Below are 288358 nucleotides of genomic sequence, written 5' to 3' on the forward strand. Positions count from 1 at the left end.
GCAATTTTCCCCAATATAATTTTTCTATTAATCTTGTGTTATTATAAAGAATAGGTAATGACACCAAACTTGATGAGAGCACATGACAAAGCTAAAAAACACATCAGCTACCTGGTGTGTTGAACACAGATGAAGGAACAATTAGCTTCATCAGCAACCTCAACTATCTGTCTCAAACGTGGAAAACTACAATAATTTTCCCAAACATAATATTTTGTGACTTTCTAATCTCTCAACAAGGTGGATCACCTTTTGTGACTGAGAGGGTAAAAGACTTAATAATAAACTTTTTGGTCAGATAACAAAAGAGATTTAAATATTTGCCATTGTTACAGTTTCAAAAGAACACTCTTTGCTCCTTTAAGGAAGGAAATGTGTTTTTCAGCAATGTAATACATAATCATCACAGCTGAAATTAGGACAAATAGAATGTGCTGATGTAGGCAGATTCTTTATAGTTTGAGCCACCAGGGAAGCCACAGGAATACTGAGATGGGGAGCTAGTCCTGCCCTCAGGGGATGTTCCAAACCAAGGGATTGAACCTGGGTCTCATGCATTTCTGGCAGATTCTTTGCCATCAAGTGACCAGGGAAGCTCATCACATTTTTGACCACTTGACTCTTCTATTTCTTCAAGAGTCAAACTTGAGGACTGACTAACCCTTATGAATGACATAAAAATTAATTGCCTAACCAGTTCAGTTTGTAAATCATCTGCCTGCAATATAGGAGACTTAGGTTCGATTCCTGGGTTGGGAAGATTCCCTGGAGAAGGAAATAGCAAACCACTCCAGTATTCTTGCCTGGAGAATCCCATGGGCAGAGGAGCCTGGCAGGCTACAGTCCACAGGATCACAAGAGTCAGACACGAATTAGTGACTTATCCACAAAGTAAATAAATGTACGTATCTATTATTTGCCTCTGATAGAGTGTCTGATGAACTATGGATGGAGGTTCGTGACATTGTATAGAAGAGAAAGAAATACAAAAAAGCAAAATAGCTGTCTGAGGAGGCCTTATAAATAGCTGTGAAAAGAAGAGAAGCAAAAAGCAACGGAAAAAAGGAAAGATATACCCATCTGAATGAAGAGTTCCAAAGAATAGCAAGGAGTGATAAGAAAGCCATCCTCAGTGATCAATGCAAAGACATAGAGGAAAACAATAGAATGGGAAAGACTAGAGATTTTTCAAGAAAATTAGAGATACAAGGCGAATATTTCACACAAAGAAGAGCTCAATAAAGGACAGAAAAGGTATGGACCTAACAGAAGCAGAAGATGTTAAGAAGAGGTGGCAAGAATACACAGAAGAACTATACAAAAAACATCTTCATGACCCAGATAATCATAATGGTGTGATCACTCACCTAGAGCCAGACATCCTGAAATGTGAAGTCAAGTGGATCTTAGGAAGCATCATTACAAACAAAGCTAGTAGAGGTGAATGAATTCCAGTTGAGCTACTTCATATTCTAAAAGATGATGGTGTGAAAGTACTGCATTCAATATGCCAGCAAATTTAGAAAACAGAGCAGTGGCCACAAGACTGGAAAATTCAGTTTTCATTCCAATTCCAAAGAATGCTCAAACTACCACACAATTGCAGTCATCTCACACACTAGTAAAGTAATGCTCAAAATTCTCCAAGCCAGGCTTCAATAATACATGAACTGTGAACTTCCAGATGTTCAAGCTGGTTTTAGAAAATGCAGAGGAACAAGAGGTCAAATTGCAAACATCCATTGGATCATTGAAAAAGCAAGAGAGTTCCAGAAAACATCTATTTCTGATTTATTGACTATGCCAAAGCATTTGACTGTGTGGATCACAACAAACTATGGAAAATTCTTAAAGACATGGGAATACCAGGCCACCTGACCTGCCTCTTGAGAAATTTGTATGAAGGTCAAGAAGCAATAGTTAGAACCGGACATGGAACAACACACTGACTCCAAATTGGGAAAGAAATATGTCAAGGTTGTATATTGTCACCCCGCTTATTTAACTTATATGCAGAGTATATCATGTGAAATGCTGGGCTGGATGAAGCATAAGCTGGATTCAAGATTGCAAGGGGAAATATCAATAACCTCAGCTATGAAGATGATACTACCCTTATGGCAGAAAGTGAAGAAGAACTATAGAGCCTCTTGATGAAAGTGAAAGAGGAGAGTGAAAAAGTTGGCTTAAATCTAAATATTCAGAAAACTAAGATCATAGCACCCGTCCCATCACTTCATGGCAAATGGTGGAAACAGTGGCAGACTTTATTTTTTGGGCTCAAAAATTATTCCAGATGGTGACTTCAGCCATGAAATTAGAAGACACTTACTCCTTGGAAGAAAAGTTATGACCAACCTAGATGGTATATTAAAAAGCAGTTACATTACTTTTCCAACAAGGTCCATCTAGTCAAAGCTATGGTTTTTTTCCAGTAGTCATGTATGGATGGGAGTGTTGAACTATAAAGAAAGCTGACTGTTGAAGAATTGATGCTGTTGAACTGTGGTGTTGGAGAAGACTCTTGAGAGCCCCTTGAACTGCAAGGAGACCCAAGCAGTCCATCAGAAAGGAAATCAGTCCTGAATATTCATTGGAAGGACTGATGTTGAAGCTGAAATGCCAATACTTTGGTCACCTGATGCGAAGAACTGACTCATTTGAAAAGACCCTGATGCTGGGAAAGATTGACGGCGGGAGGAGAAGGGGATTACAGAGGATGAGATGGTAGGATGGCATTACCGACTCAATGGATGTGAGTTTGAGTAAACTCCAGTTGTTGGTGATGGACAGGGATGCCTGACATGTTGCAGTCCGTGGGGTTGCAAAGAGTCGGACATGACTGAGTGACTGAACTGAACTGAACTGTTTGCCTCTAATCTAGCTTGTTTTTCCTGATACTGTCTTTGGGTGTTTGGGGGAACCCACAGCCTCTGGCAAATGAGAATGTAATTAACATCACAACACTAGATTAGCAATGTTTAATTACTCACCATTGAAATCTATCAAAACAAGATTACAATTACACTTTACAAATGCTACATTTCTTGTAAGGTCAGTAATTCTGAACTTGTCTAGTATACAAAGCATTCTATATTGTACAGATCCCCTAGGTCATGTAATGATAATCTATCCAGAACCATTTAGTTATTAACAGAACTGAAGACAATAGGATGAAATGTGAATATTAACCACAAGAAAACAACCAAAATACATTAGAATGGGGAAAGAGTCACTGAAGTAAATAATCAATACAAGAGAGTGAACTTAATTTAACATGGCAAACTTTATTTACCAGTATTTCAAAAACTGGACCCCAACTTTCTCTGGTGTTTGATGTGTGCTAAATTTGTGATATCCAATTCTCCAAAATCCTTCAATGTGCTAGTATTCATTATTTAACCAAAACTCTATTTTATAAGAAAATAAACAACTAAGGGAGGAAACATTAGAAATAAAATTTAGAGCATGACATTTTACATTATGAATGTCCTACTTAAGCCACACAAGAAGCCTGGAAAGGCATTGCTTCCACTCTTTTAACAATGCAACTCTGTGGGGTTCTATAACCTGCCCAGAGTACCAGTTGGTAAATGTTGCAGCTGAGATTCAAGTCCAGGGCTTCATAACTTGGGAAGCTATGCTGTATTAAATAACCATCTATCCATGCACACCACACAAACCAGAATGTGGTAAATATCTATCTAAGCTTTACTTTAAAAAAACATTAAACATTAGAGGATATTAAGATTTGTGTGAATTTGGAGAAGAGTTAAGAAAAAAACCAAACTCAAGAGCAAAATTTGAACGGGGCATTGAGGAAGATTCATTTTGGATATACGGAGAAGGAAAAGGGCACATGTACATGGTGACAGTAGTCCATAGAAGTGAAATAGTACGTAATAATTTAACTTCATCACCATCATTAGATAAATGAGCTTTTATTTTTCTTAATTTTAAGAGCCAACAAAATGTTTAATTTAAAATAATATCTCTAATTTAAAGTAAGCAGAGTATAATTAGAGATATCCTTAGGTCTTAGCACAATAACCAAAGTCAGTTTGTCTCATGCTCTCAAAAATAATTGTTTGACCCATGGCTTCATAAAGTAATCACAAAAAAAGCATAATGATTAGTGATTGTTGACCCTAGGGAATAGATAGTCAATCTAGTAGAGAAGCCACTGTTGGAGTACACAAGTGAATAGCATGTTTCAGGTAAACTTATTCAATAAAGATGGGTAGGATGACCACAGTCTCTTATATCAACTAAAAGTCTGCAGTGCATGTAGCTCCTTAAACTCCATAATCAGAAGGGAAACATAAGAAAAACAGTTATTAGAAACCCCATATACCTACCCCTCCTTTAAATAGGGGGAGGTAACCAAATATTTCTGTACCAATTTAGAAGCATGAATAAATCCCTGGTGACTACTAACCAAGAAATGTAAATGAATGATTTTCAAAAATATCTGCTTTAATATTGTCTCCTTTTACTTGAAGAAACTGAGGCTGAGATAGATGAAATGACTCAACCTGAGTTGCAACTCATAATTGGTAGAACCAGGATCAGGTGCTATTTACCAACCACCACTCATCCAATTTCAAGAATACTGGATGAGTTGTTATTGCTGCTGCTGCTAAGTCACTTCAGTCGTGTCCGACTCTGTGTGACCCCATAGACGGCAGCCCACCAGGCTCCCCCATCCCTGGGATTCTCCAGGCAAGAACACTGGAGTGGGTTGCCATTTCCTTCTCCAATGCATGAAAGTGAAAAATCAAAGTGAAGTTATTCAGTCGTGTCCGACTCTTAGCGACCCCATGGACTGCAGCCAACCAGGCTCCTCCATCCATGGGATTTTCCAGGCAAGAATACTGGAGTGGGGTGCCATCGCCTTCTCCGATACTGGATGAGTGGCAGTTGGCAAATCCAAAAAAAAAGAGAGAGAGAAAGGCAGTCTCACAAAAATAAGTGTATACATTTTCCATTTATTAATTTTGATTTTTAAAAATTTCTTGCTTCTCTTGACCCTTGAATTTCACTTGATTCAAATGTGTGTAATATCTGCTGGGTCTGGGATATTTTACCTCCTCCTATAGGAATACAACTTCCTGTCTCTCTCTCTTTCTTCTTAAGGTTTAGCTGTCTCAATTATTTTCTCCTTGATAGAGTTTTGTTTGTGATATTCTACTGTTTTTCAGACATCACTTACTTCTTTTAAAATGAGTCACTAAATTCTGCAAATAAAGTTGATAATATGCACCAGAAACTCTTCTTTTAGTTCATATTCTTTTTAGCTAATCATTCTTATTTATTGAAAGCTCATTCTAAATGAATAATCCAAATGGCACACAAAGATTTATGCACACAGATATATTAATCACAGAATTATTTGTAAAAATTATGAAATTTACTAAAATCTATATGCTGAATGATATTGAAATAGTTAAATTATTCCTAAAATAAAATATTATGCTCCTGTCTCACTGATCACTGAACCCAGGGTAGGCAAGGTGAGAGCTGGGAAACTGGAAGAAAATGTGAGGAGCTGTAGGAACTGCAAATATACTTTATCCACCAATGGCTGATGCAGCAGCAAGGCAGACATGCTTTCTTCTCTCTCATGGCTGACACAGCAGTAAGGGCTGTTTCAGGTAGAGCTTAGGTATGTATAAATGAACAAAGGTGGCAATTCGCTAAGCTATTACCTCATGATGTGCGTGAGCAGTGCTATGAATGGTCTCAGCTGTTACACAAATTTGCAAAGTCATTATTTATAGAATGTGGATTGAGAGTGATAGGATGTGGGGCGAGACAGTCTGACCACCACCATCTTGGCTAATTGTTATTCCTCTACAGCACCTTTTAAAGATTTCTGTGAACTCTAAATGACATTGAAACACACATGAAATTGTAATTTGTAAAACAGATATTAAGTTCTGTAGAAATTATTAAAAAATCATTTGTATGAAAAAGTATTTGCAGGAGAAAAACTGGCTAGGAATGCACAAATATTTTTAAAACTTTCTGGTTAGAGATAGTGTTAAATATACATAAAGTTTTCCAAGGTATTGTGGAGAGTTTCTGTGAATCCTTCACACTTAGCTTCCTCTAATATTGACATTGTGAATGGGCTAGCAATGTTACAATACCATTAACTGAACTACAAACTTGGTTTAAATTTTACCAGTTTTCTCACTAACATCATTTTTCTGTTCCAGTATCTAATGTAGGATAATAATATTTTGTCACTGTTTCCTTTTTTTGAATCCGTGAGAGTTTCTCAGTATTTTCTTTTCTTTTTTTTCCCCCCTCCCAAGCTTTAAAAAATTCTGAAGAATACCTGTCAGGTCTTTCTTTTTTGGAATGTTTCCCAGTCTGGGTTAGTCTGGATTTATCAATATTTTTGAAAGAGTACCATGGAAGTGAAGCACTCTTCTCATCATATCCTATTGGGGGATAAATGATAACAAAATGAAATTCTGCTAGTTATATTAACCTTGATCACCTAGCTGAAGTAGTGTTTGCCAAGTTTCTCACTGTGAAATTATGATTTTTCTATCTTCATACTCTATTCATTTAATCTGAGTGACTAAGCACAGCTCACATTCAAGATGAAGGAATTTAAGCCATACTACCTAGAGAAGGATGTGTTTACAAGTGTTATTTGGAATAATTCTTTAAGAAATATCCCTCTCCAGTTATTAATTTATTAATTTTAAATTGGTTTGGAGTTACATATACATATTTTGTTCTTTGATTAATAATCCAACATTATCTTTCTTGTTGTTCAAAGCCCATTAAGAATATTACCACTGAATTATGCTATTATCACTGATTATTTTTGTTACATTGCTTAGAATTTATCAACTTTTTCTTACATTGTGCAGATACCAGTTTTGTGACCAGAGACAGAAATGAAAGGCCAAAAAACAATATCTTTACAAACCAGGTTGTGTGAGATCCAGGTACTCTGTGCTGTTTTTTAATGCGTCTCCCTCACATTTCACATAGGATGCGTTGAAGTCTATTAAAGTTTTGTCCACAGCTGCCCCTATGGCTTAGGCTATGCCTGTGGACTTAAGTGTTGGTTTTGATCATGGTGCTGCATGGAGCAAATAAAGAGTAATAGTAATAGGGACAAATACTTTTGGACCATGTGGCTTCTAGTGCTAAAACTAAGGCTAAACTTCCACATCAACTCTGGCTCTGTATCCAGGATCCAACAGCCCTCCCAGGAGTGTTCATGTCTCGAGTGTTCATGTCTCTGTCCAAACTATTGCTCTGCAACAAAAGGGGCTCCTTTCAACTGTACCTTTTCTGGTGTCTGACATTGATGAAATTTTTATCTCCAGAATTGTTTTTATTACATAAGATTAGAGGAAGAGACATTCCTTGAAAAAATGGGACTACATATCTCACTTTTCCCCTCATGGATCACAGCCTTGTTGTGGTAAAAGGGCTTGCATAAGTCAGTGAAGCTGTGAGCCATGTCGTGGAAGGCCACCCAAGACAGACAGGTCATAGTGAAGAGTTCTGACAAAATGTGGTCCACTGTAGGAGGAAATAGAAACCCACTCCAAGAATCTTGCCTGAAAAACTCCATTAACAGTAAGAAAATGCAAAAAGATAAGACTCTAGATGATGAGCCCCCAGGTTGGAAGGCATGCATTATGCTACTGGGGAAGAGGGAAAGCCAATTACTAATAACTCCAAAAAGAAAGAAGCAGCTGGGCCAAAGCTGAAATGATGCTCAGTTGTGGATGAACATAAAGTGCTGTAAAGAACAATATTGCATAGAAACTTGGAATGTTAGGTCCATCAGTTCAGTTCAGTTGCTCAGTCATGTCTGACTCTTTGTGACCCCATGGACTGCAGCACAGCAGGATCCCCTGTCCATTAGGGTAAGGTCCATGAATCAAGATAAATAGGAGGTGGTCAAGCAGGAGATGGCAGGATTGAACACAAACATATTAGGAATAGGCAAGTTTAATTAGATAACCATTATATCTATTACTCGGAGAAGGCAATGGCACCCCACTCCAGTACTCTTGCCTGGAAAATCCCATGGACGGAGGAGCCTGGTAGTCGGCAGTCCATGGGGTCGCACAGAGTCGGACACGACTGAGTGACTTCACTGTCACTTTTCACTTTCATGCATTGGAGAAGGAAATGGCAACCCACTCCAGTGTTCTTGCCTGGAGAATCCCAGGAACGGGGAAGCCTGGTGGGCTGCTATCTATGGGGTCTCACCGAGTCGGACACAACTGAAGTGACTTAGCAGCATATCTATTACTACAGGCAAGAATCCCTTAGAAGAAATGAAGTAACCCTCATATCACCAAAAGAGTCTGAAAGAAGTACTTGGGTGCAACTCCAAAAATGACAGAATGATCTCAGTGCATGTTCAAAGCAAGCCATTCAATACCACAGTGAAAGTGAGAGCATTAGTCCTTCAGTCATGTTCTATCTTTGCAACCCCATGGATTGTAGACCACCAGGCTCCTCTGTCCATGGGATTCTCCCAGCAAGAATACTGGAGGGGGCAGCCATCTGCTTTTCTAGGAGATCTTCATGACCCAGAGGCCAAGCTAAAGTCAGCAGCATCACAGGCAGATTCTTTTCCATCTGAGCCACCAGGGCAGCCCCAACATCACAGTAATCCAAGACTATGTCTCAACCACTGAAGTTAAAAAAGTGGAAGTTGACCAATCTTATGAAGACCTACAACATCTTCTAGAACTAATTAAAAAAAAAAAAAAAAGTCCTTTTCATCATAGGGAACTGGAATGCAAAGGTTGGAAGTAAAGAAATACCCAGAATAAAAGGCAAATTTGGCTGTAGAGTACAAAATGAATCAAGGCAAAGGCTAACAGACTTTTGTCAAGGGAACACACTGGTCATATCAATCACCCTTTTCCAACAACCCAAGAGATGACTCTACACCTGGATATCACCAGATAATCAATACCAAAATCAGATTAATTATGTTCTTTGAAGCCAAGTATGGAAAAGCTTTATACGGTCAGCTAAAGCAAGACCAGAAGATGACTGTTGTTCAGATTAAGAACTTATGGCAAAATTCAGATGTAAATTAAAGAAAGTGGGGAAAACCACTAGACCATTCAGGTATGACCTAAATCAAATCTCTTATGACTGATTATGCAGTAGAGATGAAAATTGGATTCAAGGGATTAGATCTGGTAGACAGAATGCCTGAAGAACTATACAAAGGTTTGTAACATTTTACAGAAGGCAGTGACCAAAACCATCCCAAAAGAAAAGAAATGCAAGAAGGCAAAGTGGTTGTCTGAGGAGGATTTACAAATAGCTGAGGAAATAAGAAAAGGCAAAGGAGAAAGGGAAAATATACCCAACTGAATGCAGAGTTCCAGAGAATAGCATGGAGAGATAATAAGTACTTCTTTAATAAGCAATGCAAAGAAATAGAGTCAAGTAATAGAATGTAAACGACTAGAGATTTCTTCAAGAAAATTGGATATACCAAGAGAACATTTCATGCAAGGATGGGCATGAAATAGGACAGAAACAGTAAGGACCTAACAAAAGTGGAAGAAATTAAGAAGAGGTGTCAAAAATACACAGAACTATACAAAAAAAAAAAAAAAAACCAAACACTTAATGACCCAGATAACTATGATGGGGTCATCACTCACCTAAGTCATATATTCTGGAGTGTGAAGTCAAGTGGGCCTTAGGATGCATTACTGCAAACAAAGCTAGTGGAGGTGATGGGATTCCAGCTGAGCTATTTCAAATTCTAAAAGATGATGCTGTTAAAGTGCTGCACTCAATATGTCAGCAAATTTGGAGAAGTCAGCCATGGCCATAGGACTGAAAAATTTTAGTTTTCATTTCAATCTGAAAGGAGGTAAATGCCAAAGAATGTTCAAACTACTATATAATTGGGCTCACTTCACACATTACTAAGGATATGCTCAGAAACCTTCAATCTGACTTCAATAGTGATGAATGGAGAACTTCCAAATGTACAAGATGGCTTTCAAATTGGCAAAGGAATCAGAGATCAAATCACCAGCATTTGTTGGATCATGAAAAAGCAAGGGAGTTCCAGAGAAACATTTACTTCTGCTTCACTGAATATATTAAAGATTTGACTATATGGGTCACAACAATTAGGAAAATTTCTAAACAGATGGGAGTACAAATCTACCTTACCTGTTTCCTGAGATACCTGTATACGGGTCAAGAAACAACAGTTTGAATGACGCATGAAACAATGGATTGGTTTAAAATTGGGAAAGAGTATGACAAGGCTGTATATTGCCACCCTGCTCATTTAACTTATATACAGAGTACCTCAGGGGAAATGCTGGGCTCGATGAATCACAGGCTGGAATCAAGATTGCCAGGAGAAATATCAACAATCTCTGATATGTACATGATACTACTCTAATAGTAGAAAGTGAAAATGAACTAAAGAGCCTCTTGAGGGGGAAAAAGGAGAGTGAAATAAATAAATAAGATCATTGCACCCAGTCCCATTACTTCATGCAAACAGAAGGGGAAGAAGTGGAAACAGTGACAGATTTTATTTTATTGGCCTCCAAAATCAACTGTGGATGGTGACTACAGGATTGAAATTAAAATGCTCCTTGGAAGAAATCTATGCATACCTAGACAGCATATTGTAAATTAGAGACATCACTTTGCCAACAAAGGTCTGTATAGTCAAAGCTATGGTTTTCCCAGTAATCATGTGCAGATGTAAGAGTTTAACCATAAATAAGGCTGAGTGCCAAAGAATTGGTGATTTTGAGTCTTGGTTCTTAGAAGACTCTTGAGAGTCCCTTGGACTGCAAGGAAATCAAACCAGTCAGTCCTAAAGGAAATTGACCCTGGATATTCATTGGAAGGATTGATGCTGAAGCTGAAGCTCTGATACTTTTGCCACCTAATATAAACAGCAGAAGACACTGATGTTGGGGAAAATTGAAGGCACCAAGAGTAGGGTGGCAGGGGATAAGATGGTTAGATAGCATCACTGATGCAATGGACAAGAATTTGAGCAAACTTTGACAGAGTCCTTCTGGAGTACTGCATTCCCTAAGGTCCTAAACAGTTGAACACGATATAACAACTGAATAGCAACAACAACAAAATCACTGTACCTTCAGGCCCATCACCTAAGCAGAGATGCTGTCAAACTGAAAGAGGTCATTCTAGGAATGCAATAGCTATGGCTTAAAGAGTTCAAGAAAAAACATAGTTTTATGTCTATGCTATGAAATTCACAACAATAAGTTTAATGACTGAAAAATTAATTATTACTCACAATATCCTGGGTAATATGGGTAAAACTGCATTTGTGAGCATCATCATAAAGCAATGTAACAATCTTAAGCAAGTCATCTGAAGTCAGTGGTCAATGGTGACAGGATGGATGATGTAGCATCTTGAGTATGTAACCAGCATTAAAGGAGTGATATTAGGAACCACAGAGACAAGAAGATCTATATTATTTCAACATGAATCCCAAAGAGTTATATCATTATGAGCAATAATGGTATTGAAACCTTTCTAATAATGGGAGATCTGAAATTAGCCAGAAACTGTGCAGTTGACAATAAAGTAAAGCAAAACAAGCAAATAATATAGATGATTTCTGAACTAGACAGGGAATGATGGTGCTTGGATATTGCAAAGATACTTCACAAGTACTTGCTGATACGACAGTTAAAAAAAAAGAATGTATCCTCCTTTTTATTCATTTTAATAACTATTTATCAATAAATCATTACAACTGAAATGACTCAAAAAGTCATTGTCATACATTTAGTCAAAGTGTATATGTCAGAGAAGGCAATGGCACCCCACTCCAGTACCTTGCCTGGAAAATCTCATGGATGGAGGAGCCTTGTGGGCTGCAGTCCATGGGGTCACTAAGAGTCGGACACGACTGAACGACTTCACTTTCACTTTTCACTTTCATGCATTGCAGAAGGAAATGGCAACCCACTCCAGTGTTCTTGCCTGGAGAATCCCAGGGACGGGGGAGCCTGGTGGCTGCTGTCTATGGAGTCACACAAAGTCGGACAAGACTGAAGTGACTTAGCAGTAGCAGCAGTATATGTAGTGGAAGGGTCCTGCTGCCCAACACACTAAAGGGGTATCCCTTTTTGTCAACACAATTCCTGTTCTGCACAAATTCCAAAATACATATTCAAAGCAGTTCTTGTGTATTATGTCTTTTGAACATTTTATTTATTTTATATTGAAATATAGTTGATTAACAATATTGTGCTAGTTTCAAGTATACAGCAAGTGATTTAATTATACATATACTTGCATCTATTATTTTTCAAATTATTTTCCATTTAGGTTGATATGTAATATTTAGCAGAATTTCCTGTACCATACACTAGATCCCTGTTGATTATCCATTTTAAATATAGCACTGCATACCTGTCAATTCCAAATGGTGTAACTTTCCCTCTCTCCCACCCTTCCCTTGGTAACTGTAAGTTTATTCTCTAAGTCTGAGAGCCTGTTACTGCTTTGTAAATAAGTTCATATGCATCATTTATAAGATTCTGCTTATAAGGGATAGCATGCATGATTTCTATTTATCTTTCAAAATTACTTCACTCAGAAGGTCCATCCATGTTGCTGCAAATGGCATTATTCCAGTCTTTTTAATGGCTGAGAAATATTCCATTGTATATATGCATCACATCATCTTTATCCACTCTTCTATCAGTGGACATTTAGGTTGATTCCATGTCTTGGCTATTATAAAAAAAGAACTGCAATGAACATTAGGATGAATGTATCTTTTGGGGTCAAGTACTTCTCTGGATACATGCTCCGGAGTGAGATTACAGAATCATATGGTAGCTCAATTTTAAGTTTGTTAAGAAACTTCCATACTCTTCTCCAAAGTGACCGTTCCAATTTGCATTCCCCCTAAGAGTATAGGAGGATTACCTTCTCTCCAAACTCTGTCCAGTATTTGATGTTTGTGGAATTTTTAACAATAGCCATTATGATGGATGTGAAGTTTTATTTCTTTGTAGATTTGTTTTGCATTTTCTTAACAATTAGTGAAGTTGAGCATCTTTTCATGTGTCTCTTGTCATCCATATGTCTAATTAGGAAAAATTTCTATTTATGTCTTCTACCTTTTTTTTTTTTTAATTTGGCCTTTTGTTTTAATGATATTGTTACATGAGTTGTTTATAAATGTTGGAAACTGATACATTATAGATCACATCATTGGGAAATATTTTCTTCCATTTTTATGGCTATCTTTTCATTTTGTTTAAGGTCCCCTGGCTGTGCAAAAGATTTTTACTTTAATTAGGTTCAGTTTTCATATTTTGTTTTTATTTACATTACTCTGGGAGATGGCTCAAAAAAGATATTACTGTGATTTATGTCAGAAAGTGTTCTGCCAGTGGTGTCCTTTAAGAGTTTTATCCTGTCCAGTCTCACATTTGGGTGTTTAATCCATTTTGAATGTATTTTTGTGTATGGTAAGTGGTCTATTTTTAATGCAACTGTCCAATTTCCCTACCAATGGTCAAGGAATAAATCCAAGAAGAAGATATAACAATGGTAAACATACATGCACCCAACATAGTGGCCCCTCAATTTAACTTAAAAGTCAAATACCAACAGCAACCACAAAAAGAGAAATTAACAGTAATACAATAATATTGGTGGGGCTTTAACATCTCAGTATCAACAAGGAGCAGATCAGCCAGACAGAAAATCAGTAAGGGAACACATTAAATAATACATTAGGCCAGATGAACTTAACTGATATTATAGAGCATTCTATTCAAAAAGCAGCAGAATATACATTCTTCTCAAGTGCACAAGAAACATTCTCCAGGATTGATCACAGGCTGGGCCAGAAAGTGAACCTCAATAGATTAAAAAAAAAAAAGAAAGAAAAATTGAAATCATATCAAGCATCTTTTCTAACCATATTATGAGATCAGAAACAAATTACAAGAAAAAACAAACAAAAAACTATAAGAAACACAAACATGTGGAGGCTAAATAATATGCTACTAAGCAACCAATTCTTCACTAAAGAAATAAAAGAGAAACTCAAAAAATACCTAGAGACAAATGAAAATGAAAGCACAATGATCCAAAACTTATGAGATACAGCAAAATACATTGTAAGAGGGAAGTTTATAGCAATACAACCTTATCTCAGGAAACAAGAAAAATCTCAAATAAAATTAATGGCCTTACACGTGAAGAAGCTAGAAAAAGAATAACAAGCAAAACCTAAAATTGGTAGAAGGCAAGAAGTCATAAAGATCAGAACAGATATAAATGAAATAGAGATGAAGAAAACAATAGGAAAGAGCAATTAAATTAAAATCTGAATCTTTGAAAAGACAAATAAATTGATAAACATTTAGGCAGACTCATCAAGAAAAAAGAGGAGAGGACTTATATCAATAAAATTTGAAATGAAAAAGGGTAGGTTACATAGGATACTACAGAAATACAAAGGATCATAAGTAACTATTCTGAGTAACTGTATGCAAAAAAAAAACAAGCCAAAACAAAACAAAAAAACCCACAAACTGGAACAAATTGACAAATTCTTAGAAACGGACAATCTCCCAAGACTGAATCAAGAAAAAGTAGAAAATAGGAATGGCCAATCACAAGTACTGAAGTTGAAACTCTAATTAAAAACTCCCAATAAACAAAGGTCCAGGATCAGGTAGCTTCACAGACACCTATCAAAATTCTAGGTGGCTACAAAATTCTATGAAACATTTGAAGAGCTAACATCTATCCTTGTCAAACTCATACCAAAAAATTTCAAAGGAAGTAAAGCTGTCAAACTCATTCTCTGAGTCCGTCATCACCATGATACCAAAACCAGACAAAGATACCACAGAAAAAAGAAAAATACAGGTGAATATCACTGTGAACATAGACACAAAAATCTTCAACAAAATACTAGAAATCCAAATCCAACAACACATTAAAAGAATCATATTTCATGCATGATCAAGTGTGATTTATCCCAGGGATACAAAGATTTTTCATTATCTGCAAGTCAGTGTGATATACCACATCAACTAATTGAAGAATACAAATCATATGATCATCTCAATAGATGCAGACAAAGCTTTTGACAATATTCAACATCCATTTATGATAAAAGAATTCTCCAGAAACTGGGCATAGAAGGAACATACCTTATGTAATAAAAGTCATATATGACAAAACTACAGCTAACTTCATACTCAACTGTGCAACCTGAAAGCATTTCCACTAAGATTAGGAACAGGACAAGGATGTCCACTCTCAGCACTTTTATTCAATACAGTTTTGGAAGTTCTAGCCATGGCTATAAGAGAAGGAAAAGAAATAAAAAATTCCCAATAGGGAAAAATGAATTTAAACTGTTGCTGTTTGAAGATGACATGATACTAAACAAGAAAAATATTAATGACACAATGAGAAAACTACTAGAGCTCATCAATGAATTAGGTTAGTTACAGGTTACAAAATTAATATATAGAAATCTATTGTTTCTATACACTAACAGAGAAATAATAAAAAGAGAAATTCAAGAACCAATCTCATTTACTATTGCATCAAAAAGAATGAAATACCTTAGAATAAACCTACTTAAGGAAGCAAAAGATTTGTCCTATGGAAAGCATAAGACACTTATGACAGTAATCAAAGATGACACAAACAGATGAAAAGTTATCCCATGTTATTGGATTTGGAGAATCAATATTTCAAAATACCAATGGCATTTTTCACAGAACTAAAACAAGAAAACTTAAAATTATATAGAGACACAGAAAAACCCAAATAGCCAAATCAATATTGATAAAGGAAAACAGAGTAGGAGGAAGGAAGCTCCCTGACTTCAGACTATACTACAAAGCTGTAGTCATCAAAATAGTATGGTGCTGACACAAAAATAGAAATACAGACCAATGGAGCAGGATAGGAAACCCAGCAATAACCAATGCACCTATGCAAAAAGGCAAAACTGGGCAACCCGAAAGCATCTCCTCTAAGATTAAGAACAAGACAAAGATATCCACTCTCAGCACTTTCATTCAACATAGTTGAACTGTATTCTCCATTGTATAATGGAGAAAAACATATTCTTCAATAAATGGTGCTGGGAAAACTGAACAGCTACATGGTATATTATGGTTTTGTTCCCAGGTCAATGGTTGCTACTAACCTCCAACATGATGTTCAGGGGAAAAAAGGCAGGGGGTGGGCAGGGGAGGGAGGTTGTCTGCTATTGTTCAGTCTCATCATTTATTCCCCAACAGAGCAGACAGAAGAGGTTCACTTCATAATTCATTTAAAAAAAAAAAAAAAAGGGCATTTTGAATTTTGACACTTTTAATTTCACTGAAGAAGAAAACCTTTGCCCTCATTAAAGAAACCTCTAATAATTTGTAACGCTGAGGAATTATAAGAATGTATAAGTTTAACCAGATGTCCCTGCATCAAATTCTGGTGCAATTGTATTTAAAATATGCCTTCTCCAGATAAAATCCCACTTAATTACATGAAGCTTATGATAAAGTAAGCAAAAGTATGTATAGAAATAACAGAAAGTAAAAAATATTAAAAAGCATTTAACATTACAATTAAACAAAATAGTGTAACACAAAATGTGGTGTCTTGCCTACTGCTTTGGTAAAGTTTAGTTTTTCTCACTGGTAAACATGTGAGAAAATGGTCTCTGATTCATTTCAGGCAGGAATGTAAATAACTAAGTTTTTGAAAGGATAATTTGGATAAAGCTATCAAAAAGTTTAAAATATATGTATATTTTAGTCTAGCAATCTACTGCTAGGTAGATATATTTAGTATTTTTCTGTATAATATTATTGCAAAGTAACCATAATTAAATCAAATCCAAAGGAGAAATAATCCAAATGCCAGAATAAGACATTATTTATAAAGTTTATGTTTATATTTTGAACTTTTCTGCAGACATTAGAAATAATGTAAAACTATCTGAAATTCAGGGAATATAATACATCATTAAATAAAAATGCTAAATTACCCCAGTAAGATACAACATTATTAAAGTTTATGTGACATATATATGTGTAAATGTATATAATACAAAAAGACCTAAGCAAAATACCAACTGTGGTTGTCTCTAGATGATGACATCATGAATTATCTTCTATAACTGACTGATTTGATTGCTTCATTTCCACAATAAAAAAAATACTTTTATATTCCAAAAAACTACAATTATAGAGGGAGGAGTCAAGACAGCCAAGATGTAGGAGGACATATAGTACATCTATTTCCAAAAAGGCATCAAGATTACATCTACAAATGGAACAATTCTCACAGCCTCCTGAGCACTGGCAGAGGACTTTGGAAACCTGAAAGGACAGGAAAGTTCCCTGTGTAATGGAATATGATGAAAGAAAGAAGGAAGGAAGAGGAAGAAGGGACCTGTGTCATTGTCTTCGTGGAACCCACAGTGGGTCTAGATTAATGATTACTTCATTCCTAAGACATGGTTTCTGTGGATTGATACTGGTGGCCTGGGTGAAAACAAAGTCTAAGAGTTGTCATGGGCAGTTGCTAGCATAACCACAGTTAAGGTAAGGCTGAGAGCAGTGCCAACTGCTCTGTGTAACCTGAGAGCTTGCACAGCTGATGAAAGGTGACATGACAGAGTACACTCACAGATGAACAGCTCCAGAAGATGAATACTCAGTGATCTCTCCCAGTTGAATGCTCCAACCCCACCTACCTCACACTGCATATCAGAAACACAGATAAGAAACAGATTTGGGGGCCCTACTCCAAAAACTAGGAAGCAGACCCTACCCCTAATAGGACAGAGACAACTGCAGCGGGGAGGCCGTACTCAGCATGTGGTGCAGGCTATAGTCACCACATTAGTCACACTGCCTATTGAAGGGACATTAGGCAGCATACACTGAGGAAAGAGACAGCAGACATTTATATTAAAAACAACCTTTGGCACAACAAATTAAGCCCACACAGGTTACACAGGGATACTCTCACATAAAAATAGCCCTCCAAGACAGTCTGAGTTTCTGCATCAGGAGGAAGAAACCTCAGAGCATTTATCCCTGAGGGTCAACAAGGCTAGAGTGCAGGAGCTCCACAGAGCTGGAGGAAACAGAGATTCTACTCCAGGAGGATGCACACAAGGTCTCACATGCACTGAAACTCTGCACAATGTAGTACTTCCACAGGAACCTGGGACAGACCTATCTAGGGGTCTTATATGGCCTCCTGGATAGGTGGGGATTGGCTGTAACTCTCTGTAATGGGAAGAACACAGGTAGTAGAGGGCCCAGGAAATATTGATTAACCTGAGTTCTCCCAGAGGTCTCCATATTGGCACCAAGAACTGACCTCACCCAACAATCTAGCTGGGGGAAGGCTCCATAAACAACAAGAACTATGGTTCTTCAGCCTGTAAAAAGAAGACCACAAACACAGAAATTAAGAGAAAAAAAAATGATACAACAGAGAAATATGTTGCAGATAAGGGAACAAGGTAAAAACCCACAAGGATAACTAAATGAAGAAGAGGTAGGCAATGTACCTAAAAAATAATTCAAAGTAATGATGATTCAAAATCTTGGAAATAATAGAAGCACAGTCAGAGAAGATATAAGAAAAGTTTAACAAAGAGATAGAAAGTTTAAGAACAAACAAGCAGAAGAACAACAGAATAACTGAAAGGAAAAGTACACTAGAATCTAGCAGAATACACTAGCCGAATAAATGAGTCAGAAGAACGAATAAGTGAGCTGGAAGACATAATGCTGGAAGTCACTGTCACAGAATAAAATTTTTAAAAAAATGAAAAGAAATTAAGACAGTCTCAGAGACATCTGAAACATTAATTGCACCAATATTTGCATTATAGAGGTCCCAGAAAAATAACAGAAAGGGAAAGGGCCTGACAAAAATATTTGAAGAGATTATAGCTGAAAAATTTTCTAACATTGGAAAAGAAACAGTCACCCAATTCCAGGAAGCAAGAGAGTTCCATATGGAGGAAAAAAAAAAAAAAAACTCAAGGAGGAACACACTGAGACACATGACAAACTGACAAAAGTTAAATACAGGGAAAAAACATTAAAAGCAACAAGGGTAAATCAATAAGTAACATAAAAGGGAAAGACCATAAAGATATAAGCTGGATTTTCAGCAGAATCTCTGCAAACCAGAAGAGAGTGGCATACTATATTTAAAGTGATGAAAGGGAAAAATGCTCAGTCGTGTCCAACTCTTTGCGACCCCATGAATCGCAGCACGCCAGGCCTCCCTGTCCCTCACCAACTCCCGGAGTTCACTGAGACTCACGTCCATCGAGTCAGTGATGCCATCCAGCCATCTCATCCTCTGTTGTCCCCTTCTCCTCCTGCCCCCAATCCCTCCCAGCATCAAAGTCTTTTCCAATGAGTCAACTCTTCGCAGGAGGTGGCCAAAGTACTGGAGTTTCAGCTTTAGCATCATTCCTTCCAAAGAAATCCCAGGGCTTATCTCCTTCAGAATGGACTGGTTGGATCTCCTTGCACTCCAAGGGACTCTCAAGAGTCTTCTCCAACACCACAGTTCAAAAGCATCAATTCTTCGGTGCTCTGCCTTCTTCATAGTCCAACTCTCACATCTATTCATGACCACAGGAAAAACCATAGCCTTGACTAGACGAACCTTTGTTGGCAAAGTAATGTTTCTGCTTTTGAATATGCTATCTAGGTTGGTCATAACTTTCCTTCCAAGGAGTAAGCGTCTTTTAATTTTATGGCTGCAGTCACCATCTGTAGTGATTTTGGATCCCAGAAAAATAAAGTCTGACACTGTTTCCCCATCTATTTCCCATGAAGTGGTGGGAGCGGATGCCATGATCTTCGTTTTCTGAATGTTGAGCTTTAAGCCAACTTTTTCACTCTCCACTTTACTTTCATCAAGAGGCTTTTTAGTTCCTCTTCACTTTCTGCCATAAGGGTGGTGTCATCTGCATATCTGAGGTTATAGATATTTCTCCCGACAATCTTGATTCCAGCTTGTGTTTCTTCCAGTCCAGTGTTTCTCATGATGTACTCTGCATATAAGTTAAATAAACAGGGTGACAATATACAGCCTTGATGAACTCCTTTTCCTATTTGGAACCAATCTGTTGTTCCATGTCTAGTTCTAACTGTTGCTTCCTGACCTGCATACAAATTTCTCAAGAGGCAGATCAGGTGGTCTGGTATTCCCATCTCTTTCAGAATTTTCCACAGTTTATTGTGATCCACACAGTCAAAGGCTTTGGCATAGTTAATAAAGCACAAATAGATGTTTTTTCTGGAACTCTCTTGCTTTTTCGATGATCCAGTGGATGTTGGCAATTTGATCTCTGGTTCCTCTGCCTTTACTAAAACCAGCTTGAACATCAGGAAGTTCACGGTTCACATATTGCTGAAGCCTGGCTTGTAGAATTTTGAGCATTACTTTACTAGTGTGTGAGATGAGTGCAATTGTGTGGTAGTTTGAGCATTCTTTGGCATTGCCTTTCTTTGGGATTGGAATGAAAACTGACCTTTTCCAGTCCTGTGGCCACTTTTATCTAAGCTAATTTAGCAGCACCAAAACAGCTTTACAACAAAGGCTAAAGGAACTTTAGCCCTTTTTTATGGCATTAAAAAAATATCATAACTAGAAGCAAGAAAATCACAGATGGGAAAGCTTACCAGTGAAGGCAAATATAAAGCAATAGTAGGAAATCATCCAAACATGTAATGATATTGAGAAAGAAACCATGAGGAAAGTAAAAATGTAGGAAATTCTAATTTCATTTTAAATCAAGAGACAGCAACTTAAAGAACTTTGTATATATATAGACTATTATATCAAAATTTCATGGGAAATGTAAACCAATAAATAAATGAATGAATCACTACAATATACACATACACACAAAAAAAGCATTCCAATCACAACACTAATGGTGGTCATCAAACCCCAAGGGAATAGAACCAAAGAAGAAGAAAAGAAAAACCAACAAAACAAACCCCAAATAATTAAGGAAATAGTAACAAGAACTGACATATGGACAATTACCTTAAGTGTAAATGAATTAAATGTTCCAACTACAAGACATAGAAAGGTGAAATGATACAAGGCAACCAACTCAGAGCTAGGGACAAATACAGACTGAAAGTAAGGGACTGATCACTGCCAATGGTGATTGCAGATATGAAATTAAAAGACACTTGCTCTTTGAAAGAAACTCTATGACAAATCTGCTGCTAAGCTGCTAAGTCACTTCAGCCGTGTCCAACTCTGTGTGACCCCATAGACAGCAGCCCACCAGGCTCCCCTGTCCCTGGGATTCTTCAGGCAAAAACACTGGAGTGGGTTGACAGTTCCTTCTCCAATGCATGAAAGTGAAAAGTGAAAGTGAAGACGCTCAGGCATGTCCTACTCTTAGCGACCCCATGGACTGCAGCCTACCAGGCTCCTCCATCCATGGGATTTTCCAGGCAAGAGTATCTAGACAGCATGTTAAAAAGCAGAGACATCGCTTTGCTAGTAAGCATCTGCATAGTCAGAGCTATGGTTTTTCCAATAGTCATGTACAGATATGAAAATGGGGCCATAAAGAAGGCTGAGTGCTAAAGAGTTGATGCTTTCCAGCTGTGATGCTGGATAAGACTGTTGAGAGTCCTTTGGATCACAAAGAGATCAAACCAATCAATCCTAAAGGAAATCAACCCTGAATATGTATTGAAAAGATTGATCCTGACACTAAAGCAACAATACTTTGGCTCCCTTATGCAAAGAACTGACTCATTGGAAAATACCCTGATGCTGGGAGAGATTGAAGGCAAAAAGATAAGGGTGTGGCAGAGGGTGAGATGGTTAGATAACATTACTGTACTCAACAGACATGAATTTGAACAAATTCTGGGGGATAGTGAAGGACACGGGTCTCAAAGAGTCAAACACAACTTAGCAATGAACAAAAACAACAGGAAAAAAACATATTAAAAAAAGAAAGAAACAAACACATGGAAGCTAAATAATATGTTACTAAATAACCAATAGATCACTGAAAAATCCAGGAGGAAACTTAAAAAAAAATACCTAGACATAAATGAGAATGAAAATATGACAATGCAAAACCTATGGGGTGTAGCAAAAGCAATTTTTGAGAGGAAGGTTTATAGCAATAACATTTTACCATAGGAAATAAATATGTATTTCCTGTATAATCATTTATATTCAGTCACTTCAGTCATGTCCAACTCTTTGTGACCCTAAGGACTGTACCCGCCATGCTCCTCTGTCCATGAGATTCTCCAGGCAAGAATACTGGAGTGGGCTGTCATGCCCTCCTCCAGGGCCTCTTCTCAACCCTGGGATCAAATCTGCATCTCCTGTTGTCTTTTGCATTTCAGATGGATTCTCTAGCCACTGAGCCACCTGGGAAGCCCCAGGAAACAAGATATATCTCAAATAAACAACCTAACCTTACAACTGAAGAAACAAGAGAGAGAAAAAAAAATAAAACACAAATTTAGTACAAGGAAAAAATATAAAAATCAGGGTAGATATAAGTGAAATAGAGACCAAGAACACAATAGCAAGATAAGTGAAACTAGTTCTTTGAGAAGATAAACAAAATTAAAACAAGCAAACAAAAAACTTTTAGCTAGATTAATCAGGAAAGAAGGGAAGGGACTCAAATCAATAAAATTTTAGAGGGGTTAAAAAAAAAGAATTTGCAACAAACACAAATACAAAGGATCATAAGAGACTACTTCAAGCAACTGTATGCAAATAAAATGGGCAACCTGGAAGAAATGGGCAAAACATTAAAAAGGTCCTATCTCCCAAGACTGAACCAGGAACAAATATAAAATATAAACAGACCAATCACAAGTAGTGAAATTGAAACTGATTTAAATACTTCCAACAAACAAATGTCTAGAACCAGATGGCTTCAAAGGTGAACTCACTCAAACATTTAAAGAAAAGTTAACATCCACCCTTCTGAAAACCTTCCAGAATTTTGCAGAAGAAATAATTCAATTCATTCTATGAGGCCACCATACCCTTGATGCCAAAATCAGACAATTATACCACAGTGGGGGGGAAAAAAAGCAAGTTATAGGCCAATATCACTGATGTATATGGACACAAAATCCTAAATAAAATACCAGCAAACTGGGTCCAAAAACTCATTAATAGAATCACACACCATGATCAAATGGGATTCATCCCAGGAATATGAGGATTCCTCAATAAATGTAAATCAATCAATATGATACTCTATATCAACAAACTGGCAAATAACCATTTGATCATCTAAATAGATGCAGAAAAACACTTTTGATCAAATTAAACAATCATTTATAATTAGAAACTCTCCAGAAAGTAGGTATAGAGGGAACCTATTCCATAATAAATGGTCATATATAAAGGCCATATACAAGCTACCAACTATTATTCTTAATGGTGAAAAACTGAAAGCATTTCCAAGATCAGAAATAGGGCAAGTATTCCTTCTCACCATTTTTGTTCAACATAGTTTTAAAAATACTTGCCACAGCAATTATAGAGGGGAAAAAATCCAAATTAGAAAAGAATAAGTAAAACTATTTCTGTTTGCCAGATCCACAGTACTATACATGTTATTGTTGTTTAGTTGCAAAGTTATGTACTACTCTTTTGTGACTCTATGGACTTATCCCACCAGTCTCTGCTGTCTGTGAGATTTCCCAGGCAAGAATACTTGAATTAATTATCATTTCCTTCTGCAGGGGATCTTCCCAACCCAGGGGCTAAACCCATGTCTCCTGCATTGCAGCTGGATTCTTTACCTCTGAGTCAACAGGGAAGCCCAATACTCTACATAAACATTCCTAAGTATGCTACCAATGGGGGGCAGTGGCACAATAGACAATACGTCTGATTATGGATCAGAAGATTCTAAATATGCTACCAGAAAATTCCTAGAACCTATCAATTAATTTGATAAAGTTGCAGGTTACAAAATTTATACAGAGAAATCTCTTGCATTCCTTATACACTAACAGCAAAAGATCAGAAAGAAAAATTAAGGAAACAATCCTATTTATCATTGCATCAAAAATAACACAATATTTAAGAATAAATCTATCTAAAAAGTCAAAAGACTTGCACTCTGAAAACTATAAGATGCTGATGAAGAAATCAAAGATGTTGCAGATGGAGAGATACAGCATATTTTGGGATTGGAAGGATCAATAGTGTCAAAATGACTGTATTGCTCAAAGCAAACCACAGATTCAGTGCAATCCCTATCCAATAACCAATGACATTTTTCATAAAATTAAAACAACAACAAAAAATTCAGTCTATGGGGAAACACAAAAGACTTCAAATAGCCAAGTTAATCTTGAGGGGGAAAAAAAAGAACTGGAGAAATCAGGCACACTGGCTTCAGACTATAATACAAAGCTACAGTCATCAAAACAGTTAGATACTAGCCCCTAGACATAAATATAGATTAGTAGAAGAGGATAGAGAATCTCAGAGATAAACCTATGCACTCAACCTCAATTACCTATGACCAAGGAGGCAAGACTATACAATAGATTAAAGATAGCTTCTTCAATAAGTCTCCTGGAAAAACTGGGCAGCTATATATAAAAGAATGAAAGCATCTGCTTACAATGTGGGAGACCGGGGTTCGATCCCTGGGTCTGGAAGATCCTCTGGAGAAGGAAATGGCAACCCATTCCAGTATTCTTGCCTGGAAAATCCCATGGATGGAGGAGCATAGTAGGCTACAGTCCATGGGGTCGCAAAGAGTCAGACATGACTGAGCAACTTCACCTAACACAATACACAAAAATAAATTCAAAATGGATTAAAGATCTAAATGTAAATATAGATACTAAAAAACTCTTAGAGGAAAACAAAGACAGAACACACTCTGACATAAATTTCAGCAAGATTATTTTTTTGTCCACTTCATAGAGTAATAAAAACAGAAATAAATAAATAAATATGAGTAAATTAAACTTAAAAGCATCTGCACAGCAAAGGAAATCATAAAGAAAACAAAAAGACAGCCTGCAGAATGGGAACCCAATAAAAAAAATGGACAGAATATCTAAGTAGATATTTCTTCAAAGAAGACATAGAGATGGCAAAAAATGCCCATGAAAAGATGCTTACCATCACTTGAGAAAAGCACATCAAAACAACATTGAGGCATCACCTCACACCAGTCAAAGTGGCCATCATCAAAAAAATATACAGGCAATAATTGCTGGAGAGGATGTGGAGGAAAGGGAACCCTCCTATCCTGCTGATAAATAGGGAATATAAATTGGTACACCATTATGAAGAATAGGAATATAGTATGTTTAAAACTAAATATAGAACTACTATATGATCCAGCATCCTTACTCCTGTGTATACAACCAGAGAAAACCATAATTAAAAAAAAAAAAAACATGCTCCCCAATGTTCATTGCTGTTGTATTTACAAGAGCCAATACATGGAAACAAGTTAAAAGTCCATCAAGAGAGGTTTAGAGGATAGAGAAGATGTTGTACATATAAACAATGGAAATTCACTCAGCCATAAAAAAGAACAAAATAATGCCATTTGCAGAACATGGATGGACCTAGAGACTGACGTATTGAGTAAAATAAGTCAGGAAGATAGTGACAAAAATATGATATTACTTATATGTGACATCTAAAAAATGAGACAAATGAACTAATTTTCAAAATAGAAATGGAATTGCAAACATAGGAAACAAACTAATGGCTACCAGATGGAAAGCGGGGAAGAGGGGTAAATTAGGAGATTGGGATTGAGATATACATACTAATATACATAAAATGGATAACTAATAAGGACCTACTATATAGCACAGAGAACTCCATTCAATACTCTATAATGACCCATATGGGAAAAGAATCCATAAAAGAGTGGATATATATATATTCACTTTGCTGTGTACCTGAAATTAACACAACATTGTAAATCAACTATACTCTAATAAAAAATGTTTTCAAAAGCTATGATCATATAAGTTTTATATTCTAAGCAAACTAGGTGTTATAATTTTTATACCCACTCCTTCACTCATTCATCCTGGTACATGCATTGTCTTCTAACTACACTGGTTTATATGTCTATGCTCTACTAATATATCAGTTTTATTAAGATGATCACATTAGTGCTTAGGAAGTTTCACATTAATAATTTTCGCATTAGTATTTAGCAATTAAGGGATAGTACCTTGCTTTCATAAAATACATTTTAAAAAAATAGTAAGACATGTAAATCATAAGTGAACTGCTCAATGAGCTTTCACCTAGAAGATGACATAGATTATATCTGTCATCTCAGAAAGTCTGTTTCTTATTCTTCTTGTCTCAATACCACTACCAGCATTTTAACTCATAGTAGTTCTAGAAGCAATAGCAAAATCTACCATTTACTTAGTTTGTGCCTTTACTTAGTTACTTTACTTAGTCTTAGTTACTTACTTTACTTTAATTTACTTAGTCTAGCATTTACTTAGTTAGACACTTTAATTACAATATCTCATTTAACAGGTGATTCTCTGCCTCTGACATAAAATGGAATATTTTAATTTTTAATCAACTTGTTCTAAGTTGCACAAAATATTAGTAGAAAATAGAACACAAGGAGTTATTTGACTTTAAACTTGAGAACTTTGTCCAAATTATACAGACATTAATTAAGAGAACAATAGAGTTTGGTAATAACCACATGCTCCAAATAATGACAATAAAACTAGTTGAGACATCAAATAATATAAAACTGACAGAGATAAACACTGGAGACCTTTTAATACCTTAAGGAAAAGATAATCCTAAAACACCCTGCCACTTGAAAACTAAAGAGATTTTGGGGTTAAAGTCACTATACCATATTATTCTGGGAGAATGATCCTTAAAAAGATTACCTGTCCTTCAACATTTCAGGGAAATACTTTAGCTTTTTAGAAATCTTCATTTAAAAGAATAAAATAAACACTGTGTAAACCTAATTGTAAAACAAAAGAATTCATGCAAAAACTTGCAAAAAATGACTAAATTAGCAAAGATATTATGAATTGGAACTAGATTAAAATTCATTTTAATGACTGTGTATGTACAAATCCTCTTTCGACAGTTTCATTACTCTACAGACCTGTAGGAAATTTGCATTTCCCCAGCTTATGCTTCTCTAAGTGACTGACCAGGAGTGAGGCTGCTCCTGAACTCACATTAATGCACCACACACTAATTAGCAGCAGAAGGCAGTAGCTTTTACAATGCATGTAAATTAAGTATATTATCAGCTGGCTTTTCTCTTAAAGTTATTCCATGGGAAAATGCACTCTGGAGAACCTCTCTCTTCCTTTTGTAGAAGCAAAAAAAAAAAAAAAAGTCAATTCACCCTCAAAGATAAAATAAAATGACTATCTGTATCAGGTAAGGAAAAGAAAGGGTGATTTCCCATGTGAGAGGGCCACCATTACAGATTTAGAGCTCTATCTTCTGGCTATATTACTGATACTTCTTTCCAATGGGTTTAGAAAAACAAGACTAGATATGAATGGCATAATTGACTGCTCACAAGGGATTTGCCTGAAGCCAAACTCCTGCTTTACCTTCACACAGTATCTAAGTCTCTAAATGACACATGTGTGACTCCTCATCAGAAATTTTCAAAGCTATGGCAGACTCAGAAACAATAGGATGGGGGAGGCCAGACAGTTTTGGAGGAAGAAATAACAAGATCAAACAAAACCAGGAATCCAAGGGATGGGATTATTCCAGAGGGGAGACATTATGAAAAGAAGATGAACTATAATGACCATTTTGATTTATTTGAACTACTCTCAGCTGTAGTTAAAAGGACTCAGCCTGGAATCAAAGTCAGCCAGCTAGCCAATCTCTGAACAAGATATATCTAGTTTGAGTAACATGCTGTACATTCCAAAAATCAAAACTTTATTTCAGTTTGGTGATAGCCATAGATGAAGTATTCCAAAGCTTTGACCTTTGTTAGCATCAAGGGATTCGGAGAAGGCAATGGCACCCCACTCCAGTACTCTGAAAATCCCGTGAACGGAGGAGCCTGTTGGGCTGCAATCCATGGGGTCGCTAGGAGTCGGACACGACTGAGCAACTTCACTTTCACTTTTCACTTTCATGCATTGGAGAAGGAACTGGCAACCCACTCCATTGTTCTTGCCTGGAGAATCCCAGGGACGGGGGAGCCTGGTGGGCTGCTGTCTATGGGGTTGCACAGAGTCAGACACGACTGAAGCAATTTAGCAGCTGCAGCAGCATCAAGGGATTAGGCATGCAAATTAGCACTAGACTACAGGCCTTTAGCTAAATCATACTCATACTAAGAGCAATGCTAAATAGACCTGGAAAATGTCAGAAATGTCTTCACAAAAACATAATTTTTCTTTAAATTATTTAATGAAGAGCTTCATGTAGATATCATGCATGTAATTTCTGTACACTGGGTAAATCTCAGATTCTAAAGAACCTCCCTACAAATTCTCTATTCTCCCTCCTACTCTGCTCCCAATATCAAACATTATTATTCTTTAACTTACCTTCTTCCATTCCCTATCATTTGACTTTTTTTTTTTTTTAATCAAATCTTGGAACATTTTTAAAAGTATTTTGTTTGGACCAGAGCAGGTGTTCTGCATTCTTTCCCAAGATGTTGTACAATTTACTCACTTAGCCTACTTTTTCTCTATTCTGAAAACAGTGGGTCTCAATTCTGACTACACATGAGAATCATCTGGTAAACTTGAAAAAAGAAAGCATGCTTTGAGCATACTCAATACCAAATCTCTAAATACAAGGCCTTGACATTATATGCTAAAAATTCCCTGGATGACATTTTATATTCATCTCTGTCAAGAACAGTGTACTAAGAGTTTACATGTTTACATCAGAGGAAAACAACTAGAACAGAGACATTTCACATTCAAAGGTGAAACTTCAGACATTTTAAACAGAGGTTCATGTGGCAAGCTAAACAGGTTATAAGCTAGGGACTCAGTGCTTGGACTCTAATCCCTGACTCACTCTGTGAGATTACAAACCATATTTTATTTCCTTGCAGATCCCCACCCCAAGAGCAATTTTAGTAAGAAGCTTCAAAATGTAAATAATCAAAATGCTGCCGCAGGAAATCTGTTAGAAAATACATAGCATGAGAAGAAAAATATCAGGTGGCATTAATTAAGGACGCCGACGCCCTGAGAAACACTGATTTGTGGACTAGAAAAATATCATCAATTATGCTAACATGAAAGAAAATTTACAGTCAATATGATTATTGAAATGGAATCTCTGACTCCTGTCAAAAGGATATAGCTTGTCCACAAAGACTGTGAAGTGTTCATGAGCAGGAATTTTCCTGGTGAAACTTTCTACTTCACATTCCCTAGCCTCATACCAGTGACTTATGATGATTATCTTTTTTACATGTGGGATGGAACAACTAGGGCAAAATCTAGCCCCTTCACATCATAGCTAAAGAAATGAATATTTTAAAAAACCAATACAATATTGTAAAGTAATTAGCCTCTAATTAAAATAAATAAATTTAATTTAAAAAATTATATTTTAAAAACAGAGACCTAGATGGGCAGATGACTTTTCAAGTCCTCATGTTGACAGAGAAAGTTAGGAATAGATTAAGCACAGATTTGTGATTGCCAGACTCATTTGGGCAGGAGACATTTCTGTGTGCTCTTGTTTCTTGACTTCCTGCTTGCCCACTCTTCACAATGACTATATCAAAACATATGCCCTCTCCTCAACTATATAATATCCCAAACCATACCTCATATCTCTTGTTCATTCAGCGTCTATTTCCTTACAAATGTGGCTTACAGATTTTTCATTGTGGCCACTCAGACCCATCTTTTTTATCAGGATTCTTCAGCCTCACTAGCAATGGAAAATCTCTTTCTCTCATCCTCTCCACATATTTCTATTTGTCTTTTTCTTCATATTTTTATTCAGCACTAAAGAGATCTAGTTTATTTCAGGTAATTTTTTTTGACACCAGACTTCATCAAAAAGCTCTGAGTCAGACTTTTGTTCCTTGAGTAGCTTCTCTGTGGGCAACAATTCTCCCTAAAAGATATTTTAGTAGGGATGAAACTGCATCAAATCCTTCTGTGTCTTCAGGGCTGAGCTATTACACCAATCTTGCACTCTCTTTGGATCCAGATAATTCTGATATTCAGCAGGGATGAGATCATTTACTAAAAGTGTAATGCTTAGCTAACATATTAAAGTTTCAATTACGCTAGGTTGTCATTTTTCAACATTACTATCACAGGTTAACATTCTGGAAATGTTTAACAAAGTCTCATAGAACAACCTGAACAGGTTAGCTTAATGAATAATTGCTGTTTATGGAAATGCATTTATATCTAAGAGCAATTTTATAAACACATTTGAATTAAATTCTGTTGTTTTTAATTATACAAAAAAAAAGTTTTTCTACACACTAATGACATCTTAAGCATGTGAAGACAGTTGAAAATGTTTGGTGTATGTGTGTTGGGTGTGGGGAGCAGGAATATAGATCTTACAATTGCATTAAACCTACTCAGCAGGTGCAGAAGGTAAACTTGTTTTAGTTCTTTGAAAGAGAAAGGTGATTTATTCCCCTGGGAAGCCACACATTTTGTTAATATTATTAAATGTACTTTGGATTTTTAGAGTTATACAGGTACATGCATCATTTAAAATCCAAATAATGTTATCAGGCTCATACCAAAAAGGAACAGTCTTCATCCCATGGTGTCACACTAACCAGGTGTACTTCTCAGAAGCAACCATTTCCATGTTTCAAAATGGTTGCTTATATTGTGATTTGCATTAAGGAAATTCAGATTTCATTTACAGCTGGAAAATATTTAACTCTATGATTGGCCTGGTCACTCCCACCCTTATTATCTTATTGACTTTCATGTACCTTCCAAACCTGACTCAATTTCATGGAATTTTTTGGAATATTGTAGTCATAATAGCATTATCCTTATTGGTAAATGTTGTTCACTGCTGCATTAAGTAATACACTATTACAGTATTTATTTTCCTGTACATTTTGCTCTTTCTAGATTTTCTATTTTTTTTTTTTATTTTTAATCTGCTGTTCTATGTAAAGATAATCTTTTAAACCTAAACAAATCTTTCTAACACAAGTATTATTTTCAGGATATTCAAATAAAAATTTAATTATGTGTACTCAAAATATTCAAATATATTAGAAATCTTCTCATATCCCTGTAAAAATACATATATTTTTAGTACCTTATTGAGTATCTCCCTGGAGGAGTGGTCTGTCTTTCTTCTGCAAACTAATGGACTGTTCTATAGGTCACAGCTACACAGTGTCTATTATGAGCTCTTTGTACCTCTATAGTTAGATTGTATATCTACTTCTTTGTTAGTTTAATTCTTAAGTTTTTAATGGGGCTTCCTTTGTGGTTAGGACAATAAAGAATCCACCTGCAATGTAATAGACCTGGATTTGACCCCTGGGTCTAATAGCACCTAGGTTCAATACCTGGGTCGAATAGGTGCTTTTTAATAGCATCTATCAATTAAAGGTGCATAGGAGGCAATATTTTTGAGACTGTTAATTTCTTAAAATGTCTTTGCCCCCATTACATTTATTGATACTAATTTTCTCTTAATTTCCAGTATTGTTGTTCATAAGATTAATTTCATCATGATAATTTCCCTTCATTTTTTTGCCTTTTTTTTTTTTCAGAAATCTTCTAGTACATTACCCAATTGTTTATTTTTTTATTTTTTAAATTTTGTTTTATTTTTAAACTTTACATAATTGTATTAGTTTTGCCAAATATCAAAATGAATCTATCACAGGTATACATGTGTTTCCCATCCTGAACCCTCCTCCCTCCTCCCTCCCCATACCATCCCTCTGGGTCATCCTAGTGCACTAGCCCCAAGCATCCAGTATCGTTCATTGAACCTGGACTGGCATCTCATTTCTTACATGATATTTTACATGTTTCAATGCCATTCTCCCAAATCTTCCCACCCTCTCCCTCTCCCACAGAGTCCATAAGACTGTTCTATACATCACTGTCTCTTTTGCTGTCTTGTACACAGGGTTATTGTTATCATCTTTCTAAATTCCATATATATGAGTTAGTATACTGTATTTGTGTTTTTCCTTCTGGCTTACTTCACTCTGTATAATAGGCTCCAGTTTCATCCACCTCATTAGAACTGATTCAAATGAATTCTTTTTAATGGCTGAGTAATATTCCATTGTGTATATGTACCACAGCTTGCTTATCCATTCATCTGCTGATGGACATCTAGGTTGCTTCCATGTCCTGGCTATTATAAACAGTGCTGCAATGAACATTGGGGTACATGTGTCTCTTTCCCGTCTGGTTTCCTCAGTGTGTATGCCCAGCAGTGGGATTGCTGGATCATAAGGCAGTTCTATTTCCAGTTTTTTAAGGAATCTCCACACTCTTCTCCATAGTGTCTGTACTAGTTTGCATTCCCACCAACAGTGTAAAAGGGTTCCCTTTTCTCCAAACCCTCTCCAGCATTTATTGCTTGTAGACTTTTGGATCGCAGCCATTCTGACTGGTGTGAAGTGGTACCTCATAGTGGTCTTAATTTGCATTTCTCTGATAATGAGTTATATTGAGCATCTTTTCATGTGTTTGTTAGCCATCTGTATGTCTTCTTTGGAGAAATGTCTATTTAGTTCTTTGGCCCATTTTTTGATTGGGTCATTTATTTTTCTGGAGTTGAGCTGTAGGAGTTGCTTGTATATTTTTGAGATTAGTTGTTTGTCCGTTGCTTCATTTGCTATTATTTTCTCCCATTCTGAAGGCTGTCTTTTCACCTTGCTGATAGTTTCCTTTAATGTGCAGAAGCTTTTAAGGTTAATTAGGTCCCATTTGTTTATTTTTGCTTTTATTTCCAATATTCTGGGAAGTGGGTCATAGAGGATCCTGCTGTGATGTATGTCGGAGAGTGTTTTGCCTATGTTCTCCTCTAGGAGTTTTATAGTTTCTGGTCTTATGTTTAGATCTTTAATCCATTTTGAGTTTATTTTTGTGTATGGTGTTAGAAAGTGTTCTAGTTTCATTCTTTTACAAGTGGTTGACCAGATTTCCCAGCACCACTTGTTAAAGAGATTGTCTTTAATCCATTGTATATTCTTGCCTCCTTTGTCAAAGATAAGGTGTCCATATGTGTGTGGATTTATCTCTGGACTTTCTATTTTGTTCCATTGATCTACATTTCTGTCTTTGTGCCAGTACCATACTGTCTTGATAACTGTGGTTTGTAGTAGAGCCTGAAGTCAGGTAGGTTGATTCCTCCAGTTCCATTCTTCTTTCTCAAGATCGCTTTGGCTATTCAAGGTTTTTTGTATTTCCATACAAATTGTGAAATTATTTGTTCTAGCTCTGTGAAGAATACCGTTGGTAGCTTGATAGGGATTGCATTGAATCTATAAATTGCTTTGGGTAGTATACTCATTTTCACTATATTGATTCTTCCAATCCATGAACATGGTATATTTCTCCATCTATTAGTGTCCTCTTTGATTTCTTTCACCAGTGTTTTATAGTTTTCTATATATAGGTCTTTAGTTTCTTTAGGTAGATATATTCCTAAGTATTTTATTCTTTTCGTTGCAATGGTGAATGGAATTGTTTCCTTAATTTCTCTTTCTATTTTCTCATTATTAGTGTATAGGAATGCAAGGGATTTCTGTGTGTTGATTTTATATCCTGCAACTTCACTATAGTCATTGATTAGTTCTAGTAATTTTCTGGTGGAGTCTTTAGGGTTTTCTATGTAGAGGATCATGTCATCTGCAAATAGTGAGAGTTTTACTTCTTCTTTTCCAATTTGGATTCCTTTTATTTCTTTTTCTGCTCTGATTGCTGTGGCCAAAACTTCCAAAACTATGTTGAATAGTAATGGTGAAAGTGGGCACCCTTGTCTTGTTCCTAACTTTAGAGGAAATGCTTTCAATTTTTCACCATTGAGGATAATGTTTGCTGTGGGTTTGTCATATATAGCTTTTATTATGTTGAGGTATGTTCCTTCTATTCCTGCTTTCTGGAGAGTTTTTTATCATAAATGGATGTTGAATTTTGTCAAAGGCTTTCTCTGCATCTATTGAGATAATCATATGGTTTTCATTTTTCAATCTGTTAATGTGGTGTATTACATTGATTGATTTGCGGATATTGAAGAATCCTTGCATCCCTGGGATAAAGCCCACTTGGTCATGGTGTATGATCTTTTTAATGTGTTGTTGGATTCTGATTGCTAGAGTTTTGTTAAGGATTTTTGCATCTATGTTCATCAGTGATATTGGCCTGTAGTTTTCTTTTTTTGTGGGATCTTTGTCAGGTTTTGGCATTAGGGTGATGGTGGCCTCATAGAATGAGTTTGGAAGTTTACCTCCCTCTGCAATTTTCTGGAAGAGTTTGAGCAGGATAGGTGTTAGCTCTTCTCTAAATTTTTATTAGAATTCAGCTGTGAAGCCGTCTGGACTGGGGCTTTTGTTTGCTGGAAGATTTTTGATTACAGTTTCAATTTCTGTGCTTGTGATGGGTCTGTTAAGATTTTCTATTTCTTCCTGGTCGAGTTTTGGAAAGTTGTACAAAACAGTCCTAAGGGGAAAGTTCATAGCAATACAGGTACACCTCAAGAAACAAGAAAAAAGTCAAATAAATAACCTAACTCTACACCTAAAGCAACTAGAAAAGGAAGAAATGAAGAACCCCAGGGTTAGTAGAAGGAAAGAAATCTTAAAAATTAGAGCAGAAATAAATGCAAAAGAAACAAAAGAGACCATAGCAAAAATCAACAAAACCAAAATCTGGTTCTTTGAAAGGATAAATAAAATTGACAAACCATTAGTCAGACTCATCAAGAAACAAAGGGAGAAAAATCAAATCAATAAAATTAGAAACGAAAATGGAGAGATCACAACAGACAACACAGAAATACAAAGGCTCATAAGAGACTACTATCAACAATTATATGCCAATAAAACGGACAATGTGGAAGAAATGGACAAATTCTTAGAAAAGTACAACTTACCTTACCCAATTGTAATAAAATTTCACTATGATGTACTTAAATGTGAGCCTTTTATTTTTCTTAATTTATTGTATTTGGACTCTCCATGAAAGCATAAATATAGAAGTTCATGTCCTTTAGTTGTAGGACATATTAATTTTTAAAGATTATCTGAGAGAATCAATTCCTAGGCAGATTGATAAGAAGTCTATGGTCCCCCAGAAGAGAAAGAAGTGTGGGGCTTTTGAGGAACAGATAGAGGTCTGGAGTTATCAAGGAGGAGAAAAAGACAAATACTTCTTTCTTTAAGCCCAAAACTGATGATTGTACAACAAAGCAACTCATCTTGTTCAAGGATATGCTTTCCCTTAAATTCTGAACCAATGATTATATATCAGCAATGTATCCTATTTGAGGACAAGTTTCTCCTTCTTGAGAACCTTCTGACTAATCCTGTCATCTTAAAATCTATATTATGGGAGTGGGTTTGGTAAGAACTTTCTATTGTTAGTTCTAATCCTGTTATTTAAAAATATATATTGTGGAAGAGGGTCTGGCAAGACCTTCACAACATTGAGACTTTTTTTGATTTATTGCTAATAACCAATTGAAAAGTATATAGCTGCCTTGCTAAGACTATCAAGGGGGCACTCTCCATTCCCCTTCTCCTGTCTATGTCAGAAGCTTTCTTTGTCCCTTTTCATTCTTTAATACAACTCTGCTACACAAAAGCTCTTGAGTGATCAAGCCTTGTCCCTGGTTCCAAAGCTAAATCTTCTTCTGAGATCACGAATCTGACACCGTTCACTGTAAGCTATCATTATCCACTATCTATTTTCTCTAATGCCTGTTAGTTGGATGTTTGATCTCTTAAATATTTTCCTAATTTCCATATATATTATTTCTTATTTTTCTTTGATTTTATCTATTAAGTTCTATGTTATGGGAGGCTGAGGGCTTCCCTCATAGCTCAGTTGGTAAATAATCCACCTGCGATGCAGGAGGCCCTGGTTCGATTCCTGGGTCAGGAAGATCTGCTGGAGAAGGGATAGGCTACCCACTCCAGTATTCTGGCCTGGAGAATTCCATGGACTATGTCCATGGGGTCGCAAAGAGTAGGTCATGACTGAATGACTTTCACCTTCACCTTCACCTTTATGGGAGACTACAAAGTAATCTTGACTATACTTTCTAAGAGTTTTTATTCTTTTTTCTTCTCCAATAAGACCATTCTTATTTTATGAATGTTACACATGCTCATTTGTCTGAGCAATCATTTAATAAGTACAATTAATTAAATATCACCATATAATACATGCTTTGATAAGCACCCTTCTTTTTTGTTTTGCTGAAAGTTTTACTCTGGTTTTAGGTTTGAAGTGTTCATTAACAAAAGAAACCACTTGCTACATACAAATGACAATGTCAATATTTAGTAGAAGATTATTTAACTTAATTTCAATATTCAGTAATTAAAAAAAAATAGAAACAATAGAGAGAAATAACAGTGTGTACATCACCAAACTTGGCCAAATGTAATATTCAGACTTGGATAGCACTGGGAAATTCCACATAATATCAGTCTGGAATCCCAATTAGAAACGAATCCAAAGTGATGTGCCCACCTCACAGTAAGACTTCATATTGCAGATTTAAGGCCTCCAATTTATAATCGCAGGCTGCAAAATGACATCCTCTTCAGTTCATGTGCAAAAATGCAACTCTGATTTTTCTTTAACTTTTATAATACTGTTTATTGCACCTTGTGAGCCATAAGATTCCTTGGACCCTGGGGGACTAGTGAAGTCCCTGGAGCTTAAGAAATTCCAAACCCACTCCCTTTCCTGTCTAAAATGCTGCTTAATGTACTGGTAGTAATTGGTGTGCCAGCAGGCATGCATGTAGTCCAAACAGGGTCCAGGTAAGGTCAAAAGTTGGTCATAAGTCTGTTCTCCAATTTCTGAAGCCTGAACAAACTGCCTCTATTTTAATTTCCCTAAAGACACTGATGCTGGGAAAGACTGAAAGCAGGAGGAAAAGGGGATGATAGAGGATGAGATGGTTGGATACCATCACTGATTTAATGAACATGAGTTTAGTAAACTCCAGGAATTGGTGATGGATAGGGAGGCCTGGCATGCTGCAGTCCATGGGGTTGCAAAGACTTGGACATGACTGAGTGACTGAACTGAACTGAACTGTATAATACATCATCTTGTTTAATCATCATAATCACTTTTGATGGTTTCAGAAATATTATTACCAATTAAAAAAGGAAGATGCCTAAAGTCAAAACCTTTTTAAAAATGCCAATTAATTCTGATTATGTAGATATTGTTCACTTTCTTCTAAGTAATGTATTATGATTCCCCTTCATGGCTCAGAGCATTGTCAAGGTGAAGGGGCTTGTGTAACTCCATGAAGCTATGAGCCATGCAATGTATGGCTGCTGAAGCAACTGAGCATCCACACACAAAATGAAGCAAAGCAAAGGCTAACAATTTTGTCCAGAGAACACACTGGTCATAGCAAACACCCTCTTCCAACAACAAAAGAGGCAACTCTACACATGGACATCACCAGATGGTCAATACCAAAATCAGATTCATTGTATTGTGTGCAGCCAAAGCTGGAGAAGGTTTACACAGATAGCAAATGTTCAAATCATGAGCTCCTTACTGTAACATCCAGGCTTAAATTGAAGAAAGTAGAGAATAGTACTAAGCCATTCAAGTATAATCTAAATCAAATCCCTTATGATTATGCAGTGGAGGTGATGAATATACTCAAGGGATTAGACTTGTATTGAGAGTTTAAGAATAGAGGTTCTTCTTATGAACAGAGGTTCACAACATTTTACGGGCAGCAGGGACAAAAACTATCTCAAAGAAAAAGAAATGCAAGAAGGCGAAGTGCTTCTCTGAGGAGGTTTTACAACTTTCTGAGAAATGAAGCAAAGCGAAAGTCAAGGGAGAAAGGAAAAAATATACCCAACTGAGAGCAGAGTTTCAAATAGCAAGGAGAGATAGGAAAATGAACAAGGCAAGGAAACAGAGGAAACCAATAGAAAGCAAAAGACTAGAGTTCTCTTTTGGAGAAGGCAATGGCACACCACTCCAGTACTCTTGCCTAGAAAATCCCAAGGAAGGAGGAGCCTGGTAGGCTGCAGTCAATGGGGTCACTAGAGTTGGACACAACTCAGTGACTTCACTTTCACTTTTCACTTTCATGCATTGGAGAAGGAAATGGCAACCCACTCCAGTGTTCTTGCCTGGAGAATCCCAGGGACAGGGAAGCCTGGTGGGCTGCCGTCTGTGGGATCACACAGAGTTGGACTTAGTAGTAGTAGTAGTAGTAGTAGAGTTCTCTTTAAGAGACTTGGAGATACCAAGAGAACATTTCACGCAAGGATGGACACAATAAAAGACAAAAATATAAGGACCTAAGAGAAGCAGAAGAGATTAAGAAGAGGTGGCAAGAATATACAGAAATATGCAAATAAAGGTCTTATGACCATGGTCTTATAACCATGATTTTGTAGTCACTCACCTAGAGCCAGATACCCTGGACAGTAAATTCAAGTGGTGATGGGATTCTAGCTGAGCTAGTTAAAATCCTAAAAGATAATGCTGTTAAAATGCTTCACTTAATGTATCAACAAATTTGGAGAACTGGTCAGTGGTCACAGGATTGGAAAATTTCAACCCCAAAGAAAGGAAATCCCAAAGAATACAAATTACAATAAAATTGCATTCATTTCACATGCTAGCAAGGTAATGCTCAAAATCCTTCAAAGCTTCAGCAGTACATGAACCAAGAAATTCCAGATGTATAAGCTGGGTTTAGAAAAGGCAGAGGAACCAAAAATCAAATTGTCAACAACATTTGTTGTGTCATAGAGAAAGCAAGTGATTTCCAGAAAAACATCTACTTCTGTTTCATTGACTATGTTAAAGCCTTTGAATGTGTATATCACAGCAAACTGGAAAATACTTAGAGTTGGGAATACCCAACTAGCTTACCTATCTCCCAAGAAACCTGCATGTGGGTTAAGAAACAACAGGTAGAACAATGGACTGATTCATAATTGGGAAAGGAATACATCAAAGCTGTATATTGTCACTCTGCTTATTTAGCTTCTATGCTGAATACATCACATGAAATGCCAGGCTGGATTAATCACAAATTGGAATCAAGATTGCCAAGAGAAATATCAACAATCTCAGATATGCAGATGGTAACCACTCTAATGGCATAAAGTGAAGAGGAATTAAAAAGCCTCTTGATGACAGTGAAAGAGGAGAGTGAAAATGCTTGCTTAAAACTCAACATTCATAAATCTTAGATCATGGTATCCAATCCCATCACTTCATGGCAAATAAAAGAAGAAAAAGTGGAAACAGTAACATTTTCTTTTCCTGATCTTCAATATCACTGCAGAATGGGACTGCTGCTGCTGCTGCTTCTGCTGCTAAGTTGCTTCATTCGTGTCCGACTCTGTGCGACTCCATAGATGGCAGTCCACCAGGCTCCCCCATCCCTGGGGTTCTCCAGGCAAGAACACTGGAGTGGGTTGCCATTTCCTTCTCTAATGCATGAAAGTGAAAAGTGAAAGTGAAATCACTCAGTCGTGTCCAACTCGCAGAATGGGACTGCAGTCATGCAATTACGAGACACTTGCTTCATGTCAGTGTAAGTATTATGCTGCTTCTAAACAGTATAATGCATGTTGACAGTTTTATTTTGAAAATCAATCCAAATCAGAGTTTTAAGCTCTAGAATAAATTTTCTTTTGAATATTATAATATTCACATGTCCAGATATCCTCACCTATTACATGAAGCACATTAAGCTTGTAAACATTTGACTTGTAAACATTGCCTCCAATTTAAATTATTTTCCATACCTCTATAAATCTATAAAACTTCATTTGGTGGTTTTTTTTTTAATATCTTTTACATTTTCTTTGAATTTTTTATTGATCTTTTCCATCTTACTATATTCAAATTTCCTTGTTTAAAAGGAATATCTTGTATCCTTCCCAGTAACTAGAACCAGAGATCAGCTATGGTGACCATTTGAGAAATATTTGTTGAAGTAAATGAATAAGTATAAATTAACATTAAATTTATGAATCACAGTTATATGGAATTATATGCTACATTATTTTATCAAATTCAGAACTTATTTTATGAGTACTATGATCTACTAGTGGTGTAACCAAGTATAAGCTTTTGATACTTCACTAGAGAAATATTAGACCTGCTCTCTTCTGTTTATTTTCTTGACCTCTAAAATCCCTGCAGATGGTGACTGCAATCATGAAATTAAAATAAACTTGCTCCTTGGAAGAAAAGCTATGATAAACTTAGTCATGTATGGATATGAGAGTTGGACCATAAAGAAGGCTGAGCACTGAACAAATGATGCTTTTGAACTGTGGTTGGAGAAAACTCTTGAGAATGTCTTTGACAACAAGGAGATCAAACCAGTAAACCCTAAAGGAAATAAACCCTGAATATTTACTGGAAGGACTGATATTGAAACTTAAGATCCAATACTTTGGCCACTTAACGAGAAGAGCTGACTCATTGGAAAAGACCCTGATGCTAGACCTCAATGCTAAGAAAGATTGAGGACAGGAGGAAAAGGGGGCACTAGAGGATGTGATGATTAGATGGCATCATTGACTCAATGGACATAAGATTGAGCAAACTCTGGGAGATGGTGAAGGACAGGGCAGTCAGGCATGCTGTGGTCCACCGGGTTCCAAAGAGTCGGACATGACTCAGTGCCTGAACCACACATCTGCTCTCTTCCGGTGGAGTAGTGTTTATCCCATTGTCTTTCTAAGTCAACTGTGAAAGAAAAATAATAATAATAGTGCTACAAAGCATGAACAAGATGATGCGGCTTAAAACTCAAGTGAAAAATATAAAATGTTTTGTTTTTCAAAGTATTTGCCTGATTTCTTTCAATGCAATTTATATTAAAATATAGAGCCCGGATGTGTTGCAGCCTGGAGGAGCAGAAACCAGAACCTGCCCCATGACTCGAGGGTGAGGCAAACTGCGCCCTCGTGATTGTCCTTAGTAAGCATGCCAAACGGACATTCGTGGGGTGGGTCGTGCTCTCTGCTCCGCTCACGCTACCCCTGCCTCTATCCCCATGGAAACAAAACAAGATGTTCCTGATCAACAGGAGAGCTTTAACTTTACTCCCTTTTTATGATGTGCTATTCAGACTCCCCAGTATAGCTATTCCCTAATGATCTCATGTGACTTCTGCAATAAAAGTGTGGGCTGAAGGGAACCATTTTATCTTCCTGCCATGGAGAGCAGGAGGGCCCCCTGACAGCCTGCTCACCAAATTACATATCTGTCTTTTCATTATGCACTCATACCATGTCAAGTCTTTCTTACCCACTGTGCTGGAGGCGGCAGGTAGCGCCCAAGGGGACCTGAAGTCGGGAAGGATTCCCCCAAAGGGAAAACTGAAAGTGGAGAGAGTGAGCAGTAAGTGAGACACCTGGATCCCCGCCAGGCCCTCAGACTCTAAGGGTGGAAAGTCCCTTGTCTTACAAAGTCAGGGTAACAATGGGGAATGATTTGAGTAAAGCTGAGAAACATTATCCCCAGCTTTTAAAGCACCTCCTCCAGACTGCTGGAGTGCAGGTGAGAGGAGCAATTGACTCAATTGCTAAAAGAGGTGGTTAAATATAATCCTTGGTTTCCAGAAGAAGGCACTCTAGATATTGAAAATTGGGCTCGAGTGGGAGAAAATTTTAAAATGCACACAGGAGAGGGGATCAACATACCCGTGAGGGTATCTGCTACCTGGGGGCTAGTGCGATCGTTTCTATACCCTCTACAGAGTGAGAAACGATGCGAGAAGGCGGAGTCCTCAGAGGCAGCTCCTGCTAACCCTTCCGCCCGTTTGCCATCCAAGCCTGAGGACGATTTTCTGCCACTGAAACCTCCACCAGGTCCAGAAATGTCTCCGGAGGATAAGCCGCTGACTCAGCAGGGTATGACCTCCACCCTTCATTCTGGTGCTTTGGACGTTGAGGATATTGCTTTCCCTATTGATTATAGGCCTGACCCCAGTGATTCCACCCAGGTTGTTGCAACCCATGAAACTTTTGACATCAAGGTTTTAATGGAATTAAAATCTAGCATTAGGTCGAATGGGGCTAATTCCCCATATGCACAAGAACTATTGGAAATTTGTTTGCATGGGAGATGCTCTCCTTAGGATGTTAAGATGTTAGCGAAAGCTGCTTTAAGTGGTCCCCAATGTTTACAGTTTTTTGCCTCTTATACTGAGTTGTGCCAAGAGCAAGCCCATATTAATTTGTCGAATGGACATAATCTTACTTTTGAAATGCTCACGAGAACAAGACAATATACCAGTCCAGTAGCCCAGTTGACTTATGAAGGTATACTAACGGGAACATATGAACAGATAGCCAAATGGTGCCGAAGGGTGTGGCAGACAGTGTCAGACCCTAGTGAGCCTACTGGTTCATTTGTTAAAATATTATAGAGACCTGGAGAAGACCCTGAACTGAATTTGTAGACTGGCTCTCATCTGCTCCCCACCGTCAAATTAACAGTCCTACAGTGGAGGACATTTTGTTAAAACAATAAACTAGTACAGCCACTATGGAGAACAGTGTGGCGATTCCTTAAAAAACTGGAAATAGAACTGCCTTATGATCCAGCAACCCCACTGCTGGGCATACACACTGAGGAAACCAGAAGGGAAAGAGACACGTGTACCCCAATGTTCATCGCAGCACTGTTTATAATAGCCAAGACGTGGAAGCAACCTAGATGTCCATCAGCAGATGAATGGATAAGAAAGCTGTGGTACATATACACAATGGAGTATTACTCAGCCATTAAAAAGAATACATTTGAATCAGTTCTAATGAGGTGGATGAAACTGGAGCCTATTATACAGAGTGAAGTAAGCCAGAAGGAAAAACATAAATACAGTATACTAACGCATATATATGGAATTTAGAAAGATGGTAACAATAACCCGGTGTACGAGACAGCAAAAGAGACACTGATGTATAGAACAGTCTTATGGACTCTGTGGGAGAGGGAGAGGGTGGGAAGATGTGGGAGAATGGCAATGAAACATGTAAAATATCATGTAGGAAACGAGTTGCCAGTCCAGTTTCGATGCATGATGCTGGATGCTTGGGGCTGGTGCACTGGGACGACCCAGAGGGATGGTATGGGGAGGGAGGAGGGAGGAGGGTTCGGGATGGGGAACACATGTATACCTGTGGCGGATTCATTTTGATATTTGGCAAAACTAATACAATTATGTAAAGTTTAAAAATAAAATAAAATTGGAAGAATAAAAAAAAAAAAAAAAAAAACAATTAGCCTATGAAAATGCCCATGAAGACTGCAAGGCCGCCCTTAACCTTATTCATCAAAACGGCAGCCTTGCCTATTTTGTCAAAATATTGGTACACAGGCTCACAGACAAACCATTCTAGCCCAAACAAGTTCTACTGCCTTTAAAAATAATTTTAGCTCTTCCCCTGCCAAATGCTTTCAATGTGGAAAGCCCCTACATATGGAAAAGGATTGCCGTTCTGGCCCAAAACAGGTGTTAAAATTCCTCCGCCTACTGGTGACAATAAAGCATCAGGACTATGTCCTCGGTGCCAGAAAGGCAATCACTGGGCTAATCAATGCAGATCTAAATTTCATAAAAACGGTTTCCCTTTACAGCTGGGAAACGGTCAATGGGGCCAGCCTCAGGCCCCACAGACAATGGGGGCATAGCCTGTGAGGACCTCCACCCTTCAGTGTATTTCCAGCCTCAGCTGCTACCAGTGGAAATGCTGGGTGGGACCTCCCAACCAGAGAAACTGTTCAGATTAGTGAATTGGATCCCTCCATAGCTATCCTTACTGGGATTCAAGGCCCTATTCTACTGGGGACCATAGGACTCATTTTGGGGAGAAGTGGCTTTACTCTTAAGGGCCTCCAAATTCTCCCTGGCCTTATTGATCCAGACTATTCAGGAGAAATTAAAGTAATGGCTCTCTCTCATTCATTCCATGTCATTCCTCAAGGTCAGCAAATTGTTCAGCTCCTTCTCTTGCCTCACCATGCCCCTAACAATTTTAATCCTGTCACCAGAGGAGAAAAAGGATGTGGAAGCACAAGTGATCAAGTAGTGTGCTTTACTCAACAAATACTCTCAGATCGGCCCACTTGTAAGGTTAAAATTCGAGGAAAATCCTTCTCTGGTCTCTAAGATACTGGGGCTGATGTTTCCATCATTGCTTCTCGTCAATGGCCAGATGATTGGCCCTTGACTGAACCCCAGGGAAAAATATAAAGCTTGCAAGAACCTCAACTACTTGCTCAAAGTGCAACAGTTCTTCCTTGCCTAGGACCCAATAGACAACTTGCTCATTTCCAGCCTTTTGTTGCAGACATTCCCTGTAATTTATAAGATGTTCTCGCCCAATGTCATCTAGTTCTCTCCAATGAGGGAAAGGCAAATCATGATGGCAAGAATGCAATACCAACCAGGAAAAAGGCTAGGAAAAAATTTACAGGGAGATCCTTCTCCTTTACCTATTCATCCCAAATTGGACAAAAAAGGGCTAGGATATAAAAGTTTTTAATGGGGGCCATTGAAATTTCTCTGCCACCATGTGCCACACCTCTACTGTGGCTTACATCTAAACCTGCTTGGGTGGATCAACGGCCTCTAACAAAGGAGAAACTTATGCATTTACAAGCCTTAGTAGAAGAATAATTTCAAGCAGGGCATATAGAGGAATGTACTAGTCCTTGGAATACTCCAGTTTTTACAATCCCTAAAAAGTCCTGCAAATGGAGGCTGCTTCTTGATCTTTGAGCTATTAATGGAGTTATGCACCCCCTGGGGGCCTTGCAGCCTGGACTCCCATCCCCTTCAGCCATACCTCAAGATTGGCCAATTATAGTTCTGGATCTTAAAGATTGTTTTTAATACAATCCCCTTAGCCCCACAAGACAAAGAAAACTTTGCATTTTTGGTGTCCAATATTAACCAACAAGCTCCCATTAAATGGTACCAATGGAAAATGTTGCCTCAGGGGATGATGAGTAGTCCTGTGCTGTGCCAACAATATATGGCTAGCACTCTGGGGGTAGCTTGATCCCTCTATCCTCAAGCCTACGTCATTCACTATATGGATGACATACTCTTAGCTGCCCCAGAGGAGTCTCTCCTAAATCCACTTTTTCACCAAGTTCAACATGATCTTATGGGGACAACATGTAGCGCCCAAAAAAATTCAAAACACCACTCCCTTTTCCTACTTAGGTTATTGGGTTTCAGAACACACCATTATACCCCAAAAGATATCCATTAGATATGATAATCTCAAACCATTAAATGATTTTCAAAAGCTTTTAGGAGATATTAATTGGTTGCCCCCTGCTCTGGGCATTCCTACCAGTTCACATAAACACTTCTTTGAGACTCGTAAAGGGGGCTCAGCTTTTTCCTCCCCTTGGACTCTGACTCCATAATCTAAAAAGGAACCTGATATGGTATTGCCATTCAAAATGCCATTCAAAATGCCATTCAAAATGCTCAACTTAATCGTATTCATTATGATTACCCTATTCTCTTCATTGCCATAGCTTCTCCAGATGCCCCTGCAGGAGTTTTATTTCAGGAACAGCCTACATTTGGCATCATAGAATGGTTGTTCGTGCATTCTCAAGAGGGCAAAACCCTGATGACATATGTTACCCTTATGTATAATTTAATTACACAGGGAAGAAAACATACTCACCAGTTGACTGGCTTTGATCCTCAAACTGTTCATGTTCCATTTGACAAAACTCAACAATAGCAACTTTGGCAAACTTGCTTATTATGGCAGGTTGCTCTCACTGATTTTGTGGACATTTTAGACAATCACCCTCCTGCACATAAATTGTTATGATTTATTTCCCTAACTCCCCTTGCGTGGCCCAGAGTCACAAAGGCCACACCTATCTGAGGTGCTCCTACTTATTTTACAGATGGCTCTAACAATGGCAAAGCAGGCATTGCCAGGCCTGAGGAATGAGAAACTAGCTATGCCCCATGCTTTGGCTCAGCAGGTGGAACTAGGAGCAGTAATTACAGTACTTGTTTCTAAAGATAAGACCCCTATTAATATTGTTAGTGACTCTGCCTGTATTTTTGGAATGACCAAGTCTATTGAAACTGCAAAAATTAAACATGTTAATTCTGAGAAATTATTCCTCCTATTTCTCCAACTTCAAAAAAGTCATTTGTTCCTGTTCCTTTCCTTTCTTTATTATACATGTTTGAGCTCACTGCCCCCTCCTGGGGCCTCTCACCCTTGGCAGTTCTCAGGCTGATCTTTTAATGATGCCCATTTTTAAACAGGCTTACTAGTCTCATCAACTTCTTCATCAATCTGTCGGCTTCCTTAGACACCATTTCAACATTACTAAATCCCAAACAACAAAAATTAGCCAAGCCTGTCCTTGCTGTCAACAAGTCAGTGCTTATCAACCTCCGTCACCTGGAGTTAACCCCCAAGGGCTTACTCCAAATGAAATTTGGCAGATGGATGTAACCCATTTTCCTGAGTTTTGACACCTTAACTACCTCCCTGTTTTTTTCAATACTTATTCTCACATGCTTTGGGCTTCTACTCATCCCAGTGGAACCACCATTCATGCCCAATGCCATTTATTAGCTGCTTTTGCTCATATGGGCAGTCCAAAGAAACTTAAAACTGACAATGGGCCTGCTTACACCAGTAAAGCCTTCTGCACTCTTTGGCCCATTGATCACTCCACAGGCATCCCATATAATCCAACTGGCCAAGCTGTAGTTGAATGAGCACATTATGCTCTTAAAAATCAGCTTTTAAAACAAAAAGGGGGAATAGCAGGGAAATCTCCACCTACACATCTGCATTTACTTCTCCTAACCTTAAATTTTTTTCACAACAAATGACCAAAAATCAACCCATGTGAGAAACACTATTCACATACTCCTTCAGGGCAATGCATACAGGTCTGGTGGAAGGCGCCAGAAGGTGGTCCTTGGGAAGGACCAACCCCCTACTAACATGGGGAGGAGGATATGGTTGTGTCTCAACAAGTCAAGGCCCTCATTGGATACCAAGCAGGTGCATCAAGCCATACCGTGAACCCTCCATTTGCACCACAGGAGATGTGGGATCCCACAGTGAGTGTGGTGACAGTGACTTAGAAAGTCCAGAGATTATGCCAGGTGGACCCTACCAGAGTGAGAACCAGGACCACACAATCTTAAGGCACCTCCTGTGACTTGGAGACAACTGAAGAGCCTCAGTCAGAAAAGCAAACAAATGCCCTTGCACAGAAACACCTAAAACCCCTGTCATCATGGTGTTGGCTATGGTGGCATTGGTCTCATGTGTGGTAACTGGGGCAGATGCTGATTTATATTGGGCTTATGTTCCAAATCCTCCATTTAGTTCAGTTCAGTCACTCAGTCATGTCTGACTCTTTGTGACCCCATGGACTGCAGCAAGCCAGTCCTCCCTGTCCATCACCAACTGCCAGAGCTTACTCAAACTAATGTCCATCAAGTTGGTGATGCCATCCAACCACCTCATCCTCTATCATCCCCTTCTCCTCCCACCTTCAATCTTTCCCAGCATCAGGGTCTTTTCTAGTGAGTCAGTTCTTCACATCAGGTGGCCAAAGTATTGGAGTTTCATCTTCAGCATCAGTCCTTCCAATGAACATTCAGGACTGATTTCTTTTAGGATGGACTAGTTGGATCTCCTTGCAGTCCAAGGGACTCTCAAGAGTCTTCTCCAGCACAACAGTTCAAAAGCATCAATTCCTCAGTGCTCAGCTTTCTTTATAGTTCAACTCTCATATCCATACATGACTACTGGAAAAACCATAGCTTTGACTAGACAGACCTTTGTTGTTAAAGTATTGTCTTTCCTTTTTAATATGCTATCTAAGTTGATCATAGCTTTCGTTCCAAGGAGCTTTGCTTCCAAGGAGCAAGTGTCTTTTAATTTCATGGCTGCAGTCACCATCTACAGTGATTTTGGAGCCCCCCCCCAAAATAAAGTCTGTCACTGTTTCCATTGTTCCCCCATCTATTTGCTATGAAGTGATTGGACTGAATGCCATCTTAGTTTTCTTAATGTTGAGTTTTAAGCCAACTTTTTCACTCTCCTCTTTCAATTTCATCAAGAGGCTATTTATTTCTTCTTTGCTTTCTGTCATTGGCATATCTGAGGTTACTGATATTTCTCCTGGCAATCTTGATTCCAGCTTGTGCTTCATCCAGCCTGGCATTTCACATGATGTACACGGCATATAAGTTAAATAAGCAGGGTGACAATATGCAGTCTTGACACACTCCTTTCCCAATTTGGAATCAGTCTGTTGTTCCATGTCCAGTTCTAACTGTTGCTTCCTGACCTGCATACAGATTTCTCAAGAGGGAGGTTAGGTGGTCTGGTATTCCCATCTCTTGAAGAATTTTCCAAAGTTTGTTGTGATCCACACAGACAGATTTTAAGGACTTCCCTGTAGCTCAAACAGTAAAGAATCTGCCTGAAATGAAGGAGACCAATGTTCGATCTTTGGGTTGGGAAGATCCTCTGGAGAAGGGAATGCCAGCCACTCCAGTATTCTTGTCTGGAGGATCTCATGGACAGAGGAGCCTGTAGAGCTACAGTCTGTGAGATTTCAAAGAGTCAGACATGGCTGAGCAACTAACAAACACACAGTCAAAGGCTTTGGTATAGTCAATAAACAGAAGTAGATGTTTTTCTGGAACTCTCTTGCTTTCTCAGTGATCCAGCAGATGTTGGCAATTTGATCTCTGGTGCCTCTGACTTTTTTCTAAATCCAGCATAAACATCTGGAAGTTCAGAGTTCATGCACTGTTGAAGCCTGGCTTGGAGAATCTTGAGCATTACTTTGATAGTGTGTGAGATGAGTGCAATTGTGCAGTAGTTTGAACATTCTTTGGCATTACCTTCCTTTGGGATTGAGATGAAAACTTGACCTTTTCCAGTCCTGTGGCCACTGCTGTGTTTTCCGAATTTGCTGGCATATTGAGTGCAGCACTCTCCATTAGCTAGACCCTTAACTTGGCATCACTGACTCAATGGACATGGGTTTGGGTGGACTCTGGGAGTTGGTGATGGACAGGGAGGCCTGGCGTGCTGCAGTTCACGAGGTCATAAAGAGTCAGACACAAATGAATGACTGAACTGAACTAACTTGGATTGACCCTTCCCCTTCAATTTGGACCAACAGTTCTCACTGGTTCCCTGATTCTAACAGGGCACCTCCAAATTTAACACACAAAAAAGAGCTCTATATTATTATTCTGGAGTGACCATGATAGTCCTGCAGTCAAAAAGGGTGAGATGGGGAAGGAGCCAAGATGGCAGAGGAGTAGGATGGGGAGAACACTTTCTCCCCCACAAATTCATCAAAAGAGCATTTAAACGTTGAGTAAATTCCACAAAACAACTTCTGAATGCCGGCAGAGGACATCAGGCACCCAGAAAAGCAACCCAACTCTTCGAAAAGAGGTAGGAAAAAAAAAAAAAGAGACAAAAGAGGGAGGGATGGAGTTCTTTCCCGGGAAGGGAGTCTTAAAAAGAGACAAGTTTCCAAACACCAGGAAACCTTCTCACTGCCGAATCTGTGCTGAGCTTTGGAAGCACAGAGGGCAACATAACAAGGAGAAAAAATAAATAAACAATTAAAACTCGCAGATTGCAAGCCCTACAGTAACTCCCCCAGCGGAGAAGCAGCGCAGATGCCTGCATTCGCCATTAGCAAGCGGGGGCTGGGCAGTGAGGCGCGGCGCGGGCTGCATCGCTGAGAGTAAGAATCTGGCCTGAATACCCTGAATGTTATCTGAGCGAAATAATTTGGGCTAGCAAACCAGACTGTGGGATATCTACCACCCAAAAAGCCAGCCCTAACCTAAGACACCACCAGGCCCGTGCACGGAACAAAGGTCTGAACAGAGATAGCCGGCTGCAGACCATCCCCCTCCGGTGACAGGCAGCCAGAGCCGGAAGGGGGCAATCACAGCCCCAGAGAGACATTATCTATAAAACTGTAACCAGGCTTCTTTGCTAACTAAAACTTATCGGGGGTCTGGATGGTCAACATCTGCCTGAGAAGGTGCGCCGGTTTTACACCCAGATAACCGAGTGGTGGGGAGGCGGTAAGTCGCAGCATTGGTGCTTGCTGAACACCTCATCACCTGAGCTGCTCGGACCTGGGAAGAGCACAAGATGCAGGCCCAACTGAGTCTGCGCCTCTGAGGACTACCCGAGTGCCTGAACCTGAGCGGCTTGGACCTGGGAGGTGCATGCAGCCCAGAGCCAGCCTCGGATTGTTCCCAGCGGAACAACCTAGAGCCCGAGCAGTGTGGGCAGGGAGGCTACACGCGCCGTGAGCGGAGGCAGACCCAGTGTGGCTGAGGCACTGTGAGCGCACGCCAGTGTTATTTGTTTGCAGCATCCCTCCCTCCCTCCCCACAGCGCGAGTAAACAAGTGAGCCTAAAAAAAAAAAAGTGTCCTCCACCGTCCCCTTTGTGTCAGGGTGGAAACCAGACACTGAAGAGACCAGCAAACAGAAGAAGTTATAACAGAGGGAAATGCCTTGGAAGCTACAGGCAATAGATTAAAACCCTTTGGTTACTACGGACTACATAGGAAGGGGCCTATAGATCTTGAGAAATATAAGTCGGACCAAGGAAGTAGCCAAAGATGAACTGAACCCACAATACTCACAACAAAACCAAAGAAAGTCCTAGATATATTTTTACTATTTTTACAATCATTCTTTCTTTTTTTTAATTAAAAAAATTTTTTTAAGTCCTCTATTGTTCCTTTAATTTTCACTTTTATAACCTATTACTTTGCAAAAAAAAAAAAGACCCTATTTTTTCTTCTTCAGCAAACTTCATATATATATATTTTATAATTTTTTGACCTTGTTTTTTTTTTTTTCTTCTGCTTCTTTTCTTTAACATTGTATTTTTGAAATTCCAAACTCTACTCTAGATTTTTAATTTTAGCTTTTTGGTATATGTTATCAATTTTGTACCTATAGTTTTTTTTATAATTTCTGTGACTTTCTTTTCTCTCTGTTTCTTTCTCTTCTTCTTTTATAAACATTGTACATCTGAAATTCCAAACTCTATTCTAGATTTTTAACTTATGCTTTTTGGTATTTGATATCAATTTTGTACCTGTATTTTCTTTATAATTTTTGTGACATTGTTTGTTTTTGTTTGTTTGATTTCTCTCTTTATTTTTATTCTTCTTTTCTTTTTTAACATTGTATTTTTGAAATTCCAAACTCTACTCTAGATTTTTACTTTATGCTTTTTGGTATTTGATATCAATTTTGTACCTGTATTTTCTTTATAATTTTTGTGACATTGTTTGTTTTTGTTTGTTTGATTTTTCTCTTTCTTTTCCTTCTTCTTTTCTTTAACATCATATTTTTGAAATTCCAAACTCTACTCTAGATTTTTAATTTTTGCTTTTATGTATTTGTTACCAATTTTGTACCTTTAAGAACCCAATCTTCAGGACCCATTTTTCACTAGGGAGAGAGATTACTGGCTTGACTGCTCTCTCTCCCTTTGGACTCTCCTTTTTCTCCACCAGGTCGCCTGTGTCTCCTCCCTAACCCCCTCTACTCTACCCAACTCTGTGAATTTCTGTGTGTTCCAGACGGTGGAGAACACTTAGGGAACTGATTACTGGCTGGATCTGTCCCCCTCCTTTTCATTCACCCCTTTTATCCTTCTGGCCACCTCTGTCACCTTCCTCCTTCTTCTCTTTTCTGTATAACTCCATGAACATCTCTGAGTGGTCCAGTTGTGGAGTGCACATAAGAAAGTGACTACTGGCTAGCCCACTCTCTCCACTATTGATTCCACCTCATCTCATTTGGGTCACTTATAACTCCCTCCTCCCTCTTCTCTTCTCCATGTAACGCTGTGAATCTCTCTGAGTGACCCTCACAGTAGAGAAACTTTTCATCTTTAACGTAGATGTTTTATCAATGGTGCTGTATAGAAGGAGAAGTTTTGAAACTACTGTAAAAATAAGACCAATAACTGGAAGCAGGAGGCTTAAGTCCAAACCCTGACTCCAGGGAACTCCACTCCAAGGAACATTAATTGACAGGAGCTCATCAAATGCCTGCATACCTACACTGAAACCAAGCACCACACAAGGACCAACAAGTTCCAGGGCAAGACATACCAAGCAAATTCTCCAGCAACAAAGGAACACAGCCCTGAGCTTCAAGATACAGGCTGCCCAAAGTCACCCCAAAACCATAGACATCTCATAACTCATTACTGGACAGTTCATTGCACTCCAGATTGAAGAAATACAGCTCCACGCACCAGAACACCGACACAAGCTTCCCTAACCAGGAAACCTTGACAAGCCACCTGTACAAACCTACACACAGCGAGGAAATGCCACAATAAAGAGAACTCCACAAACTGCCAGAATACAGAAAGGACACCCCAAAATCAGCAATTTAAACAAGACGAAGAGACAGAGGAATACCCAGCAGATAAAGGAACAGGATAAATGCCCACCAAACCAAAGAAAAGAGGAAGAGATAGGGAATCTACCTGATAAAGAATTCTGAATAATGATAGTGAAATTGATCCAAAATCTTGAAATCAAAATGGAATCACAGATAAATAGCCTGGAGACAAGGATTGAGAAGATGCAAGAAAGGTTTAACAAGGACCTAGAAGAAATAAAAAAGAGTCAATATATAATGAATAATGCAATAAATGAAATTAAAAACACTCTGGAGGCAACAAATAGTAGAATAACAGAGGCAGAAGATAGCATTAGTGAATTAGAAGATAGAACGGCAGAAATAAATGAATCAGAGAGGATAAAAGAAAAACTAATTAAAAGAAATGAGGACAATCTCAGAGACCTCCAGGACAATATTAAATGCTACAACATTCGAATCATAGGGGTTCCAGAAGAAGAAGACAAAAAGAAAGACCATGAGAAAATACTTGAGGAGATAATAGTTGAAAACTTCCCTAAAATGGGGAAGGAAATAATCACCCAAGTCCAAGAAACCCAGAGAGTCCCAAACAGGATAAACCCAAGGCGAAACACCCCAAGACACATATTAATCAAATTAACAAAGATCAAACACAAAGAACAAATATTAAAAGCAGCAAGGGAAAAACAACAAATAACACACAAGGGAATTCCCATAAGGATAACAGCTGATCTTTCAATAGAAACTCTTCAAGCCAAGAGGGAATGGCAAGACATACTTAAAATGATGAAAGAAAATGACCTACAGCGCAGATTATTGTACCCAGCAAGGATTTCATTCAAGTATGAAGGAGAAATCAAAAGCTTTTCAGACAAGCAAAAGCTGAGAGAATTCTGCACCACCAAACCAGCTCTCCAACAAATATTAAAGGATATTCTCTAGACAGGAAACACAAAAACGGTGTATAAATTCGAACCCAAAACAATAAAGTAAATGGCAACGGGATCATACTTATCAGTAATTACCTTAAACATAAATGGGTTGAATGCCCCAACCAAAAGACAAAGACTGGCTGAATGGATACAAAAACAAGACCCCTATATATGTTTTCTACAAGAGACCCAACTCAAAACAGGGGACACATACAGACTGAAAGTGAAGGGCTGGAAAAAGATTTTCCATGCAAATAGGGACCAAAAGAAAGCAGGAGTAGCAATACTCATATCAGATAAAATAGACTTTAAAACAAAGGCTGTGAAAAGAGACGAAGGTCACTACATAATGATCAAAGGATCAATCCAAGAAGAAGATTTAACAATTATAAATATATATGCACCCAACACGGGAGCACCGCAGTATGTAAGACAAATGCTAACAAGTATGAAAAGAGAAATTAACAATAACACAATAATAGTGGGAGACTTTAATACCCCACTCAAACCTATGGATAGATAAACTAAACAGAAAATTAACAAGGAAACACAAACTTTAAACGATACAATAGATCAGTTAGACCTAATTGATATCTATAGGACATTTCATCCCAAAACAACGAATTTCACCTTTTTCTCAAGTGCACATGGAACCTTCTCCAGGATACATCACATCCTGGGCCATAAAGCTAGCCTTGGTAAATTCAAAAAAATAGAAATCATTCCAAGCATCTTTTCTGACCACAGTGCAGTAAGATTAGATCTCAATTACAGGAGAAAAACTATTAAAAATTCCAACATATGGAGGCTGAAAAACACGCTGCTAAATAACCAACAAATCACAGAAGAAATCAAAAAAGAAATCAAAATTTGCATAGAAACTAATGAAAATGAAAACACAACAACCCAAAACCTGTGGGACACGGTAAAAGCAGTCCTAAGGGGAAAGTTCATAGCAGTACAGGCACACCTCAAGAAACAAGAAAAAAGTCAAATAAATAACCTAACTCTACACCTAAAGCAACTAGAAAAGGAAGAAATGAAGAACCCCAGGGTTAGTAAAAGGAAAGAAATCTTAAAAATTAGAGCAGAAATAAATGCAAAAGAAACAAAAGAGACCATAGCAAAAATCAACAAAACCAAAAACTGGTTCTTTGAAAGAATAAATAAAATTGACAAACCATTAGCCAGACTCATCAAGAAACAAAGGGATAAAAATCAAATCAATAAAATTAGAAACGAAAATGGAGAGATCACAACAGACAACACAGAAATACAAAGGATCATAAGAGACTACTATCAACAATTATATGCCAATAAAATGGACAACGTGGAAGAAATGGACAAATTCTTAGAAAAGTACAACTTTCCAAAACTCGACCAGGAAGAAATAGAAAATCTTAATAGACCCATCACAAGCATGGAAATTGAAACTGTAATAAAAAATCTTCCAGCAAACAAAAGCCCAGGTCCAGACGGCTTCACAGCTGAATTCTAATAAAAATTTAGAGAAGAGCTAACACCTATCCTACTCAAACTCTTCCAGAAAATTGCAGAGGAAGGTAAGCTTCCAAACTCATTCTATGAGGCCACCATCACCCTAATACCAAAACCTGACAAAGATCCCACAAAAAAAACTACAGGCCAATATCACTGATGAACATAGATGCAAAAATCCTTAACAAAATTCTAGCAATCACAATCCAACAACACATTAAAAAGATCATACACCATGACCAAGTGGGCTTTATCCCAGGGATGCAAGGATTCTTCAATATCCGCAAATCAATCAATGTAATACACCACATTAACAAATTGAAACATAAAAACCATATGATTATCTCAATAGATGCAGAGAAAGCCTTTGACAAAATTCAACATCCATTTATGATAAAAACTCTCCAGAAAGCAGGAATAGAAGGAACATACCTCAACATAATAAAAGCCATATATGACAAACCCACAGCAAACATTATCCTCAATGGTGAAAAATTGAAAGCATTTCCTCTAAAGTCAGGAACAAGACAAGGGTGCCCACTTTCACCATTACTATTCAACATAGTTTTGGAAGTTTTGGCCACAGCAAACACAGCAGAAAAAAAAAATAAAAGGAATCCAAATTGGAAAAGAAGAAGTAAAACTCTCACTATTTGCAGATGACATGATCCTCTACATAGAAAACCCTAAAGACTCCACCAGAAAATTACTAGAACTAATCAATGATTATAGTAAAGTTGCAGGATATAAAATCAACACACAGAAATCCCTTGCATTCCTATACACTAACAATGAGAAAACAGAAAGAGAAATTAAGGAAACAATTCCATTCACCATTGCAATGGAAAGAATAAAATACTTAGGAATATATCTACCTAAAGAAACTAAAGACCTATATATAGAAAACTATAAAACACTGGTGAAAGAAATCAAAGAGGACACTAATAGATGGAGAAATATACCATGTTCATGGATTGGAAGAATCAATATAGTGAAAATGAGTATACTACCCAAAGCAATTTATAGATTCAATGCAATCCCTATCAAGCTACCAACAGTATTCTTCACAGAGCTAGAACAAATAATTTCACAATTTGTATGGAAATACAAAACACCTTGAATAGCCAAAGTGATCTTGAGAAAGAAGAATGGAACTGGAGGAATCAACCTACCTGACTTCAGGCTCTACTACAAAGCCACTGTTATCAAGACAGTATGGTACTGGCACAAAGACAGAAACATAGATCAATGGAACTAAATAGAAAGCCCAGAGATAAATCCATGCACATATGGACACCTTATCTTTGACAAAGGAGGCAAGAATATACAATGGATTAAAGACAATCTCTTTAACAAGTGGTGCTGGGAAAACTGGCCAACCACTTGTAAAAGAATGAAACTAGAACACTTTCTAACACCATACACAAAAATAAACTCAAAATGGATTAAAGATCTAAATGTAAGACCAGAAACGATAAAACTCCTAGAGGAGAACATAGGCAAAACACTCTCTGACATACATCACAGCAGGATCCTCTATGACCCCCCTCCCAGAATATTGGAAATAAAAGCAAAAATAAACAAATGGGACCTAATTAAAAATTAAAAGCTTCTGCACATCAAAGGAAACTATTAGCAAGGTGAAAAGACAGCCTTCAGAATGGGAGAAAATAATAGCAAATGAAGCATCTGACAAGCAACTAATCTCAAAAATATACAGGCAACTCCTACAGCTCAACTCCAGAAAAATAAATGACCCAATCAAAAAATAGGCCAAAGAACTAAACAGACATTTCTCCAAAGAAGACATACAGAAGACTAACAAACACATGAAAAGATGCTCAACATCACTCATTATCAGAGAAATGCAAATCAAAACCACTATGAGGTACCATTTCACAACAGTCAGAATGGCTGCGATCCAAAAGTCTACAAATAATAAATGCTGGAGAGGGTGTGGAGAAAAGGGAACCCTCTTACACTGTTGGTAGGAATGCAAACTAGTACAGCCACTATGGAGAACAGTGTGGAGATTCCTTAAAAAACTGGAAATAGAACTGCCTTATGATCCAGCAACCCCACTGCTGGGCATACACACTGAGGAAACCAGAAGGGAAAGAGACACGTGTACCCCAATGTTCATCGCAGCACTGTTTATAACAGCCAGGACATGGAAGCAACCTAGATGTCCATCAGCAGATGAATGGATAAGAAAGCGGTGGTACATATACACAATGGAGTATTACTCAGCCATTAAAAAGAATACATTTGAATCAGTTCTAATGAGGTGAATGAAACTGGAGCCTATTATACAGAGTGAAGTAAGCCAGAAGGAAAAATACCAATACAGTATACTAACGCATATATATGGAATTTAGAAAGATGGTAACAATAACCCGGTGTATGAGACAGCAAAAGAGACACTGATGTATAGAACAGTCTTATGGACTCTGTGGGAGAGGGAGAGGGTGGGAAGATTTGGGAGAATGACATTTAAACATGTAAAATATCATGTAAGAAACGAGTTGCCAGTCCAGGTTCGATGCACGATACTGGATGCTCGGGGCTAGTGCACTGAGACGATCCATAGGGATGGTATGGGGAGGGAGGAGGGAGGAGGGAGGAGGGTTCAGGATGGGGAACACATGTATACCTGTGGTGGATTCATTTTGATATTTGGCAAAAATAATACAATTATGTAAAGTTTTAAAATAAAATTAAATTTTAAAAAAAAGTTAAAAAAAAAAAAAGGGTGAGATATTGCAGCCTGGCTGAGCAGAGGCAAGAACCTGCCCCATGACTTGAGCATGTGGCAAGCTGTGCCCTTTTTTTTGTCCTGGTAAGCATGCCAAATGGACATTTTTGGGGCTGGATGTGCTCTCTGCTCTGCTTCACTGCCTACCCCTGCCTCTGTCCCCATGGAAACAAAACAAGATGTTCCTGATCAACAGCAGAACTTTAACTTTACTCCCTCTTTAAAGTGTGCTAATCAGACTCCCCAGTATAGCTATTCCCTAATGATCTCATGTGACTTCTGCCAATAAAACTGCGGGCTGACAGGAGCCATTTTATCTTCCTGCTATGGAGAGAAGGAGGGCCCTCTGACTCCCTGCTCAACAAGTTATATGTTTCTGTTTTTTTCATTATGCTCTCATCCCATTTCAGGTCTTTCTTACCCACTGTGCTGGCTGTTGGAGAAGGCAATGGCACCCCCACTCCAGTACTCTTGCCTGGAAAATCCCATGGACAGAGGAGCCTGGTAGGCTGCAGTCCATGGAGTCGGACACGACTGAGTGACTTCATTTTGACTTTTCACTTTCATGCATTGGAGAAGGAAATGGCAACCCACTCCAGTGTTCTTGCCTGGAGAATCCCAGGGATGGCGGAGCCTGGTGGGCTGCCGTCTATGGGGTTGCACAGAGTTGGACACGACTGAAGCGACTTAGCAGCAGCAGCAGCAGCAGCAGTGCTGGCTGTGGTATGAAGGGTCACCAGTAAACTGCACCAAACATTTAAGAAAAATATATAGCAATTTTTTAATATCTTCCAGAAGCTGAAGCAAAGGCAATACTTCTTAACCCAAACTTTCAGGCCAGCATTACCCTAACACTAAAATCATTCAAAGACATTGAAAAAAAAAAAAAAAAAGCACAACTATAGATCAATATTGGAGATGGAAATGGCAACCCACTCCTGTATTCCTGCCTGGTGGAGCAGCCTTATGGGCTATAGTCTGGGTGGTCACAGAGTCGGACACGACTGAATGAATGTGCACATAGATCAATATGGGTTTCCCAGGTGGTGCTAGTGGTAAAGAACCCATCTGCCACTGCAGGAAACATAAGAGACCCAGGTTTGATCCCTGGTGTGGAAGACTCCCTGGAGGAGGACAAGCAACCCACTCCAGTATTCTTTTTTTTCTTTTTTAGCAAGTCCAAGTAACAATTTTATTTTAGTCTACAGCACAAAATTTTACCTACACTTTAGTGGTTTTGACAATGGTACTTTTGAGCAGACTTCAAATGAATCCACAAAAGTTAATATACTTAAAATTAAATATACACAGTAAAACAAGAGGCATCCAGATGTTCAGAACCATGCAGAAGGGATGGTCTGGTTGGTGTTTTCACTGGGTACCTTGCTTATTTGGGGTTTCAAAGAGTCAGACATGACTGAATAACTGTCACTTTCACTTTTGCCTGTTGAAGAATTCATTAGCAAAAGGCAGTTCTTCTGTTCCTCATTCCCGTATAACTTACCAAAGTCAGAATTCTAAACATGTACACACAAAATAAGCCCTCCTTTAAAGCTACATCAGTATAAAATTTCAATGAACTGAATTCAATATGTCAAACTAACATTTCCAATGATCAAATTTATCACTAGAAAATAGGCAATATCAGCACCAGTTAAATACAAGGTTATTTATTAAAGCACCAACAGGAGATTAACCAAAAAGCAACTAATATGTTAATCTTAATATAAGTCACTGAAGGAAAGCCAAAAACAATATATTAAATATCACTCCACTGAACCAGGATATAACTGATGGACAATAGACACTTGAGTTTGTCAAACAGTGCTTTAAATACTTTTCTATGATAAAAAAAGTGTATCAGGAGATGCAAAGGAAAGGTAGAAATGTGAATTTATGCATTTAGTTCCACAACTTAAAATGACTATCAAACTGATAACATAAAGCTAAAACTACTGGGCACCAGACAGGCATGACCACTATTCACTGTAATTCATAACACTCTTCAGAATTGTTCCGTGGATGGCCAAGCCAGCAATCCTGTCTTAATACAGACTGGATACTCATCCTCTGTGGGAAAAGACCTTGAAGAAGACATGGAAAAGACATAGAGAAAAAAGTCAATCTTTTGAAAAGTTAGTGATATCAAAATACTTTTCTATTGCTGGAAAACCAAACTAGGTCAAATATGTGGCCCAAAGCAGCACGGAATTCAGAGTCAGAGGTTGGCAGGAAAGTTTTGGAAAACTTCAAGTTTTTAAAAATTGGCGATTTCTCCATGCTTAGTAAAATTATCAGAGAAGAGGTATAGTGTTTGTTCATTTGTGGAATGTTGACAGATTGCTGCAAAAATTCACATGAATGAAAAACCACAGAAATGCGCTTCAATGAAGTATTTTTTTTTAATTTACAAAAAACTGAAGTTCCTATTTAAAAAATAACCATGCATGCTAAGATGAAACATAGTGAAAAGTAGTGTAAGTTCTGTCAATGATTCTTTACACAGCTAGTGGGAAAGTGATATAAATATTTTCTCTTAAAAAGGAAGTTTTGTTATTGCACTGACTTTTACAATCTGATCTAATAATTTAGAAAAATCATGTAGTAAAATCTGTAAAATTAAAATACAAAATTCTTGTTTGTAAACTTCAGTTGGCCAAGTCTCTCCAGAGTCTTTCATGATAATGAAATGGAATGAATAGCTAAGTCACTACCTTATTTACTTTCTGTGAGGGGGAAAATTCCAGAACACAGCTCTCACACTTTCACAGTAATTATATTCAAAAGATATAAAGAAAGTCAGTACAGTTGTTTTCTTTTCTTCCCCTGTGCAATTTTCAGCTCTTATCCCACTCCTGAGTGCCATAATTGAAATAATATTGGTTTGGAGACCAGTTGAGGATTGGCCATAAATGTCACATAAAGTCAGTAGAACTTAGGTAAAGATATTTCCAAATGGCATAGTAATGCACTGCAGCTGCCATGGCCATGAACAGGTGCCAGATGGCATGTGGAAATGGAATGATGCCATCATTCTTGAAGAACACAACTCCCAGGCAAAAGATTAAACCCCACCAGCAAGTTTGTGAAGTCCATTGGTGTTGTCCATTGATGTTACCACCAAGGCTGGAGAAAACCCCATCATGGGATAGATAAAGAGCTCAACGACCTTATACCTGCCAAAGTCAATGACCAAGGGTGATGCATCTTGTTCTTAGTGTTTTGTACTCAAAGTTCACCAGGAAGTAATCATATCAGGGAACTAGGGAAGAATATGGGTTTGGTTTATATCAGAAGGTTTTTCATGGTAGAGAAATACATAAATGGTTCCTCCAGCTGCCATGAGCCAAATAAACCAATGCATATGAGATACCAGGGATCCAAGTGCATGGAGATTTACCCATGGAGTGTAAGATGCAGCAATGAAGAAATAGATAACCATTCTATAATACATGTAAAAGCAATGCTCTACTGTCCTTAAGTGGCTCTTTTTCCATGACATGATGTGAAATCTGTGGAAATGATGAAGAAGGCACAGAGGTCCATTCCATAAATCCAAGTTGTTATCTTTTCCCAGCAGTCATCAGATAGCTGGTGAAGGAGGGTACTGCCCACAATGGCCGGAGCAATGAGGAATGCATGTGTGTAACAGTTAGCAGCATGTTTGTAACCTGTTGGCTTGTAGCGGCCTTTGGCTGGGCCCAGTGATTCATGAACTGCTGGAATCGATTCTGAAACCTCATTGATCCTCCTCTCCTCCTCTGGGGCAGAGAGTTCTGTTTCATCAGTGCCAATGGCCAGGCAGGTGACCCTCATGAGCTGGAGTTGCTCCGGAGGCTGCTGTGTGCCTCAGGGACCACTCAACGGTGCAGAAGCAGAGTGGGCTAGGCTGGGTGATCGGGACAGGGCCAGAGCTAGACCAGGCGCCCCACTCCAGTATTCTTGCCTGGAGAATCATATGGACAGAGGAGTCTGATGGACTACACTCAATAGGGTCACAAAAAGTTATACACGACTGAAGAAAAGCTATGACAAATCTAAAGAGCACATTAAAAAGCAGAGACATTACTTTGCTAACAAATGTCTGTCTAGTCAAAGCTATGGTTTTTTCAAGTAGTCATATATGGATGTGAGAGTTGCACTATAAAGAAAGCTAAGCACCGAAGAATTGATGCTTTTGAACTGTGGTGTTGGAGAAGATTCTTGAGAGTCCCTTGGACTGCAAGGAGATCCAGCTAGTCAATCCCAAAGGAAATCAGTCCTGAATATTCATTGGAAGGACTGATGCTGAAGCTGAGTCTCCAATACTTTGGCCACTTGATGGGAATAACTGACTCACTGGAAAAGACCCTGATGTTGGGAAAGGTTGAAGGAAGGAGGAGTAGGGGATGACAGAGGATGTGATGGTTGGATGGCATCGATGGACATGAGTTTGAGCAAGCTTTGGTATTTGGTGATGAACAGGGAAGTCTGGAATGCTGTAGTCGGTGGGGTCAAAAAGAGTCAGACATGACTGAGCAACTGAACTGAAGAAGTGACTTAGCACACACATGCAAAGACCAAAATATCTCATGAACATAAATGCAAAAACTCTAAGCAACATATTAACAAGTCAAATCCAACAATGTTCCAAAAGACTATTTACCACAACAAAGTGAGATTTATTCAAGTTATGCAAGGCTGGTTCAACATTAGAAAGCCAATTAATGCAATCCATCATATCAGACTAAGGAATAAAAATAAAGTAATTATAACAGATGCAGAACAAGTAGTTTAGAAAATTATGCACCTTTTATGATAAAGAACTTTAACCAAATTATGAATTGAAGGGGTTTCCTCAACCTGATAAAGAACATCTACATGAAAACCCTTGGCTACCATCATACTTAACGTTGAGAAATGATAAGCTTTATTGATAAGGTCTGAACAAGGTAGGAATATCCACTCTCATCACTTCATTATTATACTGGAAGTTCTAGCAATGCAATGATGCAAGAAAAGGAAATAAAAGTATACAAATTTAGGAGGAATAAATACAACTGTATTATTGCAAATGCAATATGACTACTTCTTGTAGAAATTCCAAAAATATAGAACAGTCTTTTGGACTCTGTGGGAGAGGGAGAGGGTGGTATGATTTTGGCGAATGGCATTGAAACATGTATAATATCATATATGAAACGAGTCACCAGTCCAGGTTTGATGCACAATATTGGATGCTTGGGGCTGGTGCACTGGGACAACCCAGAGGGATGGTACAGGGAGGGAGGAGGGAGGAGGGTTCAGGATGGGGAACACGTGTATTCCTGTGGTGGATTCATGTTGATGTATGGAAAAACCAATACAATATTGTAAAGTTAAAAAATAAAATATAAGAAAATTAAAAAAAAGAAAATCCAAAAATAAACTTTGAAAATTGAGAAATTAGTAAGTATTTATAGAAAGATTGCAGAATATAAGTTTAATATACAAAACTCAGTCAGCTTTTATATGGCAACAACAAAAAAGTAGAATTTAAAATGAAAAGCAAATAACATTTATATTAGTATCCTAAAAACTGAGATACTTTGGTGTAAATCTAAAAATATATGTCCAAGATCTATATGAGAAAATTATAAAATTGATGGAAGAACTAAAAGACCTGCATAAATAAGACATTTTCCATGCAAAACCTCAATTTGTCAATGCATCAGTTCTTCCCAAATTAAACTAGAGATTCAATATGAATCAAATAAAAATTTCACTAAGTGACTTTGTGGATATTGATAAATTAATTTGAGTGTATATGTAGAGGCAAGGACAGAATAGTTGACACAATATTGGAGGAGAGAAGCAAAGTGGAAAGACTGGCACTACAAACCTTCAAGGCTCACTATAAAGGTGTAACTGACAATCAATACAGTTTGTAGTAATCAGGACAATGTAATATTGGTGAAAGAATAAGCAAATCAACCTATGAGATAGAGTAGAGAGCTCAGAAGTAGATTCCCATAAGTATACTCTGAGAGGCGCTCAGAGGGCTCAAACAAAGCCTTGCATACTCCAGGACCCAGAGACCCCATAGAGACTGAGCCAGACCTGCTTTTGCATGTGTCATGGAGAGGCATGTGTCAACAGTGGCCTGGCACGGGAACAGTGGCTCTGGCTGCAGAGGACCTGGGGCACACAGTGTGTGGCATAAGCCCTCTTGGAGAAGGTTGCCATTAGCCCCACCATAGAGCTACTGAGCAGATGACCCACAAACTGCAGAACAGTTATACCAAAGAAATTTTCGCACTGTTAAGAAAGTTCTAGGACCCACAACAGATTTACTAACCTGGAGATCTGGCAAAGGGAACACAGAATTTGACTTTAAAGCCCAGTGAGATTTGAACTTCCACAGAACTTCCACAAGATTGGGGAAACAGACTCTTGGAGGCCAAAAACAAAACCTTGTGTGCACCAGGAGAAAGGAGCAGTGTCCCCACAAGAGACTGAACCGGATTTGCCTGTGAGTGTCCAGTAGTCTCCAGCAGAGGCAAGAGTTGACAGCAGCCTGCTGCAGGGTTGGAGCATTGAATACAACAGTGCATGCATAAGCCCTTGTGAAGGAGGTCTCTTACTGTGACTCCCCATACCATAGTTTGGACTCAGGCCAAATAACAGGGAGATAACACAGCACACCCATCAACAGAAAATTGGATTAAAGATTTACTGCCCATGGCCCTGCCCATGAGAATAAGACCCAGGACAAGAGACAGTCAGTGTTTTCCATCAGGAAGCTTCCATATGCCTTGTATCCTTATCCATCAAAGGGAAGACAGAAAGAATCAAAATCACAATTCCAGAAAACTAATCAAACTGGTCACATGGACCACAGCCTTGTCTAACTCAATGAAACTACGAGCCATGCCTTAAGAAGGATGTGTCATGGTGGAGAGTTCTGACAAAACATGTTCCACTGGAGAAGGGAATGGCAAACCACTTCAGTATTCTTTTCTTGAGAACACCCTTAACAGTATGAAAAGGCAAAAAGATAGGACACTGAAAGATGAAATCCTCCAAGTTGGAAGGTGACCAGTAAGCTACTGGAGAAGAGTGAAAAAATAACTCCAGAAACAATGAAAAGATGAAGCTGAAACAAAAACAACACCTAGATATGGATGTGACTGGTGATGGAAGTAAAGGCTAATGCTGTAAATAACAATACTGCATACGCCAACCTGGAATGTTAGGTCCATGAATCAAGGTAAATTGGAAGTGGTCAAACAGGAGATGGCAAGAGTGAACATCTGCCTTTTAGGAATCAGTGAAGTAAAATGAACCAGAATGGGCAAATTTAATTCATATGACCCTTATATCTGCTACTGTAGGCAAGAATCACATAGAAGAAATGGAGTAGCCCTCATAGTCAGCAAAAGAGTCCAAAATACAGTACTTGAGTGCAATCTCAAAAATGACAGAATGATCTCTGTTCCTTTCCAAAGAAAACCATTCAATATCACAGTAGTCCAGGTCTATGCCTTAACCACTAATGTCAAAGGAGCTGAAGTTGAATGATTCTATGATGACCTAGAAGATCTTCTAGAACTAACTTCCAAAAAAGATGTCCTTTTCCTCACAGGGGACTGGAATGCAAAAGTAGTAAGTCAAGAGTTAACCAGAGTAACAGGAAAATTTGCCCTCAGAGTACAAAATGAAGCAGGACAAAGGCTATCAGAGTTTTGCCAAGAGAACACATTTGTCATAGCAAACACCTTCTTCCAACAATACAAGTGATGACTCTACACATAGACATCACCAAATGATCAATACTGAAATCAGATTGATTGTATTTTTTGCAGCCAAACATTAACAAGCTCTACACAGTCAGCAAAAACAAGACAGGAGCTGACTGTCAGTCAGATCCTGAACTCCTTATTCAAAAATTCAGACTTAAATTGAATAAAGTAGAGAAAACCACTAGACCATTCAGGTATGACCTAAATCAAATCCCTTATGATTATACAGTAGAAGTGACAAATAGATTCAAGGGATTACCTCTGATAGACAGTCCCTGAAGAACTATGAATGGAGATTTGTGATGTTGTACAGGAGGCAGTGATCAAGACCATCCCTAAGAAAAAGAAATGGAAAAAGGAAAAATGGTTGTCTGAGGAGGCCTTAAAAACAGCTGAGAAAAGAAGAAAAGCTAAAGGCAAAGGAGAAAAGAAAAGATACATCCATTAGGGTACAGAGTTCCCAAGTATAGCAAGGAGAGAGAAGAAAACCTTCCTCAGAGATCAATGCAAAGAAATAAAGGAAAACAATAGAATGGGATAGACTAGAGATCTCTTCAAGAAAATTAGAGATACCAAGGGAACATTTCATGCAAAGATGGGCACAATAAAGGACAGAAATTATATGTACCTAACACAAGCAGAAGATATTAAGAAGAGGTGGCAAGATGACACAGAACTCTACAAAAAATATTTTCATAATCCAGATGATTGATCACTCACCTAGAGCCAGACATTCTGCAATGCAAAATCAAGCAGACCTTAGGAAACATCACTACAAACAAAGCTCTTGGAGGTGATGGAATTCTAGTTGAGCTATTTCAAAACCTAAAAGATAATGCTGTGAAAATGTTGCACTCAATATATCAGCAAATTTGGAAACCTCAGCAATTGCCCCAGGACTGGAAAAGGTCAGTTTTCATTCCAATCCCAAAGAAAGGCAATACCAAAGAATTTTCAAACTATCACACAGTTGCACTGATTTCACTCACTAGCAAAGTAATGCTCAAAATTCTCCAAGTTAGGCCTCAACAGTACGTGAATTGAGAACTTCCAGATGTTCAAGTTGGATTTAGAAAAGGCAGATGAACCAGAGATCAAATTGCCAACATCCTTTGGAGCGTAGAAAAAGCAAGAGAGTTCCAGAAAAAAACTTCTACTTCTGCTTCTACTACTGCTTCTACTACTGACTATGCTTAAGTATCTGACTATGTGGATCACAACTTACTGTGGAAAATTCTTCAAGAGATGGGAATACCAGACCACCCTACCTGCCTCCTTAGAAATCTGTATGCAGGTCCTGAAGCCACAGTTAGAATTGGACATGGATCAACAGACTTGTTCCAAATTGGGAAAGAAGTATGTCAAGGCTGTATATTGTCATCCTGTTTATTTAACTTCTATGCAGAATAAGTACATCACATGAAATTCTGGGCTGAATGAAGCACAAGCTGGAATCAGAAATATCAATAATCTCAGATATGCAGATGACACCATCATTCTGGCAGAAAATGAAGAGGTACTAAGGAGCCTCTTGATGAAAGTGAAAGAAGAGAGTGAAAAAGCTGGCTTAAAATTCAACAGTAAAAAACAAAGAAAAATAAAAAACACTAAGATTGTGGCATCAGTCCTATCTCTACATGCAAATAGATGGTGGAACAATGGAAACAGTGACAGACTTCATTCTCTTGGGCTCGGAAATCACTGCAGATTGTGACTGCAGCCATAGAATTAAAAGACACTTGCTCCTTGGAAGAAAAGCTATGACCAACCTAGACAGCATGTTAAAAAGCAGAAACATTTCTTTACAAACTTCCATATAGACAAGGATATCTTTTTTTTCCCATTTCTCATGTATGGATGTGAGACCATAAAGAAAGAAAGTTGAGCACTTAAGAATTGATGCCTTTGAACTATGGCATTGGAGAGGACTTTTGAGAGTCCTTTGGCCTGCAAGGAGATCAAGCCAGTCAATCTTAAAGGAAATTGGTCTTGAATATTCACTGGTAGGACTGGTGCTGAAGCTGAAGCTCCAATACTTTGGCCACCTGAAGAGAACTGACTCATTGGAAAAGACCCTGATGCTGGGAAAAATTGAAGGCAGGAAGAGGTGGATGACAGAGGTTGGATGGCATCACTGACTCGATGGATGTGAGTTTGAGCAAGCTCCAGGTGTTGGTAATGGATAGGGAAGCCTGGCATGCTGCATTCTATGGGGTTCCAAAGAGTCGCACATAACCGAGTGATTGAATTGAACTAAACTGAAATGTACTCCCTTCATCTTTGACAATGGAGCAAAGTTATACAATGGAGCAAAGTTAGTCTTTTCAATAAATGGTGCTAGCTGAAGTAACTAGATATCTCTACACAAATAAATGAAGGAAAATGATACATAGTCATTATACTCTTAACAAAAATTTCTCAAAGTAGATCATAAACATAATATAAAATACAAGTATAAAAATCCTAGTAGATAACACCAGAGTAAATTTATATGACCTTTCCTATGGTGGTGACTGTTCAGATGCAATACCAAAGCACAGTTCATGAAAGAAATAATTGCTAAACATACTTAATTAAAACTGAAAACTTTTGTTCTGCAGAAAATACTATGAAGAGAATGAGAAGAAGCTTAGCCACAGGCTGGGAGAAAAAAATTGCAAAAGATATATCAGATGAAGACTGTTACTGGATACAAAGTACACAAAAATTCAACAATAAGGAAACAGACAAGCTGATTTAAAGATGTACAAAACATCTGAGTAGATATCTCATCAAAGAAGATAGACAGATAGTATATAAGCATATGAAAATACATTATATATCACTTCATTATGGAAAAGCAAAATAAAACAATATTGAGTATGGCATACTTATTAGAATGGCCAAAATTCAAATCTTTTATAATGCTGAATAGTGGTGAGGATATTGAACTCTCATTTATTCCAGATAAGAATGCAAAATTGTAGACCTCCTTTGGAAGACAGACTGCCAGTTTTTTACAAAGAGAAACACACTCTTACTGCAGAAGAGAATCCAGTAACTGTGCTCAAATGTATGAAAAACTTATGTCTACACAAAACCAGCACATGGATATTTATAGCAGCTTCATTTACAATCGTCAAAACTTGGAAACAACTAAGATATAATCGAAGAAGGCACTGGCAATCCATTCCAGTACTTTTGCCTGGAAAAATCCCATGGATGGAGGAGCCTGCAGGCTGCAGTCCTTGGGGTCGCGACAAGTCGGACACGACTGAGAGACTTCACTTTCACTTTTCACTTTCATCTTGGAGAAGGAAATGGCAACCCACTCCAGTGTTCTTGCCTGGAGAATCCCAGAGCCTGGTGGGCTGCCATCTGGGGGGTTGCATAGAGTCGGACACGACTGAAACGACTTAGCAGCAGCAGCAAGATATAGTAGGTTGCTTTAATAGGAGAATGGATAGATTGATTGTGGTACATCCAGGCAATGGAATATTATTCAGTGCTTTGTATAAATGCCCTACCAAGCCATGGTAATATAGAGAGAAAACTTAAATACATATTACTAAAAGAAGCCAATCAGAAAAGTTATGCACTGTGAGTCCGACCAAATGACAGTTTGGAAGAGGTAAACCTATGGAGACAATAAAAAGATCAAATGTTTCCAATAGTTGCTAGAAAGTGGAGAGGGATATGTAATCAGAATACAGAGGCAGTGAGAATGTTCTGTATGACACTACAATCGTACATATATGTCATTATATATGTGTGAAAAATCATAGAATATATAACACCAAGAGTATATATATATATAACACCAAGAATATATAACACCATAATGCAAATTATCGACTTTGGGTAATAATGTAAGCTTACTGATTGTAACAAATATATCTCTATAGTGTGGGATATTGATAGGAGGGAGTCTTGTTGGTGCACTTCTCAGGATATATGAAAACTCTCCAAATATTTTGTTTAATTTCACCTTGAACCTAAAATTTCACTTAGTATAGATTGTATATGGGCTTCTCAGGTGGCATTAGTGGTAAAGAACCTTTATGCCAACATAAGAGATGCAGATTCTATCCCTGGGTCGAAAATATCCCTTGGGGGAGGGCATGGCAACTCATTCCAGTATTTATGTCTGGAGAATCCCATGGAGAGAGGAACCTGGCAGGCTATAGTCCATAGGTTTGCAAAGAGTCTGACACGACTGAAGCGATTTAGTGTGCACATATATATGTGTGTGTGTGTGTGTGTGTGTGTGTGTGTGTGTGTGTATGCCTGTTAAATTGGAGAAGCCAAGATAAATAACTAAAAGGGTTTAATGTTAAAAAATAGAAAAATACCAAGGCATGAATACACTCACATATACACACACATTGAATATTGACTTCTGATGTCCCCTAGGAGTACATGTATGCTTGCTCAGTCTCAGTTGTGTTTGACTTTTTGCAATGATATGGACTGTAGCCTGCCTGGCCTCTCTGTCCAAGGGATTTTCCAGGCCAGAATACAGGAGTCAGTTGCCATTTCATCTTCCAAGAGATCTTCCTAACCTGGCGATTGAACCTGCATCTTCTGCATTGGCAGGCGGATTGTTTACCACTGAGACACCTGGGAAGCCCCTCCCTTAAGAGACAAGCAATTTAAATAAAGCTGAGATATGCAGCCTATGCTGCACAAGAATGATTTTATGTATTGGTTTGTTAACTTTGAAATATGTCTCTTTACCCCTTAACCCAAGGTAAAAAATCTATAGGCTTGGGTAATGCCTTCACTTGAGATTTGTTTACATGTTCCGCATATGAGCCTTTGCCACTCTACTTAGGTTCCATCAGCCATAAATTTTCGAATCAGAAATTCCTCTTGATTTCTGAAATGAAACTACTGCAAGGCAAGCTATGGGCAGTTTGAGATTTGTTATTCAATTTTCTCAAGACCAAAAAATGTGCTGTACCACTTAGACTTCAGCCATGTATTAGCAATCTACAGTTTCTGCCTTTGAGGGCTGACAGCTTCAGTGAGGGAAAATAGGATTTTGAAAGCTGTGGGAATTCAATCATCAACAATGCTCTCACAGGCTCTCTTCCAATGTATTGGGCCTGAGTAAAGGAAATGTTACTTTTGAAAGTTTGCATTGCTATTGAGCCAAAGAAAAATTAGAAACAAAAAACAAAAATCAAACACAGCATATTTTTTATAATCTATCTGTGTTCCATCCTAGCCATCCTGCATTTTCCTATTTGTTCATTTGTCTACTTCATTGTCAGATGCAAGACTCTGTGTGTGTGTGTGTGTGTGTATCATAAATGTTGAGATATTTTAATATTAGAAGTTACTAAACACAAAATATAGATATAACTAGATAATTCATTTCCTTCTTTTATTTTCAGAAGGTACAAAAAGCAGATTAAAAAAAAAAACTGTGTGCATAAACAGATGTGAAAACAAATATAGGATTTTTCCATTGAGACAGGAAGCAACAGAGTTTCTATCAGTTCAGTTCAGTTCAGTCACTCAGTTGTGGCTGACTCCCTGTGGTCCCATTGACTGCAGCTCACCAAGCTTCTCTGTCCATCACCAACTCCCAGAGTTTGCTCAAACTCATATCTATCAAGTTGGGGATGCCACCCAACCATCTCATCCTTTGTTGTTCCCTCCTCCTAATACTGTCAAACTTTCCCAGCATCAGGGTCTTTTTCCACGAGTCAGTTCTTCCCATCTTTGGTGGCCAAAGTATTGGAGTTTCAGCTTCAGCATCAGTCCTTCCAATGAATATTCAGGACTAATTTCCTTTAGGATGGATTGGTTGGATCTCCTTGCAGTCCAAGGGACTTTCAAGAATCTTCTCCAATGCCACAGATCAAAAGCATCAATTCTGCACTCAGCTTTCTTTATAGTCCAACTCTCACATCCATACATGACTACTGGAAAAACTATAGCTTTGACTTGATGGAATTTTGTTAGCAATGTCTCTGCCTTTTTAATATACTGTCTAAGATGGTCAAAACTTTTCTTCCTAGGAGCAAGTGTCTTTTAATTTCATGGCTGCAGTCACCATCTGCTGTGATTTTGGAGCCTCCCACAACTAAATAAAGTCTGTCATTGCAGTGATTTTTGGACCCCACCCCCCCAAAAAAAAGTCTGTCACTGTTTCATCAAACTTTCTAATGATTAAGGACATGAAAGTGAAAGTCACTCAGTTGTGTCCAACTCTTTGTGACCCCATGGTCTACACAGTCCATGGAATTCTCCAGCCCAAAATACTGGAGTGGGTTGCGATTTTCTTCTCCCCTCTCCAGGGGATCTTCTCAACCCAGGGATCGAACTCAGGTCTCCCACATTGCAGGCAGAGTCTTTACCAGCTGAGCCACAAGGGAAGCCCAAGGATACTAAGAAATTTTTCATGTGGCTATTTCCCATTTGCCTGTATTTTTCAGAAAATAGTTTGCCCTGGCCTTCTCCCATTTTAATATTTTTTTTTCAGATAAATGAGTTCTTTGTATATTTAGTGTAATAATATCTTATCAGAAATACTGTTTGCAAGTATTTTCACTGATTCAGTAGGTTGTCTTTGATTTTTTAAAATAGTTTCCTTAGCTGTGCAAAAACCTTTTTTTTAATTTAGAATTGTTTCACTTGTTTATTTATTTTTTTCTTTTCTTCCCCTTACCTGAGGAGACAGATTCAAAAATATCACTAAGACAGATGTGAAAGAGGGTACTGTACTTACTCCAGTTTAATTTTTCTTTCTCAAGATTGCTTTGGCTATTTGGGTTCTTTTGTGTCTCCATACAACTTTAAGATTTATTATTCTAGTTCTGTGAAAATTGCCACTGGTAATTTGATAGAGATTGCATTGGCTCTGTAGATTGTCTTGGGTAGTGTTGTCATTAGGGTAGTCTTGATTCTCCTAATCCAAGGACATGGTATATTTTCCAGTTGTTTATGTCATCTTTAATTTCTGTCATCAGCATCTTTAACTTTTTGGAGTAGAAGTTGTCTTCTTAGGAACATCTACTCCTAGCTATCTTATTCTTTTCAGTGAGGTGGTAAATAGGATGATTTCTTTAATTTTTCTTTATCTTTCATTATTAATGTATAGAAGTGCAACAGAATTCTTGTATTAATTTTATAATCTACAACATTACCAAATTCACTGTTGAACTCTTAATTTTCTGGTAGCATCTTTAGGATTTTCTATCTATAGTATCATGTCATCTGTAAACAGTGACAGTTGCATTCCTCTTTTCCAATTTGGATTCCTTTTGTTTATTTTTCTCTTGTGATTATCACATTTAGGACTTTCAAAGCAATGCTTTCAGTATTTCATCATTGAATATGATATTAGCTAAAGGTTTGTCATATATGGCCTTTATTATATTGATGTATGTTCCCACTATGCCCAATTTCTGAAGTTCTTTTTTTTAATCATAAATGATTGTTAGATTTTATCAAAAGTTTTTCTAGATCTATTGGGTTATCATAAGTTTTTTTTTTTTTTTTAGATGATAAGAACTGTCACATTGATTGCCTTGTGGATATTGAAAAATCCTTGCACCCCTGGGATAAATCTCACTTTATCATGTTACATGGCCTTTTAAATGCATTGTTTGACTCAGTTTGCCAGTATGTTGTTGAGGATTTTTGTCTCTGTGTTCATAATTGGTGCATGCATTCTCAGTTGCTCAACTGTGTCCAACTGTTTGCAACCCCATGGACTGTAGCCCTCCAGTCTCCTCTGGTCCAAGGGATTTTCTTAGCAAGAATACTGGAGCTGGTTGCCATTTCCTTCTCCAGGGGGGTCTTCCCAGCAAAGAAATTGAACCCACGTCTCTTGCCTCTCCTGCATTACAGGCAATTCTTCACCACCGAGTCACCAGAGAAGCTCCATACTGGCCCATAATTTTCTTTTTAATGATATCTTTGTTTGCCTTTGGTATTAGGGTGATGGTGGCATCATAGAAATAAGTTAGGAGTATTCTGTCCTGTGCAATTTTGGGGAAGAGTTTCAGAAAGATAGCTTTTAATTCTTTTCTAAATGCTTCATAGCATTTACTTATACACCCATCAGGTCCTGGAATACTGTTTGTTGGGAGCATTAAAATTACTGTTTCAATATCAACACTTGTGATTCAGTTCAGTCACTCAGTCGTGTCTGACTCTTTGCGACCCCATGGACTGCAGCATCCCAGGCTTCCCTGTTCATCACCAACTCCCAGAGCTTGCTCAAACTCATGTCCATCGAGTCAGTGATGCCATCCAACCATATCATCCTCTGTCACCCCATTCTCTTCCTGCCTTCATTTTTTCCCAGCATCAGGGTCTTTTACAATGAGTCAGTTCTTCCCATGAGGTGGCCAAAGTATTGGAGCTTCGGCTTCAGCATTTGTCCTTCCAATGAATATTCAGGACTACTTTCCTTTAGGATTGACTGGTTTGATCTACTTGCTTCTCCAGCACCACAGTTCAAAAGCATCAGTCCTTCAGCACTCAACTTTCTTTATGGTCCAACTCTCACATCCATACATAACAACTGGAAAAAACATAGCTTTGACTATACACACTTGTCCATAAAGAAATATCTCTGCTTTTTAATATGGCAGAAAGTTAATATATATATAACTAAATCTATTTTCTCTATGTCACAAACTAACACATTTTAAACCAACTCTATCTCCATTAAATTTAAAAAAAAAGAAATTTTTAATGCAATTAATTATCTTTGAAAAGATAAAAAAAGTTATTAAATAACTAGACAGACATTAATAGAAAGAGGGAAAGACCCAAGTAAGTAAAACTAATATGAAAAGAGAAGTTACTGTTGACACCACAGAACACAGGAATCAAAAGAGATTACTACTAGCAACTGTATATCAAAAATACAGAAAAGCTAAAAGTAAATGATAAATTCCTAGAAACATATAATAACACAAACTGGATAAGAAAAAAGAAAACCTGAACAGAGAACCACTGAGAACACTAAATCACAAATTTAAAGGACTCGCAACAAGCAACAAAAGACCAGAACTAAATAGCTTTGTAGCAAGACCCACTGAACTTTGCAATCCAGGATGTCTGGCTCTAGGTGAGTGGCAGCACCATCATGGTTATCCAGGTCTTTCTAACCTTTTTTGCTAAGTTCTTCTGTCTGTACCTGCCACTGCCCCACTTCTCAAATCTCTTCTGCTTCTGTTAGATCCTTGTGATTTCCATCCTTTACTGTGCCTGTCTTTGCATGAAATATACCCTTAATATCTCCAAATTTCTTGCAAAGATACCTAGTTTTTCCCATTCTACTGTTTTCCTCCATTTCTTTGCATTATTGGCTTAAGAAGGCTTTCTTATCTCTCCTTGCTAAAGAAAATCAGTCCTGAATATTCATAAGAAGGACTGATGCTGAACCTGAAACTCCAGTACTTTGGCCACCCGATGTGAAGAACTGACTCAACTGAGAAGGCCCTGATGCTGGAAAAGATTGAAGGCGGGAGGAGAAGGGGATGACAGAGGATGAGATGGTTGTATGGCATCACCAACTCAATGGACATGAGTTTGAGCAAGCTCTGGGAGTTCGTGATGGACAGGGAAGCCTGGTGTGCGTCAGTCCATAGGGTCACAAAGAGTCGGATATGACTAAGCAACTGAACTTAACTGAACTGATGCAACAATAGAAGACTGCAGGCCTCCAGGAGGCAGGCTAAGCTCCCTGGGATGAGGTAGGAGAGAGGATAGAGACATAAAAAAAGGGAAGAGATGGAGAACTTCAGGGTGGGAGCTTGTGCCCTAAGGGAGGGAGGGAGTCATGAAGGAGGAAGAGTTTCCGTGCACTTGGAAGTTCCCTCGCAGGCAGACCCAAGAGGAAGCTATGGAATCTTGGAAAGCCAGGCAAAGCAGGAACTTAGATGGCAGAAAACAGAGAAAGCTGCACTTCTCAGCCCAGAAACAGCTCACAGACTGTGGCCTTGACTACAGAGTGGGATAGGGGAACTGAGAGAAACCTACAGAAGCCCTCCGTCATAGAGGGTGGGCCCAGGGTGCTAAGAGAAGCACAGCACACAAGTCTCTGCAGCTCTCACAAGCCTTGCTATGCAGTCTAGGCCTTGGGGATCGACAGAGGGGCAAACACAAACCCCTGCAGCACACACAAACCATGTGGCATAGAGGGTGGTCCCAGGGAGCCGAAACAAGAGCACAGAAGCCCTATGACATAGAGAGCAAGCTCAAGAAGCTGAGGGAAGCCCACACAAGTCACCATGATGCAGACAGCATGGTTTGGGAGCTGAGAAAAGATCAACACAAGCCCCTACCTAGTCTGTTTCCGCCTGCAGTTCAGGGTGGGACCAGGGGACAGAAGCAATGGTAAAGATTCCAGGGAGAAGTAGGGGGCTGGAGGCAGTGAAGATATCCTGAGAGGGCCATTTCAACATGGCTATAAAAATAGATGTGTCTAACACTGCCAAAGCCAGAAGGACTGCCCCAAAACATCCTGAACACAGTCGTGTCTGACTCTGCAACCCCATGGACTGCAGCACATCAGGCTTCCCTGTCCATCACCAATTCCCAGATCTTGCTCAAACTCATGTTCACCAGGTTGGTGATGCCATCCAACCAGTTTATCCTCTGTGGTCCCCTTCTCTTGCCTTCATTCTTTCCCAGCATCAGGGTCTTTTCTAAGGAGTCAGTTCTTCACATCAGGTGGCCAAGGTATTGACCCCATAGACACCCCAAAACCTACTACTGGACACTGTACTCATTGCCCTTCAGAGAGATGAAATCCAGCTCCATCAAAGAGAATACAGGCAGAAGCTCCCCCAACAAGGAAAACATCACAGAACACTAATCCAACCCCATCCATGGGGTCAGGCTCCACAATCCAGAAGAACAATGACCTTAAGAACCTTTTTCTTTTCTCGGTTTTAAATCACACTGTCTATTCCCACTACAAAATTCTACCTTCACATTAGCCTTTTGCAGTGCTGTGGAGTACTACTCTTTGTTTTTCTTGTTTTAGGGAGGGGTGTTCAGGATTGGGAACACGTGTATACCCGTGGCGGATTCATGTTGATGTATAACAAAACCAATACAATATTGTAAAGTAATTAAAAGAAAAAAAAAAGAAATTAAAAAAACCTCTTGGATATTAAATAAATAAAGAGTAACATTCTGTGGGGGAAAATAAAATAAATGTTTTTTTAAATATGTTTTTCACCCTTTTTTGTGATTCTTCTGATTTTGCTCTTGATATATTTGTCTGCTTTTCTTATAGTTCTTTACTGGCTGTAGCTATTCCTGAATATATATAAATCTTCACATATGTCTATTTATTTTTGCTTTTCAAATTTTTTTTTTACATTCTCTTCTACCCTTCATGTTTTTCTTTTCTCTCCCTTCTCCTCTTTTTTTCCTTTTTCTTTTTGCTTTTTTCCTTCACTCTTTCTTTCTTCACCATGTAAGTTACATTGTTGTGCTCTCTTTGCTATATTCCCTAAGTGGCACTCTGCTCAAACTCAGTTTTCCAGGTTGAGAGTTACTTATTTCTTCTTTTAATTGGTTGATATCATTTTTGGTTTCCCTTGTTCATCAAGTCAATCTTCTGTATTCTTTTTGTATTACGCCATTATTTCTCTAATTACCTGCTTGATCTTGCATTTATCATCTATCTGGGTTCAACTTTTATTTCATGTAATGCTTTGCTTTTTGTCTTGGTGTGTATGCTTTAATCCCTTTAATCCCATCATAAGCTACTTATGGAGCCCAAATCCCCTGATCAAGGGTTGCACCTGAACCAGTGAGGTGAGAGCATTGAGCCCAAGATCCCAGATGCCAGAGAATTCCTAATCCCAGAGGATATTAGTTACTGAGAACTTTGACACCTGTACACAAAGCTTAATACTACCCAGCTATTGAAAGTATACACTCCAGGGCAATTTCCCCAAACAAAAAGCAAGACAAAAATACAAAAACAATCAACAGACAGGAGTCCCACAGACACTGTGAAATATACTACCTCACACAGCCTTGCCCATCAGAGGGACAAATTAAAAGAAAATAACCTCACCTCCTCCCACTAGAGTACAGACACAAGTCACCCCTAATAATAAAACAACAGAAACCACAACCAAACTTTCCCTCCAAGGTCAAAAAAGAAAAGGAAGATGGAATACAACCCTAAAGCCTGGAGAAAGGAGACCTCAAATGGAACACGTTAAAAAAAAAAAAAAAACAAACAGAAATACAGCACAATACTGAAAGGAAAAATCTACAACCAAGATTACTATACCCAGCAAAGACCTCATTCAGAACTGATGGAGAAATCAAAAGGTTTACAGACAAGCAAAAGTTAAGAGAATTTAGAACAACTAAATCAGCCTTACAACAAATAATAAAGGAACTTACATAGGCAGAAAACACAAGAGAAAGAAAGACTTACAAAGCAAACCCAAAACAATTGATGAAATGCCAATAGGAGCATATATCTAAATAATTACTTTAAATGTAAATGGATAGCATGAATCCACCAAAGCGTACATACTGACTGAATGGATACAAAAACAAGACCCATATAAATGCTGCCTACAAGAGAGCTAATTCAGACCTAGAGACACATACAGACAAAAAGCAAAAGGATGGAAAAATGTTATTCTATGTGAATGGAAACCAAAAGAAAGCCAGAGTGGCAATCATTATTTCAGACAAAATAGACTTTAAAGAATATTATAAGAGATAAAGGAGGATACTAGATACTGATCAAGGGATCAATCCAAGAAGGCATAACAATTATAAATATTTATGCACCCAACATAGGAGCATCTCAATACATAAAGCAAACACTAACAGGAGTAAAAGGGGAAATTGACAGTAACACAATAATAGTAGGGAGCTTTAACACACCACTTACATCAGTAGACAGATCATCACAACAGAGAATCTAAAAGGAAACCCAAACCTTAAATGAAACATTAGGTCAAATGGACCTAATAGATACCTTCAGGCCTTTCCATCCAAGTGCAGAAGAATATACTTTCTTCTCAAGTGCACATAGAACATTCTCCAGTATAGGCAACATCTTGGGCCACAAATCAAGCCTTAGAAAATTTAAGAAAATTGAGATCATATCAAGTATCTTCTCTGACCACAATGCTATGAGATTAGATATCAACTATGGGGAAAATAAAACTGCAAAACACACACACACACACACACACACACACAAACTCATGGAGATTAAACAATACATTACTAACTAACAAAGAGGTTCCTTCAGAAATAAGAAGGGAAATAAAAAAAAAAAAAAAACTCCTAGGAACAAATGATAATGAATATATGATGACCCAAAACCTATGGGATTCAGCAAAAGCAGTTCCAAGAGGGAAGTTTGTAAGAATACAAGAAGAAAAACATAGAACAGACAACCTAACTCTATACCTAAAGCAGCCAGAAAAAGAAGAACAAAAAACCCCCACTGTCAGCAGAAGAAAACAAGTAATAATGACCAGAGCAGAAATAAATGAAAAAGAAATGAAGGAAAAATAGCAAAGATTAATAAAACTAAAAGTTAATTCTTTGAGAAGATAAACAAAATAGAAAAACTATTAGCCAGACTCATCAAGGAAAAAAAAAAGAATAAGAAGAAGGAAAATCAAATCAACAAAATTAGAAATGAAAAAGAAGATGTTACAACAGACAACACAGAAATACACAGAAATAAAAAGGATCATAAGATAATATTATGAGCAACTATATGGTAGTAAAATGGACACTCTAGAGGAAATGGACAGAGTCTTAGAAAAGTTCAACCTACCAAGATGGAACTAGGGAAAAAAATAGAATTTATAAACAAGCCAATTATAAAACCTGAAATTGAAACTGATCAAAAATCTCCCCAAAAGCAAAAGCCCAGGGCCAAATGGCTTCACATCAGGAATTCTATTGAACATTTAGAGAAGCGCTAATGCCTATTTTTCTGAACTCTTCCAAAAAATTGCAGCAGGGGAATACTTCCAAACTCATTTTATGAAATCACAACACCCTGATACCAAAATTAGCCAAAAAGAACAGAAAATAAGAAAATTACAGGCCAATGTCATTGATGAACACAGATGCAAAAATTGTCAACAAAATTCCACCAAATAGTATTTAACAACACATTAAAAAGCTCATACACCATGGTCAAGTTAGGTTTACTCCAGGGATGCAAGGATTCTTCAATATATGCAAGTCAATAAATGCAACACATTGATTTAACAAATTGAAAGATAAAAACTGTATGATCAGCTCAATAGATGCAGAAAAAGCCATTGAAAAAATTCAGCACTGATTTATGATAAAATTGCTTCAAAAAATGGCATAGAAGGAAATTTACCTCAACATAGTAAAGGCTGTATATGATAAGCCCACCACAAACATTATTTTCAAAGGTGAAAAATTGAAAGCATTCTAAGATAAGGAAGAAGCCAAGCTTATTCACTCTCACCATTATTATTCAATAGTTTTGGAAGTCCTAGCTAGGGCAATTAAAGAAGAGTAAGAAATGAAAGTAATCCAGATCAGAAAGACAAAGGAAAACTCTCACTATTTGCAGATGACATGGCCATTTCCTTCAATGCATGAGAGTGAAAAGTGAAAGTAAGGTCACTCAGTCGTGTCCGACTCTTTGCGATCCCATGAACTGCAGCCCACCAGGCTCCTCCGTCCATGGGATTTTCCAAGCAAGAGTACTGGAGTGGGGTGCCATTGCCTTCTCCGATACTATACATACAAAACCCCAAAGAAACTATCAGACAATTCCTAAAGCTAATCAGCGAAATCAGCAAAGTTGTGGGATACAAGGTTAATACACAGAAATCATTTACATTCCTATATACTAACAATGAAAAATCAGAAAGAAAAATTAAGAAATCAATCCCATTCACTATTGTGGGAAAAATAATAAAATACCCAGGAAAAAATTACCTAAGGAGAAAAAAAGAACTATATACAGAAAATTATAAGACATTGATGAAAGAAATCAAAGATGGCATAAAAAGATGGAGATACATTCCATGTTCCTGGTTAGGAAGAATTAATATTTTGAAAATGACTATATTACCAAATGCAGTCTAGAGATTTAATGGGATCCCTATCCAATTACCAATGGCATTTTTCACAGAACTAGAACAACAGCAACAACAACAATAAAAACACAACTCTTATGGAAACACCAAAGACCCTGAATAGGCAAAGCAGTCTTGAGAAAGAAGAATGTAGCTGGAGGATTCAACCTTGCTGATTTCAGAATATGCTACAAAGCTACACTCATCAAGGCAGTATGATACTGGCACAAAAACAGAAATGTAGACCAATATGGAGCAAGATTGAGAGCCCAGAGATACACCCACGCATCTATGGGTACTTTATTTTTGGCAAGGAAGGCAAATATATACAATGGAGCAAAGATGGTCTCTTCAATAAGTGATGCTTGGAAAACTGCACAGCTAAAAGTAAAATAATGAAATTAGAACACTTTATAAAGTCATATACAAAGATAAACTTAAAGTGAATTAAAGACCTAAATGCAAGACCAGAAACTGTAAAACTTTAGCAGAAAACCGGCAGAACACACAATGACCTAAATCAAGATTCTCTATGACCCACTTCCTAGAGTAAGGGAAATAAAGATAAAAATAAACAAGTGGGACCTAATTAAACATAAAGCTTTTGCAAAGCATACACACACACACACACACACACACACACAAAACAAACTAAAAACAAGGTGAAAAGACAGCCCTCAGAATGGGAGAAAATATTAGTCAAGGAAACAACTGACAGAAAATTAATTTTCAAAATATACAAGTAGCTCATACAACTCAATACCAGAAAAACAAACAACCCAGTCAAAAAGTGAGAAAAAGACTTAAAAGGACAGTTATCCAAAGGAGACATAAGATGTCTAACAAACACATGAAAAGATGCTCAATATGGCTAAATATAATAGAAATTCAAATCAAACCTTCAATAAGATATCACCTCATACCAGTCAGAAAGGCCATCATCAAAAAGTCTACAAACAATACGCACTAGAAAGGATGTGGGGAAAAGGTAACCCTCTTGCATTACTGGTGGGAATGTAAACTGATACAGCCTCGATGGCAGACAGTATGGAGACTCCTTAAAAAGCGAGGAATAAAACCACCATATGGCCCATCAGTCTCATTCCTAGGCATATACTCTGACGAAATAAAAACTGAAAAAAGACAAATAAAACCCAAAGTTCATTGCAGCACTACTTACAAGAGCTACAACATGGAAACAATGTATATGTCCATCAACAGATGAATGAAGAAAGAAGCTGTGGTACATATATGCAATGGAATATTACTCAGGTGTAAAAAGGAATGCATTTGAGTCAGTTCTAATGAGGTGAATGAACCCAGAGCTTATTATACAGAGTGAAATAAGAAGGAGAAAGAGAAGCCAGAAAGGGAAATATCCTATACTAATGCATACATATGGAATCTAGAAAAATGATATTGATGAATTTATTAGCAGGGCAAAAATGGAGAAACAGACATAGAGAACAGACTTGTGGATATGGAGGGAGAGGAGGAGAGAGAGGATAAGAAGTATGGAGAGAGTAACAGGGAAATTTAAATTCCATATATAAAATAGATAGCCAATGAGAAGTTGCTGCATGACTCAGGGAACTCAAACAGGGAATCTGTAACAATCTAGTGGGGTGGAATGTGGAGAGAGATGGGAGCGAGGTTCAAGAGGGAGGCAACATATGTATACCGATGGCTGGTTCTTGCTGATGTTTGACAGAAAACAACAAAATTCTGTAAAGAAATTATGCTTCAATTAAAAAATAAATAAAATTTTAAAACAAAGACTGAGCACTGAAGATTTGATGCTTTTGAACTGTGGTGTTGGAGAAGACTCCTTAGAGTTTCTTGGACTGCAAGGAGATCAAAACAGTTAATCCTAAAGGAAATCGAGAGGGTAACAGGCAGGAAGGCCAGGGCTCTCCAAACGGAGGAAATAAGCTGCAATTGTCAGACTTTTTTTTTTTTCTCTCTCTCTTAAGTGACAGGAGGAAACAAGCTAGTGATATATTTTTTCCCCTTCTCTATACAAATTTAAAAAGAGGTTTCTCTTAAAATACTGTGTTTCCATAATAACACCTGGTTCCACCTGAACTTAATTTTCCTCATTTTGAGCTAACCAATGCATTTTTCTTATGGAAATGTTTGTCTTAAGCTATGTTAATGTTCTATGTATTTACCCCAGACTCTGTCTTCAAGTCGGTTCTGCCTAATAGCTCAGAACTGATGTGACAAACCAGTATGTTGTACTCAGACATTGTCCCCCTAATCTATGTAAATGAAACTATTTGTATGGTAATCTGCCTTTCTACAAGATTCAAGTCAATCGTTTTATGGCCCCGGGATGATTTGTCTGGTGCCAAGATTATCCCAATATACATCTTGTGTGTGAGGGCCCTGGTGCCATTCTCTGAGTTTTAAGACACTCTTTTCTTTTATTAACAGTCTGCTAGTAACTATATAACATCCAGCTAAAAACTAGAAGGCGGGTATTCTTTCTGCCCACTTCTGATGTCTGTGTCAGAAGCTTTCTCTATCTCTTTTATACTTTAATAAAACTTTATTACACAAAAACTGTAAGCAATCAAGCCTCATCTCTGGCCCTGGATTGAATTCTTCTCCTCCAGAGGCCAAGAATCCAGGCGTGTTTTGTGGTTCAGCAACAACCTTTCAAAATCAACCATGAATACTCGTTGGAAGGACTGATGCTGAAGCTGAAACTCCAGTACTTTGGCCACCTGATGTGAAGAGCTGACTCCTTAGAAAAGACCCCGGTGCTGGAAAAGATCTAAGGCAGGAGAAGGGAATAACAGAATGAAATGGTTGGAAGGCATCACCAACTCAATGGACATGAGTCTGAATAAACTCTAGGAGATGGTTAAGAACAGGAAAGTCTGGCGTGCTGCAGTTCATGGGATCACAAATGGTTGGATACAATAGCAAATTGGTTGCTTAAGCATGTGGTTTAGTAGCATATTGTTTAACCTCTTGCTTGTGCTTTTTTTTTTTTTTTTAGATTTTTTTCTAATTGATTTCCAATCTTATAGCACTGTAATCAGAAAAAGTGCTCAATATGATTCCATTTCTCTTAAAATTAACAAGTCTCACCTGTGACTCAGCATGTGATCAATCCTGGTGATCCATGTGCACTTAAGATGAGTGTGTATTCTGATGCTTTAGGATGGAATACTCTATAAATGTCAGTTAAATCCATCTGGACTGATGTGTCATTTAAGTCCTTTGTTTCCCTATTGATTTCTGGCTTGGATGAGCTGTCCACTGATGAATGTTGGGTGTTAATGTTTCCCACTATTATTGTGTTACTGTTGACTTCTCCCTTAAGCTATTAGCTCTTGCCTATTGCATTCAGTGCTCCCTTGTTGGATCCATTTATATTCACAACTGCTATATTTTCTTGACTTTTTCCCTTGATCTTATGTAGTGTCCTCTGTCTCTAATAAAAGTCTTTATTTTTTAAATTATATCTTTATTTTCATATATATATATATTTCCTAATATATATATTCTATTGGAATATAGTTGACCTACAATGTTTCAGGTGCACATCAAGGTGATTCAGTTATACACAAGTTATTTTTCAGACTATTTTCCACTTTAGGTTATTAGAAGCTATTGACTATAGTTCCTCATGCTATACAATAAAGCATTGCTCCTTGTTGCATATCTAGATTTTATATTAGAAATTAAGCATTCTATACATACTAAGTCAAACAAGTGGAATCAAATGTCACAAAAATTTTAGTTAGGCAAAAATTCATGTTTTCTAAAATATGCATATTATGCATACTAAAAATATATATGTACATACACATAGATATGTATGCAAAAGCTTGCCTACTATGCTTGAAAAAGACTTGAAACAGAATATCAAAAAAATTAAAAGATGGGGAAATTGAAAAACATAAGCTAAATGAAATGGGACCACTGAATATGAAATAGAAAAAGTGAAACAAACAGAATGAAAGTAAAATATCATCATATAGTCTAGTTATTTTTAAACATGACTGCTCAATAAAATAATTAAAAATTTTTGGGGGGTCAAGCAGAGTGATGTGGTAAGTGAAAGTGGATATATCCACATGTTTTCATCTATCCAGGCAGTCTATGTCTTTTGGTTGGTGCATTTAATCCATTTATATTTAAAGTAATGATTGATATGTATGAACTTATTACCATTTACTTAATTAGTTTGGGTTTATTTTATGGAAAATTTTTCCTTCTTTTGTGGTTTCCTGCATAGAGAACTTGCTTTGTTGTTTTTCAGTCACTCAGTCATGTCTCACACTCTGTGACCCTATGGACTGCAGTATGTCAGGCTTCCCTGTACTTCACCATCTCTCAGGGATTGCTCAAACTCATGTCCATTGAGTCAGTGACACCATCCAAACATCTCATCCTTTGTAATCTTCTCTTCCTGTCCTCAATGATTCCCAGCATCAGGGTACTTTCCAATGAGTAGGCTCTTCCAGTAGGTCGCCCAGAGTATTGGAGATTCAGGTTCAGCATCAGACTTTCCAATGAATATTCAGAATTTATTTCCTTTAGGATTGACTGGATTGATCTCTTTGCAGTTAAAGGGATTCTCAAGAGTCTTCTCCAATATCACAGTTCAAAACATCAATTCTTCAGTACTAAGACTTCTCTATGGTCCAACTGTCACATCCATACATGACTACTTGAAAAACGATATCTTTGACTAGACAGATTTTTGTTGGCAAAGTGATGTATCTGTTTTTTTAATATGCTATCTAGGTTTGTCATAGCTTTTGTTCCAAGGAACAAACCTCTTTTAGTCTCATGGCTGCAATCACCATCAGCAGTGATTTTGGAGCCCCCCAAAATAAAGTCTGTCATTGTTTCTATTGTTTCCTCATCTATTTACCATAAAGTGATGGGACATGATGCCATGATCATAAATTTTTGAATGCTGAGTTTTAAGCCAGCTTTTTCACTCTCCTTTTTCACTTTCATCAAGAGTCTCTTTAGTTCCTCTTTGCTTTCTGCCATAATGGTGGTGTCATCTGCATATCTGAGGTTATTGATCTTTCTCCCAGCAATCTTGATTTCAGCTTGTGATTCATCCAGCCTGGCATTTCACATGATGTACTATGCCTATAAGTTAAATAAGCAGGGTGACAGTATACAGCCTTGATGTATCCCTTTCCCAAGTTTGAACCAGTCCAGTAGTCCATTTCTGGTTCTAACTGTCGCTTCTTGATCTGCATACAGGTTTCTTATGAGGCAGGTCAGGTGGTCTGGTATTCCCATCTCAGTCAGAGGCTTTAGAGTACTCAATGAAGCAGATTTTTTTTTTGTTGTTTATGTTTTAATTCTCTTGCTTTTTCCATAATCCAATGGATGTTGGCAATTTGATCTCTGGTTCCTCTGCCTTTTCTAAATCCAGCTTGAAACCTCTCTAGGCAAATTTTGAGCATTACTTTTCTAGCACGTGAAATGAGTGCAATTGCACTGCAGTTTGAACATTCTTCGCCTTTGTCTTTCTTTGGGATAGGAATGAAAATTGATCTTTTCTGGTCCTGTGGCCACAGATGTATTTCCCCAATTTTTTGGTGTATTGAGTGTAGCACGTTTACAGCATCATCTTTCAGGATTTGAAGTAGCTCAACTGAAATTCCATCACCTCCACTGGCTTTGTTCGTAGTGATACTTTGTAAGGCCCACTAGACTTTGCACTCCAGGTCCAAGTAACTTTGCACTTAGCCATTTTTGGTGTGGTGATGCTGAAATTTGTTAACATTTGCTGGTCTGGAAAGCTTTAGATTTCTCCATCAAATCTGAATGAGAGTTTTTGTGGGTAGAGTATACTTGGTTGTAGGTTCTTCCCTTTCATCACTTTAAATATATTGTGGCATTCCCTTCTGGCTTGTGGATTTTCTGTTGAGAAATGGGACTTTTGATGGGACTTCCTTTGCATGTTGCCATTTTTCCCTTGTTGTTTTTAGTATTTTATCTTTGTCTGCAATTTTTGTCAGTTTGATTACTATCAGTGACAGTGTGTTCCTCCTGGGGTTTATCCTTCCTGGAACTCTCTGTACTTCCAGGACTTTGTTGACTATTTCCTTTCCCATGTTCAGGAAGTTTTCAGCTATTATCTCTTTAAATATTTTCTTAGGTCCTTTGGGAGAAGGCAATGGCACCCCACTCCAGTACTCTTGCTGGGAAAATCCCATGGATGGAGGAGCCTGGTAGGCTGCAGTCTGTGGGGTCGCTAGAGTTGGACACGACTGAGCGACTTCACTTTCACTTTTCACTTTCCTGCATTGGAGAAGGAAATCGCAACCCACTCCAGTGTTCTTGCCTGGAGAATCCCAGGGACTGGAAGCCTGGTGGGCTGCCGTCTATGGGGTCACACAGAGTCGGAAACGACTGAAGCGACGCAGCAGCAGCAGCAGCAGCAGGTCCTTTGTCTCTCTCTTCTTCTGAAGCCCTTATAGTGCAAATGTTGGTGCACTTAATGTTGTCCCAGAGGTCTCTTAGACTGTCTTTATTTCTTTCCATTGTTTTTTTTTTTTTTTCCTACATTCTGTTCTGTTTCAGTGATTGCCCACATTCTGCCTCAAGGTCATTTATCTGTTCTTCTGTCTCAGTTATTCTGCTATTGATTCCTTCTAGTATATTATTCATCTCTGTTTGCTTGTTCTTTAATTCTTCTAAGTCTTTGATAAACATTTCTTGAATCTTCTTCATAGTTTTCCTGAGATGCTGGATCATCTTCACTATCATTATTCTGAATTATTTTTCTGAAATATTGTCTACCTCCACTTCATTTAAGGGTTTCTCTGGGATTTTACCTTGTCTCTTCATCTGGGACATAACTTTCTGCTTTTTCATTCTGATTTACATTCTGTAAAGTGCCTTTTGTTCTGTCTGCTGTGGGATTGTGGTTATTCTTGCTTCATCTGTCTTTCCTCTGATGGAGGAAGCTAACAGGCTTATGTAAGCTTCTTGATGGGAGGGGCTACCAGTGGGAAAAACTGGGTCTTGCTTTGGTTGGCAGGGTCTTGGTCAGTAAAACTTTAATCCAATCATCTGCTAATGGGTGGGGTTTCACTCCCTCCTTGTTAGTTTATTGGTTGGAGTCAATCCAGTCCTGGGCTCTATAGGCCTATGGTAGGGTTAGTCATGACCTCCAAGAGGGCCTATGCCAAGGGGGCCGTCTAGAACTTCTACTCTCATTGCCCTCTTTCCTGTAGTGAGCCCTGCTAACCCATGCCTCCACAGGAGACCTCGAACATTAGCAGGTAGTTTTGATTTAGTCTCCTGTGGGGCCACTGATCCTTTCCTTTGGATTTTGGTGTGCACAAGATTTTGTTTGTGCCCTCCATGACTAGAGTCTCTGTTTCCCCCAGCCCTGTGGAAGTTCTATGAGCAAACCCCACTAGCCTTCAGGGTCAGAGTCCCTGGGGATTCCCAGTCCCTCTGTCAGATCCCAACGTTAGGAAGCCTGACCTGGGGCTCAGAGCCTTCACAATAGAGGGATAACTTCTTTGTTATTATTGTTCTCCAGTTTGTGGGTCATCCACCTAATAGTTATGGGATTTGGTTTTATTGTGGTTGTGCCCCTTCTACCATCTTGCTGTGACTTCTTTTTGTCTTTGCATGTGGGGTATCTTTCTTGGGGGGTTTTAGTATTCTCTTGATGACTGTTGAACAGCTAGTTGTGATTCTGGTTCTCTCACAGGAGGTGAGGACATGTCCTTCTAATCTGCCATCTTGAAATGCAAGCCTCTAAAATTCTATTCATTTTTAATGAATATTGCTACTCCAGCTTTCTTTTCATTTCAATTTGCATGGAATGTCATTTTCTATCCCCTTATTTTAAATCTGTATATGTCCCTGATCTGATAGATCTCCTGTGGATAGCATGTATATAGTTGCATATGTGTTTGTATCCATTCGGCAATTCCACGTCTTTTGGCTGGAAATTTTAATCTATTTATATTTAAAGTAATTATATATATATTCTTAATGCCATTTTGTTACTTGTTTTGAATTTATTTTTGTAGGTTGTTTCCTTCCTGTTCCTCTTTTGTTCTATTCTTTTGTGAATTGATGGTTACATTTAGTGATGTATTTGAATTTTTTCTTTCTTGTCTATGTATCTATCGTAATTTTCATTCTGCAGTTACCAAAAGTTTTTGATATAGCAATTTGTATATAAACAAGATTGACTTAAGTTGCTGGTCTTTAATTTCAAATGCATTTACAATTTCTTAAATTTGTGCTCTTTTCTTCTTATAATTTCTGGTTTTGATACCATATTTATGTATGGATTGTTTCCTACTTTACTGTTTTTCATTTTCTTTTTTGCTTTCCTGTGAGCTTTTCCATTTGTAAATTTCCTGTTTCTGATTGTGTGGCCTTTTCTTTTTTGCTTAGGAGAGTTCCCTTAGCATTTGTTGCAAAACTAGTCTAGTGGTGCCATATTCTTTTAGTTTTTGCTTATCAGTATTTTTTTTTTTTAATTTTTCTATCAAATGTCAATGAGAGCCTTGTTGTGTCCAGTATTCTTAGCTTTGGTTTCTTCCCTTTTATCACTTTGAATATATCATGCCAATCCCTTCTGTCCTGCAGAGTTTCTGCTGATAAATAAGCTGATTACTTTATGGGAGTACCCTTGTATGATGTATGTTGCTTTTCTCTTTTTCCTTTAATTGTTGTTACTTTGATTACTATATGCCTTAGCCTATTCTGAAAAGATATAGTACTGCTTATTTCTGTTTGTTCTTTAGCTCTTCTAGATCTTTGTTAAACATTCCTTGCATCTTCTCAATCCCTGCCTCCATTTTTTTTCTGAGATCTTCACTACCATTATTTTGAATTCTTTTTCTGAGAGGTTTTCTACCTCCACTTCAATAAATTGTTTTCCTTGGATTTTGTCTTGTTCATTCATCTGGGGCATATTCCTCAGTCATCTCATTTCATCTCACTTTCTGTGATTGCAGTTTCTGTTCCACAGGCTGCAGGATTGTAGTCTGATGGATGAGGCTATTTAAGAGGCTTGTGCAGACTTCTGATGGTAGGGTCTGGTTCTGGTCTACTGGTTGGTGGAATTAGGTCTTGTCCCTCTCATAAGCAAGGCTATTCTCAGAAAGACTTTAAACAGCTTGTCTGTTGTTTGCTGTGACTATTCCTGTTTTTTTGGTTGTTTAGTCCAAGGAATCCTAGCACTAAAGCCTGCAGGCTGTAAGGTGGGGTTAATGTGGCTTCTAGATGTTGAAGTCAATGAGTACTCCCTAGAATTGCCACTGCTAGTGATTCACTCCCATGACCCACAGCAGCCTCTCATCTCAACAGGAGACTCTCCAATTTTAGCAGGTAGGGTCTAGGTTGGTCTAGCCCAGTCTTTTATGAGACAGTGTTTGTTTGTTTGTTTGTTTTTCCCTGAACCCTAGTGTGAGCATGACATTGCATGCACCCTCCTAGAGTGGAGTTTCTGCTTCTCCCAGTCCTGTGGAATTACTGTGATCAAGCCTCATTGCCTTTCAAAGAGATTTCCTGTGGGTACCCTGCTGTTGCCAGACCCTCAGGCTGGTAAGCTTGACGTGCTGCTCAGGACCTTCACTCCTTTGGTAGAACTTCTGTGGTATAATTGTTTCCCAGGTTTTGGTCTCCCACCCAGTGGATGTGGAATTTAATTTTATCACAATGCATCCCCTCCTACACTTTCATTGTAGCTTCCTCTTTACTTTGGATGTAGGCTATCTTTTCCAGTAGATTCCAGCGTGTTTTTTTTTTTTTTTTTTTTTGATCAGTGATTGCTCAGCAGTTAGTTGTGATTTTGATGTTTACATAAAAAAGATTGAGCTCATGTCCTTCTATTTTGCCATTGAGCTAATCATTCTACCCATACTGTTTTGATTACTTTAGCTTTGTAGTATAGTTTGAAATCTGAGAATGTGATAACCTCTAATGTTTTTGTTCTTTCTCAAGACTCTTTTGCTATTCAAGGTCTATTGCATTTCCATGTGAATATTAGAATTATTCATTATAGTTATGTGAAAATATCATAATCGTTTTCATAAAGATTGCATTTAATCTGTATTTTGCCTTTGGAAATATGATCATTTTAACAATATTTTTCTAATCCATAAATATTTTAACAATATTCTTCCAATCCATGAATACAGTGTATCTTTCTGCTTGTATGTTCTTCAATATCTTTCATCATTGCCTACAGTTTTCTGAGCATAGGTCCTTTATCTCTTTAGTTAAGTTTATTCCTAGGTATTTTCTTCTTTTTGATATTTTTATAAGTGAATTTTTTTTTTTAGTTTTTCTTTCTGATAGTTTGTTGTTAGTATATAGAAATGAAACAGGTTTTTGTATATTAATTTTGAATCTGCAATTTGTTTTGCTAGTTCTAACAGTTATTTGGTTACATTTTTAGAACTTTGTATATATTGTATTCTGTTATCCGCCATCAATGACAGTTTTACTTTTTCCTTTCCAATTTAGATTCCTTTTATGTATTTTTTTTTCTATTTTTCTGGTTTGATTCCTATGGCAAGTATTTACAATAATATAGCTGAATAAAAGTGTCAAGTGTGGGCTTTCTTATCTTGTTCCTGATTTTAAAAATACCTTTAGCTTTTTGTCATCGAGTACGATACTGGCTGTAGGTTTGTCATATATACCCTTAATTATATTGAAGAATCTTTTATAACCACTTTGTTGAGAGCTTTTTTTTTTTTAATCTCAAGTTGATGTCAAAATATATCAAAAGCTTTCTATTCAGATTATCATGTAATAGGATTTTTGTTTTTCAGTTTGTTAACATGGACACTGAGTGATTCACAAATACTGAATCATCTTTGCATCCTTGGGATAAAAAGTTGGATAGATCCCACTTGATCATAGTGTATGATCCTTTTAATATATTCTTAAATTGACTTTACTAATATTTTGTTTACTATTTTTGTGTCTATGTTTATCAGTAATATTAGCTTGTAGTATTCTTTTTGTGTGGTTTCTTTCCCTGGTTTGGGTATCAGAATGATTCTGGACTCCTAGAATGAGTTTGGAAGTGCTCTTTCTTTTAAATATATATATTTAAAATAGTTTAAGAGGGATAGTTGTTGACATTTTTAGATGTTTGATAAAATTCACCTTGAAGTTATTTGGGCCTGGACTTGGGTTTATCATTCTATATGTTTGATTGGAATATTTAGTCCATTATATTTAAATTACTTATTAATACACATGTAGTTATTGTCATTTTATTACTTGTTTTTTCTTTGTTTTCTTCCTCTCTTCCTTTGCTCTCTTGCTGTATGATTTTATGGCTATCTATGGAGTTTGGATTCCCTTCTCTTGTGTGTATGTGTGCATCTTCTATGGGTTTTTGTTTTCTAGTTATCATAAAGTTCACATATAAAAAACCTTAATATGTACTGGTAATTATTTTAAGTTGATGATCTCTTTAAGCACGAATAACTCTAACAATTCTGCATTTTTACTCCACCAACTGACAATTAATGTTTTTGACATAGCATTTTATAACTTTTTCCTTTGTGTATCTTTTAACCAATTATTGAGGATAGAGAAGATTTAACTGCATTGTCTTTTTTTATTTAATTAATTTATTTTCAGTTCAGTTCAGTCACTCAGTCATATCCGACTCTTTGTAACCATATGAATCACAGCACACCAGGCCTCCCTGTCCATCACCAACTCACGGAATTCACTGAGACTCATGTCCATCGAGTCAGTGATGCCATCCAGCCATCTCATTCTCTGACGTCCACTTATCCTCTTGCCCCCAATCCCTCCCAGCATCAGAGTCTTTTCCAATGAGTCAACTCTTCCCATGAGGTGGCCAAAGTACTGGAGTTTCAGCTTTAGCATCATTCCTTCCAAAGAAATCCCAGGGCTGATCTCCTTCAGAATGGACTGGTTGGATCTCCTTGCAGTCCAAGGGACTCTCAAGAGTCTTTTTCAACACCACAGTTCAAAAGCATCACTTCTTCGGTGCTCAGCCTTCTTCACAACCCAACTCTCATATCCATACATGACCACACAAAAAACCATAGCCTTGACTAGACGAACCTTTGTTGGCAAAGTAATGTCTCTGCTTTTGAATATGCTGTCTAGGTTGATCATAACTTTCCTTCCAAGGAGTAAGCATCTTTTAATGTCATGGCTGCAGTCACCATCTGTAGTGATTTTGGAGCCCCCAAAAATAAAGTCTGACACTGTTTCCACTGTTTCCCCATCTATTTCCCATTAAGTGATGGGACTGTATGCCATGATCTTCGTTTTCTGAATGTTGAGCTTTAAGCCAACTTTTTCCCTCTCCACTTTCACTTTCATCAAGAGGCTTTTTAGTTCCTCTTCACCTTCTGCCATAAGCGTGGTGTCATTTGCATATCTGAGGTTATTGATATTTCTCCCGGTAATCTTGATTCCAGCTTGTGTTTCTTCCAGTCCAGTGCTTCTCATGATGTACTCTGCATATAAGTTAAATAAACAGGGTGACAATATACAGCCTTGACATACTCCTTTTCCTATTTGGAATCAGTCTGTTGTTCCATGTATAGTTCTAATTGTTGCTTCCTGACCTGCATACAGATTTCTCAAGAGGCAGATCAGGTGGTATGGTATTCCTATCTCTTTCAGAATTTTCCACAGTTTATTGTGATCCACATAGTGAAAGGCTTTAGCATAGTCAATAAAGCAGAAATAGATGTTTCTCTGGAACTCTCTTGCTTTTTCCATGATCCAGTGGATGTTGGCAATTTGATCTCTGGTTCCTCTGCTTTTTCTAAAACCAGCGTGAACATCAGGAAGTTCATGGTTCACATATTGCTGAAGCCTGGCTTGGAGAATTTTGAGCATTATTTTACTAGTATATGAGATGAGTGCAATTGTGCGGTAGTTTGAGCATTCTTTGGAATTGCCCTTCTTTGGGATTGGAATGAAAACTGACCTTTTCCAGTCCTGTGGCCACTGCTGAGTTTTCCAAATTTGCTGGTATATTGAGTGCAGCACTTTCACAGCATCATCTTTCAGGATTTGAGATAGCAATTGGAGGATAATTATTCTGCAGTATTTTGATGGTTTTTACCATACATTGACATGAACCTGATCTGCCTCTTGAGAAATTTATGTGCAGGTCAGGCAGCAGCAGTTAGAACTGGACAGGAAACAACAGACTGGTTCCAAATAGGAAAAGGAGTACATCAAGGCTGTATATTGTCACTCTGTTTATTTAATCTATATGCACAGTACATCATGAGAAACACTGGACTGGAAGAAACACACTCTGGAATGAAGACTCCTGGGAGAACTATCAATAACCTCAGATATGCAGATGACACCACCCTTATGGCGGAAAGTGAAGAGGAACTAAAAAGCCTTTTGATGAAAGTGAAGGTGGAAAGTGAAAAAGTTGGTAAACCTCAACATTCAGAAATCGAAAATCATGGCATCCGGTCCCATCACTTCATGGGAAATAGATGGGAAACAGTGGAAACAGTGTCAGAGTTTATTTTGGGGGGCTCGAAAATCACTGCAGTTGGTGACTGCAGCCATGACGTTAAAAGACGCTTACTCCTTGGAAGGAAAGTTATGAGCAACCTAGACAGCATATTCAAAAGCAGAGACATTACTTTGCCAACAAAGGTTCGTCTAGTCAAGGCTATGGTTTTTCCTGTGGTCATGTATGGATGTGAGAATTGGACTGTGAAGAAAGCTGAGCACCGAAGAATTGATGCTTTTGAACTGTGGTGTTGGAGAAGACTCTTGAGAGTCCCTGGGACTGCAAGGAGATCCAACCAGTCCATTCTGAAGGAGATTAGCCCTGGGATTTCTTTGGAAGGAATGATGTTAAAGCTGAACCTCCAGTACTTTGGCCACCTCATGGGAGGAGTTGACTCATTGGAAAAGACTCTGATGCTGGGAGGGATTGGGGGCAGGAGGAGAAGGGGACGACAAAGGATGAGATGGCTGGATGGCATCACTGATTCGATGGACGTGAGTCTAAGTGAACTCCAGGAGTTGGTGATGGATAGGGAGGCCTGGCATACTGCGATTCACGGGGTCGCAAAGAGTTGGACACGACTGAGCGACTGATCTCATCTGATCTGATCTGACATGAATCAGTCACAGGTGCACAAGTGTCCCCCATCCTGAAACCTCCCCCCATCCCACCACCGCCCCTAACCCCATCCTTATAGGTTGTCCCAGACAACTGGCTTAAGTGCCCTGCTTCATGTATCGAACTACTGCATTGTCTTTTAAACTTTGTGCTAACTTTATGAGACTCCCCAGGTGGCTCAATAGTAAAGAAACCACCTACCAATGCAGGAGACACAGGAGGAACAGGTTTGATCCCTGGGTCAGGAAGATCCCCTGGAGTAGTAAATAATAACCCACTCCAGTGTTCTTACCTGGAAAGTTCCACGGACAGAGGAGCCTAGCTAGCTATAATCCATGGGATCTCAAAGAGCGATACATGATTGAGTGACAGAGCATGCACACATGTTAGCTTTATACATGGTTGATCTCCTACCTTTATAGTATATTTGACTCTAGTGATGAGGTTTTTCTGTCATAAATTTTTATTTCTAGCTGTTGTCTTTTCCTAAAGCTGGTTGACTGGTATTGAATACTTTTAGTTTTTTCTTGTCTGTAAAACAATTTATCTCACATTTAAATCTGAATGATAAATTTGCTGATATGATAACCTTGCTGGATAAAGTATTCTAGGCTGTGGGTTTCTTTTCTTTCATTACTTTGAATATATCGTGCTCCATTCTGACATAAAGTTTCTGCTGAAAGTCAGCTGATGGACTTATGGCAGTTTCTTTGTACACAACTAGTTGTTTTTCTCTTGCTACTGTCATTATTCTGTCTTCATCTTTAATTTTCATCATTTTAATTTTAATGTATCTTGGTGTGTACCTCTTTGGACTAATCTTATCTGGGATGCTTTGTGCTTCCTGGACCTAAATGTTTGTTTCCTTTGACCGGTTAGAAAAATTTTCATCTATTCTTCCTTTTAATAAATTCGTTGCCCCTTTCTTTCTCTCTTCTCCCTCTGGGACCCCTTAAATAAATGTTAGTGTGCTTGATGTTGCCCCAGAGGAAAACTATCCTTTTTTTTTTTTTTTTCTGTTCAACTTGAATGGTTTTTCCACTTCTCCTTTTTTCAGTTAAATGATCTGTTCCTCTGTATCTTCTAATCTACTATTGATTTCTCCTAATGTATTTTTAAAATTTCTGTTATTGATTTCTTCATCTCTGTATGGTTCTTCTTTATGTCTTCTAACTCTTTGTTAATCCTCCTGTGTTCATCCATTCTCATGAGTTGGTTGAGTATCTTTATGATTAATACCTTGAACTATTCATTGTGGACATTACTCATTTACTCTCTGCTTATTTTTTTTTTCCTCTTTGTTTGTTGTTGTTGTTGTTTGTTTTTTGTTTTGTTTTGATTTTTCATTTAACTTATATTCTTGTATCTTCTTATTTTACCCAATTATTTATGTTTATTTCTATACATTAGATAGTTTGGTTATATTTCTCATTCTTAGAGAAATGGCCTTATATAAAACATCCTCTGAGAGTGAGTAGCACACTCCCCTCTGGTCATCAGAGCTCCATGTTCTAAGGTGTCTTCTATATGGGCTGCATGGAAACTTCTGTTGTGTTAGAGCCAACTGCTGTGGGTCCAGTTGTAGGCAGGACTGGCCCTGGCCAGGTTGACTGATAGCCCTGCTTCATGCAATGGCTCCATCGCTTTGATGAGCAGATCTGGTTCCAGCGTGACTGACTGTTCAGCTATGTGGTACCAGAGCTGTTGCTGGTCTACTGGTAGGGAAGCTGAGTCCCATTGTAACTGGTTTTGATTGTTGGGGGTTCCCAAGGCTGGTGTTGGCCATCTGGTGGGCAGACCTGGGTCCTGACATGAGTGGTTTTGCAGCCTGGAAAAAATCAAGTGTTTTAATGATATAAGAATATTTGATGATCACACATGGAAGACAGATGTAAAACTCCTACCTTCAAATCAGAGATGTGTTAATGCTCCCCAGGTGGTGAAAGAATGCTAATTATATAGCCCATTATAGCCAGTTAATTAGACACTACTAGCTGATACAATGGTTTATGTGAAACTTATTTTTAAGAAATAAACTGGAAGTAGGCAAAGCGTCATAACCTCTTCAGCTAAAACCTATACTAAACTACATATTTGTTCAGGGACTGGATTCCCAATAATTAGATTGTGCTTCCTCCTCAGATTAAATCAGTACACTAAGTATCAAACCAAAAAACAAAAAAGAAAATAAGTTTATAACTCTAACATTTTAGTTAAAAAAATGAAATATTAAGGTTAAAGACAAAAATAGTGAAAATTAATGGATAAATAAATAAGTTGCATACCTATAGCTGATAAGAAAGGAATATTACCCAGCTATAACAACAATGCAGGTGGCTGCGACCAGCACGCTAAGCACGGCCGAGAGGAGCCACCCCACGTCCGAGGTCAGGGGCAGAAGCCAGGAGGACCCCATGCCCAAAGGGCGGTGGCCAAGAGGAGTTACTCCACATCTGAGGGCAGGGGCAGCGGCCGAGAGTGCCAGACTGCGACGGCGCAGGAACGGCTGAGAGGAGCTACCCCGCGTCTGAGGTCTGGGGCGGTGGGGGGAGCGACGAGAGGAGTTACACCACGTCCGAGGCCAGGGGCGGCGACCGGGAGGAGCAGCCCACACCCAAGGCCAGGGGCGGTGGCCAGGAGGACCAACCCCACATCCAAGGAGCCATGGCTGTGCGGGCACAGGAGCGCCTAGAGGAGCTATCCCACGTTGAAGGTCAGGAAGGGTGGCGGTGAGGAGATACCCCTCGTCCAAGGTAAGGAACAATGGCTGCACTTTGCTGGAGCAGCTGTGAAAAGATACCCCACACCCAAGGTAAGAGAAACTCAAGTAAGACGGTAGGTGTTGCAAGAGAGCATCAGAGGGCAAACACACTGAAACCATACTCACAGAACACTAGTCAATCTAATCACATTAGGACCACAGCCTTGTCTAACTCAATGAAACTAAGCCACACCCGTGGGGCAACCCAAGATGGGCGGGTCATGGTGGAGAGATCTGACAGAATGTGGTCCACTGGACAAGGGAATGGCAAACCACTTCAGTATTCTTGCCTTGAGAACCCTATGAACAGTATGAAAAGGCAAAATGATAGGATATTGAAAGAGAAACTCCCCAGGTCAGTAGGTGCCCAATATGCTACGGAGATCAGTGGAGAAATAACTCCAGAAAGAATGAAGGGACGGAGCCAAAGCAAAAAGAATACCCAGCTGTGGATGTGACTGGTGATAGAAGCAAGGTCCGATGCTGTAAAGAGCAATATTGCATAGGAACCTGGAATGTCAGGTCCATGAATCAAGGCAAATTGGAAGTGGTCAAATAAGAGATCGCAAGAGTGAACACCCCCCAAAAATGTCATTTTCATTTTAGGGAACTGGAATGCAAAAGTAGGAAGTTAAGACACACCTGCAGTAACAGGCAAATTTGGCCTTGGGATATGGAATGAAGCAGGGCAAAGACTGATAGAGTTTTGCCAAGAAAATGCACTGGTCATAACAAACACCCTCTTCCAACAACACAAGAGAAGACCCTATACATGGACATCACCAGATGGTCAACACCGAAATCAGATTGATTATATTCTTTGCAGCCAAAGATGGAGAAGCTGTATACAGTCAGCAAAAACAAGACCAGGAGCTGACTGTGGCTCAGACCATGAACTTCTTATTGCCATATTCAGACTTAAGTTGAATAAAGTAGGGAAAACCACTAGACTATTCAGGTATGACCTAAATCAAATCCCTTATGTATATACAGTGGAAGTGAGAAATAGATGTAAGGGCCTAGATCTGATAGATAGAGTGCCTGATGAGCTATGGAATGAGGTTTGTGACATTGTACAGGAGACAGGGATCAAGACCATCCCCATGGAAAAGAAATGCAAAAAAGCAAAATGGCTGTCTGGGGAGGCCTTACAAATAGCTGTGAAAAGAAGAGAAGTGAAAAGCAAAGGAGAAAAGGAAAGATATAAGCATCTGAATGCAGAGTTCCAAAGAATAGCAAGAAAAGATAAGTAAGCCTTCTTCAGGGATCAATGCAAAGAAATAGAGGAAAACAACAGAATGGGAAAGACTAGAGATCTCTTCAAGAAAATCAGAGATACCAAAGGAACATTTCATGCAAAGATGGGCTCCATAAAGGACAGAAATGGTATGGACCTAACAGAAGCAGAAGATATTAAGAGAGATGGCAAGAATACACAGAAGAACTGTACAAAAAAGATCTTCAAGAGCCAGATAATAACCATGGTGTGATCACTGACCTAGAGCCAGACATCCTGGAATGTGAAGTCAAGTGGGCCTTAGAAAGCATCACTACGAACAAAGCTAGTGGAGGTGATGGAATTCCAGTTGAGCTATTCCAAATCCTGAAAGATGATGCTGTGAAAGTGCTGCACTCAATATGCCAGCAAATTTGGAAAACTCAGCAGTGACCACAGGACTGGAAAAGGTCAGTTTTCATTCCAATCCCAAAGAAAGGCAATGCCAAAGAATGCTCAAACTACCACACAATTGCACTCATCTCACATGCTAGTAAAGTAATGCTCAAAATTCTCCAAGCCAGGCCTCAGCAATATGTGAACCGTGAACTTCCTGATGTTCAAGCTGGTTTTAGAAAAGGCAGAGGAACCAGAGATCAAATTGCTGGATCACAGAAAAAGCAAGAGAGTTCCAGAAAAACATCTATTTCTGCTTTATTGACTATGCTAAAGCCTTTGACTGTGTGGATCACAATAAACTGTGGAAAATTCTGAAAGAGATAGGAATACCATACCACCTGATCTGCCTCTTGAGAAACCTGTATGCATGTCAGGAAGCAACAGTTAGAACTAGACATGGAACAACAGACTGGTTCCAAACAGGAAAAGGAGTTCATCCAGGCTGTATATTGTCACCCTGTTTATTTAACCTATATGCAGAGTACATCATGAGAAACACTGGACTGGAAGAAACACAAGCTGGAATCAAGATTGCCGGGAGAAATATCAATAACATCAGATATGCAGATGACACCACCCTTATGGCAGAAAGTGAAGAGGAACTAAAAAGCCTCTTGATGAAAGTGAAAGTGGAGAGGGAAAAAGTTGGCTTAAAGCTCAACATTCAGAAAACGAAGATCATGGCATCCGGTCCCATCACTTCATGGGAAATAGATGGGGAAACAGTGGAAACAGTGTCAGACTTTATTTTTGGGGGCTCCAAAATCACTACAGATGGTGACTGCAGCCATGAAATTAAAAGACACTTACTCCTTGGAAGGAAAGTTATGACCAACCTAGATAGCATATTCAAAAAGCAGAGACATTACTTTGCCAACAAAGGTCCGTCTAGTCAAGGCTGTGGCTTTTCCTGTGGTCATGTATGGATGTGAGAGTTGGACTGTGAAGAAGGCTGAGCACCAAAGAATTGATGCTTTTGTACTGTGGTGTTGGAGAAGACTCTTGAGAGTCCCTTGGACTGCAAGGAGATCCAACCAGTCCATTCTGAAGGAGATCAGCCCTGGGATTTCTTTGGAAGGAATGATGCTAAAGCTGAACCTCCAGTACTTTGGCCACCTCATGGGAAGAGTTGACTCATTGGAAAAGACTCTGATGCTGGGAGGGATTGGGGGCAAGAGGATAAGTGGACGTCAGAGAATGAGATGGCTGGATGGCATCACTGACTCGATGGACGTGAGTCTCAGTGAACTCCGGGAGTTGGTGATGAACAGGGAGGCCTGGCGTGCTGTGATTCATGGGGCCGCAAAGAGTTGGACATGACTGAGTGACTGATCTGATCTGATCTTATAACAACAATGCATTTGAATCAGTTCTAATGAGTGGATGAAACTGAGTGAAGTAAGAGAGAGTGAAGTAAATCAGAAAGAGGAACACCAATACAGCATATTAACACATGCACACACACATATATATTCTATATATATATATTCATATATATATATATATGGAATTTAGAAAGACAGTAGCAACGACCCGGTATGCAAGACACAAAAGAGACAAAGCTGTAAATAACAGACTTTGGGATTCTGTTGGGGAAGGGTAGGGTCGGATGGTTTGAGAAAATAGCATTGAAACATGTATATTACCATATGTAAGATAGATGACCAGTGCAAGTTCGATGCATGAAGCAGGGCAATCAAAGCCAGTGCTCTGGAACAACCCAGAGGGACTGGGGGGACACATGTACATCCGTGGCTGATTCATGTCAAAGTATGTCAAAAACCACCACGATATTGTAAGGTAATTAGCCTCCAATTAAAAAAAAATAAATTATTTCAAGATAAACAGAAACAACAGGCTTCTCAGCAACAGTGATATAAGCCAGAAGAGAATAGAAACACATCTATAAAATGTTGATTGAAAGTAGTTGCATTTTAGAATTCTATAGTCAGTTAAAGTAACATTCAGGTTTTAAGACGAAGTAAGAAAAACAGAAGTATATGTATAAAAAATAATGGCAACTTGTCATACACAGGCTTTCTTGAAATAATTGCTAAAGAATGTGCTTTAACATAAAGAAAAATAAAAAGTATTGGAGTATATTGAAAGAAAAATTAGGCATCATAAAAACAAACAAATGTTTATAAATTTAATTCGGTATTGACTATAATTAATAATAGCTAATTTTGTGCACAAAACTTTCAGAAAGCCATTTTAAAAAGAGCATGGGGTGAAGTATAAACAATGTTAAAACACAAGAGAAATAACATAGTAGAACTAAATGATTTTAGACTTGTTAGAAATGTGTACAGTAAGATATATGTATTAAAATTTTAGGTGACACCAATAAAGGTAATAGTTATTTTAAGTTTACAAACCACAAAAGGAGAAAAATAGATTTAAAAAGGGAAGGATACCCAAGCATAGCAAAAAACTAGAAAAAAACTGTCTAAATACATTAACCACAATAAATGCTAACAGAATAAGACTGTTATAGTACAACCATTTAAATTGAATTTCTTAAATTGCAGCTATATGCTGCTACAAGGGTTATTTCTTTAGCAAAAAATTTACAGTATCCTTACAAATAAAATAGGAGATATGAGCAAGATAGCCAAATATAAGCAAAGGAAGACTAGTGAACCAATATTAATACCAGACAAAATAGAATTTTAAGAACACAGTAATAGTTATAAAGGGTGACATGGCAATAAAGAGTAAATCAATGAATGTGAATTAAGTAATTATTTCATTAACAGTTTAGTCTAGTCACCAATCACAATGAGACACTTCACTTGCTAGCACAGTTCAACCATCTTCAGGAGATCACTGGTGTCTATTTTCTCTGTCTTTCTCATGCTATTTTGTAGAATTCAAACTTCAAATCTACATTTTGTAGAAAGTACAGGTTTTTTTTTCCATATCAAAAATTCCCATTATAAATGTTTACATACAGAAATATTTAAACAGCTTATCACAATATGTTAGCAAGTCCATTGTACTAAGACATTAAATGACTGAAATACAGTCTTCCATTATTAACGTTTGTCTCAGTCACAGAAGCACCTCATGAAAGAACAGCAGAAATAATTGGAAAAGCAAAAGAGAAAGTGATTCTTTGATATCTATTTTTATGATAATAATTCTTGACAGTTTAGTCATTTAATCACTAAATGAGCTACTAAAGGGGAAGGATACTGAACCTCTTTTTCTCTCTTTCTAATTCTGTTGTCTTTATTGTTCATATAATCCTCGTACATAGAATGAAATTTGGATTAAAAATAATAACATGCAAAGAATATATCACAGCAAAGCTATTTCATTTCTTTTTAATAACACTCTATTTACCTGTCTAAAACTCTAGAGTGAAGGTAAAATAAAGAATCATTTCCAGGAATCCTAAAAACCTTTCCCCATTTAAACTGGCACAGAATTCAAATGTGATTTAGATGTAAATATAGCATATTTCCAAATATTAACTTCAGGATGGATTACAGACATATTGTTCTCAGAGAATACAAACTTCAGAGATACATTTCAAGGCACACATTTCATCCTTAGTATCCTGGTTGCCATACCTACAATTCTACATTCCGCAAGCAGAGAAAACTCAGATACCATAATATGTCCCTAGCAGATAGATTTGCTTTTGCTTATTGGCATTCATGTGGCACATTCAAAACAGATTTAATTGCTTTTGAGCTTTAGGAGGTACTCCACATTTTTTCATGAGCTTTCCAAGTTGCTCAGTGGTAAAGAATCTGCTTGTAGTGCAGGAGATGCAAGAGATGAGGGTTTGATCCCTGGGTTAGGAAGATCCCCTGGAGTGGTAAATAGCGATCCATTCCAGTATTCTTACCAGGAAACTCTCATAGACAGAGGAGTCTGGTGGGCTACAATCCATGGGGTTGCAAATAGTCGGAAGAAACAGAGCACACATGCTACACTTTTTCATAGTTGATTTTACCTCCTCCTCTGCCCTGATTTTCATTTCTATTAATTTCTACTAATTCTACCTGAATATATGTTTTCATTTTTCCCTGTCTAGAGTGCCATAACAGTCTCTCAATTGATCTTTCCTCTACTCTCTCCTTGCTCCAACATGTCCTTTGCAATACAGACAGTAGTATTTCTAATGTGCAAACATGACCATATTACTATTTTTAAATTTAAGTAGATTCATAAAATAAAATTTACAAACAATAGAACAAAACATCCATTCTATGTTCTAATGCTTTAATGTACCTAGTTCTTCTCTTGACCCTGCCACAAATGTATTTTCTTCCTTAGCCACATTGATTTACAAACTGTTCTATGAACACATTGGTGTCTTTCATCTTTCTGTATCTTAGAGTATTTTGTTCCCATAGTCAAGAATCCTTTAATCACTTGAAACTTACTATAATTGGTTCATAGCAAACTTGTGAGTGGCTTTCATCCCTCACGAAAGTAAGTAAGCATCTTCTATTCTGTTATTATTTCAATTCTTGTTTTTATTCACTTGTCCCATTAATTAATAGGTAGGATGAATGAAAAATCTGGAACCAGGTGCTGGGATGAATTATGATTATCAGAGCTGGGTGAGTTGAAACAGTGAAAGTACATTTATGGTTAGACTTCAATGAGTGAATATGGAGATTCCATTGCTTAATTTTCTTCTACTTTAGGTTGATGTTAATCATAAGGATTTGGCAATGCATAGAATGAATATATCAGAGTGAAAGAGGACCCAGAGGAGTCAGAATCAAGGAGAGCTCTCATCTAGATCTGCACAAGAGAATATATATTAAGTGAGTAACCTCTTCCAATCCTGACAATGGCCTCATGTAGGAGATGAACCTAATATTTTAGCCTGACCTGAACTCTTGGCTGTCTCTAAAACTTTGGTGGTTATCAAAATCACCTTCTTTGTTCTTAGTGTATCCAGCAGTTGAGAATGTGTGGAGAAACTGTCAGAATCACAAAGGGGAGGATTTCAGTCAGCCTCTATATGGGTGCTAAATTAGAAGCCTGACCCTTAGGCAGCAGCTTTTATAATATGCAAATAGGCCTCTTTAAGGGAAAGACTGAGGAACAGCATTTTTTTTTTTTTCTCCCCCTGTATTGAGTCCTGGAGCAATAGACACAGTGAGTTCTCCCAAGTTCTTTAAGAATTGTTTCTTTTTTGCTGTAGTCTTGTGAGTAGCAGGGACACAAGCCCACTGATGGCTCAGATGGTAAATAATTTGGCTGCAGTGCAGGAGGCCTGAATTGGATCCCTGGTTGGGGAAGATCCCCTGGAGAAGGGAATGACAACCCACTCCAGAATTCTTGCATGGATAATTCCATGGACAGAGGAACCTGGTGGGCTACAGTCCATGGGGTCACAAAGAGTTGAACATGACTGAGAAACTAACACTTGTGAGTCTCATGGACACAAGCCAAGTTGGGTTTCTGAACAAGGTGTTTTACAGGCCAGTCCTCCAAGTAAAGATCTTAAAAGTTGAAGCAGTATATGTTCAACCCAAAACCTTCAAACTCCTCAGGGAGAAGTAGTTATTGTGAATAACCTCCCAGTTGTGGGGTTTATGTGAGTGTGTCTCACATAAACCATTTCAATATGGAGACTTTCTCATTTATCTGATGTGTAGGAGCTGTTCAGTTAGTTTCTATATTTCTTTTAGAGACAATAGCACCCTGTGTGTCCCTGGGAGGGACACATAGATTGGATGTGTCCCTGGGAGGAGGTGAGTTCATTGAAACTCCTATGTCTCCATCTTGGACTGGAACTCTGAGAATATAGATTGAGTATGATAGAAAAATTAAATTGAAGCTCTGTCAGTTACAACTGTAGAGTACATTAGCACTTTTCTTATCTTCCTTGATGCTCATTTTTTTATTACTACAATACAAAGTTAACAGCAGTTTCAATATGACGTTGTTCAGTCGCTAAGTAGTGTCCAATTCTATGTGACCATATGGAGTGTAGCATGCCAAGCTCTTCTATACTCCACTATTTCCCAGAGTTTGCTCAAATCATGCCCATTGAGTCCATGATGCTATCTAACCATCTTATCCCCTGCTACCCCCTTCTCATTTTGTCTTCATTCTTTCCCAACATTGGGGTGTTTTCCAATGAGTTGACTCTTCACATCAGGTAGCCAAAGTATTAGAGCTTCAACTTCAGCAACAGTCCTTCCAATGATTATTTGGGGTTGATTTCCCTTAGGATTGACTGATTTGACCCCCTTGCAGTGCAAGGGACTCTCAAGAGTCTTCTCCAGCACTACAATTTGAAAACATCAATTCTTTGATGCTCAGTCAGCTTTATAATCAAACTCTCACATCTGTACATAACAACTGGGAAAACCATAGCTTCGACTATACAGACTTTTGTCAGCAAAGTGATATCTCTGCTTTTTAATATGCTTCCTAGGTTTCGACAAGATGGGCTTCTCAGGTGAAGCAATGGTGAAAGAATCCATCTGCCAATGTAGTAGCCACAGGAGATGAAGTTTCAATCCCTGGGTCTGGAAGATCCCCTGGAGAAGGAAATGACAACTCACTCCAGTATTCTTGCTTGAGAAATCCCATGGGCAGAAGAGTCTGGTGGACTACAGTCCATGAGGTCACAAAGAGTCGGCCACAACTCACAAACCAAGAACAAGCACAATGAGGTTTGCCATGGCTTTCTTTCCAGTTAGCAAGTGTCTTTTAATTTTGTGGCTGCAGTCACCATCTGCATAATTGGGAGCCCAAGAAAATAAAATCTGCAAGTTTCCACTTTTCCCCTTCTATATGCCATGAAGTGATGGGACTGATGCCATGATCTTAGTGGTTAGTTTGTTTTAATGTTGAGTTTCAAGCTAGCTTGTTCACTTTCCTCTTTCACCTTCATCAATAGGCTCTTTAGTTCCTCTTAACTTTCTACCATTAGAGTGGTATCTACATATCTGAAGTTGTGAATAATTTGATAATTCATTGTAAATATTTAATTAATATCAAATTTATATAATAATACTTATTATAGTAGTATTATTGATGATGATAGCACTACTAATAATACACACTTTAATGCTGCTTTGATCCAGTATTAAAGTCCTGGTTAGAAGCTGAACAGTCTCCTTTCTTGAGCGACCTGGGACCAATAGGCACTCTCTTTAAAACTTTGGGGCCAGAAGCCATATGGATAGCTCCTATGCCCAAAAGCCTATTAAATTTATTCATTTCATGGGGAGCCTAGGAACCTACTTAATCACAGTCATTTACCATATATAAACTGCCTCCTACAACCCCAGGTTGCTGTTACCCTGACTGTGAGTGCAACCCTCTATGTGAATTTGCATGGCAGCCTTCTCTCATTTTGAGTTCTAAGTAAGAAAGTTTTCTACCTTGCATGTGCTCAAGTGTCTGTTGTATCCCACCATCAAAATTAATCTTTAAAATGTATAAAACATTAACATATATTAAGAAAGAAAACACATCTCTTTGCAAATACAAGAAACATGGTGACTACTGCTACTCATTTTTTATCTTCTGTGAATTCAATAGCAAGTCCAATTAAAATACAATCTAGACATGTTGCCAGAGCTCCTCCAGGTCTTTGCTCAAAACCCATCAACCCCTATCTTTAGCAGGAATGTCTGCTCACACCCTCCAACCCCCACCTTTAGCAGGAGATAGCATAAGTCCTTAGGTAAAAGTGTCCAAAGATAAGAAAAGAAGCTACAAAAAAAGGAAGCAAAAAGAAACTAACAAACAACAACAACAAAAATTGTTCAGTCACTCTTTGGAACCCATGTCTGACTCTTTTGAACCCACGGACTGCAGCACACCGGGCTTCCCTGTCTTCACTATTTCCCAGAACTTGCTGAAATTTGTGTCCTTTGAGTTGGTGATGCCATTCAACCATCTCATCCTCCGTCATCCCCACCTCCTGCCTTAAATCTTTCCCAACATCAGGTCTTTTCCGGTGAGTTAGCTCTTCACATCAGGTGGCCAAAGTAATGGAGCTTCAGCTTCATCATCAGTCCTTCCAATTAATATTCAGGGTTGATTTCCTTTAAGATTGACTGGTTTGATCTGTTTCAAATCCAAGGAACTCTCAAGAATCTTCTCCAACACCACAGTCCTAAAGCATCCATTTTTTGGTGCTCAGCCTTCTTTGTGGTCCAGCTCTCACATCCGTACATGGACATCCATACTGGACAAACCATAGCTTTTGTTATATAGACTTTTGTCACCAAAGTGATGTCCCTGCTTTTGAATTCAGTATCTTTTTCACAGGTTTTCTTCCAATGGACAAGTGTCTTTTAATTACATGGCTACAGTCACTGTCCAGTGTGGTTTTGGAGTCCAAGAAAACAATCTGTCACTGTTTCCATTGTTTAAACAAATAGATGGTGATAAATCTGACTCCTGAAAGACCCTGAATCTTATTATATACTAATATTACTGTATTTACTTACTAAATGATACACCTTCTGGAAGCCAGGACCAGACATTAATGACTAAAAAAGGATTAAAAATGAGTGACATCATAATTTGTACAAAGCCCTGCCACTTCCCCACAGACTAGTGCACATGCCTTCCCATCATCATGAGGGGGTAACAGGCAGGAAGGCCAGGAGTCTCCAAATGGAGGAAATAGGGTGCAAGTGTTAAGACATTTTTATCTCTCTTAAGGGGCAGGAAGAAACAAACCAGCGATATTTTTTTCCTTCTGTATACAAATTTAAAAGGAAGCTTCTCTTAAAATACTGTGTTGCCATAAAGATATCCTGGTTTCACCTGAAGTTAACTATTCTCAAACCTTGAGTTAACCAATGCATTCTTCTTATGGAAATGTTTGTCTTAAGCTATGTTAATGTACTATGCATTTACCCCAGACTCTGTCTTCAAGTCGGTTCCATCTAATGGCTCAGAACCTACTGGACAAACTAGTATGTTATACACAGATATTGTTTCCCTAATCTATGTAAACAAAACTATTTGTATGGTAATCTGCCCTTCTACAAGATTCAAGTCAATCATTTTATGGCCTTGGATGAATCATCTGGTGCCAAGATTATCCCAAAATACATGTAATGGATGAGGGGCCTGGTGCCATTCTGAGTTTTAAGACATTCCTTTCTTTCATTCACAGACTGCTAGTGACTATATAACATCCAGCTGAAGACTAACAGGGGAGTACTCTTTTTTCCTCCTTCTGATGCCTATGTCAGAAGTTTTCTCTATCTCCTTTATACTTTAATAAAACTTTATTACACAAAAGCTCTGAGCAATCAAGCCTCATCTCTGGCGCCGGATTGAATTCTTCTCCTCCAGAGGCCAAGAATCCCGGCGTCTTTTCATTCAGCAACAACCTTTCAATTAGCCTCATCCTTTCATTTTTGTCTTTACTTTTAAAATTAAATCCCTCTACTAGGTGGGTGGGAAGTTGATCTGTGAACTTAGTTCCTGCTTCTCCACTCTCCAGTCATAGCAAGTCTGTACTGTGTAGATTTCAGCTTCAGTTTGATTATTCTTCTACCTCAACTAATTGGAAAAACCATCCCCCACTGATGCAGGGAGCCTCAGCTGGGCTAGGGCCAGCTCAGGGCCAGCTTGGTAGCAGCAGGCTTTGACGCTTTTTGGACCCTCTGATGTACTATTGGTATTCTTACCAGTAGATCAGTAGGCCATGGAAATGTCTTTTCTGCTGCCTGCCTGCTGCTGCTGCTAAGTCACTTCAGTCGTGTCTGACTCTGTGTGACCCCATAGACACAGCCCACCAGGATCCCCTGTCCCTGGGATTCTCCAGGCAAGAATACCAGAGTGGGTTGCCATTTCCCTCTCCAATGCATGAAAGTGAAAAGTGAAAGTGAAGTAGCTCAGTCATGTGACCACATGGACCGCAGCCCACCAGGTTCCTCCATCCATCTAGTCAAAGGGTACTTCTCAAGCAGAGTGCACAAATTTTAAGAAGCACTAGAAATGCCAGTCATAAAAACCCACTTTATATTATACCTATTGAAATGGTGAAAGACTTTTCACTTCTCATGCTTACTCAATTCCACATTTCATACTAAAATAGGCATAACAAATTATGCTAGAAAAACATTGTGAAATCAGAGGAAAGCCTCTGGCATAACAATAATTTTAAAAATAGACAGATGTTATTCACTGATTTAAAAAATGATGAAAAAATATTACCACTTTTGAAATAATTTTGGTAGAATATTTCCTATAAAATATGACATGAAATATATCATGTCCATATGGAATTATATAAAACAAAATCATTATTATTTATTTTGTGATATCAATTTTCTTTAGAATACAAAATATAACAGCAAACCTCTAAACATATGCTTTTTGACATTGCTATGGTCACATAAATTTATTTATAATAGCTCTGTATTCTTCTACCAACACTCTGACATAAACTATAATAATAGTAATACAATATCAATTAAACACTAACAATGCAGACACTGCCTTAGGTTTTTGTTGTTGTTTGTTTTCATTGGCTGAGCCACAAGGGAAGCCCAAAATGAAAGATTCAGTTCTTCATTTTTGAAAAATTATATTTTCTTTTATAACTGATTATTATTTTTATCTTTTCACTTTCCTTATTTTTCATTTTATGTTTATTATTTTTTACAATAGGTTCTTGGTTGGTTATTTAATTTAAATATAGTAAAGTTCACATGTCAATTCCAAACTCCTGATCTATTGCTCTTCCTGTTCTTCACCCCTGGTAGCTGTAAATTCCTTCTCTAAGTCTCTAAGTCTATTTCTTTTTTGTAAATGAGCTAAATTGTGTCATTTTTTTAATTCCACAAATAAAAAATACATGATATTTCTCTTTCTCTGTCTTACTTCATTTAAATAATCTCCAGGTTCATCCATGATGCTGCAAATGGCATTATTTCATTTTCTTTATTTACTGACTAATGGTCCTTTGTGTTTATATATGACATTTTCTTTCTTCATTCGTCAATGGATATTTAAGTTGTTTTCATGTCTTGGCTATTGCAAACAGTGATGCAATAAATACTGGGTGCCTGTATCTAGTCAAGGCTATGGTTTTTCCTGTGGTCATGTATGGATGTGAGAGTTGGACTGTGAAGAAGGCTGAGCACTGAAGAATTGACGCTTTTGAACTGTGGTGTTGGAGAAGACTCTTGAGAGTCCCTTGGACTTCAAGGAGATCCAACCAGTCCATTCTGAAGGAGATCAGCCCTGGGATTTCTTTGGAAGGAATGATGCTAAAGCTGAAACTCCAGTACTTTGGCCACCTCATGCAAAGAGTTGACTTATTGGAAAAGACTCTGATGCTGGGAGGGATTGGGGGCAAGAGGAGAAGGGGACGACAGAGGATGAGATGGCTGGATAGCATCACTGACTCGATGGATGTGAGTCTGAGTGAACTCCGGGAGTTGGTGATGGACAGGGAGGCCTGGCATGCTGCGATTCATGGGTCGCAAAGAGTCAGACACAACTGAGCGACTGATCTGATCTGATCTGATCTGTATCCTTTCAAACTGTGTTTTTCTCTGAATACATGGCCAGGAGAAGGACTTCTGGATCGTTTGGTATCACTATTCTTGGGTTTTTAAAGAATATTGATTCTGTTCTTCACAGTGGTGTAGCAATATACACTAACAGTGTAGGAGGGTTCACTTCTGTCCACACCTTCTCCAGCGTTCCTTGCTTGCAGACTTTTAATGATAACTGGTCAGACTAGTATGAAATGATAGTTCATTGTAGTTTTGATTTGTGTTTCTCTAATACATAGTAATGTTGAACATCTTTTCATGTGCCTCTTGGCTATCTGTATATCTTCTTTGGAGAAATGTCTATTTAGGTTTTCTGCTCATTTATTTATTTATTTCTGATTAGGATTTTTTACTTATTAATACTGCTTTGCATGAGTTCTTTGTAAATTTTGGAGACTAAGTTCTTGTTGGACACATTTTGTGAATATTTTATCTCCTTTTGTAAGTTGTCTTTTCATTTTGTTTATGATTTCCTTGGTTGTGTAAAAACTTTTTATTTTGGATAAAAAAAATTAGATCCCATTTGTTTGTTTGTTTTGATGTCCATCATTCTGGAAGACAAATTTAGAAAGATAATGCTGTGATTTATGTCAAGGAATGTTCTGTCTATGTTTTACTCTAAGAGTTGTTTAGTATTTGGCCTTGCATTTAGGTCTTCAATCCATTTTGCATTTATTTATGTGTAGAGTGTTAAATAATATTCTAGTTTCAATTCCTACATGTACCTGCTGCTCAACTGTCCCAGCACTGTTTATGGAAGACCAGTCTTTCTACATTGTATAATAATGCCTCCTTTTTTGTATTTTGACCATCAGTACATGGGTTTATTTCTGGGCTTTCTGTCCTATTCCATTGATCTATATTTCAACTTTTGTGCCAATGCCATAAATTTTTGACTATTGTAGCTTTGTATAATAGTAGTTTAAAGACAGGGAGTCTCAGCACTCTAGCTCTGTTTTTCTTTCTCAAGATTGTTTGGCCATTCAGAGTCTTTGATGTCTCCATACAGACATCAAGATATTATATTCTAGTTCTATGAAACATACCACAGGTAATTTGACAGGGATTGCATTGAACCTGCAGAATTGCCTTGGATAGTATAGTCATTTTGATAAGATTGATACTTCTAATCCAAGAATATGATATATCTATCTGTGTCATTTTTCATTTCTGTCACCAGTGTCTCACACTTTTCAGAGTACAAGAATTTGTAGGTTTATTCTTAGGTATTTTATTCTTTTCAGACGATTAACTGAATTATTTCTTTAATTTCTCTGATCTTTCATTGTTGGTATATAGAAATGCAACAGATTTCTGTGTATTAATTTTTTTTTTTTTATCCTGAAACATTACCAAATGTATCAATGAGCTCTAATAGTTTTCTGGTAGCATCACTAGGATTTCCTTTGTATAGTATCAAGTCATATGCAAATAGTGACAGTTTAACTTCTTTTCCAGTTTGGAGTCTTTTTTTTTTTTTTTCTTTTTTCCTTCTCTGATTGCTGTGGCTAGAATTTTTAAACTATGTAGAATAAAAGTGGCCACAGTGGACATCCTAGCCTTGTTTTTAATCTTAGAGGAAATGCTTTCAGCTTTTCATGGTTGAATATGATGTTACATGTAGATTTGTCAAATATGACCTTTATTATGTTGAGATGTATTCCCTCTGTGTCCACTTTCTGGAGAGGGTTTTTTTTTTTTTTTTTTTTGTCATAATGGGTGATAAACTTTATGTCAAAATTTTTGTCTGCAACTATTGAAATAATCATATGATTTTTATTCTTCAATTTCTTAACATGGAGTTAATTTTACATGGGGTTAACACTGATTGATTTGCAGATACTGAAAAATCTTTTCATCCATGTGATAAATGCCACTTGATCATGGTATACGACATTTTTGTTCAATTCAGTTTACTAGTACTTCATTGAGGATTTTTGCACCTCTGTTTGTCAATGTTATTGGCCTGTGATTTTGTTTTCTGTTACGTCTTTGTCTGGATTTGGTATCAAGGTGATAGTGGTTTTACAGAACAAGTTTGGGAGTATTCCTTCATCTGAAATTTTTTGGATGACTTTCAGAAGGATAGGGGTGAAGTCTTTTCTAAATGATTGATAGAATTCTCCTGTTAATCCGTCTGGGGCTTGACATTTTTGTTGTTACTGGGAGTTTTTAATCACAGTTTCAATATTAGTACTTGTGATTGGTCTGTTTATATTTTCTGTTTCTTCCTGGTCCAACCATGGGAGATTTTACCTTTCTAGCAATTGGTCCATTTCTTCCAAGCTGTACATTTTATTGGCATATAGTTGCTTGTCTTATCATTTGCATTTCTGTGGTGTCCATTATAGCTTCTTTTTCCTTTCTAATTTTATTGATTTGTGCCCTTTCCCTTTATTTCTTGATGAGACTAGCTAAAGGTACATCAGTTTTATTTATCTTTTGAAAGAGTCAGCATTCAGTTTAACTGATTTTTAAAAATATTATTTTCTTGGTCTTTATTTCATTTATTTCTGTCTTGATCCTCAAGATTTCTTTCTTTCTACTAATTTTGGGTTTTGTTTGTTCTCCTGTCTTTTGTTGCTTCTTTCTTTTGTTCATAAGATTTGGTTGCTATTTGTGATTTTTCTTGTTTTCTGAGGTAAGATTTCATTGCTATAAACTTCCCTCTTAGAACTTTTACTGTGTCCCTTAGGTTTTAGATTGTTTTACCGTCATTTTCATTTGCCACTAAGTATTTTTCAATTTCTTCTTGATTTCTTCAATGAAATCACTTTCATCAAATCATTTGATTCATCAAATCATTGAAGAAATCAAATCATTTGATTCATCAATCAATGAAGAAATGAAATTTCTTCAATGAAGAAATTTTTCAGTTTCTTCAGTAGGTTGTTTAGTAACATATTTTCTGACCCTCCATACATTTGTGTTTTTTAGCTTTTTTTTCTAATAGCTGATTTCCAAGTGGGGGTGTTAACATCTCTCTCTATTACTGTGCTACTGTCAGTTTCTCCCTTTATGACTGGCTGTATTTGTCTCATACAGTGAGATGCTTTTATGTTGGATATATATATATATATATATACACACACACACACACACACACACACAGTTGTTATATCTTCTCTTTGGATTGTTTCATTAATCTTTATGTTGTGCCCTTCTTTGTCTCTTATAACAGTTTTTATTTTGAAGTATGCTTTGTTTGAAATGAGTATTGCTTCTTTAACTTTCTTTTGTTTACTATTTGCAAGGAATACCATTCTTATGTAGATCTACTACAGACAGCATATACATGGCCTTGTCTTTATATTCATTCAGTCTGTGTCTTATGGTTGGAACATTTTTGTCTGTTTATGATTAATTAATTATAAACATGAATATTTTTATTGCTATTTTGATATATGTTTAGGATTAGTTTTGTAGGTCTTTTTTTCTTTACTTCCTCTTTTTTCTCTTCTGTTTTCATTTTCTGACTACATTCAGTGCTGTTTGTGGATTATTTTTTTTGTGTGTGTATATGTATGCATCTATTGTAGACTTTTGATTTGTGGTTATTATGAAGTTCTGATATAACAGTCTGTACATAAGGTTGCTTTAAGCTGGTTTTTTTTTTTTATTTCAAGTGCATATCCTATATTCTGTTTTTGTGCTCTCCTTTTCTCACAATTGTGGCTTTTAATATTGTTTTGTGTGTGGCTGAAGTCCTACCTTTACTATATATTTGATTTTACTGGTGGGATTTTCCATTTGTAATTTTCCTGTTATAAGTTGTGACTTTTTCTTTTCTGTTTAGAGAAGTTTAACATTTGTTGCAAAGCTAGTCTTGCAGTTCTGAATTCTCTACTTTTGTTTGTCTATAAGGATTTTGTTTTCTCCATAGAATCCAAATTAAATCCTTGCTGTATATTCTTGGTTGTAAGTTCTTTCCATTTATCACTTAAAATATATTTTGTCACTCCTTTCTGTCCTTCTCAGAATTTCTGCTGAGAAAACAGGTAATAATCTTAAGGGAGTTTCCTTGTATAATATTTGTTGTTTTTAGTTTATTTATTTATTTTTTTTTGTCTGATTTTTGTCAATTTAATTGCTATGTGACTCAGCGTGCTCCTTCTTGAATTTATTCTGTCTGGAACTGTCTGTGCTTCCTGGACTTGGGTGTCTGTTTTCTTTCCCATCTTAGGAAATTTTCAGTTATTATCTCTTCAAATATTTTTGCAAGTACTTTCACTCTCTTCTCTTTCTGGGACCCCTATAAAATGAATGTTGGTACATTAAGTATTACCCCAAGAGTCTCTGAGGCTATCTTCATTCATTTATAGTCTTTATTTATTTATTTTTTTCCTTACTCTGTTACACAGTAGTGATTTCTGAAATTCTGTTTTCCAGGTCACTTATCTGTTGTTTTACATCACTTATTCTGTTATTGATTCTTTCTAATGTATTTTATTTTATTTATTGTTCTGCTGCTTTGTTCTTTAGTACATCTAGTTCTTTATTAATCATTTCTTGCATCTTCTTGATCCTTACCTCCATTCTTTTTCAGAGATCTTGGATCATTTTGTTGTTGCTGATGTTGTTCAGTCACTAAATCATATCTTAGTCTTTGCAATCCCATGGACTTCATCATGCTAGGCTATTCTGAATTCTTTTTCTGGTCAGTCAGTTCAGTCACTCAGTCATGTCCAACTCTTTGTGACACCATGGAATGCAGCATTCCAGGCTTCCCTGTCAATCACCAACTTCTGGAACTTACACAGACTCATGTCCATCAAGATGATGATGTCATCCAACCATCTCATCCTTTGTCATCACCTTCTCCTCGTGCCTCCAATCTTTCCTAGCATCAGGGTCTTTTCCAATGAGTCAGTTCTTTGCATCAGGTGGCCAAAGTATCAGAGTTTCAGCTTTAGCATCAGTCCTTCCAATGAACATTCAGGACTTATCTCCTTTACGCTGATTGGTTGGGTCTCCTTTCAGTACAAGGGACTCTCAAGAGTCTTCTCCCACACTGCAGTTCAAAAGCATCAGTTCTTCAGCACTCAACTTTCTTTTAAGTCCAACTCTCACATCCATACATGACTGTTGGTAAAACCATAGCTTTGACTAGACAGACCTTTGTTGGCAAACTAATGCCTCTGTTTTTTTCTGGTAGATTGCCTATTTCCATTTTCCTTAGTTGCTTTGTGGGGCTTTATCTTGTTTCTTCATCTGGGCTATAATCCTCTGTTGTTTCATTTCATCTTACTTTCTGTGATTGTGTTTCTTCTCCACAAGCTGCAGTATTATAGTTCTTCTTTCTTCTGCTGTCTGCCCTCTGGTGGATGAGGCTCTCTAAGAGGTTTGTGATGACTTCCTGATGGAAGGCACTCTATGGTAGGTGGAGCTGTGTCTTGTCCCTCTGGTGGGCAGAGCCATGCTCAGGAAAGCTTTAAGCAGCCTGTCTGCTTCTATGGGTGAGGCTGTTTCTGCCCTGGGATGCCTGAGACCAATGAGTAGCCTCCAGAACTATTGTTGCCAGTGTCTTTGTTTCAACCTTGAATCATAGCTACTCCCTGGCTCTGCAGAAGACCCTCCAATACTAGTGGGTAGCTTTGGACTAGTCTCTTATGAGGTCACTGCATTTTTTCTCTTGGGTTGTGGTGAGCACAGGACCCTGTGTGTGCCCTCCAGAAATGTAGTCTTTGTTTCTCCAAATCCCATGGATTTCCTGTAATCAGATACTCTTGGCTTTCAAAACCAAATTCTTTCTTTCAGAACCAGGTTCTTTCAAAACCTCCTCCTCTTGTAATAACCTTAGACTGCAAACCCTGATTTGGAGCTCACCACTTTCATTCTTGTGGGAGGGTCTCCATGGTATAATTGCTCTCCCCCTGTGGGCCACCCACCCAGAGAGTATGGGACTTAATATGATTGTGTCCTTCCGACTGTCTCATGGTGGCTTGTCTTTGCTTAGAGGGTATTCTTTTTTGGTAGATTTCAGTGATTTTTTTTCTGTTCATGGTTGTTCAACTGTTAGTTGTGGTTTTGGTGTTTCCATAAAAAAAGTGAGCCCATGTCCTTCTACTCCACCATACTAAGCTCCTCCTCTGAGTAGGAGGCATTTATGATTCAATATTTGCTTACTTTGGCAGAACCCAGCATCATTGGTGAGGCCAAGGGGCAGGGCTCTCATGGGAGCCAGCACAGTACCCAGCCAGAGGCACCAGTGGGGGTGCTAGTGGCCAGCACTAAGAGGAGGAGCAGGAGGACATGGATGTGCTCAGAAGCACTTGCACCCCAGCTCTCCAGCCAGGGCCCAGGTAAGGGCAGCACTGCATGAGGCAGCACTACATGATGGTGTACCCAAAAGGTACACCATCTGTATTTCTGTTTCCATCAATGCTCAGTATGGCTACTTAACAGCCTCAACTCCAAGTTAAGTCTGTGAGCACTTATTTGTATTTCATCTTCATTTCAGGCTTTTGGTTAATATACCCTATGACATTGCAAGTTTATGCTCTTTCATGGAGACATCCAACCTGAAGCCAAAATGATTTATTTATTTTTTTCAATCATCCCTCATATCATTTGCATTCTTCAGTTAAAAAAAAAATTCTCTACAAATAGTTCCAAAGTCTGATTCTCAAAATTTTCTCTACTTTAAATATTTTAAATTTTATTTTCAAATAGCTCACCCAATGTATTAATTTCACTATATCACTTTCATTAATAATCACATAACTCTCAATTTCTACAGATTTAGTAAAAGTATGACTTTAAAGCCCTCTACCATTAGTTGCCCAAATGTATATCTTTCTACTTCTAAAACAGCACCAAAATATCTGCTTAACTGAGACTGTCTTCTCAATATTCTCTAAAAAATTTTGAAAATTCTGTGGTGCACTATAATGCAAAGCTCAGATCCTTCTTAAATAAAAAACTTTTTATCCCCACTTCTTTTTCAGTTCTATCTTAAGACAGATTTCAGTTGTCAATACATCAGGGATCATTTCAACTGTAAAGTTCTCTTGCTCAAAGTAACAATCTTGCTCCAGTAGTCCATATCCAATAACTAATTCAAGAGAAAGTATTGAGTAGTACCAGTCATTAAAGAAAAAAAAAAATATTAAGACAATCTTTGAATGTTGTATCACAAATTATGCTCATTGAAAGTATTGTTAGCAAATATATAGAGTTATACAACCATTACCACAATTCAGTCTTAGAATATTTATGTCAACCCTGAAAGATTCTTAGTACAAGATCACAGCCATTTCTCACTTCTATTTTATGTGTTAGAAAAAGGATATCTATCTCAGGCAAAGGGTATCTATGTGTCTTTATAGACACCCTTTTCCTGGAAATTTCTAATAAATATGATTCTACAATATTAAGACTTCTGTGTTTATCTTCTTTTACTTAGCAATGTTTTTGAAAGTATATCCATTTTGTCACATCCACAGTTATAGATGGTTCCTACTATGGTCTATTAGTATGTCAATGGACAGATATACTGTAAATATTTATCCATTTACAGTTCAGTTCAACTCAGTCACTCAGTCAAGTTGAACTCTTTGCAAACCCATGAACTGCAGTGTGCCAATCTTCCCTGTCTGTCACCAACTCCCGGAGTTTACTTAAACTCATGTCCTTTGGGTCAGTGATGCCATCCAACCATCTCATCCACTATCGTCCACTTTTCCTCCTGTCTTCAATCTATACCAGCATCAAGGTCTTTTCCAATGAGTCAGTCCTTAGCATCAGGTGGCCAAAGCACTGGAATTTCAGCATCAGCATCAGTCCTTCCAATGAATACTCAGGGTTGATTTCCTTTAGGATTGACGGGTTTTATCTCCTTGCTGTCCAAGGGACTCTCAAGAGTCTTCTCCAACACCACAGCTCAAAAACATCAATTCATTGGCACTCAGCTTTTTTTACAGTCCATATCTCATATCCATGCATGACTATTGGAAAAATCATAACCTTTACTAGACAGACCTTTGCTGAAAAAGTAATGTCTCTGCTTTTTAATATGCTGTCTAGGTTGGTCATAGCTTTTCTTCCAAGGAACAAGCATCTTTTAATTGCATGGCTATAGTCACTATCTGCCGTGATTTTGGAGCCCCCCAAAATAAAGTCTGTCACTGTTTCCATTGTTTCCCCATCAATTTGCCATGAAGTGATGGGACCGGATACCATGATCTTAGTTTTTTGAATGTTGAATTTTAAGTCTACTTTTTCACTCTCTTCTTTCACTTTCATCAAGAGCTCTTTCATTCTTCTTTGCTTTCTGCCCTAAAAGTGGTGTCATTTGAATATCTGAGGTTACTGATATTTCTCATGGCAATCTTGTTTCCAGTTTTGCTTCATCCAGCTGGGCATTTCACATGATGTACTCTGCATATAAGTTAAATAAGCTGGGTAACAATGTACAGCCTTGATGTACACCTTTCCTGATTTGGAATCAGTCTTTTGTTCCATGTCCAGTCTAACCGTTGCTTATTGGCCTGCATGCAGGTATCTTGGGAGGCAGGTAAGGTGGTCTGGTATTCCCATCTGTTTCAGAATTTTCCACAGTTTATTGTGATCCACACAGATGAAGGCTTTGGCATAGTCAGTAAAGCAGAAGTAGGTGTTTTTCTCGGAGAAGGCAATGGCACTCCACTCCAGTACTCTTGCCTGGAAAATCCCATGGATGGAGGAGCCTGGTGAGCTTCAGTCCATGGGGTCACTAAGGGTCGGACACAACTGAGTGACCTCACTTTCACTTTTATGCATTGGAGAAGGAAATGGCAACCCACTCCAGTGTTCTTGCCTGGCGAATCCCAGGGACGGGGGAGACTGGTGGGCTGCTGTCTATGGGGTGGCATAGAGTCAGACATGACTGAAGCGACTTAGCAGCAGCAGCAGATGTTTTTCTGGGACTCTCTTCCTTTTTCAATGATCCAGAAGATGTTGGCAATTTTATCTCTGGCTCCTCTGGCTTTTCTAAATCTAGGTTGAACATCTGGAAGTTTTCAGTTCATGTTGTGTTGAAGCCTGGCTTGGAAATTTTTGAGCATTACTTTGCTAGCATGTGAGATGAGTGTAATTTTACAGTAGTTTGAACATTTTTTGATATTGCCTTTCTTTGAATTGGAATGAAAAACGAACTTTACCGTCTTGTGCCACTGCTGAATTTTCTAAGTTTGCTGACATATTGAGTGCAGCACTTTAACAGCATCTTGTTTGTAGAACTTTAAATAGTTGAGCTGGAATTCCATCACCTTCACTGGCTTTGTTCATAGTGCCGCTTCTTAAGGCCCAGTAGATTTCAGACTCCAGGATGTTTGGCTCTAGGTTAGTGATCACACCATTGTGGTTAGCTGGGTCATGAAGATATTTTTTATACAGTTCTGCATAATCTTGCCATCTCTTCTTAATATCTTCTGCTTCTGTTAGGTCCATATCATTTCTGTCCTTTATTGAGCCTATCTTTGCATGAAATGTTCCCTTCGTATCTCTAATTTTCTTGAAGAGATCTCTTGTCTTTGCCATTCTATTATTTTCCTCTATTTCTTTGCACTGATCACTGAGAAAGGCTTTCTTTTCATTCCTTGCTCTTCTTCAGAAGTCCACATTCAAATGGGTATATCTTTCCTTTACTCCTTTGTTTTTAGCTTCTCTTCTTTTCTCTGCTATTTTTTAAGCCCTCCTAAGACAGCTGTTTTGCCTTTTTGCATTTCTTTTTCTTGGGGATTGTCTTGATTACTGCCTCCTATACAATGTCTCAAACCTCCGTCCATAGTTCTTCAGGTACTCTGTCTATCAGATCGAATGCCTTGAATCTACTTGTCCCTTCCTCTGTAAAATCATAAGGATATGATTTAGGTCATACCTGAATGGTCTAGTGGTTTTCACTACTTTCTTCAATTTATGTCTGGATCTTGCAGTAAGAAGCTTATGATGTGAACCACAGTCAGCTCCTCTTATTTTTTGTTGACCATATAGAGCTTCTCCATGTTTTGCTAAGAGAACACACTGGTCATAGCAAAAACCCTCTTCTAACAACACAAGAGAAGACTCTACATATGGACACCACAAAGTGGTCAACACCAAAATCAGATTGATTACACTCTTTGCAGTTGAAGATGGAGAAGCTCTATACAGTCAACAAAACAAGACTTCAGGATGACTGTGCCTCAGATCATCAGCTCCTTATTTCAAAATTCAGGTTCACATTAAAGAAAGCAGGGAAAACGACTAGGCCACTGATGTATGACCCCCCCCCACACACACACACACACAAACACACAAAAAAAATTCCCTTATGATTATACAGTGGAGGTGATGAATAGATTTAATGACCTAGATCAGGTACACAGAGTTCCTGAAGAATTATGCACGGAAGTTTGTAACATTGTACAGAAGGTGATGACCAAAACCATCCCTAAGAAAAAGCAATGAAAGAAGGCAAAGTGGTTGTCTGACGAGGCCTTATCAATAGCTGAGGAAAGATGAGAAGCAAAAGGCACAGGAGAAAGGGAAAGATATATCCAAGTGAATGCAGAATTCAAGAAAATAGCAAGGAGAAATAAGAGAGCCTTCTTAATTGATCAATGCAAAGAAATAGAGTAAAACAATAGAATGGGAAAGACTAGAGATCTCGCCAAGAAAATTAAAGATACCAAGGGACAAGTCATACAAAGATAGGTACAACAAAGGACAAAAAAGGAAAAGACCTAATAGAAGCAGAAGAGATTAAGAAAAGTTGGCAAGAATACACAGAACTGTACAGAAAAGCTTTTAACGACCCAGTTAACCGTGGTCATGTGGTCATTCACCTACAGTCAGACATCCTGGAGTGTGAAGTGGGCCTTAGGAAGCATCACTACAAAAAAAAAAAAAAAAAAAAAAAAACCTAGTGGCAGTGATTGAATCCCAGAGGAGCTATTTCAAATCTGAAAGAAGATGCTGTTAAAGTGCTGCACTTATTATGTCAGAATATATGGAAAACTCAGCAATGGCCACAGGTTTGGAAAACATCCGTTTACACTCCAATCCCAAAGAAAGGCAATGTCAAAGAACGTTCAAATTAGCATACAATGTACTCATTTCACACAGCAGCAAGGTTATTCTCAAAATACTTCAAGCTAGGCTTCAGCAAGGCTTCAGCAGTTTGTGAACCGAGAACTTGCAGGTGTACATTCTGGATTTTGAAAAGGCAGAGGAATCAGAGATCAAATTGCCAACATATGCTGGATCATAGGAAAAGCAAGGGAACACCAAAAAAAAAAAAAAAAAAAAGAAGAAAGAAAAAAGACGACCTTACCTGCCTCCTGAGAAACCTATATGCTGATCAAGAAGCAACAGTTAGAACTGTACATGGAACAATGGACTCATTCAAAATTGGAAAAGGAGTATGCCAAGTCTATAGATTGCCACCCTGTTTATTTAACTTATATGCAGAGTACATCATGTGAAATACCATGCTGAATGAATCACAAGCCAGATCAAGATTGCCAGGAGAAATATCAACAATCTCACATATGGAGATGATACAACATTAATGGCAGAAAGTGAAGAGGAACTAAAGAGTCTTTGATGAAGGTGGAAGAGGAGAGTCAAAAAGCTGGTTTAATGTTCAACATTCAAAAAACTAAGATCATGATATATAGTCCTATCACTCTATGGTAAATAGATGGGGAAAATGTGGAAATAGTGTCAGATTTTATTTCCTTGGTTTCTAAATCAATGTGGATGGTGACTGCAGCTAAGAAATTAGAGGACCCTTTCTCCTTGGATGAATAGTTATATATCGCTGATCCTGTTCATGTTGACAATTGTCTTGCTTTTCACACTGTGCACAATATTCCTTGAACTCAGGCTAGGCAACGTGTAAGCTATGAGGATGGAAGAAGACATGAAGATCCACAGAAATTGCAGACATATTTATTCTCTCCTGGCTGGCACAGCAGCTGCAGCAGTATTCTCCTCTGGCTGCTGCAGCAGCCATGCCACTATTCTCTCCTCTCGTGGCTGATTCAACAGACACAGTCATTATGCAGCAGCAGTTGCCACCACTTTCTACGTGGAGCTCACATTTGTGCACGCACAAAATAGCTCATGAGCAAGCAAGTACCTCATGATGCATGCGCAATGCTGTAAGCTATCTCAGCTGTTACATAAACCTTGTGACATGCATGCACAGTTCCATAAGTGATCTCAGCTGTTACATAATCATTATTTACAAAATGTGAAATAAGAGCCTGAACACACCATCCTGTCTAATCTGCTTTCTCCCTACAAGCTGTGACAAAACTAGATGAAAAAGCAGAAACATCACTCTGCTGACAAAGATCCATGTAGTCAAAGCTATAGTTTTTCCAGTAGTCATGTATGGATGTGAGAGTTGGATCATAAAGAAGGCTGAACAGTGAAGGATTGATGGTTTTGAACTGTGGCATTGGAGAAGACTCTTGAATGCCCTTTGCATTGCAAGGAGAACAAACCAGCCAATCTTAAAGGAAATCAACCCTGAATATTTATTAGAAGCACTTCTCTTGAAGCTGAAGCTCCAATACTTTGGTCAACTGATATGAAGAGCTGACCCATTGGAAAAGACCCTGATGCTGAGAAAAATTGAAGGCCAGAGGAGAAGGAGATGACAGAGGATGAGATGGTGAGAAGGCATCACTGAATCAGTGGACATGAGTTTGAGAAAACTCAGGGAGATAGTAATAGGCAGAGAAGCCTGGCATACAACAGTTCATGGAGTCACAAAGAGTCAGACATGACTTGCAACTGAACAACAATGAACAACAAGTATGCTTTGCCCAAATGAAAGTGAGCAAATCTTGCTTGTAAAAAGGAAAAGAAAATAATACTTAATACTATCATTTTTTTGGACATATTTCTAGGAATGAGATTGCAGGATTATACAGTTGCTCTACTTTTAGTTTTTAAGGAACCTCCATACTGTTCTCCATAGTGGTTGCACCAATTTACATTTCCACCATGTACCTCAGTGTTCATTGCAGCACTGTTTACAATAGCCAAGACATAGAAACAAACTAAATGTCTAGTGATACATGAATAAAGAAGATGTGGTATATTTGTACAATAGAATATTACTCAGTCATAAAAATGATAAAATAATGCCATTTGCAGCAATATGGATGGACCTCAATATTATCACACTAAGTTAAATAAGCCAGACAAAGACAAATATAGGACATCACTTTTATGTGGATTCTAAAAAAAAAAAAAAAAAAAAAATGGTACAAATGAACAAAACAGAAATAGATCCATAGAAAAAAAGATTTATATTACCAAGGAGTAAAGGGGAGGAGGGATCAATTAGGAGTTTGGGAATAACATATACACTACTGCATATAAATAGATAAACACCAAAGACCTACCAGATATCACAGAGAACTATATTTAGTATTTTATAACGACATAGAAGGAAAAAAGAATCTGAAAAACATAGGTATATATGTATGTTTAACTGAATCACTTTGCTATATGCCTCTAACACAAATTGTAATTCACCTATACTTCCATTATTTAAAAAAATGATACAAACATGAATTTAATTTATCTTATAATTCATAACCTTAAATATTTTTTCATTCATACCATATTATAAGCTGAAATAAGCAAGACCTAAATAAATAATTTATTTTTTCCTCGAAGCAGTATTCTTACATTACCTTGTATATTTTCTTTTGGAAGCATAATCAGAATTACTTAAAGATAGGGTAGGTTGAAGTTTTTTTTCTTCATTTCTTGAAGTCCAGAAATGTTAACTCATACTTATTATATTACGTGTAAGTCCAGCACTCTTTAATGTTAATAAATGGTTCTGACACAAAAACAATATTTTCAGTACCTTTTACTGTACTAGTTAGAATACCAATTAGTTTGGGAGACTGGCAGATTTTTTATTTTAAGCATTTAAATTTTTATCTGCCTTATGCTAAAATTCCATTTTGCCCTTGGATTTAGAGTTTTGAAAGTCTTCTTGATTTGGCCATTAGGAAGTAACTGGAAGACAAATTTAAAGAATAGATAACCACTACAGATGAAAGCCACTCTATGAAGTCATAAAATTTTGCCTGGGTGGAATTTGGAGAAATGGAGCCATCAAGTGATCTCTTACAAGTAGTTTATCAGCCATTAAATGAGGTTTAAGGTAATAGGTTGAGTATGGAAGTAAAGGCACAGAAACACTTTTTTGTCTCTTTGTTTCCCCCCTGTCCCTGCCTCAAGAATGAGGATTGCCTGAGAATGTTTAAAGCCAGAGAACAAGGAATATAGAGAAATAAACAATTTTAGAAGAAGAGTCAAACAGTGAAGTCAGAGAAGAGATAAAACAGGATCAAATCGAGAAACCTAAGTGAAGACATCTTTAGAGAGGACATATTCTGTCTAAAAAAATAAATAAAAGACAGAGAGAAAAAACAATGAGGCCATGGGATGTGCATTTTGAAGCACAGGAGAGTTAATTTGATAGCTTGCACTGCATACACTTCACTGTTTAGGTGATCTTGAGAGGTAAATGCTATTAAATTGCTGCACTCAAAATGCCAGAAAATTTGGAAAACTCAAAAGTGGCCACGGGACTGAATAAGGTCAGTTTTCCCTCCAGTCTCAAAGAAAGGCAATGCCAAAGAATGTTCAAACAACCAGAGAATTGCATTCATCTCACACACTAGCAAAGTAATGTTCAACGTTCTCCAAGCTAGGCATCAAAAGTACATGAAATGAGAAATTCCAGATCTTCAAGATGGACTTAGAAAAGGCAGAGGAACCAGAGATCAAATTGCCAACAACTGTTGGATGATAGAAAAAACAAGAGAATTCCAGAAAAATATCTACTTCTTCTTCATTGACTATACTAAAGACTTTGATGGTGTGGTTCACAGCAAGCTGTGGAAAATTCTTAAAGAGATGGGAATACCAGACCACTTACCTGCCTCCTGAGAAACCTGTATGCAGATCAAGAAGCAACAGTTAGAACCAGACATGGAAAAATGGACTGTTTCTGAATTGGGAAAGAAGTACATCAAGGTTGTATATTGACATCGTTTATTCAACTTATACATATAATACATCATGTGTACTGCCCGGCTGGATGAAGCACAAGCTGAAATCAAGATTGCCAAGGAGAAATATCAATAACCTCAGATATTCAGATGACAAAACCCTTAGAAAGTGAAGAGGAACTGAAGAGCCTCTTGATGAAAATGAAAGAGGAGAATGAAAAGGTAGACTTAAAACTCAACATTCAAAAACTAAGATCATGGCATCCAGTTCCATCACTTCATGGAAAATAGATGGGCAAACAATGGAAACTGTGAGAGACTTTATTTTCTTGGGCTACAAAATCATGCGGATAGTGACTGCAGCCATGAAATTAAAAGACACTTGCTCGTTTGAAGAAAAGCTATGATCAATCTTGGGCTTCCCTGGTGGCTCAGAGGTTAAAGCATCTGCCTGGAATTCAGGAGACCTGGGTTCAATCCCTGCGTCTGGAAGATCCCCTGGAGAAGGAAACGGCAACCCACTCCAGTACTCTTCCCTGGAGAATCCCATGGAGGGAGGAGCCTGGTAGGCTACAGTCCATGGGGTTGCAAAGATTCAGACACGACTGAGTGACTTCACTTTCACTTTCACTATGATCAATCTAGACAGCTTATTAAAAAGCAGAGACATTACTTTGCCAACAAAGATATGTCTAGTCAAAGCTATGGTTTTTCCAGTAGTCATGTATGGATATGAGAGTTGGACCATAAAGATTGAACACACAAAAAATTGAGGCTTTTGAACTGTGGTGTTGGAGAAGACTCTCAAGAGTCCCTTGGACAGCAAGGAGATCAAACCAGTCAATAATAAAGGAAATCAACACTAAGTATTCTTTGGAAAGATTGATGCTGAAGCTGATGCTCCAAAACTTTGGCCATGTGAATATCAAACTGATGTGAAGAGCTCCCTCACTGGTAAAGACCCTGATGCTGGGAAAAATTGAAGGCAGGAGGAGACAGACACGACAGAGGATGAGATGGTTGGATGACATCACCAACTCAATGGACATCAGTTTCAGCAAGCTCTGGGAGACAGTGAAGGACAGGGAAACCTGGCATGCTGCAGTCCATGGGGTCACGAAGTATTGGACATGACTGAGCGACTGAATGACAATGAACAACAAGAGGTAAGAGGATCAATGGAAACTGTCATGCAATTCATAGAAGCCAGCTTGTGGTGGCAATTCCTATGTATAAGTAGAAGACTGATTAGTTTATTAGTTATAAGTTCAGGTTTACAGGCAGACCTAGAATAAAACCTGACTCTACCATTTAAACCGTATTAAGATAAAGTGGAAACAGTGGCAGACTTTATTTGAGGGGGCTCCAAAATCAATGAAGATTGTGATTGCTGCCATGAAATTAAAAGATGCTTACTCCTTGGAAGGAAAGTTATGACCAACCTGGACAGCATATTAAAAGGCAGAGGCATTAATTTGCCAACAAAGCTCCACCTAGTCAATGCTATGGTTTTTCCAGTACTCATGTATGGATGTGAGAGTTGGACTAAACAGAAAGCTGAGTGCTGAAGAATTGATGCTTTTGAACTGTGGTGTTGGAGAAGACTCTTGAGAGTCCCTTGGACAGCAAGGAGATCCAACCAGTCTATCCTAAAGGAGATCAGTCCTGAGTGTTCATTGGAAGGACTGATGTTGAGGCTGAAACTCCAATACTTTTGCCACCTGATGTGAAAAGCTGACTCATTTGAAAAGACCCTGATGCTGAGAGGGATTAGGGGCAGGAGGGGAAGGGGACAACAGAGGATGAGATGGTTGGATGGCATCACTGACTCAATGGACATGAGTTTGAGTAAACTCAGAGAGTTGGTGCTGGACAGGGAAGCCTGGCATGCTGCAGTTCATGGGATCACAAAGAGTTGGACACAACTGAGTGACTGAACTGAAATGAATTGAAGATAAATTTTACATACCCTAAAATTCACTCATTAACCCAAGTGTATGGTTCAAATTTTTTAAAGAGGGCATGACAACCCACTTCAGTAGTCTTGCCTGGAGAACTTCCATGGACAGAAGAGCCTAGAGGGCTACAGTCCATGGGGTTGTAAAGAGTTGGACACTGCTGAGCAACTAAGCACAGTAATTTTTTTTTAATTATGAATCATCACTATAATCTAATGTTGTAATTTACAACATTCCACAAAAGAACCCAACTATAGTCATTATCTTTTTTCCTCCTCTTTCCTGACTTCCATGCTTCAGTCCTAGTAAATCACTAATCAATTTTCAGTCATTATGCTTTTTGCTATTTCTGACATTTCACATAAAAGTAATCATAATACAAGTAGTTTTTAATGTGTGAAGGTTTCTTTCACATAGTGCAGTGATTTCAAAGTTACTGCATTAATAGCATTATTATTACATCTTTTATTCCTGAATAATATTCCGTTGTATGGATATACCAAAAATTGTTTACCAGTTCACTGGTTGATGGAAATTTAGATTCTTTCCAATTTGTGGTTTTTATAAATAATATCGCTATAAATATTTGCTAGAAGTTTTATGTGAATATGTTGCATTTCTTAGATATAGACATTATGGAATGAATTACGGTTTACCTTTTACTTTTGTAGAAGTTATTTACCATTTGTGAGATTTGTCTCAACTTTAAATGGATGCAATACTTGAACTTTTAGGGTGTGGAGGAGGATTAGGTTATACAAGCATTTAAAGCTTGGCATTCAAAAAGTAAGAGGTTAGTTTTATTTTTACAACATGATTGGGTGCAGTAATGGCACCCTACTCCAGTACTCTTGCCTAGAAAGTCCCATGGACGGAGGAGCCTGGTAGGCTGCAGCCCATGGGGTCGCTTAGAGTGGGACACGACTGAGCGACTTCACTTTCACTTTTCACTTTCATGCATTGGAGAAGGAAATGGCAACCCACTCCAGTGTTCTTGCCTGGAGAATCCCAGGGACAGTGGAGCCTGATGGGCTACTGTCTATGGGGTCACACAGAGTCGGACACGACTGAAGCGACTTAGCAGTAGCAGTAGCAGCAGCAATATCAAAACAAATCTGTATCTATGTTGTGTGTGTTTGTGTTAGAAAGAGAAAGAAAAATGGAGACTGAAGTTTGCCAGAAGGCAGTTCCCCTGTGACATGAATGGCACTGCTGTGGCCCCTGTACACAATTTCCACCTAAGTCCTTTTTGGGTAACTGTATTTTTAAGATTTCTCTTTAAAATTTCTTACTGGTCAAAAAGTCATTCAACTTAAACTAGACACTACTGCCCCACTCATAAACTCTCATCTTTATTTCCATCATAAACCATCCACAAATGGAAGGAGACCTGGTCACCACTTGCTTCTGGACAAGAGTCATTGGCTTGACTTTAATTGTGGTACTGACAGTTACACCTTCTGCTTTCCCATTTTCTGAGCATTAGAATTTCCACGTCTATATTAAATGGTTTTAGCAAACAAACCAGATTACTGTCCTTCCTTTTTCCAAACCACTCTTAAAAGATGGACATGGGAAAAAGAATGCTCCAACTTTCACCATGACTAAAAGGAAAAAAAAAAAAAAAACAAATAAAAAGATTATATTAAAAACATAAAAACAGATTAAAAGTACTGAGTTGTTTGATTGCTTTTCAATTTCCCAATCTAAAGTATTCCTAGTATGGTGTTCTGAGGTAGAAGTTTGAGTCATTGCAGAGCTAATATATCTACCCAGATATTATTGTATTTTGACTGTTGGCATTTTCTGGATTATGTTGCTTCTTTTCTTCCATTATTTGAGGGACTTATAGCTTTTCAGGATTCTATTTAAGTTCCTAAACCTAGTGAAGAAAGTGTTTTATAATTTTGCTTCTATCTACTTTCCTAGTTCAGACTCCATTTGTCATACTTCAATGCGAATGGAGAACTTCCCGTCCCTCCTGAGCTCTCTTCCATGTTCTCCTCTCCTAATCTTAGCAAATGCTGCTACCTCTCCCAGGAATACCCTTCCTGGGGCTTAAATATCATTGCAACAGGGACACTTCAAGTTAGGAAATAAACTCATGCTGTTTAATAATTCAGATTCATATTAAGAAATGACACTAGATAAATTATATGTCAAGTACAAAGTAACTACATAAGGATATACAGGCTATTTTAAATGATCCTTATTAGCATATTCACTTTTTTTTTTTTTTTTAAACGTGGCTTGTTTAGCTTCCCAATTGTTCTCTTTTGTTCCTGTGAATTGCTCAGTGTCCTTCCTCCATCTCTCCATAAACTGCTTCCTCCCTTCTGTGTGTAGTCATTAAAGTGATTGTTGCCCCCATTTAAAATCCTTCCACTGGCTTCCAGAGATATATAAACTTCTTGGTATGACCACCCCACTCTTTATGATCTTGCTCCTATGGCAACCTTCAGCTTCATCTTTCACCATGTTCCAAGTGTATACTGAAATTTTAGCTGCAAGGAACCCAACCTATTCTCTCCTGACTCATGATTCTGTGGCTTTGCACATTTCTTTTCATTCTAGAATTCTCCCATACAGTATTCTAAGCACTAGATTTGCATCAAATTAAAAAAACAAACAAACAAACAAACAAAAACTCTATTCATTTGGTACTTGGATTAGTTGCAAGCCTCACTCTATCTGCTCATATCACTGTACTGTATTATAGCATTTACTGCTTTTTGAACCACTATACTGTTTGTCTTCTCTTTTAGATATGAATTTTTACAGTATGAAGATATTTCCCCTTATATATTTAGGGCATTATAAATATTGTGGAACATAATACACACTCAATAAAGATTTGCTAAGAGGACTAAGAATTTCAGGACTTGCAGCATGAATATTGATTCAATTTAACTTGATCTAATGCTTGAATGAATTAAGTAAATAGTTATTTAAACCACACAGTACTGTAGAAAGAGGTAGATGAACAAAGTACTGTAGGTCTCAGCAAAGGAGGTCATGCAGTGTAATAGCCAGCACATCTAAATAAGATGTATGCAAGGTTTGTTCCACCTTCTCATTGTCACTTTACTTCTGTGAGCATATTTCCTCACAGAAGAGATTGAATTAGATAATCTTTTGCATACCTTGCCTCTGTAATACTGTGTTAACTAAATGAATTATTAAAAAAAAATCACTGCATTGTTCAAAACTGTATATGCAAGTGACATCTGTGAAAAAAAGGAAGTTTTATTTGTGACACTTGCAGAAATACTGAAACTATTCATTTTGATGTAGATTTGATAGAGATATTCAAACACATCTCCTCTTTACTTTCTGGTATTCATTATCCATATGGCATAAAACCTTGTATGACTCAAGAGTTCAAAGTCACCTCTGCTATAAGTTGTACTAACAAAAAATAAAAATAAAGCAAGACATAATTTTTAAGGAAGCAGTGAATTATTAATTGCTCTTTGAACAAATTAACTCTGGAAAATATTTTCATTGATGAAAATATATTTTATATATTGTAAAAAACTTACTGTAATGTTTTCTCAGCTCGTCTTAATACTTTAGAAGGGGCGGGGGGGGGAAGCTGCTTTTTAGCCACAGGAATTTAGAGCAACTAGAGAGAGTAAAAATAATCTAGCTGAATTCCCCAGCAAAGAAAACTCCCCATGTACAGAATCCTCTACAGTTGTCAATTTGGTTAGTTCACAAGTTAAATCACAACTGTGTGAAATACTAAGTCAGTTTTATTTAACAGTTCAAACTATCATAAAGGTCATCTTTATGAAGAGAACACTCTATACATGGGCATCATCAGATGACCAACATTGACATCAGATTGATTATATATTTTTGCAGTCAAAGATGGAGAAGCTCTATATAATCAGCAAAAACAATACCAGGAGCTGACTGTGGCTCAGATCATGAACTCCTTATTGCCAAATTCAGACTTAAAATGAAGAAAGTAGGGAAAACCACTAGACCATTCAGGTATGACTCAAATCAAATCCCTTACAATTATACAGTAGCAGTGAGAAATAGGTTTAAGGGCCTAGATCTGATAGACAGAGTGCCTGATGAACTATGGATGGAGGTTCCTGACATTGTACAGAGACAGGGATCAAGACCATACCCAAGAAAAAGAACTGCTGAAAAGTAAAATGGCTGTCAGAGGAGGCCTTACAAATAGCTGTGAAAAGAAGAGAAGTGGAAAACAAAGTAGAAAAGGAAAGATATATCCATTTGAATGCAGAGTTCCAAAGAATAGCAAGGAGAGATAAGAAAGTCTTCCTCAGTGATCAGTGCAAATAAATAGAGAAAAACAATAGAATGGGAAAGACTAGAGATCTCTTCAAGAAAATGAGAGATACCAAGGGAACATTTCATGCAAAGATGGGCTCAAAAAAGACAGAAATGGTATGGACCTAACAGAAGCAGAAGATATTAAGGACAGGTGGCAAGAATACACAGAATAACTGTACAAAAACAGATCTTCACGATCCAGATAATCATGATGGTGTGATCACTCACCTAGAGCCAGACATCCTGGAATGTAAAGTCAAGTGAGCCTTAGGAATCATCACTATGAACAAAGCTAGTGAAGGTTATGGAATTCCAGGTGAGCTATTTCAAATCCTAAAAGATGATGCTGTGAAACTTCTCCACTCAATATGCCAGTAAACTTAGAAAACTCAGCAGTGACCACAGGACTGAAAAAGGTCAGTTTTCATTTCGATCCTAAAGAAAGGCAATGCCAAAGAGTGCTCAAACTACTGCACAATTGCACTCATCTCACATGGTAGTAAAGTAATGATCAAATTTTCCAAGTCAGGCTTCAGCAATATGTGAATGGTGAACTTCCAGATGTTCAAGCTGGTGTTAGAAAAGGCAGAGGAACCAGAGATCAAATTGCCAACATCCATCGGATCATTGAAAAAACAAGAGAGTTCCAGAAAAACATCTACTTCTGCTTTATTGACTATGCTAAAGCCTTTGACTCTGTGGATGACAATAAATTGTGGAAAATTCTGAAACAGATGGGAATACCAGACCACCTGACCTGCCTCTTGAGAAACCTGTATGCAGGTCAGGAAGCAACAATAAGAAGTAGACATGGAACAACAAACTGGTTTCAAATAGGGAAAACAGTATGTCAAGGCTATATTGTCACCCTGCTTATTTAACTTATATGCAGAGTACATCATGAGAACTGCTGGGCTGGATGAAGTGCAAGCTGAAATCAAGATTGCTGGGAGAAATGTCAATAACCTCAGATATGTAGATGACACCACCCTTATGGCAGAAAGTGAGAAGAACTAAAGACCCATTTGATGAAAGTGAAAGAGGAGAGTGAAAAAGTTGGCTTAAAGCTCAACATTCAGAAAACTAAGATGATGGCATCAGGTCCCATCACTTCATGGCAAATAGATGGAGAAACAGTGGAAACAGTGACAGACTTTATTTTTTGAGCTCCAAAACCACTGTAGATGGTGATTGCAGCCATGAAATTAAAAGACGCTTACTCCTTGGAAGGAAAGTTATGACCAACCTAGACAGCATATTAAAAAGGAAAGACATCACTTTGACAACAAAGATCTGTCTAGTCAAGGCTATGATTTTTCCAGTAGTCATATATGGATGGGAGAATTAGACTATAAGGAAAGCTGAGTGCTGAAGAATTGATGTTTTTGAACTGTGATGTTGAGAAGACTCTTGAGAGTACCTTGGACAGCAAGGAGATCCAACTATCCATCCTAAAGGAGATCGGTCCTGAATGTTCATTGGAGGGACTGATGTTGAAGCTGAAACTCCGATACTTTTTCCACCTGATGCAAAGAGTTGACTCATTTGAGAAGACCCTGATGCTGGGAAAGATTGAAGGTTGGAGAAGAAGGGGACGACGAAGGATGAGATGGTTGGATGGCATCACTGAGTTGATGGTCATGAGTTTGGGTAAGTTCTGGTAGTTGGTGATGGACAGGGAGGCCTGGCGTGCTGCGGTCCATGGGATCTCAAAGAGTTGGACATGACTGACTGAACTGAATTGAACTGAACTGAATGTGGTGTCATATGTGCCTTCCTGTACACTTTGCATGTTGGTGTCAAAATGTTTCCTTTTTATCTTAGATCTTTTCCATGAAAATCAATAAAGTGCATTTGGTCTCCCTTTCAAATTTTTGAGAACAGAGATTTGTCAACTTCTTTTCTTTACTGTCTTCTTTATTTCAACAGAGTTAAATTGAATGCACAAATATTTTGTAGAGACCCCCCTGTCTTAGGTAGAGTGACGTAAGCCAGGAAAATCTGTGTAATTTATATTTGTTCTTGTTCAGTGGCTAAATTGTGTCTGATTTTTGTTGTTTCTCACTCTTTACAACCCATGGACTGCAGAACATCAGGCTTTCCTGTCCTTTATCACTTCTGAGAGTTTGCTCAAATTTTTGTCCATTGAGTGAGTGATGCCATACAACCACTGCATCCTCTGTTGCCTCCTTCTCCTCCTGCCCTTAATCTTTCCCAGCATCAAGGTCTTTTCTAATGAGTTCACTCTTTTCATCAGGTGGCCAAAATATTGGGGCTTCAGTTTCAGCATCAGTCCTTCCAATGAAGACTCAGGGTTGATTTCCTTTAGGATTGACTCATTTGATCTCACAGTCCAAGGAACTCTCAACAATCTTCTCCAGCACCACAGTTTGAAAGCATGAATTCTTAATTGCTCAGCATTCTTTATGATCCAACTCTCACGTTGGTACATGACTACTGGAAAAACAATTTATATTAACATTAACTTACTGAAAATATGATAATCATTATAATGCACATTCAACTGGGGCAATCATTATAAATCTGACAGCTTTGCATGCAGCAGTCAAGTGAAAACCAACTCATCCTTTTGGAATAGGTTAATTGCTTAATGAGATTAACTGTTTCAACTAAGCAAAGTTAAATTGCTATCAACTGAAACAGATAAACTGACAACTCTTTTATTCTTAACTAGTTTAAAAAATATAGAACATAAATATCATGAAGAGTGCAGAGTTTTACTCAAGAAATATTTATCTAAATTTATCATTATTAAATGGAGCAGAACCCTATGTTCCTTGCTCCCCATGTTCTCCACCTGCTTTTTGTCTGTGGAAAAACTTTGGATAAAGAGTAAGTTTAATCAGACAAGTGAGAAAATTAGAAACAAAGGAAAACAGTTATACAAGATTAAATAATAACAGTTTAGTCATTGAATATAGTCAAGGACCTTTAATTCTTCCTAAAAGCCTAGAGATAATATTCTAAGCCATGCCCTCTAAGCTCTCTATGTATTTAATATGATTTTATTATTATTATTTTAATTTCTATATCATTGGTGCAGCATGCAGGATCTTTTAGCTGTTGCATGCAGGCTCTTACTAACAGTTATAGCCTGCAGGTTCTAGTTCCCTGACAAGGGATCAAATCCAGGCTCCTTACATTGAGAGCATAGTATCTGAACTGCTGGACAACCAGAGAAGTCTTGAACTGTCTTATAGATACTAAAAACTGCATCAGGTTGAAAAAGTTAACTATAGGATGGCCACATGGAAGCCATAATATAAGCTCTCACAGTTCCAAGAACTGACCTCACAGGAATGGTAATGAACCAACTGGAACTAAACACTAACTGTATTTAAAGGAATCAAGCTGACACTAATCAGACCATTACATGACTAATTTCAAGAAGATTGTCAGAGAAGACTGTGCTGTTTCTGCATGTAACCCCCTACTTTCATCTATAAAATCTCTTGACCACTGATTGTCACGTGAAGCAGGGTTGGAGGTAATCAGCCTTTGGACAACAGTCCACCTATCCCCACCAGGTTGCCACTCTTAAAATAAAGCAAACTTTCCTTTCCACCAACCATGTCTTTTTAGTGCTGAGCATCCAGACTCCACTTTCAGCAACAATTGCTATAAGAACATCCAAGACAAATATCATTAACTATCATGTGAAATAAAATAATTAAATATCATGTGAAATCAACAGAGCTGAATATTAGGGAATACCCAAATTGTCAAAAGAGTCAAAAGAAAAAAGAGAAAGAGCTAGATTAGAATATAAGTGGGAAAAAAAGATAGCATGTGTGAATATCAAAACTGTTTATGCCTGTGACCTATCTTTCATCCATTCAGGTACCATCACTCAGTTCAGTTCAGTCACTCAGTCGTGTCCGACTCTTTGCGACCCCATGAATCGCAGCGAGCCAGGCCTCCCTGTCCATCACCAACTCCCGGAATTCACTCAAACTCACGTGCATTGAGTCCGTGATGCCATCCAGCCATCTCATCCTCTGTCATGCCCTTCTCCTCCTGCTCTCAATCCCTCCCAGCATCAGGGTCTTTTCCAATGAGTCAACTCTTCACATGAGGTGGCCAAAGTATTGGAGTTTCAGCTTCAGCATCAGTCCTTCCAATGAATACCCAGACTGGTATCTTTTAGGATGGACTGGTTGGATTTCCTTGCAGTCCAAGGGACTTTCAAGAGTTTTCTCCAACACCACAATTTAAAAGCATCAATTCTTTGGTACTCAGCTTTCTTCACAGTCCAACTCTCACATCCATACATGATCAATGGAAAAACCAAAGCCTTGACTAGACGGACCTTTGTTGGCAAAGTAATATCTCGGCTTCTTAATATGTTATCTAGGCTGGTCATAACTTTCCTTCCCAGGAGTAAGTGTCTTTTAATTTCATGGCTGCAATCACCATCTACAGAGATTTTGGAGTCCCCCCCCCCCAAAGTAAAGTCTGACACTGTTTCCACTGTTTCCCCATCTATTTCCCATGAAGTGATGGGACCAGATGCCATGATCTCCATTTTCTGAATGTTGATTTAAGCCAACTTTTTCACTCTCCACTTTAACTTTCATTAAGAGGCTTTTTAGTTCCTCTTCACTTTCTGCCATAAGGGTGGTGTCATCTGCATATCTGAGGTTATTGTTAGTTCTCCTGGCAATCTTGATTCCAGCTTGTGCTTCTTCCAGCTCAGCGTTTCTCATGATGTACTCTGCATATAAGTTAAATAAGCACAGTGGCAATATACAGCCTTGATGTACTCCTTTTCCTATCTGGAGCCAGTTTGTTGTTCCATGTCCAGTTCTGTTGCTTCCTGACCTGCATATAGGTTTCTCAAGAGGCAGGTCAGGTGGTGTGGTATTCCCATCTCTTTCAGAATTTGTCCACAGTTTATTGTGATCCACACAGTCAAAGGCTTTGGCATAGTCAGTGAAGCAAAAATATATTTTTTTTTCCTGGAACTCTCTTGCTTTTTTGATGATCCAGCGGATGTTGGCAATTTGATCTCTGGTTCCTCTGCCTTTACTAAAATCAGCTTGGACATCTGGAATTTAATGGTTCACGAATTGTGAAAACCTGGCTTGGAGAATTTTGAGCATTACTTTACTAATGTGTGAGATGAGTACAATTGTGCAGTAGTTTGATAACTCTTTGGCATTGGCTTTCTTTGGGATTGGAATGAAAACTGACCTTTTCCAGTCCTGTGGCCACTGCTGAGTTTTCCAAATTTGCTGGCATATTGAGTGCAGCACTTTCACAGCATCATCGTTCAGGATTTGAAATAGCTCAACTGGAATTCCATCACCTCCACTAGCTTTGTTCATAGTAATGCTTCCTAAAGCCCACTTGCCTTCACATTCCAGGATGTCTGGCTCTAGGTCAGTGATCACAACATCATGATTATGTGGCTCATGAAGATCTTTTTTGTACAGTTCTTCTGTGTATTCTTGCCACCTCTTCTTAATATCTCCTACTTCTGTTAGGTCCATCCCATTTCTGTCCTTTATCGAGCCCATCCTTGCATGAAGTGTTCCTTTGGTATCTCGAATTTTCTTGAAGAGATCTCTAGTCTTCCCCATTCTGTTGTTTTCCTTTATTTCTTTGCATTGATCGCTGAGGAAGGCTTTCTTATCTCTCCTTGCTATTCTTTGGAACTCTGCATTCAAATGTTTATATCTTTCCTTTTCTCCTTTGCTTTTCCCTTCTCTTCTTTTCACAGCTGTTTATAAGGCCTCCTCAGATAGCCATTTTGCTTTTTTTTTTTTTGCATTTCTTTTCCATGGCAATTGTTTTAATCCCTTTCTCCTGTACAATGTCACGAACCTCCATCCATAGTTCATCAGGTACTCTGCCTATCAGATCTAGTCCTTTAAATCTATTTCTCACTTACACTGCGTAATCATAAGAGACTTGATTTGGGTCATACCTGAACGGTCTAGTGGATTTCCCTACTTGCTTCAATTTCAGTCTGAATTTGGCAATAAGGAGTTCATGATCTGAGCCACAGTCAGTTCCTGGTCTTGTTTTTGCTGACTGTATAGATCTTATCCATCTTTGGCTGCAAAGAATATAATTAATCTGATTTTGGTGTTGACCATCTGGTGATGTCCATGTGTAGAGTCTTCTTTTGTGTTGTTGGAAGAGGGTGTTTGTTATTACCAGTGCATTCTCTTGGCAAAACTTTGCCCTGTTTCCCTTTCCCTGCCTCATTCCATACTCCAAGGCCAAATTTGCCTGTTACTCCACGTGTTTCTTGACTTCCTACTTTTGCATTCCAGTCCCCTTTAATGAAAAGGACATCTTTTGGGGGCATTAGTTCTAAAAGTATGTCTTCATAGAACCATTCAACTTCAGCTTCTTCAGTGTTACTGTTTGGGGCATAGACTTGGATTACTGTGGTATTTGAATGGTTTGCCTTGAAAACAAACAGAGATCATTCTGTCGTTTTTGAGATTGCATCCAAGTACTGCATTTCGGACTCTTTTGTTGACCATGATGGCTACTCCATTTCTTCTAAGGGATTCCTGCCCACAGTAGTAGATATAATGGTCATCTGAGTTAAAGTCACCCATTCCAGTCCATTTTAGTTTGCTGATTCCTAGAATGTCGATGTTCACTCTTGCCATCTCTTGTTTGACCACTTCCAATTGGCCTTGATTTACGGACCTGACATTCCAGTTCCTACACAATATTGCTCTTTACAGCATTGAATCTTCTATCACCAGTCACATCCATAACTGGGTATTGTTTTTGCTTTGGATCCATCCCTTCATTCTTTCTGGAGTTATTTCTCCACTGATCTCCTGTAGCATATTGGGCACCTACCGACCTGGGGAGTTCCTCTTTCTGTATCTTATCATTTTGCCTTTTCATACTTTTCATAGGGTTCTCAAGGCAAGAATACTGAAGTGGTTTGCCATTCCCTTCTCCAGTGGACAGCATTCTGTCAGTACCTAGAAGTAAATCTAAGGAATTTAAAAACCTGTACTGAAAAAACTGTAAGACACTGATGAAAGAAACTGAACATGACACAAACAAACAGAAAGATATAATGTGCTCATATATTGGAAGAACTCATGTTGTTAAAATGACCAAACTACACAAAGTAAAAGTGAAAGTGAATTTCCTCAGTCTTGTCCGACTCTTTGAGACCCCATGGACTGCAGCCTACCAGGCTCCTCAGTCCATGGAATTTTCCAGGCAAGAGTACTGGAGTGGGTTTCCATTTCCTTCTCCAGGGGATCTTCCCAACCTAGGGATTGAACCCGGGTCTCCAGCATTACAGGCTGACGCTTTACCGTCTGAGCCACCAGGCAATGTATAAATTAAATAAAATCCCTATTGAAATGCCAATGGCATACTAGAGGAAAGAATTATAAAATCTATATGGAAACACAATAGAGCCAAAATAGCCAAAACAATTTTCAAAAAGAATAAAAGTGGTGGTATCCATGATTTCAATCTACACTACAAAATTATACTAAATCTATAGTAATAAAACAGTACTGTATTGGTACAAAAGTAGGTGCATAAAACAGAATATAAAGTCCAGAAATGAACCCACACTCCAACAGGAGGCAGTAATATTCATTGGGGCAAAGAGACTCTTCAGTAAGTACTGTTGAGAAAATTGGACAGCTTTATGCAAAAGAATCAAACTGGAATACCTCCTCATATTGAATACAAAAATAAAGGAATTAAAAACTTAAATGTAAGACTTAAAACCATAGAAATCTTCGAAGAAAACATAGGAAGTCCTCTCTTTGGCCTCAGTCTTAGTACTATTGTTTGGCTGTCTTCTCACAAAAAAAGAAGCAAAACAAAATTAAACAAATGGGACCATCAAACTAAAAACCTTCTGCACAGCAAAGCAAGCTGTCAACAAAGCAAAAAGACTGCCTATTGAATGAAAGAAGATATTTGCAAATGATATATTTGATTAGGTGTTAATATGCAAAGTTTAAGGAAAAAAAAAAAAACATGCAACTGAACAGCAAAAAAGAAAAAAAAAAAAGAAAAAATCAACCTGATTTAAAAGTGGACAGAGGATCTGAATAGACATTTTTTTCCAAATAAGAGATACAGATGGCCAATAGGCACATGGAAAGACGCTCAACATCACAAGTCAAAAGTGTAATGTGATATTACCTCACACATGTCAGAATGGAGAAGAGAGAACTCTCTTGCAATCTGTTAGTGAGAATGCAAACTGGTATAGCCATCATAGAAAAAAAGTATGGAAGTTCCTCAAAAATGAGAGCTGCCATACAATTTAGTAATTCCTCTTTTGGGTGTTGGTTTGCTGCTGCTGCTGCTAAGTCACTTCAGTCATGTCCGACTTTGTGCAACCCCATAGAAGGCAGCCCGCCAGGCTCCCCGTCCCTGGGAGTCTCCAGGCAAGAACACTGGTGTGGATTGCCATTTCCTTCTTCAATGCATGAAGGTGAAATGTGAAAGTGAAGTCGCTCAGTCGTGTCCGACTCTTCTCAACCCCATGGACTGCAGCCCACCAGGCTCCTTCACCCATGGGATTCTCCAGGCAAGAGTACTGGAGTGGTTTGCCATTGCCTTCTCCAGGTATTGGTCTAAAGAAAACAAAATATCTAACTGAGAAAGATATATTCACTTCTATGTTCATTCCAACATTATTCATATTAGCCAAGATATGAAAGCAAACTAATATCCATTGATAGCTTAATGGGGAAAAAAAAAAAGATATGGTATATATGTGCAATAGAATATTACTCAGACACAGAAAATAATAAGTACTTGCCATTTGCTATAACGTAGATTGACTTAGAGGGTATTCTACTTCGTGAAATATCTGACAAAGACAAACTCCCATGCAGTTTCATGTATACGTGGAATAACCAAATACAAGCAGCCTTATATAGAGAACAAACATGTGGTTGCCAGAGGGGATGGAAATCAGAGGAAGAGAAAATAGATGATGGAGTTAAAAGGCACAAACTTTCTGTTACAAAATAAATGTCACAGGGATAAAATATTTGTGTGCTGAAAGTCAACTGGACTTATTGTGGTGATCATTTTGTAATATATAAAAATATTACATCACTTTGTTATAAATTAGGAACTAAGATAGTGCTCTAAGTCAGGTATACTTCAAATAAAAAGTAATTGAGGTCCATGGATATGACTCACTTGAACAAAATCTAATCCTACTTAATATCAATCCACTTATTTTAACTGAAAAACAAAAATGTTTGTATCTGATAAAGGTTTTAATAATCTGGGCCTACAGTTATAGATGAAAATATTTGTTAAATATTCATTTAACAAAATAAAACAAAAAAGTCCTGGATTTTTTTTTTTTTTGTAATGAACTATTCAAAGGTTGAAAAAACTAAGGAGTTAGTCAAAAGGGGGAAAAAAAAATCATTACTTCTCATGAACAAACTATGCTATTTTAGATTGAGTTAAATGTGCTGATTCTTTTTTTAATTAATTTATTTTAATTGGAGAATAACTACTTTAGAGTATTGTGATGATTTTTGCCATATATCAACATGAATTGGCCACAGGTATACATGTGCCCCCCCCCATTTGAAACCCCCTCTCTCCCCCCCCCCCCCCCCAGCACACACCATCCCTTTAGGTTGCCTCAGAGCACCAGATTCGATTGCCCTACTTCACACATCAAACTTGCACTGGTCATCTATTTTACATATGGTAATGTACATGTTTCAATGCTATTCTCTCAAATTATCCCACCCTCACTTTCTCCCACTGAGTCCAAAAGTCTGTTTTTTACATCTGTGTCTCCTTCGCTGCCCTGCATGTAAGATCATTGGTACCATCTTTCTAAATTCCATAATATGCATTAATATACAATATTTGTCTTTCTGACTTACTTTGCTCGGTATAATAGGCACCAGGTTCATCTACCTCTTTAGAACTGACTAAAATGCATTCCTTTTTAGACATGAGTAATAATTCCATTGTGTATATGTTTCATGATTTCCTTATCCATTCATCTGCTTATGGACATCTAGGTTGCTTCCTTGTCCTAGCTATGTAAATAGTGCTGTAATGAACATTGGGATGATTTCCTTGAGTTGTATGACCAGCAGTGGAATCACTGGGTTGTATAGCATCTCTATTCCCAGTTTTTAAAGGAATCACCACACTGTTCTCCATAGTGGCTGTGCCAATTTACATTCCCACCAACAGTGAAAGAGAGTTCCCTTTTCTTCACACCCTCTTGATTATTTATTTTTTGTAGACTTTTGATGGTGGCCATTGTGACTGGTGTGAGATGATACATCATTTTGGTTTTGATTTGCATTTCTGTAATAATGAGCATATTACCCAAAGCAATCTATAGATTCAACAAGATTCCTATTAAATTACCATTGATATTTTTCACAGAACTAGAACAAATACTTTCACAATTTGTATGGAAATACAAAAGATCTTGGATAGCCAAATAAATCTAGAGAAAGAAAAATGGAACTAGAGGAATCAACTTTCTTGACTTCAGAGCACACTACAAAGCTACAGTCATACAAACAGTATGGTACTGACACAAAGACAGAAATATGAATCAATGGAACAAAATAAAAAATCCAGAGATATATCTATGCACGTATGGACACCTTATCTTTGACAAAGGAGGCAAAAATATATAATGGAATTTACAGTCTCTTCAACAAGTGATGCTAGGAAAACTGGTCAACTACGTGTAAAAGAATGAAACTACAACACTTTCTAATACCATACACAAAAATAAAATCAAAATGGATTAAAGACCTAAATGTAAGACCAGAAGCTATGAAAAATATTAGAGGAAAACATGGGAAGAACACTCTCTGACATAAATCACAGCAAGATCCTCTATGAACCATCTCCCAGAGTAATGGAAATAAAAACAATAATAAATAAGTGGGACCTAATCAAACTTAAAAGCTTTTGCATAATGAAGGAAACTATAAGCAAAGTGAAAAGACAGCCTTCAGAATGGGAGAAAATAATAGCAAACAAAACAACAGACAAAGAATTAATCTCCAAAATATACAAGCAACTAATATAGCTCAATGGCAGAAAAATGAACAACCCAATCAAGAAGTGGGGAAAAGACCTAAAAAGACATTTCTCCAAATAAGGCATACACATGGCTCAGTTCAGTTCAGTTTCTCAGTCGTGTCTGACTCTTTCTGACCCCATGGACTGCAGCATGCCAGACCTCTCTGTCCATCACCAACTCCTAGCATTTACTCAAACTCATGTCCATTGAGTCAGTGATGCCATCCTACCATTTCATCCTTTGTTGTCCCCTTCTCCTCCTGCCTTCAGTCTTTCCCAGCATCAGGATCTTTTCAAGTGAGTCAGCTCTTCGCATCAGGTGGCCAAAGTATTGGAGTTTCAGCTTCAACATCAGTCCTTCCAATGAATATTCAGGACTGATTTCCTTTAGGATGGACTTGTTGGATCTCTTTGCAGTCCAAAGGACTCTCAAGAGTCTTCTCCAACTAATGGCTAATAAAGACATAAAAAGATGCTCCACATGCTGATTCTTGAAGGTGAGACAGAAAGTGCACACTTGGCAGAGAATCCAGAAAGGAAAGGCACTATTATTTACTGAGCACATGCTTTTTGCACAGTATGATGCCATGTGCTTAGAATAAGCTGCCATGAATATAGTATCAATTATTATATTTTGCCATATAGTGAAATAAAAACCTAGCAAAAAAACAGAACATCATAAAGCTAGCTATAAAGGACAAACAGCTTCCAAAAGACCAATCCAGATAAAATTATACCTATGTCTTGAATGCTTTCAGGTCATGCTGTACTTTTCTCTTTTAGTACTTGAAACTGTTTTTTGATAGTTACAAACTACATAATTTACACTTGTGCATTTTTTGCTTAAAGTTAGTTGCTCCTACTACACTATTAACTGATGAAGGTAGAGAATGAATTGTTTTTATCTTTTCATTGTTAGAATTCCAGCATCTAGCACACTTTAAAGCATATTTGAGGTGCCTAATACCTGCTTCCGTTATTCAGCTACTGAATAAAGGGATAAATCCATTAATTGAGAGCTTTGCTAAGTCTGTTGTGTCTTGATACCAGAATAAACAGGCAAAAATCTCACAAACTACATCATTTGGTCCACTTACTGAAGATACTGCTATTTCTACATTAGTAGAATTCCCTGAGTGCCAAGCTGAAATTTTTTTGAGCTTTCTCTCCCTTTTATTTTATCCTTTTCATTTATTCTTTATTTTAAAATTTTATATGTAATACATTCTCTTTAAGAGAGAGAAGGAGAAATATGCATACAATCCCTTGGAGAACAGAGAGTATGGAGAAATCACAATATAATGCAATGGATTTCAAATTTGAAAGAGCTGTGTTTGAGTAACAACTCTCTCAATGGACTTAATTTCTCTAAGACTCAGGTATCTTATCAGTGAAATGAACATAGTACCACCAACCCCACAGCATTGCTTTAATAATTTATTGCAATAAAGCCTGACACATGATAGGTGCTTATAATAGTACCTGAAATTCCCTAAACACTCAGTAGGTGGTTTGCTCTGTCTACTAGATCTAATCCCTTGAATACACTTGTTATCTCCACTGTAAAATTATAAGGGCTTTGATTTAGGTAATACCTTAATGGCCTAGTGATATTCCATACTTTCTCCAATTTAAGCCTAAATTTTTCAATAAGGATCACATGATCCAAGTTACAGTCAACTCCAGTTCTTTTCTTTTTCTGATTGTATAGAGCTTCTCCATATTCAACTGCAAAGAATATAATCAACCTGATTTCAGTATTGATCATTTGGTGATATTCATATGTAGAGTCTCTTGTGTTGTTGGAAAACAGTGTTTGCTGTGACCAGTGTGTTCTCTTGAAAAAAACTCTGTTAGTTTTAGCCCTGCTTCATTTTGTACTCCAAGGCCAAACTTGTTTGTTACTCCAGATATCACTTGACTTCTTATTTTTGCATTCCAATTGCTTATGATGAAGGGCATCATTTTTGGCATTAGTTAAGAGGTCTTGTAGGTCTTCATAGAACAGGTCAACTTCAGTTTCTTCAGCATCAGTGGTTGGAGCAAAGACTAGGATTACTGTGATAATGAAAAGTTTGACTTACAGAAGAACCAAGATCCTTCTATCATTTTTTAGTTTGTGCCTAATTATTACATTTTGGACTCTTTTGTTGACTATGAGGGCTATTCCATTTTTTTCTAAAAGATTCTTGCCCACAATAGTTGATATAATGAATTAAATTATATCTGAATTAAATTTACTCAGCCTTATCCATTTCAGTTCACTGATTCCTAAGATATCAATGTTTGGTCTTGCCAACTCCTGTTTGCTGGTGGTTTTAGTCATTAAGTCATGTCTAACTCTTGTGACTTTGTGGACTGTAGCCTGCCAGGCTCCTCTGTCCATGGGATTCTCCAGGCAAGAATACTGGGGTTGGTTGCAATTTCCTTCTCCAGGGATCTTCCCTACCCAGGGATCGATTCCAGGCCTCCTGCATTGCACACAGTCTCTTTACCAACTGAGCTACAAGGGAAGCCCATTTTCTGCTTGACCACATCCAATTTATACTGTTTCATGGACCTAACATTCCAGATTTCTTGCAATGATGTTCTTTACAGCATCGGACTTCATTTTCACTACCAGACACCTCCACATCTGAGCGTCCTTTCTGCTTTGGCCCAGCCTCTTGATTCTTTTTGGAGCTATCACTAATTGCCCGCTGCTCTTCCCCAGTAGAATATTGAACACCTTCTGACCCTGGGGTGGGGCTCATCTTCTGGTGTCATATCTTTTGGCCTTTCTTAGTGTTCATGGGGTTCTTGTGGCAAGAATATAGAAATAGTTTGTGATTTCCTCCTCTAGTGGACCAAATTTTGTCAGAACTCTTCAATATGACCCATCCATCTTGGGTGGCTGGGCATGTCATGACTCACAGCTTCATTGAGTTATCCAAGGTCCTTTGCCACAACAAGGCTATGAACCATGAAGGGTGCAATGACTAAAATCATCCCCCAAAAAAAGTAATAAAAGAAGGCAAAGGCTATCTAAGAAGGCTTTAAAATAGCGGTACAAAAAAGATCTTCATGGCCCAGATAATCATGATGGTGTGGTCACTGACCTAGAGCCAGACATCCTGGAATGTGAAGTCAAGTGGGTCTTAGAAAGCATCATTACAAGCAAAGCTAGTGGAGGTGATGGAATTCTAGTTGAGCTATTCCAAATCCTGAAAGAGGATGCTGTGAAAGTGCTGCACTCAATATGCCAGCAAATTTGGAAACCTCAGCAGTGGCCACAGGACTGGAAAAGGTCAGTTTTCATTCCAATCCCAAAGAAAGGCAATGCCAAAGAATGCTCAAACTACCGCACAATTGCACTCATCTCACATGCTAGTAAAGTAATGCTCGAAATTCTCCAAGCCAGGCTTCAGCAATATGTGAACCGTGAACTTCCTGATGTTCAAGCTAGTTTTAGAAAGGGCAGAGGAACCAGAGATCAAAGCACTGATGTTTTTGGCTTGTGGTGCTGGAGAAGACTCTTCAGTCTCCGGTAGACTGCAAGGAGATCAAACCAGTAAATTCTAAAGGAAATCAACTGTATATATCCATTGGAAAGACTGATGCTGAAGCTGAAGTTCCAGCACTTTGGCAACCTGATATAAAGAGCAAACTCATTGAAAAAGATTATGATCCTGGGAAAGAATTTGTCAAAAGGAGAAGTGGAAGGGAGAAGATGAGATGGTTAGCTAGCATCACAGACTCAAAGGACATGAATCTGAGCAAACTAGGAGATAGTGAGTGACAGAAGAGCATGGTCTTTCTGCTGTCCATGTGTCAGAAAGAGGCTGGCATGACTTAGCAACTGAATAAGAAAAGAACAAGGTGGTTTACTATTGCTGTCATCATCATTATTATATTTATAATTTTACTGGAGAAAGACATTATAATGGCTTCTGCTTGGTCCCACTGACCTGAGAGCCTTCGTTGAAGTCTGAGGTAAGAAATGCAGAACCAAATGTTGCAAAAGTTGTTATCCTGAAGTGCTCTGTATAGACATAATGTGGCAGAAGGCCAGGTGACAGAATATAGGGTGAACTTAGAAAGAAGGGTAATACTTCTACTTCTGTGTGGAATCCAGCTTTGTTCTGGAACCTTAAAACCTTTCCTTGGGCATTTTTTTTTCCCCTGGTCAGACCATATGAGAAAAGAAATGATCAGTCCACAGTATGTGAGAAATCACTGAAAATTCCTAGAAAAAGTAGTTTGGAGTAAAGTAAGAGTTCTGTGGTTGGGTAGATGGGGGTAAAGGGATGATAGTTTTTGTTCAGATAATAGGGCACTGCACCATGAATTTTGGGAATTAACGCTAATGCAGTCTTGTTTGCATATCTGCTCTACTAAACTTGGTTAACAATCTGGTTGCATGCTAAAATAACTATTATGACTTGAAAAGAATTCATCTACAACAGAAAGCAGAAAAAGAGGTCTTATGTCTAGGAGAGAAAATACCTTAGCCTAGTGGTACTTTGAACTGAGGTTTTGGAGAAGACTCTTAAGAGTCTCTTGTACAGCAAGGAGATCAAACCAGACAATTCTAAAGGAAATCGGTTCTGAATATTTATTGGAATTCAAATACTTTGGCCACTGGATCCGAAGAACTGACTCACTGGAAAATACCCTGATGCTGGGAAAGAACTGAAGACAGGAGGAGAAGGGGATGACAGAGGATGAAATGGTTGGATGGCATCACTGACTTGATGGACGTGAGTTTGAGTAAGTTTGGTGATGGACAGGGAAGCCTGGTGTGCTGCAGTCCATGGGGTTGCAAAGAGTCAGTCACGACTGACTGAACTGAACTGAACTGAGTGGTACTTGTTATTTGGACTATGTGGCTCAAAACTTTGTCAAACACATTTCACCACCACCACCATTTCACTCCCACCACCATAAATCCACATATTTTGGGTAGATCTGAGTGACAGACAGCATGCTGTTCTCTGAATTGTCCCTCCTTCATATAATTACTGTTTTAAGATAGTTTTATAATGAGCACTGTTGCATTACTTGGTGCTCTATACCACTATCTCATCAATTTTCTCCCCAGAAACAAGTCCGTCTCTCTTGCAAAGAGGTTCCTAAATTGGTATCTCACCACTCTGCCACACTTCTACTGACATTTGTGAAAAGTAGAGGTAAATACAGTTCAGGAAAAAACTACACAAACTGTTTTGAAAATATTGACTTTTGAATATTAATTCCACTCAGAATATTTTCATTCTTTTATTTCATTTGAAAATGGTTTATAACAAGCACACTTACATTTGTTAGTAAATATCTGATAGTAATCTATTCCAAAACTTTTGCAAAACTTAATAAATAATTTCATTTCAATGATGGGTGTTTAAAAATACATTTAACCCTTGTGCCAACTACCTAAAATTCACCAGGGCCTCATCCTCTGGGCAACTATTAGAGTATGTTTGAAAATTGATGATCTATAAGACAAAAAAGAAAAATAATATTTGCTTGCTCTTGCTCCTGTAATTGCTATTTGGCCTTCTTGTCTAAGGTCAACTTGCATTAGAGGCTTCTTGCAGTCCTTTATCTAAAATGATTAGTCAGAGAGTTCCAGCTTCAGCACTTTTCAATTTCAAAGTCTTTGTTTTAAAGATAAGTGATACAGCTGAGGGGGGGTAGAGAGACTTTACGAGAATGACTTCAAATTAAGACATTATTTGATGCAAACTTTCCATTTTAATCAAACAAGCCTCAGTGAAGACATAAGAAATGTATCAATTGACAATATACATATCAAAACTTGCTTTGTGGAGAAAATAAGACTATGGTCTATGCTAAAAAGTTTTCTCTTTCACACACACAAAATTGCAAGATCTTCTTTGTAAAACCAAACTGTGTCCTCTTTTTAGAAGATTAATCACTTTGCAAAAAAAAAAAAAAAATAATAACTGTCAGATACAAGAATGAAAAAAGTGAATGAGACCTGAAATACTAGCTCATAAAATACTAAACGACAAAAAGTTCTCTTCTAGGCCCCTAAAAGCAAAAATGATTAAAATTTCCCTTGGGGGAAACTAGACACCTCTTTAACTCTTTCTGGAATCTTAACTATGGTTTTCACAACATCCTTGACTTGGTCTACCACTTGGGCATTAGGTTTTTGGTTTTTATTCTTATTTTATATTGGAAGTGAAATATGTTTCAAACAGATGATCATTTTTAAAAGATAGCTCTACTGTCTAGAGTAGAATGATAGATTCTACTCTCAGAATTGTCTTCCTTAGGGAAAGTAGGGAGAGGAATCAAGTTTAGAAGCAAGGAATAAATTTAGAGATGATTTACAAAAAATACATACAATCCAAAATAAGGGAAAACAGTAAATTAAACTAGGGTGATAAATGTTTAAGCGTAGGAAATGAATACTGAATATATTTCAAATGTAAACTCAGTGAATTTTGCAAAAAGACAAGATATAAGAGCAAAAAGAAATGAGTAAAGGATGATTTCAAGGATTTTTGTCTGAGCAACAAGGACAATAAAGTTTCTATACACTGAAACAAAGAAATTACCAAAAGGTAATTTCAGTGTATGTGGAGGTGGTGGTAGTGGGACTGATGTTTAACTTTGAGTATCAGTTATTAAACATTTAAAGTTTGCGAGCTCTCTCAGATACCTAAGTGATAGTCAGCAGATGGTAGGATATTTGAGTCTACTGTTCAGAGAAGCTGCTGGAAACCTCTCTTTGGTTTTGCCTGCACACCTGATAGACATACTCATGTTGAAACAAAAATTGCACTGAACAAGTTGAACAGGCAAGGAAGACTTTATTCAAGACTATTATATTAAGAGAGAGATATTAGAACTGAACTCCATGTAGAACAAAGGGCTGGAGGGTTTTTAAGAGCTATGGTGGGGGCGGGGAGACCTTAGTCCATTGTTTTGTGTTTGCTAACTGACTGTGTCTAAAGTATAAGTGAACATACATATATCTTCATGACATGAGGTAGTTTTACAACTTGCAGCAAGGTGCCCACCAAACTTAGACTTCTGCTCTCCCATAGAAATCAGGATATTCCTTGATGGCTGTATTTCAAAGGGATGTCTCCTGCATCCTTGAAAGTAACATTCATGCATTGTACAGTTGGCAAGAGGCTTTGAAAATGATTCACATCTCAAAGGGTCAAAGAAAGAATTTACTATTACAAGTTTTCCAAAGAAAAAAATGCTAAGAAAATGGGTGGGGGAAGAGCTCTTGCAGTTAAGTCAGCTGGCTTCCATAAGGACAGGGAGTAAGAAGGAAGTTGGACCTAGAGGGCAGAAGAAACCTGCTTCAAGTTAGCCAAATGGAAAGAAATATTAACAGTGTCTGTTCAGTCTTTAATAATGTAGTCATATAATTTATTTCTTAATGCACTTCACTTTGAGAGTGGAAGAGGACATTATTAATAATTAAACTGGATAATAGGTATAGAATAGACTACCATACATTAAACTTGGATGGATGGTTATTCTTCCTTTACATTCCATTTTCATGCAGGTTGGAGGAGAGAGTGTCATAAAATGTAGTACAACCAGGAAGATAAAGTTTACCTTAAAATACTATCTGATCAAATTGTAAGAAAAGCTGTATTGATACCAAAGTCTTGAGGAATCTGAGATCACAAACTCCCTCCTTAATCATTGTTACTTTAACACCTAACAGTGTACCTTGTATATGGTAAATGGTCAATAAATACAGGTTGATTAAAGTAATGAGGGTAAAAAAAAAGAAAGCCAAATTTGGTGACAACATGTTAAGCCTCAAAGACTGCAGATACAGTTTTAAAATGAATAGAAATGAAAACATCAGAATGTGTGATCCTTTGTTTCATATGGGATTAAGCTTATAGTATACAGCCAGGGGAGAGGAGAAACATATTTACCTAGTGGTATCCATAATGTTATTTGCTGCATTCTGGTTTATATTTTCTTCCTATTAAATGTACTTGTTTCCCATTAGTGCTTCATGAATTAACCATTATTGCCACCAATGTAATTAAAATATCGATTGCAAAGAGGAAGTGAAGATTAAGCTTTTATTCTTTCTGTAAAAACTTATGGAGTCCTACTATATGCCTTTCCTTGCAATAGGTCCCTGGGATAGCAAATAATTATCTTGGCTGCACCAACTTGGGGGTAGAGTTGAATTGAAACAGTGCCAAGTGTCATTTTATAGCTCCAAACTCTTCAGACAAATTTGCTAATTATTTTCTCTAACCCTGATTCTAAGCAGTGAATACTGTCTGGCATATTTCACAAATAGTGCTAATATGGATGAAGGTGGTCCTCTGTCAGTATGGTAGGGCTTCCTCTTATTGGGGTATCCAGGAGCCCAGCCACTAACCAAGAGAATACACTCATGGTTGCACCTAGCATCAATGTTATATCTATGTCTATTTAAGGTGTTCCCACTGTAGTAAAATATTATTTAACTTTCCATTAAGTCCTTGTTTTTGTTTTTTAGTAGAACTCATTTGCTGTTCTCATACCTGATTTTATCTTACCAGGGTGAATTCATTACCCACTAGTGCAGTGGTGACACAGATTTTTAATATTCACTATAGGTATCGTTTACTGAGAATATGATATGTAATAGTCACTATAATAATTATTACAATGACTCAATGAATTTGGCATTATTATCATCTCTAGTTTATATATCAGAGAAGGCAATGGCGCCCCACTCCAGTACTCCTGCCTGGAAAATCCATGGACGGAGGAGCCTGGTAGCTTGCAGTCCATGGGGTTGCAAAGAGTCAGACACAACTGAGCGACTTCACTTTCACTTTTCTCTTTCATGCATTGGAGAAGGAAATGGCAACCCACTCCAGTATTCTTGCCTGGAGAATCCCAGGGACGGCAGAGCCTGGTGGGCTGCTGTCTATGGGGTCGTACAGAGTCGGACACAACTGAAGCAACTTAGCAGCAGCAGCAGCAGCAGCAGTTTATATACAGAAGTTTAAGTCACTTTCTCAATATCAAGCATCCCTAATCCAGGGTACAGCTCAGTCATTATTTCTTATCATCAAGAAGCTTGATATTCCTGTAAGGACCACCCACGTGGTCTCACCACTCTTGCCTGCCAGAAATACACAGAAATGGCCTAGTATGTTGAATATACAGTATAAGGCCACATGCAGGGAGAAGCCTTGCAACACAGATAGGAACAGTGTGTGGACACAGAGCTCAAAGCCTTAAAACATATTAAGTCATACAATAAAGTGCAAAATACCCTTGTTATTCAATTTTAATGAGGTATGGGTAGATTGCTACAGGTGTAGAGAGAATGGGGAAGAGGATACTACCTAGAGATAAACCTGAAATATTAAATTGCAAAAGATTATCTGGTGTTTTGAATGTCATTATAGCATTTGGGCTTCATTGTGCTGCAACAAAAATATGTATATGATTAGATTTTTATTTTCAAAGGAATTGAGAGAGATTTCTCTCGGAGCAAAGACTGGAGAAAATGAGGATGCTATTGTACTTGCATAAGCAAGAGATAGCTGATCTGGTACAATGATCATGAGAAGTAAAAGAAGCAGCAGAGTTAAAAGGATGTTCCTGGAGTAGATCTATAGAATTTAGCAATTGACTGAAGAAGAAGAAATTGCCAGCAATGCCTGAAATTCCTCATGATTCCTTATAGTAATACCTTACAATGATTTCCTTATGATGAGAGCAATCTCCCACACATTCTAGCCTCCAGTCACTTCCTTAACCTCAACTCATACTATTCTTCCCTTTTCTCATTCCCTCCAGTTTTACTGACCTTCCTCTTGGAACATAACAGATAAGCTCGAAGTTGAGGTCTTTTATATTTCTCTTCCCTTTCTCTGGAGTAATTCTCTTCCAGAAAAGTCTTCAAATTCTCAGGTTTTACTTTCTGAGTAAGGTTCTTATTTGTTAAAAACTTAAAATCACACACACACACACACACACACACACACACACATACACAAAATGTTCCCACTAAGGTCACCTTTGAGGATTGGAAATGGATTTTGGTCTATGGCACTGATGGCATTGAAATATCCATCACTGCCTGTGATTTACTGATGTTGTATTAAGTATCTGCCTTAATGCCAAACCTATAGCAGATACTTAGCCAATTTTCAAAGCAAGCTACAGAAGCAGAAAAGGACTAAAAACAACCATTTTTACATCCAGGTGATATCAAATCTTCTGACAAGAGTTAGTGCTCGAAATAAAAATAAAGGCTTCCAGTTCAAGATGGTGGTAGAAGGACATATGCTCATCTCCTCCTCCAAGAGCATCAAAATTGCAACTAGCTATTGAACAGCCATTGGCAGGAAGATGCTGGAACTTACCAAAGAAAGATACCTCACATCCAAAGACAAAGAAAAAGCCATAGTGAGATGGTCGGATGGGTGCAATCATGAGAAAATCAAATCCCATACCCACCAGGTGGGTGACCCACAGACTGCAGAACAATAATACCAAAAAAGTTCTTGAACTGTTCTGAAGGTTCTGAACCCCACATCAGGCTTCCCAGCTTGGAAACCCAAAAAAGGGACTGGGAATCCATAGGAAGTTTGGCTTTGTGGGCCAGCAGATTTGATTATAGGACTTCTAAAGGACTGGGGAAAACAGAAACTCCAGTCTTAGAGGGCATAAAAAAATTTTTGCATGCACCAATACCCAGAGGAGATGAACAGTGATCCCCATATGAAACTGAACAAAAACTACCTGCTAGTGTTGGAGGGCCTCCTATGGAGGCGTGGGTCAGCAGAGGCCCACTACAGGGGCAGGGGCACTGGAAGGTCCCCCTTGGCAGAAACCCTCTTGGAGTTTACCATTAAGCCTACCATAGAGCACAGTCTCATAGTGGCTAAAACAAAAACCATATTATATAAAGTAAATCATGATGAAAAAGCAGAAAGTTATGTCCCAGATAAAGGGACAAGGTAAAACCCCAAGAGAAACACTTAAATGAAGTGGAGATAGGCAAGGTTTCAGAAAAAGAATTCAGAATAATGATAGTGAAGATGATCCAGGATCTCAGCAAAGGAATGGAGGCAAGGATTGAGAAGAGAAATGTTTACCAAAGACCTTGAAGAACCAAATAGCAAACAGAGATGAAAAATACACTAGAAGGAATCAATAGCAGAATAACTTAGGCAGAAGGACAGAAAAATGACCTGGAGGACAGAATTGTGGTAGTCAGTGCCACCAAATAGAATATACAAAAAAAACAATGAAAAAAAAAAAGATGAAGATGGCCTAAGAGACCTCTGGGACAACATTAAATGCACCAACATTCCCATTATAGGTGTCTCAGAAGGAGAAGAGAGAGAGAAAGGACATGAGAAAATATTTGAAGAGATAATGGCTGAAAACTTCATGAACATGGGAAAGGAAATAGTTAAACAAGTTCAGGAAGCACAGAGAGTCCCAGGAAGGATAAACCCAAGGAGGAACACACTGAGACTCATAGTAATCAAATTGAAAAAAAAATAAAGAAAGAGAGGAAAAATAAAAACAACAAGGGAAAAATTGACAAATAACATACAAGGGAAGTCCCATTAGATTATCAGCTGATTTTTCAACAGAAACTCTACAAACCAGAAGGGAATGGCATGATATATTCAAAATGATGAAAGGGAAGAAACTACAACCAAGAATACTCTACCCAGCAAGACTCTCATTCAGATTTGATGGAGAAATCTAAAGCTTTCCAGACAAGCAAAAGTTAACAAAATTCAGCACCACCAAACCAGCTTTATAGCAAGTGATAAAGAACTTTTCTAGGCAGGGAACACAAGAAAAGGAAAAGATCTGCAGAAAATAAACCCAAAACAATCAATAAAATGGCAATAGGATCATTCATATCAACAATTACCTTAACTGTAAATGGATTAAATGCACCAACCAAAAGACATAGACTGGCTGGGTGGATGAAAACATGTGCATATATCCACTTTCACTTACCCCATCACTCGGCTTACACACCCCAAATTGTATGCAATTTTTTTATATTGTTAAATTAATCATGTTTCCATTATTACTTGCAATTGTAATTATCTTTTTTGTCTGGCTGTTGATTGTGAAAACTGATTTTTTTACTATTGTAATTATGTAACTATTACTCACTTAATATGATGTTATCATGATTGGTCAACAGAAAGATAATAGAACTCTATATCACCAAAACTAGGACCTAATAGAAAAACCTATAATCACTTTTTACAATCCAGATGCATATCAGAATTATCTTTAACTCTTTTGAAAAATATAAATTCTCAGGTATTACTTTTTTCCTCCAGAACTCCAGATATGCTTCTAATTAACTGTCATGTAAAAAACAGCTGGACTATGATAATATTTTACTTTCATCTAGTTTCACTTTTTCTGTTTCATATTGAGTGCTCTCATTTCATTTAGTTTGTTTTCTAGTTTCTCCGTCTCTTCTGTTTTTTAAATATTCTTTCTCAAGCCTTTATCAAATGTATATATAAATGTGTATAATATATACATTTTAGAAAACTTATGAATTTCTGCCTAACTAAAAAAATTATGACACTTTGATCCACTTTGAGGTGGTATGAATAGAATGCTAGATTTCTAATTTAAAAATAGGTATGCAACAAGCAAAAAAAGTTTACTGCATAACATAGGGAACTTTAGTCAATATCTTGCAATAATCTATGATGGAAAATAATTTCAAAAATAATATATGTGTATGTTTATGACCAAATTGACTTGTTGTGCACTTGTAATATTATAAGTAAACTATACTTCAATAAAATGTATATATTTTTAAAAAAGAAAATTATTGTCATGAAGCTAAAAATTAAGTTGGTGCAAAGGGAAAAAGGTATTCCAAAGACATGATTTAAATAGTCAGTTTATTTCTGCCCCTTTAAAAATCTCATTTGGAAGCATGACATTTTTAACCACCGGCACTTGAGTGGTTTTCTACCACAAAAAGAGAAGGGATGTTTGCTAAACTGAAAATAGGGATATCTGTGGTGTCATCTGTTTGTGGTGTCATCTGTTTGTTATCTATCACTGGCATAAATCTAGGACTTCAGTGTAGAAGACATCCATGAAAATTCAAATTGTCCTTCACTCAACCATGAAATTAAGCCAATTTGCTAAAAATAAATTTATCAAATGAAATTTGCTTTGTCACAAATGACTGATTGTAAAAATTTTCTGAAATTTGGTAGATTTTATTTTAATAAATTAAGAGAAAGATTTAAGTGACTCAATGGGAACATTTTAAAAGTCTAGCAGGAATATACAATTTTGATGCCTCAGCTGTAACATAATTTTATGAACAGTATTAGAGTTCTAAATGTATATATATATTTATTTAAAAATGTGAATTATAGATTACATAACCAAAGTTTCAGTACATTATATAAGAATATTTCAGGTTAGTGTAATTTGAAGCAAAAATAAATGTTTATCTTAAATTTATAATCTTTAGCAGTTTAAGAATTCATTTGGTAATTTCTGGTAGCATTTTAAATTTCAATTGTTATATATAGAAATTAGTTGCCACAATTTATTACATACTACCTATCATGTATACAATCTATTGTGTTATGTGGTTGCTCCTGTCATTTCCTTGTTTATTTCTCTTTATAGAGTCAGTTATGTTTATTTCTTTGCAGTATACATGTCTTGCTTTCACACTTGAACACTTTAACTCTTTGATACTGAATCTTGCTTCTAATAGATAAAGAGTTCATATTTTCAATTTATCATTGTTAGATACCATTTATGGTATGATACCATTATGTTAGATACCTGAAATTATGAAATTTCAGTATTTCATAAGTGATGTGAGTCTTTTATCACTTCAAATTTCTTTTAGAGGCTTTTGGATGCTATTTTTTTACTTTCCAAAAATAAAGAATATTAGGTTTAAAGTGTTGTGTATATGCTGTTCATGGGATAACTCAGATAAGAATACTGACTTGGGTGTGTGTTTTGATGATGACAATAATGATGATGATATAGTAATTTTTAAATTCTTACAGTTATTTTGCATTCTTGGATAATCAATGTTTCATAATTGCTAAAAAGCAACTACTACTTAGCAAGCTATGAGCTAGGTATCAGGAATACATGTATGAAAATAAAATTTCTTCAAGACAGACTAGAAAACAGGCATACCTTAGATCTTATGACATAACATATGCATACTTCTAATAAAGAGAATAGAAAAGAGTATAGAGGTTCCTTAAGAAGCTAAAAGTAAAGCTACCTTATGATCCAGCATGATTCAAAGGAATACATGCAACCCAATATACATTGCATTGCTATTCACAGTATCCAAAGCATGGAAGTAACTGAAGGATTCATTGGCAGAGGAAAGAATAAATAAAATGTGGTACATATATTCAATATGGATACTAATCAATATTAAATGGAATATTACTCAACCATTAAAAAGAATGAAATAATGTCATTTGCAGAATGGATGGACTTAGAGATTGTCATACAGAGTGAAGGAAGTCAGAGAAGGAGAAATATCATATGACATCCCGTATATGTCTATATAAAGGAATCTAAAAATAAATTATATGAATGCAATTTATTTACAAACCAGAAACAGACTCACAGACTTAGAAAATGAATTTATGTTTACCAGAGGGGAAGGATGGGGGGAAGGGATAGTTAAGGAGTTTGGGATAGGTATGTACACCCTACCTTCCCCCACTTAGTCGCTCTGTCATGTCCAACTCTTTGTGATGCCATGGACTGTACCCTGCCCGGCTCCTCTGTCCATGAAATTCTCCAGGCAAGAATACTGCAGTGGGTTGCCATTCCCTTCTCCAAGTTCATTCCCTTCTGACCCATGGATTGCACCCAGGTCTCCTGAATTGCAGGCAAATTCTTTACCATCTGAACCACCAGGAAAACCCAATATATACACACTGCTATATTTAAAAATGGATTACCAACGAGCACTTACTGTATAGCTCATAGAAATATGCTTAATGTTATGTGGCAGCCTGGATGGTAAGGGAGTTTAGAGGATAATAGATACATGTACATGTATGGCTGAGTCCCTTTGTTGTCCACCTGAAACTATTACAACTTTGTTAATATGCTATATCCCAATACAAAATAAAAAGCTTAAAAAAAGACAAATAAACAGGTATATATTGTCTCATTACACAACTTATACAAAATTGTATAAGTTGTAATACAGATAGGATTGTAATACAGATAGGATTAGAAATTGATCTTTCTTAATCCTCTGTGGCAATATGACTCTGATATATTTATAAGAACTTTTATAATTACCTATAAAAAGAAATATCTCATTTTTATTAAATGTATTGAAATCTGTTGGTAAATAATATTCTTGAATTTCACAGCATATATATATATATATATAAATTCAAGAATATTATATATATATTTTTGTAATAGAACTAGAAAATTATTAATAATCCTTGATATTATAAATCAGAAGGATCATATTCAGAATTTTCTTCATGAAGTTATTGAGTGATGTTCAATGATCTATAAGCTCCGAGTATATGGTGGTGGTGGTGGTTTAGTGGCTAAGTCGTGTCCAACTCTTGCAACCCCATGGACTATAGCCCTCCAGGCTCCTCTGTCTATGGGATTCTCCAGGCAAGAATACTGGAGTGGGTTGCCATTTCCTTCTCCAGGGGATCTTCCCAACCCAGGAATAGAACGCAGGTCTCCTGCATTGCAGGCAGACTCTTTACCAACTGAGCTACAAGGGAAGACTTGATCCTGTTTAGAAGAAACTAAATAGTATAGCTGGGAGGGATTGAGGGCAAGAGGAGAAGGGGAGGACAGAGGATGAGACGGCTGGATGGCATCACCGACTCGATGGACGTGAGTTTGAGTGAACTCTGGGAGTTGGTAATGGACAGGGACGCCTGGCGTGCTGCGATCCATGGGGTCACAAAGAGTCAGACACGACTGAGTGACTGAACTGAAATGAACTGAACTGAACTGAAAGAGTATAGAGAGTATAGGTTCATCAGTTCAGTTCGCTTCAGTCGCTCAGTCATGTCTGACTCTTTGCAACCCCATGAATTGAAGCATGCCAGGCCTCCCTGTCCATCATCAACTCCAGGAGTTCACTCAGATTCACCTCCATCGAGTCGGTGATGCCATCCAACTGTCTCATCCTCTGTCCTCCCCTTCTTCTGCCCCCAATCCCTCCCAGCATCAGGGTCTTTTCCAATGAGTCAACTGTTCGCATGATGTGGCCAAAGTATTGGAGTTTCAGCTTTAGCATCAGTCTTTCCAATGAACACCCAGGACTGATCTCCTTTAGAATGGACTGATTGGATCTCCTTGCAGTCCAAGGGACTCTCAAGAGTCTTCTCCAACACCACAGTTCAAAAGCATCAATTCTTCAGTGCTCAGCCTTCTTCACAGTCCAACTGTCACATCCATACATGACCACTGGAAAAACCATAGCCTTGACTAGATGGACCTTTGTTGGCAAACTAATGTCTCTGCTTTTTAATATGTTACCTAGGTTGGTCATAACTTTCCTTCCAAGGAGTAAGTGTCTTTTAACTTCATGGCTGCAGTCACCATCTGCAGTGAGTTTGGAACCCCCCAAAATAAAGTCTGAGACTGCTTCCACTGTTTCCCCATCTACTTCCCATGAAGTGATGGGACTAGATGCCATGATCTTAGTTTTCTGAATGTTGAGCTATAAGCCAACCTTTTCACTCTCCTCTTTCACTTTATCAAGAGGCTCTTTAGCTCCTCTTCACTTTCTGCCATAAGGGTGGTGTCATCTGCATATCTGAGGTTATTGATATTTCTCCCAGCAATCTTGATTCCAGCTTGTGCTTCTTCCAGCCCAGTGTTTCTCATGATGTACTCTGCATAGAAGTTAAATAAGCAGGGTGACAATATACAGCCTTGACATACTCCTTTTCCTATTTGGAATCATTTGTTTTTCCATGTCCAGTTCATAGTGGTGTACAAAATGGCTGCTGTTTATAAAGTACTTAGAAAAGATGGATTGTCTGTGTGGCAAATATTAACCAATCTTTCCTTTTGAAGCCATTCAGAAAACTATAGTTTTCATGCTTTCTTCTCATCGAAAAGAAAGGGACTTAATCGATTTCCACATTTGAATAAACTTCTCTGATTCTGAGCTCTTAATTCTGATTTTGATTGCCTTAACATAAATGTAATGGGCATGGATACTATTATAATCTTTAAGACAAAATAAAAAAATGTATGCTCTGTGAATACAGAGATAATTTCTCTCTACAAACTATAAATGCTTTTTAAAAAGTGATAATGCCCAGCATTGTCCCAGGTAGTAGGCATTGATACCATGTAGGAATGCAAACTTTTACATTTATACAGGGAAAGTTGACAATATATAGCAAGAACCATAAAAATTATTCATAAAGTTTTATAAGTAATTCCCCACTAAGAACTTATCTTTAAAAAGAATTATTAATGTAGACAGAGAGTTATACATAACTATGTGTATCTTATAATTTGTATAAGATAGCAAATGGTTGACAACAGCCTAAGTGTCAAGTGATAGAGAAGCAATAGGGAAATACAAAAGGGAGTATGTGGTGGCCAGTAATCAAAATGTTTCTGAAGATTATTTAATAATATGTGAATTTTCTTACAGTAGAGTATTTGGATATAAACACAGCATTCTGCATATACACATATAAAGGATCATTTTAATTTTGTCTACTCTACCTCCTTCAATATCAGGATATGGAACTAAGTCTTAGGAGAGCAATGGTTCTACATGCAATAGGGTTGCCGATGGGCACTGATATCTGTTTCTATTTTCTTCTGAGGAAGAAAAACTACATTTGCAGTTATATATGGCTCCACAGCTCCTAATCTCCCCCTTCCACTGGCTTTGTGAAGTGCATGAAAGACAGTTTTGTAATTTGTGATATCTGATTTCTTTCCCACACTCCTACATCTGAATGGTTTTTTCCCTATTCTCTCTGTCTTGTTAGCTTGGATTTTCTGCAGTATGTGGCTTTATCCTGCAATGGAGCCTCATTTGGCTTGTTTTCAGTACTCACTAGCCCCACATCAGTCCTTTGATTGGACTGTTATAATCTCCAGAGTGTTTATAGGCTATTTTAGATTTCTCTGTATAACAGGTCATCAGAGGTCCCCAAGCGTTCTCTTCATTTCGTGCTGCATAGGCACTGATATCCTGGAGGTCTTGTTGCCTTCAGTGTTTTGTTGCCAGTTGTGGGGAAACTAACAAACAAAAGTGAAGAAATTAACAAAGTGGTGTGATTCAGGCTCTCTTGCCCCACTCCCTCTCACCCTGCGTTCTGTAAACAGTGACTTCGCTGACTTTGCATGGTTGTGTAACAGCTGAGATCACTCACAGTACTGCACGTGTGTGTCACGTTGTACCCACCTGGCCACAGGCCACTTTTATTCTGCACAAATATACAAATCCTACCTGAGGAACCCCCGGTTGCTGTTGCCCAGAAAGAATAAACATATCTGCAGTTTCTAGAGCTCCTCGAGTGTTTTTCCAGCTTTCTCGCTCGCACCTTGTCTAACCTGGTTTCAGCAAACAGTGCAAAAAGCAAGACACCTGTCAATCATTTTGCAACTTGTGGGAATGCTTAGCATTTTTGTAGATTTTTTTTTGAGGGAGAGGCTGTTTTACTGTCCTGATTGCTGTTTTAACTTTAGGAAGAAACAAATATATTAATATAACAACAGCAGTAAAATTTTATTGTCAGAGCTACAATCAGCACAGAATCCTGAACAAATAAATATGAGTCCTTATAGCAGCAGCAGTAAGCAGCACTATGGTTGAAGTGGTGAAGATAGAAGAATTATGAGAGTAAACAATAGCAGTGTAAGGGATTATAAGAAATTGTCCTGCATAAAACAGACAGACAAGACATTAATCAAGAACCTGAGTTCTAATTACAGATTAACCATTAATATTTATACGATTTTTAAAATACTGTTATTTATTTATGTATTTATGTATGTTTTCATTTTGTGTGTGTGTGTGTGTGTGTGTGTGTGTGTGTTTGGCTGAGCTCAGTCTTCGTTGCTGCATAGTCTTTCTCTAGTTGGGGTGAGCAGCAGTTACTCTATATTGGTGGGTGGGCTTCTCACTCCTGTGGCTTCTTTTGTTGTGCACCATGGGCTCTAGGGTGTGTACTTAGTAACTGCAGTTCATGGGCTCTAGAGTGCAGGCTCAGTAGTTGAGGTGCAGGGGCTTAGTTGCCCCATGGCATGTAGAATCTTTCTGGACTAGGGATCGAAGCCATGTCCCGTGCATTGGCAAGCAAATCCTTTACCACTGGATGACTGGGGAAGTCCTACATGATTTGGGGTGAGTAATATGTCTTCTTAGTTTCAGATTTATCATATGTTAAATACTTGAATTTTATTTCCTTTTGGCTTAGACTTACGATTTTCTGTGAGAATAACATACACTTCATATTACATGTATAGGATCAGTCATCTAGCCTTACTCAAAATCTTATAGAAGTTTTCCTTTCCAGATTAAAATCTAATTTATTTACAAGGACATCTAGTGTCTACAGCCAACATTCCAGCATTTTTTTCACTCTGCCTAACCCTAAACCTTCTGTTAAAGCTATGCGAAGGTTAAAATTCCAAAAGGTATATCAACACTTCTTTTTACTCCTTTGCTCTTGCTCATATATGATTTTCTTATGTTGTTCTGACAGGAAATCTTTGCCTCTAGTTTTCCTATTGAAACTCTGCCTCAACTCACTAAATACTTCCCTTAGGAAGACACCATGCATTACCCCAATGAAAAAGTGTTCTTCCTCCTCAGATAGACATTTGATTAAATTCTGCCTTAAATCACTGCTGTCTGAAAATATTTTTGCTGCTTCATCACAGTTTAGACCAAGTAATGTGGCTTACCAGGTGGTGCAGTGGTAAATAATCCTCCTGCCAATTCAGGAGACACAAGAGACTCAGGTTTGATCTCATGGTTGGGAAGATCCTCTGGAGGAGAAAATGATAACCAACTCCAATATTCTCACCTGGAAAATTCCATGGACAGAGGAACCTGGAAGGCTACAATCCACAGGGTCACAAAGAGGCGGACACAACTGAGCGACTGAACACATAAACCATGTGAAGCATAATAAATCAACCTTAGCTTGAGAACCAGACCAGGGTTTGAACTGTGATTTCACTAATAAAACATGAACTTCACCAAGTTACTTAAGTACTTTGGATTTAACATCAGAGCAATAATATCAAATATATTTCCAATATAATTATCAGTGATAGATGCTAATCATTTATCTCAAGTTTCATGTTCAATTACAATTTTCTACTGTGCTGTGTTGTACTTAGTTGCTCAGTTGTGTCTGACTCTCTATGACCCCATGGACTGTAGCCTGCCAGGCTCGATTTTCCATGGAGATTCTCCAAGAAAGAATACTAGAGTGAGTTGCCATGCCCTCCTCCAGGGGATCTTCCCAACCCAGGAAATGAACCCAGGTCTCCTGCATTGCATGCAAATTCTTTACCATCTGAGCCACCAAGGAATCCCATATCCATCTCCACTCCTATCTAAAATGCCAAGCTTCCCTTTCTTTCACCATCTCTTGGAGTTTGTTCAAACTCATGTCCATTGAGTCAGTGATGCCATTCAACCATTTCATCTTTTTTCATCCACTTCTCCTGCCTTCAATCTTCCCAGCCTCAGGGTCTTTTCTAGAGTTGGCTCTTTGCATCAGGTGCCCAATTTAATTTAAATTAAAATAAATTAAATTACCTTTAAATATATAAATTATATCACATAACTCTCTGTTCCTAAAACCATGTAATAATGTTTCACTACTCTTTGAATGCAATCTAGTCTCTTACTTGATCCTACATGCTCTATAGAATCTGTATTCTGAATCTCTCTGAGCCTACCTACAAACAGTTCTTCCAACTGTGTTCTGCTTTGGCCACCGTGGCTATGTTGTCACTTCTCAAAATCTGCAAGATTGCTCTATTTCAGAACTTTCAAATTTCTGTTTCTTTTACCTAGAATACTTTTCTCAGGCTTCCTTATTGTGAACACTTACCACATAGGTCTCTAGTAATTCAATTAACTTTGGCAAATATTTATTATGCGATGCATATATACAAGGTATTAGACCAGACATATACATCTGTGGGTGATCAAAAATAAACAAGAGCCTGTTCTCACAAAAGTTACAGTGGGAGAAATAGCAAATTGGCATTAGCAAACATAAAACTATGAACCAAAATAGGATTTGGGAAGGGGGCTTTTCTTTGGTCTTAATTTTTTCCTTCCACTTTTATTGAAATATAATTGACACACAGAACTATATAAGTTTAAGGTATATACCATAATGATTTGACTTAATGCATCATGAAATAATTAATTCAATAAATATCTATCATCTCATATAGATACAAAATTAAATATAAAATATATATTTTCCCTGTGATGAGAATAATTTTCATATATAATATGTAACAATGTTAATAACATATATTATGTTGTAAATTGCAACTCCAGTAGTTATTTACTTATATAACCAGATGCTTGTTTCTTTTCACTATCTTCATCCAATTCCATCTCCTCCTCTTCTGCTTTTGACCACAAATCCGATGTCTTTTTCTACAAGTTTGCTAGTTTTTGAGGTATAATTGAATAGCATTTCCTGCTACTCAAAGTAGTGGGTGAATATTTCTATACATTTCAAAATCATCACCACAGTAAGTTTTGTTACGATCTGTCATCATACAAAGATATTATGTAATTATTGACTGTATTCCTCACACTGTACACTTCATACATGTGACTCATTTATTTTGGAACTGGAAGTTTGTATCTCTTAATGTCCCTCATCTATTTCTATCTTTAATCTGTTTGTTCTCTGTATCTATGATCGCTTCTGTTTGGTTATATTTGCTTTTTTGCTTTTTTTTTTTTTTTTGTCTTTTTGTTTGTTTTAGATTTGGTATTCAAGTGAAATCATACAGTATTTGTTTTTCTGTCTCATTTCATTTAGCATAACACCTTCTAAGCTCATTTATGCTGAAATTACAGTATTTCATTATTTTATGTGGCTAATATTCCATTGTATATGTATATGCAAAGTCTTCTCTATCCATTCATCTATTAATGGGCACTTAGGTTGCTTCTATATCTTGGCCATTCTAAATACTACTGCATTGGAGTGCACATGTCTTTTCCAACTAGTGTTCCTTAGATAAATACCCAGGAGTGGAATTGCTGGATGATAAGGCAGTTCTGTTTTTAATTTTTTTGGAGAAACTCCATACTATTATCCATAATGTTTGTGCTCAGTTGGTTAGTCATGTCTGACTCTTTGTAACCTCTGTGGACTATAGCCTAACAGGATCCTCTGTCCATTGAATTTTCCAGACAAGAAGCCTGTAACAGGTTGTCATTTCCTATCCAGGTTCTTCCTGACACAGGGATTGAACCCATGGCTTTTGCACTTCCTGAATTGGCAGGGAGATCCTTTACCACTGCACCACTTAAGAAGTCCCATTTTCTATAGTAGCTGCACCAATTTGAATTTTTACCAATAGTGGAAGAGTGTTTCTTTTTTTCCACACCCTGACCAAGACCTTTTATTTCTTGTCTTTTTTATAAGAACCATTTTGGCAACTGTGAGATAATATCTCACTGTAGTTTTTATTTGTGATGTTGAGTATCTTTTCATGTACCTGTTGCAATCTGTATATCTTCTTTAGAAAGATGTCTATTTAATTCTTGTGCTCATTTTTAAATCAAATTGACTTTGTTTTCCCGTTGTTCAGTTGCATGAGCTCTTTGAACATTTTGGATATTAACACCTAATCAGATATATTGTTTGCAGATATCTTCTTTCATTCAGTAGGCATCCTTTTTTGTTGTTGATGGTTTCCTTTGCTTTACAGGAGCCTTTTAGTTTGATATAGACCTATTTTTTTTTTATTTCTGCTTTTGTTTTCTTAGACTAAGAAAACATATCCAAAAAGAATTACTAAGATCAATGTCAAAGAGAGTATTGCTTTATTTTCCCCTAGAAATGTTATGGTTTCAGGTGTTACACACAAGTCTTTTACCCATGTTAATTTTATTTTTGTATATGGTGTGAGAAAGTAGCCCAGTTTGATTCTTTTCATGGACCTGTTCAGTTTTTCCAGCACCGTTAATGAAGAGGTTATATTTGCCCCGTTGTATAATATTGCTTCCTTTCTCATAGATTAATTGCTCAAATAAGTTCTTAAAAAAAAAAAAAGCATATCTTAGAGCTTCAAGTGAAAAGTCCATCATTCATGGATAGAGAAAACTGAAACAGGAGCAGTTCCAACTTAAAATCTGTCACAAGGGAGAGATAATGAGATAACAGGCAAAGTTTTTATTTTTATTTTATGAAATATTATCATCATTTACTCTGTATCTGTTGACCATAATGAGTCTAACATCATATTACAGGACATATCATAGTTATGATAACCTACTCCAGTGTTCTTGCCTGGAAAATCCCATGGACAGAGGAGCCTGGTGGGCTGCAGTCCATGGGGTCACAGAGTCAGACGTGACTGAAGTGACTTAGCAGCAGCAGCATGATCAAATTTAAAATTTTGTTTGTTACTTACATTGGTAATGCTATGCTTATCCTACCATATTCCAAATTCCTTGAGACACAGCTAAATTTTTTTCAACTTCTTATTGTCATATTCTTCTGTAAGCTCTTATAATTTATTATTCAGCTCCCTATATAACAGATTTTACAGTTTGTTTTATTATGTAATATGTTACCAAATATAAAGAACCAACTTAAATTTATTTTATATGTGGTAAAAATATTTTAATTGCATATATTACTTTAATGGTAAATAATAGAAAAGAAATTGAGCTTTACATTAAAAAAATTCACCCTACCATATTACTCAAAATTAGTCATGAACAGGATTTCTTAGGAATCAATGAACTAAAATGGACTGGAATGGGTGAATTTAATTCAGATGACCATTATATCTAATACTGTGGGCAATAATATATTAGAAGAAATGGAGGAACCCTCATAGTCAAGAAAAAAAAATGAAATGCAATACTTGGGTGCAAACTCAAAAATGACAGACTGATTTCAGTTGATTTCCAAAACAAATGATTCATTATCACAGTAATAAAAAACTATGCCCCAACCACTGATGCTGAAGAAGCTGAGGTTGAACTGTTCTATGAAAACCTACAAGACCTTCTAGAACTAATATAAAAATTAAAAAAAAAAATATTTTTCATCATAGGGATTTAGAATGCAAAAGTAGGAAGTCAAGCGATATCTGAGGCAACAGGCAAGTTTGTCCTTGGAGTACAAAATTAAGCAGGACAAAGACTAACAAAGTTTGGTCAAGAGAACACATTGGTCATAGGAAACACCCTTTTCCAACAACACAAGAGACAACTCTACACATGAACATTGCCAGATGGTCGATACTGAAATCAGATTGATTATATTCTTTGCAGCCAAAGATAGAGAAGCTCTATACACTCAGCAAAAACAAGACCTTGTGCTGACTGTGACTCAGATCAGGAGCTCCTTAATGCAAAATTCAGGCTTAAATTCAAGAAAGTGGGGAAAACCACTAGGTCATTCAGGTATGACCTAAGTCAAATACCTTATGATTATATAGTGGAAGTGATGAATAGATTCAGTGGATTAAATCTGGTAGATAGAGTGTCTGAAGAACTACGGACAGAGATTCTTAACCTTGTAGAGGACGTAGTCACTAAAACCATCCCAAATGAAAAACAATGAAAGAAGGCAAAGTGGTTGTCTGAGGGGACTTCACAAATAGCTGAGGAAAGAAGAGAAGCAAAAAGAAAGGGAGAAACAGATATATATATATATCTATCTGAAAGCAGAGTTCCAAAGAATAGCAAGGAGAGACAAGAAAGCCTTTTTAAAATGAACAGTGCAAAGAAGTAGAGGAATATAATGCAATGAGAAAGACTAGAGAGTTTTTTTTTTTTTCCAAGAAAATTGGATATATCAAGGGAACAGTTCATGCAAGTGTGGGCACAATAAATGACAGAAATGATAAGGGCTTAACAGAAGCAAAGAAGATTATGAAGTGGTGGAGAGCATATAGAAAATAACTATACAAAAAAGTCTTAATGTCATGGGTAACCATAATGGTGTAATCACTCACCTAGAGCCAGACATCCTGGAGTGTGAAGTCAAGTGGGCCTTAGGAAACATTACTGCAAACAAAGCTAGTGAAGGTGATGGAATTCCATCTGAGCTGTTTCAAATCCTAAAAGATGATGCTGTTAAAGTGATGCACTCAATGCATCAGCAAATTTTGAACACTCAACAATGGACACAAGACGAAAATTTCAGGTTTTCATTCCAGTCCCAAAGAAGGGCAGTGACAAAGAATGTTCAATCTACTATACAATTTCACTCATTTTGCATGCGAGTAAGATTCGTTCAAAATTCTACAAACTAGGCTTCAACAGTACATGAACTGAGAACTTCTAGATGTACAAGCTGAGTTTAGAAAATGCATAGGAACTAGGGATCTAATTGCCAACATTATTTGGATCATAGAAAAGGCAAGGAAATTCCAGAAAAACATCTACTTCTGCTTCATTGACTATGGTAAAGCCTTTGACTGTGTGGATCACAACAAATTATGGAAAATTCTTAAAGAGATGGGAATACCAGACCATCTCACCTGTCTCTTGAGAAACTTGTATATGGGTCAACAAGCAACATTTAGAACCTTACAAGTGACTGGTTCAAAACTGGAAAAGGAGTAAAACAAGCCTGTATAGTGTCACCCTGTTTATTTAACTTGGTTGCAGAATACATCACATGAAATGCCAGGCTGAATGAATTATTGGCTGAAATAAAGATTACTAAGAGAAATATCAAGAACCTCAGTTATGCAAGTGATACTACTTTGATGGCAGAAAGTGAAGAGTTACTAAAAAGACTCTTTTTTTTTTTTACTTTTTATTATTATTATTATTTTACTTTACAATGTTGTATTGGTTTTGCCATACATCAACATGCATCTGCCACGGGTGTACACATGTTCCCCATCCTGAACCGCGCTCCCACCTCCCTCCCCATACCATCCCTCTGGGTCATCCCAGTGCACCAGCCCCAAGCTTCCTGTATCCTGCATTGAACCTGGACTGGCAATTCATTTCTTATATGATATTATACATGTTTTAATGCCATTTTGCCAAATCATCCCTCCCCTCCCTCTCCCACAGAGTCCAAAAGACTGTTCTATACATCTGTGTCTCTTTTGCTGTCTTGCATACAGGGTTGTCATTACCATCTTTCTAAATATGTGTTAGTATACTGTATTGGTGTTTTTCTTTCTGGCTTACTTCACTCTGTATAACAGGTTCCAGTTTCAGCCACCTCATTAGAACTGATTCAAATGTATTCTTTTTAATGGAGTAATACTCCATTGTGTATATGTACCACAGCTTTCTTATCCATTCATCTGCTGATGGACATCTAGGTTGCTTCCATGTCCTGGCTATTATAAACAGTGCTGCGATGAACATTGGGGTACACGTATCTTCAAAAAGACTCTTGATGAGGGGGAAAGAATACAGTGAAAAAGCTGGCTTGAAAATCAACATTCAAAAATCTAACATTGCCACAGATGGTCCCATCACTTCATGGCAAATAAAAAGGGAAAGTGGAATCAGTGACTGATTTTATTTTATTGGTCTTCAAAATCACTGTGAATGGTGACTGCAGCCAAGCAATTGAAGACACTCCTTGGAAAGAAAGTTATGACAAACCTAGACAGTGTATTAAAAAACAGAGACATCACTTTACTGACAATGGTCCATATAGTCAAATCTATGGTTTTCCCAGTAGTCATACAAGGATGTAGGATTTGGACTGTAAAGAAAGCTGAGTGCCAAAGAACTGATGCCTTTGAATTGTGGTGCTAGAGATGTTTCTTGAGAGTCCTTTGGACTTCAAGGAGATCCAACCTGTAAATTCTAAAGGAAATCAAACCTGAATATTCATTGTAAGGCTGATGCTGAAGCTCCAATAATTTGACCACCTGATATGAAAAGCCAATTCATTGGAAAAGACCTCGATGCTGAAAATGATTGAAGGCAAAAGGCCAAGAGCATATAGAGGGTTAGATAGTTGGATAGCATCATTGACTCAATGGATATAAATTTGAGTGAACTCCCAGAGATAGTGATGGACTGGGAAGCCTGGTATGCTGTAGTCCATGGGGTTGCAAAGAGACACAACTTAGTAACTGAACAACATAGTTAAATGAAAATTTAAAAAGAAAGGATGTTCTATTTCCAGTTTTTAAAGGAATCTGCACACTGTTCTCCATAGTGGCTGTACCGTTTGCATTCCCACCAACAGTGTAAGAGGGTTTCTTTTCTCTAGAGTCCCTCCAGCATTTATTGTTTGCAAACTTTTTGATGGTGGCCATTATGACCAGCATGAGATGATGCCTTATTGTGCCATATCACCCAGCAATCCCACTGCTGGGCATACACACCGAGGAAACCAAAATTGAAAGAGGTACATGTACCTCGATGTTCATTGCAGCACAATTTAAAATAGCTAAGACATGGAAGAAACTTAGATGTCCATAGGCAAATGGATAAGGAAGTTGTAGTGCATACACAATGGAATATTACTTAGCTATAATAAAGAAAGCATTTGAGTCAGTTCTAAAGAGGTGGATGAAATTGGAATCTATTATACAGAGTGAAGTAAGTCAGAAAGAGAAACACCAATACAGTATATTAAAGCATATATATGGAATTTAGAAAGACGGTTACGACGATCCTATATGCAAGGCAGCAAAAGAGACACAGATGTAAAGAACAGACTTTTGGACTCTGTGTGAGAAGGCAAGGGTGGGAAGATTTGAGAGATTAGCATTGAAACATGTATATTACCATATGTAAAATAGATGACTAGTTCAAATTTGATGCGTGAAGCAGGGACAATCTAGAGGAATACAGTGAGGAGGGAGGTGAGAGAGGTGTTCAGGATGGGGGGACATGTACACTGTGGCTGATTCATGTCGATGTATGGCAAAAACATCACAATATTGTAAAGTAATTATCCTCCAATTAAAATAAGTAAATTAATTTTAAAATAAAGAAAGGTAGTATTTTTTTTTCCTACTGAGAAAAATCGTCTTGCATGAACTATTCCAAATGCATTCTCATCCTTGCAAATTGAGGAGTTCCTAAGTGGTAGTGATTTAGTTCTTTTCAAATAAGGGAACTATTGCCAACAAAGACAATATAGTACAAGAATAAATGTCAAGAGGAAGGGAATAGTCTGTATTTGCTGAAGAAAATGAAGAGTCCAAAGAAACAATATACAGAAAACAAGACTAATCTCAAAAATTAAGGGAAAGGACTAAATATAAAGGCATATGTGCATTTGTAGGAAGAGCCTACTAAGCACAACTTTATTTTTTAATTTTTGTTTTATATTGGAGTATACTGATTAAAAATGTTGTGTTAGGTTTAAGTGTACAGAAAAATGACTCAGTTATATATGTGTGTGTGTGTGCGTGTGTTCACTTTCAAATTATTTTCCTATTTAGGTTTTTATAAGATAGAGAAGAATTCCCTGTGTTATACAGTAGACACCTGTTGGTTGATTACTTTAAATTTAACAGTGTATATGTGTTAATCTCAGGTTCCCAATCTATTTCTTCCCGTCTCTTACCCCATATAATCAAAAATCATTCCCTAAGTCTGTGAGTCTGTTTCTGTCTTATAAATAGCCACCACTGTGTTAGTTTAGAATTCTACATGTAAGTGATATAATAAGATATTTGTCTCTTTGTCTGACTTACTTGACCTAGTATGATAATATCTATGTCTACACATGCTCCTCCAATGTCATTATTTCATTCTTTATTTTGTTAATTAATTTATTTTTTATTGAACGATAATTGCTTTACAGAATTTTGCTGTTTTCTGTCAAACACCAACATGAATCAGCTATAGCTATACATATATCCCCTCCCATTGGAAACTCCCTCCCATCTCCATCCCCATCCCACACCTCTAGGTTGATATGGAGCCCCTGTTTGAGTTTCCTGAGCCATACAGCAAATTCCTGTTGGCTATCTATTTTACATATGGTAATGTAAGTTTCCATGTTACTCTCTCCATACATCTCTCCCTCTCCTCCCCTCTTCCCATGTCCATAAGGCTACTCTGTATTTTGTTGCTCCATTGCAACCCTGCAAATAAATTTTTTAGTACCATTTTTCTAGATTGTGCATTCAGATCAGATCAGATCAGATCAGTCACTCAGTCGTGTCTGACTCTTTGTGACCCCATGAGTTGCAGCACGTCAGGCCTCCCTGTCCATCACCAACTCCCGCAGATCACCCAGACTCATGTCCATCGAGTCAGTGATACCATCCAGCCATCTCATCCTCTGTCGTCCCCTTCTCCTCCTGCCCCCAATCCCTCCCAGCATCAGAGTCTTTTCCAATGAGTCAACTCTTCGCATGAGGTGGCCAAAGTACTGGAGTTTCAGCTTTAGCATCAGATTGTGCATTAGAATACAGTAATTATCTTTCTCTTCCTGACTAACTTCACTCTGTATAAAAGGTTTTAGGTTCATCCACCTCATTAGAACTGACACAAAAGTGTTCCTATCATGGCTGAGTAATATCCCATTGTGTATATGTACCAAAACTTCTTTACCCATTCATCTGTCGATGATGATATAGGTTGCTTCCATGTCCTAGGTATTGTAAATAGTGCTGCAATGAACAGTGGGATACATGTGCCTTTTTCAATTTTGGTTTCCTCAGGGTATATGCCTAGGAGTGGGATTGCTGGGTCATATGTGGTTTTAATCCCAGTTTTTTAAGGAATCTCCATACCGTCTTTCATAGTGTCTGTATCAATTTACATTACCACAAACAGTGCAAGAGTGATCCATTTTCTCCACACCCTCTACAGTATTTATTGTTTGTAGACTTTTTGATGAGGGCCATTCTGACTGGTGTAAGGTGATATATCATTGCAGGTTTGATCTGTATTTCTCTAATAATAAGAGAGTTCCAGAAAAACATCTATATCTGCTTTATTGACTATGCCAAAGCTTTTGACTGTGTGGATCACAATAAACTGTGGAAGATTCTGAAAGAGATGGGAATACCAGACCACCTGACCTGCCTTTTGAGAAATTTGTGTGAAGGTCAGGGGGCAACAGTTAGAACTGGACATGGAACAACAGACTGGTTCCAAATATGAAAAGGAGTACATCAATGCTGTATATTGTCATCCTGCTTATTTAACTTCTATTCAGAGTACATCATGAGAAAACCTGGGCTGGAAGAAGCACAAGCTGGAATCAAGATTGTTGGGAGAAATATCAATAACCTCAGATATGCAGATGACACCACCCTTATGGCAGAAAGTGAAGAGGAACTAAAAAGCCTCTTAATGAAAGTGAAAGAGGAGAGTGAAAAAGTTGGCTTAAAACTCAGCATTCAGAAAATGAAGATCATGGCATCCGGTCCCATCACTTCATGGGAAATAGATGGGGAAACAATGGAAACAGTGTCAGACTTTATTTTTCTGGGCTCCAAAATCACTGCAGATGGTAACTGCAGCCATGAAATTAAAAGACGCTTGCTCCTTCGAAGAAACGCTATGACCAACATAGAAAGCATATGAAAAAGCAGAGACATTAGTTTGCCAACAAAGGTCCATCTAGTCAAGGCTATGGTTTTTCCAGTGGTCATGTATGGATGTGAGAGTTGGACTATAAAGAAAGCCAAGCACCGAAGAATTGATGCTTTTGAACTATGGTGTTGGAGAAGACTCTTGAGAATCCCTTGGACTGCAAGGAGATCCAACCAGTCCATTCTGAAGGAGATCAGCCCTGGGATTTCTTTGGAAGGAATTATGCAAAAGCTGAAACTCCAGTACTTTGGCCACCTCATGTGAAGGGTGGACTCATTGGAAAAGACTCTGATGCTGGGAGGGATTGAGCGCAGGAGGAGAAGGGGATGACAGACGATGAGATGGCTGGATGGCATCACTGACTCAATGGACGTGAGTCTGGGTGAACTCTGGGAGTTGGTGATGGACAGGGAGGCCTGGCGTGCTGTGATTCCTGGGGTCTCAAAGAGCAGGACACGACTTAAGGACTGAACAGAACTGAACTGAACTGAACTGAATAATGAGCGATGTTGAGCATCTTTTCATGTGTTTGTTAGCCATCTGTATGTCTTCTTTGGAGAAATGTCTGTTTAGGTCTTTTTCCCACGTTTTGAGTGGGTTGTTTGTTTTTCTGGTATTGAGCTGTATGAGCTGCTTGTATATTTTGGAAATGAATCCTTTGTCAGTTGTTTCATTTGCTATTGTTTTTCTCCCATTCTGAAGGTTGTCTTTTCACCTTGTTTATACTTTCCTTTGCTGTGAAAAAAACTTCTAAGTTTAATCAGGTCCCACTTGTTTACTTTTGTTTTTATTTCCCATACTCTAGGAGGTGGGTCATAGAAGATCTTGCTTTGGTTTATGTCACTGAGTGTTCTGTCTATATTTTCCTCTAAGAGTTTTATAGTTTCTGATCTTACATTTAGGTCTGTAATCCATTTTGAGTTTATCTTTTTGTAGGCTGTTAGGAAGTAGCCTAATTTTATTCTTTACATGTAGCTGTCCAGTTTTCCCAGCACCATTTATTGAAGAAGCTCTCTTTGTGCCATTGTATATTCTTGCCTCCTTTGTCAAAAATAAGAGACCCATATGTGCATGGGTTTACTTCTGGGCTTTCTCTTTTGTTCCATTGGTCTATGTCTGTTTTTGTGCCAGTAACCATACTGTCTTGATGACTGTAGCTTTATAATACTATCTGAAGTCAGGAAGGTTGATTTCTCCAGTTCCATTCTTCTTCCTCAAGACTGCTTTGGCTAGTCAAGGTCTTTTGTGTTTCCATATGAATTGTGAAAAATTTTGCTCTAGTTCGGTGAAAAATGCCATTGGCAACTTGATAGGGATCACATTAAATCTGCAGATTGTGTTTGGTGGTATAGTCATTTTCACAATATTGATTCTTCCTACACAGGAGCATGGGATAGCTCTCCAACTGTTTATGTAATCTTTGATTTATTTCACTAGTGTCTTATAATTTTCTATGTACAGTTCTTTTGTCTCCTTAAGAAGGTCTATTCCTAGATATTTAATTATTTTTGCTGTAGTAGTGAATGGGATTGATTCCTTAATTTCTCTTTCTGATTTTTCATTGTTAGTATAAGAAATGCAAATGATTTCTGCGTATTGATTTTGTATCTGTAACTTTGCTAAAGTAACTGTTTAGCTCTAGTAAGTTTCTGATACTATCTTTAGGGTTTTCTATGTACAGTTTCATGTCCTCTGAAAACAGTGAGAGCTTTATTTCTTCTTTCCAATTTGGATTCCTTTAATTTATTTTTCTTCTCTGGTTGCTAAACTATGTTCACTTCTAGAACTATGCTGAATAATAGTGTTGAAAGTGGACACCCTTGTCTTACGCCTGAATTTAAGGAAAATGCTTTCATTTTTTCACCGTTGAGAATAATATTTGCTGTAGGCTTATCACATATGACCTTTACTATGTTGAGGTAGGTTCCTTCTGTGCCCTTTTTTAAAGGCTTTTAATCATAGATGGGTGCTTAATTTTGTCAAAGGTTTTTTCTGCATCTTTTGAGATGATCATACAGTTTTTATCTTTCAGTTTGTTAATATGGTGTATCACACTGATTGATTTATGTATATTGAAGAATCCTTGCATCCCTGAAATAAACCCAATTTGATCAAGGTGTATGAGCTTTTGAGTGTGTTGCTGAATTCTGTTTGCTAAAATTTTGTTCAGGATTTTTGCATCTGTGTTTATCAGTGATATTGGCCTCTAGTTTTCTTTTTTTTTTTTTTTGCATGGTCTCTGTCTTGTTTTGGTATCAGGGTGATGGTAGCCTCATAGAATGAGTTCAAAAGTATCCATTTCTCCTCAATTTTTTGAAAGAGTTTTAGAATGATAGGCATTAGCTCTTCTCTAAATGTTTCATGCCAATCTATAAGAAAAAAAAAAATGTTGTGAAGTAATTAGCCTCCAATTAAAATAAATAGATCAATTAAAAAAAAGAAAGAAAGAAAGGAATTCTATGAAGCCATCTGGTCCTTGGCTTTTGTTTTGGGGGAGATTTTTGATCACAGCTTCAATTTCAGTGCTTATAATTGAGTTGTTCATAATTTCTATATCTTCCTGGTTTAGTCTTGGAAGATTGAACTTTTCTAAGAATCTGTCCATTTCTTCTAGCTTATCTATTTTATTGCCATATAGTTGTTCATAATAGTCTCTTATAATCCTTTGTATTTCTTCACTGCCTGTTGTAACCTCTCCTTTTTCATTTCTAAATTTGTTGATTTGCTTCTTCTCTCTTTTTTTCTTGATGAGTCTGGCTAAAAGTTTATCAATTTTGTTTATCTTCTCAAATAACTAGCTTTTTAGTTTTATTAGTCTTGCTATTGTTTCTTTCTTTTTCATTTATTTCTGCTTGGATATTTATGATTTATTTCCTTCTACTAATTTTTTTTCTTGTTGCTGTTCTTCTTTTTCCAGTTGTTTTAGGTATAAAGTTATGTTGTCTATTCTATGTTTTTCTTGTTTCTTGAGGTATGATTGCATTGCTATAAACTTCCCTCTTAAAACAGCTTTTGCTACATCCCATAGGTTTTGAGTTGTGGTATTTTCTTTGTCATTTGTTTCTACAATTTTTTTTTCACCTTTGATTTCTTCAGTAACTGGTTGGCTATTTAGAAATGTATTGTTTAATCTCCATGTGTCTGTGTTTCTTACACATTTTTTCTTGTAATTTATGTCTAGTCTCATAGCATTGTGGTTGGAGAAAATGCTTGATACAATTTCAATTTTCTTAAATTTACAGAGGTTGGATTTGTGACCCAAGATGTGGTCTATCCCAGAGAATGTTCCATGTGCACTTGAGAAGAAGGTGTATTCTTCTGCATTTGGACAGAGCGTCCTGAAGATATCAATGAGATCCATTTTATCTAATGTATCATTTAAGACTTGTGTTTCCTTATTAATTTTCTGTTTTAATTATCTGTCCCTGATATGAGTTGGATGTTAAAGTTTCCTACTCTTATTGTGTTACTGTCAATTTTTCCTTTTATGTTTGTTTGTGTTTGTCCTATGTATTGAAGTGTTCCTATGTTGGGTTCATAGATATTTTCAATTGTTGTGTCTTCCTCTTGGATTGATCCCTCGATCATTATGTAGTATCCTTCCTTATCTCTTATAATCTTCTTTATTTTAAGACCTATTTTGTCTGATATGAGAATTCCTATTCCAGCTTTCTTTTGCTTCCCATTTGCATGGGATATATTTTTCCGTCCTCTTACTTTTAGTCTATATGTGTCTTTAGGTCTGAAGTAGATTTCTTGTCGACAGCTTATATATGGGTCTTGTTTTGTATCCATTCAGCCAGTCTGTGTCTTTTGGTTGGAGTATTTAATCCATTTACATTTGAAGTAATTATTGATATATATGTTCCTATTGCCACTTTCTTAATTGTTCAGGGTTGATTTTGCAGAACTTTTTTCTTCTGTTTTTTTTTTTCCCTTGATTATATAAATCCCTTTAACACTTGTAAAGCTGGTTTAGTGGTATTGAAGTCTCTTTACTTTTGCTTGTCTGCAAAGCTTTTTATTTCTCCATGAATTTTTAATGAAATCCTTGCTGGGTATAGTAATCTTGGTTGTAGATTTTCCCCTTTCAGTACTTTGAATATATCCTGACCCAAGGGATATATAAAGGGATTATATAAATCCCTTTAACACTTGTTATAAAGCTGGTTTAGTGGTACTGAAGTCTCATAACTTTTGCTTGTCTGAAAAGCTTTTTATTTCTCCATGAATTTTTAATAAGACCCTTGCTGGGTACAGTAATCCTTGTTGTAGATCTTCCCCTTTCAGTACTTTGGATATATCCTGCCATTCCCTTCTGGCCTGAAAGATCAGCTATTAAACATATGGGGTTTCCCTTGTATGTTACCTGTTGCTCCTCCCTTGCTGCTTTTAATGTTCTTTCTTTGTGTTTAGTCTTTGTTCATTTGATTTATATATGTATTGACATGTTTCTCCTTGGATTTATCCTGCATGGGACTTTTTGTGTCTCTTGGACTTGATTGACTCTTTCCTTTTCCATTTTGGGGAAATTTTCAACTATAATCTCTACACAAATTTTTTCATACCCTTTCTTTTCCTCTTATTCTTCTTCTGGGACCCCTATCATTTGAATTTTGGTGCATCTGATATGGTCCTAGAAGTCTCTGAGACTGTCCTCAGCTCTTTTCATTCTGTTTACTTTATTTTGCTCCTCAGAAGTTATTTCTACCATTTTATCTTCCAGCTCACTGATTCCTTCTTCTACTTCACATACTCTGCTATTGAATCCTTCTAGAGTATTATTAATTTCAGTAATTGTGTTGTTTGTCTCTGTATGTTTCTATGTCTTTATTGTTTGATTCTTGCATTTTCTCCACTCTATTTTCAAGATTTTTGATCATCTTTAGTATCATTATTCTGAATTCTTTTTCAGGTAGTTTGCCTACTTCCTCTTCATTTACTTTGACTTCTGTGTTTCTAGTTTGTTCCTTCATTTGTGCAGTATGTCTCTGACTTTTCATTACTTTTTTTTTTTTTTTTTAGTTACTGTGTTTAAGGTTTCCTTTTCCAGGCTTCAAGGAACATTGTATTCTTTCCTTTAAGAAGACTGAATTCTTCCTTTTGGTTTCTGCCCTCCTAAGATTGGTCTAGTGGTTTGTGTGAACTTTGTTTAGGTTGAGATTTGTGCTGAGTTTTTTGTTTGTTTGTTTGTTTGTTAGCTTGATTTGCCTCTGATGGGTAGGCTGAGAGAGGCGGTAATCCTGTGTGCTGATAATTGGGTTTGTATTTTTGTTTGTTTATTGTTTCGATGAGGCATCCTGCACCGTGTGCTACTGGTGGCTGGGTGATGCAGGGTCTTTTATTCAAGAGGTTCCCTTGGTGTGTGTTCTCATCATTTAATACTCCCTAAGGTTAGTTCTCTGGTAGTCTAGAGTCTTGGAATAAGTTCACCTACTCCAAAGGCCCAGGGATTGATCTCTGGTCAGGAACGAAGATTCCACAAGTGGTTTGTTATGGGATTAAGTGAGATTAAAACAAATATCCAAAAACAAGAAACCAAAGATGAACTCCAGACAAATGACAGTTAAAAAAATCAGGCAAATAATAATTAAAATAATGGAATATATACATATATATGTACACCCATGAGGAAAGTGAAAACAATCCAACAAAAATACAGAATTAGTAGATCCACCCAGTGAACAAATGAAATAAAACATTATATTTATCAGTTAAGAACAAAACTAACTTAAGTACAAACTGGAAAACCAAACTAAAGCAAGGTGCCCAGTGGGGAATAAAGCAATGAAAACAAAATTAACAAGTATGTTGAAAGGAAAGAAAAGAAAAGAAAGAAAGAATAGATATGCAAAGCTAAATAAAGGTAGATGAAGAAGACATACACATTACAGATTACCTGCAAGGGGGAAAGATCAGTAGGAAAGGCAAACAAAGAAAAAATGTAGACAAAAAAATGTAATCAGTTTAAAAAATTAAAAGTTAAAATTATAAAAAAGAGGAAAAAAAGAAGGAAAAAAAAAATAAAGGTGGGGGAGGGATAAAGGGAAACTCCATAGAACTGCAAAAGCCCAACATAGAGTCAGAGGTTTATAACAAAAATAGAAAGTGTGACTGAATATACAGATATACATATACACCCATAATCAAAATCAAAACAGACCAAGAAAAATAAAGTACAATAGATTGACCTGGTGAACAAAGGAAAACAAAAATTATATCTACCAGGACAAAACTAATTAAAGCACAAACTGGAAAACAAAGCTAAAGCAAGGTGCCCAGTGGGGAATAAAGCAATGAAAATGAAACAAACAAATATGTGGAGAGGAAAGGAAAGAAAGAAAAGAAAGAAAGAATAGATGTACAAAGTTAAATAGAGGTAGATAAAGAAGATTTATATATACTTAAGATTAACTGCAAGAGGAAAAGGACAGTAGGAAAAGCATAGAAGGGAATAAATGTAGAAAAAATAATAATAGGTTTAAAAATTAAAAAGAAAAGTTAAAAAAAAAAGTTCCACAGAACTGCAAAAACCCAAAGTAGAGGCAGAGGTTTATGACAAAAAAAAAAAAAAATGTAACTGAGGGGGGAAAAAAAAAAAGAAAGCTCAAAAGCTTAGTTAGATTTCATAGTGCCAATGAAATTGATAACTACAACAGAGGAGGAAAAAAAGGAAAAAGAAAGGGTAAAAAAATCCAGAAAAATCTACAGAGCAAATTAAAAAATAAGAATAGTAAATGTTTTCTTGAGTCACTGCTGTCAGAGTCCTTTCCCTCACTGGTAGTCACAGTACACCTTACTTCCCTAGGATCATCTCCAACAAAGTGCTGATTTCTGGACCTGCTGTGGGCACAGCTCAGATTCTAATCTTGTCCTTGTCCTATGTGTTCTTGCCTCCAGTGTCCACAGCTATCAGAACTAGTGAGTTCTCTTTTATGGGAGCTCTCAATAACCTTTTATATATTCCATCAACACAGAGTTTGCTTAGTTGATCGTGTGGATTTCATCTGCAGCTTCTATAACTGGTGGGAAGATTTTGGGTCTTCTTCCTTAGCCACGCTGCCCCTGTGTTTCAATTGTGGTTTTATTTCCACCTCTACATATGGGTCATCTACTGGGGTTTAGCTCCTGAGGATACCCTTGAGGGTTTGTGTTCACCCCTGTGAGGACCAGGTGTGGAAGTGGTACAGCTGCTTGGGTCACAGGGGTACTGGCAGCACCAGGTATTCAGGGGAGTTGGCAGCTAGGGCAACAGGAAATATACTGCTCTAGAAGGGTATGGCCACCAGTATTGGCCGATATGCTCCAGTATTCTTTTCTGGATAACACTCTCTGACAGAGAAGCCTGACAGGCCACCGTCTATGGGGTTACAAAGTGGGACACAAGTGAAGCAACCCTGCATGAATAGATGCAAGAGTTTGGCTTTTTGTTTGTTTTTTCTTGTTTTTATATGTATGCTGCTAAGTCGCTTCAGTCGTGTTCGACTCTGTGCGACCCCATAGACAGCAGCCCACCAGGCTCCCCCATCCCTGGGATTCTCCAGGCAAGAACACTGGAGTGGGTTGCCATTTCCTTCTCCAATGCATGAAAGTGAAAAGTCAAAGTGAAGTCTCTCAGTCGTGTCCGACTCTTAGAGACCTCATGGACTGCAGCCTACCAGGCTCCTCTGTCCATGGGATTTTCCAGGCAAGAGTACTGGAGTGGGGTGCCATTGCCTTCTCTGAGATATATATATATATATCCCCAGGAGTGGGATTGTTGGATCATATGGTAGCTTTTTTTTTAGTTTCATAAGGAACCATCATACTGTTTTCCACTGTGACTTCACTAATTTACATTCTCATCAACAATGTAAGAGGGTTTCTTTTTGTCCATGCCCTCTCAATCATTCATTGTTTCTTAATATTTGATGATGGGCTTTCTGAATGCTGTGAAGTGATATCTCATTAAAGTTCTGACTTACATTTCTCTAGTAGTTAGTAATGTTGATTATTATTTTTTTTTTCCTGCGCCTCTTGATCATCTATAGGTCTTCTTTGGAGAAATATTCATGTATATCTTCTGCCCATTTTGTGACTGAGTTTTTTTGTTTTTGTTTTTGTTTTTTGCTTTTATGATATTCAAACAATACGTTCAGTTCAGTCACTTAGTCATGTCCGACTCTTTGCCACCCCATGGACTGCAGCACTCCAGGCATTGCTGTCCATCACCAACTCCTGGAACCTGCTCAAACTCCTGTACATTGAGTCAGTGATACCATCTAACAATCTCATCCTCTGTTGTCCCCTTCTCCTCCCACCTTCAATCTTTCCAATCATCACGGTCTTTTCCAATGAGTCAGTTCTTTGCATTAGGTGGTCAAAATATTGGAGTTTCAGCTTCAGCATCAGTCCTTCCAATGAACACTCAGGACTGATTTCCTTTACGATTGACTGGTTGATCTCCTTGCAGACCAAGGGACTCTCAAGAGCCTTCTCCAACACCACAGTTCAAAAACATCAATTCTTCAGTGCTCAGCTTTCTTTACAGTCCAACTCTCACATCCATACATGACTACTGGAAAAACCATAGCTTTGACTAGACAGACCTTTGTCTGCAAAGTAATGTCTCTGTTTTGTTTGTTTGTTTGTTTTTTAATATGCTGCCTATGTTGGCTATAGCTTTTCTTCCAAGGAACAAGCTTGTTCCTTGTCTTAGTTTCATGGCTGCAGTCATCTTCTGCAGTGATTTTGGAGCCCAAGAAAATAAATTATGTCACAGTTTCCATTGTTTCCCCATCTATTTGAAAGAAATGATGAGACCAAATGCCTTGATTGTAGTTTTCTGAATGCTGAGCTTTAAGCCAAATTTTCACTCTCCCCTTTCATTTTCATCAAGAGACTAGTTCCTCTTCACTTTCTGCCATAATCATGGTGTCATCTGTGTATCTGGGGTTATTGATATTTATCCCAGCAATTTTGATTCTAGCTTATGCTACATACAGCCTGGAATTTCACATGATGTACTCTGCATCTAAGTTAAATAAGCAGGGTAACAATATACAACCTTGATGTACTCCTTTCCCAATTTGCAACCTGTCTGTTGTTTCATGTCTGGTTCTAACTGCTGCCTCTTGATCTGAATACAGATTTTTCAGGAGGCATGTCAGGTGGTCTGGTATTCCCATCTCTTGAAGAATTTGCCACAGTTTGTTGTGATCCACACCGTCATTTTAGAGACTAGTCCTTTGTCGGTCAAATCATTTGCAAATACTTTGTCCCATTTTATCTGTTGTTTCTTAGTTTTGTCTATGCTTTACTTTCCTGTGAAACAACTTTTGAGTTTAATTAGATCCCATTTGTTTGTTCTTGTTTTTATTTCAGTTACCCTGGAAGATTAATTGAAAAAGATGTTTAGATTTATGTCAGAGAGTATTCTTCTTATGTTTTCCTTTAAAAGTTTTGCAGTATTTGGTCTTACATTTAGTTCTTTAGTCCATGTTGAGTTTATTTTTGTGTATGGTGTTAGGAAATGTTCTAATTTCATTTTTACATGTATCTCTCCAGTTTTCCCAAAACTACTTGTTAAAAAGACAGTCTTTCCTGTCTTCTATGGTTTTGCCCCCCTTGTCATAGAGTTGACCATAGGTTTGTGGGTTTTGGTTTTTGTTTTTTTTTCTGGGCTTTCTTTCCTGTTCCAATGATCTATATATCCGGTTTTGTTTTGTTTTGTTTATTTTGTCTTAAAAATCCTGAGTCAGTAGAAGCACTGGCAATTCTGTTTATACTGAGGCTCTGGTATTAACACAAAATTCCCTACTGACACTACTTTTACCTTATCTATTGGTCAAGAGATATTTGTGAGTTAATATTTGTAAAATTATAATTCAGTTCAGTTCAGTCACTCAGTTGTTTCCGACTCTTTGCAACCCCATGAATCGCAGCATGCCAGGCCTCCCTGTCCATCACAAACTCCCGGAGTTCACTCATACTCAAGTCCATCAACTCACTAATGCCATCCAGCCATCTCATCCTCTGGCGTCCCCTTCTCCTCCTGCCCCTAATCCCTCCCAACATTAGAGCCAGAATTAGAACTAGTTTCAGTTTTACACCTTAAAAAAAAAAAATGAGAACAACTTGTTTGGTGTGTGTGTGTGTTTTAGAAACACAACCGGGGGCTTCTCCTTATCAGTTAGTAGTTTCACTGGATCCACATATACAGATTGTAGACAAATAAATAGATAAACACCATGAAGTCTCATGCCTTGAAAGACATGGAGTTTTTCTATAATAAGTTACTATGCTGCTTTCATTTTCCATTATTATAGTTTAAAGCAGCAAATACATATTGAACATCAATATCAGGAAACAGAAAAACAAACCTGAAGGATACTACCAAGGTAAATGTCAATTACAAGATGTAAAGAAACACCATTAACATTAATGTTTTTCAACAAATATAACTGGACCACTAATGTGTCCCTAGAGCTATTATAAAGTTTCTGATCCTAAGGACCGTATAGTCCAGTATGAGAAAGGATGAAAAATAAATTACGTGTCCTTTAATATAAATAAAATGGATAATCACAGATAGTAATGTGTACTCTGAAGAAAACAAAGCAGGGTGAAGAAATATAAAGTGATAATTCTGTGGTTACTTATGGCATTATATTAACAGATATGATTTTCAACATCATACATGACCTGTGAGTTACAGCTTAGGGTCATCTCTTTCACTTCTTCTCATCTACCTTTCACTCATCTCCAACAACAGAGTTCCTTGCTGTTATTCAAGTAAGCACTTTCCCAAGTTGCATTGACTGTCCCCTTTGCCTGTTATTCTCTTTCACTCACCAGATTTAGCTCTCCTTCACCTCCTTCACATCGTTGTTCAAATGTCAGCTTCTCAATGAACTATTACTTGCCGTCATTGAAATTTAGTTCCTCTTATCCTCCTTACCCTGATTTACTTTTTCTAATTTTTATATCACTTATCATTGTATAAGATTCCATTTAAGTTATCTATTGTGTTTACTATTTATTTTTATTATCTGGCTATTCCTGTTAGAATATAAACTAGACAGTGGGAAGGATCTATTTTATTCACTGATGTAGCCCAAATGTATATTGTGTCTGGCCCATATTAGGTTTTCAATTAAGTTCAAGAGATGAAAATGACTACTCAGCAACTATAATAAAGAAGTGAGCTCAAAAAGAGAGTTGAGTGGGACGGAACTCAAAAGACCCAGGGCTAAAGAAACATTACACTAGCATCAAGAAAGGAGATAGCTGTGGTGAAGTTATGGTTTTCTTGAGAATTAAATGGGGGTACTTTTGTAGAATGAAAGTACAAAATAGAGAATTCACGAAAAGGTGCTTGAAAAAAGAGTGAGATTATATTTGAAAGTGGAACAGCAGATGCACAGATGACCTGCTGGTATACCAATCAGAGAGAATACTATGTAACTGCTTTGTAACAGCAAGGGTTATATGTGTCTATTGAATATAGAACACACAGTGTAGCTTGAAAAATTGTGTAACTGGGGAAATCAGTAATAAAATGTTTATAGCCCAAGTAGACAATTCAAGGAAGTGTAAGAGTGCACCCTCCCCTATTATGAAATGTTTTTGGAGTGGCAATAAATAACCTGAACAATATTGAGGAAAAATTGAAGGTTAATGGTTTTAAGCAGTGGATTCATGTGATAAAATCATACCCACTAGTGGCACTTCATCAATCCATTCATTCACTCATTAATTCATGTAAAATATATACTGAGGACCTGATATTTTACATAATATTGTGTTGGCCATTGTGGATATAAAAATGAATGTCACAATCACTGCACTGACAGAGTTCATATCCACTTGTGGGATTACAAGTATATAGAAAGAGATTCAAGTGAACATAGAATCATATAAGAATTTCTATGAGAATACAAAAGAAAGAATGCTTTGATGTTATTTTGGAGTATAGTGATAATTGAGTTGAATATTAAAGGTTAAAATCTCACCTTAAGTGGAAAATTGATGTAGAAAGACTAGCATGTGAAAATGAATTAATATTCATGAGAGTGCACACATATTCTCAGGATAAATAATCCATCATGTAATAGTAACAACATAGAAGATGTTATAGGTTGAATTGTATCTAGGAAAGAGGATATTGTAATTACATAAGTATAAGCCAAATAAGAACTGTCTGAATCTTTGCAATCCCATGGGCTGTAGACCACCAGGCTCCTCTGTCTGTGGAATTCTCTAGGCAAGAATACTGGAGTGGATTTCCTTCCCTTTTCCAAGAGATCTTCCTGACCCAGGGATTGAACCCTGGTCTCCTGCATTGCAGAAGATTCTTTACCATCTGAGTTACCAGGGAAGCCCAAAATAGGGAACAGTTGTTAGAATGAAAATATGGAGAATGCTTGTGAAGAAACTAAGGGGTAAAATCTGTAATATGTAAGAATTGATTAGCTTTGGAGGTTAGGCAAGAAAATCATCAGATATAACTTTGGTTTAGGTGACTGGAAGCATGAATAAAGGATAAGGAGCATTACAGTTATTGAAAAGGAACAACCATGGTCTGAGGTAGGGGGAGGAAGTGAATTTTAGTAAATGTACATACATGAAGTTTCCCAGCTTACAGTTGGGTCTGTGAGTATTCTTTGGTGAGTTTTAAACTAGATAAAATAGGAGACTATTAAATTATTTTCTGTTATGAAGTATCAAAGAAAAAGGACATAGACCAAAATTGGTGGGGAGAGGAGCAGGGGTATGAGGGGAGGATTAGTTCAAAGATTCTTGAAGTAATTCAGATATAAGGCCATGACCTTCAAATAACTTAAAAGAATAGTAATGAATTCTTGCCATGAAAGAAGAAGTTTTGGTATTTTCTTCTGTCTTTTTTAAAGAAAATACTAGGTATTCTAAAGCAGGATAGAAAAATGACTACTTAATAGTAAATCTCATCTGGGCATGACCTTCTAAACAGTGAGTTTTGTTTATATTCCTCAAGGATGTTTATAAATAAATACAAAAATAGCAAGTGGATTTAGTTTCCATAGTTCCTTCTAATGCAAAAGAGTATGAATTCTAAAAATGTTACCAACACACACAAGGATAAAATAACTGTCTAAAACATCTTAAATTATGCAGAGTGAAATGTAAACTGAGAAAGATTTGACCCATACCACTTACTGTTTCAAATGTGATATTTTTAACAGACAAAAATAATGCCCTGGCATGCTTCAATATAAGTACTATATTTGCATACTTCCCTACAAAAAGCAAAAGAGAAGCTAAGCCAAACCCAAAAAATATTGTGGAATTTATATGTAAAATATAATTTATTTATCATAATTGTCACCTATACTGAATTTTCAATGTAGTTGAAAGATATTTACTAAAAGCAAAAATGAAAACAAAACAAAATAAAAAATGAATACCAAGTATAAAAGAGTAAATAATAGTAAAAAAAAAAAAAAAAGAAAGAAAGAAAGAAAGAAAAGAAACTTGACAGTTTGAGTCAGAAGACCTTGAATCAAAACCCACATTCACCAATTACCAGCAGTGTGATTTTATGAAATATATATCACTGAGTTTTCTCAAGGATGGAAGGTAAGCTGGAGATAGTGTACATGCATGCTCAGTAATGTTTAATCTTTTGCTCCATGGACAGTGTACACTGCCAGGCTTCTCTGTCCATGGGAATATCCTGTTAATAATACTGGAGGGTTGCCATTTCCTTCTCCAAGAGATCTTTTTGACCAAGGGATTCAACCCATGTCTCCTGCAGCTCCTGTATTGGCAGGTGGATTCTTTACCACTGAATTACCTGAAGCTGGAGATTAGCCACTGCAATATTGATTTTACAAAGGTAGACTGTAAAGGATAAAAGATCAATTAAATGTGGTGATTGATTATAATAATTATGCTTATCTGCTTGTGCCCATGTTTATTGTACTCTAAACAGGATTGATCCTCATAGCTTACTTTAGCCAACATATATATATATATATATATATATATATATATATTTAGCAAGTGTAACATTAGCACAAATTGAAAAATCACTTAAATAATGCTGTTTCCATTCTTGTACTCACACCACCCTAATGAAAACATGTAGAGACTAAACAGGGATGTTTGAAAAACATATGGAAACAAACCAAAGGCCAACAACTAACCAATGTAACAAAACTTGACCAGTACCATCAGGGCCACCTTAAAAATGCCCAGATGTCTACAGGTATATGAAAATGTTCCCTGAAACTAGAGACATCACCTTCCAACCCACAAACATGTACTCATGAAATAATAATAGCTGGTGATTTATTTTAGCTGTGATAATATCCTTCCTTCGTAGGGAAGATAAGATTCAGGAAGGACTGGAGAAATGATGGCTGTAATGAGGCAAAAGTGAGGAAGAAATCTTGGCCACATATAAGACAGAGCACACAACTTAATGAAAACCTAGGAAACCTATCCCGTGGCATACATAGTTGTTTTGGAAAAGAAATAGCTATGTGTTTGTGGCTGACAACCAACCACACTAGCAGAGCAGAGGAAACCCAGGTCTAAATATCACAGTCAAGGGATGGCCTTCAAATACACTGTTTATAAATAAGCTCATATTATATTTTTGGAATACTTAGATAAGTAATCATAGGAATAGCATACACTTGTAGTTTTTTTTTTTTTTTTAAGCTCCCATTAAGACAAATATTAAGACAAAGAAGAGATAAGAATGCCTTCTTCAGTGATCAATGCAAAGACATAGAGGAAAACAACAGAATGGGAAAGACTAGAGATCTCTTCAAGAAAATCAGAGATACCAAAGGAACATTTCATGCAAAGATGGGCTCGATAAAGGACAGAAATGGTATGGAACTAACAGAAGCAGAAGATATTAAGAAGAGATGGCAAGAATACACAGAAGAACTATACAAAAAAGATCTTCATGACCCAGATAATCACGATGGTGTGATCACTGACCTAGAGCCAGACATTCTGGAATGTGAAGTCAAGTGGGCCTTAGAAAGCATCACTACGAACAAAGCTAGTGAAGGTATTAGAATTCTAGTTGAGCTATTCCAAATCCTGAAAGATGATGCTGTGAAAGTGCTGCACTCAATATGCCAGCAAATTTGGAAAACTCAGCAGTGGCCACAGGACTGGAAAAGGTCAGTTTTCATTGCAATCCCAAAGAAAGACAATGCAAAAATGCTCAAACTACCAAAGAATGCCAAAGAATGCTCAAACTACCGCACAATTGCACTCATTTCACATGCTAGTAAAGTAATGCTCAAAATTCTCCAAGCCAGGCTTCAGCAATATGTGAACCGTGAACTTCCTGATGCTCAAGCTGGTTTTAGAAAAGGCAGAGGAACCAGAGATCAAATTGCCAACATCTACTGGATCATGGAAAAAGCAAGAGAGTTCCAGAAAAAACATTTATTTCTGCTTTATTGACTATGCCAAAGCCTTTGACTGTGTGGATCACAATAAATTGTGGAAAATTCTGAAAGAGATGGGAATACCAGACCACCTGATCTGCCTCTTGAGAAATCTGTATGCAGGTCAGGAAGCAACAGTTTAGAACTGGACATGGAACAACAGACTGGTTCCAAATAGGAAAAGGAGTTCGTCAAGGCTGTATATTGTCACCCTGTTTATTTTACCTATATGAAGAGTACATCATGAGAAAAGCTGGACTGGAAGAAACATAAGCTGGAATCAAGATTGCTGGGAGAAATATCAATAACCTCAGATATGCAGATGACACCACCCTTATGGCAGAAAGGGAAGAGGAACTCAAAAGCCTCTTGATGAAAGTGCAAGTAGAGAGTGAAAAAGTTGGCTTAAAGCTCAACATTCAGAAAACGAAGATCATGGCATCCGGTCCCACCACTTCATGGGAAATAGATGGGGAAACAGTGGAAACACTGTCAGACTTTATTTTTATGGGCTCCAAAATCACTGCAGATAGTGACTGCAGCCATGAAATTAAAAGATGCTTACTTCTTGGAAGGAAAGTTAATACCAACCTATATAGCATATTCAAAAGCAGAGACATTACTTTGCCAACAAAGGTTCGTCTAGTCAAGGCTATGGTTTTTCCTATGGTCGTGTATGGATGTGAGAATTGGACTGTGAAAGAAGGCTGAACGCTGAAGAATTGATGCTTTTGAACTCTGGTGTTGGAGAAGACTCTTGAGAGTCCCCTGGACTGCAAGGAGATCCAACCAGTTCATTCTGAAGGAGATCAGCCCTGGGATTTCTTTGGAAGGAATGATGCTAAAGCTGAAATTCTAGTACTTTGGCCACCTCATGCGAAGAGTTGATTCATTGGAAAAGACTCTGATGCTGGGAGGGGTTGGGGGCAGGAGGAGAAGGGGACGACAGAGGATGAGATGGCTGGATGGTGTCACTGACTCGATGGACGTGAGTCTCAGTGAACTCTGGGAGTTGGTGATGGACAGGGACGCCTGGCATGCTGCAATTCATGGAGTCACAAAGAGTCGGACATGACTGAGCGACTGATCTGATCTGATACAAAATGACAGAGTTTAAGAGTTAGAGATTATCTATGAAAGAACTTCTAAACTATATCTTTTAATATATAATTCTGAATACAGAAGATTAAAAGGAATTGCCAAGTAATTATTTTTCCCAATTAGTCTCATACAAATAAATTGGCAAATGTGACAAAAATGTTTGCAACTTAAAGTAAGCACTGAACATGAATATCCAAAATACAAACCAACTTGATATTAAAATAGAACAGATGCAAAATATCAGAAAATAATGTAAAACATAGAAAAAAGTGTGTGATAATTGAAATTATAATATTTTCTTTCATTCATTATAAAGGCAAAAGGAGATTGTTCAAAAAAGAAAAAAATGAAGAAATCCAGAAAAAGTGTGATAACTAAAAATCACAATATTAGGGACTTCTCTGGTGGTCCAAGGTTAAGATTTTTTGCCTTCCAACACAGGGGGTGTAGGTTTGATCCCTGGTCAGAGAACGAAGATCCCACCTTAGTTGTGGCCAAAAACCCAAAACATAAAACAGAAACAATTTTGCAATGAATTCAATAAAGAATAAAAATATCACAATGTTAGATAATAGCAAAAAAAATCAATAATCACCATATATATGAATACATATATGATTATATATATATATATGAATACACACACACACACACATATATATAGACATGTATATATATTGCTCTTCAGTCACTCCATTACGCTGACTTGCTGTGACCAACATGACCAGCCAGGCCTCCTTCTCCATCACCATCTCCTGGAGCTTGCTCAAACTCATGTCCATTGAGTCAGTGATGGCATCCAACCACCCTGTCCTCTGTTGCCACTGTCTCCTTCTGCCTTCAATCTTTCCCAGAATCAGGGTCTTTTCTAATGAGTTGGCTCTTCACATCAGGTGGCCAAAGAAGTGGAGCTTCAGCTTCAGCATCAGTCCTTCCAAAGACTATTCAGGATTGATTTCCTTTAGGATTGACTGGTTTGATCTCCTTTCAGGCCAAGGGACTCTCAAGAGTCTTCTTCAGCACCACAATTCAAAAGCATCAGTTCTTTTTTTTAATTTTATTTTATTTTTCAACTTTACATAATTGTATTAGTTTTGCCAAATATCAAAATGAATCCACCACAGGTATAAATGTGTTCCCCATCCTGAACCCTCCTCCCTCCTCCCTCCCCATACCATCCCTCTGGGTCGTCCCAGTGCACTAGCCCCAAGCATCCAGTATCGTGCATTGAACCTGGACTGGCATCTCGTTTCATACATGATATTTTACATGTTTCAATGCCATTCTCCCAAATCTTCCCACCCTCTCCCTCTCCCATAGAGTCCATAAGACTGTTCTATACATCAGTGTCTCTTTTGCTGTCTCGTACACAGGGTTATTGTTACCATCTTTCTAAATTCCATATATATGCGTTATTATACTGTATTGGTGTTTTTCCTTATGGCTTACTTCACTCTGTATAATAGGCTCCAGTTTCATCCACCTCTCAGTTCTTTAGCTCTCAGTCTTTATGGGCCAACTGTCACATCCACATATGACTACTGGAAAAACCACAGCTTTGACTAGATGGAACTTTGTCTGCAGAGTAATGTCTCTGATTTTATTTATTTATTTATTTGTCATATTGGATTTATTTATTTTGGAGGGACTGGTTATTTCAAAAAGACATTTATCAATTTTCAGTATCAAAACAGTTACACTATTGGTTTTTTTTCTCCCAATTGGTCCCCAAAGAGACCACACCAAAGGAGAGAACATTTTAAGCCAATTAAGCTGCACTGAAACCTCATCAAAAAAGGGGGATTGGGTAGGGAAAGAAACTTTAAAAGATCAGCACACTGCTAGCCCACAGACTGTAGAGAGCTCTCACAGGCAGAGGGGTGACCTGTCTCTGATTTTAATATGCTGTCTAGGTTGGTCATAGCTTTTCTTCCAAGAGTAAGTGTCTTTTAATTTTATGGCTGCAGTCACCATCTGCATTGATTTTGGAGCCCCAAAAAATAAAGTCTGTCACTGCTTCTGTTCTTTCCCCGTGGGACTGGATGCCATGATCTTAATTTTCTGAAGTTTGAGTTTTAAGCCAGCTTTTTCACTCTCCTCTTTCACCTTCATTAAAAGGCTCTTTAATTCTTCTTCACTTTCTGCCATAAGGGTGGTGTCATCTGCATATCTGAGGTTATTGATATTTCTCCCGGCAATCTTGATTCCAGCTTGTGCTTCATCCAGTCTGGCATTTCACATGATGTACTCTGCATATAAGTTAAATAATCAGGTTGAAAATATGCAGCCTTGCTGTACTCCTTTTCCAATTTGTACCCAGTCTGTTGTTCCATGTCTAGTTCTAACTGTTGCTTCTTGACCTGCATATAGGTTCAATCCCTGGATTAGAAAGATCCTTGGAGAAAAGCATGGCAACCCACTCCAGTATTCTCATTTGAGAAATCCCATGGAGAGAAGAGCCTGGTGGGCTACAGTCCATGGTGTCACAGAGTTAGACAATACTGAGAGACTAAGCACAGAACATATGGACATATATATGAATATATATGATGTATATCACACATTGAAAAAGAGTCTGAAAATGGATATAAAACAACTAACTCCAACACTTATAAAGTTTGATAATAAAATGTACACTAGGAAAACATTGATATTCACCAAGGAAAACTGGTCTGCAATACTAAAATCTTAAGTGCATTATTATTAAGTAGCCTTATTGAAAACAAATTGATACCATGAACTACTCACTGTAAACACATAGCAGCTCAGATCGAGTCTTTATCTAACAGTTGAAGTTCAAAATTAAAATTCAAGAAAATTATATTTGGTGAATCTGTAACCAGAGAGAAACCTTAATATATTCCTCTCAGAAATTGACATACATTTTTAATAACAGATAGTAGTTTGACTTTATAAGAATATACAGTCTTATGTTCATCAATTAGAGAAGAAATCTCTGTCTACATCTCCATTTGTCTATCTATCTGGAAGATTCCATTCCCTTCAAGCACAAATTGAGGTTTTATCAGAATTGACAAACCCAATTAAATAAATAAATGATACCTTAGAGAGATAATTAATGTATCAAGATTGATTCAAGAAGAAAAGTGAAATCGGAATAAGCTTATAGTCATTAATTAATTGGATACATTAATATTTACCACCATTTCACTCTCCTCATATATAGGCATCAGATACAGACTATTTTACAGAACATTTTTACCCAAACTTCAAGAATCTGATAATCTTCATTGAACACAATTGTCTTGAAGAATAAAAATGAAGAAATAATACTTTATAGAAGCTACTTTATACAGATCAATTTATATAATTTCTACTATGATACTTTGTTCATTTTTAAACACTAAGACTTAACTAGCTAGTGTAATCTGATGTAAAATGTGGATATGAAAACTAGAAGAAAATATCATTGACAAATTTCTGTTACACATGAGATTCAAATACCCTATACAAAATTTTATCTAACTAAACCACAAAAATGTAAAAGTTATTCTAGGAATACAATAATATGTTCTTTCTATGATAATTCTTAGGATCTTGACCATAATCTATTATATGAATAAGAAAGAAATACAAATAGACATATTAGTTGTATAATAGCTCTCATTTTTATTTATCAACTGCTAAATCCTATCAACTGCTTCTTGAGGAGTCACTATTTGGAAGAGTTTAGCAGTAGGGATTGGTTTTAAAGACTACAATTTACTAGGCAATAGCTTTTATGAGCATTTATATACATATGTTTTCTAATTTACCCTCAAATCAATCGCTACAGTAAGACAAAGAGTATTGGGAAAATTAATTGAAAATGAGAACAATGGTTTTAATGAGTTACACCAAGTCAATTATCTAGTAGAATGAGCTTGTTATGCTTGATTCAGCTTGCAGATTTACATTTTCTCTTTAACATACTCACCCATTCACATCTTGGGTGGCTTTATAATATGCAATGTCACTACCTGTAAGTTTCATGAGTATACATTAAGACATATTTACTACAGTGCTGTTCTAGTAGCAGAATTCCAATAATAATGCCATTATACCTTCAAATTTATCAGTATGCTGATTTTTCTATAAAAGAAAGCAAAAAGGCCTAACTTTATATTTAAAAATAAATATGCAAAGTAAATCTGTTGAAATACATAAATGCAGCTGCATAACTAGTGTAATATTTTGCATGGTAAGGATACCTCCTGAGACCAAGGTTCGTATTGTAAAGTCATCCTATAAATTCTAGGTACCATACTGCATTAAGTGACTGCAAGAAGAAGACTAGGTTATGAGTTTTAAGCAGATGTACATTAATCTTTGCTCTGCATACTTCAATGTTACATCTCCCAATAATAAGTCATCTGATATTGTGTCACAAAAAAAATTTCCTATGCTAAATTTTTACTCTTTAACCTTTCTCTAAATGAAAAGGGAAATTTAAGCAGTATAACAACTTAAAATTATTATACATGAATAGCATTTTTAAGAGATGAAATATTTGAAGATATATGTGAAATCATGGATATACTCCCATTGTAGCATATTACAAATACACTGATATGAAAAGTTATTTTCTGACTATATTTGCTCACTTTACAATACTTGTTTCTGATTTTGGATCTATATAATAGAGATGCTCTTAACATACTTGTTGCAAGTGCTTATTAAATCATCAATCATAAAATAAGCTAAAGATTGTTCTCTTGAATTTCAGGATATATTAGAAATTTTTGGGACTCAGTTTCTGCAGTCTAGTCACATGAAATCATTTAGTTTCTCTCTCTTCTTTCTTCATTTCCTTTTAATTTCCTCCTATATTTGAAACTGTTTGTGCTCAACACTATCCACGTGATGCTGTTATTGCTATTTTTTTCACATGTCTTTGCTCTAGGAGTGGGTATCTGTCTAGTTCTCATAACGAAAGTGAGTACAAATGATAGAGTGATAGTTTTCATTGAAAGTAAGGGTATCTGATAAGCTTTTCCTATATTTTCTTCTTCCATCTGCTGACTAAATTTTCTTGAAGTTAGAAGGTAGTGAAACCTATCAGATAAGAGGAGAATAATAAGAATGGGCTCATTATCCAAAGTTAATGTTCTAAACCAATTTTACAAAAGCTCTACATAAGATTTTACTGAGGGCTGCTTAAGTTTGCTGTGAACCATTTTCCCCCCATATGACTTTCCTTCCTTGTAAATACTTCCTTTAATAATTCTGCCAAAATTAATAACAAAGTCTGATCATCAAATTATCAACAAAACTGCATCCTAGATCCTACAATCTTAACGTAAGGCTTGTAGGGTGAATGAGTGCATGTACAAGCCCAAACTTCTGGGGAAAAAGCAGAAGGAGGGAAGATTGAGATCCCTGTACATATCTAATATTTGGATTTAGCTACTATGGAACTGTCAGGCTTAAAAAAAAAAATCTAATTGCTTAGTTGAATTTAAAGGGAGAGTAAGATCCTGCATTAAACACAGGTAGGCTACAACTGGGGTACAGAGTTTAAGTAAAGCTCATAAATTTAAGGCACTATTTTATAAACACATACATAAAACTTCAAAAACTTCATTAAAAAAAAAAAAAAAAGCAGTCTATCCTAAAGGAAATCAACCCTGAATATGCATTAAAAGGACTAATGTTAAAGCTGAAGCTCTAATACTTTGGCCACCTGATGCAAAGAGCCGAGTGACTGGAAAATATACTAATGTTGGGAAAAATTGAAAGTCAAAGGAGAAGAGGGCAGCAGAAGATTAGATGGTTGGATAGCATCACTGACTCAGTGGTCATGAATCTGAGCAAACTCTGGGCAAAGGAGTGAAGGACAAGGAAGCCTGGCATGCTGCAATCCAATGTGGTCACAAAGAGTCAGGCACAGTTTAGCAACTGAACAACAGAAACATAAAACTTCATGTTGCATCTTTTGAGACTACAAGAGAAATCCAAAAATATTTCTTAAGGTTAAAACAGATACCCAATGATATCATTCATACATGCAATGTTAAAAAAAAAAAAAAACGTATAAAACAACAACAACAACAAATCAAACCAAAGAAAAAAGAACACATAGAGAACAGAGTATTGGTTACTAGAGGGGAAGGAAAGGTGTGGAGGGAGAAATGGATAAACGAGGTCAACTGCATAGTGATGGATGGAAATTCAATTTCTGGTGGCAAGCATGTTGTAATGTATACAGAAATAGAAATATAATGTTGTACACATGTTGTATATAATGTCAGAAACCAACATTCAGTCAGTTCAGTTCAGTCACTTAGTCGTGTCCGACTCTTTGCAACCCCATGAATCATAGAATGCCAGGCCTTCTTGGCCATCACCAACTCCCAGAGTTCACTCAAACTCATGTCCATCGAGTCAGTGATGCCATCCAGCCATCTCATCCTCTGTCATCCCCTTTTCCTCTTGCCCCCAATCCCTCCCAGCATCAGAGTCTTTTCCAATGAGTCAACTCTTCACATGAGGTTGCCAAAGTATTGGAGCTTCAACTTTAGCATCAGTCCTTCCAATGAACACCCAGAACTGATCTCCTTTAGAAGGACTGGTTGGATCTCCTTACAGTCCAAGGAACTCTCAAGAGTCTTCTCCAACACCACAGTTCAAAAGCATCAATTCTTTGGTGCTCAGCTTTCTTCACAGTCCAACTCTTACATCCATACATGACCAATGGAAAAATCATAGCCTTGACTAGACAGACCTCCATTAGTTCAATTAAAAAAAAAAAAAAAAACACTGATTTCCTGCAACATGAGTGTCAATTCAGATAATCACTGGATTGAAAATGTCTCCCAATACAATGCAATTATCAAAATTATAGGTAATGAGAAAATAATATAGTTGATTTTAATAATATCCTAGATACTAAATGACAGTATAATCTTCATAAATAGATAACTGAGGGCAGCAGTCTTTATATGAACATACCATCAAAAAATACTTTAGTGAAGAGCTAATGAAATAACTAAGGCAATTATTAATAACTATGGTTTAATGATGACACAACAAACTGTGGGAAATTTTTAAAGAGATGGGAATACCAGACTACCTGACCTGCCTCCTGAGAAATCTGTATGCAGGTCAAGAAGCAACAGTTAGAACTAGACATGGAGCAACAGACTGGTTCCAAATTAGGAAAGGAGTACATCAAAGCTGTGTACTCTCACCCTGCTTATTTAACTTACATGCAGAGTACATCACGTGAAATGCCAGGCTGGATGAAGCACAAGCTGGAATCAAGATTGCCGGGAGAAATATCAATAACCTCAGATATGCAGATGACACCACTCTTTTGGCAGAAAGCAAAGAAGACCCAAAGAGCCTCTTGATAAAAGTGAAAGAGGAGAATGAAAAAGAAGGCTTAAAACTCAGCATTCAAGAAACAAAGATCATGGCATCCAGTCCCAACACTTCATGCAAATAGAAGGGGACACAATGGAAGCTGTGATAGACTTTATTTTCTTGTGCTCCAAAATCACTGCAGATGATCACCACAGCCATGAAATTAAAAGATGCTTGCTCCTTGGAAGAAAAGCTATGACCAACCTAGACAGCATATTAAAAAGCAGAAGCATTACTTTGCACAAATGTTTGTCAAGTCAAAACTATGGTTTTTCCAGTGGTCATGTATGGATGTGAGAGTTGGACTATAAAAAAAAGCTGAGCATAAAAGAATTGATGCTTTAAAGCTGTGTTATTGGAGAAGACTCTTGAGAGTCCCTTGGACTGCAAGGAGATCCAACCAGTCAATCCTAAAGAAAACCAGTATGAATAATCACTGGAAGGACTGATGCTAAAGCTGAAGCTCCAATACTTTGGCCACCAAAGGTGGGAAGAACCGATTCATGGAAAATGACCCTGATTCTGGGAAACATTGATGGCATTAGGAGAAGGGAATGACAGATAGTTGGATGGCATCACTGACTCCATGGACATGAGCTTGAGCAAGCTCCGGGAGTTGGTGAAGGACAGGGAAATCTGGTGTGATGCAGTCCATGGGATCTCAAAGAGTTGGACATGACTGAGTGACTGAACTGAGCAGAGCAGTACGATTTGCTATAGGCTTGGAATGGAACTGAACTATGGCATATCGATGTTGTAAAGATCAGAAGCCGAATCAACAAATTCTAGAGGGTTCTGAGAAATAAAGTTTTATCATGATGAGTAAATTTATCTAATATGTTATTAAAATATAGAGCTTTCCATACAGGAAAAAATTAAAATCTTGAGAGAATAAATTAAGGAAAAGTATTTTCAATATAGGCCATTGTTTTTGCTCCTTAAACTAACAAAACACTATTAATCAACTATACTCCAGTAAAAAATAAAAAGTGAAATTATATTTATTGAAATTTATCCTGATGCTGTATCTCATTTGAAAGTTATCAAAGTTCTATAGAAAAAAATCATTTAATTTGCTATTTTCATGACTGAAATTGTATTCAGGGAAGTTAAGGCTTGTCAAAGATACCTTAAAACATGTGGCTGAATTAGAACTGAATTCTACAAATCCAGTGTACTTTCCATGACATCATGCTACAATTAAGAATAGAGGGGAACTTCACACAAATGTTCCTTAAAAAAAAAAAAAAATTCAAATTACCAGAGGACTGAGTAAGTCCAGAGATTTTTTTCTGTAATGAATTCTTATTCTATAATGAGGTATTTAGGAACTGAATCATGAGTAATTAGATTGTATTTTATGGTTGTAATTTTTTAATCTTTTACTTTATAAAACTCTCTAAGCAAACATAAGTCTCTATGATAAGAGACATCAAGAGGAAGGATTTTTTTCCCCCTCACTTACACTAGAATTTTAAGATTCATATACGATGCTAAGGGTTGGAAGTGCCAGAGACAATTGCAAAGAGCAGTCACATTCAGAAACAAAGTTAGAGACACATGAACAATCTTTACTCCATCTGGAAGTTTCCTTAGGGAATTATCCTTCCTAAAGTTAAAAAAAAGGGGGGCACTATTTTAAAGATAAAGCCTTCTTTACTAAACTGTTCCAATTCTAGACTTTAAATTGTCTGCACCTCTCTACTCATACCGTAACTTTCTTATTAATAAAGGGAATCCTTGTAAAATTATGATAGTTTTTCTAATTTCATCAAATTAGCATAGGCAAAGAAGGATATATAGGATGTAAGGAAGAGATGAAATTTAGTATCTAAAATTTAATTATTTGAAAATTTAAACAAATTATATTCAAATTATATGGTACTTATAATATGAATTCTATTACTATAAAGTGTACTTTAGCAGTCATATTTAAGCATTTTGAGTGAAAATAGGAATGATGTCAATTAACTAAACATGAGCTTTTGATTAAATGAATTTTTTAAATGGTACTTAGCATTGTTTTTATAAAGAGCTACATTCAAATAACTAAAATGTACAAGAGATGGGTCTTCAGTGTACTTAAGAATTAAAAATATCCTATAAATAACTAATAAATGGTGAGTAAAAATGACAGAAAGCTCATCCATGTAATGATACACGTGATAGCACTAGATGATATCTGAGGGTCATCAGTTTAGTGTTTTTCTTTTGCTTTCCCTACCTATTAACCATTCGCATTTATGTCACTACATGTGTGCATGCGTGTTAAGTTGCTTCAGTTGTATCTGACTCTTTGCAACCCTATGGACTGTAACCTGCCCCAGGCGTCTCTGTCCAAGGAATTTTCTAGGCAAGAATACTGGAGTGGGTTGCCACTTCCTCCTCCAGGTCACAGAATGATAGACAGAAAAAAAAAAAAATATATATATATATATATATATATATATATATATAGAGAGAGAGAGAGAGAGAGAGAAAGCACAAAAATCACACAGGAGAGAGCTAGATGTAACTTGTATGTGCCATGAGTTCAAAATTTGACGTTCATTTTTGCTAGAAAGTAATTTCATAAAGTTTCATTAAATTTTAATTTTAGGTTTTGGTTTATTTGTTTTAATAAGTTGCTCCTAGGAACATCATGTATAATAGAAAGGAATATGAACTTTGGAATCACAAAGTCGTTTTGGAAAGTGATCTTACCTCTAATAAATTATGAGACTTTGGACAACTATCTCATGTTCCTAGGGGTTTAATACTTTAATCATCAAATGGGGATAATAAGCCCTATTTATCAGATTGAGAATTAAAATATAATGTGCTGTTCTGTCAAAAGTTTTCACTTTTGTCTCCAGTTCAAATGATTTACTAACAAAGTAAACCACTCATTCTATACAAATAAATAATACCAATAGAACCCCCAAGGAATCTGATTTTGCTGGCCAGAAGTAGTTGATTACAGAACTTCCACAAAACTAGGGAAACAGACTCTTGGAGGGCACAAACAAAACCTTGTGTGCACTGGGACCCAGGAGAAAGGAGCAGTGACCCCAAAAGAGACTGAACCAGAGTTGCCTGCGAGTATCCAGGAGTCTCCAGCAGAGGTCAAAAGTGATCTGCCACAGGGTCAGGGGCACTAACTACAGCAGTCCTGGCATAAGTCCTTTTGAAGGAGGTCACCATTACTGCCAATCAGTTCAATTTTCAGTCACTCATTCATGTCCGACTCTTTGCAACCCCATGAACTGCAGCACACCAGGCCTCCCCATCCAAAACCAACTTCCAGGGTCCACCCAAACCCATGTCCATTGAGTGGGTGATGCCATCCAACCATCTCATCCTCTGTCATCCCCTTCTCCTCCTGCCCTCAACCTTTCCCAGCATTAGGGGATTTTCAAATGAGCCAGCTCTTCGCATCAGGTGGCCAAAGTATTGGAGTTTCAGCTTCAAAATCAGTCCTACCAATGAACACCTAGGACTGATCTCCTTTAGGATGGACTGATTGGATATCCTTACAGTCAAAGGGACTCTCAAGAGTCTTCTGCAACACCACAGTTCAAAAGCATCAATTCTTCAGTGCTCAGCTTTCTTTATAGTCCAACTCTCACATCCATACGTGATGACTGGAAAAACCATAACCTTAACTAGACAGACCTTTTTTGACAAAGTAATGTCTCTGCTTTTGAATATGCTATCTAGGTTGGTCATAACTTTCCTTCCAAAGAGTAAGCATCTTTTAATTTCATGACTGCAATCACCATCTGCAGTGATTTTGGAGCCCAGAAAAATAAAGTCTGCCACTACTTCCACTGTTTCCCCATCTATTTGCCATGAAGTGATGGGACCAGATGCCATGATCTTCATTTTCTGAATGTTGAGCTTTAAGCCATCTTTTTCACTCTCCTCTTTCACTTTCATCAAGAGGCTCTTTAGTTCTTCTTCAATTTCTGCCATAAGGGTGGTGTCATCTGTATATCTGAGGTTATTGATATTACTGCCGGCAATACTGTCACTACCCTTACCATATTTTGACCTTAGGCCAAATGACAGGAAGGGAAAACAGCCTCACCCTTCAACAGAAAAGTGGAATTAAAGATTTGCTGAGCATGGATTTGCCATCGGAGAAACATACAGATTGCCCCACAGACAGTCCTTCCCATCAGGAAGCTTCCATAAGTCTTTTATCCTTATTGATCAGAGGGCAGTTAGAATGAAAGCCACAATCATAGACAACTAACCAAACTGATCACATGAATCACAGCATTATCTAACTCAATGGAACTATGAGCCATGATGTGTTCAGTTCAGTTGAGTCACTCAATCATGTCTGACTCTTTGTGACTCCCTGGACTGCAGCATGCCAGGCTTCCCCGTCCATCACCAACTCCTAGAACTTGCTCAAATTCATGCCCAGCAAGTTAGTGATGCCATCCAAACGTTCATCCTCCATTGTCTCCTTCTCCTCCTGCCTTCAAATTTTCCCAGCATCAGGGTCTTTTACAGTCAGTTCTTCTCATCAGGTGGCCAAAGTATTAGAGCTTCACCCAAGAAGGACAGGTCATGGTGCAGAGTTCTGAAAAAACATGGTTCACTGGAGAAGGGAATGGCAAACCATTTTAGCATTCTTATCTTCAGAACTCCATAAACAGTATGAAAAGGAAGGGGAAAAAAAAAGATATGGCACTGAAAGAGGAACTCCCCATGTCAGTAGGTGCCCAATAAGCTACTGGAGAAGAGCAGAGAAATATCTCCAGAAAGAATGAAGAGCCTGAGCCAAAGCACAAACAATGCCCACTTGTGAATATGAGTGGTGATGAATGTAAAGTCTGATACTGTAAAGAACAATACTGAATAGAAAACTGGAATGCTAAGTACATGAATCAAGGTGAATTGGAAGTGGTCAAACAGGAGATGGCAATAGAAAACATTGATATTTTAGGAACCAGTGACTAAAATGAACTGGAATTGGTGAATTTAATATAGATGACCATTATATCTACTAATGTGGGAAAGAACACCTTAGAAGAAACGGAGTAGCCCTCATAGTCAACAAGGAGTCTGAAATGCAGTGAAACTAACAGTTGCTCAGTCATGTCAGACTCTTTGCCACTCCATGGATTATAGCCCATGGAATTCTCCAGGCCAGAATACTGGAGTGGGTAGCTGTTCCCTTCTCCGGGGGACCTTCCCAAATGAAAGGCAGTACTTGGGTTCAATCTCAAAAATGACATAATGATCTCTGTTTGATTTCAAGGAAAGCAATTCAGTATTACAGTAATCTAAGTCTATGCCCCAAACACCAATGTTGAAGAAGCTGAAGTTGAACAGTTCTATGAAGACCTAGAAGACCTTCTATAACTAATATGAAAAAGAGATGTCCACTTCATCATAGGGGGCTGGAATGCAAAAGTAGGAAGTAAAGAAATACCTGGAATAACAGCTAAGTTTGGCCTTTGCATACAAAATGAAACAGGACAAATACTAGTAGAGTTTTGCCAAGAGAATGCACTGGTCATAGCAAATGCCCTCTTCCAACACAACAGAATGGAAGATTCTACATATGGGCATGACCAGAAGGTCAATAACAAAATCAGATTGATTATATTCTTTGGAGCCAAAGATGGAGAAGCTCTATACAGTCAGCAAAAACAAGACTGGGAGCTGATTGTAGCTCAGATCATGAACTCTTTACTGCTAAACTCAGACTTAAATTGAAGAAAGTAGAGAAAACGACTAGACTATTCAGGAATGACCTTAATCAAATCCCTTATGATTATACAGCAGAAGTGACAAATAAATTGAAGGGATTATATTTGATAGACAGAGTGTCTGAAGAATTATGGACAGTGGTTTGTTACACTGTACAGGAGGTGGTGTTCAAAACTATCCCCAAGAAAAAGAAATGGAAAAAGGCAAAATGGTTGTCTAAGGAGGCCTTACAAACAGCTGAGAAATGAGGAGAAGCAGAAGGCAAAGGAGAAAAGTAAAGATATATCCATCTGAAAGTAGAGTCCCAAAGAATAGCAAGGAGAGATAAGAAAGCCTTCCTATAGTTCTTCATTTGAATAAATAGAGGAAAAAATAGAATGAGAAAAACTAGAGATCTCTTCAAGAAAATTAGAGATACCAAGGGAACATTTCATGCAGAGATGGGCACATTAAAGAACAGAAATGATATGGACCTAACAGAAGCAGAAGATATTAGGAAGAGGTGGCAAGAATACACAGAAGAATTATACAAAAAAGATCATAATGACCCTGATAAACACAATGGTGTGATCTTCTACCTACAGCCAGATGTCCTGGAATGTGAAGTCAAAGGGGTGTTAGGAAGCACCACTCCAAACAAAACTAAAGGAGGTGATGGATGTCAAGCTGAGTTATTCCAAATACTAAAAGATGATTCTCTTTAAATTCTGCACTCGATCAGTTCAGTCACTCAGTCATGTCTGACTTTTTGCAGCCCCATGGACTGCAGTACATGAGGCTTTCCTTTTCATCACCAATTTTCAGAGCCTATTCAAACTCATGTCCATCGAGTTCGTGATGACATCCAACAATCTCATCCTCTGTAGTCCCCTTATCCTCCTGCCTTCAATCTTTCCCAGCTTCAGGGTCTTTTCCAATGAGTTATTTCTTTGGAAAAATGGCCAAAGTATTGGAATTTCAGCATTAGTCCTTCCAGTGAATATTTAGGACTGATTTCCTTTATAACTGACAGGTTTGATCTCCTGCAGTCCAGGGGACTCTCAAGAGTCTGCTCCAACACCACAGTTGAAAAGCATCAATTCTTTGGTGCTCAACCTTCTTTATAGTCTAACTTTCACATCCATACATGACTACTGGAAAAACCATAGCTTTGACTATACAAACCTTTGTCGGCAAAGTAATGTCTTTGCTTTTTATCATCAGGTCTATGTTGGGCATAGCCTTTTATACCTTTTCTTCCAAGGAGCCTTTTAATTTCTTGGCTGCAGTCACAATCTGCAGTGATTTTGGAGCCCAAGAAAATAAAGTGTCTCACGGTTTCCATTGTTTCCCCATCTGTTTGCCATGAAGTGATATGACTGGATGCTATGATCTTAGTTTTCTGAATGTTGAGATTTAAGCCAACTTTTTCACTCTCCTCTTTCACTTTCATCAAGAGGCTCTTTGGTTCTTCTTTCCTTTCTGCCATAAGAGTGGTGTCATCTGCATATCTGAGGTTATTGATATTTCTCCCAGCAATCTTGATTCCAGCTTATGCTTCATCCAGCCTGGCATTTCACATGATGTACTCTGCATATAAGTTAAATAAGCAGGGTGACAGTACACACCCTTGATATACTCCTTTCCCAATTTGGAACCAGTCTGTTGTTCCATGTCCAGTTTTAACTGTTGCTTTTTGACCTGCATACAGATTTTTCAGGAGGCAGGTCAGGTGGTCTGGTATTCCCATCTCTTGAAGAATTTTCCAGATCACTGTTGTGATCCTCACAGTGAAAGGCTTTGATACAGTCAATAAAGCAGAAATATATGTTTTTCTGGAACTCTCTTGTTTTTTCCATGATCCAGTGGATGTTGGCAATATGATCTCTGGTCCCTCTGACTTTTCTAAATCCAGCTTGAAAATCTGGAAGTTCACAGTTCATGTACTTTTAAAACCAAGCTATGAGAATTTTGAGCATTACTCTGCTAAAATGTGAGATGAGGGTGTGGGGAGCGAGCTCCGCCCCTGGCAAAGGTCTTGAGGAAGGAGGCTTGGCATACACAAAGGTGGGATCAAGCCTCAGGAGTCTCCCTGGAAATTCTCGAGCATCTACCCCCAAAACCAGAGTCTGCCTACTTTCTGCTTTGTGCTCTCACCTACACCTCTGACTTTACAGGGGGCTGTCCCCCACTACCTCTCTCTGAAAAAAGAGTTAGCTTACAGCTCCAGTTAATAATTCCTGGGTGTGACAGTGTTTCAACCTACAAACTCCTTTGGAAGTCCTCTAGCCTGCCTGAATAGGCTTTTTCCGGCCACATGTGATTGTTCAGAGCCTCCCAACTGTGAGAGGCAGGAGATGTTCTAAACTGTCTAAATACAGATTCCTTTGAGCAGTTAAAAGATTGATTAGAAATGGTATTGGTGAAGGGATTTTCACTTGTTGGGCCAATGTTTGCTGCTAAGTTTCCATATCCCTTACCTGCTGTGTCCCTGGCAGTGTATTGATTAATATAATTGGTGTAAATAGTAGCTTTAATGTTTGTAACCTGGGACCCTTGAGTTAATTCTTTTTCTTGTTATAGCCCACCACACCTTTGCTATCTAATGCTTTTGGGGGGTGGCGCTTGACTTATCACCTTTAGAGAAAAATAAGTTTTCTGAAGAAAGAGTCTTAAAATGTTAACAGGCCTCCAGGCCAGAAGATGATGCAAATCACCTAAGCTTTTGCATATGATAAGTTTGCAGGAAGAAAGCCTGGCTTGCTGCCTGACTCTACCCCTTCCCCCATTATCCTCTATGCATAACTTAAGGTATAAAAACTACTTTGGAAAATAAAGTGGGGGCCTTGTTCACCGAAACTTGGTCTCACCATGTGGTTCTTTCTCTTGCCTTCTGGCTGAATTATTCAGCCTCTTTTCTCCACTGAATTTCCTCACTGAGCTATCCTTATTCTATTACTCTTTATATCCTTAATTAACATTTAATTAAGCAGTTGTTTCCTGATCCTCGCTGACGCCGTCCCCGCTTCGAATTCTCTGGATCCACCGGGGCTGGACCCCGGCAGAGGGCCATTGTGTGGTAGTTTGAACATTGCTTGGCATTGCCTTTCTTTGAATTAGAATAAAAACTGTTATTTTCCAGTCCTTTGGCCACTGCTGAGTTTTCAAAATTTGCTGACATATTGAGTGCAGTAGTTTAACAGCATCATCTTTTAGGACTTGAAATAGTTCATCTGGAATTCCATCACCCTCACTAGGTTTATTCATAGTGATGCTTCCTAAGACTCACTTGACTTCACATTCCACAATGTCTGCCTCTAGGTGAGTGAACACACCACCATGATTATCTGGTCATGAATATCTTTTTTATATACTTATTCTAGTTATTCTGGTTATTTCTTCTTAATATCTTCTGCTTCTGTTAGGTCCATACCACTCCTGCACTTTGTTGTGCCCATCTTTGCATTAAATATTCCCTTGGTATCTAAAATTTTCTTGAATAGATATCTAGTCTTTCCCATTCTATTGTTTTCTTCTATTTCTTTGCATTGATCACTGAAGAAGTCTTTCTTTTCTCTCTTTGCTATACTTTGGAACTTTACATTCAAATGGGTATATCTATCATTTTCTCCTTTGCCTTTAGCTTCTCTTCATTTCTAAGGTATTTATATGACCTCCTCAGGGAACCATTTTGCCTTTTTGCATTTGTTATTCTTGGGCATGGCCTTGATTGCTGCCTCCTGTACAATGTCACGGACCTCCATTCATAGTTCTTCAGGCACTCTATCAGATCTAATCCCTTGAATCTATTTCTCATTTCCACTGTATAATCATAATGGATTTTATTTGATCATATCTGAAATGTCTAGTGGTTTTCCCTACTTTCTTCAATTTAAGTCTGAATTTTGCGATAAGGAGTTCATCATCCGAGCCATAGTCAGCTCCCAGTCTTGTTTTTGCTGACTGAATAGAGCTTGTCCATCTTTGGCTCCAAAGAATATAATCAATCTCATTTTGGTGTTGGCCATCTGGTGGTGTCTGGTGGTGTGTGTAGAGTCTTCTCTTCTGTGTTTGGAAGAAGGTGTTTGCTATGACCATTGCGTTCTTTTGGCAAAACTCTGTTAGCATTTGCCCTGCTTCATTTTATACTCCATTGCCAAATTTGCCTTTACTCCAGGTATCTCTTGGCCTCCTACTTTTGCATTCTAGTTCCCTACTATGAAATGGACATTTTTTTTGTGTGTGTTAGTTCTAGAGTGTCTTGTAGCTCTTCATAGAACGATTTCATTTCAGCCTCTTCAGCATTACTGGTTGGAGCATAGACTTGGAGTACTGTGATATTGAATGGTTTGTCTTGGAAACAAACAGAAACCATTCTGTCGTTTTTGAGATTGCATCCAAGTACTGCATTTCAGACTCTGTTGTTGACTATAAGGGCTACTCCATTTATTTTATGTGATTCTTGTTCACAGTAGTAGATATAATGGTTATCTGAGTTAAATTCACCCATTCCAGTCCATTTTAGTTCACCAATCCCTAAAGTGTTGATGTTCATACCTTCCATCTCCTGTTTGACCACTTCCAATTTACCTTGATTCATGGACCTAGCATTCCAGATTCCTATGCAATGTTTTTCTTTACAGCATCATACTTACTTTCATCACCAGTGATATCCACAACTAGGTGTTGCCCTTGCTTTATTGATGCACTCAGTTTGCCAGCAAATTTGGAAAACTCAGCAGTGGCCACAGGACTTGTAAAGGTCAGTTTTCATTCCAATTCCAAGAAAAGCAAAGCCAAAGAATGTTCATACTACCACACAATTGCACTCATCTTAGATGCAAGCAAAATAATTCTCAAAATTCTCCAAGCTAGGCTTCAACAATATATGAACCAGGAACTTACTGATGTCCAAGTTGAATTTAGAAAAGATAGAGGAAACAAAGATCAAATTTCTAACATATATTGAATCATAGAAAAAGCAAGAGAATTCCAGAAGTGTCTACTTCCGATTCTTTGACTATCCTAAAGCCTTTGATTGTGTGGATTGCAAGGAACTATGGAAAATTGTTCAAGAGATGAGAATACCAGACCACCTGACCTTCCTTCTGAGAAACGCTTTATTCATGTCAAGAAGCAAAAGTCCAACCAGACATGAAACAATGGACTGGTTCCAAACTTGGAAAGGAGTATGTCAAGACTGTGTATTGTCAACCTGCTTATTTAATTTCTATGCAGAATACATCATGAAAAATGCCAGGCTGGATGAAGCACAAGCTGGAATCAAGATTGCCAGGAGAAATATCAATAACTTCAGATACGCAGATGGCACCACCCTCATGGCAGAAAGGGAAGAGGAACTGAAGAGCTTCTTGATGAAAGTGAAAGAGAAGGGTGAAAAAGTAGGCTTAAAACTCAACATTCAAAAACGAGGTCATAGCATCTAATCTCATCACTCATGACAAATAGATGGGGAAACAATGACAGCAGTGACAGATTTTATTTGAGGGGAGGGGTTCCATAACCATTGCAGATGGTGATGGCAGCCATGAAATTAAAAGACACTTGTTCGGGATGGGGAACACATGTATACCTGTGGCGGATTCATTTTGATATTTGGCAAAACTAATACAATTATGTAAAGTTTAAAAATAAAATAAAATTAGAAAAAAAAAAAAAAAGAAACAGCAAAGCAGTACAAGAAAAAAAAATAAAAATAAAAGACACTTGTTTTCTCCTTGAAAGAAAAGCTATGACCCACCTAAAAAGCTGAGACATCACTTTGCCAAGAAAGATCCATATAGACAATCTATTGTTTTTCCAGTAGTCATGTATGGATGTGAGAATTGGACCATAAAGAAAGCTGCTGCTGCTAAGTCACTTCAGTTGTGTCCGACTCTGTGCAACCCCATAGACGGCAGCTCACCAGGATCCCCATCCCTGGGATTCTCCAGACAAGAATACTGGAGTGGGTTGCCATTTCCTTCTCCAGTGCATGAAAGTAAAAAGTGAAAGTGAAGTCGTTCAGTCGTGTCCAACCCTCAGCGACCCCATGGACGGCAGCCTACCAGGCTCCTCCATCCATGGGATTTTCCAGGCAAGAGTACTGGAGTGGAGTGTCATTGCCTTCTCCGAAAGAAAGCTGAGCACTGAATAATTGATATTTTTGAACTGTGGTATTGGAGAAGACTCTTGAGAGTCCCTTGGATGGCAAGGAGATCCAATCAGTCAATTCTAAAGGAAGTTAGTCCTCAAAATGCCCTGGAAGGACTGATGCTGAAGCTGAAGCCCATTACTTTGGCCACCTGATGTGATGATGAGTTGACTAACTGGAAAAGATCCTGATGCTGGGAAAGTCTGAAGGCATTAGTAGAGTGGAACAAGCGAGGTTGAAATGTTTGTATGGTATCAGTGACTCAATAGACATGAATTTAAGCAAGCTCTGGGAATGGGTGATGGACAGGGAACCTTGTGTTCTGCAGTCCATGGGGTCACAAAGTGTTGGACATGACTGAGTGACTAAACTGAACCGAACTTAATTATGTAGCTTACCTTCACTATACTAACATTAGAGAAATAGAAGCAGTAGGATACTTTGCCAAATTGTTTTTTGACCAACATCCAGATTTAAAACAGTGCTTGGAAGTCCCATGTCACAGGCCATCTGGATTCCCAGTTGGGAGAAAGTCCCAGGCAGCAGGTCATCTCTGTGGGTGAACTTCAAAGATATATATATATATATATATATATATATATATATATATATATATATGCATTTTGGGGGTGGGATTCCTGCTTATAATTCCAGAATGCAAACTGATATTATCATCGATCTGTGAGCAAATTGCAGCTCTGGTTTCATGTTAATGGTGTTTATTTTGTCATATAAAACTTGGAATGTTGTTAAGCCTGGGGCTTGATTGGCCAGGCCCCTCGAAGTGGCTCAAGAATCTCAAGATTACTCCTATCTTATCTATGGTACTTCCAGTCTTGTACTCAGAGCAGGCAGTCACTCATTGTCAGGACAGTTTCCAAGCAAGTTAGAAACAAGGTCATAGACTCTCTCTGCTTTGTCTCTGAAGCCTAAAAAAGACTGTTTAATTTCCCTGACATGTGTTTGGTTCTTTGTCTGGCACACTATTAATAGGTCATGCTAGCAACTCAACATGAAAAAAAAAAAAAAAAAAGGACAGAAGAGCTAAATAGATATTTTTCAAAAGAGGAAATGTACATGGCCAACAGCACATGAAAAGATGCTCAACATCTCTAATTATCAGGAAATGCAAATCAAAACCATGTGATATCCCCTCACACCTGTCAGAAAGTGATCATTAAAAACCCTGCAAGTAACAAATGTTGGAAAAGATATGAAGAAAAGTGTACTCTTGTACACTGTTGGTGGTAATTCAAATTGGGTTAGCCATTATGGAAAACCAGAGGGGGTTTTCTCAAAAAAAGAAAAAAAGAACTACTATAGGACCCAGCAATTCCACACCTGAGTATATACATGAAGGAGAAAACACTAAATTGAAAAGATATATGCACCTTGATGGGATCTGGCCATGGCACTAGCGGTAACAGACCCACTTGCCAGTGCAGGAGATGTGAGAGACATGGGTTCAAACCCTAGGCCAGGAAGACCTCCTGGAGAAGAGCATGGCAACCCCCTCCAATATTCTTGCCTGGCACATCCCATGGACAGAGGAGCCTGGTGGCCTACAGTCCATCGGGTTGCAAAGAGTCAGACACGGCTGAAGCAACTTAGCACAGCACAGCACAGCATGCACCTCAATGTTTATAGCAGCCTTATTTGCTACTGCCAAGATATGGAAACAAAATAAGTGTCCATAAATAGATAAATGAATAAATAAAGAAGATATGGTACATATATGTAGATATATGGAATGTTGTTCAGACATAAAAATGGATGAAATTTTGTCATTTGCAACAATAGACTCAGAAGGCATTATGATGAAATGCCTTCATGATAAGGTGAAATGAGTTAAACAGAGAGATAAACACTGTATGATATTAATAATATGTGGAATCTAAAATATGCAAGAAAGTAGTGAATATAAAATAAAAGAAGCAGACTCACAGATACGGAGAAAAAACTAGTGGTTAGTAGAGAAGGAGCAGGGCGTATAGGAGTGAAGGAGTGGGTGGTACAAATTATTTGGCATAAGATAGATTTAAGGATGTATTTATTGTACAATATAGGGAACATATCCAATATTGTTCACATGTATACCTGTGGCGGATTCATTTTGATATTTGGCAAAACTAATACAATTATGTAAAGTTTAAAAATAAAATAAAATTAAAAGAAATGTAAAATAACTTTTAAAAAATTAAAATTAAGCAATGCTATATATTAATGCATTTCTTTCATGTTTTATGAAATGAAAATGAAAGTGAAGTCTCTCAGTCATGTCCAACTCTTTGCAACCCCATGGGCTGTAGCCTACCAGGCTCCTCTGTTCATGATATTTTCCAGGCAAGAGTACTAGAGTGGGTTTCCATATCCTTCTCCAGGGGACCTTCCCGACCCAGGGATCGAACCCAGGTCTCCCGCATTGTAGGCACACATTTTACTATCTGAGCCACCAGGGAAGCCCATACTCATGAGCTAAGGTCTAATTGTCATTGTATATCTAATTCTCCTTTTATGAGACTTAATTCAACAATATGTACAGATGTGTATGCAACTGTTTGTTACTAAAGTTAACACTGATCCACACATTACTGCATGACTGAAACAATAAAAAAAAAAAAGAGAGAGAGAGAGAGAAAATAGCTAGTTATGATTAAAAGAACACTGCCTTTAAAAAACAATTTTTTTGTCTATACAAATTTGGTATAAATAGCTGCCATTTACTTTGACAAAACACTGTCAAACTGTTGTTTTCATTTTTATGCTTTTTATGATAAAATGCAACATATTTTGCTTTTGTGAATGGAGATGTTTTAGATTAGGTACGTCAGATCTAATGTGTATTTAGATCTTTGGCCCATTTTTTGATTGGGTCATTTATTTTTCTGGAGTTGAGCTGTAGGAGTTGCTTGTATATTTTTGAGATTAGTTGTTTGTCGGTTGCTTCATTTGCTATTATTTTCTCCCATTCTGAAGGCTGTCTTTTCACCTTGCTAATAGTTTCCTTTGATGTGCAGAAGCTTTTAAGGTTAATTAGGTCCCATTTGTTTATTTTTGCTTTTATTTCCAATATTCTGGGAGTTGGGTCATAGAGGATCCTGCTGTGATGTATGTCAGAGAGTGTTTTGCCTATGTTCTCCTCTAGGAGTTTTATAGTTTCTGGTCTTACGTTGAGATCTTTAATCCATTTTGAGTTTATTTTTGTATATGGTGTTAGAAAGTGTTCTAGTTTCATTCTTTTACAAGTGGTTGACCAGATTTCCCAGCACCACTTGTTAAAGAGATTGTCTTTAATCCATTGTATATTCTTGCCTCCTTTGTCAAAGATAAGGTGTCCATATGTGCGTGGATTTATCTCTGGGCTTTCTATTTTGTTCCATTGATCTATATTTCTGTCTTTGTGCCAGTACCATACTGTCTTGATAACTGTGGCTTTGTAGTAGAGCCTGAAGTCAGGTAGGTTGATTCCTCCAGTTCCATTTTTCTTTCTCAAGATCGCTTTGGCTATTCGAGGTTTTTTGTATTTCCATACAAATTGTGAAATTATTTGTTCTAGCTCTGTGAAGAATACTGTTGGTAGCTTGATAGGGATTGCATTGAATCTATAAATTGCTTTGGGTAGTATACTCATGTTCACTATATTGATTCTTCCAATCCATGAACATGGTCTATTTCTCCATCTATTAGTGTCCTCTTTGATTTCTTTCACCAGTGTTTTATAGTTTTCTATATATAGGTCTTTAGTTTCTTTAGGTAGATATATTCCTAAGTATTTTATTCTTTTCATTGCAATGGTGAATGGAATTGTTTCCTTAATTTCTCTTTCTGTTTTCTCATTATTAGTGTATAGGAATGCAAGGGATTTCTGTGTGTTGATTTTATATCCTGCAACTTTACTATAATCATTGATTAGTTCTAGTAATTTTCTGGTGGAGTCTTTAGGGTTTTCTATGTAGAGGATCATGTCATATGGCTAACAAACACATGAAAAGATGCTCAACATCACTCATTATCAGAGAAATGCAGATCAAAACCACTATGAGGTACCATTTCACACCAGTCAGAATGGCTGCAATCCAAAAGTCTACAAATAATAAATGCTGGAGAGGGTGTGGAGAAAAGGGAACCCTCTTACACTGTTGGTGGGAATGCAAACTAGTACAGCCACTATGGAGAACAGTGTGGAGATTGCTTAAAAAACTGGAAATAGAACTGCCTTATGATCCAGCAATCCCACTGCTGGGCATACACACTGAGGAAACCAGAAGGGAAAGAGACACGTGTACCCCAATGTTCATCGCAGCACTGTTTATAATAGCCAGGACATGGAAGCAACCTAGATGTCCATCAGCAGACGAATGGATAAGAAAGCTGTGGTACATATACACAATGGAGTATTACTCAGCCATTAAAAAGAATACATTTGAATCAGTTCTAATGAGGTGGATGAAACTGGAGCCTATTATACAGAGTGAAGTAAGCCAGAAGGAAAAACACCAATACAGTATACTAACGCATATATGTGGAATTTAGAAAGATGGTAACGATAACCCTGTATACGAGACAGCAAAAGAGACACTGATGTATAGAACAGTCTTATGGACTCTGTGGGAGAGGGAGAGGGTGGGAAGATTTGGGAGAATGGCATTGAAACATGTAAAATATGTATGAAACGAGATGCCAGTCCAGGTTCAATGCACGATACTGGATGCTTGGGGCTGGTGCACTGGGACGACCCAGAGGGATGGTGTGGGGAGGGAGGAGGGAGGGGGGTTCAGGATGGGGAACACATGTATACCCGTGGTGGATTCATTTTGATGTTTGGAAGAACTAATACAATTATGTAAAGTTTGAGAATAGAATAAAATTAATTAAAAAAAAATGAGCATACTAAAAAAAAAAAAAAAGAACAATGTAAAGATTTCAATCACATATTTATTCTGTAGCTGTTCTTTTCAATTTTAGGTAAACAGCTATCCAACTGGTAAAATTAGGTATTTTGTTAATTAAATGCAATAGATAGTGATTGCCCTAGGTTTCATTTGATGATTTCTAGTTTATCAGCAAAAAATAGAATCACTGCTCTCATATTAAACACAAAACTTAATTTTCCTGTGGTGATTCTAAAAGTTTTCAGAATGTTATAATACTTCAGGATATTCACAGTGACAACAGTTTTCATTGTAATGTCATAGGGGCAAGAGATAATTGTCTTTTTAGTGGTAAAATTTCAGTAAACTTGCCATTTAAAAAAAGTCCCAATCCTTGATTTATCTTAAATATTTAAGCACTACACACACACACACACACACACACACACACACACAGAATCTTTATTGCATCTCACAAATATACAGTTCTTTAGAGACAAGGCATCTTCTCTTTGACATTTTTCAATTTTATTGAGTGATACTCACAGAGGGAAATAGACAGCCATTTGTCTTCAATGCAATCATTGGTAATCTGTTTGGATAATTGAACTGTCAACTTGGCCCCAGAGAGGATTGCTGGCCAATAGAACATTTGTTTGCTTTGTGGTATTCAGCGCTCTTATTTTAATATGCCTTGTTAGTGCAAATAGCACTGGCTCAAAACTACTAATAAGGAGGGAAAAATGCTCAGTGCTACACATGAGAATAAACTGCCAAAATAATGTATATGTAATAGCAATGATAAGTAACCTGTCACCAAGTCTGAAATATCAGTTTAATTTCTGTCACCACAAATCTCCAGCTTGACTTTCTTGTGCTTCAGTTGTGTTTGTGAGCATAAATATTTTAAATTTTAATTTTTTCATGAGTAGTACATTGATGTTTTATAACCTATTTTGTTCCAGAATCCTACCAAAATATACTCATAGATGAATGGAAATACAATGCATTTATGTAATTCTAAGAATTATTTTTGCTTTTTTGTTGATTGATATATTCATAAAAAAGCAAAACAGCTAAATATATTCCATGCAAATTGATAATCTCTTTTGAAACTCTTTTTTTTTTAGTCTTGATTATGTTTTATTTATCGTTAAATCTTGACAAAGTTATCAATTATGAAACTCTTTTTTTACACATGAATTCTGGGTTCAGCTTAACTATGATGAGACAAGCTAGCCAAAATGTCAAGACCTTTTGGGAGCACAGTAGTTAATGTTACCTCAGACTGACCAAGACTATAGTCTCAGGTTCACTGCAGGAAGATAACAGTACAGCTGCTAGTTATATCAGCCTGTAAATAACCCAAATTAAATGGAAACTTATTAGAAAAGTCTTCCCTTCCACAGTTGGGAAAGAACTGTCCATCACTCAGATTCTATCCCTCTTGGGCACTTGCTAAATAATATAACCTCAAGTTATATTATGGGTTTATATTATGGGTTATATTATTTTGTTCTTGTTGTTGTTATTGTTATTGCAAATTGCTAAAATTGCAAAGACAGGGCTTGGTTTCAATAAAAGAATAAAGTCAAAAAATTAATACAGTCTGCTTTTGTTATTTAAAGCAATTATCTTTTTTTCTTTATAACTATATACAACAGAATTTTAAGAGAATTTCCTGCTTCTTGATTACAAATGTTGAATTGTTCAGTGAATAATTTAAAAAATATAGTACTTGAAATATTTCCAGGATTTTGTGTCTAATTATTTAGCATTTACAGTTTGTTGGAATGTTAATTTTATATATTCTGACTACCAAACAGCATTTCTAAGGCTCCCTAGGACATGTGATATTTTTGATCATTAGGAAGCTAATGTTTGTACCATCAAATCTATGATAGTTTATACTTTATATCCTTAAACCATAAGCATGATATTTGAAAACACTTTAAAATTTAAACTGCTTAGCAATTTATACTGCTATATATGATTTTTATATAATAGTGAAAAGTGTTAGTTACTTAGTTGTGTTCAACTCTTTGCAACCTATGGACTCTCTCCCACCAGGCAGGATTACTGGAGTAGGTAGCTTCCATTCTCTTCTCCAGGTATCCACATCTCCTGCCTTGCAGGTGGATTCTTTACTGTCTGAGCCACCAGGGAAACTCTTACATAATAGTTGGGACAGAGAATCCAAAAGCAGGTTTGGGAAAAGTGTAATTTAAAATTTTGGGGATTCAACTTCCCTTATTTGTAGATGCAAAAAACATGATTTTGATTATTTTTTATGAGCAGCAATAACAGCTAGCTTTGTCTTAATCCATTTGGGCTTCTATAACAGATATACAATAAACTGTGTGGCTTATAAACATATTTATTTCTTACAGTTCTGAAGACTGGAAAGTCCAAGAGCATGGTACTGACAGTTTAGTGTCTAAATTTTCACTGTATTCTTATACGTGGGAAAGGACAAGGGACCTCTCTGAGACTGCTTTTATAAGGACACTAATCCTATTTGTTGCCTGGAAAATCCCATGGATGGAGGAGCCTGGTAGGCTGCAGTCCTTGGGGTCGCTAAGAGTCGGACACGGACACGACTGAGCGACTTCACTTTCACTTTCCACTTTCATGCGTTGGAGAAGGAAATGGCAACCCACTCCAATGTTCTTGCCTGGAGAATCCCATGGACGAAGAAGCCTGGTAGGCTGTAGTCCATGGGGTCGCACAGAGTCCGACACGACTGAAGCGACTTAGCAGCAGCAGCAGCAATAGCAGCAGCAATCCTATTTGTGAAGACTCTGCACTTATAACCTAATTACACATGCAAATGCCCTACCACCTAAAATCATCACATTGTGGGTTAAGATTTCAGCATAAAATTTTGGGGAGATACAAGCATTCAGATAAAACCAAGCTGCAAAACTAAAGATATAATCTAAAAACCTCTCTGGTTTTCAGATCCTCTCTGAAAACCTGGTCTTCAGACAGCAAATGCTGAGTAATCAGGGATTGAAGATGTGGAAGCATTTAGTCAATTAGGAAAATACACTATCCATAGAAGGGATATACAATTCTGGAAGTCTCCTTTAAAGAACTAATTCATTCATTTATATTTATTCATTCATCCTAAAAAAAATTTTTTTTTTGAGGACCTACCGTGATCAAGACAAGGAGTGTAGAAGTAGCAAATTGTTAAGTTTAGATTGAGGGCTTTTGCAGTGATCATTGAGGAAAGCATTCTTATCAATGATCAATGCAAAGAAACAGAGGGAAACAACAGAATGGGAAAGACTAGAGATCTCTTCAAGAAAATTACATTCCATGAAAAGATGGGCACAATAACAGACAGATGGTATGGACCTAGCAGCAGAAGAAGATATTAAGAAGAGGTGGCAAGAATACACAGAAGAACTATACAAAAGAGATCTTCATGACCCAGATAACCACAATGGTGTGATCACTCAAGTGAGTACCTACAGCCAGACATCCTGGAGTGTGAAGTCAAGTGAGTCTTAGGAAGCATCACTATGAACAAAGCTAGTGGATGTGATAGGATTCCAGCTGAGCTCTTTCAAATCCTAAAAAATAAAGCTGTGAAAGTGCTGCACTCAATATGCCAGCAAAGTTGGAAAACTCAGCAGTGGCTATAAGACTGGTTTTCATGCCAATCCCAAAGGAAGGCAATGCCAAAGAATCTTCAAACTACCATACAATTGCATTCTTCTCACACACTAGCAAAGTAATGCTCAAGACTATCCAAGCCAGCCTTCAACAGTGTGTGAACCGTGAACTTTCAGACGTGTAAGTTGGATTTAGAAAAGACAGAGGAACCAGAGATCAAATTGCCAACATCCATTGGATCATAGAAAAAGCAAGAGAGTTCCAGGAAAGCATCTACTTCTGCTTTATTAACTAAGCCAAAACCTTTGACAGTGTGGATCACAACAGACTGTGGAAAATTCTTAAATAGATGGGGGCACCAGAACACCTTACCTTCCTCTTGAGAAATCTGTATGCAGACCAAGAATCAACAGTTAGAACCAGACATGGAACAACAGACTGGTTCCAAATTTGGAAAAGGGTACGTCAAGGCTGTATATTGTCACTTTGCTTATATAACTTATATGGAGAGTACATCATGCAAAATGCTGGGGTGGATGGAGCACAAGCTGGAAACAAGATTGCCGGGAGAAATATCAATAACCTCAGATACACAGATGAAACCAAAATTATAGCAGAAAGCACAGAAGAACTAAAGAGCTTTTTGATGAAAGTGAAAGAGGAGGGTGGAAAGTAAACTTAAAACTCAACATTCAGAAGACTAAGATCATGGCATCCACTCCCATTACTTCATGGCAAATAGATAGGCAAACATTGGAAACAGTGACTTTATCGTTTGGGCTCCAAAATCACTGCAGATGGTGACTGCAGCCATGAAGGTAAAATATTCTTGTTCCTTGGAAAAGCTATGACCAACCTAAACAGCGTATTAAAAAGCAGAGAGATTACTCTGCCAACAAAGTTCCATCTAATCAAAGCTATGGTTTTTCCAGTGGTCATGTATGGATGTGAGAATTGGACTGTAAGAAAATGGAGCGCATAATTGATGCTTTTGAACTGTGGTGTTGAAGAAGACTCTTGAGGGTCCCTTGGACTGCAAGGAGATCCAACCAGTCTATCCTAAAGGAAATCAGTCCTGAGTATTCATTGGGAGGACTGATGCTGAAGCATAAATTGCAATACTTTGGCCACCAAAGTTGGGAAGAACTGACTCATGGAAAAAGACCCTGATGCTGGGGAAGTTTGATGGTATTAGAAAGGAATGACAGAGGATGAGATGGTTGGATGGCATCACTGACTGGATGGACATGAATTTGAGTAAGCTCCAGGAGTTGGTGATGGTCAGTGAAGCCTGGCGTCCTGCAGTCTATGGGTTTGCAAAGAGTCAGACAGGACTGAGTGACTGAACTGATTGAGAACCTAGGAAAAACTTAATGGGTGCAAACAAGAAGTAATTTTACAGTATAGTAAATAAATTACCCAAGGATACATGTGAAAAAATATGTTTGGATGGGGTTGGCTAGAGAGAATAGAGGAATAAATTTGGTATGTAGAGGTACATCAGTTCAAAGAGAAATGCAATATTGTTGTTGTTGTTGTTTAGTTGTTAAGTCATGTCCAACTGTTTGTGACTCCATGGACTGTATCCCACCAATCTCCTGTGTTTCTGGGATTTTCCAGAGAAGAATACTGGAGTGGGTAATCATTTCCTTCTCCAGGGGATCTTGTTGACCCAGGGATCAAACCCACATCTCCTGTTTTGCAGGGAGATTCTTTACCACTGAGCCACCTGGGAAATGGTTACTTATTGCCAAGTAACTCCAGATCCAAGGTAATGATAAACTTAATCCTAAAAAATTATTCTAAAAATTTGACAAATATTTACTATAAAAAAAAAGTGCAGGAGAAGCAAAACACATACAGTTAGGTAAGATTTAAGGCTGAAGTTAGCTGCATAAGTAGGGTTTCAAATGTCAGAAATGGAGCTCATTAGTTTCAATCATAAGAGAGCCAAGTCTGAAAAAAAATCATGATGTATATTAGCTTGCCCTTGGGTATGTCTATCTGCATATTACCTTAGACACACTCTCTTGCTTTTTTGAATAAACAATAAAATCATGTGTTCATTTGTTAAAATGTGTTACATCCTAAAGACTATAGTCTTTAATAACTCAGATGTAGTCATTGTTTATAATTAGATAGCTTATTTTCCCTCAGATTCAGGTGGCTTTATATAGCTAAAGCATGTTGTACATAACAATGTGGTCACTTTCTTCACTTAGTATCACCTGTGGTTTCTTAAATAATATATTTATGTCATAGCATAAGCAAATTTCATTTTTTAGCCTGTGAAGGAATTTTTCTTCTTTCAGACAGTATCTGAAAAGCTCAAGACCTGTGAATTTAATCAATCTTCAGCTGATTGATTTACATCAAAGAAAAATCTCAAGATCTTTTTTTTTTTTTTAATTTTAAATACAGCACCTGGATAAAAAGCAAACGGGGAATGTTATCAAAATAAGTGATCATACTCTCTACTTTACCTCCTGATTTGCTTTTCACATTTTTATTTTTCACTGAATATATGTTTATATCTGACACAGGTTTGCCTAGAGTAACTAGCTCATCAAAGGCATGAACTTTATGGTCTCATGACTTTTGTCAAGCTTTCATCCCCAAAATCCTAGTCCATTTAGATATCAACATAAAGTGGAAAAAAAAAAAGGCTATTCCAGGATAAAACTGCCTTAAATATACATTTGCATTTTAATACACTTAGTATGAAAGCTGTGTATTGAGCCCCATATGCAATCTTTGTCTTCTATAAAAATAAAAATTCTATCTCTCCATTGTGGATGGTTAAGGAATAATATTCTCACAAGTCAATCTAATGAACTATTCATGCTTACTAAAATCTCATGCCAAACTCCTAGATACCACTTAAAGGATAATTCCCCAAGCAGAACATTTTATTCCTTTCATTCTAGATGGTATATAGGCAAAATCCAACCAGAATTTGCAGTGAATTATTATTAATAACAATCAAGGCCCTAAATACTAATATAACATATAATACATTCAATGGACCTCTTTGGTAAATACTATGTTTACTCTTTAAAAAAAATATTAAAAAGGTGATAGTTGAAACTACAATATAAATGGAAATCCCATCTAATTTCCTGCAAGTCTATAAGAACCTTAATGAATTTAGCTCCTTGACAGCTTGTGATTTAGCTGCCCAGATCCAACCTTGGGAAAAGTGATATTCCCCTGTGTCACTCAAGAGCATAAGATGAGTTTTAAGTTGCCAAAACTTTCATTAAAATTTTATGTAACCCTTCTCTAGAGCATGGAAGTTGCATAACAACTTACAATAAATGAATTATGTATGGCAGTTTCTATATTCACCCTGTCTTATGTTTAGTTTTTAAGCATACATACAGTGCAGCCCTCATAAGCTTGCTATGTTGTATTTTAAAAGAAGTGTACTATGTCACTGATTGAAAACAGCAAAAAAAGTCTTAAGGAGGCTCAAATTTATATTTATTAATATATAAACAAAGCCCCCAACTCACCATCAAAAGTTGAAATCATTCAAATACATAAACAGAAGATTTACTGAAATCTTCAGTACATAAAGATCCCAAACAATACAAAGTTTAGGGTTTAGGGAGAAATTCATAAAGTTTAAACATTTAAAGTATCATCATATAAAGCAGTCCTTAATCTTCTGAACTAGAATCAAGAAATCCAAGGTAAGAATTTACCAAACATAAACTCTTTATGCCAATATATTCTTTTAACTCTGTTTATACAATGCTATGTTAGGAGGCCCAAGACCACACCCAGGTTCAGTGATTTATTAGAAAGACTCACAAGAATCAGCATAGGATTTATTACCTCAAAATGACAAAGAATAAATCCAGTAAAGCATGAAGTTGCATGGGGTGAAGTTCAGGGCAACCAGGCCCAAGCTGCCAAGTGTCTTCTCCCTGTGGTATCACACAGGGCATACTTAATTTCTCTAGCATCATTAGTGCTACCGTGTGTGAAGCATTATCTACTAACAAAGCATATTTGAAAGTCAGTGTCCAAGACTTTAATTTGGAGAAAATCACATAAACACCCTCTTTTTAACATGTATCAGATTCCCTGGCTCCCAGAACAAAAGCAGATGTTCAACATAAAGCACATTGTCTGTACAGGCTAGGTACAATTACCTGGGAAAGGTAGAAATTCTAGAGTCAGATACTAGCCAAGGCTGAAACTTGCAAGCAGGTTTTTCTATGTTAATTCTTCTCTGCACAAACACCATCCAAGGAAATTAGTTGTTTCCATTATAGTTATTTCTGTCATATCTCTTAAGACTATTTCCACCATGACAGTGCAAAATATGTGTTCCAATGCAGAGTTGGTAAGAGATGTAGAATAACACATCCTTATATAGAATTCCCATCATATAGATTTAGTAGCTGTGAATAATCTCAAGTGTATAGAGGTATAAAATTTAGGAAATGATGAGATTTGAGTATGTATTACCTTTGTTTTTAATTTTTACTATTTTTGAATAATGGTTGTGTTTGGCAGCTAATGTAAAATTCTTGAAAATTGCTTTTCAGTGTACTGATTTTGACATACTTCAATAATGAAAGCACTTATCAACCCTCTGTTCTCATAATTTCTAAATGATGTTCTAATCATTTCCAAAATCCTATTGCCTAACTTTCCAAATCAAGCGATGGGGAAGTGTACTCCTTCCATGAAAGCAGAGGAGAAGAATGGAATGTTTAGTTTAAAAGTTCTAACTTGTCCCAGGAACTCTTATTTTGAGAAGTATTTTATAGTTTTCATAATGTTTACAATTGGCCTTATTTATTTAAGTCTAATTTAATTTTATGCCTAATGAAATTAAAGTTCTAGCTTTGTTCTTTTTAACTAATATGATCCACTCATTTCAATCCCAAAGAATGATACTGCTAAAGAATGTTCAAACTACCACACAATTGTACTCATTTTACATGCTTGCAAGGTAATACTCAAAATCCTTCAACTTGGGCTTCAACAGTATGGGAACCAAGAACTTCCAGATGTTCAAGGTGGATTTGGAAAGGGAAAAGGAACCAGAGATCAAATTGCCAACATCTGGTGGATCATAGAAAAAGCAAGAGAGTTCCAGAAAAAAAAAAAAAAATCGACTTCTGCTTCATCAATTACACTAAAGACTCTGACTGTGTGGATCACAGCAAACTGTGTACAATTCTTAAAAGTATAGGAATACCAGACCACCTTACCTGCCTCCCCAGAACCTGTATGAAGGTCAAGAAGAAACAGTTAGAACTGTTTCTAACTGAACATAAATTCTTGGATGGATGAACAGACTGGTTCCAAATTGGAAAAGGAGTATGGCAAGGCTGTATAGTGTCAACCTGATTGTTTAACTTATATTCAGAGTACATCATGCAAAATGCCGGGATAGATAAGCATAAGCTGGAATCAAGACTCCTGGGAGAAACATCAATAACCTCAGATATGCAGATGACACCACCCTTATGGCAGAAAGTGAAAAAGAACTAAAGAGCCTCTTGAAGGTGAAAGAGGAGAGTGAAAAATTTGGCTTAAAACTCAATATTCAAACAACTAAGATCATGGCTTCCAGTACCATCACCTCTTGGCCAATAGATGGGGAAACAATGGAAACAGTGGCAGACTTTATTTTTCTGGGCTCCAAAATCACTGCAGATGGTGACTGCAGCCATTAAATTAAGAGATTCTTGCTCCTTGGAAGAAAAGCTATGACAATATCAGACAGCATATTAAAAAGCAGAGACATTACTTTGCTGAAAAAGATCCATCTAGTCAAAGCTATGGTTTTTCCAGTAGTCATATATGGATGTGAGTGTTGGACCATAAAGAAGGCTGAACACTGAAGAATTGATGATTTTGAACGGCTTTTTTTTTTTAATTAATTTTATTTTATTTTTAAAATTTACATAATTGTATTAGTTTTGCCAAATATCAAAATGAATCCACCACAGGTATACATGTGTTCCCCATCCTGAACCCTCCTCCCTCCTCCCTCCCCATACCATCCCTCTGGGTCGTCCCAGTGCACTAGCCCCAAGCATCCAGTATCGTGCATCGAACCTGGACTGGCATCTCGTTTCATACATGATATTTTACATGTTTCAATGCCATTCTCCCAAATCTTCCCACCCTCTCCCTCTCCCACAGAGTCCATAAGACTGTTCTATACATCAGTGTCTCTTTTGCTGTCTCGTACACAGGGTTATTGTTACCATCTTTCTAAATTCTATATATATGCATTAGTATACTGTATTGGTGTTTTTCCTTCTGGCTTACTTCACTCTGTATAATAGGCTCCAGTTTCATCCACCTCATTAGAATTGATTCAAATGTATTCTTTTGAATGGCTGAGTAATACTCCATTGTGTATATGTACCACAGCTTTCTTATCCATTCATCTGCTGATGGACATCTAGGTTGCTTCCATGTCCTGGCTATTATAAACAGTGCTGCGATGAACATTGGGGGACACGTATCTTACACTGTTGGTGGGAATGCAAACTAGTACAGCCACTATGGAGAACAGTGTGGAGATTCCTTAAAAAACTGGAAATAGAACTGCCTTATGATCCAGCAATCCCACTGCTGGGCATACACACTGAGGAAACCAGAAGGGAAAGAGATACGTGAACTGTGGTGTTGAAGAAGACTCTTGAGAATCCCTTGGACTCCAAGGAGATCCAACCAGTTCATCCTAACGGAAATCAGTCCTGAGTATTTATTTGGAGGACTGATGCTGAAGCTGAAGCTCCAATACTTTGGCCACCTGATGTGAAGAGTCAACTTGTTGGAAATGACCCTGAAGCTGGGAAGAATTGAAGGCAGAAGGAGATGAGGATGCCAGATGTTGAGATGGTTGGATGGTTGCTTGAGAAAACTCCAGGAAATGGTGAAGGACAGGGAAGCCTGGTGTGCTGCAGTCCATGGAGTCACAAAGAGTCAGATAGGATTAAGTGACTGAACAACAACAACAAAAGCCATCCCCTCAATGGTAGATTATAGTCAACACAGAATAAAGCTAACTTTTCCAAGAGGTTTATAAACTTTCCCTGGACTTTGAGTTTATAGTTTCTAGGCAATTTCCTTCTAAAATTCTGCTTAAAATCTCTTCCAATGCATTGCTGTGCTGTGCTGTGCTTAGTCATTCAGTTGTGTCTCACTCTTTGTGACTCTATATACTGTAGCCTGCCAGGCTCCTCTGTCCTTGGGGATACTCCAGGCAAGAATACTGGAGTGGGTTGCATGCCCTCCTCCAGGTGCTCTTTATAACCCAGGGATTGAACCCAGGTCTCCCAGATTGCAGGTAGATCCTTTATCATCTGAGCCACAAGGGAAGCCCAAGAATACTGAAGTCAGTAGCCTATTCCTTCTTCAGGGGATCTTTCCGACCCAGGAATTGAACTGGAGTCTTCTGCATTACAGGAGGATTCTTTACCAGCTGAATTACCAGGGAAGCCATCCAGGAAACATTATAAAGCTTGAAATAGAAGACTCTCTAAGTCTCCAGTCCCTGGAATCTCCTTTTAACTAATAAATGCAATGTCTATAGATTCAGCTGTGTAGAAGAATCTATAGAGCTGGACTATTTAACCCAATATTGGTTGATAATCAGTACATTTTTATCCTGGAGAAGTCAGTTCACTCCTCAGCCAATGAAGATATGCACTATTGCACTTGAGATGTCTCATTTTCTATAAAATTATGCCCACACTGGTAATTAAACAAAAACAGGGGGGTTACGTGCCAAAGGAAAGCATTCTTTTGTGCCTTACATTCAGTTCCAATCATCCCTAAAGTCTTTAAAATCACTTAAAAATAAGTTAATTACCTCAGAGAGCTTTATTTTTCCAGTATTGTAAAACCTCATAATAATGACTATCCATTCACCTTTAGTGCTGAAAATGTCTGCAAGAGACATCTCATTACCAGACAACTTTAAGGCTTATAGACAATCAATACCACAGCCACCACTTCTAACTCCAGTCTATGCTATGCTAAGTCATTACAGTCGTGTCCGACTCTGTGCGACCCCATAGACGGCAGCCCACCAGGCTCCCCCGTCCCTGGGATTTTCCAGGCAAGAACACTGGAGTGGGTTGCCATTTCCTTCTCCAATGCATGAAAGTGAAAAGTGAAAGTGAAGTCGCTCAGTCGTGTCTGACTCTTAGCGACCCCATGGACTGCAGCCTAACAGGCTCCTCCATCCATGGAATTTTCCAAGCAGTCTAGTCACCTCCTAGTTGCTGGGTAATGTTCATTTGTGTTCCCACAAACTAAATTATAAATCTCTTCAGAATAAGAATTTTATTTTATCTGCCCATTATATTATTTTAGATTCCTGTAGAATCCTGAAGTAACGAATGAGAGAACAGAGAAAGGAACAACTGGTACAAACTACAATTCATTTATTGCAGTAATTAAATTTTCTTCTCAGTCAGGGATGCGTGTGCTTATGCAAGATTCATTAAATACACAAGTATTTCATGCCAAAAAATATTTTGCAGATGATAGCACAGGGCATACAATAGGATCTTGCCCTAAGTTTATAACTCTCCTCCCAACTCCCATCCCTCTGACCTTGCCACAGCAAGCTGTATGCTCCCCTGCCTTTGTTCCCCATAGTTTATGTTTTCTAATGTGCTAACAATTCTGTCTAAAGTTGACTGACATCTTCAGCCTTATGATAGTTAAACTCTCAGTTTGAACATGATTTCTACTAGATAATTGTCATTGATCCCAAAATCTAGGTCAGAGATCTGTCTGTATACCCATCATTTGATATGACTGTATCTACCTTGAGTAAAGAAGGACTTATAAATAGCTGAGAAAAGAAGAGAAGCTAAAGGTAAAGGATAAAAGGAAAGATACACCTATTTGAATGCAGAGTTCCAAAGAATAGCAAGGAAAGATAAGAAAGATTTCCTCAGTGATCAATGCAAAGAAATAGAGGAAAACAATAGAAAGGGAAAGACCAGAAATCTCTTCAAGAAAATTGGAGATATCAAGGGAACATTTCATGCAAAGATGGGCTCGATAAAGGACAGAAATGGTATAGACTTAACAGAAGCAGAAGATATTAAGAAGAGATGGCAAGAATACACAGAAGAACTGTACAAAAAATATATTAACAACCCAGAATTTAACGATAGTGTGACAACTTACCTAGAGCCAGACATCCCGGAATGTGAATTCAAGTGGGCCTTAGGAAACATTACATGAACAAAGCTACTCGAGGTGATGGAATTCCAGCTGAGCTATCTCATATCCTTAAAGATGATGCTGTGAAAGTACTGCATTCAATATACCAGCAAATTTGGAAAACTCAGCAGTGGCCACAGGACAGGAAAATGTCAGTTTTCATTCCAATCCCAAACAAAGGCAAGGCCAAAGAAGGCTCAAGATCAGATCAGATCAGTCGCTCAGTCGTGTCCGACTCTTTGCGACCCCATAAAGCGCAGCACGCCAGGCCTCCCTGTCCATCAAAAACTCCCAGAGTTCACTGAGACTCACGTCCACTGAGTCTGTGATGCCATCCAGTTATCTCATCCTCTGTCGTCCCCTTCTCCTCTTGCCCCCAATCCCTCCAAGCATCAGAGTCTTTTCCAATGAGACAACTCTTTGCATGAGGTGGTCAAAGTACTGGACTTTCAGCTTTAGCATCATTCCTTCCAAAGAAATCCCAGGGCTGATCTCCTTCGGAATGGACTGGTTGGATCTCCTTGCAGTAGAAGGGACTCTCAAGAGTCTTCTCCAACACCGCAGTTCAAAAGCATCAATTCTTCAGCCCTCAGCCTTCTTCACAGTCCAACTCTCACATCCATACACGACCATAGGAAAAACCATAGCCTTGACTAGACGAACCTTTGTTGGCAAAGTAATGTTTCTGCTTTTGAATATGCTTTCTAGGTTGGTCATAACTTTCCTTCTAAGGAGTAAGTGTCTTTTAATTTCACGGTTGCAGTCACCATCTGCAGTGATTTTGGAGCCCAGAAAAATAAAGTCTGACACTGTTTCCACTGTTTCCCCTTCTATTTCCCATAAAGTGATGGGACCGGATGCCATGATCTTCGTTTTCTGAATGTTGAGCTTTAAGCCAACTTTTTCACTCTCCTCTTTCACTTTCATCAAGAGGCTTTTTCATGCCTCTTCACTTTCTGCCATAAGGGTGGTGTCATCTGCATATCTGAGGTTATTGATATTTCTCCCGGCAATCTTGATTCCAGCTTCTGTTTCGTCCAGTCCAGCGTTTCTCATGATGTACTCTGCATATAAGTTAAATAAACAGGGTGACAATATACAGCCTTGACAAACTCCTTTTCCTATTTGGAACCAGTCTGTTGTTCCATGTCCAGTTCTAACTGTTGCTTCCTGACCTGTATACAGATTTCTCAAGAGGCAGGTCAGGTGATCTGGTATTCCCATCTCTTTCAGAATTTTCCACAGTTTACTGTGATCCACACAGTCACAGGCTTTGGCATAGTCAATAAAACAGAAATAGATGCTTTTCTGGAACTTTCTTGCTTTTTCCATGATCCAGTGGATGTTGGCAATTTGATCTCTGGTTCCTCTGCCTTTTCTAAAACCATCTTGAACATCAGGAAGTTCACGGTTCATGTATTGCTGAAGCCTGACTTGGAGAATTTTGAGCATTACTTTACTAGCATGTGAGATGAGTGAAATTGTGGGGTACTTTGAGCATTCTTTGGCATTGCCTCTCTTTGGGATTGGAATGAAAACTGACCTTTTCCAGTCCTGTGGCCACTGCTGAGTTTTCCAAATTTGCTGGCATATTGAGTGCAGCACTTTCACAGCATCATCTTTCAGGATTTGGAATAGCTCAACTGGAATTCCATCACCTCCACTAGCTTTGTTCATAGTGATGCTTTCTAAGGCCCACTTGACTTCACATTCCAGGATGTCTGGCTCTAGGTCAGTGATCACACCATCGTGATTATCTGGGTCATGAAGATCTTTTTTGTACAGTTCTTCTGTGTATTCTTGCCATCTCTTCTTAATATCTTCTGCTTCTGTTAGGTCCATACCATTTCTATCCTTTATTGAACTCATCTTTACATGAAATGTTCCCTTGGTATCTCTGATTTTCTTGAAGAGATCCCTAGTCTTTCCCATTCTATTGTTTTCCTCTTTTTCTTTGGATTGATTGCTGAAGAACGCTTTCTTATCTCTTCTTGCTATTCTTTGGAACTCTGCACTCAGATGTTTATATCTTTCTTTTTCTCCTTTGCTTTTCACTTCTCTTCTTTTCACAGCTATTTGTAAGGCCTCCCCAGACAGCCATTTTGCTTTTTCGCCTTTGTTTCCATGGGGATGGTCTTGATCCCTGTCTCCTGTACAATGTCACGAACCTCATTCCATAGTTCATCAGGCAGTCTATCTATCAGATCTAGGCCCTTAAATCTTTTTCTCACTTTCACTGTATAATCATAAGGAATTTGATTTAGGTCATACCTGAATGGTCTAGTGGTGTTCCCTACTTTCTTCAATTTAAGTCTGAATTTGGCAATAAGGAGTTCATGGTCTGACCCACAGTCAGCTCCTGGTCTTGTTTTTGCTGACTGTATAGAGCTTCTCCATCTTTGGCTGAAAAGAACTTAATCAATCTGATTTCGGTATTGACCATCTGGTGATGTCCATGTATAGAGTCTTCTCTTGTGTTGTTGGAATGCTCAAACTACTGCACAATTGCACTCATCTCACACACTGGCAAAGTAATGCTCAAATTCTCCAGGTCAGGCTTCAACAGTATGTGAACCGTGAACTTCCAGATGCTCAAGCTGGTTTTAGAAAAGGCAGAGGAACCAGAGATCAAATGCCAACATCTGCTGCATCATCAAAAAAGCAAGAAAGTCCCAGAAAAACATCTATTTCTGCTTTATTGACTATGACAAGCCTTTGACTGTGTGGATCACAACAAACTGTGGAAAATTCTGAAAGAGATGGGAACATCAGATCACCCGACCTGCCTCTTAAGAAATTTGTTTGCAAGTCAGGAAGCAACAGTTAGAACTGGGCATGGAAAAATAGACTGGTTCCAAAAAGGGAAAAGAGTACATCAAGGCTATATATTGTCACCCTGTTTATTTAACTTCTATGCAGAGTACATCATGAGAAACGCAGTGCTGGATGAAGCACAAGCTGGAATCAAGATTGCCGGGAGAAATATCAATAAACTCAGATATGCAGATGATACCACACTTATGGTAGAAAGTAAAGAACTAAAGAGCCTCTTGATGAAAGTGAAAGAGGAGAGTGAAAAATTTGGCTTAAAGCATAACATTCAGAAAACTAAGATAATGGCATCCAGTTCTACCACTTAATGACAAATAGATGGAGAAACAGTGGAAACAGTGGTAGACTTTATTTTGAGGGGCTCCAAAATCACTGCAGATGGTGATTGCAGCCATGAAATTAAAAGATGCTTACTCCTTGGCAGGAAAGTTATGACCAGCCTAGACAGCATATTAAATAGCAGAGACATTACTTTGCCAACAAAGGTCCATATTGTCAAAGTTATGGTTTTTCCAGTAGTCATGTATAGACGTGAGAGTTGGATTATAAAGAAAGCTGAGTGCCGAAGAATTGATACTTTTGAACTGTGGTGCTGGAGAAGACTCTTGAGCGTCTCTTGAACTGCAAGGAGATCCAACCAGTCCATTCTGAAGGAGATCAGTCCTGGGTTTTATTGGAAGGACTGATGTTGAAATTGAAACTCCAATACTTTGGCCACTTGATGCAAAGTTCTGACTCATTTGAAAAGACCCTGATGCTGAGAAAGATTGAAGGTGGAAGAAGAAGGGTACGACAGAGGATGAGACATTTGGATGGCATCACCAACTCAATGCACATGAGTTTGGATAAACTCTGGGAGTTGGTGATGGACAGGAAGGCCTGGTGTGCTGTAGTCCATGGGGTTTCAAAGAGTCAGATGCGACTGAGAGACTGAACTGAACCTTGATATTACCACACTGAAATTATTGACTACTCTCCATGGCTGTACTAAGGTGTCAGCCTCTGAAGAATAGAGGTCTTATAGGACCTGACTTTTTGTTTCCAGAATTTATGCATTCCAGCATAACATTGACCCTCAATACATGGTTATGAAGGGGGATTTAAAAAAAGAAAAAAGCTTGCAAATAATACATACTGGAGAGGATGTGGAGAAAAATGAATCCTCTTGCATTGTTGGTGGGAATGCAAATTGATATAGCCTATGGAGAGCCCTATGGAAATTCCTTGAAAAAATAGGAATAAAACCACTATTTGACCCAGCATTCTCTCTACTGAGCATGTGCCCCAAGAAAATCATAATTCAAAAGGTCACATGTACTCCTATATTCACTGTAGCATAACTTACTATAACCAGGACATGGAAGTAACTTAGATGTCCATCTACAGATGAATGGATAAAGAAACTATAGCATAGGGGGGAGGTCCTAAGATGGCAGAGGAATAGGACAGGGAGACCGCTTTCTCCCCCAAAAATTCATCAAAATAACATTTAAAAGGTGAGTAAATTCCACAAAACAATTTTCTGAATGCTGGCAGAGGACATCAGGCACCCAGAAAAGCAGCCCATTGTCTTTGAAAGGAGATAGGAAAAATATAAAAGACAAAAGGAGAGACAAAAGAGGTAGGGATGGAGCTCCATCCTGGGAAAGAAGTCTTAAAAAGAGAGAAGTTTCCAAACACCAGGAAACACTCTCACTGCCAAGTCTGTGGTGAGCCTTGGAAACACAGAGGGCAACATAACAGTGAGGAAAAATAAGTAAATAATTAAAACCCACAGATTACAAGCCCAACAGTAACTCCCCCAGCGGAGAAGCAGCGCAGACACCTGCATCCGCCACTAGCAAGCGGGGGCTGGGCAGGGAGGCGCGGGCTGCATTTCTTAGAATAAGAACTGGGCTTGAATGCCCTGAGGGCAATCAGAGCGAACTAACTTGTGCTAGCAAACCAGACTGTGGGATAGCTACCATGTGAAAGCCCTAACCTAAGACACCGCCAGGCCTGCGCACAGAACAAAGGACTGAACAGAACTAGCCGGCTTCAGACCATCCCCCTCCAGTGACAGGCAGCCAGAGCCTGAAGGGGGCAATCACAGCCCAACAGAGACATTATCTACCAAACTGCAAGCAGGCTTCTTTGCTAACTAAGACTTCTTGGGGTTCTGGATAGTCAACATCCGCCTGAGAAAGTGCGCCGGTTGTACACCCAGAAAACCGAGTGGCAGGGACGGGGGAGGCAATAAGTCCCAACGACAGCACTTGCCAAACACCTCATCACCTGAGCTGCTCAGACCTGGGAAGGGCACAAAACGCAGGCCCAACAGAGTCTGCACCTCTGGGGACTACCTGAGTGCCTGAACCTGGGTGGTTTAGACCTGGGAGGTGCATGGAGCCCGGGGCCGGCCTCCGACGGTTCCTGGTGGAGCAACCTAGAGCCTGAGCAGTGTGGGCAGGGAAGGCTCACACGCTGTGAGCGGTGGCAGGCCCAGTGTGGCTGAGACACTGCGAGCACACACCAGTGTTTTTTGTTTGCAGCGTCCCTCCCTCCCCACAGCGCAACTGAACAAGTGAGCCTAAAAAAAGTGTCCACCACTGCCCCCCTTGTGTCAGGGTGGAAATCAGACACTGAAGAGACCAGCAAACAGAAGAAGCTAAAACACAGGGAACCACCTTGGAAGTGACAGGTGCAATAGATTAAAACCTTGTTGTTAGTACCAACTACATAGGAAGGGGCCTATAGATCGTGAGAAATATAAGTTGAACCGAGGAACTATCTGAAAATGAACTGACCCCACACTTCCCACAACACCACCAGAGAAAGTCTTAGATATATTTTTTACTATTTTTACGATCATTCTTTTTTTTTTAAATTTTAAAAAATTTTAAGTCCTCTATTACTCTTTTAATTTTCATTTTTATACCCTACTATTACTTGTCAAAAAAGACCCTATTTTTTAAAGCAAATTTCATATAGATATATATTTTTAAATAATTTCTGACTTATTTTTTTCTTCTTCTTCTTTTCTTTAATATTGCATTTTTGAAAATCCAGCCTCTACTCTAGATTTTTAATCTTTGCTTTTTGTTATTGGTTATCAATTTTGTACCTTTAGGAATGTAATCTTCAGTACCCATTTTAACTTGGGAGCAAGATTACTGGCTTGACTGCTGTCTCCCCCTTTGGACTCTACTGTTTCTCCACTAGGTCGCCTCTGTCTCCTCCCTTCCCCTTCTCTTCTCTACACAACTCTGTGAATCTCTTTGTGTTCCATATGGTGGGGAACACTTAGGGAACTGATTACTGGCTAGATCTGTCTCTCTCCTTTTCATTCCCCTCTGTTATCCTCCTGGCCACCTCTGTCTCCTTCCTCCCTTTCTCTTCTCTGTATAACTCAGTGAACATCTCTGAGGGGTCCAGACTGTGGAGCGCACATAAGGAAGTGATTACTGGCTAGCTTGCTGTCTCCTCTTTTGATTCCACCTCATCTCATTCGGGTCACCTCTAACTCCCTCCTCCCTCTTCTCTTCTCCATGTAACTCTGTGAACCTCTCTGGGTGTCCCTCACTGTGGAGAAACTTTTCATCTTTAACCTAGATGTTTTACCAATGGTGCTGTATAGAAGGAGAAGTCTTGAGACTACTGTAAAAATAAGAGTGAAAACCAGAAGCAGGAAGCTTAAGTCCAAATCCTGAGAACACCAGAGAATTCCTGACTCCAGGGAACATTAATCGATAGGAGCTCATCAAATGCCTCAATACCTACACTGAAATCAAGCACTATCCAAGGGCCAACAAGTTCCAGAGCAAGACATACCACGCAAATTCTCCAGCAACACAGGAACACAGCCCTGAGCTTCAATATACAGGCTGCCCAAAGTTACTCCAAAACCATTGACATCTCATAACAAATTACTGGACACTTCATTGCACTCCAGAGAGAAGAAATCCAGCTCCTCCCACCAGAATACCTACACAAGCTTCCCTAACCAAGAAACATTGACAAGCCAGCCCTACAACCACACCCACAGCAAGGAAACTCCACAATAAAGAAAACTCCACAAACTGCCAGAATACAGAAAGGCCACCCCAAACTCAGCAATATAAACAAGATGAAGAGACAGAGGAATACCCAGCAGGTAAAGGAACAGGATAAATGCCCACCAAACCAAACAAAAGAGGAAGAGATAGGGAATCTACCTGATAAAGAATTCCAAATAATGATAGTGAAAATAATCCAAAATCTTGGAATCAAAATGGAATGACAGATAAATAACATGGAAACAAAGATTGAGAAGATGCAAGAGAGGTTTAACAAGGACCTAGAGGAAATAAAAAAGAGTCAATATATAATAAATAATGCAATAAATGAGATAAAAAACACTCTGGAGGCAACAAATAGAATAACAGAGGCAGAAGATAGGATTAGTGAAGTAGAAGATAGAATTGTAGACATAAATGAATCAGAGAGGAAAAAAGAAAAATGAATTAAAAGAAATGAGGACAATCTAAGAGACCTCCAGGACAATATTAAATGCCCCAACATTCGAATTATAGGAGTCCCAGAAGAAGAAGACAAAAAGAAAGACCATGAGAAAATACCTGAGGAGATAATAGTTGAAAACTTCCCTAAAATGGGGAAGGAAATAATCACCCAAGTCTAAGAAACCCAGGGAGTCCCAAACAGGATAAACCCAAGGCAAAACACCCCAAAACACATATTAATCAAATTAACAAAGATCGAACACAAAGAACAAATATTAAAAGCAGCAAGGGAAAAACAACAAATAACACACAAGGGGATTCCCATAAGGATAACAACTGATCTTTCAATAGAAACTCTTCAGGCCAGGAGGGAATGGCAAAACATGCTTAAAGTGATGAAAGAAAATAACCTACAGCCCAGATCACTACCCAGTAAGGATCTCATTCAAATATGAAGGAGAAATCAAAAGCTTTACAGATAAGCAAAAGCTGAGAGAATTCAGCACCACCAAACCAGCTCGCCAACAAATGCTAAAGGATATTCTCTAGCCAAGAAACACAAAAACACAAGAATATACAATGGATTAAAGACAATCTCTTTAACAAGTGGTGCTGGGAAAACTGGTCAACCACTTGTAAAAGAATGAAGCTAGAACACTTTCTAACACCATACACAAAAATAAACTCAAAATGGATTAAAGATCTAAATATAAGACCAGAAACTATAAATATCCTAGAGGAGAACATAGGCAAAACACTCTCTGACATATATCACACCAGGATCCTCTATGACCCACCTCCTAGAATATTGGAAGTAAAAGCAAAAATAAACAAACAGGACCTAATTAAAATTAAAAGCTTCTGCACAAGAAAGGAAACTATAAGCAAGGTGAAAACATAGCCTTCAGAATGGGAAAAAATAGTGGCAAATGAATCAACAGACAAACAACTAATCTCAAAAATATACAAACAACTACTACAGCTCAATTCCAGAAAAATAAATGACCCAATCAAAAAATGGGCCAAAGAACTAAACAGACATTTCTCCAAAGAAGCCATACAGATGGCTAATAAATACACGAAAAGATGCTCAACATCACTCATTATCAGAGAAATGCAAATCAAAACCACAATGAGGTACCATTTCACACCAGTCAGAATGGTTGTGATCCAAAAGTCTACAAGCAATAAATGCTGGAGAGGGTGTGGAGAAAAGGGAACCCTTTTATCCTGTTGATGGGAATGCAAACTAGTACAGCCACTTTGGGGAACAGTGTGGAGATTCCTTAAAAAACTGGAAATAGAACTGCCGTATGACTCAGCAATCCCACTGCTGGGCATACACACCGAGGAAACCAGAAATGAAAGAGACACGTGTACCCCGATGTTCATTGCAACACTGTTTATAATAGCCAGGACATGGGAGCAACCTAGATGTCCATCAGCAGATGAATGGATACGAAAGCTGTGGTACATATACACAATGGAGTAGTACTCAGCCATTAAAAAAATACATGTGAATCAGTTCTAATGAGGTGGATGAAACTGGAGCCTATTATACAGAGTGAAGTAAGCCAGAAAGAAAAACACCAATACAGTATACTAATGCATATATATGGAATTTAGAAAGATGATAATGATAACCCTGTATGCGAGACAGCAAAAGATACACAGATGTACAGAACAGTCTTTTGGACTCTGTGGGAGAGGGAGAGGGTTGGATGATTTGGGAGAATGGCATTGAAACATGTATAATATAATATAAGAAATGAATTGCCAGTCCAGGTTCAATGCATGATACAGGAAGCTTGGAGCTGGTGTACTGGGATGACCCAGAGGGATGATACGGGGAGGGAGGTGGGAGGGGGGCTCAGGATTGGGAACACGTGTACACTCGTGGAGGATTCATATTGATGTATGGCAAAACCAATACAATATTTTAAAGTAATTAGCCTCCAATTGAAATAAATAAATTTAAATTAAAAAAAAAAAAAACAGAGGCTACCTCACTTGAAAGACCAATAGTACCCTAAAATAAAAACACAAAATTTGTTATTAAAAAAAATAAATAAATAAAAGAAACTATAGCATATATATACAATGGAATAGTACTCAACCTTAAAAAGGAACAAGTGAGTTGAACTGAGGTGAATGAACCTAGAGCCTGTTATGCAGAATTAAGTAAGTCAGAAAAAGAAAAAGCAAATATCATATATTAATGCATATACATGGAATCTAGAAAAATAGTTTTGATGAACCTATTTGCAGGGCAAGACCAGAGACACAGACAAAGAGAACAGACTTGTGGAAGTTTTGGGGGAGGGAGAGCATGGCATGAATTGAAAGAGTAGCATTGAAACATACACATCACCATATACAAAATATATAGATAGTGGGGAGTTGCTGAATAATTCAGGGAGCTCAACCTGGTTCCCTGTGACAATTTAGAGGGGTGGGATGGAGGGTGGAATGGGGTGGTGTGGGAGAGCAGTTCAAGAAGGGGATATATGACTTGCAGCTAATTCATGTTGTTTTATGGCAGAAACCACACAACAGTGTGAAATAATCATCATCCAATTAAAAAAATTAAATAAGCATTTTTAAAATTACAGAAGTGCTTCTGATACTAATAATAAAAGTCAAAGCCTTCACATTATGTGTTTTTTCTTCATATAGCTACTTTTATAAAGAATACTCTTATTCCTCCCTCTCTTCCTAAATTCTATTGATTCTTCAGGGCCCATCCCTAGGCCCACCCACTACAGTGTTGTTTTCGTGCTCACTAACACGACATTCATTCTGCAGTCCATAGATCAAGGAGTCACTTTGGCTTTTAAGTCTTATTCTTTATAAAATGCACTTTGTAGGGCTATACCTGCCATGGACAGTGATTTTTCTGCTGGATCTGGGCAAAGTAAATTGAAAATCTTTTGGAAAGTATTCATAATTCTAGATGCCATTAAAAGCATCTATGATTCATGGAAAGAGATCAAGATGATAACATTAACAATTTGGAAGAAGTTGATTTTAATCCTCAGAGATGACTTTAAGGGGTTCAAGACTTCAGTGGAGGATGGAGCCTGAAGATATGACTGAATTGTTGCAATCTCAAAATAAACTAATGGATAAGAAGTCAGTTCTTACAAATTGACAAAGAAAATTATTTCTAAGACAAAATCTACACCTAGTGAAGAAGCTGTGAAGATGATTAAAATGACAACAAAGGACCTTAAATAAGATTACAACTCACTGAAGACTCAAATGATGATTAGCATATTTTAGCAGTAAAGTATTTTTTAAAATTAAAGTGTATGCACTTCTCTAGACATAATGCTATTGCACTTTTAAAGACTACTGCTACTGCTGCTGCTGCTAAATCGCTTCAGTCGTGTCCAACTCTGTGCGACCCCATAGATGGCAACCCACCAGGCTCCGCCGTCCCTGGGATTCTCCAGGCAAGAACATTGGAGTGGGCTTTTAAAGACTACAGTGTAGTATAAACATAACTCAATATTTCTGAGGTATGCCTGTACTTTACAAGTTTTCCCCTGGAAGTTGTAAGCTTTCAATAGACTCCAGAGTTCCAAAATAGTTACATCAGACAGATTATTTCAGTGCAGATGCTGTCTGGGTGGGGAAGCAGATTTCTGGTGCTTCCTATTTCACCATCTTTCCAGAGTCCCCTTTCACATTGTTTCTTTTGAATGTTACTTTAGTTCCCTTATTTTGTCATGATGTAACATTTATTCTGGATATTGTTGAATTCAATTTATTGAAATTTTGTTTAGACATTTTGAATCTATGTTTACAAAAAATATTAGTTTGTAGTTTTTTGTGTATATGATATGTTTTTGTCTGGTGATGATGGCCTCAGAATGAGTTAGTTGGGAAGTATGTCTTGATTTTCAATTTTCTGGCAAATTCTTACCGCTGTATAAGTTTTATTTCCCTTTTTCTCCTCTGTTCATTTCTTACTTTTTCTAATGGTGATCTTTTTGTTTTATTTTGATTGTTTTTTTTTTTGTCTTTTTTATTATTTTTTTTTTATAGAGCCTAAATGTTTATGTTGTGTATTTCACTACTACTTACTTTTAAGTATGGGGAAGTCTTCCCAAATAAGTGATATTTTGTGAACACTGTGTTAAAGAGGAGATAAGGGAATCTTTGGCTAGTGAAAAGTATCATTGGCTCACAAATCAACCTCTATATGAATCAGGGTTTCAGTATCTAATAGATAGCTAGTTTTTGTTTCAGTTAACAAAGATGAATAAGTAGGTTTTCAGATTTAGAAAATAAAAATACAGAATACTCAGTTAAAGTTGAATTTCAAATAAATGATAAATAGCTGTGTATATGTGTGTGTAGGAATGTCACATGAAATATTTGGGACACACATATCTTTAATTAAATCTGAAATTCAAGTTTAGGTGTATATATATATATATATATATATATATATATATTTTTTTTTCCCCCTGAAAACCCTACTCACAGGGCCACTTACCACTCACAAATTTCTTATGTAATGTGATACACATGGCCAGATAATATGCCTGTGGGATTCCCTCTTTATGCCTCACCTTCTTTGGCATTGCATCCTTGGTACACTGGGTTCAAATAGGGGTAGTGAGACTCTGCAGTTAGACAACCCACACTGGAACCACACAGTACTTTCAGCCTCTGCCTCTGTTTAAGTACTGCCTATTTTGGAGACAGCTGTTTTTCCAAAACACAGCCTGTTTTTTTTTTTTTTTTTTTTTAATTATGTTTTTTTTGTTTGTTTGTTTACAAAATTTTGCTACACTTCATGCTTAGTGTTAATTCAATTTTTCAGTACTTACTATTATTACTGAAGGTGGGATTTCAGTTTCTATTTCACCCTTTTTTTCTTTCCTATTGCTTTCAGAACTGGGTAGAAAAAAGTTTGCTATCAATTTATATCTGGAGGTTTATATTTCTTATCTAATAATTTCATCAGTATTCTATTTAATACTCTCATTTTGTATAGTTATGTTTTTACATTTCCTTTGAATTATATTTGCTAAATCACAAGCATTAACTTGTAATATGCCAGTTTTAAGAATTATTTATGTATTATTTCTGAGCCTGGTTGACCCCTCATTCCATACTTTACTGTTTTATTAATTTTTGTTTTTCTTAATCTTGAGTATTTCCCCCAAATATTATGTTGCTGTTAGGTTTGGTTTTATTTTTGTTATTAATTTACTTACTTTACCCACTTTTTGAACAATGGAAATACTCAAAACTATTAATTATCTATGAGAAAAGATGTATATTCTATTAAGTTAAATATGTGTATAATTATTTTCATTCTCTTTCCAAAGTCTCTTCTTATGGGGTATATTTGTGTTTAATAAAATAATAATTATAGCAGTATCCCCTATCCTGAATTCTATAAAATTAAATAATTTTAACCTAAGTATTGCTATACTAGAGATTGCTTATATCATAGGTTTTGCATTTTTCCTAGAAAATATGAAATGTGCAATATTTTCTTTTTATTTTACTGACTTTATTTTTTTTTGGTAACTAAATAGTAGGAAAGTAGTTCTATCTACTATTATAGAAGAAAAAAAAAATGGCCAAACTTCTACCCCTCGATTACTTTATGATTTTTTTTAAATTTTATTTTATTTTTAAACTTCACAAATTGTATTAGTTTTGCCAAATATCAAAATGAATCCGCCACAGGTATACATGTGTTCCCCATCCTGAACCCTCCTCCTTCCTCCCTCCCCATACCATCCCTCTGGGTCATCCCACTGAACTAGCCCCAAGCATCCAATATCGTGCATTGAACCTGGACTGGCAACTCGTTTCATACATGATATTATACATATTTCAATGCCATTCTCCCAAATCTTCCCACCCTCTGCCTCTGCAAAAGAGTCCATAAGACTGTTCTATACATCAGTGTCTCTTTTGCTGTCTCGTACACAGGGTTATTGTCATCATCTTTCTAAATTCCATATATATGCATTAGTATACTGTATTGGTGTTTTTCTTTCTGGCTTACTTCACTCTGTATAATAGGCTTCAGTTTCATCCACCTCATTAGAACTGATTTAAATGTATTCTTTTTAATGGCTGAGTACTACTCCATTGTGTATATGTACCACAGCTTTCTTATCCATTCATCTGCTGATGGACATCTAGGTTGCTTTCATGTCCTGGCTATTATAAACAGTGCTGCGATGAACATCGGGGTACACGTGTCTCTTTCAGTTCTGGTTTCCTCAGTGTGTATGCCCAGCACTGGGATTGCTGGATCATAAGGCAGTTCTATTTCCGGTTTTTTAAGGAGTTTCCACACTGTTCTCCATAGTGGCTGTACTAGTTTGCATTCCCACCAACAGTGTAAGAGGGTTCCCTTTTCTCCACACCCTCTCCAGCATTTATTGCTTGTAGACGTTTGGATCGCAGCCATTCTGACTGGTGTGAAATGGTACCTCATAGTGGTTTTGATTTGCATTTCTCTGATAATGAGTGATGTTGAGCATCTTTTCATGTGTTTGTTAGCCATCTGTATGTCTTCTTTGGAGAAATGTTTATTTAGTTCTTTGACCCATTTTTTGATTGGGTCATTTATTTTTCTGGAATTGAGCTGTAGGAGTTGCTTGTATATTTTTGAGATTAGTTGTTTGTCAGTTGCTTCATTTGCTATTATTTTCTCCCATTCTGAAGGCTGCCTTTTCACCTTGCTAATAGTTTCCTTTGTTGTGCAGAAGCTTTTAAGGTTAATTAGGTCCCATTTGTTTATTTTTGCTTTTATTTCCAATATTCTGGGAGATGGGTCATAGAGGATCCTGCTGTGATGTATGTCAGAGAGTGTTTTGCCTATGTTCTCCTCTAGGAGTTTTATAGTTTCTGGTCTTACATTTAGATCTTTAATCCATTTTGAGTTTATTTTTGTGTATGGTGTTAGAAAGTGTTCTAGCTTCATTCTTTTACAAGTGGTTGACCAGTTTTCCCAGCACCACTTGTTAAAGAGATTGTCTTTAATCCATTGTATATTCTTGCCTCCTTTGTCAAAGATAAGGTGTCCATATGTGTGTGGATTTATCTCTGGGCTTTCTATTTTGTTCCATTGATCTATATTTCTGTCTTTGTGCCAGTACCATACTGTCTTGATAACTGTGGCTTTGTAGTAGAGCCTGAAGTCAGGTAGGTTGATTCCTCCAGTTCCATTCTTCTTTCTCAAGATAGCTTTGGCTATTCGAGGTTTTTTGTATTTCCATACAAATTGTGAAATTATTTGTTCTAGCTCTGTGAAGAATACCATTGGTAGCTTGATAGGGATTGCATTGAATCTATAAATTGCTTTGGGTAGTATACTCATTTTCACTATATTGATTCTTCCAATCCATGAACATGGTACATTTCTCCATCTATTAGTGTCCTCTTTGATTTCTTTCACCAGTGTTCTATAGTTTTCTATATATAGGCCTTTAGTTTCTCTAGGTAGATATATCCCTAAGTATTTTATTCTTTCTGTTGCAATGGTGAATGGAATTGTTTCCTTAATTTCTCTTTCTGTTTTCTCATTATTAGTGTATAGGAATGCAAAGGATTTCTGTGTGTTGATTTTATATCCTGCAACTTTACTATAATCATGGATTAGTTCTAGTAATTTTCTGGTGGAGTCTTTAGGGTTTTCTATGTAGAGGATCATGTCATCTGCAAATAGTGAGTTTTACTTCTTCTTTTCCAACTTGGATTCCTTTTATTTCTTTTTCTGCTCTGATTGCTGTGGCCAAAACTTCCAAAACTATGTTGAATAGTAATGGTGAAAGTGGGCACCCTTGTCTTGTTGCTGACTTTAGAGGAAATGCTTTCAATTTTTCACCATTGAGGATAATGTTTGCTGTGGGTTTGTCATATATAGCTTTTATTATGTTGAGGTATGTTCCTTCTATTCCTGCTTTCTGAAGCGTTTTTATCATAAATGGGTGTTGAATTTTGTCAAATGCTTTCTCTGCATCTATTGAGATAATCATATGGTTTTTATTTTTCAATTTGTTAATGTGGTGTATTACATTGATTGATTTGCGGATATTGAAGAATCCTTGCATCCCTGGGATAAAGCCCACTTGGTCATGGTGTATGATCTTTTTAATGTGTTGTTGGATTCTGATTGCTACAATTTTGTTAAGGATTTTTGCATCTATGTTCATCAGTGATATTGGCCTGTAGTTTTCTTTTTTTGTGGGATCCTTGTCAGGTTTTGGTATTAGGGTGATGGTGGCCTCATAGAATGAATTTGGAAGTTTACCTTCCTCTGGAATTTTCTGGAAGAGTTTGAGCAGGATAGGTGTTAGCTCTTCTCTAAATTTTTGGTAGAATTCAGCTGTGAAGCTGTCTGGACCTGGGCTTTTGTTTGCTGGAAGATTTTTGATTACAGTTTCAATTTCCGTGCTTGTGATGGGTCTATTAAGATTTTCTATTTCTTCCTGGTCGAGTTTTGGAAAGTTGTACTTTTCTAAGAATTTGTCCATTTCTTCCACGTTGTCCATTTTATTGGCATATAATTGTTGATAGTAGTCTCTTATGAGCCTTTGTATTTCTGTGTTGTCTGTTGTGATCTCTCCATTTTCGTTTCTAATTTTATTGATTTGATTTTTCTCCCTTTGTTTCTTGATGAGTCTGGCTAATGGTTTGTCAATTTTATTTATCCTTTCAAAGAACCAGCTTTTGGCTTTGTTGATTTTTGCTATGGTCTCTTTTGTTTCTTTTGCATTTATTTCTGCCCTAATTTTTAAGATTTCTTTCCTTCTACTAACCCTGGGATTCTTCATTTCTTCCTTTTCTAGTTGCTTTAGGTGTAGAGTTAGGTTATTTATTTGACTTTTTTCTTGTTTCTTGAGGTATGCCTGTATTGCTATGAACTTTCCCTTTAGGACTGCTTTTACAGTGTCCCACAGGTTTTGGGTTGTTTTCATTTTCATTCGTTTCTATGCAAATTTTGATTTCTTTTTTGATTTCTTCTGTGATTTGTTGGTTATTTAGCAGCGTGTTTTTCAGCCTCCATATGTTGGAATTTTTAATAGTTTTTCTCCTGTAATTGAGATCTAATCTTACTGCACTGTGGTCAGAAAAGATGCTTGGAATGATTTCTATTTTTTTGAATTTACCAAGGCTAGTTTTATGGCCCAGGATGTGATCTATCCTGGAGAAGGTTCCATGTGCGCTTGAGAAAAAGGTGAAATTCATTGTTTGGGGATGAAATGTCCTATAGATATCAATTAGGTCTAAGAGGTCTATTGTATCATTTAAAGTTTGTGTTTCCTTGTTAATTTTCTGTTTAGTTGATCTATCCATAGGTGTGAGTGGGGTATTGAAGTCTCCCCCTATTATTGTGTTATTGTTAATTTCTCCTTTCATACTTGTTAGCATTTGTCTTACATACTGTGGTGCTCCCGTGTTGGGTGCATATATATTTATAATTGTTAAATCTTCTTCTTGGATTGGTCCTTTGATCATTATGTGGTGACCATCTTTGTCTCTTTTCACAACCTTTGTTTTAAAGTCTATTTTATCTGATATGAGTATTGCTACTCCTGCTTTCTTTTGGTCCCTATTTGCATGGAAAATCTTTTTCCAGCCCTTCACTTTCAGTCTGTATGTGTCCCCTGTTTTGAGGTGGGTCTCTTGTAGACAACATATGTAGGGGTCTTGTTTTTGTATCCATTCAGCCAGTCTTTGTCTTTTGGTTGGGGCATTCAACCCATTTACGTTTAAGGTAATTACTGATAAGTATGATCCCGTTGCCATTTACTTTATTGTTTTAGGTTCGAATTTATACACCCTTTTTGTGTTTCCTGTCTAGAGAATATCCTTTAGTATTTGTTGGAGAGCTGGTTTGGTGGTGCAGAATTCTCTCAGCTTTTGCTTATCTGAAAAGCTTTTGATTTCTCCTTCATACTTGAATGAGATCCTTGCTGGGTACAATAATCTGGGCTGTAGGTTATTTTCTTTCATCATTTTAAGTATGTCTTGCCATTCCCTCCTGGCTTGAAGAGTTTCTATTGAAAGATCAGCTGTTATCCTTATGGGAATTCCCTTGTGTGTTATTTGTTGTTTTTCCCTTGCTGCTTTTAATATTTGTTCTTTGTGTTTGATCTTTGTTAATTTGATTAATATGTGTCTTGAGGCGTTTCACCTTGGGTTTATCCTGTTTGGGACTCTCTGGGTTTCTTGGACTTGAGTGATTATTTCCTTCCCCATTTTAGGAAAGTTTTCAACTATTATCTCCTCAAGTATTTTCTCATGGTCTTTCTTTTTGTCTTCTTCTTCTGGGACCCCTATGATTTGAATGTTGTAGTGTTTAATATTGTCCTAGAGGTCTCTGAGATTGTCCTCATTTCTTTTAATTCGTTTTTCTTTTATCCTCTCTGATTCATTTATTTCTGCCATTCTATCTTCTAATTCACTAATCCTATCTTCTGCCTCTGTTATTATACTATTTGTTGCCTCCAGAGTGTTTTTAATTTCATTTATTGCATTACTCATTATATATTAACTCTTTTTTATTTCTTCCAAGTCCTTGTTAAATCTTTCTTGCATCTTCTCAGTCCTTGTCTCCAGACTATTTATCTGTGATTCCATTTTGATTTCAAGATTTTGGATCAATTTCACTATCATTATTCGGAATTCTTTATCAGGTAGATTCCCTATCTCTTCCTCTTTTGTTTGGTTTGGTGGGCATTTATCCTGTTCCTTTATCTGCTGGGTATTCCTCTGTCTCTTCATCTTGTTTAAATTGCTAATTTTGGGGTGTCCTATCTGTATTCTGGCAGTTTGTGGAGTTCTTTATTGTGGCGTTTCCTCGCTGTGTGTGGGTTTGTACAGGTGGCTTGTCAAGGTTTCCTGGTTAGGGAAGCTTGTGTTGGTGTTCTGGTGGGTGGAGCTGTATTTCTTCTCTCTGGAGTGCAATGAGGTGTCCAGTAATGAGTTATGAGATGTCTATGGTTTTGGGGTGACTGGGCAGCCTGTATCTTGAAGCTCAGGGCTGTGTTCCTTTGTTGCTGGAGAATTTGCTTGGTATGTCTTGCCCTGTAACTTGTTGGCCTTTGTGTGGTGCTTGGTTTCAGTGTTGGTATGGAGGCGTTTGATGAGCTCCTGTCAATTAATGTTCCTTGGAGTCAGGACTTCCCTGGAGTCAGGGTTTGGATTTAAGCCTCCTGCTTCCAGTTATTGGTCTTATTTTCACAGTAGTTTCAAAACTTCTCCTTCTATACAGCACCATTGATAAAACATCTACGTTAAAGATCAAAAGTTTCTCTACCATGAGGGTCACCGAGAGAGGTTCACAGCATTACATGGAGAAGAGAAGAGGGAGGAGGGAGTTAGAAGTGACCCGAATGAGATGAGGTGGAATCAATAGTGGAGAGAGTGGACTAGCCAATAATCACTTCCTGGACCGCTCAGAGTTGTTCACGGAGTTATACAGAGAAGAGAAGATGGAGGAAGGAGACAGAGGTGGCCAGAAGGATAAAAGGGGGGAATGAAAAGGAGGGAGACAGATCCAGCCAGTAATCTGTTCCCTAAGTGTTCTCCACTGTCCGGAACACACAGAAATTCACAGAATTAGGTAGAGAGGGGTTAGGGAGGAGACACAGGCGACCTGGTGGAGAAAAAGGAGAGTCCAGAGGGAGAGAGAGCAGTTAAGCCAGTAATCTCGTTCCCTAGTGAAAAAAGGGTACTGAAGATTGGGTTCTTAAAGGTACAAAACTGGCAACAAATACATAACAGCAAAAATTAAAAACCTAAAGTAGAGTTTGGAATTTTAAAAATATGATGTTAAAGAAAGGAAGAAGGAAAAGAAAGAGAGAAAAAACGAACAAACAAAAACAAACAAGGTCGTGAAAATTATAAACAAAATATAGGTACAAAATTGATAACTAATAGCAAAAAGCAAAAGTTAAAAATCTAGAGTTTGGAATTTCAAACATACAATGTTAAAAAAAAGAAGAAGAAAAAGAAAGAGAGCGAAAAAAAAAAAAGAAACAATGTCACAAAAATTATAAAGAAAATACAGGTACAAAATTGATATCAAATACCAAAAAGCATAAATTAAAAATCTAGAGTAGAGTTTGGAATTTCAGATGTACAATGTTATATAAAAGAAGAAGAGAAAGAAACAGAGGGAACAAAAAGTCACAGAAATTATAAAAAAAAAAACTATAGGTACAAAATTGATAACAAATACCAAAAAGCTAAAATTAAAATTCTAGAGTTTGGAATTTCAAAAATACAATGTTAAAGAAAAGAAGAAGAAAAAAAAAAGGTCAAAAAATTATAAAATATATATATATGAAGTTTGCTGAAGAAAAAAAATAGGGTCTTTTTTTTTTTTTTGCAAAGTAATAGGTTATAAAAGTGAAAACCAAAGGAATAATAGAGGACTTAAATTTTTTAAAAAAAAAATTTAAAAAGAAAGAAAGAAAGAATGATCATAAAAATAGTAAAAATATATCGAGGACTTTCTCTGGTTTTGTTGTGAGTATGGTGGGTTCAGCTCATTTTTGACTAGTTCCTTGGTCCGACTCTTATTTCTCAAGATCTATAGGCTCCTTCCTATGTAGTCAGTAGTAACCATAGGGTTTTAATCTATTGCCTGTAGCTTCCAAGGCGGTTCCCTCTGTTATAGATTCTTCTGTTTGCTGGACTCTTCAGTGTCTGGTTTCCGCCCTGACTCAAAGGGGATGGTGGAGGACACTTTTTTTTTTCTTTTTAAGCTCACTTGTTCAGTCACGCTGTAGGAAGGGAGGGAGGGATGCCGCAAACAAGTAACACTGGCATGTGCTCGCAGTGCCTCAGCCACACTGGGTCTGCCCCCACTCACGGCGCGTGTAGCCTCCCTGCCCACACTGCTCAGGCTCTAGGTTGTTCCGCCAGGAACCGTCCATGGCCGGCCCTGGGCTGCCTGCACCTCCCAGGTCCAAGCCGCTCAGGTTCAGGCACTGGGGTAGTTCTCAGAGGTGCAGACTCAGTTGGGCCTGCGTTTTGTGCCCTTCCCAGGTCCAAGCAGCTCAGGTGATGAGGTGTTTAGCGAGCACGATTGCTGCAACTTATTGCCTCCCCACCGCTCAGTTATCTAGGTGTACAACCGGCGCACCTTCTCAGGGAGATGTTGACCGTCCAGACCCCCAAGAAGTTTTAGTTAGCAAAGAAGCCTGCCTACAGTTTTATAGATAATGTCTCTCTGGGGCTGCGATTGCCCCCTTCCAGCTCTGGCTGCGTGTCACCCTCATGCTGGGAAAGATTTAGGGCAGGAAGAGAAGTGGGTGACAGAGGATGAGATGTTTGGAAAGCATGACTGACTCAATGGACATGAGTTTGAGCAAGCTCCAGGAGATAGTGAAGGGCAGAGAAGCCTGGTGTGCTGCAGTCCATGAGAGTGAGATGAGCACTAACACAGAGAAATAAGAGTAAGGGGGGAAAATGGAAGGTGTTCCAGCTAGAAACAGAGTTTTTGTTATTGTTGTTTAGTCACTCAGTCCTGTCCAACTCCTTGAGACCCCATGGACAATAGCCCACCAGCCTCTTCTGTCCATGGGATTTCCCAGGCAAGAATACTGGAGTAGATTGCCATTTACTTCTACAGGGGACCATTCAATACAGGAGTTGAACTTGGGTTTCCCGCATTACAGACAGACTCTATTATCTGAGCCACCAGGACTGATTCTTATTTCTATATGTCTCATATCCTTCCAGCAGCCTAGTATGGTATGTTCTCAGACAAGGCTGAAGTATAAGTTCAAGCAAGCCCCAAAGCACAAAAAATATCAGGCTAAACTTGTAAAGTCCTTACAGACTTTTCAGGCCCAGGCTCAGAACTTGCAAACATAAACACATCTGCCATGTTCTATTACACAAAACAAGAATAAAGGCCATCCCAGAATCAGAGTATGGATGGTAAAGTACAGAATTAAAGAGCAAAGAGTATAGATACAAAAGGGCAATTAATTCATGCCAGAATAATAATCAATTAATACAGTCTTCCTTCTAGAATCAATTACCACAGTCTTTCCTCTAATCATTAGTTACTTCCTACATGTCAAATATAATCACTCTTTTCCAAGAACTCCAAGAGTCTCATCTTATCTAATCATGTCTACAGGTTCAAAAACCAAAAAAAAAAAAACATCTAAACATGGATATCCTTAATATGGAGAACTATGAACTAAGTAAACAAGTTATTCATGCCTCCTCTATCCCCTGACACATAATAGAGTAGTGAAATAGGGAAAAACAAGAGATCAGAATTTGAAATTCCCATTTAAAGGGGCACTTAGTAGCAGCTACTGGGTCTTTTAGTCATTCTGAATTTCTTGGAAAACATTTTTGTGTTGCAATTTGAGGAATGGTATGCAGAGGACATCATGAGAAACTCTAGGCTGGAAGAAGCACAAGCTGGAATCAAGATTGCCAGGAGAAATATCAATAACCTCAGATATGCAGATAACACCACCCTTATGGCAGAAAGTGAAGAAGAACTAAAGAGCCTCTTGATGAAAGTGAAAGAGGAGAGTGAAAGTTGGCTAGAAGCTCAACATTCAGAAAACTAAGATCATGGCATCTGGGCCCATCACTTTATGGGAAATAGATGGGGAAACAGTGGAAAGAGTATCAGACTTTATTTTGGGGGGCTCCAAAATCACTGCAGATGGTGATTTCAGCCATGAAATTAAAAGACACTTACTCCTTGAAAGGAAAGTTATGACCAACCTAGATAGCATATTCAAAAGCAGAGACATTACTTTGCCAACAAAGGTCCATCTAATCAGGCTATGTTTTTTCCAGTGGTCATGTATGGATGAGAGAATTGGACTGTGAAGAAAGTTGAGCACCAAAGAATTGATGCTTTTAAACTGTTGTGTTGGAGAAGACTCTTGAGAGTCCCCTGGCTGCAAGACCAACCAATCCATCGTAAAGGAGATCAGTTCTGGGTGTTCACTGGAAGGACTGATGCTGAAGCTGAAACTCCAATACTTGGCCACCTGATCCGAAGAGTTGACTCACTGGAAAAGACCCTGATGCTGGGAAGGATTGGGCAAGAGGAGAAGGGAAAGACAGAGGATGAGATGGCGGGATGGTATCACTGACTCGATGGACATGGGTTTAGGTGGACTCTGGGAGCTGATGATGGACAGGGAGGCCTGGCGTGCTGCGATTCATGGAGTCACAAAGAGTTGAACATGACTGAGCGACTGAACTGAACTGAGAGTCTCTTGATTGGACTCTGGGTCTGCATCATGTTTTACATTATGTTTTGCAGCTACATTCAATTGGATTATTAGCCTTAGACCATTTCTATTTCGCAGCAAGTTAATATTTAACCACATTAAGGTGCTGGATAGGTTATGGATATAAAGGAAAATGTTACAGGGCCAAGCCTGTGGTAAAGACAGGCTATTACATAGGACTATCCGATATTTAGCCACAATATTCAAAATGGAGCTTGAGTTAACCCTGGAAAAAGTCAGTTATCGCCACAAATAAATAATTAAGAAGATAGATCTCTGAGAGAATTCTCAGTGAGACAGAAGGCAAGTGTGACTCAAGTGCAGTAAATAGTACAAGTGCCTGGTTAGGTTTTCTAGTTTCTGGGTGACAACCCTCAGGAGTTTTCATTATAATCTCTTCTTTGTGTTCCAAAACAAAATACAATCCCTTCTTCATTTTCTCACCCTCATTCTTTTCTGTAAGCTAATTTTGGCAACATCTTAACCTAAACCACATGTGCTTTAATCCTTTGTTAAAATACATGGAAATACGCTATTCTCCTACTTGAATCCTAGATATGATGCGTGTCCTCTTTTTTATTGATCTCCTTGGGCATATTAATGGAAATACCCTAGTACAAAGCCAAGTTAACTAGATATACAAAGTTTTATCTGTATCTATTACTAGTGTAATAGAAAGGAGGGCCGAGAGGAGCTACTCCATGTTCAAGGTAAGGAGGGGCGGCCATGAGGAGATACCCTTCGTCTAAGGTAAAGAGCAGCAGCTGCGCTTTGCTGGAGCAGCCGTGAAGAGATACCCCACATCCAAGGTAAGAGAAACCCAAGTAAGATGGTAGGTGTTGTGAGAGGGCATCAGAGGGCAGACACACTGAAACCATAATCACAGAAAACTAGCCAATCTGCTCACACGGACCATAGCCTTGTCTAACTCAATGAAACTAAGTCATGCCATATGGGGACACCCAAGACTGGAGGGTCAAGGTAGAGAGTCTGACAAAATGTGGTCCACTGGAGAAAGGAATGGCAAACCACTTCAGTTTTCTTGCCTTGAGAAACCCATGAACAGTATGAAAAGGTAAAATGATAGGATACTGAAAGGGGAACTCCCCAGGTCAGTAGGTGATCAATATGCTATTGGAGATCAGTGGAGAAATAACTCCAGAAAGAATGAAGAGATGGAGCCAAAGCAAAAATACCCAGTTGTGGATGTGATTGGTGATAGAAGCAAGGTCTGATGCTGTAAAGAGCAATATTGCATCGGAACCTGGAATGTTAGATCCATGAATCAAGGCAAACTGGAAGAGGTCAAACAGGAGATAGCAAAGTGGACTGGAATGGGTGAACTTAACTCAGATGACCATAATATCTACTACTGCAGGCAGGAATCCCTTAGAAGAAATGGAGTAGCCATCATGGTCAACAAAAGAGTCCAAAATGCAACACTTGGATGCAATCTCAAAAACGACAGAATGAACTCTGTTCGTTTCCAAGGCAAACCATTCAATATCACAGTAATCCAAGTCTATGCCCAAACCAGTAACGCTGAAGAAGCTGAAGTTGAACGGTTCTATGAAGACCTACAAGACCTTTAAAATTAACACCCCAAAAAGATGTCCTTTTCATTATAGGGGACTGGAATGCAAAAGCAGGAAGTCAAGAAACACCTGGAGTAACAGGCAAATTTGGCCTTGGAATATGAAAGGAAGCAGGGCAAAGGCTAATAGAGTTTTGCCAAGAGAACGTGCTGGTCATAGCAAACACTCTATTCCAACAACACAAGAGAAGATGCTACACATGGACATCGCCAGATGGTCAACACCGAAATCAGATTAATTATATTTTTTGCAGCCAAAGATGGGGAAGCTCTATACAGTCAGCAAAAACAAGACCGGGAGCTGACTTTGGCTCTGATAATGAACTCCTTATTTCCAAATTCAGACTTAAATTGAAGACAGTAGGGAAAACCACTAGACCATTTAGGTATGACCTAAATGAAATCCTTTATGATTATACAGTGGAAGTGAGCAATAGATTTAAGGGACTAGATCTGATAGACCGAGTGCCTGATGAACTACGGGTGGAAGTTGGTGGCATTGCACAGGAGACAGGGATCAAGACTATTCCCATGGAAAAGAAATGCAAAAAAGAAAATGGCTCTCTGAGGAGGCCTTACAAATAGCTGTGAAACGAAGAGAAGTGAAAAACAAAGGAGAAAATGAAACATATAAGCATCTGAATGCAGATTCCAACAAACAGCAAGTAAAAATAAGAAGGCCTTCCTCAGTGATCAATGCAAAGAAATAGAGGAAAACAACAGAATGAGAAAGACTAGGGATCTCTTAAATAAAATTGGAGATACCAAGGGAACATTTCATGCAAAGATGGGCTCAATAGAGGACAGAAATATTATCGACTTAACAGAAGCAGAAGCTATTAAGAAGAGGTGGCAAGAATACACAGAAGAACTGTACAAAAAACATCTTCATGGCCAAGATAATCATGATGGTGTGATCACTGACCTAGAGCCAGACATCCTGGAATGTGAAGTCCAGTGGGCCTTAGAAAGCATCACTATGAACAAAGCTACTGGAGGTGATGGAATTCCAGTTGAGATATTTCAAATGCTGAAAGATGATGCTGTGAAAGTGTTGCACTCAATATGCCAGCAAATTTGGAAGACTCAGCAGTGGCCACAGGACTGTAAAAGGTCAGTTTTCATTCCAATCCCAAAGAAGGGCAATGCCAAAGAATGCTCAAACTATGGGTCAATTGCACTCATCTCACACGCTAGTAAAATAATGCTTAAAATTCTCCAAGCCAGGCTTAAGCACTACATGAACCGTGAACTTCCAAATGCTCAAGCTGCTTTTAGAAAAGGCAGAGGAACCAGAGACCAAATTGCCAACATCTACTGGATCATGGAAAAAGCAAGAGAGTTCCAGAAAAACTTCTATTTCTGCTTTATTGACTATGCCAAAGCCTTTGACTCTGTGGACCACAATAAACTGTGGAAAATTCTGAAAGAGATGGGAATACCAGACCACCTGACTTGCCTCTTGAGAAACTTATATGCGGGTCAGGAAGCAACAGTTAGAACTGGACATGGAGCAACAGACTGGTTCCAAATAAGAAAAAGGGTACATCAAAGCTATATATTGCCACCCTGCTTATTTAACTTATATGCAGAGTATTAATGAAAAACTCTATGTTGGAAGAAGCACCAGATATGGAAGCAACCTAGATGTCCATCCTCAGACGAATAGATAAGAAAGCTGTGGTACATATACATAATAGAATATTACTCAGCCATTCAAAAGAATACATTTGAATCAGTTCTAATGAGGTGGATGAAACTGGAGCCTATTATACAGAGTGAAGTAAGCCAGAAAGAAAAATGCCAATATAGTATACTAACATATATGTATGGAATTTAGAAAGATGGTAACAATAACCCTGTATGCGAGACAGCAAAAGAGACATAGATGTTTAGAACAGTCTTTTGGACTCTGTGGGAGAGGGTGAGGGTGGGATGATTTGGGAGAATGGCATTGAAACATGTATAGTATCATATAGGAAATGAATCACCAGTCCAGATTCGATGCAGGATACAGGATGCTTGGGGCTGGTGAACTGGGATGACCCAGACAGATGGTACGGGGAGGGAGGTAGGAGGTGGGTTCAGAATGGGGAACACGTGTATACCCGTGGTGGTTTCATGTTGATGTATGGCAGAACCAATACAATATTGTAAAGTAATTAGCCTCCAATTAAAATAAATAAATAAATAAAAATGAAGTACAAGAGAGGGGTTTTCCCATGACAGTTCTTGAATGATTGTACTACAAACTGTTTATTTATATTTTGTCAAGCTTAAAAATAAAATGGCCAGTTATTTTACCAGCAAAAGTGACTTTGTTTGCAAATGACAGAGGAAATGTAATCTGAGACATGCAAACTATGGCTACCCACAGGCAAATTCAGAGAAAAAAGAGCACCTCATTACTTTATAGGAAAAAAAAAAGTCAGAAGTGGCTACTTTGTACAGAAGTGCATTGGAGGAAAGTGAGAATTTGGGATGGTGATGGTTTCTCATTGCCTGAACTATTGCTGGTCAAAGAGAAAATATTCCTTCCTCCTGCCTGGGACATAAAATAAATGTCTTTCTGTTCAGAATTTAATATAAGCTGTGAGGGAAGGTCGGAGAAGGCAATGGCACCCCACTCCAGTACTCTTGCCTAGAAAATCCCATGGACGGAGGAGCCTGATAGGCTGCAGTCCATGGGGTCGCTAAGAGTCAGACATGACTGAGCGACTTCACTTTCACTTTTCATTTCATGCATTGGAGAAGGAAATGGCAACCCACTCCAGTGTTGTTGCCTGGAGAATCCCAGGGATGGGCGAGCCTGGTGGGCTGCTGTCTATGGGGTCGCACAGAGTCAGACACGACTGAAGCGACTTAGCAGCAGTAGCTGCAGCAGCAGTAAGGGAAGGTATATGTATAACAGGTCCTCTTTCAGGGCTCCCCAACTCCATTTTAAATAAAACTTTTATGATTTCCTGTTTACATATATGTATTACATATATTTACACCAGTTCTTGGCGTTCAGCTCAGTTAGGTTCACCAATCTACATGACCTTGAAATTCTACAGAAACAAGACAGGATGTTTTCATCACCAAGGTAAGTTCACTTGCATCCCCTTTTCTCTCTTCCATGTCCTTTGTATTGCAACAACTTTTTTGTCTTTGATGGTCATCATTTAGTTTCATGTTCTTAAAGTTTATGGAAATAAAATAATACAGCTGGTTCTATATTCGTGTATGTGTGTAGCTTCTTTTATTCAATATAATAATTTGAGGATTTATCCATGATGTTGTTTCCTTACTTTGGAACCTTCATAGCCATTATTTCTTGAAATATGTTGTCTGCTCCAATTCACTTTCATGTCCTTCTGCAGGCATCTTAGATCACATGATTTCTACAGATCTTAGATACTCTGTTCTATTTTTTCACATTTTTTTCTCCTTAAGTTAAATTTTCTATTGCTTTGTATTCAAATTCTTTAATTCTTTTCTATACTGTAACACTTGCAACATTCTCATTTTATTCATTTTAAAAGAGTCCTTATTTCTGCTAAAAATGCCCTATATATTTATATGCTTCCCACATTTTCATCCTTTAGTATTTTGGCAGTTATTTTAATTTTTTGCCAATTTTGTTGAATTTATATACTGTAAAGCCACTTAAAAAAAAAAAAAGTTCCAGAAGGTTTTGTAAAGGAAAGTTATCATGAAATCCCTGAATTATAATTTTAATATTTGAGCAATCTCTATATCTACTTTTATGACTTTCCTCTCTTCACTATGGACCTCTCTTTCTCTCTCCCTTAGTTTTTGTTTGTTTGTGAGTTTTGTAAATTTGTTATTATATAATGGCCATTTATTTTAAAGAACCGTATAGACAGAAATAAATTATTTTTTATTTAGAAATAAAGAATTTACCTTCCTATGTTAGGCTGCTTTAATTGGGGACTCAATTAATTTCATTTGTAGTAAGATAAGCCTGAGTTTTTTGACACATCTATTTGACATCTTTTTAGTTTGTGTTGTTTCATTACTGCTTTTTTATGTTTAGAGATTGGTCCCATGTCTTTTTTTTTTTTTTTCTATGAGGCTTGGGGTATGAGAACTTTTAAGATTCTGGAGGTATCTTTGCACTTTACAGCTGAGCTGCTAGCTTTCCAAATTATGGAAAAATTCCCTGTTCTTCTTGCCAAGCTAGAATTATTTTTGCTTCTAGGCTTTTTTTCCTCCCTTAAAATCTGCCGCTTCCCTGTTCAGTTGCTAAATTTTGTCTGACTCTTTGCAACCCATGGACTGCAGCACACTAGGCTTCCCTGTCCTTCACTACTTCCCAGAGTTTGCTCAAATTCATGTCCATTGAGTTGTGGTGTTATTTAACCATCTCATCTTCTGCCACCCTCTTCTCCTTTTGCCCTCAATCTTTCCCAACATCAGGGTCTTTTCTAATGAGTTGGCTCTTCACATAAAGTGGCCAAAGTATTGGAACTTCAGCTTCAGCATCTGTCCTTCTAATGAATCTTCAGGGTTGATTTCCTTTAGGGTTGACTGGTTTGGTCTCTTTACAATCCAAGGGACTGTCAAGAGTCTTCTCCAACACCACAATTCAAAAGCATCAATTCGTTCATGCTCAGTCTTCTTTATGGTCCAACTCTCTCATCCATACATGACTACTGGAAAAACAGTTTTGACTTTTAAATATTCTGTCTAGATTTGTCATAGCTCTTTTCCAAGGATCAAGCATCTTTTAATTTTATGGCTGCTGTTATTTTCTGCAGTGATTTTGGAGCCCTCACCCCAACACACAATAAAGTTTGCCACTGTTTCCATTGTTTCCCCCATATATTTGCCATGAATGATGGGGCCATATGCCATAATCTTAGTTCTTAGTTTTTTGAATGCTAAGTTTCAAGCCAGCTTTTCCACTCTCCTCTTTCAACTTCTTCAAGAGGCTCTTTAGTTCCTCTTCACTTTCTGCCATGAGGTGGTATCATCTGCATATCTGAGGTTATTGCTATTTTTCTCAGAAATCTTGATTCCAGCTTGAGCTTTATCCAGCTGGGTATTTCACGTGATGCACTGTGCATATAAGTTAAATAAGCTGAGTGACAATATACAGCCCTGCTGTATCCCTTTCCCAATTTTGAACCAGTCTGTTGCTCCATGTCTGGTTCTAACTTTTGCTTCTTGACCTGCAGGAGACAGGTAGGATGTAAGTCCAGATGTAGATCTTAAAAGCAGGTCTCTTCCTACTCCAGTTAGTGTCAAATTCCTCATTCTCATCATTCTGCCAAAGATGTGTCCAGATTCTCTTTGTTTTAAAAGATGACTCATCACTTTCTAAAGTTCATTTCATGGTTTCTTTGCATTTAGATTTTTCAGATGGACTTAGAGAAACTATAGTTTTTGTAGTTTATTCAGCTTGTTTACTTATAGAAAAAGAGACAATCTCTTGTGACTTTCTGTATCTTGATTTGTTTCCAAATACTCTACAATTATCAGAATAGTAAATAAATAGGGTAAAACTTAATAGTTTATCCTATTTATTTGGTTCTACTTTGACCAAAGGAAGTGGTTTAAAATTTTTTAACATTACGTGTTAGACCTTTAAAAATAGAACATTTCTTATATATTAAGAGGTAGTTTGTTTGTTGGAAGGAAACATTTTCTATTGATTTGCCTTTGTTACTCTTATGAATGTTGAATTTATAACAAAATTCCAGGTTTATTCTCCTGTGAAAAAGCAGGAGTATGTTATCATCACAGCAGCTAAATAGAATCTTACTATCACCATTTATGTAATTAACTTAGATAATCAACTTAGAGTTTTCAGTATTCATGATATAAGACATATTAGAATTCAAACAATACAATTTTAGCATACTAAAGTTTGGAGATCAACCAAAGCAAAGTAAAGCAAACGAACCAAAAATAACTAAAACATATAGACATAATTTGCAATTATAAAAAGTTAGGTTTAGCAGTGTTACATTCATATCTCTAAAAGGCACAATTTTCTAGAAGAAATAACAGGCTCATACACTTTAGAAAAATTGCAGAGAGAATTGGGTGATTAATGCAGAATCAATGCTACTACCTAAGAGTCGACCTGATTTATCTTATAATCAACTTGGGAAAACCATTTTGATGTTATGACTCAGCAGATGTCAAGTTGTAAACCTTTCACAAAATGATTTCAAGGCAGGAATTAACTTGCTTACTCTGCAGAACCAGGCAGGAGAGAAAAAATATAAGTAAGGGTTCACCCAAGGGCATTCCTCAAATGTTCCAAGTATTATTTCTTCCTCTTTTTCTCTTTTTCTTTCCCTTCCTCTCTCTCTCCAATCATTCTTAAGAGGAACACAAATGATGCAGTCAGCAATGAATTTGACAAGAGTTTCAGTGCCACAAAGAAGCTATGTTAGCTTGAAGGCTAAGTGAGGCATTTGACTAAAATGTGCTTGGAATGGATCTAAGCTGCTAAATGAGGTATGGGGGAAATTGCAGGTATTTGAAATTTACAACTATTCAGTTTTCATTTTACAGAATCCTTCAGTTCTTTTAAAAGTGAAGATCCCACCCCAGAAATAGTCCTAATTTATCATTGAATTTATATCTCATAAACAAAAGAACTTACTGAAATGTATAAATAGATCAGTTAATTTAAAATCAGAGAAAACTTTAATGTAGTGAATCTAAGAATCACTTAATTGACATGAATTGTCCAGAGTTCTTGGCTTCTCTGGTGGCTCAGATGGTAAAGCAATGTGCAATGTGGGAGACCTGGGTTTCATCCCTGGGTTGGAAAGATCCTCTGGAAGAGGGCATGGCGACCCACTCCAGTATTCTTGCCTGGAAAATCTGCATAGACAGAGGAGACTTGTGGGCTACAATCTATGGGGTTGCAAAGAGTTGGGCAATACTGAACTAAGTATGGCTTCCATCCAAAAACATTTCAGAAGCCTGAACCCATAGAAGTTGACCTTATTGAAAGGTTGACCTTATTGAAAGTTGACCTTATTGAAAGACTCTTCTTCTTTTGTATGTATTTACAAAGACTATTTATGTATGCAGACACACACTTCAACTCTCCTCCACAATCTCTTCTCATTTTTCAGGTTGAGTCTGAATGTCACTTCCTCTTTTGAGAGGCCTTTCTTGACTACCTTATCTCAGTCTCAGCATCTATTTGTTCCTTCATGGCCCTTGTCATATTACAGTGAAGCAGGAGATAGATGGGACTCCAGGGTAAACAGTTGCTCCTCTGTTGACAGAAACTCCATAATAACAGAAATTCCATAAAAGTAACATGATGAAGGAGACTGTTCTCTGTGCAGATAAGAGATAAAAGATCACATATTCCTCATTCTTAAAGTCAAGGAGACCTCCCCAGCTACACATGCACAGAAAGGCTTCCAGGAGGTCAAAATGGAAAGGAATGTCACCTCACGGCAAGTGATGTCAACCACCCATAGCCTCTTCACTGAAATTCATCTTGGCTAAGTGAGAAATGAACAGCCACACATGGGGAGTTTCTGAGATATACCAAGTATGGCCTTAGGACCAGGAAAATCAAAATGATTAACCAAAGGAAATCTGGAAGAAATGCCCCATAAAAGTGATTCAAATCACCAAGAGTGTGTGACTCTCTCTGAGCCTGCTCATGTGGCTATCCACATGCACTGTACTCTTTTTCTTTCTAATAAACATTTTACTTGTTTTACTACTTTCCATCATTATGGGAATTACTTTCCACAAAGCTGAAGGGCCAGGGGCTTGGCACTGTCCACTGGTCTAATGGCTAGGATTTGGCGCTCTCATTGCCATGATCTGGCCTCAACTTCTGGCTGGAAACCAATGCCCTGCTTTAAACCACTGCAGACTGAGGTCACCCAAGATCAGCACTACTATAAAAGTGCTTCTTTATTACTTTCACCACCACAACTAATTTGATGGATATAGGACCACATCTGATATTCTGTGATGTTAGATACTTAGCATCTACCACACTACTACAGAGGAGTTCAGTTAATAAATAATATATCCATCATGGAGTCTCATGTGATCCTTTCATGTATAGGTATCCTCTCTCTTCTCTAAGTCTCTTCTCTACGTGGTAATGAAGCTAAGTAAAATAAACTCAACACAACTTAAGGCTGAAAGATAAATTAACTCATACCATAAAAACACAGAGGCTGATCTTCACAGAAATTACAGGATCCAGGCTTTAGAAATGGTATCAAAATACCAGAATTACTGTTTATCTCTTTTCAGCTTTCAGCTCTGATCCCCACTGAGTCAGTGTTATTTTCAAGCAAATAGTTATGTGTAAGAAATGTGTTCTCGAGCAGATGCAGGCTTATGTTTAATCAACTTAGCAACAACAGAAAGAACCCATCTTCCCTGTTACCACAGAGAATGACCCCCATAGGACTCTAGTCTGACTGAATTTATCTGTGAGGCCGAGAGTAAAAGGACATTGATTGAACAGACCTGGTTTACTATTTAAATCTAAAATCCAACACTCATCTCCCCAAATCCTCCTGGACTGACTTTTTTTTTTTTTTTTTTTTTGCCTATAAAAAATGGTTTATTTTATTGGAGTAAGAAGACAAACAGAATGTGCTAGGAAATCTGAAAGTATCAGCTATTTGATCTACCATATATGTTACTTGTAACTCTTCTATATCCTTCATTATAGTGTGGAATATACAAGTCATCATGGCTTGTATATAAGCTGCTTGTTTGCTGTACCTCAGTTTTCTTTATATCAAACAGAGATCTTGGTTTGATATACTCTTATAATAAATGTCTTTTGAATGAATGAATGAATGGATGCATTTTTCCTGCATTCTTCAGCAAATATAGTAAAGTTGCAGGATATAAAATCAACACACAGAAATCCCTTGCATTCCTATACACTAATAATGAGAAAACTGAAAGAGAAATTAAGGAAACAATTCCATTCACCATTGCAACGGAAAGAATAAAATACTTAGGAATTTATCTACCTAAAGAAACTAAAGACCTATATATAGAAAACTATAAAACACTGGTGAAAGAAATCAAAGAGGACACTAATAGATGGAGAAATATACCATGTTCATGGATTGGAAGAATCAATATAGTGAAAATGAGTATACTACCCAAAGCAATTTATAGATTCAATGCAATCCCTATCAAGCTACCAATGGTATTCTTCACAGAGCTAGAACAAATAATTTCACAATTTGTATGGAAATACAAAAAACCTCGAATAGCCAAAGCTATCTTGAGAAGGAAGAATGGAACTGGAGGAATCAACCTACCTGACTTCAGACTCTATTACAAAGCCACAGTTATCAAGACAGTATGGTACCGGCACAAAGACAGAAATATTGATCAACAGAACAAAATAGAAAGCCCAGAGATAAATCCACGCACATATGGACACCTTATCTTTGACAAAGGAAGCAAGAATATACAATGGATTAAAGACAATCTCTTTAACAAGTGGTGCTGGGAAAACTGGTCAACCACTTGTAAAAGAATGAAACTAGAACACTTTCTAACATCATACACAAAAATAAACTCAAAATGGATTAAAGATCTAAACGTAAGACCAGAAACTATAAAACTCCTAGAGGAGAACATAGGCAAAACACTCTCCGACATACATCACAGCAGGATCCTCTATGACCCACCTCCCAGAATACTGGAAATAAAAGCAAAAATAAACAAATGGGACCTAATTAACCTTAAAAGCTTCTGCACAACAAAGGAAACTATTAACAAGGTGAAAAGGCAGCCTTCAGAATGGGAGAAAATAATAGCAAATGAAGCAACAGACAAACAACTAATCTCAAAAGCTGAGTTGAATTTTTAAATTAGATTTAGTATATAATTTTGTCTTATGGGAATCACTCTTTTTCTTAGTAGAGCAGAAGCATGAGTGATGATAAAAATAGATATTTATATGGTCAGTGACTATAATTTCACACAAGGATTGTTGTTGTTAGCACACCAGACCTCCCTGCCCCTCAACATCTCCCAAAATGTGCCCAAGTTTCCATCCATTACATTGGTGATGTCATCCAGCCATCTCATCTTCTGACACCCTCTTTTTCTTCTGCCCTCAATCTTTCCCAGCATCAAGGACTTTTCCAATGAATCAGCTGTTCACATCAGATGACCAAAACACTGGAGCCTCAACTTCAGCATTAATCCTTCTATTGAGTATTCAGAGTTGATTTCCCTTAAGATTGACTGGTTTGATCTCCTTGTGCCCAAGGGACTCTCAGAAGTCTTCTACAGCACCACAGTTCAAAAACATCAATTCTTAGGCATTCTGCCTTCTTTACAATCCATCTCTCACAACTCTATGTGACCACTGGAAAGAATAGCCTTGACTATACATAACTTCAGAGAAGGCGATGGCACCCCACTCCAGTACTCTTGCCTAGAAAATCCCATGAAGGGAGGAGCCTGGTGGGCTGCCATCTATGGGGTCGCACAGAGTCGGACACGACTGAAGTGACTTAGCAGCATACATAACTTTGTTGGAAGAGTAATGTCTCTGCTTTTCAGCACACTGTCTAGGTTTGTCACACAAGGATATTCCCCCCCAAAAAATATTGCATCGGAGAATTGCAAACTAGTATCATCACAGAGTAACAATAGTGAAATCATTTTGAAAACAAAAGAACTAAGCCACCACCATTTGGAATATAATTTAAAGGCTTTGTCCCTCCACTTTTTCTCTCTATTGAAAAAAAAAATTATTTTCTGAGCTCAAGGAGATTTGAATAGACCACAATATAAAACACAGACTGTGCAGGCATCACTAATATCCACAGATTCCTTTAATGCTCTACAGTACAGAGTGAAAGTAGCAAATCATGTACAGTTTTGAATGTATATGAAATTCTAAAATTATTCTATTTATTGTAATTTTAAGAATAAAACAAACATTTAGAAAGTCTCATAGCATTGTGTTTCCTAATAAAAGAAATCTGCAGTTCTCAATTACTTACAATTTTTGTTTTCTCTATTTAATACTACAAAGGGATGTATGTTGATAATCAGTTTAATTATGTATTTCAGAATTATATAAAAACTTATTTACTTCCCAAATGATTCTTGGGAGAAATGTCGAATGTTACATGTAAGAACCCCAAATTATGAGAATTATCTGCAAAAGCTATAATTCCAATATTTAACCTGTTCATTTAATTATTACAGATATTATTGTATTTTTGTGCTTCCCTGGTGGGTCAGCTGGTAAAGAATCTGCCTGCAGTGTGAGAGACCTGGATTCGATCCTTGGGTTGGGAAGATCCCCTGGAGGTGAGAATGGCTACCCACTCCAGTATTCTGGCCTGGAGAACTCTATAAACTGTATAGTCCATGGGGTTGCAAAGAGTCGGACATGATGACCAAGCAACTTTTACTTCACTATTGTATTTTTTAATTTTATATTGGAGTGTAATTGATTTACAATACTGTGGTAGTTTCAGATGTACAACAAAGTGATTCAGGTATACATGTACATGTACATGTGCTGTGTGCTCAGTCACGTTCAACTCTGTGACTCGATGGACTGTAGCCAGCCAGGCCCCTCTGTCCATGGAATTTTCCAGGCAACACTACTGGAGTCCAATACATATGCATATATCCATTTTTCCTTTCAGATTATTTTCCCATTTAGATTACTACAAGTATTGAGTAGAGTTTTCTGTGCTATACAGTAGGTCCTTGTTGATTATCTACTTTACATATAATCATGTGATACATTAATCTCAAACTCCTAATGTGTGCTTCACCCTTAGTTTTCCCCCTTGGTAACCATAGTGTGTTTTCTCTGTCTGTGAGTCTGTTCCTGTTTTGTAAAAAGTTCATTTGTATCATTTTTTAAGATTCCACATATAAGTTTCTGTCTGACATTTCACTTAGTATGATAGTCTCTAGGTTCATCTAGGCTGCTGCAAATGGCATCATTTCATTCTTTTGTGGCTGAGCAGTATTCCATTGCAGGTATGTATCACATCTTCTTTATCCATTTCCCTCTCAGTTGGCATATAGGCTGCCATCATGTCCTGCCTATTGTAAATAGTGCTGTAATGAACTTTGGAATACATGTGTCTTTTCTAAGTATGCTTTTCTCTACAAATTCCCAGGAGTGAAGTTGCTGGATCATATGGTAGCTCTATTTTTAGTGTTTGAAGAAATCACCATGCTGTTCTCCATAGTGACAGTGCCAGTTTGTATTCCCACTAACAGTGTAGGAGGATTCTGTTTTCTTCACACCCTTTCTAATATTTATTATTTGTAGACTTTTTGATGATGGCCACTCTGACTGCTGTGAGGTGATAACCTCATTGTAGTTTTGATTTGCTTTTGTTTAATACATAGTGATATTGGCATCACCAGATGGTCAACACCGAAATCAGATTGATTATGTTCTTTGCAGCCACAGATGGAGAAGTTCTATACAGTCAACAAAAACAAGACTGGGAGCTGACTGTGGCTCAGACCATTAACTCCTTATTACCAAATTCAGACTTAAATTGAAGAAAGTAGGGAAAATCACTAGACCATTCAGGTATGACCTAAATCAAATCCCTTATGATTATACAGTGGAAGTGAGAAATAGATTTAAGGGCCTAATCTGATAGATAGAGTGCCTGATGAACTATGGAATGAGGTTCGTGACATTGTACAGGAGACAGGGAACAAGACCATCCCCATGGAAAAGAAATGCAGAAAAGCAAAATGGCTGTTTGGGGAGGCCTTACAAATAGCTGTGAAAAGAAGAGAAGCAAAAAGCAAAGGAGAAAAGTAAAAATATAAGCATCTGAATGCAGAGTTCCAAAGAATGGCAAGAAGAGATAGGAAAGCCTTCCTCGGTGATCAATGCAAAGAAATAGAGGAAAACAACAGAATGGGAAAGACTAGGGATCTTTTCAAGAAAATCAGAGATACCAAAGGAATATTTCATGCAAAGATGGGCTCGATAAAGGACAGAAATGGTATGGACCTAACAGAGCAGAAGATATTAAGAAGAGATAGCAAGAATACACAGAAAAACTGTACAAAAAAGATCTTCATGACCCAGATAATCACGATGGTGTGATCACTGACCTAGAGCCAGACATCCTGGAATGTGAAGTCAAGTGGACCTTAGAAAGCATCACTACGAACAAAGCTAGTGGAGGTGATGGAATTCCAGTGGAGCTCTTTCAAATCCTGAAAGATGATGCTGTGAAAGTGCTGCACTCAATATGCCAGCAAATTTGGAAAACTCAGCAGTGGCCACAGGAGTGAAAAAGGTCAGTTTTCATTCCAATCCCAAAGAGGGGCAATGACAAAGAATGCTCAAACTACCGCACAATTGCACTCATCTCACATGCTAGTAAAGTAATGCTCAAAATTCTCCAAGCCAGGCTTCAGCAATACATGAACCGTGAACTTCCTGATGTTCAAGCTGATTTTAGAAAAGGCAGAGGAACCAGAGATCAAATCGCCAACATCTGCTGGATCATGGAAAATGCAAGAGAGTTCCAGAAAAGCATCTATTTTTGCTTTATTGACTATGCCAAAGCCTTTGACTGCGTGGATCACAATAAACTGTGGAAAATTCTGAAAGAGATGGGAATACCAGACCACCTGATCTGCCTCTTGAGAAATCTGTATGCAGGTCAGGAAGCAACAGTTAGAATTGGACATGGAACAACAGACTGGTTCCAAATAGGAAAAGGAGTACATCAAGGCTGTATATTGTCACCCTGCTTATTTAATTTATATGCAGAGTACATCATGAGAAACGCTGAACTGGAAGAAACACAAGCTGGAATCAAGATTGCCGGGAGAAATATCAATAACCTCAGATATGTAGATGACACCACCCTTATGACAGAAAGGGAAGAGGAACTCAAAAGCCTCTTGATGAAAGTGAAAGTGGAGAGTGAAAAAGTTGGTTTAAAGTTCAACATTCAGAAAACTAAGTTCATGGCATCTGGTCCCATCACTTCATGAGAAATAGATGGGGAAATAGTGGAAACAGTGTCAGACTTTAGTTTTGGGGCTCCAAACTCACTACAGATGGTGACTGCAGCCATGAAATTAAAAGACGCTTACTCCTTGGAAGAAAAGTTATGACCAACCTAGATAGTATATTGAAAAAGCAGAGACATTACTTTGCCAACACATGTCCGTCTAGTCAAGGCTATGGTTTTTCCTGTGGTCATGTATGGCTGTGAGAGTTGGACTGTGAAGAAGGCTGAGCGCTGAAGAATTGATGCTTTTGAACTGTGGTGTTGGAGAAGACTCTTGTGCGTCCCTTGGACTGCAAGGAGATCCAACCAGTCCATTCTGAAGGAGACCAGCCCTGGGATTTCTTTGGAGGGAAAGATGCTGAAGCTGAAACTCCAGTACTTTGGCCACCTCATGCAAAAAGCTGACTCATTGGAAAAGACTCTGATGCTGGGAGTGATTGAGGGCAGGAGGAGAAGGGGACCACAGAGCATGAGATGGCTGGATGGCATCACTGACTCAATGTACTTGAGTCTGGGTGAACTCCGGGAGTTTGTGATGGACAGGGAGGCCTGGCGTGCTGCGATTCATGGGGTCACAAAGAGTCGGACACGACTGAGTGACTGAACTGAACTGAACTGAACTGAACTGATATTGCCAACTGTTCATGTGCTTTTTGGTCACCAGTATGTCTTCTTTGGAGAAATATCTGTTTAGATTTTCTGCCCATTTTTTGATTGGGATGTTTGTTTTGTTTTGATATTGAGTCTGACGGCACAAAAGTTAGCTTGGTACAAACTCAGAACAGCTTCTCCCTGTTACTACTGCTTTTGTTTCTTAGGATCTTCCAACATATATTTAAGCAAGCTTTATTTTCTCAGTTAAGATTAAGTGACAATCAAACTGACATCTTCTCATATAAGGACTTTCTTCTCTTCAAATGCCAAGAAAACTGTATTGTCATACAACCTGAATTTGCAGTGGTAATTAAAAGGGTAAAGAATGAAATAAAGTCAAATTTAAAGATTATCTTAGAATTGTAAATTTTAATCTCTCAATCTATATAAACATGCCATGAAGGACATATCAGAGTCAGAATATTACAGGAAAGCAAACTTGTAGAAATTAACTTGATGCCAATCTTGCCTACTATTTTGTAGTAATTAGAGTAAAAATGGTGTACAGAACTCAAAGACTGATAATAGAGAAACATAGCAGGAATATTTTGATTCTGTGTAAGTCTTTCACATAGATTTGTGAACCACTGTAATAAAAGAAAATTCTTTGAGATGTGGTTATGTTTTTGTTGACATAGTGAACTACCCAGTATCCAAGATGTTCTGGCAGATAATTGATTCCTCTTAATGCATTTTCTAGAGCCTTGTCTTGTTTTCTTTCTTTCTTTCTTTCTTTTTATTATTGAGATTTATAATAGTCCATCTTTCAAAGGTAAACAAGAACTAGGGTACTCACTTTCTCTCTAATAACAAAATAGCTTAACAATTTGGAAAGTTACTTTCTCCTTCATAAATTCCACTTAAAGCATGAGTAATGGCTGAATTCAACATGCACTTTTATGTGACAATTTGACTAACAAAAGTCTTAATTGGCAATAGTAAATATTTAAAACTGAAACAGATTAGGTCTATTGAAATTTGTAAACCTACTTTACCTGTAAAAATGTAAACAGACAAAGAGATGATTATCCTAATACACTCCTTTACTATTAGTTCCTGAACTTCCTATACATCAATGAATAAAAAATATCTATCAGGCATGATTAAGCATATCTTTATTTTCCTTTCTTTGTGTTGCTATGTAAATTACCCTCTTAAATAATAATTAAAGTATGTATTTCTTTATTTTAATAAAGCATATCCATACTACCAATTCAGTTTCTTAAAAATTTGAAATTAAAAGTTAGTGTGCTGACCTAAATGGGAAAGGAATCCAGAAGATAGGGGATATATGTATACACATAGCTAGCTCACTTTGCTGTACAGAATAAACTAACACAACATTATAAAGTAACTAACAGTTCAGTTCATTTACTCCGTTGTGTCTGACTCTTTGCAACCCCATGGAAGCAGCACGCCAGGCTTCTCTGTCCATCACCAACTCCTGGAACTTGATAAAGTCCATCAAGTTAGTAATGTGATCCAACAATCTCATCCTCTGTCAACCCCTTCTCCTCCTGCCTTCAATCTTTCCCAGCATCTGGGTCTTTTCTTTCTTTTGAGTCAGGTCTTCACATAAGGTAGCCAAAGTATTAGAGTTTCAGCCTCAGCATCAGTCCTTCCAAAGAATATTCAGGATTGATTTCTTTTAGGGTTAACTGGTTTGATCTCCTTGCAGTCAAAGGGACTGTCATGAGTCTTCTAACTTCAGAGCTAGAACAAATAATTTCACAATTTGTATGGAAACACAAAAAACCTCGAATAACCAAAGCTATCTTGAGAAAGAAGAATGGAACTGGAGGAATCAACCTACCTGACTTTGGGCTCTACTACAAAGCCACAGTCATCGAGACAGTATGGTACTGGCACAAAGACAGAAATATAGATCAATGGAACAAAACAGAAAGCCCAGAGATAAATCCACGCACATATGGACACCTTATCTTTGACAAAGGAGGCAAGAATCCTCTCTTTAACAAGTGGTGCTGGGAAAACTGGCCAACCACTGGTAAAAGAATGAAGCTAGAACACTTTCTAACACTATACACAAAAATAAACTCAAAATGGATTAAAGATCTAAATGTAAGACCAGAAACTATAAAACTCCTAGAGGAGAACATAGGCAAAACACTCTCCGACATACATCACAGCAGGATCCTCTATGACCCACCTCCAAGAATATTAGAAATAAAAGCTGATGTATGGAACAGTCTTATGGACTCTGTGGGAGAGGGAGAGGGTGGGAAGATTTGGGAGAATGGCATTGAAACATGTAAAATATCATGTATGAAACGAGATGCCAGTCCAGGTTCAATGCACGATACTGGATGCTTGGGGCTGGTGCACTGGGACGACCCAGAGGGATGGTATGGGGAGGGAGGAGGGAGGAGGGTTCAGGATGGGGAACACATGTATACCTGTGGTGGATTCATTTTGATATTTGGCAAAACTAATACAATTATGTAAAGTTTAAAAATAAAATTAATTTAGTGGACTCTTTAGGGTTTTCTATGTAGAGGATCATGTCATCTGCAAATAGTGAGAGTTTTACTTCTTCTTTTCCAATTTGGATTCCTTTTATTTCTTTTTCTGCTCTGATTGCTGTGGCCAAAACTTCCAAAACTATGTTGAATAGTAATGGTGAAAGTGGGCACCCTTGTCTTGTTCCTGACTTTAGAGGAAATGATTTCAATTTTTCACCATTGAGGATAATGTTTGCAGTGGGTTTGTCATATATAGCTTTTATTATGTTGAGGTATGTTCCTTCTATTCCTGCTTTCTGGAGAGTTTTTATCATAAATGGATGTTGAATTTTGTCAAAGGCTTTCTCTGCATCTATTGAGATAATCATATGGTTTTTATTTTTCAATTTGTTAATGTGGTGTATTACATTGATTGATTTGCGGATATTGAAGAATCCTTGCATCCCTGGGATAAAGCCCACTTGATCATGGTGTATGATCTTTTTAATGTGTTGTTGGATTCTGATTGCTAGAATTTTGTTAAGGATTTTTACATCTATGTTCATCAGTGATATTGGCCTGTAGTTTTCTTTTTTTGTGGGATCTTTGTCAGGTTTTGGTATTAGGGTGATGGTGGCCTCATAGAATGAGTTTGGAAGTTTACCTTCCTCTGCAATTTTCTGGAAGAGTTTGAGCAGGATAGGTGTTAGCTCTTCTCTAAATTTTTGGTAGAATTCAGCTGTGAAGCCGTCTGGACCGGGGCTTTTGTTTGCTGGAAGATTTTTGATTACAGTTTCAATTTCCATGCTTGTGATGGGTCTGTTAAGATTTTCTATTTCTTCCTGGTCGAGTTTTGGAAAGTTGTACTTTTCTAAGAATTTGTCCATTTCTTCCACGTTGTCCATTTTATTGGCATATAATTGTTGATAGTAGTCTCTTATGATCCTTTGTATTTCTGTGTTGTCTGTTGTGATCTCTCCATTTTCGTTTCTAATTTTGTTGATTTGATTTTTCTCCCTTTGTTTCTTGATGAGTCTGGCTAAATGCTCCACCAGAAAATTACTAGAAATAATCAATGACTACAGTAAAGTTTCAGGATATAAAATCAACACACAGAAATCCCTTGCATTCCTATACACTAATAATGAGAAAACAGAAAGAGAAATTAAGGAAACAATTCCATTCACCATTGCAACGGAAAGAATAAAATACTTAGGAATATATCTACCTAAAGAAACTAAAGACCTATATATAGAAAACTATAAAACACTGGTGAAAGAAATCAAAGAGGACACTAATAGATGGAGAAATATACCATGTTCATGGATTGGAAGAATCAATATAGTGAAAATGAGTATACTACCCAAAGCAATTTATAGATTCAACGCAATCCCTATCAAGCTACCAACAGTATTCTTCACAGAGCTAGAACAAATAATTTCACAATTTGTATGGAAATACAAAAAACCTCGAATAGCCAAAGCGATCTTGAGAAAGAAAAATGGAACTGGAGGAATCAACTTACCTGACTTCAGGCTCTACTACAAAGCCACAGTTATCAAGACAGTATGGTACTGGCACAAAGACAGAAATATTGATCAATGGAATAAAATAGAAAGCCCAGAGATAAATCCACGCACATATGGACACCTTATCTTCGACAAAGGAGGCAAGAATATACAATGGATTAAAGACAATCTCTTTAACAAGTGATGCTGGGAAATCTGGTCAACCACTTGTAAAAGAATGAAACTGGACCACTTTCTAACACCATACACAAAAATAAACTCAAAATGGATTAAAGATCTAAATGTAAGACCAGAAACTATAAAACTCCTCGAGGAGAACATAGGCAAAACACTCTCTGACATACATAACAGCAGGATCCTCTATGACCCACCTCCCAGAATATTGGAAATAAAAGCAAAAATAAACAAATGGGACCTAATTAACCTTAAAAGCTTCTGCACATCAAAGGAAACTATTAGCAAGGTGAAAAGACAGCCTTCAGAATGGGAGAAAATAATAGCAAATGAAGCAACCGACAAACAACTAATCTCAAAAATATACAAGCAACTCCTACAGCTCAACTCCATAAAAATAAACGACCCAATCAAAAAATGGGCCAAAGAACTAAATAGACATTTCTCCAAAAAAGACATACAGATGGCTAACAAACACATGAAAAGATGCTCAACATCACTCATTATCAGAGAAATGCAAATCAAAACCACTATGAGGTACCATTTCACACCAGTCAGAATGGCTGCGATCCAAAAGTCTACAAATAATAAATGCTGGAGAGGGTGTGGAGAAAAGGGAACCCTCTTACACTGTTGGTGGGAATGCAAACTAGTACAGCCACTATGGAGAACAGTGTGGAGATTCCTTAAAAAACTGGAAATAGAACTGCCTTATGATCCAGCAACCCCACTGCTGGGCATACACACTGAGGAAACCAGAAGGGAAAGAGACACGTGTACCCCAATGTTCATCGCAGCACTGTTTATAATAGCCAAGACGTGGAAGCAACCTAGATGTCCATCAGCAGATGAATGGATAAGCAAGCTGTGGTACATATACACAATGGAGTATTACTCAGCCATTAAAAAGAATACATTTGAATCAGTTCTAATGAGGTGGATGAAACTGGAGCCTATTATACAGAGTGAAGTAAGCCAGAAGGAAAAACATAAATACAGTATACTAACGCATATATATGGAATTTAGAAAGATGGTAACAATAACCCGGTGTACGAGACAGCAAAAGAGACACTGATGTATAGAACAGTCTTATAGACTCTGTGGGAGAGGGAGAGGGTGGGAAGATGTGGGAGAATGGCAATGAAACATGTAAAATATCATGTAGGAAATGAGTTGCCAGTCCAGGTTCGATGCATGATGCTGGATGCTTGGGGCTGGTGCACTGGGACGGCCCAGAGGGATGGTATGGGGAGGGAGGAGGGAGGAGGGTTCGGGATGGGGAACACATGTATACCTGTGGCGGATTCATTTTGATATTTGGCAAAACTAATACAATTATGTAAAGTTTAAAAATAAAATAAAATTGGAAGAATAAAAAAATAAATAAATAAAAATAAAATTAATTTAAAAAAAAATAAAAGCAAAAATAAACAAATGGGACATAATTAACCTTAAAAGCTTCTGCACAACAAAGGAAACTATAAGCAAAGTGAAAAGATAGCCTTCAGAAAATAATAGCAAATGAAGCAACAGACAAGCAACTAATCTCAAAAATATACAAGCAACTCCTACAGCTCAATTCCAGAAAAATAAATGACCCAATCAAAAAACGGGCCAAAGAACTAAATAGACATTTCTCCAAAGAAGACATACAGATGGCTAACAAATACATGAAAAGATGCTCAACATCACTCATTATCAAAGAAATGCAAATCAAAACCACTATGAGGTACCTTTTCATGCCAGTCAGAATGGCTGCAATCCAAAAGTCTACAAGCAATAAATGCTGGAGAGGGTGTGGAGAAAAGGGAACCCTCCTACACTGTTAGTGGGAATGCAAACTAGTACAGCCACTATGGAGAACAGTATGGAGATTCCTTAAAAAACTGGAAATAGAACTGCCTTAGGATCCAGCAATCCCACTGCTGGGCATACACACTGAGGAAACCAGAAGGGAAAGAGACACGTGTACCCCGATGTTCATTGCAGCACTGTTTATAATAGCCAGGACATGGAAGCAACCTAGATGCCCATCAGCAGATGAATGGATAAGCAAGCTGTGGTACATATACACAATGGAGTATTACTCAGCCATTAAAAAGAATACATTTAAATCAGTTCTAATGAGGTGGATGAAACTGAAGCCTATTATACAGAGTGAAGTAAGCCAGAAAGAAAAACACCAATACAGTATACTAATGCATATATATGGAATTTAGAAAGATGGTAACAATAACCCTGTGTGCAAGACAGCAAAAGAGACACTGATGTATAGAACAGTCTTTTGGACTCTGTGGGAGAGGGAGAGAGTGGGATGATTTGGGAGAATGGCATTGAAATATGTATAATATCATATATGAAACGAGTTGCCAGTCCAGGTTGATGTACGATACTGGATGTTTGGGGCTGGTGCACTGGGACGACCCAGAGGGATGGTATGGGGAGGGAGGAGGGAGGAGGGTTCAGGATGGGGAACACATGTATACCTGTGGCAGATTCATTTTGACATATGGCAAAACCAATACAATATTGTAAAGTTAAATAAAATTAAATTAAAAAATAAAATAAAACACCACAGTTCAAAAGCATCAGTTCTTTGGCCCTCAGCTTTCTTTATAGTCCAACTCTCACACCATATATGACTACTGGAAAAAACATAGCTTTGAGTAGATAGATTTTTGTCAGCAAAGGAATGCTTCTGCTTTTTAATATGTTGTCTATTTTTGTTATAGATTTTCTTCCAAGGAGCAAGTGTCTTTTAATTTCATGGCTGCAGTCACCATCTGCAGTGATTTTGGAACCCAAGAAAATAAAGACTGTTACTGTTTCCATTGTGTCCCCATATATTTGCCATGAAGTGATGGGACCAGATGCCATGATCTTAGCTTTTGAATGTTGAGTTTTAAGCCAACTTTTTCACTCTCCTCTTCACTTTCATTACGAGGCTCTTTAATTCTTCTTCCTTTTCTGCCATAAGGGTGGTGTCACCTGCATATCTGAAGTGATTGATATTTCTTCTGGCAATTTTGATTCCAACTTGTGCTTCATGCAGCCTGACATTTCCCATGATGTACTCTGAATAGAAGGTAAATAAGCAAGTTGACAATATACAACCTTGTATTCCTGTCCCAATTTGGAACCAGCCTATTGTTCCACGTTCAGTTCTAACTGTTGCTTTCTGACCTGCATACATATTTCTCAAGGGACAGGTCAGGTGGTTTGGTATTCCCATCTTTTTAAAAATTTTCCACCGTTTATTGTGATTTACACAGTCAAAGGCTTTGAGGTAATCAATAAAGCAGAAGTAGATGTTTTTTTATGGAACTCTCTTGCTTTTTTAATGATCCAACAGGTGTTAGCAATTTGACATCTGGTTCCTCTGCCTTTTCTAAATCTAGCTTGAACATCTGAAAGTTCATAGTTCATGTACTGTTGAAGCCTGGCTTGGAAAATTTTGAGTATTACTTTGCTAGCATGTGAGATGAGTGCAATTGTGTGGCAACTTGAACATTGTTTGGCATTGCCTTTCTATGTGATTGAATTTTAAAATAATCTTTTCCAGTCCTGTGGCCACTGTTCAGTTTTCCAAATTTGCTGACATATTGAGTGCAGCACTTTCACAGCATCATCTTTTAGGACTTGAAATGGTTCAGCTGGAATTCTATCACCTCCAGTAGCTTTGTTCATACTGATACTTCCTAAGACCCACTTGATTTTGGACTCCAGGATGTCTGGCTCTAGGTGAGTGATCACACCATCATGGTTATCTGGGTCATGAAGATATTTTTTTGTATACTTCTTTTGTTTATTCTTGCCACCTTTTGTTAATAACTTCTACTTCTGTTATGTCCATACCATTTCTGTGCTGTATTGTTTCCATCTTTGCATTAAATATTCCCTCAGTATCTCTGATTTTCTTGAAGAGATCTCTAGTCTTTCTTATTCTAATTTCTTTCTTTCTTTCTTTTTTCCTTTAGATCACTTTGCATTGATCACTGAGGAAGATTTTCTTATTTCTCCTCGCTGTTCTTTGGAATTCAGCATTCAGATGGGTATATCTTTCCTTTTCTCCTTTACCTTTAGCTTCTCTTCTTTTCTCAGCTATTTGTTATGGCCTCCTCAATCAACCTTTTTGCATTTATTTTCTTGGGGATGGTCTTGATCACTGCCTCCTGCACAATGTCACAAACCTCTGTCCATAGTTCTTCAGGCACTCTGTCTATCAGATCTAATTCCTTGAATCTGTCACTTCCACTGTATAATCATAAGGGATTTGATTTAGATCGTACCTGAATGGTCTAGTAGTTTTCCCTACTTTCTTCAATTTAAGTCTGTATTTGGTAATAAGGAATTCATGATTTGAGCCACGGTCAGCTTCTGGTCTTGTTTTTGCTGACTGTATAGAGGTTATATATCTTTGCTACAAAGAATATAATCAATCTGATTTCACATTTGGTGATGTCCATGTGTAAAGTCATCACTTGTGTTGTTGAAAGAGGGTGTTTGCTATGACCATTGTGTTCTCTTCGCAGAATTCTGTTAGCCTTTTCCCTGCTTTATTTTGTACTCCAAGGCTAAACTTGGCTGTTATTCCAGGTATCTCTTGACTTCCTACTTTTGCATTCCAGTCCCCTATGATGAAAAATTTTTCTTTTTTTAATGTTAGTTCTACAAGCTCTGGTCTTATAGATCATCATAGAACCATTTGACTTCAGCTTATTTGGCATTAGTGGCTGGGGTATGGACTTGGATTACTGTGATATGGAATGATTTGCCTTGGAAATGAACAGAGATCTTTCTTTCATTTTTGAGATTTTTGAGATTGCAGCCAAGTACTGCATTTCAGACTCTTTGTTGATTATGAGGGGTACTCCATTTCTTCTAAGGTATTCTTGCCCATATTAGTAGATAAAATGTTCATCTGAGTTAAATGCATCCATTTTGTTTCACTGATTCCTAAAATGTCAACATTTACTCTTACCATCTACTGTTTGACCACTTCCAGATTCCCTTGATTCATGGACCTAATATTCTAAGTTGCTATGAAATATTTTTTCTTTACAGCATTGAACTTTACTTCCATCACCAGCCACATTCACACTGGGTGTTGTTTTAGCTTTGGCTCTTTCTCTCCATTCTTTCTGGTGTTATTTCTCCACTCTTCTCCAGTAGCATATTGGACACCTACTGAGCTGGGGAGTTCATCTTTTAGTGTCACATCTTTTTACCTTTCATACTGTTGATGGGGTTCTCAAGGCACCAACACTGAAGTGGTTTACCTTCCCTTCTCTAGCGGGCCATTTTTTTTGCCAGAACTCTCCACCATGACCCATCCTACATGGTATGGCTCATGGTTTCATTGACTAAGACAAGGCTCTGTTCTGTGTGATCAGTTTGGTTAGTTTTCTGTGATTATAGTTTTCATTCCACCTGCCCTCTGATGAATAGGATAAGAGACTTACTGTGGGGGGAACTGGATCTTATTCTCATGGGCAGGCCATGCTCAGTAAATCTTTAATTCAGTTTTCTGTTGATGGGTGGGGCTCTGTTCCTTCCCTATTGACCCATGCCTCCATTCCTGCACACTCACAGGCAAGTCTGGGTCAGTCTCCTATGGGGTCGCTGCTCCTTTCTCCTGGCCCCTGGTGCACACAAGATTTCATTTGTGCCCTCCAAGAGGCTTTTTCCCCAGTCCTGTGGAAGATCAGATCATATAAGATCAGTCGCTCAGTTGTGTCTGACTCTTTGTGACCCCAAGAATCACAGCACGCCAGGCCTACCTGTCCATCACAAACTCCTGGAGTTCACTGAGACTCACGTCCATCGAGTCAGTGATGCCACCAGCCATCTCACCCTCTGTTGTCCCCGTCTCCTCTTTCCCTCAATCCCTCCCAGCATCAGAGTCTTCTCCAATGAGTCAACTCTTCACATGAGGTGGCCAAAGTACTGCAGTTTCAGCTTTAGCATCATTCCCTCCAAAGAAATCCCAGGGCTGATCTCCTTCAGAATGGACTGGTTGGATCTCCTTGCAGTCCAAGGGACTCTCAAGAGTCTTCTCCAACACCACAGTTCAAAAGCCTCAATTCTTCAGTGTTCAGCCTTCTTCACAGTGCAACACTCACATCCATACATGACCACAGGAAAAACCATAGCCTTGACTAGACGAACCTTTGTTGGCAAAGTAATGTCTCTGCTTTTCAATATACTATCTAGGTTGGTCATAACTTTCTTTCCAAGGAGTAAGCGCCTTTTAATTTCATGGCTGCAGTCACCATCTGCAGTGATTTTGGAGCCCAGAAAAATAAAGTCTGACACTGTTTCCCCATCTATTTCCCATGAAGTGATGGGACCGGATGCCATGATCTTCAGACCGGATGCCATGATCTTCGTTTTCTGAATGTTGAGCTGCAAGCCAACTTCTTCACTCTCCACTTTCACTTTCATCAAGAGGCTTTTGAGTTCCTCTTCCCTTTCTGTCATAAGGGTGGTGTCATCTGCATATCTGAGGTTATTGATATTTCTCCCGGCAATCTTGATTCCAGCTTGTGTTTCTTCCAGTTCAGCGTTTCTCATGATGTACTCTGCATATAAGTTAAATAAACAGGGTGACAATATACAGCCTTGATGTACTCCTTTTCCTATTTGGAACCAGTCTGTTGTTCCATGTCCATTTCTAACTGTTGCTTCCTGACCTGCATACAAATTTCTCAAGAGGCAGATCAGGTGGTCTGGTATTCCCATCTCTTTCACAATTTTCCACAGTTTATTGTGATCCACGCAGTCAAAGGCTTTGGCATAGTCAATAAAGCAGAAATATATGTTTTTCTGGAACTCTCTTGCTTTTTCCATGATCCAGCAGATGTTGGCAATTTGATCTCTGGTTCCTCTGCCTTTTCTAAAACCATCTTGAACATCAGGAAGTTCATGGTTCACATATTGCTGAAGCCTAGCTTGGAGAATTTTGAGCATTACTTTACTAGCGTGTGAGATGAGTGCAATTGTCCCATAGTTTGAGCATTCTTTGGCATTGCCTTTCTTTGGGATTGGAATGAAAACTGACCTTTTCCAGTCCTGTGGCCACTGCTGAGGTTTCCAAATTTGCTGGCATATTGAGTGCAGCACTTTCACAGCATCATCTTTCAGGATTTGAAAGAGCTCAACTGAAATTCCCTCACCTCCACTAGCTTTGTTCATAGTGATGCTTTCTAAGGCCCACTTGACTTCACATTCCAGGATGTCTGTCTCTAGGTCAATGATCACACCATCATGATTATCTGGGTCATGAAGATCTTTTTTGTACAGTTCTTCTGTGTATTCTTGCCATCTCTTCTTAATATCTTGCCATCTCTTCTGCTTCTGTTAAGTCCATACCATTTCTGTCCTTTATCGAGCCCATCTTTGCATGAAATTTTCCTTTGGTATCTCTGATTTTCTTGAAGTGATCCCTAGTCTTTCCCATTCTACTGTTTTCCTCTATTTCTTTGCATTGATCACTGAAGAAGCCTTTCTTATCTCTTCTTGCTATTCTTTGGAACTCTGCATTCAGATGTTTATATCTTTCCTTTTCTCCTTTGCTTTTCTCTTCTCTTCTTTTCACAGCTATTTGTAAGGCCTCCCCAAATACCCATTTTTCTTTTTTGCATTTATTTTCCATGGGGATGGTCTTGATCCTGAAGATGTGTAATCGAATCCCAGTAGTTTCCAAAGTCAAATTCCCTGGGATTTCAGTCCTTTTGCCGGATCCCTAGGTTGGGAAATCTGTTGTGGGTCTTAGAACTGTCTAACAGTGCAAGAATTTATTTGATATAATTGTTCTGCAGTTTGTGGGTTGTCTGCTCAGCAGCTCTATGGCAGAGTTAATGGAAATCTCCTCCAGGAGGCCTTATGCCACACCCAGGTCTGCTGCACCCAGAGCCCCTACCCCTGAAACAGGCCACTGCTGACCTATCTTTCTGCAGGAGATACTCAAACACTAAAAGGCAGGTCTGGTTCATTCTCTGTCAGGTCACCTGGTGCACACAAAGTTTTGTTTGAGCCCTCTGAGCATCTCTGGTGGATATTGGGTTTGATTCCAAACTCATTTTTGCCCATCCTAGCACAAGCTGGAAGGGTCGCATAGAGTTGGACATGACTGAGCAACTTCACTTTCACTTTTCACTTTCATGCATTGGAGAAGGAAATGGCAACCCACTCCAGTGTTCTTGCCTGGAGAATCTCAGAGACTGGGGAGCCTGGTGGGCTGCCATCTATGGGATCATGCAGAGTCGGACACGACTGAAGCGACTTAGCAGGAGCAGCAGCAGCACAAGCTGGAATCAAGACTGCCAGGAGAAATATCAATAACCTCAGATATGCAGATGACACCATCCTTATGGCAGAAAGTGAAGAAGAACTAAAGATCCTCTTGATGAAAGTGAAAGAGGAAAGTAAAAAAGTTGGCTTAAAGCTCAACATTCAGAAAACGAAGATCATGGCATCCAGTCCCTTCACTTCATGGCAAACAGATGGAGAAACAGTGGAAAGAGTGGCTGACTTTATTTTGGGGGGCTCAAAAATCACTGCAGATGGTGGTTGCAGCCATGAAATTAAAAGACACTTGCTCCTTGGAAGGAAAGCTATGACCAACCTAGACAGTGTATTAAAAAGCAGAGACATTACTTTGTCAACAAAGTTCCATCTAATCAAGGGTATGGTCTTTCCAGTAGTCATGTATGGCTGTGAGAGTTGGACTGTGAAGAAAGTTGAGCGCAGAATTGATGCTTTTGAACTGTGATGTTGGAGAAGACTCTTGAGAGTCCCTTGGACTGCAAGGAGATCCAACCAGTCCATCCTAAAGTATCAGTCCTGAGTGTTCATTGAAAGGACTGATGTTGAAACTGAAATTCCAATATTTTGGCCACTTGATGTGAAGAGCTGACTCATTTGAAAAGATCCCCAAAAGATTGGAGGCTTTCCCAGCATCAGGATGGGGACGACAGAGGATGAGATGGTTGGATGGCATCACCAACTCAATGGACATGAGTTTGGGTAAACTCCAGGAGTTGGTGAGGGACAGGGAGACCTGATGTGCTGCGTCTCATGGGGTATCAAACAATCGGACACGACTGAGAGATTGAACTGAACTGAACCATCTTGTTGGAGCTGCTCCTTTGTCCTTGTATGTTGGGTATCTGTTTTTGGTGAGATCCAGCATTCTCCTGTTGATGGTTATTCAGCAGCAAGTTGAAATTTTGGAGTTCCCACAGGAGAATATAAGCACATTTCCTTCTACTCCACCATCTTGTCTGCTATTTATTAGAAACAGTTACTGTTTATTAGAGAAGTGAAAAACAAAACTATAATAAGGTATAACCTCATACCAGTCAGAATGGCCATTATCAGAAAAAAAAAAAAAATCTGCAAACAGTAAATCCTGGAGAGAGTATAGAGAAAAGGGAACCCTCTTGAACTGTTGTTGGAAGTGTAAATTGAGACAGTCACTGTGGAGAACAGCATAAAGTCTCTCTTAAAAACTAAACATAGAACTACCATATGACCCAACAATCTCTCTACTGGGCTTATGCCTTGAATACTCTGAGAAAACCATAATTCAAGATGACACATGTACCCCAAAGTTCACTGCAGAACTAACTATGATACCCAGTACTTGGCAACAACCTAAACGTCCAATGATAGATGAATAGATAAAGAAGATGTGGTACATGTATGCACTGATATGTTACTGAACTTTTAAAAAGAATAAAATTGAGTCCTTTCTAGAGATGTGGATGGCCACAGAATCTGCCATCCAGAGTGAAATAAGTCAGAAAGAGAAAAACAAATATCACACATTAATGCATAAATGTGGAACCTAGAAAAAACTTATTATGAGGAACCTTTTTCCAGGGCAGGAATACAGATACAGATGTGGAGAATGGACATGTGGATATGGGGGTGGAGGGGCAGGTGGGACAAACTGGGGAATGAGGACTGATTTATATACACTTCCACATGTACCACAGCTAATGGAAACTTGCTATCAAGCACAGGAATTTCAGCTCAGTGGTCCCTGACAACCTGGATGGACAGAGTTGGAGAGTGGGGCTGGGAAGGAGGTCCAAGAAGGAAAGGATATGTGTATACATATAGCTGATCTGCTTCTTTGTACAGCAGAAGCTAATGCAACATTGTAAATAAATGTTTTATTGTAAACCAATAAAATAAAATTTTTAAAATCTCTAAGAATGAGTAAAATCACTGGTACAGCCTATAATGTTAAGTCTGGTTGGGCTCACTGTAGATGATTAATATTTACCTAATTAAAAGCTATTAGTGAAGTTGCCTATATGTTTGTGTTTATTATTGATAAGGCTTTGAAAAATTTCTCTCTCAAGATTTTAGTCAGTGATTTTCTGATGCTTCAGGCTTCCTTCTAGAGAACAGTAAATTATTCTTAAAGAAAATAATGCTCCACCTTATTTGAATTTGACTTCTATTTCTTAAATTTAAGGAAATGTAGAACTTCATTTCTGTGTGACACCAAATATCTTTAAAATATATTATCTTTCCCTCTTTGCTAGGTCAGTCATTTTTAATAAAATGCAGATACAAGAAAAGAGCTTCTCAAAAAGACCAGGATAGAAATGTTTCTTTGAGAAAAAGACAGATTGAACACTTTTAGTGTTCAGTTCAGTTCAGTTCAGTCTCTCAGTCGTGTCTGACTCTTTGCAATCCCATGAATTGCAGCACGCCAGGCCTCCATGTCCATCACCAACTCCCGGAGTTCACCCAGACTCAAGTACATCGAGTCAGTGATGCCATCCAGCCATCTCATCTTCTGTCATCCCCTTCTCCTCCTGTCCCCAATCCGTCCCAGCATCAGAGTCTTTTCCAATGAGTCAACTCTTTGCATGAGGTGGCCAAAGCACTGGAGTTTCAGCTTCAGCATCTTTCCCTCCAAAGAAATCCTAGGGCTAATCTCCTTCAGAATTTAGATGTTGATAAATAAGGGGGGGAGGATATATTGGCTTTTAATTGAAATACAACTACTTGGTGGCATCTAGTCTAAACTTTCATTCTGTAACCAAAGCCTGCTGATACCCATGACTCTGAAAGTCAAGCTCTGACATGGGGTGTTTGCAGCAAAGTAACTATTTATCTGCAGGACATCACGCAATGGGGTGGGAGACCAGTCTCATATCCACTCCATCTAAGTCTTTGTGTTAAAGACTTTTTTTAAGGGGAAGAGCAAAGAAGTTGAGTTATGTCTTGTCTTGTGACACTTCTTTACCATAGTTTCAGGAGACAGAATGTCTCTGGTTTATAATTCCAAGGCCAGGTGTTTCATGGATCAGGGGTTTGTTATTCTTTCCTAATGAAAAAAAAGAAAAAGAAACAACTGAGGTTATATGTTAATAATAATGCTGACAACAGGATTTTTACAATGTAAAAGTACAGTAACAACGTCATCAGCAACAGAATCATCTGACTCTGGTTGATAGTGTTTATTTAGTACAGGTCAGAGGGGAGAAGAGATGGAATGATGCTTTGAATAGAGATATTAATCATAACACTGAGTAGTGAAACTCAGTTTTAGGACTCAGCTTCAGTTTCAATCATTTGTAAATGAACAAAATATTTTAGTTTATTTCATACCAACTTATAGAACAACTAATCAGTTTTTTATATATACAGTCCTTAAAATTTCATGATCCCATGTCTTTGCATAATATTCATTATAAGCTGTTTGTTCTACTTCTACAACATAGCACAGAACTGAATTTACATAATATACATATATCCTACAATTGCTGTATTGCCTTTGTGACAAAAATACTGGATGCCTGGGGCTAGTGCACTGGGACGACCCAGAGGGATGGTATGGGGAGGGAGGAGGGAGGAGGGTTCAGGATGGGGAACACATGTATACCTGTGGTGGATTCATTTTGATATTTGGCAAAACTAATACAATTATGTAAAGTTTAAAAATAAAATTTAAAAAAAAATCCTTAATGCTATCATGAATCACATGCTTCCCCCCACCCCCGAAGTTTTAGTCATACATAATTAACAATACCTTAATTTAAGGTGCAATGCAATGTGATGATTTGGTACATGTATATGTAGCAATTTTTTATTAAATAAGGTTAATTTATACATCATTCATCTCACATGGTTATCATTTTTATTATTGCTGCCATAATGAGAACATTTAAGATTTAGTCTCATAGCAACTTTAAATTATACAATAGGTTTGCTGTTGTTCAGTTACTCAGTCATGTTTGACTCTTTGCAACCCCATGGACTACAGCACATCAGGCTTCCCTGTCCTTCTCCTGGAGCTTACTCAAACTTATGTCCATTGAGCTGGTGATGTCACCCAAACATCTCATCTTCTGTGGTCCCCTTCTCCTCCTGCCTTCAATCTTTCCCAGCATCAGGGTCTTTTCAAATGAGTCAGTTCTTTGCATCGGGTGGCAAAAGTATTGGAGTTTCAGCTTTAACATCAGTCCTTCCAATGAATATCAAGGGTTTATTTCCTTTAGGATTGGCTGATCTGTTCTATTCACAATCCAAGGGACTCTCCAACACCACAGTTTGAAAGCATCAATTCTTTGGTAATCAGTCTTGTTTATGGTCCAATTCTCACATCCATACATGACAACTGGAAAAAGCATAGCTTTGACTATATGGACCTTTGTTGCCAAAGTAATGTCTCTTCTTTGTAATGTGCTGTCTGTGTCTGTCATAGCTTTTCTTTCAAGGAGCAAGCATCTTTTAATTTAATTGCCGCAGTCACCATCTGCAGTGATTTTGGAGCCTAAGAAAATAAAATCTGTCATTGTTTCCCCATCTATTTGCCATGAAGTGACGGGACTGGATGCCATGATCTTAGTTTTTTGAATGTTGAGTTTTAAGCCAGCTTTTTCACTCTTGTCTTTCATTTTCATCAAGAGGCTTTTTAGTTACTCCTCGCTTTCTGCCTTAAGTGTGGTGCCATCTGCATATCTGAGGTGATTGATATTTCTCCTGGCAATCTTGATTACAGCAAGTGATTAACCCAGCCCAGCATTTCGCATGATGTACTCTGCATATAAGTTGAATAAGCAGGGTTCAATATACAGCTTTGATGTACTCCTTTCCTAATTTTGAACCAGCCCGTTGTTCCACATCCAGTTCTAATTGTTGTTTCTTGATCTGCATGCAGGTTTCTAAAGAGGCAGATGAAGTGATTTTATAATCTCATCTTTTTAAGAATTTTCCAGTTTGTTGTGATCCATATAATACAATCAGAGAAGGCGATGGCACCCCGCTCCAGTACTCTTGCCTGGAAAATTCCACGGACGGAGGAGCCTGGTAGACTGCAATCAATGGGGTTGCGAAGAGTCGGGCACGACTGAGCGACTTCCTTTTCACTTTTCACTTTCATGCATTGGAGAAGGAAATGGCAATCTACTCCAGTGTTCTTGCCTGGAGAATTCCAAGGATGGAGGAGCCTGGTGGGCTGCCGTCTATGGGAAGAGTCAGACACGACTGAAGTGACTTAGCAACAACAAAAATAGCAATATAATACAATAATGTTAACTATAGTCACCATGCTGTACCTGAGATCTCCAGAATTTATTTATCTATAAGTAAAAGTTTTGTATTATTTGACTCACAATCTGCATTACCTCTCCTGGGCTTAGCTCCTATTAACCACCTCTTTCCTGTTTCTACGACTTTATTTTCTTCCAAAAATAAATGAGATCATACTGTGTTTGTCTTTCTCTGTCATACTTCACTTAGCATAATGCTATCAGGATCCATCCATACTGTCACAAATGGGAGAATTTCTTTCTATTTTATGGCTGAATAATATTTCACTTCATACAACAACACATCTTCTGTATTAATTTATCTCTTGACTTACACTTATATTGTTTCCATATCTTGGCTATTGTGAATGATGCTACAATGAACATGGGAATGCAGATCTCCCTAGGAGATTATAATTTTATTTCCTCTGTACAAATAACCAGAAGTGGGAATGCTGAATCATATAGTAGTTCTATTTTTGACCATAATCAACAAATCTACAAAAAAAGGAAATACTGGAGACAATGTTGAGGCATGGGAACTCTCCTACACTTTTGAAGGGAATGTAAATTGGTATAGACACTATGAAGAACAGTAGAGAAGTTTCTTAAAATCTAAAAATAGAACTACCATATTCCTACTCCAGTACTCTTGCCTGGAAAATCCCATGGATGGAGGAACCTGGCAGGCTGCAGTCCATGGGGTCGCTAGAGTCGGACATGACTGAGCGACTTCACTTTCACTTTTCACTTTCCTGCATTGGAGAAGGAAATGGCAACCCACTCCAGTGTTCTTGCCTGGAAAATCCCAGGGACGGGGGAGCCTGGTGAGCTGCCATCTATGAGGTCGCACAGAGTCGGACACGACTGAAGCGACTTAGCATGATGCAACAATCCCCCTCCTGAGCATTTACCTAGAGAGAGCATTTACCTAAAGAAAGCCATAATTTTAAAATATACATGCACTTTAATATTCACTGCAGCGCTATTTACATTAGCAAGGACATGGAAGCAACCTAAATGTTCATCAACAGAGAAATGGACAAAAAAGCTACTGAACATGGTACACATATACAAGAGATTATTCCTCAGCCATAAGAAAAGAATTAAATAATGCCATTTTCAGCAACATGGATGGACTTAGAGATTGTCATGCTAAGTGAAATAAGTCAGACAGAGAAAGAAAAATATATGATATTGCTTATATAAATATATATTTTTGTGCAGAAATATCCATACTGTTTTCTATAGTGACTATGCAAATATATATTGCCCCCAAAGCATACCAGGCTTCTCATTTCTCTACATCACCACCAGCATTTGTTATTTCTTGTATTTGATAATACATATTCTAACATGTGTGAGGTAAAATCTCATTGTGTTTCTGATTTACATTTCCCTGATAATTAGTAATGTCAAGCACCTGTAGTGTACCTATTGACAATTTATCTTTAGAAAAATGTTTATTCATGTCCTTTGATCATTTTCAATTAAATTATTTGCATTGTGTTCATTTATTTACTTTCTGCTCTTTTCAAATTATTTTTCCATTGAAGTTATCACAGAATACTGAGCACGGTCCCTTGGGATACATGGTACAGATCTACTGGCTGTCTGTTCTAAATACAGCAGAATGTACATGTCAGTTTCAAGCTCCTAGTCTATCCCTGCCCCCAACTCTTCTCCCCAGTAACCATAAGTTCATTTTCTATGTTTGTGAGTCTGTTTCTGTTCTGTAGATAAGGTCATTTCTGTCAAGATTCTTAAGATTCCACATAAAAGTGATATAATGTGATATTTGTCTTTCTCTGTCTGACTTACCTGACTTAGTATGATTATCTCCAGAACCACCCATATTGCTGCAAATGGCAGTATTCCATTTACTTTTTAAAAATTAATTTTTTATTGAAGGATAATTGCTTTACAGAATTTTGTAGTTTCCTGTCAAACCTCAGTATGAGTCAGCTATAGGTATGTATACATCCCCTCCCTTTGGAACCTCCCTCCCATCTCTCTCCCCATCCCACCCCTCTAGGTTGATACAGAGCCCCTGTTCAAGTTTCCTGAGCCATACAGCAAATTCCTGTGGGCTATCACTATGCCAAAGCCTTTGACTGTGTGGATCACAATAAACCGTGGAAAATTCTGAAAGAGATGGGAATATCAGATCACCCGATCTGCTTCTTGAGAAATTTGTATGCAGGTCAGGAAGCAACAGTTAGAACTGGACATGGAACAACAGACTGGTTCCAAATAGGAAAAGGAGTTCGTCAAGGCTGTATATTGTTACCCTGTTTATTTAACTTATATGCAGAGTACATCATGAGAAACGCTGGACTGGGAGAAACACAAGTTGGAATCAAGATTGCTGGGAGAAATATCAATAACCTCAGATATGCAGATGACACCACCCTTATGGCAGAAAGTGAAGAGGAACTCAAAAGCCTCTTGATGAAAGTGAAAGTGGAGAGTGAAAAAGTTGGCTTAAAGCTCAAAAATGAAGATTATGGCATCCGGTCCCACCACTTCATGGGAAATAGATGGGGAAACAGTGGAAACAGTGTCAGACTTTATTTTTCTGGGCTCCAAAATCACTACAGATGGTGACTGCAGCCATGAAATTAAAAGATGCTTACTCCTTGGAAGGAAAGTTATGACCAACCTAGATAGCATATACAAAAGCAGAGACATTACTTTGCCAACAAAGGTTCATCTAGCCAAGGCTATGGTTTTTTCTGTGGTCATGTATGGATGTGAGAGTTGGACTGTGAAGAAGGCTGAGTGCCAAAGAATTGATGCTTTTGAACTGTGGTGTTGGAGAAGACTCTTGAGAGTCCCTTGGACTGCAGGGAGATCCAGCCAGTCCATTCTGAAGGAGATCAGCCCTGGGATTTCTTTGGAAGGAATGATGCTAAAGCTGAAACTCCAGTACTTTGGCCACCTCATGCGAAGTGTTGACTCATTGGAAAAGACTCTCATGCTGGGAGGGATTAAGGGCAGGAGGAGAAGGGGACGACAGAGGATGAGATGGCTGGATGGCATCACTGACTCGATGGACGTGAGTCTCAGTGAACTCCAGGAGTTGGTGATGGACAGGGAGGCCTGGCATGCTGCAATTCATGGGGTCGCAAAGAGTCGGACATGACTGAGCAACTGATCTGATATGATCTGATCTATTTTACATATGGTAATGTAAGTTTCCATGTTACTCTTTCCATATATCTCACCCTCTCCTCCCCTCTCCCCATGCCAACAACTCTTTACTATATGTCTGTGTCTCCATTGCTGCCCTGTAAATAAATTCTTCAGTACCATTTTTCTAGATTCCACATATATATGCATTAGAATATGATATTTATCTTTCTCACTGACATCACTCTTTATAGTAGGGTCTAGGTTCATCCACCTCTAGAACTGACTCAAATGTGCTCATTTTTATGGCTGAGCGATATTTCACTGGATATATGTACCATAACCCCCATGTCCAATCATCTGTCAATGGACATCTTGGTCACTTCCATGTTCTAGCTATTGTAAATAGTGCTGCAATAAACAGTGGGATACATGTATATTTTTCAATTTGGTTTCCTCAGGGTATATGCCTAGGAGTGGGATTGCTGGGTCATGTGGTGATTTTATTCCGAGTTTTTTAAAGGAATTTCATACCATCTTCCGTAGTAGCTATATCAATTTACATTCCCACCAACAGTGCAAGAGCATTCCCTTTTCTTCCCACCCTCTCCAGAATTTATTGTTTGTTGACTTTTTGATGAGGGCCATTTTGACCAGTGTGAGGTGATATCTCAATGAAGTTTTGATTTTTATTTCCCTAATAATGAGCAATGTTGATCATCTTTTCTATGTTTCTTAGCCCTCTGCATGTCTTCTTTGAGAAATGTCTGTTTAGGTCTTTTTCCCACTTTTTGATTGTTTTTTTTTTTTTTTTTTGGTATTGAGTTGTATGAGCTGCTTGTATATTTTGGAAATTAATCCTTTGTCAGTTTCTTCACTTGTCATTATTTTCTCCCATTCTGAGGGTTATCATTTCACCTAGCTTATAGTTTCCTTTGCTGTGCAAAAGCTTTTAAGTTTAACCAGATCTCACTTCTTTACTTTTGTTTTTATTCACGTCATTCTAGGAGGTGGGTCACAGAGAATCTTACTTTGTTATGTCATCGAATGTTCTGCCTATGTTTTCCTTTAAGAGTTTTATACTTTCTGGTCTTACATTTAGGTCTTTATTCAATTTTGAGTTTATCTTTGTGTATGGTGTTAGGAAGTGTTCTAATTTCATTCTTTACATGTAGCTGTCCAGTTTTCCCAGCACCATTTATTGAAGAGGCTGTCTTTG

General features: G+C 37.8%; 1 pseudogene; it reads right to left on the reverse strand.

Annotated features, from left to right (window-relative positions):
• Positions 1-61196: 61196 nt before the first annotated feature.
• On the reverse strand, positions 61197-61741 carry LOC133231550 (monocyte to macrophage differentiation factor-like; annotated as a pseudogene).
• Between the last annotated feature and the right edge of the window lie 226617 nt (positions 61742-288358).

The sequence above is a fragment of the Bos javanicus genome, chromosome 19 (assembly GCF_032452875.1).
Source record: "Bos javanicus breed banteng chromosome 19, ARS-OSU_banteng_1.0, whole genome shotgun sequence".
Taxonomy (NCBI): Eukaryota; Metazoa; Chordata; class Mammalia; order Artiodactyla; family Bovidae; genus Bos; species Bos javanicus.